This window comes from Malaclemys terrapin, chromosome 3 (genome assembly GCF_027887155.1).
Source record: "Malaclemys terrapin pileata isolate rMalTer1 chromosome 3, rMalTer1.hap1, whole genome shotgun sequence".
Taxonomy (NCBI): Eukaryota; Metazoa; Chordata; order Testudines; family Emydidae; genus Malaclemys; species Malaclemys terrapin.
In genome coordinates, this window is record NC_071507.1 from 190,551,518 (window position 1) to 190,767,527 (window position 216,010).

General features: G+C 43.3%; 5 protein-coding genes across 19 annotated transcripts; 1 reads left to right on the top strand and 4 right to left on the bottom strand.

Moving 5' to 3' along the window:
- Nucleotides 1-7,251: 7,251 nt before the first annotated feature.
- On the bottom strand, nt 7,252-15,591 carry SF3B6 (splicing factor 3b subunit 6). The gene is made up of 4 exons (XM_054024155.1): nt 15,440-15,591; nt 13,821-13,939; nt 10,761-10,899; nt 7,252-10,123 (listed from the first exon to the last, which is right to left on the bottom strand). Exons 1-4 carry the CDS (start codon nt 15,467-15,469, stop codon nt 10,034-10,036), a joined length of 378 nt encoding a protein of 125 aa, XP_053880130.1. The 5' UTR covers nt 15,470-15,591; the 3' UTR covers nt 7,252-10,033.
- A 3,616-nt stretch (nt 15,592-19,207) lies between these two features.
- TP53I3 (tumor protein p53 inducible protein 3) lies at nt 19,208-37,144 on the bottom strand. 3 transcript variants are annotated; one of them, XM_054023292.1, is made up of 6 exons: nt 37,069-37,144; nt 34,932-35,074; nt 33,834-34,101; nt 29,562-29,774; nt 23,746-23,942; nt 19,208-19,883 (listed from the first exon to the last, which is right to left on the bottom strand). In XM_054023292.1, exons 1-6 carry the CDS (start codon nt 37,079-37,081, stop codon nt 19,824-19,826), a joined length of 894 nt encoding a protein of 297 aa, XP_053879267.1. In that variant the 5' UTR covers nt 37,082-37,144; the 3' UTR covers nt 19,208-19,823. The 3 variants fall into 3 exon arrangements, with proteins under 3 accessions (XP_053879267.1, XP_053879265.1, XP_053879266.1); XM_054023290.1 differs by having other exon boundaries at nt 19,208-19,993; XM_054023291.1 differs by having other exon boundaries at nt 19,208-19,993; nt 34,932-35,272; nt 37,069-37,099.
- A 6,731-nt stretch (nt 37,145-43,875) lies between these two features.
- PFN4 (profilin family member 4) lies at nt 43,876-59,211 on the bottom strand. The gene is made up of 5 exons (XM_054023510.1): nt 59,169-59,211; nt 52,578-52,706; nt 49,525-49,662; nt 46,337-46,442; nt 43,876-44,716 (listed from the first exon to the last, which is right to left on the bottom strand). Exons 2-5 carry the CDS (start codon nt 52,692-52,694, stop codon nt 44,688-44,690), a joined length of 390 nt encoding a protein of 129 aa, XP_053879485.1. The 5' UTR covers nt 52,695-52,706; nt 59,169-59,211; the 3' UTR covers nt 43,876-44,687.
- Nucleotides 59,212-59,606: 395 nt separating this feature from the next.
- On the top strand, nt 59,607-86,339 carry FAM228B (family with sequence similarity 228 member B). 4 transcript variants are annotated; one of them, XM_054023685.1, is made up of 11 exons: nt 59,607-59,708; nt 60,669-60,782; nt 62,571-62,684; nt 70,153-70,257; nt 71,521-71,637; nt 73,988-74,062; nt 75,285-75,482; nt 82,138-82,215; nt 83,048-83,135; nt 83,252-83,396; nt 85,124-86,339. In XM_054023685.1, exons 1-11 carry the CDS (start codon nt 59,631-59,633, stop codon nt 85,227-85,229), a joined length of 1,218 nt encoding a protein of 405 aa, XP_053879660.1. In that variant the 5' UTR covers nt 59,607-59,630; the 3' UTR covers nt 85,230-86,339. The 4 variants fall into 4 exon arrangements, with proteins under 4 accessions (XP_053879660.1, XP_053879661.1, XP_053879663.1 ...); XM_054023686.1 differs by lacking the exon at nt 73,988-74,062; XM_054023688.1 differs by lacking the exon at nt 62,571-62,684.
- Nucleotides 86,340-86,441: 102 nt separating this feature from the next.
- Nucleotides 86,442-206,857, bottom strand: ITSN2 (intersectin 2). 10 transcript variants are annotated; one of them, XM_054023681.1, is made up of 40 exons: nt 206,173-206,533; nt 191,681-191,744; nt 175,625-175,717; nt 173,155-173,218; nt 170,537-170,700; nt 168,189-168,389; nt 167,992-168,088; nt 166,384-166,526; nt 160,220-160,283; nt 158,184-158,321; nt 157,996-158,081; nt 156,543-156,805; nt 155,207-155,356; nt 154,783-154,923; nt 153,363-153,450; nt 152,556-152,695; nt 150,251-150,331; nt 144,614-144,750; nt 141,960-142,420; nt 140,361-140,482; nt 132,980-133,155; nt 132,585-132,729; nt 128,600-128,805; nt 127,479-127,543; nt 126,392-126,558; nt 125,985-126,030; nt 125,788-125,909; nt 124,350-124,446; nt 122,984-123,175; nt 102,239-102,360; nt 98,845-98,951; nt 97,369-97,552; nt 96,051-96,149; nt 95,685-95,852; nt 94,707-94,919; nt 93,625-93,746; nt 91,497-91,579; nt 91,104-91,187; nt 89,595-89,768; nt 86,442-87,966 (listed from the first exon to the last, which is right to left on the bottom strand). In XM_054023681.1, exons 2-40 carry the CDS (start codon nt 191,709-191,711, stop codon nt 87,809-87,811), a joined length of 5,394 nt encoding a protein of 1,797 aa, XP_053879656.1. In that variant the 5' UTR covers nt 191,712-191,744; nt 206,173-206,533; the 3' UTR covers nt 86,442-87,808. The 10 variants fall into 10 exon arrangements, 9 of the variants coding, with proteins under 9 accessions (XP_053879656.1, XP_053879653.1, XP_053879654.1 ...); XM_054023678.1 differs by adding an exon at nt 205,211-205,315 and having other exon boundaries at nt 125,788-126,030; nt 206,173-206,246; XM_054023679.1 differs by lacking the exon at nt 206,173-206,533 and adding exons at nt 205,211-205,315; nt 206,055-206,161 and having other exon boundaries at nt 125,788-126,030.
- Between the last annotated feature and the right edge of the window lie 9,153 nt (nt 206,858-216,010).

Sequence of the window (216,010 nt, forward strand, 5' to 3'; positions counted from 1 at the left end):
CATGAATTTATCTAGTTCTTTTTTGAACCCTGTTATAGTCTTGGCCTTCACACCATCTTTTGGCAAGGAGTTCCACAAATACTTCCTTTTGTTTGTTTTAAACCTGCTGCCTATTAATTTCATTTGGTGACCCCTTTAGTTCTTCCTTATTTACTTTCTTCACACCAGTCATGATTTTATAGACCTCTATCATATCCCCCCTCAGTCATCTATTTTCCAAGCTGAAAAGTCGCAATCATTAATCTCTCCTCATATGGAAACTGTTCCATACTCTTAATCATTTTTGTTGCCCTTTTCCGAACCTTTTCCAATTTCAATATATCTTCCTTGCAATGGGGCGACCACATCTGCACACCATATTCAAGATGTGGGCGTGTCATGGATTTATATAGCGACAATATGACCTTTTCTGTCTTATTATATATCCCTTTCTTAATGAATCCCAACATTCTGTTAGCTTTTTTGACTGCCGCTGCATATTGAGTGGATGTTTTCAGAGAACTATCCACAATGACTCCAAGATCTCTTTCTTGAGTGGTAAAAGCTAATTTAGACCCCCTCATTTTGTATGTATAGTTGGGATTATGTTTTTCAATGTGCATTACTTTGCATTTATCAGCATTGAATTTCATCTACCATTTTGTTGCCCAGTCACCCAGTTTTGTGAGGTCCCTTTGTAACTCTTTGCAGTCTGCTTTGGACTTAATTATCTTGAGTAGTTTTGTATCATCTACAAATTTTGCCACCTCACTGTTTACCCCTTTTTCCAGATCATTTATTAATATGTTGAATAGGACTGGTCCCAATACAGACACTGGCCTGGGGGATACCACTATTTACCTCTCTCCATTCTGAAAACTGACCATTTATTCCTATCCTTTGTTTCCTGTCTTTTAACCAGTTACCAATTCACGAGAGGACCTTCCCTCTTATCCCATGACAGCTTACTTTGCTTAAGAGCCTTTGGTGAGGGATCTTGTTAAAGGCTTTCTGAAAAATCTAAGTACAACACATCCACTGGATCCCCCTTTCCACATGCTTGTTGACCTCCTCAAAGAATTCTAGTTGATTGGTGAGGCATGATTTCCCTTTACAAAAACCATGTTGACTCTTCCCCAACAAATCATGTTCATCTATGTGTCTGACAATTCTGACAAATGATGCATGTCTGACAAGTCTGTTCTTCACTATCGTTTCAACCATTTCTTTACTATAGTTCAACCAATTCTGTTCTTCACTAATGTTTCAACCAGTTTGCCTGGTACTGAAGTCAGACTTACCGGCCTGTAATTGCCGGGATCACCTCTGGAGCCCTTTTAAAAAATTGGCGTCTCATTGGCTATCTTCCAGTCATTTGGTACAGAAGCTGATTTAAATGATAGGTTACATACCACAGTTAGGAACTGGGCATCAGTATTTGTTTTAGCCACAATGCTATGTTTTTGCTTGTTAAGATTATTTAAAAAAAACAAAACCCACCTCTATTCCATCACTTAGCATCTATTGTTATTCCTTAATGTTTGGTATGAATAAAACATTTCACAGCCGACCACCCTGCCCACAGCCCCAAGCTGTGACAATGCTTAAAGACAGCTGTAGCTAGAGAAATTCTATTATGATTTGTAATCATGTAATTACAGTAGTGCCTTAGGGCCACCCATAGAAAGTTCTCTGAATGTCCAGAGGTTCCCTGCTTTTGCCACTTCTGCTTCTACAGGCTGGAGTCTCTGGCAGGTCCCTCTCTGCAGTTTTCCACTAAGGCCACATGGGGGGAGACACCACGGGGCCCTAGTGCTCCCAGGGGTGGGTGGGTGGGTGTGGGTGTAAGTTCCACACGAGCCGCTCTTGCAGCAAAACAGAGAGCAGTGCACTGTGGGTAGCTATCCCGCTGTACAACAAGCTGCAGGGTGCTTTGCGAAGGGTTTGTAATGCCTCATGGGGCAGATACAGCATCACATGATGCAGGTTTCTCACTCCCATCGTTCCATGGGCATCCTAGATTGTCAGCCGCTTTTCAATTGAAGTGTGTGGGGGGACAGGGGGAGTGTGTCTGACAGGGAGTGTGGGAGGGGGAGCGGGGAGAGACACAGACAGAGAAAGATTGTGTGTTGTCATAGTGTGTGAGAGAGTGCAGGGGGAGTACGTATGTGAGAGAGACAGAGTGTGTGTTGGCTAGGGTTACCAACTTTCTAATTGCTCAAAACCAAACACCCCTGCCCCGAGGCCCTGCCCCTGTCCCACCCCTTCTCTGAGGCTCCACCCCTGCTTGCTCCATCCCTCTTCCCTCTGTTGCATGCTCTCCCCCAACCCTCACTCACTTTCACTGGGCTGGGGCAGAGGAGTGGGGTGGGGCGGGATGAGGCCTCTGGCTGGGGATGCAGGCTTTGAGATAGGGCCAGGAATGAGGGATTTGGGTGCAGGATAGGGCTCCGGGCTGGGGTAGAGCGGGGGGATATGGGCTCTGGGTGTGGACTCCGGGTGATGCCAAAAATGAGGGGTTCAGGGTGTGGGAGAGGGCTTTGGGCTGAGGGGTTCAGAGTGTGGGAGGGGATGTGGGCTCTGGCTGGGGTGTGGCCTCTGGGGTGGGGCCAGGGATGAGGGTTTTGGGGTGAAGGAGGGGGCTCTGGGCTGAGGCAGGGGGTTGGTGTGCGGGGGGGGAGGGTTGTGAGCTCTGGGGTGGGGCTGGGGATGAGGGGTTTGGGGTGCAGCAAGGGGCTCAGGGCTCTGGCAGGGTGTTGAGGGTGTGCGGGTTCCAGGAGGGAGTTTGGGGACTCCTGGCAGGAGGGACTCCTAGGGTGTTGGGATGTGGGAGGGGATTCAGGGTCCCGGCAGTACTTACCACAGCTCCCAGGAAGCGGCTGCTAGGGCCCTGCAGCCCCTAGACACATGGGCAACCAGGGAAGCTCCGTGCAGTGCCCTCCCACCTGCAGGCGCCGCCCCCGCAGCTCCCATGGGATGCGGTTCCCAGCCAATGGGAGCTGTGGAGCCAGCACTAGGAATGGGGGCAGCATACAGAGCCTCCCTGGCTGCCCATGTGCCTAGGGGCTGCAAGGACCCGACAACCACTTCAGGGAGCCGCACGGAGCTAAGGTAGGCAGGGAGCCTGCCTTAGCCCTGCTGCGCCACTGACCAGGCTTTTAACAGCCTGGTTGGTGGTGCCGACCAGAGCCGCCAGGGTCCCTTTTCGACAGGGTGCTCCGGTCGAAAACCAGATGCCTGGCACCTTTGTGTCGGCATGCTGTCTCTAAGTTCAAACAGCAGAAGAAAGCAACCAGTCCTGAGGCAGGGAGAGGGAGACACCGCCTTACACATCAGCCCTGCTTCCCTTCCTAGCTCTGCACAGCTCAGCAGTCCTGCATCTCCCACAGCCGCCAGCCTGCTGCTGCATCCCTAGTGCCAGAGAAATTCCACATTAATGATTTGCTCTTTGCTGTCAGAGTGGAGTGGCATGCTCAGCTGTCAGAATTTCCCATAGCTTTGAAAGAGGAGGGGCACATGCTTGTGTAGCTGTATGCAAGGCAGCTGAGGTCAAAACAGTGGTTTTATTTTGTCGGCAAAACAGGAGAGTTTTGCCAACAAAAGTAGCATTGCGGTGTGCACACCTCCACTATTTTGTCAGCAAAAGCTGCTTTTGCCAGCAAAACTGGGTAGTGTAGACAAGGGCTAAGACACCTTGTCTTTGATTTTCAGAGGTGAAGAAGACCCATGTCCATAATTAACAGCCAGCAGGTAGCAATGGGTTACCTGATGCTATACTTCTAAAGATAATGGTATAATAGTTTAGCACCTCTAGGCTTGGCACTTCATAGCCCTGGCACCTCTGCGCTGCTGGACAGCAGCTGCCACTCTCCAGCCATCCAACCACTGCTTCATTTGTGCCAGGGCTTCTGACACCTCTTCCATTACAAATTAAGAACTGAGTCCAGTGAAAGACAGTTAAGCAGAAAAGTATTCCTGAGACAAAGAGAATGAGAAAAATCCTGGGGCGTAAGATCCACCTGTTCCTGAGACACCAAACAGCCAGAGCGCACTTCAGCAACAAGTACCCCCTAGACAACCCTGGACACGGATCAGATTAAACAGCTGGAAAGCAAAACCAACCTAACTTGACCTCAGCAGTCAAGACCAGAGAGGAGGATGAGGGGACAAAGGATCTTATTATTATTTTATATATGGAAATATACCTATCTCATAGAACCGGAAGGGACCTTGAAAGGTCATCGCGTCCAGTCCCCTGCCTTCACTAGCAGGACCAAGTACTGTCCCTGACAGTTTTTTGGGGGTTTTTTTTGCCCCAGATCCCTAAATGGCCTCCACAAGGATTGAACTCACAACCCTGGGTTTAGCAGGCCAATGCTCAAACCAAATTCAGGCTCCTTGCAGAAGGCGAGACGGCACCCTATATGTTTGTGACATCACTGAGCACATTGAAAGTGCTCAGAAATCTTGATGACAACCACCAGTGACACTTCAGCTGGGAAAGAATGAAACTCAGTATAAACTTCCTTTGCTGTATGCTGTGTTGTCATAGCCGTGTCGTCCCAGCATATTAGAGAGACAAGGTAATATCTTTTACTGGACCGACTTCCATTGATGAGAGAGACAAGTTTTTGAGCTTACACAGAGCTCTAGTTCAGGTCTGGGAAGCTTACTCAGCCCTGGTCTACACTACAGAATTACTTCGGTATAACTACGTCGCTCAGGAGTGTGAATCCACACCCCTGTGCGATGTTATGCTGAGCAGTATACATAGCCAGCATGGTCAATGAGGAGCTTCTCCCGCCAACATAGCTACCGCCTCTCACGGAGGTGGATTTACTAAGCCGATGGGAGAGCTCTTCATTAAAGTGCTACAGCGGCTGATGCAGTGTTTTTAAGTGTAGACCTGCCCTCACAGTGTCACTGCTAAATACATGATGGAACAGTAAATATATATTTCCAGGGACCCTACAAGGTGAAGTGGCCCATTAACACCCATCCAGGCACAGGGAGGAGAGGATGGGAGCAGGGGAGGAGGTGGAAAAGGCAGCTGGATGGGGGTGGTATGAGTATCTCTAAAAATCATGGACTAAATAGCATCATTGGATTTATGGCTTATTACAACTATCTATAACCCACTAACAATCCCCTCTCTGACTGGAGGAGTGTTACTGAGCCACTTCACCTTGAATGGTCCCTTGAAATGTGGTGGTGGTGGTACCTTTTAGCCCTGTTTAACTAGAGCACTCACTTGGGGGGTTGGAGACCCAGGTTCAAACCCCATCCCCCGCCTCCTGGGGAGAAAGGATTTGAACTGGGGGTCTACCATGAGAGTGCTCTACCCACTGAGCTATGGGGTATTCTGATGTGGGGATTCCCTCAGTCTCTCCTGCAGAAGCTGGTCCACTGTGGATAAATACTTACCTAGTCATTGGGCCAGAGATCGGGTGCAAGAATGACTCTATGGCCTAGTGGTTAGAACACTCATGTGGGAGTGCCAGAGTCTAGTCTAGCCCAGCCCCCCGCTCCAAGCATGTTTTTGTTTGTTAGGATTATTTTACCTGATGCCATACTTCTAAGGAAGTCTCGATACTGGTATACTAGTTTAGTCAGTGCTTAATTTGTGCCAGGGCTCAGCCCTGGCACCTCCATGACTATTTCATTACTTTGGAACAGCTTCAACAGGAGAAAGCCTCCCCCCACCCCCTCAGAATACACCATGGCCAGTGGTTAGGGCACCTATCCTAAGAGGTAGAAGACGCCATTCAAATCCCTTTTCCCCATCAGGTGGAAAGGGGAAATAGAATCTGGGTCTCTCAGCTGCTAGACTGAACAGTATAAAAGAGGCTCCTCCTCCTCTGGCATTTTTTGCAAGAGCAGCATAGGCCCACCAGAGTGGAAAACATTTCCGTGCCCTCTCCCCCCAGCCACCCAATATACATATGGCCGAGCCAAAACACCCTCAACTTAGTGGCACAGCAGCGCAGTGCCCCCGGAAGTTGAAACCCAGGCAACGAGCCTGCTTGCCACCTTACTCGAGGAGAGCGTTCCCAGCTATCAACCACCAGCAGAGATAGGTGCCTCACTCTAGCCCAGATTTAGGCACCTATCTCCATAATGGGGCAGGGCTTAGAACACACCCCTCTAGTCAGCATCTCCCATTGGCTAGTTTAGGCAGCTTCCTTTCTAATAATTTACCTCTTGCAGATCCTATTCTTAGGTGCTTAGCACTCTCCAGTCATTGTATAGGGAGCTAGGTACCTAACACAGGCTTTGTGGATCCCATTGTTGTTCCAGTGATTTTCCAGGTGTCGCAATGCCTAAGCGCTTCTGTGGATCCATGACCTAGCACCTTCCAGCTTTTGCTAGGATTTTTATCAGTTAAAACTGGGCCTGTCAGGCTTTTGACCTGAATATATACTCTCAACCTCACTGGGCAGCTCCTCAGACCTGCATTTCCTACTCACATCAATAAGAGCGGAGGCGGTTCAGCACCTTCCACTATCAAGTCTTCAAAGAACTTCCTTAGATCTCTCGCTGCAGCTGGTTGAGGAAGCTCTCTCACAAGCCACCCTTTCTCCCTTTAGTGGAAGCACACATTTTTTTTCATAACAATTTGATTAAAAAAATATCTGAAGGTAAGACTAGCTGTGCTTTGGGATACTTAAGGAAATTAAGTCTTTAACAAAATGTAATCCAGCATTCTAATCTTTGCCTGGTAGCTCTTTATTCAACTGCAAAATGTGTTATTTTATTTAATTGTGTCATTTATCAACACAGCACATAATTACTACTACTATATAATGGATTGGAAAGACATACCACGGTTGCCTGTGTAATCAGATATGCTCTTATATTACTTATTTCTAACCACTTTATAGATGGAAAAACAACCTTGCAGGCATAATTTCATGTTCTACTTCCTGAATATTAAGCAGAAAGGAAATGCACAGAACACACAACTTTAGACTGCAAGGCTGGTAACATCTGCCTTATGAATTACCCCCTCTGCTATTCCTATAACTGAACTCATTTCCCTGTCCTTTGATATTACATTTCAAACAAAATCTTGAGCAGACCTCATCAAAATAATCCTCCGGGCATCTGATTTCCATTCCCTGTGTCTTGCAGGTACAAATGATTTCATTTTTACATGTACAGGGACACTGAAAACCCTGAACAGGCACTAGAAGAAAAAAAAAGTCATATGAAATGGAATATTTAATGAAAGGAAGCAGCAAAGCTTTCATAGAAATCAAAAAGATGCTGGTCTTAAGAGTTCACTGAAAGAATTTTTATTAATCTTATTACCCTACAGAATTGCTTTAAAAAATTTTCTTAAACACCACCAAGCTTTCATCAAAATCAGACTCTGCAATACAAGCAAAAGAATTCTTATTGACAGAGGAAATACGATATTTGCATACTATTCAAAATAAGCAAAACTGAAAGATGAAGTGGATCCAAATGCCAAAACTTCACTAAATTAGTAAGGGCAGAAGCCAGCACGGTGCTGCGTTCCTTCAGCACCTTACAGCCAAAAGGGCTGGGGACACTCGGCGCCTTGTCTAGGCTCTCATCGTGCAATTTTCTCAAAGCTCAAGGATAGCTAAAGGTGATAAATTTGGCTCTACTATCAACCCAATTTCACCCTAAATTACTCCATCTGAAATTTCACCCAGCAACAGCATAGGATTTCTATGGAAAGTTTAAGGTAAATCAGCCAAGTTATGGGGGTTGGGGGAGAAGAGGAACTCGCTTCTGAAACATCTTCCAAAAAAATCACAAAAGGAGTTGGCCTAAGAACCCAATTTATTTTAATCTGTTTTAAGACTGCTGGCCTTTGAGTGGATTTAGTTAACGCCGAACACATTAAGTGTGTACAGCTTTGGTTCATATGGCTGTGATGGGGGAAGAATAGGCAAGAAGCCACAGGGTGGGCAAGACAATAGCTGGCTAACGCAACAATAAAAATGTATTTGCATAAGTTGTCACAGCTGATTAGGCTGGTGGCCACCTGAGACTAGTGTGACCATTGAGATCATGCAAACATACCCATCTTTGCTTTTATTTTGTCTCCAACCATCTCTCCTTTTTTATTTATTCAGCTAGGGTATCTAGTCATAATCCTAGACTGAATTATCTGAGGCAGGGAATGCATCCATTAATTAATTTGTGTCGTATCTAGCACAGGGGGCCCTTTATTGGAGACTACAGGTACCACAGTCATAAATAAATGGCCTGATTTTGAATGGGGAGAGGGCCAGATAGGTGGGGTGGGGGGTTCAGATTACAAGGAAGAGAGCTCTTTCTGCCAACACATCTACTTAACATGTTCCACACCCTGCTCTAGCTAGAGACAGAGCCACAAAGGATGCCCAGTCTGAGGCCCCAGAGGGAAGGGCAGAGGAGCTATGTCAGAAATTAGAAATAGGAGACAGTAATTTTCTGTCATACCCTGCCAGAATTTGAGCCACCAATGTAGAGTTGAAAGACTACCTGATCGCTGCTTCAATGGTCTACGTACAATTCATTTGGTAGTTAGGCAATCACATCAAAGTATCATAACTGGCACCCTTTGCGGTAATCAAAGCAAAAGCATCAAAGACTGAAAGGGCCTTGCAAAAAACCTACTCTATGGAAGGCTGTTCTGTGACTCAGCAGGTCAACATTGGAGACCAGTTCTGTCAATCTAGCCCCTTACCTGAGCACTGAAGTAGGTGTATTTTTGTGTGTGTATATACACAACATACACAATTACACACAGATGTCAACATTTAAGGTAGTATAGGAGGTAGGCATACAGATACATAGTGCCCATCATGACAGTAAGCTCTTACCCAAATTTTAATCATTAGTTTGATGATGCTTATACTCCTCTTTTAATCCCTTCAACATGTTAAAGAGAAAAGATATTATCAGTAAATTAACATGGCATATAGGAAGGTTTGCAAAAGTTGTACACAAGCAACTTTTGGGTAAACAAATGTTAGTTTTATTCCCTCATCAAACTAAGAGTAAGCAAATTTTGAGCATTGGCTAGTAAATTTCAAGTTTAAATACTCATTTATGGTGATTCACCATCCTAAAGGATCTTTGTCTATATTACATTAACATTTACATTTGGCAAAACATGTCTTTAAATGTATCAGCATCTATAAGCCAAAACAGTCTATTTATTAACACTCCCTCCCATCCCCACCGACCTGGTTCAATATAGCACATCAGCTTTCCACCCCACACCCTCCTTTTAGCCAGTCACTGGCAACAAGATGACTTCTTAGAAAAACATCTACTAGACAGTTGGATATATTTCAGGGCAATACATATTTATGACTTGTAATGCAGACCTCTACTTACTGCCACCAGTCTAAGGGAAGAGCTACACAAGACAGAAATTTTTGTTTAATATAAGCAGCAGCCTTATAACAAACACAAGTTCCCTATAACAAAAAGGATAGGTTGATTCAAACATTCCCATAGGGAGAAAAATAGTAACTTACATACAATAGCAGAAATATTTGATAAGTGTCAAAATATACTAAACCCTTTTCTATACAAAAATTGTGGGTTTTTTCCCCTATTTATGGTGCCTGATTTTTATACATATATGGGATGAAATTCACTCTTATGTAGAGAGTCCACACAAGACCACTTACCCTAAAGATGGAAGCTAAGTGGTGCACAGAGTCTAGTGCAAGCTATCTAGGGTGAGGAATTTCACCAGGACTGAATCAAAAACTTGGTAATATTACTGGAAACAGACACTACAATTATGCAGCAATGACGAGGTCTCCTTGATATCTAGAAGAAAGTGTGTCCACTTAATGGAATTACTAAAATTTAAGTAATTTAAACGAAATCCAAAAGTGAACTACATTTATTTAGTAAATTCCAAACTTAAAATATCAAAGCTTCAAAATGAATAGTCTATGCATGAGGCATAGAAGTAAAAGGGTCAAATGAAAATAATCAAACTTGATTAATGGTCCTTATGAGGTTCAGTCCGAAAACACTGTGGCAAGAGTTAAAATCTTTCCAAAAGAGCTCATCTTTATTTTGGTGGGTCTGTGTTTATTCCATATTTCTCCTTGAGAAGTTTCAGCTGCTCTTCTTTCTTCTTTGTGTCCATTTTTTGGAATGCCTGTAATAAAAATCAACAAAACTACATTAGAGAAGAATATTCTTTACAATTTACCTCTTACTGAGTTTTTAATAAGGCATATTAGTTACACTTCTTAGGAGACAATACTACAGTTAACACAAGTTACCATGTCATTACCATAGTCTTCAATTAAGACACGGAAAAATATCATGATTTTAGGGTAAGTGAAAGTAATTCTTGTCACTACACAGCATAATTCTTCAATACTGGACAGCGTCCCAAGGAAATGTGGCCTAGAAATCTATATGCTTGTCATTGTGCAGAGAAACAATGTCAAGAGCTCAGAGATCATTTCTTCTAACCAAGATCTTGTCTCCTTTGGCAGGGACCCCAAAACTAAACCTGTGGGAAGCATTCTGCAATCTGCTCTTTACAGCCCACCTTGCTTCCCCCAGTCCAGTCCAATAAGCATGTTCTTTGCACAAAAAAGAATAAAAGCTAAAATGAAACCCTGTTAGCTCATATACACCCTCCCACTCCAAGTTCAGCATTGTTCTCTAGAATATTTAAATCAATAGCTGCAATAAATCCAAATAATTTTCATTTTAGACTAGAATGGAAAATTGATAGCATACCACATATTTAATAGTTATTTTAGAAAATCAAGTGTACTTGCCCTGTTTGCATTGTAGTACAAGACAACAAGGTATCTGTTGCACACATTGAATCCCGACAGATGATCACAAGCATTCTTGGCATCAAAGATGTCTTCATAAACTACATATGCTGTTCCTCTAGTCTCTGGAGTGTTTCCACTGCAACGTAAGATCAGTTTTAATATTAAAACAATATGAATATAAAATAATTCCAATAACAATTAGCAGTGACAGCACAGATTATGTTAACTAATACAACTTTAATAAAAACCAAGATTTCTAATGACTTTTTCTAGACTTTGAGATACATCCTTGCTTTCCATACCAATCTTCGTTTATTATTATTTCTGGCTCTAATTTTGTAAAGAGTGACAGCAGCAACTATATGCATAGTATTATGTTCCAAGGTCAATTCATCTCTCTAAGAATGATTATGAAAGCCTTTACTATATGCATTATGGGGGTGTCATTCTTGGAAAGCCTGAAAACTGTTACATCAGTAAATTGCTTAAGAGCTCAATCTTGTAATGTCAAATCAAATCTTTAAAGCTGAAGTATTGTGCGTGATACCACTCCAAGATACCAGGAACCTAGATGGATTGCTATTTCAGCGTATCACACACATAGATAGAGTATGTCTACACTGCAATTAAAAACCCACAGCTGGCCCGTGTTAGCTGACTCCGTGTTTAATTGTGGTGGAGACGTTCTAGCCCGATCCCCAGTGTCTAGACCACAATTAAACAGCCCCTTACCCTGTGCCTGAATTATCTCACCTGCAGCCCTTGGTTTTTAATTGCAGCATAAACATACCCAAAGAAAGCTACATTGGAACAATAGTGCCTCAACTTCAAAAACTGTGCTGGCAGTAGATACCAGAGCTTAATGTTCCCTTTCTGTTATCTTATTTGTATTGAATTTAAACAAAACCAGGTCTCAGTACACAAACAATGAATCAATTAGTGCTTTGTAGACATTTCTTCCAAGATGAAATCCTTCACTTAAAACCAAGCATAAAGAAAAACCTTCATGTTTATTCAGTATCCTAATAACTAGCAGCTAGACCAGTTTATGCTGTGATGTGTTGGACCTGATAAATTAAGCAAGGTCTGGGTCACTTAGTATTTAAGTGTTCATTGGAGATCTTCCATCCATCAGCACAGGAATTATGCTGGTGACCAGATAGATGATACATTTCCCTGACTGAATGATAATGAAGTTTACTTGTAACTATATTCATGCTAGCTTTCCTTTGTTCGATGCAATCTCACTGTTCCTACTTATATCCTTTTGGGTCATCCTAAATAATAATTCTCCTTCTTTGTCTACAAGTGTTAGAAGGATAGGAAATTTTACTTGTTTGGCCATGCTACTCATTTAATTCTTTTACACCTTCCTCAACTCAGTCCATACAGTGCGGCCCTAATCATTTTTGTTAATCTTTTCTGAACTTCTTCTGTCAACAGTTTTCTGATATCGAGATAGCTAGAACTGTATGCTGTTGTCTAGGTAAATAAACTATTTTCAGCATGTAGTAGGCGGCCTGCAATTTATGCAGTATAACTGTTGAGAATGTTATGCCTCACTAAGTTGCTGTCCAGTATCCAATGTATCTGTCTAAGTCCTGTTAACATAAGAATGGCCATTCTGGGTCAGACCAAGCATCCATCTATCCCAGTATCCTGTCTTCCAATACTGTGCCAGATGCTTCAGAGGGAGAGAACAGAACAGGACAACGTATTAAGTCATCCATCCCTTGTCATCCAGTCCCAGATTCTAACGGTCAGAGGTTTAGGCACACCCAGAGTATGTGGTTGCATCCCTGACCACCTTGGCTAATAGCCATTGATGGACCTATCCTCCATGAACGTCTCTCATTCTTTTTTGCACCCACTTATATTTTGGCCTTCATAGCATCCCATGGCAATGAGTTCCACAGATTGACTGTGTGTTGTGTGAAGAAGTACTTCCTTATATTTGTTTTAAACTTGCTGCCTATTAATTTCATTGGGTGGCCCCTGATTCATGTGTTATGTGAATGCGTAAATAACACTTCCTTATTCACTTTCTCCACACAATTCATGATTTTATGGACCTCTATCATTTCTTTGTCATTTCTTTTCTGAACATTCCCAATCTTTTTAATCTCCCCTCACACAGAAGCTGTTCCATACTCCTAATCATTATGGTTGGTGTTCTCTGCACCTTTTCTAATTCTAATATCTTTTTTTGAGATGGGGCAACCAGAACTGCATGCAGTATTCAAGGTGTAGGTGTACAATAGATTTATATAGTGGCATTATGATATTTACTGTCTTACTATCTATCCTATTCCTAATGGTTCTTAAAATTGTAAGCTTTTTTGACTGCTGCTGCACATTGAGCGGATGTTTTCAGAGAACTATCCATGATGACTCCAAGATCTCTTTCTTAAGTGGTAACTGCTCATTTAGACCCCATCATTTTGTACGTATAGTTGGTATTGGTTTTCCAATATGCATTACATATGGCAGCTCTGAGAGTCACTTAAGGAGAACCTTAAAAACCAAGACGGTTAGATCAACAGAATTTACTGTAATATTGTAAATTCCCATTAGGTAGAAGGGTCTGTTTTCTCCAAAATAACTCTTTAAAATATTTAAAGTAAAAACTAGCCATGAACTTTGTTCACATTGACCTCTGTCTTTGATGCACTTAAACTGTTCAAAAGCCACTAGGAAAAAATAGCAGATCATATTCAGTGAATGTTTTTACTGAGTACTAACAAAAATGAAATGCACTATGTATGAGTTCTTCACTAGACTGCTGGTTTGTCTAAGAGGAGAAATAGAGTCATATGGTTTATTTACCTCCCATTGCACAATCCCATATCATTTCCCCCAACTTGTCAACTTTTATCTGCTATGAATGTACTTTAAAAGATGATCTAGTATGCTTACAGCTAAAATCAAAACAGAGGAGTTTGGCATCATATTTCTGCAGAAAACAATGTCCTGCTGCTCACACTGATGGATATTTGGAACACTTCCAACAATTGTACCCAATACTTACTGCTACATTTTTGTAATCAAAAGACTTACACTCTGATTTGCCGAATAGGTCCATATTTTCCAAAAATATCATACATTTCCTCAGCTGTGATTTTGTATGGCAAGTTTCTGATATATAAAATCCGATTGACTTCAGGAGGCAGCCGAATCTAAAATAGAGACCACAGTTACATTTGGAATGCTCACTTCCAAAACTAACACATCAAATGTACATATCTCCCAGTTACCATACACCTTCTGTCTCACAGACCCTTTTGTGATCACATATCATCCATTAACAACAACAGCACTTGCTGGCATGGAAAGACATTAGGAAAGAATTTGAGGCATCTGTAGCTCTATGGTCTATAAGTAGAAGTATATGAACAGATCTAAATTCGGAAGGGACCACCAAGAACATCTAGTCTGATCTCCAGCAAAATACAGGTCATAGAACTTCCCCAAGTAATTCCTGTTTGTACTACAGCATCTCTTTTAGGAAAACATCCAGTTTTGATTTGAAAATTGCTAGTGATGGAGAAGCCACCACAATCTCTGGTAAACTGTTCCAGCGTTGGAACCCTCTCTGTTAAAAATGTACGCCTTTTTTCAAGTCTGAGGGCAGGTCTACACTACCGCTTATGTTTATGTAATGGATGTTGCTTAGGGGTGTGAAAAATCCACCCCCACCACCCCCGAGTGACGCAAGGTACACAGACCTAAACGCCAGGGTGAACAGCACTATGTCGGCGGGAAACACTCTCCTGCCGACATAGCTACTGGCTCTTGCAGAGGTGGAGTAATTATGCGGATGGAAGAACTCTCTCCTGCGCTGCATCGGTGCAGCTGTGCCAACGTATCACTTCTAATGTAGACTAGCCCTGAATTTGGCTAGCTTAAGAACCAATGGTTGGAAAGTTGATTTCCCTTTGCTTGTTACATTGAAGAGCCTATTATCAAATATTTGTTCTCCTTATGGGTTCTGGCACTCTGTGGCTCAAGTCACCCCTTAACCTTGTCTTCGTTACGCTTAATAGATTGTGCTCCTTGTGTTGATCACTATACAGAATATTTTTCAACGCTTTAATCATTTGCGTTGATCTTCTCGAACGTAAAAAATTTCCAGTCTTGACGATCTGCCTTGGGGCTTTCGATGACTCATTTAAAGTCTCCGCGGGCATATCAGAGCAATAATACCTCTCAACTAGGTCATTATTTGGCTCTCTCAACGGCGTGTCACGGGACACAATACGGGGTAACTGGATGATGATACAGTCTGTGACAAGCAGGTCGGACTACACCGGCTAACGGTCCCCTCCGCCCCCAAGCCCCAGCACACGGGTGTGAAGAGCTTTGGCGGCGCAGCGTTACACGGGCAGCCACAGACCTGGGGCAGTCAGATGCCCCACCACGCGCCCCCGGGAGCTGGGCCGGGGCCTGACCCTGGGGGCTGCTCGGCGCGCGGAACAAGCCGACCCCCCAGCCCGGCTCAGCCGAGGCGCCTCGAACCCGCCCCCCACCGGGGCTGGGGCGGCCGCAGGCCCCTGCCAGCGGCCCCATCTCCTGCCCCGCGGTGGGAGGCGGGAGCCTCGGGCAGGCGGGCGCGGCCGGAACAGCCCGGGGCGGGGGAGCCGCGTTCCCCCCGCGGCGGCGGCGGCGGCACTACTCACGTTGGCTCGCTTGGCCGCTTGCATCGCCATGGTGCCGGGCGGGGTGGGGGCCTTCTCCTAGCAGGGAAACAACGGGAGCGCCTCCGCCTCGCGCCCGCTCACCCCGACAGGCAGCGCCGGATGCTAGCCCAGCCTGCACCGCGGCCGCGCAGGAAGTGACGCATGACAACCGGATGGGGATGAAAGAAGCCGGCTAGTTTACGGGCGGGGCGGGGCTTGGGGAAATGACGGTGAGGGTCACGTGACTTTGGCCTCCAGCGTGCCGGGCGCGGTCATTAATTTGCCTCCCCGCAGTCCCTCCCTCCCTGCTGGGGGTGTCGTTAGAGCTCCCGGCCCCTCCCCCACCTGCCCCTCCCCCGCCCTCTACCCTCACCCCCCGTGGCCCCTCCTTCATCCTTTCCCCCTCCGGCCCTCCTCCTGCTCCTCCCCCCACAACACCTGCCCCTCCCCACTCCACCTCCCCCGGCCTCTATCCGCTCCCCTCACCCCCCCCATGGCCCTTTCCCCCCTCCGGCCCTCCTCCTGCTCCTCCCCCCACAACACCTGCCCCTCCCCACTCCACCTCCCCCGGCCTCTATCCGCTCCCCTCACCCCCCCCATGGCCCTTTCCCCCCTCCGGCCCTCCTCCTGCTCCTCCCCCCATAACACCTGCTCCTCCCCACTCCACCTCCCCCGGCATCTACCCGCTCCCCTCACCCCCCCATGGCCCTTCCCTCCCCTTTCCCCCCTCCGGCCCGCCTCCTGCTCCTCCCCCCACAACACCTGCCCCTCCCCACTCCACCTCCCCCGGCCTCTATCCGCTCCCCTCACCCCCCCCCATGGCCCTTTCCCCCCTCCGGCCCTCCTCCTGCTCCTCCCCCCACAACACCTGCTCCACCCCACTCCACCTCCCCCGGCCTCTATCCGCTCCCCTCACCCCCCCCATGGCCCTTCCCTCCCCTTTCCCCCCTCCGGCCCTCCTCCTGCTCCTCCCCCCACAACACCTGCTCCACCCCACTCCACCTCCCCCGGCCTCTATCCGCTCCCCTCACCCCCCCATGGCCCTTTCCCCCCTCCGGCCCTCCTCCTGCTCCTCCCCCCATAACACCTGCCCCTCCCCACTCCACCTCCCCCGGCCTCTATCCACTCCCTTCACCCCCCCATGGCCCTTTCCCCCCTCCGGCCCTCCTCCTGCTCCTCCCCCCATAACACCTGCCCCTCCCCACTCCACCTCCCCCGGCCTCTATCCGCTCCCTTCACCCCCCCCATGGCCCTTCCCTTCCCTTTCCCCCCTCCGGCCCCCACTTCTGCTCCTCCCCACTCCACCTCCCCCGGCCTCTACCCGCTCCCCTCACCCCCCCATGGCCCTTCCCTCCCCTTTCCCCCCTCCGGCCCTCCTCCTGCTCCTCCCCCCACAACACCTGCTCCACCCCACTCCACCTCTCCCGGCCTCTATCCACTCCCTTCACCCCCCCATGGCCCTTTCCCCCCTCCGGCCCTCCTCCTGCTCCTCCCCCCATAACACCTGCCCCTCCCCACTCCACCTCCCCCGGCCTCTATCCGCTCCCTTCACCCCCCCCATGGCCCTTCCCTTCCCTTTCCCCCCTCCGGCCCCCACTTCTGCTCCTCCCTCCACAACACCTGCCCCACTAGTGCCCCTCCCCTCTCTCCCCCACCCCACTACTGGTCCTAGTCCCCCCCCCCCAGTCACACCAGCTCACCCGCCTCCCTCCTCCCTTCCCCTCTGCTCCTGCCTCTTGTGTTTGAATTTACTAAGACACGATGTAAATAACGAACCGAGCTGCAGCTTTATGTCAGTCGGACAATCTATCAGTTCTGACCACAGCACTGTGCAGAACAGCGCAAGGCAGCGTGCAGACCAGTCTGAGGCTGGAGACGTGGGGCAGCAGCTTACTTCAGTTCACTTCTAGCTAACTTCCCCAAATTCACCCCTTTCTGCACCGGGTTAGAAGCTTTGGCCTAGCTGCTGGTGTTGACATCAGGGATGTCAAGTTCTTGTTTTGTACAGCACTTCCCTCCCTTCAAGGGATTTCCTCTCCTTGGTGCTGCTGCTGCCATTACTCCCCACAACTTTAGAGCTGGGCAAAATATTCCCAATTGCTTTTTCCCCCGCAATGAAAGAAAAACAACCTTCCCCTACACATTTTCTACCATGGGCTTAAACAACCCTCCTCCATTTTTCAGCTAGATCTTCACAAAGTATGTAGTCTGGCTACAGTATATCAGAGCTGCCTCTTATATTTCTAGTGGTGGGAGCATAACCTGCTACACTTCATAACGCCTTGCTTAACGTTGTAGTTATTTTCTTAAGAAATGCGACTTTAAGCAAAACGATGTTAAGCGAATCCAATTTCCCCATAAGAATTAATGTAAATGGGGGGCTTAGGTTCCAGGGAAATGTTTTTCACCTGACAAAACACTATATTATATATATATACACACACACACACAGTACAAGTTTTAAACAAACAATTTAATACTGGTACACAGCAATGATAATTGTAAAGCTTGGTTGAGGTGGTGAAGTCAGAGGGTGGGATATTTCCAGAGAATGCCTTACTGCTAAATGATGAACTAGCACTCAGCTGAGCACTCAAGGGTTAACACATCCTTGTTAATGTAGCCTCACACTCTACAAGGCAGCACGAATGGAGGGAGGGGAGACAGCATGGCAGACAGAGACACACACGCCTTGCGTGAGAGAGAGAGAGATGTGCATTGCTCCTTTTAAGTACGCTGACCCCACTCTAAGTACACTGCCTTTTTAAATAGATCAGCAAGATGAGACAGCTGCTGCTGCCAGCAAGCTTCCTCCGGCCTGAGCCCTGTTGTGTGTCCCCCTTGCTCTTTGGAAATGGGGTAAGCGGGGTGCAGGAGCAGGGAGAAGTTGGTGCCTATGGCTGATGGGGCTGCCAGTCCACCCTGGTTCCAAGCCCCCACAATCTTGCCCAATGAAGGAACTGTAGGAGTGGAATAGACTATATTAAATAACTCCCCTAGGACAGTGGTCTCCAAAGTGGGGTGTGCGCACCCCAGGGGGTGCTCAAGACAATCCCTTGGGGAGAGCGGGAGGAGAAGCGCTGCCGGGGGGGGGTGAGGGGGAAAAAAAAGGGCGGCTGGAGGAGGGAGGGAATGAGCGAGCTGGGAAGCTGCCCGCCCCCACCAGTCCTGGCGGGCAGGGCCACCCGGAACGCAGGGGCTTTAGGGTCTGCAGGGCCCTGGGCTAAGGGGGCCCTGGGGCCCTGGCCTGCAGCTCTAAAGCCTCTTTCGGAATGTGGCCCTGAGTCCTCTGGCCCGTGGAGGAGCAGGGGCAGCCGCACAGCCAGTGGCCGGAAAGATGCGGCGCTTTCGCCTTCAAAACCAGATGGAGAGAAGCGGCACTTTGAAGGGGAAAGTGCCGCTTCTTTCCAGCTGCTGGCTGCGCGGCTGCCCCTGCTCCTCCTGAGTCCTCCGGCCTGTGCTAGCAGGGCCACATTCCGAAAGGGGCTTTAGGGAGCCCCTAAAGCGCCTGCGTTCCGGGTGGCCCTGCTGGGGGGGGGGGTGTACCTCCCAGAATCGTGGCCATGAGGGCGGTGCCGTGCTGTGCAGAGCCACCTGCACACCCCCTGCATCAAACAGGAGCTGCCCCAGGTAAGTGCTCTGCACCTCCTGCCTGCCCCAGCCCTGAGCCTCCTCCGGCACCCCCACCCTGAGCGCCCTCCCGCACCCTAACTCCCTCCCAGACTCCGCACCCCACCCTGAGCCCCCTCCCGCACCCTAATCCTGATCCAGACCTTCGAACCGGTGTATCACAAAGTGTTAAACCAAGATTTTCAGAAATAATGAAGCATATTCAATCACATTGCTCTCACTAAAAAATATTATGAATATATTTTTTTTGTGAGAGCAAAAAGGTTTTTTGTACCATTAATAAATAAAATACAATATTTTTTAAATATTGTTTATTTCATCTTTATCTCATCCTTTTTCAATTTCTATTTTTTGTGTGTTTAATGTACATAATATATTAATATAGTAGTACATGTATATAATTTATACATAAATAAATATACATATATTGGGGGTGAGTGCTCAAAAAATGTTTACTGATAGGGGTGTGCGATCAAAAAAGTTTGGAGACCACTGCCCTAGGACACCATACCTATGATAGATTTGGATTTGTTATTATTCCCTTATAAGGGAATTACTTTTTCAAAGACAGTCTTATACAAAGACTTAGTTTTACTCCTCGCTTTCACAGTCCTTCCTCACTGTCAGTCATTTCAAATTTGTGGCATGAAATTGCAAGTGCTCCAGATGCCAAACTCCCATACACATCAATAGTAATGTAGTCTCTGTGGAACACCTGCAGCAGCACACCCTTCTTTAAGATGAAGGAGGCATTTCAATTATAATTTTGCCGAGGTTCTTGTTTTCTTCCATGGTCCTGTGCGCCTCTACAATCCTGTGCAAAGGATAAACACTGTCAATGATTGGTTGGACATATGGAGATCTGTCTTGGGAGAAATACGGCAACACTCTCTCTGTGAAGGCTTTCACCAGCTTTTCTTTATACTGAAGAGAAAAAATGAAAGGAGGTTATATTTTAAGAATTATTCCTACTTTTCTAATTCATGCACATATCTCTAAGTATCACCTATAAAACTGAGCATGTTTCTAAAAGATACACTACATTTCATAACATTATTGTACTGGGAGGCACTTATAATAATAGTCTACAATAGTTAAAGGATGTAAGCCCTAAAGGAGAGGAATTGTTTAGGCTCCTCCAAGGAATTTAAATGATAGTAAATGGGTGACATATTTTCCCAAGGTAAGTGACAGAAGCTCCATCACAGAGGCATTTAAAATAAGATTGGACAAAGGACTTGAGAATACAGTGTAGGAACAATACTGTATTGGATCCTGGGGTAGAATATATCTTAGGGTTTCATATTGCTGCCATCACTGTAATATCTTCTTGGTATTATTAGTTATTTGTATTACCATACTGCATAGGAGCCTTAGTCATGGCTTTTTTGTACACATCATAGCAAAGGAGAATTTTGAGGAGGGACATGAAGGAAGATGATGAGCTGGTTTTGCAGATGTTTACAGGGAGCTTCTCCCAAGTATGAGGGGCAGCATAGAGAAAGCACTGACGGTGGGATCCATGAAGGGACTTAGGCATTGAAAGCTGAGTATCACAGTGTGTAACTGTTAGGTGTTTAGATAAACAAACAGCACTGCGACCCACAAAGCCTGAGTGAGGTGCCTATGCTCCCTATACAATGAATAGGGAGAGAGAGGTGTCTTTCTTAGGCTTGGTCTACACTAACCCTCCAAATCGAACTAAGATACGCAACTTCAGCTACGTGAATAACGTAGCTGAAGTTCGAAGTACCTTAGTTCGATCTTACCTCGGTCCACACGCGGCAGGCAGGCTCCCCCGTCGACTCCGCGGTACTCCTCTCGTCTAGCTGGAGTACCGCAGTCGACGGCGAGCACTTCCTGGTTCGACTTATCGCGTCCAGAGAAGACGCGATAAGTCGAACTCAGAAGTTCGATTGCCAGCCGCCGAACTAGCGGCTGGGTATAGACGTACCCTTAGACTGTGATCCACAAAAGCTAGCCCGCAAGGTGGGAAGCAACCTAAGCTAGCCTGAGGGATGTGACCTAAGATCTGCATCTCTGTGAGAGATGCAGTCTGGGCTGCACAACGATGCCTAACTGCTAGTGATACATGAATTGGGGGAAGATAGACTTTGGCTAGCTAAGTTGCATGCAGGGCCTGAAACAAAATGGTGGGAGTGGGGGGATAACCATTTTTACAACTAGTGGTCTACTTAACTCATGGAGAAATCACACTGGGTGGTCAGAGACCAGATTTCATGGGGGAGGCCAGATTTCATGGTCTGTGATGTGCTTTTCATGGCCGCAAATTTAGATAGACCCCTATTTGTAACCTTTAGCCTAGTGGACAGGGTACTCACCAAGGCTGTGGGAGACCGCTGGTTGAAGTCCCCCCTCTTCCTGAATGGGAGAAGGGATTTGAACAGATATTAGGGATGTAAATATCGGTTTAAAAAGTTAACCGGTTAAATTATTAAAATTATATCGGTTGACCATTAACCGAGGTCGCTCAGCCTGCCGGGGCTGGGATCCTGCCAGCATGGGAGGATCCCATGGCCATATCCACTCCAGAGCTGGGGTCCCTCCGGCCGTTAAGGTCAGTTAACGGTAAGCCTAATGCTTACTGGTTAACCGTTTACATTCCTAACAGAGATCTGCCACCTCTCAGGTGAATGCCCGAAGAATAGACTACAGAGCCATTCTGTCTCTGGTCCAATTAATATTTAAGTATTTTATTGTTTGAGTGAAGTAGAACAACTTCAATAGGTGAGATTCTGGGAGCCCCCACATCAAAATATCCCACAGCTTAGTGCACTCACCTGAGAGGAGGCAGATCCCTCTTCAAATCCCTTCTCCCCCTCAGGAGGAGGAGGGACTTGAACTGGGGGTCTCCTACATCCTGGATGAATACCCTGACCGCTAGGCTAAAAATTAGAAGGGAGGTCCTCCTCTTACTCTCTCCTTCCCTCCGGTTGCTTTCTGCGAACTCACCTGAGGGGTTGATCTAGTAGAGGCTGCCAACCAGATCAGTCCCCGGCACACAACTTGGACAACCAAACCCCTATCTTTCCCAGTTTGTGAATTGCTCTGAGGCATAGGCAGGAGATGAGCATTTGGATGTCTGTCATGAGACAGCAGTGCACATGCTCAGGCAGGAGATAGGCGCTTAGAGAGAGCTGCAGTGTGCATCCCCAGATGAAATACTTAAGTGTTGAGTGAGTTTAGGCACCTACAGAGTTAGGCAGCAGCCAAGCGGAAGTTTTGTGGATCACAGTGGTGCCTAAAAATGGGACTTAGGTGCCTAAATACCCTCTTGGATCCCTCCCTCAGGATTGTCCAGGTAAAGCCAGTTTTCACAAGTGCTCAGCACTTAGCAGCTCTCAAATCTGGGCGACTGAATGGAAGCAGAACTATTTTGAAAAACAGAACCCCAAACGATTTTATAGATATGTTCCCATTTTCAATTTCTTGTAAGTTTTGTTTCCTTTTAGGGGAAACATTTTCAGTGTACATAGATGGTACATACAAGAGGCTAATAAAAAACCCAGTTAACACAAATTATCCCTCCACTGGTTTCAGCTGTGTTACAAAAGAAATGGATGTGGCACAAGTAGTACAAGGACAATATAGTTTGATTCTGGATTGTTTTCCGAGATATATAATAAAAAATTGAGTGTTATTTGTATGGTAATACATTAATACTATACTGCATTAATACAATAATGCAACAGTAATAATACCAAGCCGGAAGGGGTTGCAGGTGCTTTGGAGGATAGGATTACAATTCAAAATGATCTGGACAAACTGGAGAAATGGTCTGAAGTAAACAGGATGAAATTCAATAAGGACAAATACAAAATACTCTACTTAGGAAGGAACAATCAGTTGCACACATACAAAATGGGAAATGACTGCCTAGGAAGGAGTACTGCAGAAAGGGATCTATGGGTCGTAGTGGACCACAAGCTAAATATGAGTCAACAGTATAACACTGCTGCAAAAAAAGCGAACATCATTCTGGGATGTATTAGCAGGAATGTTGTAAGCAAGACACAAGAAGTAATTCTTCCGCTCTACTCCATGCTGATTAGGCCTCAACTGGAGAATTTTGTCCAGTTCTGGGCGCCATGTTTCAGGAAAGATGTAGACAAATTGGAGAAAGTCCAGAGAAGAGCAACAAAAATGATTAAACATGACCTATGAGGGAAGATTGAAAAAATTGGGTTTGTTTAATCTGGAAAAGAGAAGACTGAGAGGGGACATGATAACAGTTTTCAAGTACATAAGAGGTTGTTACAATGAGGAGGGAGAAAATTTGTTCTTAACCACTGAGGATAGGACAAGAAACAATGGGCTTAAATTCCAGCAAGGAAGGTTTAGGTTGGACATTAGGAAAACTTCCTAAATGTCAGGGTAGTTAAGCCCTGGAATAAATTGCCTACGGAAGTTGTGGAATCTCCATCTTTGGAGATTTTTAAGAGCAGGTTAGACAAACACCTGTCAGTGATGGTCTAGATAATACTTAGTCCTGTCATGAGTGCAGGGAAATGGACTAGATGACCTCTTAAGGTCCCTTCCAGTTCTATGATTCTATGAATACAATATTTTATCACTGGTATTAAAAGGAAACAAAGTAATTAGAAGGACAGATTCCTGTGTTAAACTAAATAAAGAGGTTGCTAGTCATCACTTGCCTCCTTTTCTCGTGATCTTAACAGACTAGTAAGCAGGCTCCCTCTTTTGGAAAGCAACCTTGCAAGCAGATCTCCATGTACTTCACCTTCACCCAACAGTCCATACACAATCCACTGGCCATCAGTACTCAGACAATTGAGGTTCTTCTCCCAGTAGGAACCACCAATGCAGTCTAAAATAATATCCACTCCAGAGCCTTAAGTGGAACAGAAAGGATTTCAATAATGTGCTTTGGAGAAATCAAAATGTGGGTTAATTTGAAACAAAACAAAACAACAACAACAACAACAAACAGACTGAGACGAATAGGTCTGTATACAGAAAGGCACAGTCCTATAACTCTTAGGCCTGGTCTACACTATGAGTTTAATTCAAATTTAGCAGCATTAAATCAAATTAACCCTGCACCCATCCACACAACGAAGCCATTTATTTCGAAATAAAGGGCTCTTAAAATCGATTTCTGTACTCCTCCCCGACGAGCGGAGTAGCGCCAAAATCAATATTGTCATTTCGAATTAGGGTTAGTGTGGCCGCAATTCGATGGTATTGGCCTCCGGGAGCTAACCCACAATGCACCATTGTGACTGCTCTGGACAGCAATCTGAACTCGGATGCACTGGCCAGGTAGACAGGAAAAGCCCCGCGAACATTTGAATTTCATTTCCTGTTTGCCCATCACAGGAGAGCATAGGTGACCACAGAGAGCTCATCAGCACAGATAACCATGCAGGCTGATAATCGAAAAAGAGCACCAACATGGACCATACGGGAGGTACTGGATTTGATTGTTATATGGGGAGAGGATTCAGTGATAGCAGAACTTCGTTTGAAAAGACGAAATGCCAAAACTTTTGAAAAAATCTCCAAGGGCATGATGGAGAGAGGCCACAATAGGGACTCAGAGCAGTGCCGCGTGAAAGTCAAGGAGCTCAGACAGGCCTATCAGAAAACAAAGGAGGCAAACGGTCGCTCCGGGTCAGAGCTGCAGACATACCGCTTCTACGCTGAGCTGCATGCAATTCTAGGGGGGGCCGCCACCACTACCCCACCTCTGACCGTGGATTCCGAGGCGGGGGTAATCTCATCAGCCACACCTGAGGATTCTGTGGATGGGGAAGAGGAGGAGGAGGAAGAGGAGGACGAGCTTGCGAAGAGCACACAGCACTCTGTTCTCCCCAACAGCCAGGATCTTTTTCTCAGCCTGACTGAAGTACCTTCCCAAGCCTCCCAAGCCAGTACCCAAGACCATGACCCCATGGAAGGGACCTCAGGTGACTTTACCTTTTAAAATATAAAACATGGTTTAAAAGCAAGCGTTTTTTAATGATTAATTTGCCCTGAGGACTTGGGATGCATTCGCGGCCAGTACGGCTACTGGAAAAGTCTCTTAACGTGTCTGGGGATGGAGCGGAAATCCTCCAGGGACATCTCCATGAAGCTCTCCTGGAGGTACTCCAAAAGCCTTTGCAGAAGGTTTCTGGGCAGTGCAGCCTTATTCCACCCTCCATGGTAGGACACTTGACCACGCCATGCTAGTAGCAAGTAATCTGGTATCATTGCATGACAAAGCCTGGCAGCATATGGTTCCGGTGTTTGCAGGCATTCAAGCAACATCCGTTCTTTATCTCGCTGTGTAATCCTCAGGAGAGTGATATCGCTCATGGTAACCTGGTTGAAATATGGGAATTTAATTAAGGGGACAGAGGTGGCCGTTCCTACTGGGCTGTTTGCCTGTGGCTGAAAAGAAATCCATCTCTGCAATTAGCCAAGCGCGGGAAAAGGGGCGGGAATTGGAGCTGCGCTTTTTGCCTTTGGCTAGCAGGGATCTTCCCTTATACCAGCCACGCGGTGGGGGGAGGGGTACAGCGATCATCCCAGATAATTCATGGCGGGAGGGGGTGTGGGGGGTTAGTTTGGTTTCTGCAGGGATCTTCCCTGATACCAGCCATGAGGTCGGGGGAGGGATAAAGCGATCATCCCAGAGAATTGGATAGCGGGGGTTAGTTTGTTTTCTGCTGCTGAAGGTTAACAGGAAAACCGCAGCAGTCAACGGGCTTTGCTTGGTATGTGGGAAAGGAGGGCGCAGAAGCCGAAAGACAATGGCTTACCATGGTCACATGCAAGCTGAATTCTGTTGCCCAGACCTGCATCTGTGATCTCTAACACTAAAGCCACAGGCACTCAATATTAAGATGGAAAATGCGACCTTGTACTGAAATCACATGTGCTATGTAATGTGAATAGTGTTGTTCACCATGAAAGAGTATAAGCATTGTTCTGTAAAATGTATCATTTTAAAAACTTCTCTCCTTTTTATCATCCCTCCAGCAGCTGCAAATTTTTCAAGCCTCCCTCCTCCGTCCCAAAGGCTATCTCAGATAAGGCGGCGGAGAAAGAGGATGCGAGACGACATGTTCTCGGAAATAATGGAATGCACCCGCAATGAAATAGCTCATTTGAATGAGTGCAAGGACAAGGTATCTAAGTATAGGAAAGCTGCCAATGAACGTGAGGTCATGAGGGACGCTCGAGATGAGAGGTGGCAGGCTGCAACGCTGGGGCTGCTGCATGATCAAACGGACATGCTCCGGCGTCTGGTGGAGCTTCAGGAACGGCAGCAGGATAACAGACTGCCGCTGCAGCTGCTGTATAACCTCCCTCCCCCCTCACCATGTTCCATATCCTCCTCACCCAGACATGTAAGAACGCGGGGGAGGGGGGAGGGAGGCTCCGTGCACCCTCCCACTCCACCCCAGTGGACAGCCCAACCAAAAGGCTGTCATTATATTGAATTTTTTCAGTGGCCTTTTACTTACCTCCTATCCTCCTCCCAAACCTCACCCAGGTTACCTTGTCAGTTCTCTCCTTATGTTTATAATCAATTAATAAAGAATACATGATTTTTAAACGATAGTGACTTTATTTCCTTTAAAAGCAAGCTGTGATTTAAGGGGGGAGGGTGATTTGCTTACAGGGAATGAGTCAATCAAGGGGGCGGGTTTCAACAAACAGAACTTTCACACTGTAGCCTGGCCAGTCATGAAACTGGTTTTCAAAGCTTCTCTGATGCACAGCACTTCCTGGTGTGATCTTCTAATAGCCCTGGTGTCTGGCTGTGCATAATCAGCAGCCAGGCGATTTGCCTCAGCCTCCCACCCCTCCATAAAGGTCTCCCCCTTACTCTCACAGAGATTGTGGAGCACACAGCAAGCAGCAATAACAATGGGGATATTGGTTTGGCTGAGGTCTGACCGAGTCAGTAACGAGCGCCAGTGACCTTTTAAATGGCCAAATGCACATTCTGCACTTGCTCAGCCTGTAGTTGAACAGCTCCTGACTCCTGTCCAGGCTGCCTATGTATGGCTTCACAAGCCATGGGATTAAGGGGTAGGCTGGGTCCCCAAGGATAACTATAGGCATTTCAACATCCCCAACAGTTATTTTCTGGTCCGGGAAGTAAGTCCCTTGCTGCAGCCGTTTAAACAGAGTAGTGTTCCTGAAGACGCGAGCGTCATGAACCCTTCCCGGCCAGCCCATGTTGATGTTGGTGAAACGTCCCTTGTGATCCACAAGTGCTTGCAGCACCATTGAAAAGTACCCCTTGCGGTTTATGTACTGGGTACCCTGGTGCTCCGGTGCCAAGATAGGGATATGGGTTCCATCTATCGCTCCACCACAGTTAGGGAATCCCATTTCAGCAAAGCCATCCACTCTGACCTGCACATTTCCCAGAGTCACTACCTTTCGTAGCAGCAGCTCAGTGATTGCTTTGGCTACTTGCATCACAGCAGCCCCCACAGTAGATTTGCCCACTCCAAATTGATTCCCGACTGACCGGTAGCTGTCTGGCGTTGCAAGCTTCCACAGGGCTATCACCATTTGCTTCTCAACTGTGAGGGCTGCTCTCATCTTGGTATTCTGGCACTTCAGGGCAGGGGAAAGCAAGCCACAAAGTTCCATGAAAGTGCCCTTACGCATGCGAAAGTTTCGCAGCCACTGGGAATCGTCCCACACCTGCAACACGATGCGGTCCCACCAGTCCGTGCTTGTTTCCCGGGCCCAGAATTGGCGTTCCACAGCTAAAACCTGCCCCATTAACAGCATGATCTCCAAAGCACCGGGGCCCGCGGTTTGATAGAATTCCATGTCCATGTCCTCATCACTCTCGCCGCCACGCTGCCGTAGCCTACTCCTCGCCGCCTGGTTTTGCAGGTTCTGGTTCAGCATAAACTGCACGATAACGCGCGAGGTGTTTAAATGTTCAAGACTGCTGTCTTGAGCTGACGGGCTCCATGCTTGCCGTGGTATGGCGTCTGCACTGTTCACCCAGGAAAAAGGCGCGAAACAGTTGTCTGCCGTTGCTTCCCTGGAGAGGGGGGAGGATGTACCCAGAACCACCCGTGACAATGTTTTTGGCCCCATCTGGCATTGGGATCTCAACCCAGAATTCCAATGGGCGGAGGAGACTGCGGGAACTATGGGATAGCTATGGGATAGCTACCCATGGTGCAACGCTCCGGAAATCGACGCTAGCCCCGGTACATGGACGCACACCGCCGAATTAATGTGCTTAGTGTGGCCACATACATTCGACTTTATACAATCTGTTTCCAAAATTCGAATTATATAAATTCGGATTAATCCCGTAGTGTAGACATACCCTTACTTATGGGATTGGTCCCACTGAAGTCAATGTGACTACTTGTGAGTAATAACTGCAGGGCTAGGCTAAATATAAATATATACATACACATATGCAAACCCATAAACAATGCCCTAAATATCCATAGAAAGAACAATAACTTTTTTCTAGGCACAGTGGGCAGGTAAAAAAATTGTGTACATTTTTTGTGCCCACAGTCAAACATTTAGCAATCCAAATGCTGGGACTTGTGCTCACAATTACTTATGGATGCAAAAGCAATGCAGGCACAATATTTGTGCCCACAACAACAACAATAAAACCAAAACAAAGGGGGCACTGCTGAAAATAGGGTCCGGTTAGACAAGTTATGTGCTGACATTGGGTCTGTCCTGCAGGTGCTGAGCATATTGAAATCTTATTGAAACCAGCCACTTCCAAGGTGAAATGCAATAACTATATAAAGTGCATAACACTAAATAGAAGCTTAAGACAGGAAGTGAAGGTTGTCACATCTGAATAAAACTAGAGTGGGAATGATTGCTAGGTGGAACATAATTATCCAACTTGGAATTTGGCCAGGACATCATTATTCAAACTAGTCATGGGATTTTTAACACTGCTAGTGCTCAAGACCTGTGTTTTAGGCCTCATCTAGGACTACAGATTCCCCTCCCAGCCAACAACTGATGGGCCATAACAGGTTTGAGATGGGGAGACATTCTGGCCTTCCGTGTGAAAATCAACCTCCCTGATGGGATGATCCCATTGAAAATCTAAGGCTACTTCTATGCTGCAAAATTAATAACCCACGGCACTGAGTTTCAGAGCCTGGGACAATTGACTTGGGTTTGTGGGGCTTGGGCTGCAGGGCTAAAAATTGCAGCATAGACATTTGGGCTCAGGCCTGGGCTCTAAGACCTACCCCCTTGTGAGGTTTCAGACCCACGACTCCAGCCCAAACCTGAATGTCTACACTGCAATGTTTAGTCCCGCAAGCCCAAAACAGCTGACCTGGGCCAGCCATAGCCGTACTATGGGTCTTTTACTGCAGTGTAGATGTAGCCTAGTTGAAACACAACAGCAACGTCATAGGAGAAGAATGCAGACTTTTCCTAAATCATGATTATGAATACCAGTGCAATTGTTGGGTTACCCAAACATTCTCACCGTTGGTGAACTCCAGGGCCCTTTCGCTAAAATCCTCCTCCTTGTAGTTGAACCCAGCAGCTGCTCCGAGTTTTGCTGCCAGCTGGAGTTTCTCTTGTGTTCCAGCTGTTACAATGGGAATAGCTTTTGCCAGTCTAGTCAGTTGAATGGCTGCTGTGCCAACTCCACTAGCTCCTGCGTGGATCAGCACTGTCTGTCCACTCTGTACTTTACCTGAAGCAAAACATAGGGAAATGAACGACCCATTTGAGACAGCCTTCAGATTAGACGTGGTTGTGGTAAAAAGTGCTCAATAACAACTGAACAAATTAACTCTAATCTGTGGATTCTGCAGCTAAAATAAGCAGCTGTTGAACACCTTTAATGAGGGAAAAAATCCAGACCTGGTGTAAGTGCATGCAGTAAAATACTGAATAGCTGCTCTGTAAGTGAGCACCATATATCTTGTTCACTGAATGAGGCAGGGGGATCCTGTGAAAAAAATAGTGTGTGATCATTTCATAGGGACTGTATCATAATGTATACGCGCAAGGTGAGAAAACTGAGATCGCACAGGCAACCTTAATTCTGGCAGTCTTGATTTTTGAGTCCTTGATTTGCAATCTTAATAACGTTCCTTTAACTTATTTTGTTGTTTGTAATTTCCTATGTTTTAAAGAAAGCAAACAGAAATTCTATGATGTGGAATCATGATGACACGTATGGTTTATCAGCAGGGTTGGAACCATTAGATACATCATGCAGACATAGGTGCTGAAACTAGGGGTGCTGGGGTGCTTCCACATCCTCTGGCTTGAAGTGGTTTCCATCATATACAGGGTTTACAGTTTGGTTCAATGGCTCTCGGCACCCCCGCTATACAGATTGTTCCAGCACTCCTGAATACAGATCTCTGATATTAGAGCTAATGTAATAAATAATAGCAGTAGTAGTTGTAATCCCCTGTGTGGACCAGCACTAGACACTTTGCCAGAGGGTTTCACAGGTATTTTCTGATAGAAGAGGAAAGGTGAGACTCAAGAATCTTAAGTTCCATTCGAGGCTCTAGAGGGGAGCGTTCTCTACTGGGCACAGACTCTTCTGCCTGTTTTCCTCAAGCTTGACCCCTTGACCACCTGTCCCTGTCACAATCCTGTCTCTTCCTTACCTGCTTCCTCATTCTAGTCTCACCTAGCCAGTCCTAGTCTCCATTCCTCAGGTTTCTTATCCCAGTCCCAGTTTCCTTGTCCAGCTAGTCCTTGTGTGCCCCTCTGGATCCTCCATTCCAATCCCAATCTCCGCCAGCACTCACAGTCCTAGTCTTCCTCCCAGTTTTCCTGCCTAACTATTCCCATTTTCCCCTCCACGCAGCCCTGGCACCTTATCCCTTGTCTCCTTGCCACCCAGTCCCAGCTCCCCCTCCTGGCTACTCATCCAATCTGTCTCTGTTCAGTTATCCCCCACATTCCCCACCTCCGTTCCCATTCCAACTCACCTTGTGGCCTCTCATCCAATCCCAGTGCCCCCACCCAGTTCCTTATCCAAGTCTCTGTGCCCAGCCTGCCATAGTTCTTCCACTGCACCCTAACTCCTTGTCAGCTCTGTCTCCCCTCCAGGGCTGGCTCTAACTTTTTTGCTGCCCCAAGCAGCAAAAAAAAGCGCCGCCCCACCGAGCCCCTCCCCCCCCGCCGAGCGCCGCGCTGCGCCGCCGGAACCACTCCCTGAGCGCCGCGCTCTGCGCCGCCCCCCCGCCAAGTGCCGCGCCGCCGGAGCCGGCCCCCCACCCCGCCGAGCACCGCGCTGCCGGACCCCTCCCTGAGCGCCGCGCCCCGCGCCGCCCCTCCCCCCGCCGAGTGCCTCGCCACCGGAGCGCCCCTCCCGCAGAATGCTGCGCCGCGCCGTGCTGCCCCCCGCCACCCCAAGATTGGCCGCCCCTTACCAGGTGCCGCCCCAAGCATGTGCTTGGTTGCCTGGTGCCTGGAGCCGGCCCTGCTCCCCTCCACCCACTTCCTTCCCCATGACACTGAGCTCCTGCCCCTGGCTCCCATTTCCAGGCTCCTTGCCCAGCCAATCCTTGACTTTCCCCCAACTCCTAGTTTACCTGTCCTCGCACTGCCAGTCTCCAATCCCAGTCTCCCCGCTCCAGGCTCTTTGTCTCCACCCAGATGCTTGGCCCCAACCTGGCAAAGCCCACAGTAGCTCAGAGCTGCAATTGCAGGGAAAGTCCTTCATAGCCCTGGGCTGAAGTAAGCTCACTGCAGATGGAATCTCCAGAGAGTTTAGATGCTAAACTTTATCAAGTCTCTGCTAAGCTTCTGATTTTTCAAAGGTTTATAACTTGGCCAGATTTGGGCAGATTTTCACAGTGATGGCAAAAGGCACATCCCAGACACAAAGGCCAAATTCCAAGTTCCTGCTCTAGTGCACAAGGGCACTAGAATGTCTCAAAATAAGGTTGCCAGTATTTTTTAACATGACAAAACAATTTTCCTTAGCCTTGTTCTTGGAAATGCCTGAGTTGTTTTGGCTAACATTTTCTAGAACGGTTAAAGTTTGGCTAAGTTATAACCAATTGAAAAGAGGGTCTTACAATGGGAAATGTCAGGCAACCTTCATAATAGATGGTGCTCCCAGTCCCTTCTATAATGATATTATCTTGTAATTGCTTCTAAGCCCCAGAACATATATAATGTTAACAGATTTGAGTACAATTTTGGGGGGGTCATTTAGTGCAATTGAAAGGTATGGGCTCAACAGCCCTGGAGACCAAAGTCCTATTTGGCCACAGAAGCCTGGGTAGCAGCAGTACAAGCTTCCCTACACTGCCCAATTGATGTTCCTCTACCAAGAAGTAGAGAGACCACCTCTAGTGTAGTGACAAAAGGATAGTCCATTTTACATGGCTCTTAGTCTCTCTGCTGAGCTTTTCAGCAGGGGTGCTAAGCTGATTTGTGGTAATGGACGTCTGCCAAGTCACACTGACCTGCAAACAGTCAGAAACGAAGCAGTTAGAGAAATTCAGTAGAATGATACTTTAAGGCCTGTCTAATATGTTCCATGTGGGATTTTAAAAATGCTGAGCATCCATCTAACGTCAATGGGAGTTTGACCTACAAATACAGCTGTCTCTGGGAACCAAGGCACAGCATGGGTGTTCTCCAACATAGAGTCCATCTACCCCAGGGGTCGGCAACCTTTCAGAAGTGGTGTGCCGAGTCTTCATTTATTCACTCTAATTTAAGGTTTCGCGTGCCAGTAATACACTTTAACGTTTTTAGAAGGTCTCTTTCTATAAGTCTATAATATATAACTAGACTATTGTTGTATGTAAAGTAAATAAGGTTTTAAAAATATTTAAGAAGCTTCATTTAAAATTAAATTAAAATGCAGAGCCACCAGGACCCGGACAGTGTGAGTGCTATTGAAAATCAGCTCGCGTGCTGCCTTCGGCACACGTGCCATAGGTTGCCTACCCCTGATCTACCCTATAATTCCAAACCATGCTCAGACAGTATCAGGCGACAATCATGGTGTGTGTGGACCTCCCAACATCGTTGAGTTTGTAGTGAAGTCAGACTCTTAGAGGTAGGCCTTGCTTTGGGGGAGAATACAGCATTTGGGGTTAATGGAAAGCTGTAGTTCCCAGCTGGGAAATACAGATGCAAAGTACAGTAGAACCTCAGAGTTTTGAACACCTTGGGAATGGAGGTTGTTCATAACTCTGAAATGTTTGTAACTCTGAACAAAATGTTTTGGTTGTTCTTTCAAAAGATTACAACTGAACATTGACTTAATACTGCTTTGAAACTTTATTATGCAGAAGAAAAATGCTGCTTTTAACCATCTTAATTTAAATGAAACAAGCACAGAAACAATTTCCTTACCTTGTCAAAAAAAATTAAACTTTCCCTTAATTTTTTTTAGTAGTTTACGTTTAACACAGCACTGCATTGTATTTGCTTTTTTTTTTCTGCTGCTGCCTAATTGCATACTTCTGGTGCCAACATGTGGTTGACTGGTCAGTTCGTAACTCTGAGGTTCTACTGTAAAGCCAAGCCCCTTTTTGTATTCTTCCCTTTTACATATGCAATCAGCAAAGCAAGTTATTATTGAGTAGATGTGGCCAACCTTTAGGAATTTAGGTCTTGTACATCTAAGGCATGTGGACAAGAAAGGTCAAAGGGCTAGATGGATGGAGTGACATAGAAAAAGCTCTTCAAAGGCAAGTGACATTCAGATCTGGGCAATGAATAGAAGAAAATGGCAAACTGGATTTGCAGATACACCACTCACCTACAAAATGCAGCAACTGAAAGGCTGTTAGCCAGGCTTCAGGAATGGCTGCAGCCTGAACAAAAGTCATATCATTAGGGATCAGCATCAGATGACCTTCTGGCACAGTGACGTATTCTGCCTGGCCACCCCCAGACAGCAGAGCCATCACTGTATCTCCAATTTTCCACTGACCCTTGCAACCAGGTCCGAACCCAGCCACAAGTCCAGCTGCTTCTAAGCCTAAAATGTCACTTGCTCCTTTTGGGGAAGGATACTTTCCTCTCCTCTGCAAAAACAGAAAGAATAATCAGTGCAATGAACTGCAATTTGATCTGCCACTTAACCTAATCTCTCTTTATTCAGTCTTACTTCAGAACCCCCCTAGGTTTTAGTTCTGGTCACATCATGCAAATACATTTCAATCCAGGTCTTTTTAGGATCTCCCATTCTTGGTGGTATTTTTAGCAATAATTACACTTCCTTTTTTAGGCTGAGCATGCTTTGTTCTTGAAACTTTATATGTCTGTAACCAACTGGTGAGTGTGTTACAGGTCCCCCTCAGTGCTGATCTGCTGAAGATATGAGTTATTCCCACTTGCTGAGTTTTAGCACAAGCTACAGACACTCATGCTTTTAGCTCTGGAGGTCCCTGGTTCAGTCCCCAGTGTATCAGCCAAGACGTTGGCTGCTAACGTATGTTTTAAGAGGTAGGTAGAATGTGACTACTTACATTGGAATTTAGCCGAGGTACTAGAGTTAACACCCTTATGTTCATGAGAATGTTATGGGAATTTTTAAGTGACCATGAGAGCTTGTTTTCATCTCATTTGAAAGGAGAAACCTCCAGGAGCACAGTGCCCCTGATATCATAATGGGTCATAGGTTCAGTGAGGACTCAGATGAAGAAGTGCCACCTACTGAATCACCAACCACCTCTTTTTGCAGCACTCTGAGCTTTTCCTTGGAGATCGCTCATCAAAGTGCTAACCAGGTCCAACCCCTCTTAACTTTTCAGATCTGTCAAAATTCAAGCCAGACTCTTCTGTTACTCAAAAATTGAGTCTAAGCAATGCAGTGTGTCCCACAGGTCTATAAGTCATCTTAACAAAGACATACCTGGAGTAAGTCAGCCCTATTCAGAGCACTGGCAGACACTTTTATAAGGACTTCTCCTTTTCCTGGATGTGGTTTCGGTACCTCTTTCACATATAGATTCTCTGGGCCTCCTGGCTGGTCAAAATAAGCTGCCAACATTTTCTCTGAACCAATACAAAAAGGAAAGCACTAAAGCAGGTGTATTTGGTTGTCACTAGGCAACCCATGTTCAGCGTTAAGACGCCAATTGTTGATATCCATTCATAAACCTAGACTGCCCCAAAGACTCCACTGTGCACAACTTGGACAATCTAGTCCAGGCTCCGGCATAAACAACGTGGGATGGGGGATGGTGGCAGGTACTACAGGAATAGGAAGGTGTAAAAGTTAATGCATTATATTCAAACCAGGACAAAACATTAATTTCAAAACAGTCATCTAGTGACCCACAAAGTTAGGGTCACTTTGCATGAAATCAGAGGTCCCAATCCTGTAGGGAGCTCTGTGTGGATGTGCCCCTCATGCAGCCCCATTGACTTCAAAGGACTCCATGTGAGTGAAGAAATCCACCAGCATGGAGCTGATGGCAGGATCAGGGGATCAGTGCTCAAGCTGCCAAGGTACATTGGACTGTAAAATAATTGACACAGACAAAGAGCGAAACATAATTTTAAACACCTCAGTAGAGGGAGCAAGAATAATTTATTTAATATGTATAAAGTTTTATCTAACCGCAGAGTTGTGATTCAGCCCTTCAGCTGCCAATGTAAAGACACAGTAAAACAGCAGCAGGTTGATTTGAGACAGAAAATGATTACAGGTTTAAAAACCTCCTGATTCATTCTTCTTAGCAGGAGATTCCTCTGTGCCTGACTTGCTCTAGGAATCTCATGATTTCTCCCACTAACTGTTGCAGTCCTGTGGGTGCTAGGTGACTTTCTCTCCTCATATGATTCCTTGATTCTTGATTCCTTTGCTTTGGCGGTATCTGTCGAGATGTGAAGCGTGCACAAGCTGGTACAGAGTCAGCCTGCCTGGCAGATTTGGGTCAGAAAAGATTCTCCATTGGTGCAATGGGAAGGGCAACAGGAGATGGGAAATCACAGAGGTGCTCATCTTCTGTATTATCTACTGAGTGCCAACCATGTGCCCAGCACTGTACAGAATATGGAGGAGAATGGATCACTGCCCCAAGGAGCCTGCAGTCTTAGGCCCTAATCCTGCAAACTCTTAAGCATATGTAGGATTTTACTCACATGGAGTTGTCCCATTGATTTAAAATACAAATGTTACCAGTGAATGTTATTTTAATAGAACTACCCACAGGACTAACATTATGCAGCTACTTAAGTGCTTGCAGGATTAGGGCCTAGGATGACAAAACAATACACAATTGAGACACACTGAACACCGGGAGATTGATTCACCACATGTCACTGCAGGGGTTATTTTATGATGATTAAACATTTCTCTAAATGATTAACTCTCAGCTGCACTAATCAGGCATAGAAATTGCAAAGAAAGCCAACCCTGAAATAATGGGAGTCTTACAGAGCTCCACCAGACACCTTCCCACAAGACAGTTTGCTCCTGCTTTCCGCATTTTCATCTTTATTGTGCATGTTAAAGTGAATGATGAAAATTAGCAGATCAATGCACATCATCAGTGAGAAATTTAGTCAATAAATAAATAAAAAATAAAGATGTTATACTCATTCCTTAATCCCTCTATCTTTTTCCATAATTTTTCAAAACACATTTTTTACACATGCTTTTTCCTCTTCGTTGTTAGGTGACAGACTCATACAGACATCACAGTAAAACACTATAGTGAAACTGACTATTTACAAAGTGCTTTCAAATGCACAGAACTGGAATACATAGAGAATATAACATTTGCTTCCTCTCTAATCCTTTCAGTCACAGTAATCTCGGGTTGGTTTACAACAGAGATAGGTAAAAAATTTGTAGAACAAAGTAGCATTTAAAAAAAACTGATGATGACTTCTCTTCGGCCCACTTCAAACTAGTAAACATCCAAGCAAGCACATCTTTTACATGTTTGCCTGATTGTCAATAACTAATTAGGACAATAAAATTGACCAAAATAATTTAAGCAATGTAGATATTTGGTTCCTGGGTACAATTTAATACTCACCTTTATCCTGCATTCCAAGAAAGGTTTTCCACACACAGGGAGCAAAAGTCAATCCCTTTCTTTTAAAGCAGTTTGATTTCACTTCCTCCTTTCCGAGCCCTGCCCCTAGAAGAAGTTATCATCTAACTCAACAGGGTGGAGAGGAGAAAGAATGAGATTGTATTTTATATTTAAAGCAAAAACACATACAGAATTTAAAGTCAGAGATTTTGATAAACTTCTACAAACAAACATGTTTTTGCTTGATCAGTCTGATTCCCGTCATTGTGGTAATCAGACAGAAATCTATATCCTTCTTCCCTATGTAAGCAAAGGGATTTGGTCCAGTTCCTCTCTTTTTTACAGTGCTGCCTGTTTGAATATGAAAACACTTTTCCCTAGGCAAAATGTTTGATTGTTGACCTGGCTTCTGGACTCTGAATTCTGCAAGCTGGGTTTATTTGACAAATTGGTTTTAACTGTTGAGCTTGTTGGGAGTATAAGGTAGGAAACTGAATCACAAGTCCACCCAATTTAGGCTTAATCAGTTTGCACCTTCATTTATAAACTTTCAGACAGAATTATTGTCATGTATAGTGTCAGAACATATATTTATGCCTGATGGTAAAGAGATAAAATCAGGGCCGTAACTAGGGCGCGGCAAACGGGGCAGTCACCCAGGCAAAAAGCCATTGGGGCAGAAAAATGGGGTGGCCTGGGGGGGATGCAGGGTCACGTGTGTCCCCCCATTTCTGCCTTCCATTTAGCACAGGGGTTTACAAACTGTGGGGTGTGCCCCCCACAATTTGAAAACTGTTGCCTCCTGCCAGGAGCTGGCGTATTGGAAGCTGGTGGGAGCCGCCAGGTCTGCTCTTTATGGCCGGCCCTCCCCAGGCAGGGTGGGTGGCACAGCCAGTGGTGGCACAGCCACTGGGCCAATGGGGCCTGTGCCCAGGGTCCACAGCCAATTGGGGGGCCCTGGAAAAATCACCTCTAGGCCCTGGAAAAATGAGCACCCCCACGCCCCGATCTGCTCCACCTGCCCGGTGCTCCTGCCTGGGAGCGGGGTAGGGGCGCGCAGACTTGCCCCGCTCCGCCCACCCCCGTGTCCCAACCCTGCTCCCCCTGGCAGGAGTACCAAGCAGGTGGGTGGAGCAGGGCAAGCTCCCGTGTGCTGACCCCCCTCTCCCCTCGCCTGGCAGGAGTGCTGGGGGGGGGGGGGCAGCAGGGACTGCAGGCGGAAGGGATGGGGAGGGGCCCCCACTTGCTCTGGCCCACGGCCTCACAAAACTGTAATCTGCCTCTGGGCACAGCTGTGAGCTGTGCCCACGTAGCCGAGCTGCCATGAGATGCTCCCGGAGATGTTTGCTTGCTGCTGCCCTTGTGCTCCTGGGCAGGGGATCAGGGAAGGGAGGGCTGCCAGGCAACCAGCTAGCACCCTAGCTCCCATAGCGCAGAGAGCCAGGAGTCCAAGCATGCCGGGCAGCTCCCACCACCTTCCAATCCGCCAACTCCTGGCAGGAGGCGACGGTTTTCAAATTGTGGGGGACCCGTCCCACAGTTTGAAAACCTCTGTGCTAAATGGAAGGCAGAAATCTGAAGGTGCACGTGACCCCGCGTGACCCCCCCCCCCCACATCACCTCTAGGGAGAACAAATATGCTTGCTCGCCCCTGGCACTAAAATGCCCAGTTACAGCTCTGGATAAGATGGAATAGTTAGGTGTTCGAACCCGAGATGTGGATGGCCAGGCTTACTGGGAGAGCAGTAGCAATCAGGCTTTGTGCTTGGTGCGGTGGCACTCAGACCAGAGGTCACAGCCAGAATCAAGAGTCAAGAGCAGGGTTGGAACAAGGCAAGCACAGGGCTGGGAACAAGGCTAGGGCCTGTGGAGTCAGTGACCACTATCAGGCAGAGGAGAATTCTAAGCCATAAAGTGACTTTGGCAGACTAAACTGCTGTATCACTTATGAGTGTTATATACCTACCCTGGGAGTCACCAGACCAGCTCCTGGCTTGAGGATTGGCTGGAGCCTAGCACAGGAATGACTCATTACTGCATGTGGTTTAATCACCTCACAGTAGGGGCCCAAGTACCAAATTCCTGAGAATCAGGAAGTTCTCCTATACTTCATGATGGTCATTGCAGCCTCTGATGTCTGGTCCTTCTGTCTCATTCCTTCAGTTTCTGGTCCACTGTTTCTCCAGTTTGGGCCCCTCCTTCATGGAGATTTTTATGTACTTACATATAACATATTCATTCTCTTTTCTCCAATCAGCATTAAGCACTCTCATAAAATATGCATGCATGCTCTTCAATTTACACAACTTTTGCTGTATATACAATTTCCATGTCATTTTGTTTTCATGCCATCTTGCCCTATTTTTTTCCAGTATGAAGGGATTTTAGTATTACAAGGTTGTGTATTTATCATACTAATTAATTTTCCTTTTCCCTAAAATCTTCCAATGCAACATATGACTTTTGTCCTATCAGCAGAAGCGATATTTAAACAAACCAGCAAATCTATGTAAGAGTCAAAAAATGGCAAAACAACTCTCATGCCAGGAAAAGTTAGGCTGAAGCCTTGGTCTAAGTATTATCTCATCCAGACTCATTTACTATCCATAAAAAATGGTTACTCACTTTCTCGTAAGTGTTGTTCTTCGAGATGTATTGTTCATGTCCATTCCAATCAGGTGTGCATGTGTGCATACTAGCCAGAAGATTTTTCCCCTAGCAGTATCTGTCAGGTCAGCCTGGGCGCCCCCTGGAGACGCGCCTTCATGGAACTCAATATAGAGTCCTGCCGACCTGCTACCCCCTCAGTTCCTTCTTGCCGGCTACTCTGACAGAGGGATAGGAGGGTGGGTATTGGAATGGACATGAACAACACATCTTGAAGAACAACGGTTACGAGAAGGTGAGTAACCTTCCATTCCAATCAGTTGACTCACAAGCCCAAGTTCAGGAAGTGGGGTCGGAGTTGTCCACTGATTGGAGGACTGCTCTTCCAAAGGCCGCATTGTCTCTGGCCCGCTGAGTGATCGCATAGTGCATGGTGAAAGTGTATATGGAGGATCACGTTGCTGCTCTGCAGATTTCCTGGGTGAGAACCTGCACCGGGAATGCCGTTGAAGAGGCCTGAGACCTGGTGGAGTGCACAGTGATTGGAGGAGCAGGCACCCCTGCCAGGTTGTAACACTCACAGATGCAGGACGTGATCCATGATGAAATCCGTTGAGAAAAGACAGGAAGACCTTTCATTCTGTCTGCCACTGCCATGAATAACTGGACGTATTTTTGGAACGGCTTCTTTCTCTTGATGTAGGCTAGCACTCTGCAGACATCCAACGAGTGAAGCCTTAGTTCCCTGACATTCGAGTGTGGCTTAGGATAGAATACTGGGAGGAACATATCCTGGTTGATGTGAAACTGGGAGACAACGTTCGGGAGGAAAGCCGGGTGAGGCCTGAGCTGAACCTTGTTCTTATGGAACACCGTGTAAGGGAGCTTTGATCTCAGGGTCTTGAACTCAGACACCCCTTCTGGCTGAGGTTATCGCTACCAGAAAGGCTACCTTGTATAAGACAGAGAGAGCATCTACACCACAGATATCTTCCACATACATTAAACAAATAACTAGTAGCAGAAGTAGGCTGTTATCCTCTAGGTGAACCAGAAACTAGAGGGGGACACAACAACCTCTATTAGAGGATTATACAGCTATTCATGAGACAGCAGTGGAATGTTGGATTTCTGAGTTCTGTTCCTCATTCTGGGAGCAAAGTGGTGTGATAGTTATAGACACCTCTGCTGTTGATTTAATTCAATCTGAAAGGCAGTGTAGATGAGACTTGGAATTGCTATATTTGTCACCAGGAATCTAGCTCCAGATCTGCCTGAAGGGACCTTCTACAACCTCTCAGGTAACATATTTGTAGAAGAGGGGGATGATAGTTGCCTTTCTTGGGGTAGGCCTTGGGCTAGGCCTTGGTCAGGAATGAGAGTTGTGAATTGCACAGCAATATTAAGAGTACTCAGCAGAGGTAAGACCAGACTGTGACTCCTTGCTTGAGGTACCCAGAACTATGAGACACTATGTTACCTCTCTGAGCCTCAGCAAGTGAGAGCTTTGCTGTCACTAAGCTATGCATCAGCTTCCTCTAGTTCGTGTGCCAACAAACTCTTCAGAACTCTGCCAGTCTAAACCTTGCTTTGCAGGTAACAATCAGTGACCCACAATTTCCAAATTCCCCAGAGACATCTCTCTACAGTGTATAGTCCCTCTCACTGGATACTCACAGAAGTTGTTAAATTCGCTGCCTCCAAAGAGACAGAACACACCAACCTGTTAGTTTAGCTGAAGACTTACACATCCCAAAATACACAGCACTGAGATGGTTTTGTAATAAAACAAGAATATGTTTATTAACAAAGACCAGAGGTTTAGTGAAAATAAGTAAGAATAAAAGAAAGAAACAAGGAGGGTTACAAGTAATATGCTTTCTAGTGACTAAAACTTAATTTCAGTAAGTTATCTTTATCTAAACAGGTTTCTCACTTGTAGTCAGGGTTCAGTTGCTCTTGCCTACCATCTTTCATAGGCTAAGAGGGCACTGAACCATAACTCCTATCGGTGATGGATCACCAAAGTGGCTTCCTACTTTTCTTTATATACCCCAAAGTTCACTGTGTCTCAAGAGCCAGGAAGACTTCCTGGGGTGCAGATTCCTTCCCCTGTCATGATCGTTAAGTGGTCTTCTCCCCTGCTTATTAGCTCAATGGCTTTGTTTACTTCATATGTAAATGTACTTGCAGTGTCTTCTGCCTGTGATCAAGTTGGTCAGACAAGTAAATACACATTCATTTGTCTAGTGGAGGCTAGGCCTATGCACTGCCTGCCAAACACATTTTAAGAACATATTTCCAGCACACATCTATAACTCTTTGTATACACCCCATACATATACCACATGATTTTTGGGACCAGTGTGTCATCAGTTTGCATATGAGACCTCACATGACATCTGTTAGATACAGATTATGACAATAGTATGTTGGCACAATATATGTCTCAGTCCTGATGTGAGTTACAGTATGGTATGCCCTCTCTCAGTTGGTACTGAGGGGCTTCCAGGGTCACACACAACCATGGTCTCTGGACTCCCAGCTCACTGTACCTTTCCTAGATGTAGTGTGTAGGGTAGTGTCCCTTTAAACAGTTTGTGAATCCTCTAGTAGCAGTCACTGTGTTCTGTGTTTGAGAAGCCAGCCAGAACCAAACTAGAGCAGCAATGTGCATTATTTAGCTAGGCCTTGCATGTTGTGTATATTCAGTAAACAGTAATTTGGATCCCTCTGTGCCCATGTGGTTCTTTCATATTATGTTTGTCATGACCTGAGCAGCAGTCCCAGGGCTGGCTGGAGTAGTCGTGGGTCAATGGCCCCTGGCAGTGGTCCTGGGAGCAGCCGGAGCAGCGGCGGGTGGGTGGCTGGAGCAGCTGCTGCTCAGTGGGTCCCGGAGCTGCCCCAAGGGACTGCCTTAGCAGCAGTCCCAGGGGCGACCAGAGCAACGGCAGGTCGGCGGCTCCCAGCAGCGATCCCAGGGGCAACTGGAGCAGCCGTGGCTCGGCGGCCCCCAGCAGCTGGTGCCGCTGGCCCTGGATCCCCCTTCCCCCATCTAAGATTTAGTCAGGGATATTTATAGTACAAGTCATGGACAGGTCGCGGGCTGTGAATTTTTGTTTATTGCCAGTGACCTGTCTATGACTTTTACTAAAAATATCCATGACTAAATTGTAACCTTAACTATCAATAAAGCTCACATTAAATGGATTAATAACTGGCTAACTGACAGATCTCAAAAAAGTAGAGAGACTCATCACTGAATGGGAGTTTCTAGTGGAATTCTGCAGGGATTGGTTCTAGGCCTGTAGCTATTCAACATTTTCGTCAACAAGCTGGAAATAGATGAAATCCCAGCTGATAAAATTTGCAAATGACAGAAAGATTGTCAGAATGGTAAATAATGATGAGGATGGGGCAGTCATACAGACTAATCTGGGTTGCTTGGTAAACTGCGCCCAGTCAAACAACATGCATTTTAATGGAATCAAATGCACACATGCATCTAGGAACGAGGATGCAGGCCATACCTACAGAATGGGGGGCTGTATTTTGGAAGGAAATGACTCTGAAAGGGATTTGGGGGTTATAGTAGACAAGCAACTCAACATCAGCTCCAGTGTAATGCTGTGGCAAAAAGGGCTAATGTACTTCTTATGGCAGTGGTGAGACATACTGGAATTCTGCATACAGTTCAGGTATGTACATTGTAAAAAGGATGCTGGAAAATTCTGAGGGGGGTGCAGAAAAGAGCCACAAAAATGATTCAGAGGCTGGAGAAAATGCTGTACAGCGAGAGACTTAAAGAGATCAATCTGTTTATCTCATCAGAAAGAAGATTGAGAGACGACTTGATTGCAGGTGAATGCTACTTTGTTACATGAGTAACTTGACAGGGAGAAAATATGGGTACTAAAAAGGTCTTTAATCTAGGGGAGAAAAGCATAACAAGAACCCCTGGCTGGCTGGAAGAGGAAATCAGACAAAATCAAAGTAGAAATTAGGCACAATTTTTTAACAATGAGGGTGATTAACCATTGGAACAAACTACCCAGAGCAGTGGGGAGGGGGTTCTCCTTCTCTGGATGACTTCCAGTCCAGACAGGAGACCTTTCTGGAAATTATGCTTTAGGCAAGCACAAGTTATTGGGCTCAATGCAGGGATAACTGTGTGGAATGTAATGGCCTGTGCTATGCAAGAGGTCAGACTAGATGATCTAATGGTCCTTTCTGGCAATGCAAATATATCTTTCAATGGCAATGCAAATAGATGGATATAAAAATGGCATTTTATTCAAGACATTCCAAGGCATGCAATGCAATTTCTGAGCTTACATTGAACTAGATGTTAATGCAACACATTTCATTAATCTACTCAGTTTTGATGCTGTGTATATGGTACGTGTCCTGTGAGAGATGCCTCACAGCTCAGAGAAATTAACTGCTTTCTTACTAGGAGATTGGGTAAAACAAAACAAAAAAGATAGTGTTAAAATGAAGAAAAACACCTTAACTCAGTCTCTTGAGAACATCACCCAACTGTACTTTTGATGATCTGAAGTTATAGTTTTCGGGCCTGATCCTATGATATGCTGAGCACCATCGACTCCTATAGGAGACGTGGAGAAAGGGCTCAACTTCCAGGGAAGTCACTGTGTGTAGAGGGTACTCAGCACCTGGTAGGAGCTGCTCAGCATCTTGCAATATTAGACTCTTGGAATGCATCCGAACTAGAGCCCAAATGCCACCACACATGCATGGATTTATGAGCTGTAATTTTGGGACATGAAGATGGTGGAGCTGACAATTTAGGAGGCTGTTAGGCTGCACTGGTGCGATTCAAATGCTGTGGATTATCCTTCTCTTTCAGAGCCTTCACTATGCACTGAGAATATTGCAGAATAATAGATATTGTCTTGCTTGCTTGGATGTGCTTCATTACAAACTTCCATCTGTGGTTTTCTAACAAACCAGTCTTCATACACTTGGTCAATTTTAAGTTGTTTGCAGATTCAGTTTTCCTTATCTCTGAAATACTCCGCTAAGGGGAAAAAACAAATAGAAGACATTTTGTTTTTCAATATTTGCCGTAATGGAGATGCTCCACTTTAAATCAACACTGGAATATACTGTAATTAAATGAAAGGGATCATAATCTAACTCGCATCAGTATTTGCATCTGAATACTTAAAATATATGAATACCTACATTTACTATTAGCAACTCCAAACAGGGCCGGCTCCAGGCACCAGGCAACCAAGCACATGCTTGGGGCGGCACCTGGTAAGGGGTGGCCAATCTTGGGGTGGCGGGGGGGCAGTGTGGCGCGGCATTCCACGGTGGGGGGGGGGTGCTCCGGCGGCATGGTGCGTGGTGGGGGGCGGCGCGGGGCGCAGCGCTGGGGGGGGGTTCCGGCAGCGCGGCGCTCGGCAGGGGGGGCTCGGCGGGGCAGCGCTTTTTTTTGCTGCTTGGGGCAGCAAAAAAGTTAGAGCTGGCCCTGACTCCAAATATATCTCCATTGTGTCATTTGAAATAAACAGAATATTTCTTATTGTAAGATTGTGGCATTAAGATATTCTTCTCTAAACACCCCTCCTTCAGATCAGCAAGCACGTTACAAACCAATCATATGCAGAAATCTCCCCTTGAACTACATAAAGTAGAACACATAAACCTGCTTTGTTTTCTCTGCAGGAAAAGATTAAACTGCACAACAAATGGGTGCTCAAAAAAATAAACCTCTCCAAACCTCCGTCTGACCTAGCAAACACAAGCTAGGTTTACACTTGAGTGCGCTAGTTTTAATCTAGCTAGCTCAGGTACTGTGGCAGCGAAGCTGTGGCCGTGCAGATTTCAGCCCAGACTAGCCCTGGGAGTAATTATCCACGGTTCTGGGCGAGCTTGTACAGCCCAGGCTGAAGCACGCACTGCCACAGCTTTGTATGTCTACTCCAGCTGCGATCACACCCCACGATTGAAGAATAAACATACCCTGAGGGTTTGTCTACACATAAAACCCTACAGCGGCACAGCTGGGCCACCGTAGCGCTTCAGTGTAGACATTACCTACGCCGATGGGAGAGATTCTCCCACTGACATCGGTAATCCATACCCTTGAGAGATGGTAGCTATATTGATGGAAGAATTCTTCTGTCAACATAGCGCTGTGTACACAGGGACTTAGGACGGCTTAACTATGCCACTCAGGAGTGTGGATTTTTCACAGCCCTTAGTGATGCAGTTATGTCGACCTAATTTTAAAGCTACTTTTGCTCTTCACTCCAAGCACAGGAACAGAGTAACTAAGAATCAGGCCAATAATATTAATTATAATGTTTCCAAGCTGGTTTTCTTAAATCAATCCATAGTATCCCTATTAAAAATTAACTATAATTATAGGACTGTAAACAGTAAAAGCTTTTCTTTTTAAGATTTGATACAGATACCTTCATGTTTTTATTCAGTGAAAATTGAAGGAGATTAGTCGGAAACATGGCATCAAACAACGTAAAGTCCATTTTAATTTTCCTTTTCATGGGCTTTCAAGGTTTTTCTGAAGTCCCAAATGTTCCAAGCAGTTTGCTGGAATGAAATGCTGCCCCCCACTTGTAACATATCACTACAAGTTACATTCAGACATACATGCACATGAAGTAATTACCCAGTTTCTCTAAAGCTTCCACACACACACTAGGATACATCCCCTCAGAGTAAGTAGCAACCAGGATGTAGGACTCTGTTTTCACAGCTATCAGACCACTGTCTTCCTAGATAAAGAAGAAAACTGGTTAAAAGTTGCAGAGTTCTTTTAAATATATACACTATTTATCAATGTATGCTAGACAAGAATATTTTCTGTCTTTAAGTTGTGTGTCACTTTGAGGAAGAGAAGATACTGTTTTAAAGCCTAAATCAAGACTGATATTGATAACAGACATAAATTAATTTAAGATGATGTGTTTTATATATATATTAATCAAGCCAAGCAATAGCTGTGCTGGTTTTCTGTTATACTGCATGTTCCCATCTTTTTTCATAAATAATGTTTATAAAGCACTTTGAAGAGATAAAGTGAAATCCAGGTGCTAAGTGTAACCCACAAAAATGTTATTAAAATATTAATAAAATAGATGTGTGCGCTGTGTATAATTTGAAAGATTCCCAAAAGGCTTTACAAACTATACACATCTGAATCTCATTAATTTTCAATAATGACTGGAAGTCCCATTGGGAATTACTGAATTAGGATACAAATGTGTGGGTTGCCCAGCATCTTCTGGGAGTTGCTGAACACACTCAGCTCCCATATTTGAATTACATGATGTCAATTACTGAGCATCTGAGTCATGGGATGTGAGGCTCAGCAAGTGTGTATGCACGTGCACGGGAATCACTACTCACCACCACTCAGCTACCTTTGGGGTGGAACACGTGTGCAGTCTCACAGCTCAAAAGAACAGCGTAAAGCTGCCTGCAGTGACTCAAGAGTTTAAGTACCAATCTCAGGGCAGACTGTTAGAAAGCTGAGCACTAACCCCAAATTGGCTGTGAGTTCTACACTTAGATTGCACCAACCAAGTATCAAAGATAAACTGAGCTGGAATTGATATGCAAACTAGACACAATCAACTCAGGATTGAATAAGGACTGGGAATGGCTGAGCCATTACAAACATTGAATCTATCTCCCCTTGTAAGTATTCTCACACTTCTTATCAAACTGTCTGTACTAGGCTAGCTTGATTATCACTTCAAAAGTTTTTTTTCTCTTACTTAATTGGCCTCTCAGAGTTGGTAAGACAACTCCCACCTGTTCATGCTCTCTGTATGTGTGTATATATATCTCCTCAATATTTATTCCACTCTATATGCATCCGAAGAAGTGGGCTGTAGTCCACGAAAGCTTATGCTCTAATAAATTTGTTAGTCTCTAAGGTGCCACAAGTACTCCTGTTCTTTTTGCTCAGGCACTATACCAGCTTTCACATGGAGTCACTGTCCCCTTGGGTACTCCAATCTATCTCGCCACGCAGGCGAGCGTACCCTTGTGACGGGTGGTCCCTTACACCAGAAATCACATCAATACTCTGGTTACTCCCAGTCCCAAAGGACTTGTCACTTACCCAGGCCAATTGCATCTTACACCAAAGACAATGCTTGTAGCAAATCCTATAATCTCTATAAACATTTATTCAGTAGGAAAAGGAAACAAGAGAATTATTTACAGGGTTAAAGCAGCTAAACATATATACACAAATGAGTTACCATCTTAAGTTTCAAACAGTTATAGAAGCTTCTATAATAAGCAAGCTCTATATATCCTTTAAGGCTAACCCAGGCTAAGCCCTAGGGTGCTCTTGCTTATGCCTAATAAACCTTGCCCTCCGAAGTCCAAGCAGCATAGTGATAATCAGTTTCTTCTGGCTGGGGTTTTTTATTTCCCTCTGCCATGTGCTCTGAGCTGTGAACTCAGCTGATGGGAGGAATCCACTTGCATGACTCATTTTCATGGGTGGGAAGGGGAGGGAGGGAAGTAGAGCAACAGAGTCTTTTGTGCCCTTTAACAGTCCATAATAATCCGTTTGCTATCAATGAACCGTTCCTGTTGGGCAAGACATAACACTTTTATGTTGCTGATTGGCACTTCACACTAGTTAATGTCTCTCTCCTTCTGGTGATTTACAGAGTCACAGAAGCTTATAATACTACCACTCAAATATTACCTTAATATGGAATATAGAAGTTATAAGTGAGATTAATGCAGGCAGCAACTCAAAAGCATTAAGTAAAGTCTAAACACTAAACACATTCTTATAATTCTAATACCTATTTTAACAATACTAACACACAGGTGAGCCAGACTCATTCCAGCTATGTATTTGTCAGTGTTCCACTGCGGCCTGGGGACCTTGGCATGAGCTGGCACCTGGTCTACAGCATCACAAATGCTACATAACATTTAAAAAGGCAGAGAAGCATACCACATGCAACTGCAAAGTGGCTGGGAATTTATGTTGTCATAATGTAGTTAATCAACATGGAACTGGGCCAGAACACTGGGGTTAACACTTTTATTTTTGTTTTTGAAAAAAAAAAAGAGAAAGCGTTGAGCTCTTCAGTGACAAGTCAAGATGCTGCTACTGATTATCAGTTGGTGTCATTGGCCAGTGAAGCTACTCAGAAAACCTGGCCACCTCGTTTTACATCTATACTACACAGCTGGAAATAAGACCGCCCATAATGAGAAATCTCAGCACCCAGTTTATCCTAAAAGCCAGAAATAGTGATTGTGCCACAAATAGTGTGAGAAAAATATTTGGGATAACAGAATTCAATTTCCCTTCTGAGTGTTAGTAAAGAAATAAAATTGTTGGATAGTTTGAGATGGATGGTGGAATATATTTCTGTTTTAATCTATAAATCTCTGCTTGTCATTTTCCTTGTAGAGATTCTGTGCTGTGCATTTATTTGTTTGCCCCATATATTGTAAAGGTGCTGTGGATAGAAAGGAGGCAACAGTTTGTTTAACTGCTAATCGACTCTGGGTGTTAACATAAACAGGAGATGTGGGACGGAAAGAAGAAAAGCAGGGGAGAGGGATAGCTCAGTGGTTTGAGCATTGGCCTGCTACACCTAGGGTTATAAGTTCAATCCTTGAGAGGGCCACTTAGGGATCAGAGCAAAATCAGTACTTGGTCCTGCTAGTGAAGGCAGGGGGCTGGACTCAATGACCTTTCAAGGTCCCTTCCAGTTCTAGGAGATAGGATATCTCCATTAATTTAAAAAAAGAAAACTATCAAATACTTTTTTCAGTGCTTGGACCTACTTGCCATAAATGTTAGCAATTTACATTTTTAAGATAGATGGAGCACTCATCTGCTCGGACACATTTATAATGCTTCTCCTTGAAGTAAAGTCCCTCCCTTCTGACGTGTAATAAGTTCTTGAAGAAAGCAGAGCTGAGGAGTAAGGCATGCTGTGGCTGCAGCTAAATTGATAAAATGAGACATTTTGTTATGGACCAAAAGGACACACTTTTGCAATCATTAAAAAACACACTTCTTCTGTTATGTCTGATAATTAACCAAAGACGATTTCATAAATAGATAATGATGACACAAAAAAGGAAAATGTCTGAACAACTTTGAAATTGGGCTTTTAGTCCATGTAAGAATGAATTGTATTTTCAGTGTCTGATTTAGGATTCACAAATGCTTGCATTTACCCCTATGAGTAGTCCCATTGATTACAGTGGGATTAATGGTAAGCAATATGCCCAGTAGTGTTTACAGGATTGGGCCTTTAGATTAAAACCTCTCTGGAGCAGAGCACTCTGCCTTGCTCTGTGTTTGCACAGTACTGAGCACACAGATGCCGCATTCGAATACTAATAATCTCCATCTTTAACATACAGATGTAGCTTTGAGAGACTCCAGCAAGTGAGCTTTTCAGATCAAGGTGGAGCATTACATGCTAGAATCTAGGAGCAAATCTTCAGCTGGTGTGAAATGCCATAAATCCATTGAAGTCAATGGAGCTATGAGAATCTACACCAGCTAAGAATCTGCCCCCAGTCTCCATCAGCCACACTTCTAGAGTGAAGATGAAGTTTTAGCATTTTAGATCCTTGTTAACTGCTACTCTCCTATGGATAACACTTTGGTGCTCAGATACTATGGTGACGAGACCACATAAGTAAATAGAGAGACAGATTTGACCCCCTCTGTTCCAATGTAACATAAATAAGATAAAATAAAATTAGACAGGGGAAGCATTAGTTTTGCCATACAATACAGAAGTGCTGCTATTCTGCTGTCTTGTTTGGTACCTTGTTGATCACAGAACAAAATCAACACAATCAAAGGTGATTGATGCAGTCCAAAGCACGAAAGAAATGGAGTTCTACTGACATAACACCTTTCCTGCAAAGATCTAATATGAGTGCTGTGATAAATGAAGGGGGAGAGGGGTAGCTCCCTTTTATGGACAGCAAGTTAGCTATAAAGTCCCTCTTGGTGGCTGTTCTCTGCTTGCTTTATCTGTAAAGGGTTAAAAAGTCTCCCTGGCTAGGTAAAAGAAAGGGAGTGGGCACCTGACCAAAAGAGCCAATGGGAGCGCTCATCTTTTTAAAATTGGAAAAAACTTCCTCTTTGTTGTTGTTGGTCTCCAGAGAGCGGAGACACAGATCAGCAATGCAATAAGCAGCTTTAAAACCAAGTATGAAAAAGCATCAATTCATACCTCGAACCTACTTATCTGAAACCCCAGATATGTAAGTAAATTAGAGAATGTCTAGGAAGATGCGATTAGGGTTTTTTTTTATTTCTTATTGGCTTGTGGACGCCTCTGTGCTAATCCCAGATGCTTTTGTTTTACTTGTAACCTTTAAGCTGAACCTCAAGAGAGCTATCTTGATGCTTAATTTTTGTAATTGTTCCTTTTAAGATCTAGCAAAAAGCCCAAGTTTCAAATGTAGTTCCTTTCTTTTGGGTTTAATAAAATGTACCTTTTTTAAGAACAGGATTGGATTTTTGTGTCCCTAAGAGGTTTGTGCACATGTTGTTTAATTAGCTGGGGGCAACAGCTGATTTCCTTTGTTTTTTTTCTCAGCTCTTCCCCAGAGAGGGGGTGAAAAGGCTTGAGGGTACCCCACAGGAAGGAATTCCCAAGTATTCCTTCCTGGGTTCTCGAAAGTGGGGAAGGTTTGCACTTGGGTGGTGGCAGCATCTACTCATCCAAGGTCAGAGAGAAGCTGTGACCTTGGGAGTTTAATACCAGCCTGGAGTGGCCAGTATTAATTTTTAAAATCCTTGCGGGCCCCCACCTTCTGCACTCAAAGTGCCAGAGTGAGAAATCAACCTTCACAAGAGCTTTACAACAAATTCAACCCCACAACACACTTTTTGGTAAGCAGTATCATACCTAGGGCCCTACCAAATTCACGACCATGAAAAACGCATCACGGACCGTGAAATCTGGTCTGCCCCTCTGAAATCTGGTCTTTTGTATGCTTTTACCCTATACTATATAGATTTCACAGGGGAGACCAGCATTTCTCAAATTGGGGGTCCTGACCCAAAAGGGAGTTGCTCTGAAGGCACTCAGCTCTGAAGGCAGTGTGATAAGGGTGGCAATACCATGCCATGCGATCCTTACTTCTGCGCTGCTGCTGGCAGCGGCTCTGTCTTCAGAGCTGGGATTCCGGCCAGCAGCTGCCGCTCTCCAGATGCCCAGCTCTGAAAGCAGCACCACCGCCAGCAACAGTGCAGAAGTAAGGGTAGAAGTACTGCAACCCCCCCACAACTCCTTTATGGGTCAGGACCCCTAAAATTACAACATGGTGAAATTTCAGATTTAAATAGCTGAAATCATTACAGTTATGATTTTTAAAATCCTACGGTTGTGAAATTGACCAAAATGGACCATGAATTTGGTAGGGGCCTAATCAGGGCCAGCTCCAGGCACCAGCGCAGCAAGCAGGTGCTTGGGGCGCCCAACGGAGAGGGGCGGCACGTCCGGCTCTTAGGCAGCAATTCGGCGGCAGGTCCCTCAGTCCCTCTCGGAGGGAAGGACCTGCCGCCGAATTGCCGCTGAAGAACTAAGTGGCGGCAGTAGATTTGTGCCGCTGATCGTGGCTTTTTTTTTTTTTTCCTGGTTGGGGTGGCAAAAACGCTGGCGCCGGCCCTGGCCCTAATTATACCCCACTTGGCTCAGAGGTTATTAGAATTGCTCAATGTCACGCAGCCAGTGGAACAGCCAGGAATATTTATTAGAACCCAGCAGTCCTGACTGACAGTCCCCTCTCTAGTCACTAACTCATGTTCCCTCCCTTTGAAGAGTGTGGTACATTTCTAAATTTTCTACCTTCAGTGTCACTTGCTAGGATACTTTCTGTTTCCTTACATTAAAGCCAAAGGTTGATGCCCACACAGTCTCGTCCTTTAATTTGATGATGGCCGCGTGTTCCACATGTTTTGTTCTGATGAGGCAATCATTGAGCAAAGATTGAATTTGGTTCATTTTTCTTCAGTTCTGTGAAAGAAATCAGATATAGATAGGGGTTCATTTCCTTCCAGTTGTGCTTCAGAGACCTGATCCTCCTCCCATCCGGAATTTAATTTAGCTTTCTTTAGGAGGCTAATCCAGAGTAAAAAAGATGAGAAATACTCCATGCATCCAAAGAAGTGGGCTGTAGTCCACGAAAGCTTATGCTCTAATAAATTTGTTAGTCTCTAAGGTGCCACAAGTACTCCTGTTCTTTTTGCGGATACAGACTAACACGGCTGCTGCTCTGAAACCTGTACTTTACATGACATCTCATCTGGATGGTGATGATGAAGTAAAATAAAAATGATAAAGATGTTCTTATCACTATACAGCATAATGATTACATAAATCAGACCACTTCACCTTGAATGGTCCCTTGAAATATAGGTTATCTATTTATGCAAAACAATCTGTTTCATTTAGTATTTAGCTGTGACACTAAGTAAGTTTCCCAGAGCGCTGTGTAAGATCAAAAGCTTGTCTCTCTGACCGACAGAAGTTGGTCCAATAAAAGATATTAACTAGGGTGACCAGATGTTCCGATTTTATAGGGACAGTCCCTATATCCGTGGCTTTATCTTATATAGGCGCCTATTATCCCCCACCCCCGTCTTGATTTTTCACACTTGCTGTCTGGTTACCCTAATATTACCTCACCCACTTTGTCTCTCTGATAAAATCAGACTATATAGTTTTAAGAAGTAAATCACTATTAAAGAACCATATAACAAATTGTAATGCAACCTTTAATGAACAAAACTGTTGTTGGATAATCCTGACAGTTATGCAGCTAATTAATCTAAAGATTTTATACACAATTTTATAAAAGTTATGCCTTAGTCAAACTCAAATTGAATACTGCGTGCAGATGTGGTCACTCCATGTCAAAAAAGATATATTGGAATTGGAAAAGGTTCAGAAAAGGGCAACAAAAATGATTAGGGGTATGGAAAAACTTCTGTATGAGGAGGGATTAATAAGATTGGGACTTTTCAGCTTGGTAAAGAGACGATGAAGGGGGAATATGATAGAGGTCTTTAAAATCATGACTAATGTGGAGAAAATAAATAAGGAAGTGTTATTTACTCCTTCTTATAACACAAGAACTAGGGGTCACCCAATGAAATTAATAGGCAGTGGGTTTAAAACAAACAAAAGAAAGTATTTCTTCACACAACGCACAGTCAACCTGTGGAACTCTTTGCCAGAGGATGTTGTGAAGGCCAACGCTATAACAGGGTTCAAAAAAGAACTAGATAAATTAATGGAGGATAGATCAATGGCTATTAACCAGGATGGGTAGGGCAGCCTCTGTTTGCCAGAAGCTGGGAATGGGCAACATGGGATGGATCACTTGATGATTACCTGTTCTGTTCATTCCCTCTGGGGCACCTGGCATTGGCCACTGTCGGAAGACAGGATACTGGGCTAGATGGACCTTTGGTCTGACCCAATATGGCCGTTCTTATGTTCTTATACTGGGCTCAATACAAGGGTAATTGTGTGAAATTTAATGGACTATGATACATGGGACGTTGACTAGATGATCTAACTCTATATACTATTCTATTCTGTATAGGTTTTTATACCACACTTATCACTGTAGTATCTAAGCACTTTCCAGTAGTGCATTAAGCAATGTGACTCGCTACACAACTGTCATGTGTTGTTTGTTCTCTCATCCTCTCCCCAGGGATTAATGGTCCTTTCTTGCTTTATGAAGTGTAGATTTATTTTCATTTTAAAAGAAACTTTTACTGAAAAATGTTCTGCCTAGTCAGCTGTCTAGTGAGTATGTGAAGTCTAAAGGGCTTTGACCTGCTGAATGCTGACGCCCCATCATAATCACTGTGCCTCTAAGAGTTGCAGCACACAACTTGAAGCCCAGGGAAGAGGGGTTAAACCACCTTTGTGCTCTTCCAACTGAAGCAGCCCAAGGGCCAGAGAGGTCCAATGTGTAATTTAGTCAGCCCTGGGAGCCTGTCTTGACAGCACAGTTAGCTCAAGTTATAACTCAAGTGCTCAACTTCCAGCTACCCACAAAAATGTCTGGCTCAAGTTAAGTGGTGCTTTAAGCTTGAGCTAACTGGCCTGCATGGGTGGCGGGTGGAGCCCCCCTTAGGGGGGGCTAGCCCGCAGCTCTGCCTCTTCCACCCGCCCCTTCCCCCCCACAGCCAGAGCCCCAAGAACCCCTGCCCCTCCCCTGCGGATGGGGCCACGAGTCCCCCCCTGCCCAGAAGAGTCCCAAGCACCCCCGCCCCTCGGTTGGAGGAGCCTGACACTGGCTGGAGGCTCAAATGCCCGCCCCCCCTCAGCTGTAGGAGTCCCTCAGCTGAAGCCCCAAGCCTCCCCCCACCGACCCAGAGGTGCCCCGGGCCAACTGCAGCCATACTGTGCCTCCTCTCCACAGACCCCAAGCCGCTGCAAGGAAAAGCCTCTCAGCAGGCCACGTTCGAGAGCTACACAGCTCCTCCCATTGCACCTGTCTGGGACCTTTCACTCATCGACAGGCTGCTCAGCAACTGGTGAAAAGAACAGGTTAAGGACTATTTAGAAAAGCTGGACGTGCACAAGTCCATGGGGCCAGAAGCAATGCATCCAAGGGTGCTGAGGGAGTTGGCGGATGTGATTGCAGAGCCATTGGCCATTATATTTGAAAACTCGTGGCGATCGTGGGAGGTCCCGGACGATTGGAAAAAGGCAAATATAGTGTCCAACCTTTAAAAAGGGAAGAAGGAGAATCCGGAGAACTACAGACCAGTCAGCCTCACCTCAGTCCCTGGAAAAATCATGGAGCAGGTCCTTAAGGAATCCTTTTTGAAGCACTTGGAGGAGAGGAAGGTGATCAGGAACAGTCAACATGGATTCATCCATGGCAAGTCATGTCTGACCAACCTGATTGCCTTCTATGATGAGCTAACTGGCTCTGTGGATATGGGGAAAGCGGTGGACATGATATACCTTGACTTTAGCAAAGATTTTGATACCGTCTCCCATGGAATTCTTGCCAGGAAGTTAAAGAAGTATGGGCTGGATGAATGGACCATAAGGTGGATAGAAAGCTGGCTAGATTGTCGGGCTCAATGGATAGTGATCAATGGCTCGATGTCTAGCTGGCAGTGCCCCAAGGGTCGGTCCTAAGGACAGTTTTGTTCAACATCTTCATTAATCATTTGGATGATGGGATGGATTGCACCCTCAGCAAGTTCGCAGATGACACTAAGCTGCGGGGGAGAGGTATATATGGTGGAGGGTAGGGATAGGGTCCAGAGTGACCTAGACAAATTGGAGGATTGGTCCAAAAGAAATCTGATGAGGTTCAACCAGGACAAGTGCAGAGTCCTGCACTTAGGACGGAAGAATCCCATGCACTGCTACAGGCTGGAGACTGACTGGCTAAGTGGCAGTTCTGCAGAAAAGGACCTGGGAATTACAGTGGACGAGAAGCTGGATATGAGTCAGCAGTGTGTCCTTGTTGCCAAGAAGGCTAATGGCATATTGGGCTGCATTAGTAGGAGCATTGCCAGCAGATCGCGGGAAGTGATTATTCCCCTCTATTCGGCACTGGTGAGGCCACATCTGGAGTACTGCATCCAGTTTTAGGCCCCCCACTACAGAAAGGATGTGGACAAGATAGGCTTATGTGTAGTGCTGGGGAAGAGCCGGTGGTCGTGGTACATGTAGGTACCAACTACATGGGGAAGGATAGGAGAGAAGTTCTGCAGGCCAAATTTAGGCTGCTAGGTAAGAGATTGAAGTCCAGGACCTCCATGGTAGCATTCTTTGAAATGCTTCCAGTTCCATGTGCAGGGCCAGTTAGACAGGCAGAACTGCAGGATCTCAATGAGTGGATGACACGAAGGTGTAGGGAGTAGGGGTTTAGATTTATTAGGAACTGGGGAAGCTTTTGGGAAAGGGGGAACCTATACAGGAAGGATGGGCTCCACCTAAACCAAAATGGAACCAGATTGCTGGAGCTTAACATTAAAAAAGTCGTAGAACAGTTTTTAAACTAAGGGCTGGGGGAAAGCCGACAGGTGAGGAGGAGCATGTGGTTCGGACATCCCTTGGGGAGGATCTAAAAATGGAGATTCCCTATGTCCTATTAAGGAGGAGAGGATGGAAAATGATAAAATACAGGGAGGCTCTGATGAGAAACAGCCAAATGAAAAAAGTCCCGTTCAATTACGTTATGCAATAGGGGACAGCCAAAAAATGACACGCTTTTAAAATGTTTATATACCAATGATAGAAGTCTAAATAATAAGATGGGTGAACTAGAGTGCCTAGTATTAAATGAGGATATTGATATAATACACATCACAGAAACCTGGTGGAATGAGGATAATCAATGGGACACAGTAATACCAGGATACAAAACATATCAGAAGAACAGAACAGGTCATGCTGGTGGGGGAGTGGCACAGTATGTGAAAGAAAGCGTAGAATCAAATGAAGTAAAAATCTTAAATGAACTAAATTGTACTATAGAATCTCTATGGATAGTAATTCCATGCTTGAAAAATAAGAATATAGCAGTAGGGCTATATTACAGACCACCTGACCAAGATGGTGTTAGTGACTCTGACATGCTCAAGGAGATTAGAGAGGCTATTAAAATTAAAAAACTCAATAATAATAATGGGGGATTTCAACTATCCCCATATTGACTGGGTACATATCACCTCAGGAAGGGATGCTGAGATAAAGTTTCTTGACACCTTAAATGACTGTTTCTTGGAGCAGCTAGTCCTGGAACCCACAAGAGGAGAGACAATTCTTGATTTAGTCCTAAGTGGAGCACAGGATCAGGTCCAAGAGGTGAATATAGCTGGACCACTTGGTAATATAATTAAATTTAACATCCCTGTGGTGGGGAAAACTCCACAGTGGCCCAACACTGTAGCATTTAATTTCAGAAAGGGGAACTACACAAAAATGAGGAGGTTAGTGAAACAGAAATTAAAAGTATCAGGGGGTAGCCGTATTAGTCTGTATCCACAAAAACAACAAGGAGTCCGGTGGCACTTTAAAGACTAACAGATTTATTTGGGCATAAGCTTTCGTGAGTAAAAAAACTTCACTTCTCCAGATGCATGGAGTGAAAGTTACAGATGCAGGCATTATATAATGACACATGAAGAGAAGGGAGTTACCTCACAAGTAGAGAACCAGTGTTGACAGGGCCAATTCAATCAGGGTGGATGTAGTCCACTCCCAATAATAGATGAGGAGGTGTCAATTCCAGGAGAAGCAAAGCTGCTTCTGTAATGAGCCAGCCACTCCCAGTCCCTATTCAAGCCCAAATTAATGGTGTTAAATTTGCAAATGAATTTTAGTTCTGCTGTTTCTCTTTGAAGTCTGTTTCTGAAGTTTTTTTGTTCAAGTATAGCTACTTTTAAATCTGTTATAGAATGTCCAGTGAGATTGAAGTGTTCTCCTACTGGCTTTTGTATGTTACCATTCCTGATGTCCGATTTGTGTCCATTTATTCTTTTGCGGAGGGACTGTCCGGTTTGGCCAATGTACATGGCAGAGGGGCATTGCTGGTGCATGATGGCATATATAACATTAGTAGCCATGCAGGTGAATGAGCCCTTGATGGTGTGGCTGATGTGGTTGAGTCCTCTGATGGTGTTGCTAGAGTAGATATGGGGATATTCTCCTGGAATTGACACCTCCTCATCTATTATTGGGAGAGGACTACATTCACCCTGATCGAATTGGCCCTGTCAACACTGGTTCTCCACTTGTAAGGTAACTCCCTTCTTGTCATGTGTCATTATATAATGCCTGTACCTGTAACTTTCACTCCATGCATCTGAGGAAGTGAGGTTTTTTACCCTAAAGGTTATTATGCCCAAATAAATCTGTTAGTCTTTAAGGTGCCACCGGACTCCTCGTTGTTTTTGAGAAATTAAAAGGTACAGTATCAAAAGTAAAATCCCTGCAAGTTTTAAAGACAACATAATAGAGGCTCAACTTAAATGTATACCCCAATTTAAAAAACATAGTAAGAGAACCAAAAAAGAGCCACCATGGTTAACCAAGAAAGTAAAAGAAGCATTGAGAGGCAAATGGCACGAAGCACTTGCACGTTACAGGGGTGCACATGTAACAGCGATGCTGGGGCCACCCCCTGACCGCTAGTCTATGGGGTCCTGTCCTCTCCCAGGCTCCTGGAGGTAGAGCTCTGTGTGCACTGGGACCAGCCCCCTGCCTCACGCAGGCTCGGTGGCCAGCCTGGAGCAGAGACTATAATTCCCAGCATGCAACGCTCTCTACATGTATCGCTAGATGTTAATGGGAACGCGTGGCATGCCGGGAGATGTAGTCCTCCCGGGCCTCACCTTACTACGAGAGATGAGGGGAGCCCCCACTTTAACCTTCCCCCCCCCCACCTCCGCAACCATCGGACCTGCCGTGGGTGGCGCCCCCGCTCCTTACCTAGCCAAGCAGCACTGCAGCGCCTTTCTCAACTGGAGGGCGGGGCCTTTTGTCTCAGTACCCTGATTCGCTGAGGCGACACGCCTTCTTTCCTGATTGGTGGAGTGCCCTGTCCATCATAAAGGAGACGCTCTGGCTGGAGTTGCCGTGGCAGCGAGGGACGCGTAACCACCACAGAGGCGGCGGGATACGAGCTGTACATCACTGACTCTCCCCGCTCTCAGCTCGGGCTGGGTGAGGCTGTTTCTCCTCATTCAGGGACGGTGAGGCCAGGGAATTCGTTCCCGCCCTCCGCCCTGCAGGTGATTAAAGGGAGGAGATGGGACTATTTTCCCCGGCGGAGGGATTGAGTGAAGGTTGTCGGTGAGGCGTCCCTAGCTGTCTCCCGGGGCAGGAGGCGGGCATACAGAAGGGGTAACAGCTTCCCCGCAGGCGGGGCGGGGGGAGCCTTGCCCAGGCGACATGGAGGCCAGAGGCAGCTCGGCTGCAAAAGAGGGGCGAGCCCCATCTGTGCCCAGGCCACCGCAGGACCCTGCATGTGTAAGTTGAGCTTGTGGCCTTCGGGGCGTGGCGATCTAGTGCCCCATTACACAGATGGGGAAACTGAGGCACAGAGCGCGGAAGCGATTTGCTCACAGCCACACACCCAGCCAGTGTCAGAGCTGGAAATAGATCCCAGGCGTCGTATGCCCTCCTCTAACCACTTGCTGACACTGCCTCTCTTGGGCAGGAGGGAGTGGTATCGGTGCCTGGAGACTAAGCAGCTATTCCTTCCTTCCTTCCCCAGTCCCTGGGTCAGTGATGTCCTGCTCCGCCACATAAAGACAGTCCTATAGGCTTTAGTAAGAGCAGATGTTATTTGCAGGTATGTGGGTAAGGATACTAGTTTTCTGACACTTAGTCACTGCAATTGTTAAACCATTTTCACTCAAACGTTCCAAAAAAATTCATCTTTGGCCGGAGACCATGAATGGATTTGTAGCTGACAAGGACTTTATAGAAACAAGTTGTGATTTACTGAAGAGAGAAACTTAGCAAATGTAAAAACAAGGAGGAGTTATTGCTGATACAGACTATCACGGCTATTCCTCCAAAACCTGTCACCTTAGCAAATGTAGGAACCCATCCTTAAATATATTGCTCTTGGCAGAGCAGTTTAGGAAAGCACAAGAACGCTATCCAACAGGGTAGGACAAGGAATAAAATAGGAAGACTGCACCAATTGTAATTATAGCAGGGAATTTTAGTTAGATAAAATTATCTCCAGGGCTAATACAGTGACGTGAGAAACAACTCATTTGATTTTGAGATTACAGGGACAGCAACTAACCATGAAACTGACGTTTAAATATTGACAGTAATTATTCTTCTTTAAGAATTTAGAAACCCTTTGGTCATTTCCATCACAGCAAGTTTGATTTGTCCAGTGTTTGAAAACTAAATGTTTACTCCCTGCACTCTAGTTTCATTTGCTCATGCTTATTTTAATGTTGTCTCCAGCCTGACTCAATAACGTCCCTAGAGGCAAGGAGGGGAAGTTTGGATGAAGACTGGCTCATAAGGGTTTACTGTCCAGGATCCCAACGCATGTATGATGTGCAAGCTCCAGAACAGGTGAGTAGCTCGAGAAATTGGTTTCAGCATCCCCTGGGCTTGACAGGGTCAGAGCTAAGTGTGGGACAATAAGAGACTGTACATAATATCTGAAATTATTGGATCAAGACTCCCTCTAGTTTCTGAGTAGTATTTGTTAGGCCTCCCTGTGAAAGGAATAAGAAATCCACTGAAGAACTCCCAAACTTATTTCTTGTTTTTTTGGTGGCCCAAACCCACTAAAAAGGGCAAAAATAAATAAATAAAACAGAGAAAAAATAGAAAGAGAATGCTTAGCTTTAGTGTAAGGGTATTAACAACTTCTAGCAATATGTCTGTACAAGACCTATGATTTTGGAATTGTCCCCTCTCTGGAACTCTGTTGAACAGTAGCAGCAAAATTACCTGCATAACTAGGGAAGTGAGACGAGCAATTGCATTTTCTGTGGAGATAGCACAATAGTGAATCCTTAGGAAATGTGTGCTTGAGACTCTAACCTTGAAAACCATGATTAAATGCCAGTTTACAGCACTTGTTAATGGATATCGCTTTTGGGGCTGTGACCTGCAAACTAGGCAAAGATGTAGCTTTATCCCAATAGCTGTTTGTCAGTCATTTACAACAAATCCTCCAAAGCTACTTCTGGAAAAGCCAAGAAGGTAGATAGTTGGTTAGGTCTGGGTTGATTTAAATTGGTGTAAACTGATCCATACAAACAGGTGGATTCTGCAAAGGAAAGGAGAGTCTCTTTTGGTGGGAGAAGAGGTGTGGGAGCCCTGATTTCTTGGGGGATGTTTAATTTGCTCCTTCTGTCTCCTCCTTGAGCAGGGTAAGGTTGAAAATCCAACTCCTTTCCCCTCCGGTTAGGGTAACACCTAGTTAAAATCACTTACAGTTTTCTGGAAACTGTAAGGCCATCGTCAGTCCACTCCACTGTTGTCTGTACTCATCAGGAAGAACAGCCAGCTGGTGTCTCTATCCTGCTTGATCAGTGGTCTATATGTGTACCTTGCATTTCTTGTGCTAACCAGAGTAATCTAGACAAGTCACTTAGCATTACATTCAGCCTTTATACTGGTAAGTGAGCCTCATAGAAGCAGCATTGACCATTCTCGAGGATGAAACGATTCTCTCTGCCAGGTGAAAATAAAGTGTATGTTAAATGTTTATTTTATTCTTAAAATCAGGAAAGCTATCTCCTAGTTTCAAGTAAACACAGGCCTCCAGATCTGTCTCTTTCCAGCCTGCCCATACAGACCCTCATCTAGCCTCTGTTCAGCATCACATTCTCCAGTCCAGAACCTGCTAAACTCAAAAACCTCTGCGTATTTCAGGCAAATAGGTGCATGGCTAATGTCAAACACCAGAATTTGGCTTCTCGTAGCCAGAATCCAAACAAAATGGTATAAGAGAGGACTAAGACTTCATCTCAACCTGAGTCTTTAAGGTTTAGAAAAGCTTGTGCAGCCAGCATCTCTCTCTCTCTCTCATGGTCCTTGTAACAGGCAGATACCTACAATAGGTTGACTTCCTAAATCTGCATCCTGTATATCCTCCCTTCTCATGAAGAATCATCCCCAGCTGGACCGTTTTGGTCTCTCTTACAGAAGAACCCAGCCATGCAACAAGGACAGACCTCTCTTCTCTTCCATGCTCAAACATCCTCTCCTTGTCAAACACGGGGTGGAGTCTTACATGATTGTTAATATGTTGTAAGCAATTTTGCTTTAGGTAACTAGATGGAAGGGAGGCCAGGTTTTTTTGTAAGCTTGGACAGTATAATATTAAGGTGTTTTCCTCATTTTAAGCCTGTCCAGGGAATCTCACCATCAGTGTCTGAGAAGATCAGAACAATAAGCACTCTGTGCAAAAGAAAATCTTCAAAAGATTGGCTAATGCAGGAACCCTCAACTCCTTTGCAGGTACACGGGGTATATTTTCTCTTTCAGAGGGAGTAGTTAAGTGCATCATCCTGTATGATATCAGATGTAATGATTCTTCCATCCAGCTGCTTGTCCATCAATCTGTGCTTTTTTGTTTTGTTGCACAACACCCTCAGTTTCATCAACTTTCCCAGCCAACAATTACCAAACAGAAAATAGACCCTGAAAAACATTGACCACAATATCTATTGCTTTCCAAAACTAGGGAGAATAAATGTTTTTTCATAGACTCATAGCTGAAGGTCAGAAGGGACCATCCTCCATTCCAGTGGTTCTCAACCAGGGGTATGCATACCCTTGGGGGATATGCAGAGGTCTTCCAGGGGGTACATCAACTCATCTAGATATTTGGCTAGTTTTACAATAGGCTACATAAAAAGCACTAGCAAAGTCAGTACAAACTAAAATTTCATACAGACAATGACTTATTTAAACTGCTCTATATATTATACCCTGAAATGTAAATACAATATTTATATTCCAAATTATTTATTTTATAATGATATAGTAAAATGAGAAAGTAAGCAATTTTTCTGTAATAGTGTGCTGTGACACTTTTTTTTATTTTTAGGCCTGATTTCATAACCAAGTAGATTTTAAGTGCAGTGAAACTTGGGGGTACTCAAGACCAATCAGACTCCTGAAAGGGGTACAGTAGTCTGGAAAGATTGAGAGCCACTGCTCCAGTCCGACCCCCTGTAGTGTGCCCTGAAACTCAGCAGGCTCAGGTTGTGTTGGACCAAATGGAAAATATTCCAAAGTTGAAGGGAGAATTCTTTGCGAGAAGTCCCCTCCCTCCGCACTGCTGATTGCACTACCCACTCTGTAGGCTATGGGGTGACAGCAGAAAGAAATCTTCTCTGGGGCCAACGCGATCAGCTGAGGGGAGAGGAGGGAGCTGGCAATCTATTTTACAAGGCTTCGCAATCTACCAGTTGCAGATCTCTGCTCTAGTCTATTCGTCCTTGATTCTGATATGACTCAGGCGAGGGGATAGTAAAGTATGTTTGTAGGAAGTACCTATCTATCCCTTTCCTAATGGTTCGTAACATTCTGTTCACTTTTTTGACTGCTGCTGCATATTGAGCAGATGTTTTCAGAGAACTATCCAAAATGACTCAAGATCTCTTTCTTGAGTGGTAACAGCTAGTTTAGACCCCATCATTTTGTATATAAATTGGGATTGTGTTTTACAATGTGCATTACTTTGCACTTATCAACAATGAATTTAATCTGCCATTTTGTTGCTCAGTCACCCAGTTTTGTGAGATCCCTTTGTAATTCTTCACAGTCAGCTTTGGACTTAACTATCTTGAGTAGTTTTGTATCATCTGCAAATTTTGCCACCTCACTGTTTACCCCTTTTTCCAAATCATTTATGAATATGTTAAATAGGAATGGGCCCAGTACAGATCCCTGGGGGACACCACTATTTACCTCTCTCCATTCTGAAAACTGATAATTTATTCCTACCCTTTGTTTCCTATCTTTTAACTAGTTACCAATCCATGAGAGGACCTTTCCCCTTATCCCATGACTGCTTATGTTGCTCAAGAGCCTTTGGTAAAGGACCTTGTCAAAGGCTTTCTGAAACTCCAGGTACACTATATCAATTGGATCGCCCATGACCACTTGCTTGTTGACACCCTCAAAGAATCCTAACAGATTGTTGAGGCGTGATTTCCCTTTTCAAAAGCCATGTTGATTCTTCCCCAGCATATTGTGTTCATCTGTGTATCTGATAATTCTGTTTTTTACGGTAGTTTCAAGCAGTTTGCCATGTATTGAAGTTAGACTTACTGGTCTGTAATTGCCAGGATCACATCTAGAATGTTTTTTAAAAATCAGCATTACATTAGCTATCTTCCAGTCATCTGGTACAGAGTCTGATTTAAGTGATAGGTTACAGACTACAGTTAGTACTTTTGCAATTTCACATTTGAGTTCCTTCAGAACTCTTGGGTGAATACTGTCTGGTTCTGGTGACTTATTACTGTTTAATTTATCAATTTGTTCCTAAACTTCCTCTATTGACACCTTAATCTGAGAATGTTCCTCAGATTTGTCACCTAAAAAGAATGGCTGCAGTGAAGACAGATGCATATAATTCATTTAGCTTCTCCACAACGCCCTTGTCATCCATTAGGGTCCTTTAGCATCTTGATTGTCCCGTGGCTGCTCTGATTTTTTGGCAGGATTCCTGCTTCTGTTGTGCTTAAATAAATTGCTGGTAGGTTTGGTGTCTTTAGCTAGTTGCTGTTCAAATTCTTTTTTGGCCTGCCTGATTATACTTTTACACTTAACTTGCCAGAGTTTATGTTCCTTTCTATTTTCCTCAGTAGGATTTGACTTCCAGTTTTTAAATGATGTCCTTTTATCTCTAACTGCCTCTTTTAGTATGCTTTTTAGCCATGGTGGCTTTTTTTGCTCCTTTTACTGTTTTGTTTTTGTTTTTTTTATTTGCGATATACATTTAGTTTGAGACTCTATTATGGTATTTTTTTAACAAATTTCTATGCAGCTTGCAGGCATTTAATTCTTGGGACTGTCTCTTTCAATTTCCGTTTAACTACCTTCCTCATTTTTGTGTAGTTCTCCTTTTTGAAGTTAAATGCTACAGTGGTGGACTTTTTTGGTATTTCCCCCCCTACAAGGATGTTAAATTTAATTACATTATGGTCGCTATTACTGAGTGGTTCGGCTATATTCACCTCTTGGACCAGATTCTGTGCACCACTTAAAACTGAGGGCTTGTCTACAAACCACCGCTTAAGTCGATGTAACTTACGTCACTCACAATGTGAAAAAGCCACCCCCCCCCCCGAGTGACGTAAGTTACATCAACTTAAAGCGGTGTCTACATTATGTCGGTGGGAGAGCTTCCGCCTCTCATTGAGATGGTGTAATTATGCCGCCAGGAGAGTGTTCTCCTGTTGGCATAGCATGTCTTCACTAGATGTGGTGCTGGGCCGACGTAGCACAGTAGTGCAGATTAGCCCTAAATCAAGAATTGCCTCTCCCCTTGTGGTTTCCAGGACTAGCTGCTCCAAGAAGTCATCATTAATTGTGTCTAGAAATGTTATCTCTGCATCCCGTTCTGAGGTGACATGTTCCCAGTCAATATGTGGATAGTTGAATCCCCCATTATTATTGGGTTCTCTGTTTTTGTAGTCATTCTAATCTCCCTGAGCATTTCACAATCATCATTACCCTCCTGGTCAGGTGGTCGATAGTATATTCCTGCTGCTATTCTCTTATTATTCAAGCATGGAATTTCTACCCATAGAGATTCTATGGTACTGTTTGATTCATTTAAGATTTTTTACTATATTTGACTCTATGCCTTTCTTCACATGTAGTGCCACTCCCCCACCAGCATGACCTACTCTGTCATTCCTAAATATTTTGTACTCTGCTATTACTTTGTCTTTTTGATTCTCATAGTTTCACCAAGTTTCTGTGATGCTTATTATATCAATAGCCTCATTTAATACCAGGCTTTCAAGTTCACCCATCTTAGTATTTAGTCTTCTAGCATTGGTATAGAAGCACTTACAAAATTTGTCAATATTTAGTTGTCTGCCTTCATGTGATGTAATTGAATGGGACTCTTTCCTTTGACTGTTTCTTTTCAGTTCCTGCCTGCACTTTATCAACTTCTCTCCTCTCCTCCTTACTAGAATAAAGAGTATCCCCTGTAATAAATTCTCCCCTACGGGATGTCTGTCTGAACTGTGTGTTCCTCTGCACCTGTCGGCTTTCCCTCAGCCCTTTTTACAAAAATTTCTCTGACCTTTTTAATTTTACATGCCAGGAATCTGATTCCGTTTTGGTTTAGGAGGAGCCCACTATTTCTGTATAGATTCCTCTTTCCACAAAAGGTTCCCTGGGTTCCTAATAAGCCTGAATCCCTCCACCAAACACCATCGTCTCATCCACTCATTGAGAGACTACAGTTCTGCTAGTCTAACTGCTCCTGTGTATTGAACTGGAAGCATTTCAGAGAATGCGACCATGGAGGTCCTTGACTTTAATCTCTTACCTAGCAGCCTAAATTTGGTCTTCAAGACCTCTCTCCTACCTTTCCCTGTGTCACTGGAGCCTGCGTGTACCTCAGTCACGGGCTTCTCCCCAGCACTGCACATAAGTCTATCTAGATGTCTGGAGAGGTCTCCAACCTTCACACCTTGTGGACAATTCATGATGCGGTTCTCCCGGTCATCACAAACCCCACTACCTATATTTCTAATAATTGAATTCCCCATTACTTTTACATGTTTGTTCCTAACAACTGGGGCTCTCCCCCGGCGGGATATCCTCACTGCGAGAGGATACTATGACATCTGGAAGGCGGGTTCCACTTGTGAAATCATTTCCCTCCGCTCCAGCTTCATGTTCTCCTTCCCTAAGGTATCCATACTCCTCAACAGCACAGAGGAATGAATGAAGGGAGTGAGGTGACCAGACAAACCAGTTTGAGGAGGATGTTCCAAGTAGAAAGGGCAAAATGGAAGAAGGCATGGAAGCATTTGTGAGAGGAGACAAAAGGGTATCAAGGCAGGTTCCACTGGTGGAGAGGTGATAGCAAGGCCCGTGAAATGAGACCAAGCGATAGATTTAGGCTGGGGCTTCATATTGTAGGACTTTGAAAGCAAGGACAAATATTTGAACCTGATGCATATCAGTGTGCAGCGGCAGTCAAAAAAGCTAACAGAATGTTGGGAATCATTAAGAAAGGGATACATAATAAAACAGAAAATATCATATTGCCTCTATATAAATCCATGGTATGCCTACATCTTGAATACTTTGTGCAGATGTGGTTGCCTCACCTCAAAAAAGATATATTTACTCCTTCTCATAACACAAGAACTAAGGGTCAGCAAATGAAATTAATAGGCAGCAGGTTTAAAACAAACAAAAGGAAGTATTTCTTCACACAACACAGTCACCCTGTGGAACTCTTTACCAGAGAATGTTGTGAAGGCCAAGACTATAGTAGGGTTCAAAAAAGATCTAGATTAATTAATGGAGGCTACTAATCAGGATGGGCAGGGCAGCCTCTGTTTGCTAGAAGCTGGGAATGAGCAACAGGGGATGGATCACTTGATGATTACCTCTGGGGTCCCTGGCATTGGCCACTGTCGGAAGACAGGATACTGAGCTATATGGACCTTTGGTCTGACCAAGTATGGCCATTCTTATGTTCATAGTGAAGTCACTCAAAGAGGGGGTGATGTAGCTGAAGTGCTGGGCAGGACAATGAGCGCTTTAGAGGATACCCTTGGCTTCCACTTTTGTCTTCAACTCTTCCATTAATTCCCTACTTCCATGGAAGGCAGACATCCAAGCAAAATGTCTGTAGCCTTGTTCCAGTACTCCAATGGGAGACCCTTTGGAGAGCCCTTCAACCAGCTGGTGGTAGAAGCCTTTGAAAAACGGAAATCTCTTCCCTGGGCTAAAGAAACTGGGGCAAAACTAACAACCAGTATGTCTATAGGGGTCGGCAACCTTTCAGAAGTGATGTGCCGAACCTTCATTTATTCACTCTAAATTTAAGGTTTTGCCTGCCAGTAATACATTTTAACCTTTTTAGAAGGTCTCTTTCTAGAAGTCTATAATATACAACAATAGTTTAGTTATATGTAAAGTAAATAAGGTTTTTAAAATGTGTAAGTAGCTTCATTTAAAATTAAATTAAAATGCCGAGCCCCCCGGACTAGTGGCCAGGACCCAGGCAGTGTGAGTGCCACTGAAAATCAGCTTGCATGCCACCTTTGGCACGCGTGCCATAGGTTGCCTACCCCTGGTCTATAGAAATAGACATTATTTTGGCACTACCATTTACCCAGATACCAGAGGATAGTCAGGTTTCAGAAGAGGAACATGGAATAAGGGCAACGGATGAGAAAAAATCAGGAATGATTTCAGTGGCTCAGCCTCCATCTTCGGGAAAGAATGCATAATTTATGGCCTCAGCTCTTCAGTGAATTTAAAGTGCTAACACAGTACAGAGGGCCCTAGAGAGACCTCCTGCACTTTGGTGGCCATCCTGTTTCCTTTGTTATATATAAACCTTAATGTATAACTCTTTCTTAGTAATGTGTGCCATAAAATAGACAAGATACACAATTTGGAATTTCCTGGCTTGATCTTACAACCTCAGTGTTGCTTTAATGTTAGTTTTCTGCATTCAGAAATCACTTCACCAAGTACTAAAATGTGGCCATCTCTAAGGTAGAGCACAGCAGAGGTTTAATAGTGCTCAGGAACATCGTACAACTGTAAAAGTAAGGTGGTAGAATTTAATAAGTCAAAGGTATCTTCAGAGCTGACGTCATGACAAACACTGTGGCATATACTGAAACAACTTTGTCCCATAGTACAAAATCAACCTACTCATTTGTTCTGTAGATAGACCGGGGTGGGCAAACTTTTTGGCCCGAGGGCCACATCGGGGAATAGAAATTGTATGGTGGGCCATGAATGCTCACAAAATAGGGGTTGGGGTGCGGAGGGGGTGCAGGCTCTGGGGTGGGGCTGGGGATGAGAGGTTTGGGGTGCACGAGGGTGCTCCGGGCTGGGATCGAGGGCTTTGGAGAGCGGGAGGAGGATCAGGGCTGGGGCGGGGGGTTGGGGTGTGGGGAGAGGCTGAGGGGTGCAGGCTCTGAGCAGCGTTTACCTCAAACAGCTCCCGGAAGCAGTGGCATGTCCCTTCTCCGGCTCCTACATGGAGGCATGGCCAGGCGGTTCTGCATGCTGCCCCAACTGCAGGCACTGCCCCTGCAGCTCCCATTGGAGTGCATAGGAGCCGGAGTGGGGCTATGCCACGGCTTCCGGGAGCTGCGTGGTGCGGCCCCCGACCCTGCGCTCCAGCTGGAGCGCCGGAGCGGGGCCAAGCCACGTGGTGTGGCCCCGGAACCAGTGCCCTGGCTGGAGCGAGGCCGAGCCACATGATGCGGCCCTGGTCCCAGTGCCCTGGCCGGAGCGGGGCCGAGCCACGTGGTGCGGCCCCGGAACCAGTGCCCTGGCTGGAGCGGGGCCGAGCCACATGATGCAGCCCCGGAACCAGTGCCCTGGCCGGAGCGGGGCCGAGCCACGTGGTGCGGCCCTGGTCCCAGTGCCCTGGCTGGAGCAGGGCTGAGCCACAGCGTGCAGCCCTGACCTAGTGCCCAGGCCGGAGCACCAGAGCGGGGCCAAGCCGCTTAAAATGGCTCGGCCCGCAGACTGTAGTTTGCCCACCCCTGCGATACACAGTATCACAGGGAGCATCTGACTGTAAAACTGACATTTGTCATCTTCAGTTTGATTATTTGTTATATGCACACATAGGTAAATGTTCTGGCAGCATTTAGAAACTCCTGGGGAGTTTGGTTGGCTGCATTGTAAGAAAACTACCCTTTTAGTGTGTGCTGTGGCTTTTGACATGTTTTAATGCTGTTTCCAGCCCTCTTCAGGAGCGCCTAACATGGGTGGTTCAGAGAACCAATGGTTACTAAAGCTGAAATGTCCAAGGTCCCAGACAGAGTATGACCTGCAGACTCCAGAACAGGTGGGTGACCATTCTTTCCTTCAACCATAGTTTTCACCCTGCTAAACCCTAGAATGGGGCACCTGAAACCAACATCTATAATGGGGTACCCCAGGAGTTTTTACATTTACATGGCTTTGAAGAATATAAATACTAAGGGTTAGATTTTAACGGGTGCAGACTTGTAGAGGGCCAGCACAGAACTTACAGTCTGATCTTGAATGGTACATTGGGAATGGACACGGTAAACTAACTGCGATTATGTGAATCTTGGCCAAGATCTTCGTAAGCCTGTGTTTCAAAACTGCTGAGTACCCTCAGCTCTCCTTGGAGTCAACAGAGTAATGAGGCTTCATTGCAGCCAGAGTCTCTAAGATTAAAGTCTTTAAAGCTTCTGCAGCCAGAGGCTTTTCCATTGTTTTGGTCTTGGAGAGAGACTAGTATTTCCCGAGAGCCTGATTTACAAGAGCCTCATGCTTTTTATTTTCTCTCTTAATGATCTATCCTCCCTATCGGCTGAATCCTACTGCATTACCTGCACTGAAGGCAACAAATGTGCTCCCTCCCCTGCCCAGGGAGTAGTTTAAGCAGCTCCCGGATCCTAGCCAGCATGGTAGTTCTTTCTTCATGCTCATTGCCAATCAACAGAAGGGTTTCTCTGGTTACATCTGCAGCCTTAGCACCTTGTCTTGTGGAATATCTGGGACGCACCTAGTCAATACTTAGATGGGAGAACTCCAAGGCAAACGTAGTGGGCCAAATACACTAAAGCTAGAGCAGGAATCTATTTGGCCCAGCATGCTGCAGAACGTGGTATTGTTGACTGAGTCTTCAAGATCAACCAGCACCTTGGCTTGGTGTTGGGGCACTGTGCTGTTGGAAGAGATGTAAAACCGAAGACCCAGCCCTGTATGGACATTAAATATGCTGTGGCCATTTCTGCAGGAATAGGGGTGTTAGCCCTGGGGTCCTGCCAGATTTCAGTTTGGGTAATAAAATTCTGCCTAACTCTATTTGCAGCTGTTTCAGCTTGATAAGGTATTTTAAACTTCCTGTCCTAAACCATTGCTGTGCACTGCTAAACTGGTGCTGCAAGACAATTTGCACAGCGGTGGTTAGTGAAGTGTGTAAGGCACCTTGGGATCCTTTGAGGTGAAAAGTGCGATAGTTATGCCCCAGGTTGTAGAGGAATTGGAGTTTGGTACCTAGGTGGAAGGATGAGCAGTGTGATTTCTGTAAACCAAAACTGTATGCAGACTTTTTCCTTCTGTTAAATCTCTGCAGAGGGCCACCTCATCCCTGGCTAGGAGCAGATCCCCAAGCACTTTTGGCAGAAGTGCTTCTGAAAGGAAAAAAGCTTGTGAAGATTGGCTAACACAGAAGCATTTTTCTCAAGTGCAGGTAGGACAGAAGCTGTATTTTTGCAGGGATGAGGAAAAAGTAATTAAGTGCAAAGTCCTGTAAAATTTCTGCTGTGTGGACAATACATAGTGGTTTGCCACCTTTGGGAAGAGTAACAAAAAGTTAACAAGTGAGAAGTGTTTTGGGGTGGAAAGGTAACTTACATGGCCAAAGCGTCTAGTTTGAAATGGTTCCCTGCAGCCTGAGGCTCTGCACAATTCACTTGGCCCCATCATCATCCTGTGACAGATCCATTCAGTTCCATGCAGTCTCCTGTGTGTGGGTGAGTTGGATAAGACCTTAACAACTGGGGTCTTGTCTGCTTTTTTTAGGCATTTTTTTAATAAGAGACAGGAGTTTTCTTAAGAGAAGTTTGTCATCCTTGGGCAACATTTTCCATCCCTTTACTGTTGTACAGTGTGAGTGTTAGTTGCTACCCACCACACCAGAGGTAGCTGCATTTTAATGGTGCTATATGGCTATAATTAGTATTTGAATTGAAAAGAGCTCTGTAAGATATTGTTAAAGGTGGCCTGCAGTCATATAATACAGGTCTATCAGGTTTAGTGTAACATACTGAATGTCCCAAATCACCAAGGTAAAAGGGCCATTCAGCTTATTATGAAATATAGAGTTCTCCTTCTTTGGTTGCCTGTAGTTGCTGCTCCTTGGGTCTGGTTCCTGCTCCATGCATTGTTCTGCTGATATCACGTCAGTAAGAGAACCTGCTGAAGCATGAAACCCGTCTACAGGGGCGATGCAGATGTCTTTTTAAACTACATAGTGTGGTTTTGCAAAGTGAAAAATAAAGAAACAGATTTATACACATTGGGATATAAAATAATATAGAACTTGGCAGAATCATGGAAGGTGGGAGGCTCTTTCTTTCCTTGCATAGGCCAGCTCCAGACACCAGCTGTGTTCCATCAATGATGTGGTACCATCAGCACATTAGGGGTAAACAAACATAACACAGGAAATTCTAAGTTAAGACTAAAACTTCATTCTTAAACGGTGCTATCGAGCATGGGGATTGTAATAGAGTTGGCTTGTGAAATCATCTGCAGTAGCAATGAAAGGCAGGAAGGGGAGTGAAGAATAACATTTCAGCCTCTCTCTGGCTTTGGTCTACACTCAAAGTGTTGTCCTGGAGTAACTACAATGATTTAAAATTATACTGGTGCAAACCCTTAATGTAAATACACTTAAACTGGTTTAAACCTTGCGTATATCAGGTTAATTTAAGCCTCAAGTAGGTTGGTTTAAGCAAAGTCTATGTAAGTGAGGTTTCAATGAGTTTGTGTGTATCTACACTAGCTGTTTGTTTCAATGAAATTGAATTGATTTTAAGTTGAGTTAATTACACTGGGACAACTTGTCCAGTGTAGGCCAGCCTTTAGTGCCTTACCACAGCTATGGCCCTTACGTACAGAACCCTGTGCAGTTTGGGTCTGAAACTGACCAGTTCACTGAAATGCGAAATATTTATCATAGATTTTTAAAGGTGAAGTTTCCTGTTAGAATCTTTCCTGTAAAATATAGAATTGCTTTCTCTTTTTAAATTAATACAGTACCTGTAAAAGGTGATGGAGATTGACAGTCCTGGAGACCAGAGTCCTCTGTCTATCCCATAGCTTCCTCGCCTGTGTGTCTCAACCATGCTCTGGAGGGAGCACCTCTATGAGTGAGAGATTTGTTCAGTCTCTGTTGTGCGTTCATTCCTTGGTCTCAGTGCTGAGACTGCTAATAAGGGTACTTGCAGTGGTTGTGGTACTAGATTAGGCCTTAGGAACTCTTTATTTAAAAACTAGATTGAGAACATCGGTTCAATTGAAGGTTACAAATTTAAACTTTTTTTTTTTAAAGTTTCCGGTGTGCTGTAATTGACAATGTGGTGATAACAGCTCCTCCCTGTTCTTATTTTCAAGGCTGTGGATTGAGTTTAGAGATGGCGGGTGTTTAGTTGGGAGATATGGAGGGAACTTTGTGTAAATAAATATTTGGGATTTACAATACAGAGGGGTTAATAAACTGGGAAGGGAAAAGGAAATGCACTGTAAGATTAAATCTTCCTAGGAGGTTTTCTTCTCAGGAGGGAGTTCTCCCATATTCTCTCTCATACTTGAACTGATGCTATCTTTCCTCTCTTGTCTTCTTATCTGCTTTTCCTTCCCATGTTCATCTGAGCATCTAAACACAATGCCTAAGAGTGCCCCCAGCCTTTCCATCTTTGCTGATCAAAGAACTTAATCTACTGTACTGATCCTTATTATTTTGAAATCAGAGTTAATTCTAATGACTATTTTTTATTCAGCAGTTTTACTTCCCAGTTTTGCTGGTATTTTGTTAGGCAGTATCTAATGAAGGCCAAGATATTATTGCTGCTATCCAGTCCATCTTGGATAGAGAAAATTATTTTGTAAAGGTAAGAAACATATATTTGTCCGTTTCAGCATATCCTGATAACGACATAAGAAAACATGTGGGTGTAAAATCTCTGCCCATCAACAGTTGATGGTAAAACGTCAGTTGTTGATAGTATTATAAGACAAGTTATCACAAGATATGTGACCTTTGAGCCAAATTCTGCTCTCAAATATTCCGTTGTGAATCAGAGTAAATAGATTTTCATCACTGTAATTCAGACCCCATATCTTTAGTTGAGGCCTTGTGCCTTTCTTTCCTTACTGGAAGAAAAGTGTAACTCATAGTGTCATTTTACCTACAGCTACCTGAGCTTTGATGTTATGACCCATGTCTTCCTCTGTGCTTCTTTCTCTATAGACTGCCAGGTTTTCATTTTTGCTGCTATAGATTTATCTGTCCTCTTGGTCACTCATAGCTCCTGCTGCGATGGTGCCAATCCCTAGCATTCCACAATCATGTTAGACTCCCGGATCATAAGATTGGCTTAAAAACCATGAGATGTTTTTCACCTGCCCTCTGATTTTTCCACCTTTGGGGTGTGGGATCATTTCAGATTCAACATTTAAACTTAAAAATGCATACAGAAATACAAGCCTGCCTTTTCACTGCTCAGAGAGGACTTAGCTCACCCTCCTCTATCCCTTTGGGTGTGGGGTGCTGACATTTTATCTCCCAGCCGTAACTAGTCAGGGTGGGCATTCTTCCATGTCCCTGCCCACAGTCCTCCTGTCCCCCACTGAGTCTCTCTGAATTCACTTGCTCCCATATTTCTGGCTTTTCCCTTCTGTGCTACATCACAGTCCCTTGCACCTCATGTTGCCCTGCAGCCCCATACTCGATGTGGCCTGATGCTCTAGGAAAGAGATTAAAACTTTACGGTAAATTACTGCTGTGTTTAATGCTGAATTTGCTATGGATTCCCAGCCTATTTGGCACCACCCTTTTCCCTTTCTGCTAGGCCACCACACAGGGCTCTGAAAGGAGGATGCACTGAAGATGGGACCCTAAATATGGGCTTACAACCAGTCTCTCGCTTAGAAGATCAACATTTATAATGGGTCTTTCTGTTTGGTCACTTAACTGCCCATTTCCACCTACCCTTCCGTTCACCCCACCACATCTGGACTCTGTTTTCTGTATAGACCTCTGATATCTCTGAAAGATGAGTGCTTAATAGGTTACCTAAATACATTAATATCCTCTGCCTCTCTGTCATGTAGGAGGTGGACAAGTATTTGAGACACAGAGATTTCTTAGAGCTGAGAAAGAAGGAGATCCAGTACAAGAAATGGCTGGAGCGTGTTTCAGAGCCGCTGCTGCAGAAAATTGAGGACAAAGTTGACAGCCAGTCAAGTGAAGAAATAGAGGAAAGGAAACGAAAGCAGCTCTCTCTATATTTAAACTACTGTAATAAGAAGGTATCCATAATGATTTTATCATTGTATGGGTTGCACATTGAGGGCTGCTGGCAAAAGCACCCATTGTTGACCTTTTAATTGATGCACTGTGGCACACCTATGAGATCTGCATTAGTCTTGTTTGTAACTGATCTTTTTTTCTTGCTAACAACATAATTGTGGTTTAAACTAACAGCTATTGTGTTAAGGTAATATGGTAAAAAAAAAAAAAAAGCTGAATGATTGGATTGTCCAGTGTACCACATACATATGAAATGGTTCCAAACTGGATGTGCTGTAATGAGAAAATGGTGGGTTTTACTCAGTGGGCTGTGAAACGTTTAGCATGAAAACCACGTGCTAAACAAACCTCCATAGAAGAGGTCAAGGACTGAATGGGTCAACAGAGACTGAACTATACTCTCACCCCTCAAGATTTTTTCCAGGATGGTTTTGCAGCACATTGTCAGAGCAGCATGGGGAAGCACTCATTTCTATGTTCTACCTCTCCTGTGAAGCAGCAGGACTACAGGCTGAGGTGGTGCCAATGTAGTATCTTAACAGAATTTTCAAGGTAGAGTGACATTACCAATTACTTCAGGGTTGCACAGGGCTGAAAAAAACACTCAGTGACTTGGGTGCCTTGTTTCCAGTGGTTTAATACTCAAAACTAATTATGCTCAGGGTAGAAAATGTCATTCTTTTGTAAATTTCACACTGCTACTGGGCGCTTTGAACACACAGGACAGCTGCTGCTAGAGTTACACTTGAGTGTCTCTTAATAGAAAACTGCTAAAGCCATTCTCTGGTTCATGAACTGGATGTAATAGATGACAGATTTCTTCACCAAATAGTGACTGAACCAACAAGAAGTGATGCTATTTTAGACTTAATTTTGATAAGGACTGAGGACACCATAGAAGAGTTGGCTGTAGAAAATAACCTTAAATCAAGTGATCACAAATTAAGTCAGTTTAAATTAAAAGGAAGGATCATCAAAAACAGTTCAGTAACTAAGGTTTCTCAAGAGACTTTAAGAAACATAATTAGTAAAGTCAACTGGACTGAAGAGCTCAGGGATTTAAATGTGGAGAAGGCTTGGACTTTCTTAAAGTCAAAAGTGCAAAAACTATTTGGAATTGAGTCCCAAGCAAGGGGAAAAAACTTGTAGGGCAGCACTCCGACCTAACTGGATGAATAATCACCTCAAAAAGGATATTAGGAGTAAGCAAAGATCCTAAAAAAAATGGAAGAAAGGATTGATCAAAAAAGAAACCTACTGTATATACTCATTCATTAGCCCGTTCGTTTATAAGCTGACCCGCCAAGATGGTTAGGTAAAAATAGGAAACACTGTATGACCCTTTCATAAGCCGATCCTATATTTCAGAGGTTGGCAAACTTTGACTCCTGGCCTGTTAGGGTAAGCCGCTAGCGGGCCTGGACGTTTTGTTTACCTGGCGCGTTCACAGGTACGGAGCCCCTCAGCTCCCTCTGGCCGTGGTTTGCCGCTCCCATTGGCTGGAAACGGCGAATCACGGCCACAGCGAGCTGAGGGGCTCCATGCCTGCAGACGCTCCAGGTAAACAAAACAACAATGTATTAGATATTCAATTCAATGATTCCATAGAGTTTAAAATCATCGAATTTTGGTGTAAACCCCTTTATAAGCCGACCCCCGCTCTTTGATGTGTCACTTTTTTACCAAAAATATTCGGCTTATGAACGAGTATATATGGTATGTCTTGGTGGTCAGAAAGTGAAAGGATAAAGTGAGAATAGTCAAAAAGCAAGCGGCGTTAGAGCTTGCAAAAGGAATTAATACAAATGATAAAAGGTTCTTCGGACATAAAAATGAAAAGAGAACAAGAAAAGAAGAAATGGGCCTCTGTGCAGCGAGGATAGGGTGGAGATTAAGGATAATATACATATGGCACAAAATGATAATATAGAGCATTAGGGCGAAGGTAGAATGGCTGATGGGAATAAGTGTATAGAAATGGAAATTACCACATGAGAGATGAAAGCAAAACTTTTAAGAGTTTACTGCACTCATATCAGAGGAACTGGATAATTTCTATCCCAGAATACTGAAAAAAGTGGCACATAAGATTGCTAGTCGGATTGCAAAGATTTTTAATAAACCTATCAAATCTGGGTTGGTACCATATGACTGGAGAATAGCATATGTAATACTTATATTAAAGAAAGGGCAAAAAGGGACATTGTCAACTACAGACCAGTTAGTCTGACCTCAATAAGTATGCAAGGCATTAGAACAAATTCTGAAGGAAGGAGTAATTAAAGATACGGAGGTAAATGGAAAATGGAATAAAATTCAACATGGTTTTCCCAAAGATAGGATGTGCCACACTAACCAGATGTCTTTCTTGTGTAAGATAAATTATTTTAAAAGAGCAAGGACATGCAGTAGATCTAATCTGTCTTGTCTTCAGTAAAGCATTTGATGCATACTACAATGGAAATTATTAATTAAGATAGAGAAGGTGGGTAAGGAGCTGGCTAAAACAAGGTAACAATGGGTTGGGCTGAAAGGAGAACATAAGAACATAAAAACAGCCATACTGGGTCAGACCTGAGGTCCATCTACTCAATATCCTGTCTTTTGACAGTGGCCAATGCCAGGTGCCCCAGAGCGAATTAACAGAACAGGTAATCATCAAGTGATCCATCCCCCATCACCCATTCCCAGCTTCTGGCAAACAGAGGCTAGAGACACCATCCCTGTCCATCCTGGCTAATAGTCATTGATGGACCTATCCTCCATGAACCTATCTAGTTCTTTTTTGAACCCTGTTATAGTCTTGGTCTTCACAACATCCTCTGGCAACATCCACAGACTGTGTTGTGTGGAAAAATACTTCCTTTTGTTTGTTTTAAACCTGCTGCCTATTAATTTCTTTTGGTGACCCCTAGTTCTTGTGTTATGAGAAGGAGTAAATAACACTTCCTTATTTACTTTCTCCATACCAGTTATGGTTTTATAGACCTCTATTATATCCCTGCTTAATCGTCTCTTTTCCAAGATGAGAAGTCCTAGTCTTATTAATCTCTCCTCATACGGAGCCCGTTCCATACCCCTAATAATTTTTGTTGCCCTTTTCTGAACCTTTTCCAGTTCCAATATCTCTTTTTTGAGATGGGGGCGATCACATTTGCACACAGTAATCAAGATGTGCACGTGCCATGGAGAACTATTGGGCTGGAGGGAGGTTACTAGTGGAGTTCCTCAAGCGTCAATGGGTCTTGAGACCCATCTTAGTTAATATTTGCTTTAATGACCCTGGCACAAGAAGTAGGAGTGCACTAATAAAATTTGCTGATGACACAAAGTTGGGAAGCATTGTCAATACAGAGGAGTATTGCAAAATTGTACAGGAAGAATTGGATGACCTAGATCACCAGAGTAATAGAAATGGGATGAAATTAAAAAGTACAAAGTTCAAGGTAATGCATTTAGAGACCAATAAGAATTTCTGCTGTAAATTGGGGCATCAGTTAGAAACAACAGAGGCAGAGAAAGACCTGAGTGTATTAGTCAGTCACAGAATGACTATGAGCCACCAACGTAATGTGGCCATAAGAAAGAGCCGTATTAACGGCATTGAACAAGTCATTGATAAGATCTCATCTGGAATAATGTATATAGGTCTGGTCACTCATGTTCAAGAAAGATAAATTTAAATAGATGCAGAGAAGGAGTACTAGGATGGTCGGAGAATGGGGAGCATATTTTATGAGAGCAGACTAAAAGAGATTGGCTTATGTAGACTAGCAAAATGAGGGCTCAGGGGGAATATGATTGCTTTCTATAAATACATCCAGGGGGTAAACGCCAGGGAGGGTAAAGAGCTATTTAAGCTAAAGGTCAATGTTGACACAAGAACAAACGGATATAAACTGGCCCGGAGTAAATTTAGGCTGGAAATGAGAAGAAGGTGTCTAACCATCAGAGGAGGAAGGTTCTGGTACAGCCTCCCAGTAGGGGTGGTGGGGGAAAACAAGGAGTATTAAGACACAGCTTGAAAAGTTTATGAACAGGATTAAATGACTGGGTTGCTTGCACAGCAGGATACTGGAATTTATGATCTATGGGGTTCCTTCCAGTCATCCTTCATACGTAACTTCAATGCACAAAACAGAACCGTCACATCATCTACCACTGGTGAAATAATCATTTATGCTTCTAAAATGTCTTTTCGGTCAAAGGAAACAAGTCTTTTAGGAGCTCTACCCATACAGCATCATGGGAATGTAGCCAGCTGGATGTGAGAGCTGTAGGCAATAGGCACACTGTGCTATAGTAGTGAAACTTTGGTCATGGAGTTTGAGATGCATGTGAAAAGTGACATGGAAGCTTTAAAAGTCCACACAGAGCAAACAGAACCTCAGTTTCTAAGGTTTAATCAGAACATCCCACACAGTAAACAGCATGGAACTCAGTTTATCTATTTTGGAAGGATGAAGGGCTTGGTCAGACTTTTTACTGAAGGCATGGGATTCAGAACCTCTGGGTTCAGGGATATACTGTAGATACCATATTCAGCCAGCCAACCTCAGACTGTGATCCAGTAGGATCTCACAAGCTGGGCTGGGTCAGTAGTTGGATGCGACGCCTCCAAGGAACACCCAAGTGCTGCAGGAAGTGGTGTTTATTACTTGGTTGCTGGCACTTTTCTCGCTAAGTCATGGTGGCTCCAGTTCCCCATGTTGCTGAATGAGAGCCTGGCTACTTGCGATTGTTAAAGATACCATGACCTTTTTCATAAAAACTAGAGTGTCTTAGCCAAATTCCAAGTGAGGCGATTCCACCCTGCCTACCTCTATTCCACCCTACAGTTTCAGCTCTGTATAGTATTCTCCATGCCTATAAACTGTGCTATATAGAGGGCTTCCTGGCAGTGGTGGGGGGAGTGAGGCTTATATAATCTGCTTTACCTTGTGTGTGGGGGGGTGTTTCTTGTAAAACATGAGATCCTCAGAAGGAAAATACCAAGTGTGGTGGAAAAGCTGAGGGCTCTGGGTAAGATGATGTAAGTAACCTACCAACATATCATGACCCCCCAGGCCGGTATCACCATTTCACCACTTCCTGGAGTTCTCAGGGAATCCAGGGCACATTTTCCTTAGTGAAAAGCCCAGCTCCCCTCTTGTATCATGAATTTGGGGGCTTCAGCCTTACCCTACAACCTGTGGCTGTGAACCCTCTAAAATCCTGCAATTCTCGGTTCCCTTGGTGCATGGCCCTGTGTAGCAGTGGGGCATTAATTTGCATTCATTGTGTCCATTTGTGAATCATTTTGAAGGACTGAGACATTTCTGTGGCGTAGATAAAATCCCTGATGCTGGCTCACCTTAAAGCTTTCTTGTTCTGATGTTTTCTCCCTTTTTGTCCATTTCTTTCTTCCTGCCTTTCTCTCCCTGCCATTAGCCTTCCCCTTCTCCTGGCCCCCCTGCCACCCTACCTCACTGCCCCTCTGTCATCAACCGGATGCCCCTCTCCATCTCCATCCTTCTCCCTCCATTCTCCCGCTTCTTCCTCCAAGCTCCCCCGCCCTTTCCCACCCGACTCATGCTTCCTCCCTTCCCTTTCACTCTTCTATCACTCTCCTATTCCCGCACACCACTTGTCCTCCCCTCTTGCCCATTCCATCCCTCTGTTCTCCCTCACTTCTATCAGTCACTCCCTCCCTTCCCCCCATTTGTCCAGTCTCCCCCTCTCTTCCTACGGTCTCTCCCCTCCCTGACCTTCCAAGTGCCCCCATCTCAGTCTTTCCCTCTCCCCAGATCTCTGCCGGCTCTCTCCCCACAGCTTCGCTCCTCCCTCCCCCCTCTGGCTCTGCCAACGTTTCCCCCTCTCCCTGTCCCTCCATTGTCCCTCCAATCTCCTCCCCTCCTTCCCCCTATCCCATCCCGCCAGACAGCCTTCCCCTGACTTCCATTCTCCCCACTCTCTCACTTCCCCCTTCCCTGCCAGTCCCACAGCCAAGGCCATGGGTAGCGGATGAATGGCGACATGGCCAATCATGGCCCGAAGATAGAAGTGGCTCTGCTTCCATCAGGCCACAGTTGGCTGAAGACAAGGGTCTGCTCAGCTGCACCAGGCCGGTATCAGGTGCTCAGTCTTTTCAAACCTCTCAGCTCTTCAGCAGCAGTGGATGTCACTTCCATCTCCTGCTGAACGGCTGAGCTACGGCCTGGGGGGGAGCTCCGCTGCACTTCATAACAGCATGGCAGGGACATGGAGGGGACTGTGCACCGATGCTTCAGAGAATAGCATAGCCGTCAAACTATGCCTGTGCTTCCATTTACGCTTGTACGAGGGACTAGCCATGAAAGACTGTAAGCTCTCCCGGGCAGGGATGTAACTGGGTACATGTTTGTACAGCACCTAGCACAATGCTGAGCCTGATCTGAGGCCTCAGTGCACCACTATGATATAAATATTAAATACAAAGCAAGGGATGGCACTAAACATTGCATGAAACTGCTGCTGTGAGGAGTTAGAGCTGCGTAAATAACAGACTCCTCCATCCACAGGACACTCTGTAAATGTATCTGTAACCTGTGCTAGCTAGTCCTCAGCACTGCTACCTCCAGTCCCTGCATCAGCATCATCAGCCATGACCTGAGCTATTGCTTGCTTCCCACACAGGGCAAGGTGGCTTTGGAAGATTATGATTCTTCAGAGTACGACCCTCTCTTCCTGAATACACATCCCACCTATTTGAAGGTACGTCCGACTGCCGCTTTTTGGCTTTTAGGTGCACCCTCTGATCAAGAAAAGTCTAATGGCTAATGAGACAGCTGGTGCCTGTTGTTACTGATTTGTTGCTCTTAGGGTTGGTCGTTCAGTTTGGCTCAGGGCGTTTCCACTTGCATTAGTTTACAAAACTGAGTCCCAATCTTGCTGCCATTGAAGTCAAGGAGAATTTGATAGTTGATTTCAGTGGAAGCAGGAGAGCAGGCCTCTGTTCCTTCCATATTAAACTCAGTAGTTAGCTGGGTGAGTTCTGAAATATTTCAGAAGAGTTTTTGTTTTACGGTACTCAAATTTACAAAGGTCACCTGGGCTAAAGTTCTTTGACCAGGGCTTGGTGTGTCTCACAGGAGGCAGGGTGTGTTTTGTTCCTAATACTGAATCACGCTGGTTTGGCTGACTTGCTGGGTGAATAATCCTACATTTCATGTGGCTTGGTTTTGGTGGGAATTTAGTTTCCTACAAAAAGCCTGATGCTCGGATGTAGTTTTTTTTTTTTTTTTTTTGTAAAGACTCTGCCAAACTTGTGCAGAACATGGGAGAGGTAATGAGAGGGTACTTAGCGCAGGAGACTGGGACTCCGACTATATTCTCAATTTACCATAGCATTGCTGGGTTGTTTACCACCTCTGAAAAGTAGGTTATTAACCGGTTTGTGCCTCAGTTTCCCATCCATAAAGTAGAACTAATGACACCTCCCTACTCACAGGGTGTTTTGAGATGTAACTTTTGTCTGTGCCATTTTGACCCCCTCAAATTAGTGTTTTTCTTGGTGCAAGCGTATGAAATACTGTATTTGTTATAGGTATCAACTCCACCTTTACACGATCCGCTGTTAAAAGAGGTACAAGGAAGATTTCTTGAGGGCGGGCTTATCCAGCAATGTGAGACAGGTACTTAATATCATCCATATTCTTTAATTCGCGGAAGCGTTTCACACAACAACGAGAGCCATTCTGGCTAGCAATAGTGCTGCTGTTCACATTAGTTACTGTTCAACTCCCCACAGGAAGAATATACTCGGCCAAAGAAAGGAACGACCTATATAAGGCAAAGTTGCCATTGCTTCCTTTAGGCCGGCAAAATATGGATGCAGCTGATTGGCTGAAAATACCCCCAGGATATGTAGAAAGTGAGATTCGGCAGAGGAAGAGGTAAAGTCCAACAAATCTGCTGAGTGGTAGTAGATGCACCCCCGGTCCTGTCTGGTCATAGATCAAAGTGCTTGGAAGGGCAAATTCAGGTGGTTTTACTGGTGGAGTCTACTTATTTCTGTACACTTTGTGAGAAATTAGTGCTGGTGAAAGGGGCTGGATTGCCTCCTGGAGAAGTGAGGGGTGTGTGAATCTATGTAACGAGTGTGGGGTGGGAACAGCACGGTTCTCCGTATGGCCCCACCTGGAATTCCTGTTCCAGTGTCTTAAGGGCAAGGGAGCTCTGAACTAGAGATGGGTTGTGCTGAGTCATTTCTTGCATTGCTCTGGGCCAGGCCTGGAGGCCAACCCTACAATTTAGCCTCTTTAGAATAGGGGAGGATGGATAGTCAGATGAGGATTTCATATGGATGTGTCTGAAGGCTCTTAAAAGAGCTAGAGTTTTGCTGCTGTCACTAATGTCACGCTGTGTGAGCAAAGCAAGGCGTCTGATTTACAGCTGCTCACTCAGCTTGTTTTACATTTGATCATTATGTTGTGACAGTTTTGAGGTTTTTGCTTCTGGCAGCCCCCATCCCCAACCATGCATTGGCCCTTGTGCTCCCAGTGACGGTATCCTGCACCACCGGGCTACATCACAGAGCCAGGAGGCTTTAAGAAAATATCACAGGCACTCTAGGAAAAGCATCAATTATGCTTAAAATGCCATAAGCAGGGAGATGGTTTAAAGTTCAGCTGATAAGTATCTTGTAGTGAAAGATGCAAAACAAAGAAAATTATTACAGCTCAACTATAATCTGTTGAAAACTTTGTAATGGGCGCATGTCCTGGCCAAAGCAAATACTGCTAACCCTGAGCGTCCTCTAGGATTCTAATTCAGGCTGCAGATGGGTGTTGAGATACTAGAGGGGGGATGCGAACTTCATCATGCCCTAGTTTAGTGCTCCCAGTCTGTGGGCTGGGAAACAGGACAGTGTGCTCCGTGGGCTGGCAGAGCATGTGAGGAGCCTTGTGCCGAAGGGAGTGGATCAGCACAGCTGCTGAGATGTGGAAAAGGAAGTTTTCAGTAAGGGTTCTGACTCAGTTCTTTAAGGTCCCTGTTGGTGCTGGTTCACCACAGGCCTCTTAAGGAAAAACCTGCCCCTTATGTGCAATGATAGCAAAGCTGAACCAAGTGAGAGGTTTTATTCCTTGTCTCTGTGTGGGTTTGCATGGGCAACCCTTAGGACAATGGCTCCCTCACCCTCTTTGGGCTGGAGCCCCTCCCTGTGCGAGACTCTCATGTAGGCTCAGCCTTCGCTACATCTCACTTGATTGGTTTCTGTGCTGTTGCTTTCCATTCCTCACTTTTTCTGCCTTCTCTCTTTTTTCCAGTTCTCTGCCACCCATCCCTTCTTCCCTCCTCACTTCCTTGGATTTAGGGGCAGTGTCACCGTCCTCTGGCCATAGAGCCTTTGGTACTGGGCAGCACAGCACTCCTCACGTCAGTTCACGCTCTCAGTCCTATGGGCTGTTATTGTACCTAAGCTTTATTCCAGCATCCTGTTGAGAGAGAATTTGTGGGTAGTGGCAGGTTCAGTCACCTGATCCAATTTTCCTGTTACGAGAACATTTGTCAGAATAACTCAGTGCAGTAAATAGCTGGAGCAGAAGCATTGTTGATTTGGAGCAATCATTTGTATGTGACAAAATGTTAATGGCTGTTACCAATCTGATTTCTGTTAAAGGCGAAGAGTGAAGAGAAACCATAACGCTGGCAACCTGGACTTCAAGGCCTGGGCTGACAGCACGTGTCCTCCCACCCTTTGGAAAGAGGAGATGTATATCTACTAGAAAGTTAGATTTGGGATGTGTGCCCAGGACCTTCTTCCAAAGCAACTGACCACTTGCCAGTCATCTTGACAAAATGCAATAAAACCGGCTTGCTAACTAACCATTCCTTTCTGAAGTGCCAATTGCATAACTGTACAAAACCCAAAGAAATGCAAAATACTCTGCGCTACATGGATTTCCAGCCCCACTAACAATACTGTACAGACTAAAAATCTGAGAAAGTTAAAATGGCAGGAGCTTCATTTAAAAATGTCACTGCATAGACACAGATTACAATGCTAAAACACGGAAGCTTATCGCAATGCTGTGAAATATTTGTACTGAAAACAGAAATAACTCACCAACATTTTCCCTACTTTCCCAGCCATTATATAGCCTTTTTAACAATCCCAGAGACTGCCTAACTAAACAGACAACAAGCAAGACAGGAAAAGGACATTTCTAGAATCTGCACATTACTACATAAGGTGCTCTATTAAGACTCCAGGTCTGATTTCAAAAAGTGCAGTGAAAACAGGTCCCTGCGTTGTCCTTTTCATGACCCTGAAGGAGACCAACATTCACTTACTAGTTCCAGATCTTGTTTATTTTTCAGTAGGCTAGAACTTTGAGGCTGGGGCACCTTGAGAATCTCAAAAACAAATCCTCTGTCTGAATAATGAGCAAATCAAAGTGCCTCTGGCCAGCCAACCTCAGTTTGATGGAGGAAGGTAAGTGTAGCTTCTATAGTAGTTAAACAACATTCTCAAGCAACTGTTTGAGCTGGTATTTACTTCACTGTTAAAACTTTGTAAGTTAAAATAAACATATGCGTGTGAAGTATAAAATACAGTTTGCTTACTAATATCATACCACGTTTGAAAGACTTTCTGCGGGAGACTTATAAGGTGCACAAACTGAGATGACTTTTAACAACAATGGTCCTAGAAAGATTGAGTTACCCCCACCAGGCATGGAAATAGAAGGCGCATATTCCTGGAAGACCAATACTTACCATTCCAGCTGTATTAACTTCTGCCAATATTCTACAAATTGAATAGTTTCAATACCTTTAAAATATTGGGCCATTACCCATCTCACTAGGGGTAGGCTGCAATTAAATACAAAATGCAAAGGTTTGGCAATCACACCTTATTTTCTCACAACAAAATGCTGTCCCCTTAAGATGTATAAAACAAACATGATTCCCATCAATTAGATAGACACAATCTCTCAAAAGCTGCCAAGATTTTTTTTTTTTATTTAGGACTAGAAAAATTGAACCACAGAAAACTGTTAAAAGTAACAGAGGGTCTGACTTAAGTCCAGCAAAGAAAGGGCCTTCAGGCTGGTAATCAGGTTTGAAACTCTGTTAGGCATTATTAGGTATTGTAGCACCTGTGGGATACAAATTCACTCATTGTCTAGAACTGAATGCAACGCTTAAATGTCCACAAGGCAAATTCAGGATGCAATAACATGGCTACTATTTGTCAAACACTTCGAAAAACAAACCCCCTTTTACCATTCCTGATTTTCATGTGGGGAGGAAGATTTTGCTTGCAGCAAATTTCAGTTCTACAAACCCCTACTGCACTAGCAGTTCCCATAGCAAACAAAATTTACATTTTAATAGTCTTTCCTTGAATTTAGTCCTTGTAAGTTACTTCCCATTATTTCCCATTCACCTGTACAATAAAATATATTTTTTAAAAATCAATATGCATCAGTAAATATATGTAGACAAATTACATTAATAAACTTATATTTTTCACTCTGTATGTACATGTTGGCAATGACAAAGCATAAAGATGCACATCCCACGGAGATCTGCAAAACCAAGTAATTTTACACAAATAATTTAGGAAAATTAAAAGTTGAAAAATATTCTTCCACATTATTGTAGGTCGCACACAGTATTTAAAATAAATCATTTTTTCTACTTACTCTTTTTAACCACATTGTCTCTGCCAGAAATGATTAATACAACCGAACCAGAAAGAAAAATCAAGTTGCAATTTCTTATTCAGTGCAGAACTGTGTCAAGTAAAGAACTGCATTTGATTATTTTTTTTAAAAGAACATACAGCATTTTAGAGCCTCCTCAAGTGCGAAGGCTTCAACATTTAATCCCTATAATTAACACCCTGAGAAGGGAATATTCCAGTGGATATAACTTTTCAGATTTCAAATGGAATGATTGTAGCCTTCAACTAAACCATTCCTCAGTCTATATGTTAGACTAAGCGGTAACATTATATATACATACATCTGATGCCAAGATACTATTTAATACTTTTTATGGCCCTGAAAACGGAAACATTGGCATCTGAACACAACAAAAATGTCAATATTAATCAACAAAAAGGCACTGAGCTAGAGTATCTTATATACAGTATATTTTGCATTTGCATAGATCACCAGCAACTTAGGATGCAGCAAAGAAATCATATACAACGGATAATTAGGAAGATGATGATGCAACAGGAATTCTTGCTCAGTAACTGGCTTGGGCTGATGATTGATTTGTAAAATGCTTTCAGCTCTGGTGGAGGTGGCCAAGCTGTCAGCTTTGTCCTTTGTAAAATAAAAATGTTTTCTTAAAGGAGTGTTTTCTGCTCAAAGAGCTGCAAATCAAAGCGGACCCAAACCTCCCCGGTTGGAACCTCATGCAGCAGTAAACGTTTTGTTGTAGGTCCCTTGCTCTCCTGTTCTGTTCTGATTTTTGCTACTGGAACTTCGGTGCGACCCAAGAAATCTGTTGAACAAGTGTAAGTGAACAGCATTAGCTATAAATCTTAGATTTGAAAATCTGAGCAAACAAGGCAAAGCACTAACATTAGACAAGCATTTAGAATGGCTCAATAGGTCTATGTAATATAAAGATAAATGGACACTTATCACAGATGTCAGAGCTGAGAAAGACTTCTTGGATCATCACCTAGTGCTCAAGAGTTTCTCGAAGTGCCTAGTGCACTTGAATCCCCTAGCCATGACTGCGTCCCATAGTAGACTAGATTAGTTTAGATTACCCCATGTTCTGGGAGTCCCTAAGCCTGTGACTGCCAGAAGCTGGGACTGGAAAACGGGATGGATCACTTGATAATTGCCCTGTTCTGTTCATTCCCTCTGATGTATCTGGCACTGGCCACTGCTGGAGACAGAATATTGGGCTAGATGGACCATTGGTCTGACCCAATATGGCCATTCTTACCTTCTTACGTTAGGCAATTCAGTTGTTCCAGTTACTGTTGATGTATTTATCATACAAGGCTTGAATTTTTATGGGTGTAGTAACTCCCAGTCACAGGAAGTAAGAGAACGATACTAAAGAATAACACCTCAGCAAGCACAAGTTCTCCTTCTCCAATCTTTACTCCCTGATTCAGACCTGTCCCTGCCTTACTCCTGAACAGGTCAGCCTGCTGCTCAGCCAGTATAATCATCCTGCACAGCTGAGAAGATGAAAGGGACTTTTTGCTAGATAGACAGAGCTCTAGAAGCACAGAGCTAAAAAAATATTACAAATGATACTTTGCACTAATGTCTTTGATCTAAGGATCTCAAAATGCTTCACAAACATCAGTTCATTTCTGATACTATCCCTTTCAGATACAAATATTCTCATCTCACAGAGGGAGACAGAGAGAAGCTAAGTGACTTGCCCAAGTTTTCACAATGAATCAGTTGCTGTGTCAAGAAGAAAACCAAGGGGTTTAACTGCCTTAATTCAGCCACTTTTAATTAGATTTATATATTTTATTCTCTCCATGAGGAATGATGATTCTGAACAACAGTCCGACAGGAGTGTTTACAAGGATACGGCTTTCATCCTGGCAAACTTATGCATACTGCTATAGTACACAGTAGTACTGCGTGTAAAAAAAGTAAGGTTCTACCTTGAAATGTCACTAAAAATGGCATTGGGAGGTCCCCTGTTTATTGTGAGTTAATGATTTCAATATCAAATGTGCTCAGCTTACAGATAAAAAAAATGTTTTTTCCAACTGCCAGCTCTCCCAACGTAACCTGGGATCTGAGACTCAAGCTGAGTTCTTTCTCATGCATCACAACCAGCAATGAAGGGAACACATTCTGCCTTCAGTGACACCTCTGCAGCCCCATTTTCCTCCAGGGGCTTAGACAGGTGTAACTGACTGAAAAGAAACAATTCTGTTGTTGATGGACAAGACCAAATAGAATCCAGCTTGATCACCCAGAGCTGTGCTGACTTTGCAGGGCTAACATACCTATTGAGTAAGAAAGTGTCTTTTTCTCGGAGTGGGACCACACGTTAAGCCCTTGTGGCTATTTGGGAGGAAAACATGCAGCACAATCAAAATGATCAGAGAATTCTCCATGTCCTGAAAAAATGTTTACACCTACCATCAGGTGAGAACTGATCCCGGTCAAACATGGTGATACACAGCACATCCTGATAAAGGTCCTTAATGAAGAACTGACAATTGAAGTTCCACTTAGGGTTCAAAGTGTCCTGCAGCGTCCTGGTGGAATAGCTCTGCGACCCCATGCTGATTTCACAATACGGATTGCTCTTCCCTAAGCATAGAACAAACGGTGAAATGCTTTTTCCTAAGCGGATCTAGCACTGAAGAGTCTTTATTAATAGGAACACACAAAAGAGCCAGACCACAACCAAAGCTCTCTCACGTTTCTCTTGTTCTTCATCTTATTCTTCAAAGTAAAAGTCTTCCTCAGAGGCTGGATTTACACAAACATACAGCCTAATACAAAAACCTCTCTCCTATTGTGACTGCTGTTTGAAGGTGCACTCTGCAAAAGCTTGGGCTAGGCAACAACTATTAATGATCTGGAGGATGGCGTGGACTGCACTCTCAGCAACTTTGCAGATGACACTAAACTGGGAGGAATGGTAGATACGCTGGAGGGTAGGGATAGGATACAGAAGGACCTAGACAAATTAGAGGATTGGGCCAAAAGAAACCTGATGAGGTTCAACAAGGACAAGTGCAGAGTCCTGCACTTAGGACGGAAGAATCCCATGCACTGCTACAGACTAGGGACCGAATGGCTAGGAAGCAGTTCTGCAGAAAAGGACCTAGGGGTTACAGTGGACGAGAAGCTGGATATGAGTCAACAGTGTGCCCTGGTTGCCAAGAAGGCTAACGGCATTTGGGGCTATATAAGTAGGGGCATTGCCAGCAGATTGAGGGATGTGATCATTCCCCTCTATTTGACATTGGTGAGGCCTCATCGGGAGTACTGTGTCCAGTTTTGGGCCCCACACTACAAGAAGGATGTGGAAAAATTGGAAAGAGTCCAGCAGAGGGCAACAAAAATGATTAGGGGGCTGGAGCACATGACTTCTGAGGAGAGGCTGAGAAGGGATTGTTTAGTCTGCAGAAGAGAAGAATGAGGGGGGATTTGATAGCTGCTTTCAACTACCTGAAAGGGGGTTCCAAAGAGGATGGATCTAGACTGTTCTCAGTGGTACCAGATGACAGAACAAGGAGTAATGGTCTCAAGTTACAGTGGGGGAGGTTTAGGTGGATTTTAGGAAAAACTTTTTCACTAGAAGGGTGGTGAAGCACTGGAATGGGTTACCTAGGGAGGTGGTGGAATCTCCTTCCTTAGAGGTTTTTAAGGTCAGGCTTGACAAAGCCCTGGCTGGGATGATTTAGTTGGTAATTGGTCCTGCTTTGAGCAGGGGGTTGGACTAGATGACCTCCTGAGGTCCCTTCCAACCCTGATATTCTATGATTCTATTCACTAGTACAGCAGAGACACGTTACCCCACTGCATCCCTGAGAGCCACCTGCAGAAGCTGTCACTGAAATCTGCACTTTTGCCTGACTCAGTGAACTCTTAACCCTCCTCTTTGAATGTACTAGCCTTCCACCCCTACATTATTACCATTAGGTTTACAGGCTTTCAACTCTGTGGCTTCAATCACATGTACCATCAAGCGTCCTATTCCTGAGCTCTTCTGTGAGCGTGCTGGAAAAGAAAATCAGAATTAATAAACAGCTTGACAGTACAAATACAACTGGCACCAATATTACCTTAATTTGTCCCATTTGGAACAGATGATGTAGTCAGTTGATATGTAGAGACCCTTTCTATTAAAATACGAGTTACACACTCAGCCATGCAATAGCACCTACACTCCCAGTCGAGAGTTAATCGTTTAGAAGAGGGACATCAGCTCAACCATCTTGGAAGCTGCTTCCTCAAGAGAAGACCCTGAAATCCATCCAGGCACACGAGAGCCCTGCACCCTTTTCGGCCAGCGCCCACATTTTGTACCTTGATAAGCTTTTTCCCGTTTCTTCTTCTCGGTTTCGATATACTGCTCTGATGCCCCTTTGATCTTCTGGACCCAGGCCGTCCTGTGAAAATTAATCCCTGCAGAGTCATTTTGAAGCTAAGAATCTTGCCGTTATTCCAGCAAAACTTAATAAATCTCACTGTCTCTAATTCAAGTCAAATTTTTTTGTTCCCTTCTTTTGAGCTAACCTGATCTTAGATCTCCTTGACCACGAGGGTCCCACCATCATCTATTCATTTGATGTAAAATGATGGCTAACTTTAAATGGATAACCCAGGAACAAAGACTGTAGCCAGTCCTTACAGGAGGGGGGACTCTACCCTGGGACGCAGCAACTCTGAAAAAGATTTGGGGGTTGTAGTGGATAATCAGCTGAACATGAGCTCTCAGTGTGACACTATGGCCAAAAAAGCTCATGTGATTCTGAGATGCATAAACGGGAATCTCAAGCACAAGTAGAGAGGTTATTTTACCTCTATTTGGCACTGGTGTGACTGCTGCTGGAATAGTGGTGCCCACAATTCAAGAAGGATGTTGATAAATTGGAGGGGGTTCAGAAAAGAACCATGAGAATGATTATGGGTCTGGAAAACCAGCTTCATAGTGATATACCAATTAGACTGAGCTCTTGGGAGTCTAACAAAGCGAAGGTTAGGATGTGCTCCCCCCTTTAAGGGCTTTGTGAAGGTGCCTTTGTGGCCATCTTTGGAGTAAGGGGACCCAGCAGAAGCCTAGTCCATTGCCCCCAACTACCATGGGAAATAGTCAGAAAAATGGTCTCTTGCCTACCCGACCCAGTCCAGAGCAGTGGCACCAGCCACCTCCTTAGCTAGTACGTGTGCTCTGGTACTGGTATGTGGTGTGAGTAGCGATGAGTGGGGTGAATCTCATACAGGCTGAGAATTTTGCAATCAATTTTATGGAGAACAACATTTTTAGTGTAATTTAAACCTTCTCCAAAGGGTGAATCAATTTTACACAATATGTTGGTTTAGACAAAGAGAAGCCTGTGCTAATTATGTATCAGGAAAAGGACATGAACTAAAAATTAGTCTGGCACATGTGGGTAGCCTATACATGGGATATTACACACAAAACCACTATGTTAAAAAAACATTATTAAGATTGCAAAGTCAAGCACTCAAGATTTAAGAAATGCCACAATTAGGGGTGCCCGTGCACCCTTAGTTCAGTCCCCGTGTGTGTCTACATTAGGATATGGTCTTTAACTACGTGATCACGTACTACTTTTTCCTCAGCACCTCTAACTTTTGAGTGGTTGACATTGCATCCTTAACAATGTTCTTTTAACGCAATTTTTTGTGTGTAATTTTCTAGGTTTTCAAAAAAGCAAACTGAAAAAAATGAATTCCACTAGCTGTATCATATTGATACACGGGTCATCAGCAGGATTGAAACCTTTAAATCCACCACACAGACCTCTTCCACTTCAGCTAATGGCGTTACGGATAGCTGTAATAAGTTGTCATCCTCTCTGTGGAACAGCACTAGAGGGAACTGCAGACAAACTGCTAGTGGGTTAAACATATATTTTTGCTGACAGCAGAGGTATGGTAAGACATCAGCCTTTCAGCACAGACAAAAATGTAGCTAAGAAGAGCTGATGGCTTATTACAAAGACCCTCCTCCCACACCAGCTTGTAATTCCACTGACTTCAAAGCAGTTCATCCTGATTTAGACCAGCATGATGAGGGCAAAACAGGCTCTCTCTGTGTACCTGCAGGTGAGAAAAGTATTTACAAGTCTACTGTGTGTTCTGAGTCCAGAAGGAACCCCCCTGAATTGACAGACAAATCTTTACAGATTTGATAGGGAGCCAGAGCTTGGCTGAATGCTCACCATGGGTCTGATCTAACACCCAGTGAGTCAATGGAAAGCTTCCCCATGCCTTCCGCTTGTCCATGTGTGTCTGAAGTGAGTTCTGCACGGTGTAAGCACTCCCACATTCGTGTAAAAAGGAGTAATCTGGTAGAAGTTCTGCTGCCCTTAAACTGCAAAGAGCCACCGGAGTGTTTGGCTTAAATATTATTTTCTTCCATAGGGCTCACCCAGGCCTCAAAAGGCTCAGCATTTCCAGTACTCACCTCTCGTTAATATTGTCTGTTTTTAGCGTGTAGACTCTGTCAATGTGGGAGATATGGAAAACTGGCTCATCACTCGAAGGGTCGGTTGGCAATTTCACTAGGACTTCATTAAGGAAAACAGGCTGAAAAACATGCAGGAAAGGCAAACCTCGCTGTGGCAAACTCACCAAGATGATAAGCAGAAACAAAACTATGATATTTAAATATGTCTTCTTTTGCTAAAAAAAGTGAACACCCCTCTCAGGCCACCAGAAAAACAGACAGATCAATATTTAAAGATTTTAGCAACTCTTTCTAGGACTAAGAGATAAACCAGCGAACACAGGGCTAAAACACAACCTTGCTACCTTAGAAAAGTGCTTTATGAAAGGGGAAGAGCTGTATAAGCAGAGACAGAGCATGGACTAAGGCAAGACTTGGAAACAGGAGTTTCTGCTTTTTACTCCCAACTTTATCACAGACAGCGTGTGGCTTTGGGCAAATCACTTAACCTCTCAGCATCTTCGGTTTCCCCATCAGAAAATGGGGCTACTTACCTACCCTCCTCAGGAGCACTGTGAGCTCATTGGGAAGCATACAGGGGTTGGACACAGAGGCCCACATTTTCAAGAACAGGAGACTAAAGTAAGGGTCCCATGTAAACATTTAGGCTCCTAAGTAAGTGGCCTAATTTTCAAAAACACTGAGCACCATGCAGCTCTCCTTGTCTTCAAAATCAATGAATGAACGAATATTCATGTGGATTTAAAAGCCTCGCACCACAGATTGGCCGCAGAGTACTGTGGAGGTACTTGACTACGAAGCAGAAGGAGGCGTTTATAAAATCGATGCAAGGAGGGCTCTCTCTTCAGCATCCTCACATTCCCTGCATAGGGGTTGTGTATCCACTGAGAGAATAGCCCCACACAGTCAACGTTCAGTCCCAATGACTGATGATGACACCCAATACAGTCGAGACTGTGCAATATTCAGTACAACCGTGACTAATCAAGCAGCACTAGATAATGCATCACCGCAGAGAGAGAGAACAGGATTCCTATGAAGAGATCAAGAACTACTGATTTGCTTTATAATTCACTCACCATTTTATACATTTTGAACTGAGAGTGGGACTTGGGGCTGAACAGTTTATCTGACCCTGAAGAAACAAACTGCTTGACCATGTAGGTAAGGAGCAGGAAGTCATTGAAGAGGAAGCCGTATAGTTCCTTATTGCTCTTTGTTTTGTAGAGCTTGCCGCTGTGCAGGAGCTTTCGGGGACCCAGGCAGTTTGTAATGGAGTTGAAAATTGGTTGCTAAGAGAGATATAATCAATGTATGAGTAGCAGCAGCTGCTGGGTATTATGTGCATCATTTCCTGATTGTCTTCAGAGTGATTATTGGTTATGACCCTCAAAACCCTATTCGCTTTGTTTAATGCATGTAGAATTCTTGTGTATTTCCCCCAGTAGTTTACAGTACATGGGAAAGAATCCTAGCAAGTCTTAAGAGAAGTCAACTTCCTTATAAGCTGTAGTGGTTTCAGCCCTATTCTCAATGAAAAACATTAGTTTAAGGCTTTAAGGCCACAAATGCAGGGGTCTGACTGGGCCAGTGAGCTGAAACTTTTCCCTAGTGGCTGCCATCTTGTGCTCGAGAATTAAGTTTAAAAATAGTTTCTAGACTCTTATTGTTGTGAAGAAAAACTTCAAAAAGGTGGACAAAGTACTCCCACATAGGAACATCTGCCTCAGTCTGCTGGCAGCTTAAGCAAAATCTGAAGAGTGAGAAATTGCTTCAATTAATATTAACTGAAGCTTAATGGTACCAGTTTAAAATGTCAGCAATTTCATTGTTGCTCAAAGCAGGCAAGAAAGGGGAGGGATAATCATATTACAGATATCCCCACAATCTACTGAGTGGCAGCTCCCTTTGAGATCACAAGTGGGTAGAGCTCAGGTAATGCTAGCGGGCAGAACATGCCACTCCCACTTATTTTTTCCTACTTGGTTTCTGTGTAAATTAACTTTAAAGAGCTCTACAATACAGCCCTATATATACCAGTCACCCAAGCCAGTTACCTCAGAAAGTCCTTCGCACTGTACATGGGACTGTATCCACTCCAGCCTGTCCGAGTTCTCTTTCTCACGCACGCCTTCATTAACTTGAGAACACAGCTCCTCTGCGCGTTCCAAGGCCAGTTTGAGATTACTGTGATCTGGGTGGTTTTCTGGGGTATTCTCCAGAATCTGGTTGGGATCAGAAGGGAGGAAACAGAAACAGACAGAGATAAAAGGTAAGGATAGGCACCAGATGTGATACACTTATAAGGAAATCCTTATTACATGACAATGCTGTCTCTGTTTTTGCAACCGCAGTTACACTGCTACAGAAATCAAATTTAAAATGCTACACGATTCAGAATTTTGCAAACCCAGGATACTCACACTCTTTATGAGCAGAGGGTAGCGTGTAATCCTCTGCATAGGCTTCAGCAGGAAGCTGGAGAGCGGCATTCCTTTACAGCGAGGGTCAGAGGCTAGTTTCTATGGTGTAATCCACAGACATTGCATTAATGATCAAGAAATAAAAGGAACTCCTTGCATCGCTGCACTGAACAGTGCCTGATGGAATGAATCTTCCCTGTTACTGCAAGAAATCCTAGAGCTCATATAGGTGAAAAAATCACAGTGCATTTACATTTAGAACTAATGGCAAAGAATTAGAGAACTGTCATTCTACTGAGGGTATGTCTACTTTACATGTCAATGAAAGTCCATGCCAGCTGCCTTGGGGTCCCAGGGCTTGGGCTAAGGGGCTCTTTAATTGTGGTGTAGATGTTTGGGCTCGGGCTGGAGCCCAGGCTCTAGGACCATGTGAGGTGGGAGTGTCCCAGAGCTTGGGCTGCAGCCTGGAGCCTGAACGTCTACATTGCCGTTAAACAGCCGCATAGCCCCAGCCCCATGAGCCCGCAAGCCAGCCACTGGTGACTAATTTCAGTGTAAACAAACCCTAAGACATTCTGCTGACATAAGCCAGGAAAGTGAAGCTCCCGTAGTCACCAAAACCCGATCATTTAAAGTGGACTGAGTTTTTAGTTTACATAAGGATCCGGAAAAGTTTGTTAAAAAAAACAACCAAACTGTGTGTCAAATGTTTTGGCATTTTCCCCTTCACAGCTGACTGCCCTTCATCAAAGACATCTCATCACCTGAGCTGCAGCAGCATTTCCTTACTCCTAGTTATTTTATGTAATGTTATGCTCACTGTTAGCCTCAGGGCGCATGTCTCGCTTTTGTGAAGTCCTCGCACCTACTGAAGTCACACAGTCCAAAACAGCTCAGTGATTTTGCAAGTTATGCAGGGTGTTTAAAACAACAAGCCTTGCAGTCCAAATCAATCAACTCCAACCTCTTTTGTAGCATGAATCTTGAAAGTAAGGCAAACACAAGCACTGTAACTTTGAAGGTGCAGCATCTATGCTGGATTAATATAAAGCAGTGGAACGGAAAATGGAATAAAACACTTGCAAGAGAACAAGACTGAAGAACAGGTTCTACAGCAACTGTCCCTGAATGTTAACACTATCAGCATATCAGATTCATAGGAAAGCAGAGGATTGTATCTATGCAGGAAGGATTCTGAAATCCTGGATTTTTCTGGACAAGTCTACTTTTGGTTGGACAGGCTTTTGGACAGGCTTTTTCCCCTGCCATCAGGGGAAAGGAGACCGGGATCCAATATGGAAGCTAGTGAATAGAATACCTTTAAGAAGTCTTTGAACTCTGTTTCTTCATCTGTTTTCTGTTGCAGCAATGCAGCTCCGTTGAGCTGGCAACTGCAGAATCTGATATAGGCCTGCATGTGAGAGAGCTCGGCAGCCAGGATGTCCCCAATCATCTGCACAGGCATTTTTTCTCCTCCTGTCTTCTTACGCACACGCAGGGCTCTGCAAAGGAGAGAATTTCACAGTTTGACTCTGTAATTCAGAAGTGGCCTAATCCTGGAGCCTCAGAATGTCCATCTGTCAGACAGGTGGATTCCTGATTCCACTCAATATCATCAAGTTCCTATAGGAAAAAAACCTCCCTTCCAGCACTGTTAGGCCCCGGATGTATCACAAATCTGACTGAATGCTGGCACCACGTGCTGTACTGACAGACTTGCTTAACAGATGTAGATTGCTGAGGAAGTGATATCTGAAACAGTGGGAATGCTTCTCCCTCCCCTTCAAGGTGTTTTTGGACAAACAGTGCAACCACTGGCCTCCACAGACTTTAAGGTCAAAAGGGACCATCATAATCATCTAGTCCAGGGGTTCTCAAAATTTTTTTTGCTGGAACCCCCTTTAAAAATATTTCAGGCTGTGACGACCCCCCACAAAAAGTGGTGATTTCCCCCGCCTCCTGCTGTAGCGTGCCACCTTTGCTTCTGTGCTGCGCCTGACGGTGGTGCTGCCTTCAGAGCTGGGCGCCCGGCCAGCAGCTGCCACTCTGAAGACCCTTCTACAATAGCCTTGCAATCCCCTTTTAGGTCAGACCAGCTTGAGAAATGCTGATCTAGTCTGATTTAACCCTGTACATGCATATAGCATCATCCCACCTTATAGTAAATAATTAACAGGTTTGTCATTGCAAAAATTCACTCTCAGAAAACTCTGAAAAACATGTTTTATATATTTTCCTCACATATTCTTTATTTCTAAGGCCTTCTGTTAAAAGTTCATCTGCTCCCGTTGTTTGTTCCTTTCCCTCTCATAACCCTCTCTTTGTGACATTATACTTAAATGCTCTGAATTGACATAGCAGGATTATCAAGTGGGAAATAATCAGCAGGAGCAGAAACACTGAGGGCTTGTCTACACTTCAAATGCTACAGTGGCACAGCTGCGCTGCTGTAGCGCTTCAGTGTAGACACTACCTACGCTGATAGGAGGAATTCTCCCATCGACGTAGGTAATTCACCTCCCCGAGAGGTGGTAGTTAGGTTGATGGAAGAATTCCTCCATTGACCCAGCACCCTCTAAACAGGAACTTAGGTCGGCATAACTGTGCCGCTCAGGGTTGTGGATTTTTCACACCCCTGAGTGACGTAGTTATGTCAACCTAATTTTCTAGTGTCGAGCAGGCCTTACAATAAAACCAGTTCCTGCAGAGTGGAGGGGGAGAATAAATTATTTTGGGGAAAGCTTAGACATTAGTGGTCTCTCATTTAGGAGGCACACATGCTAACTGTACTCACTTATGTAACTTTGTATTAGACATTATGAGCTCCTTCCAGTTAACAAAGATCAATCCCATTTCTTCTTCTGTGAGACAGCCTGATTCAGCCATTCGTTTCTGGAAAACCTACAGTCAGAGAACAGACACGTGAGCAACTTCAAACACAGAGAAAGCAGAACATGGCCAGCTCTCTTTTCTTAAATTATGAATGGTTTGAAACTTAATGCACTGATGCATTCAGAACTTTGTGGTATCCACCCATTCATTTCTCCTGAGAATCACTGCAGACAAGCAAGCTCTTTAATAGAATTTTTTTCCAGATCACTTCCTACAGATGCTTCCTGTGTGTTCCTATGGTTGCCCCTTCTTCCAACAGCAGCGTCCCATTCTGACACCAGCATCACCTCTTTGCTAAGTGGTAGCAGGGGTCAGGGCCCTGCAGGTGGGCTTCACCATGGCAAAGAAATCAGAGAGGCAGAGGCGGGGTATACTCAAACATAACTTCTTTTATTTACACATATACAGCCAGTCCTGGAACAGTGACAGTTAACTAGCACGCAGGTGAAGCCCTTCTTTCAGGAGTCTCAGCCCAACACCAATGCCTGGTTTCCAGAGGGAAACTCTGCCTATCTAGATCTCTCTCTTAGGTACTTATATGGCTCCATATGGTCACACCGGAGGTTTATGGCAGAGCTGGGAACTGAGCCCAGCTTTTCCAAGTCCCAGGCTATCACCCTAACCACAGACCATCCTCGCTTCAAGAATTTAGTCTAATCAGAGCCCAAAGAGGAGAGTACACTCTGTTGGTGCTTGCACAGCTCCTGTCCAAGAACCCACCTGTGACGTTGCAGTCTATATGATTTTATAAAAATTGATAATAAGTGAATATAACGTAACTGGGATATGTTGAATGCAAAAGGTCTCTTGTAAGGTATCATTACAAAGCTTATAATCCACTGAGTCTGATCATCCTATTTGTATAAATGTACCACTTTTGTATCTGAAACTAGAAATATAAAATATAACTCCGAGGGCCTATTGTAATTATGCAAAGTGTGCGCCATTAATGGTGGTTTGGAATCTTGATGACTCCCATTAACCAGGACAACTGTCTGCAGATGGGTGTGTTTTACCTGTAAGTCTTCCTCTATACGTGTGTTCTGGCAAGTGGGCAATGAAGTCTTGCAGTGTCATGTGATCATGTCACCTGAACTGGAATCCATCTTTACCCTGGTGTCTTTCCATTGAGAAGGAGGGGGTGGAAACCCAGAGAGGGACAAAGGATTCCCGCCTTATGCAAAAGATATATAAAGGGGTGGAACAGAACAAAAGGAGGAGGAGGAGCCATCATGAAGAATCCCCTAGCTATCACCTGAGCTGGAACAAGAGCTGTACCAGGGGAAAGAATTGTGCCCAGGCCTGGAAGGTGTCCAGTCTGAGGAAAAACTTACTGAAGCAGCTCTGAGGGTGAGATTATCTGCATTCAGTTTTATTAGACATAGATCTGTGCATTTTATTTTATTTTGCTTGGTGACTTACTTTGTTCTGTCTGTTACTACTTGGAATCACTTAAATCCTGCTTTCTGTATTTAATAAAATCACTTTTTACTTATTAATTAACTCAGAGTATGTGTTAATACCTGGGGGAGCAAACAACTGTGCATATCTCTCTATCAGCGTTATAGAGGGCGAACAATTTATGAGTTTACCCTGCATAAGCTTTATACAGGGTACAACGGATTTATTTGGGTTTAGACCCCATTGGGAGTTGGGCATCTGAGTGTTAAAGACAGGAACACTTGTTAGCTGCTTTCAGTGAAGCCTGCAGCTTTGGGGCAAGTAATTCAGACCCTGGGTGTTTGTTGGAGCAGACAGGAGTGTCTGGCTCAACAAGACAGGGTGCTGGAGTCCTGAGCTGGCAGGGAAGGTGGGGTAGAAGTAGTCTTGGCACATCGGGTGGCAGCTCCCAAGAGGGTTTCTGTGACCCAACCCGTCACACCACCACCTTTACACGAACTTCGCATAGCCCAAACTACCACCACCACAGCATGGCTTCCTAAGACTTAACTTTTGCTCACATGCTAAGAATGTTTAACTGTAATATTTTTACCCTAAGAATAAATGTGATTGCTCAGAAAGGCTGTGTGGTAAATTAACTGTGGGTAATTGTGTTGTTTATACACTCCCAGGAGAAGGCTTGGTGAGCCAGTCTGTCTTGCTGGGCAACTCCCAGGGTAGGCAGGGAACGGTGGATCCTGGAAAAACCCCGGTCAGAAGGGAGGGAGAGACAGCTGGGAGAAGCAGCCTAAGAGTTGGTGCCCTTGCTGGACCATGGAGGAGGAATACTGGTGCAGTTACCCTGAACTGTGATAGTTTCCCCTGCAGGATGTTGCTCAACCGCTGCCTCAGTTTCCCCCACTTATAAAATGTAGGCATTACTTACCTATCCCATGCTGATAGTATGTGAGAACTAGCTAACATTTATAAAGCACTTTGACCTCTATAGACTATTCTGTTCTATATAGGTACTTACACTGTGCTCATCACCATAATATTTGAGTGTCTCAGACCAACGTTGAAGGTAAAGGGTGATACATAAATACTAAGTCAGAAGGTCCTTTAGGAGAAAAGAGTTACTTAAGTGAGAGAATATGCAGTACTTGCAAAAATATTTAAATGGTTTTTTTGCTTTAGGAACCACAACTGAGGGTAATGCCAGAGGGAAAGGGGTGTTTCTCTAGGGGAGGAAGATAAATACTGAAGCAGCAATGTAGTCCCAGAGCAAGTAATTCAGTAACTGGCTTGAATGAAATCTGTAAGGCACTGGGGATAGGCTGGCTTCCTTAAAATAGTCTGACGGTAGTAGCAAAGGAGAACTTGCAGAGTTATTTAAAAGATGACTACAGACAATAGCTGTTTAAGGGCTTGTCTGCACGCATGGCATGCCAGAGAGGTGTGTTATGTAAAGTGCTCTAACTGCCCCACAGGACTACATTAATGTGAACTAGGTGCCTTTTACGCCACGCCGCAGGGTCTATACGGGACGGCTGGTCTAGCGAAGACCCGCTAAATCGATTGCAGAGCACTCTTTGGTCGACCCCGGTACTCCAGCTCTCCAAGCGTACGGGAAGTCAACCGGAGAGCGTCTCCCATCGACGCAGCGCAGTGAAGACACCAGGGTAAGTTGACCTAAGCCACGTTGACTTCAGCTATGTTATTCACATAGCTGGAGTAGTGTAACTTAGGTCGACTTACCCCCACAGTGAAGACAAGCCCTCGGACTTCATAGATTTACACAACTCAGCTATGAATCAAATGTCATAATGATCATCTGATAAAGAAGAGACATTGAAGACATTGAAGGCTTTGCTTTGACAGTTGTTTAAAACACCTTTTGTTTCCAAGTAACTCACCTCTAAGACAAGCTGAAGATCGTCCATGTACCTCTCTTCAGTCTGGATCAACTCATGAATGTAGCCCTGTCTTTTCCTTTCCATTGGCTGCATAGTATCAAGAGTTTGGAGATCAGCACACCCTAGAAAAGTAAATATTTCAAGTCATTCAGGTCCTATTAAACCTGTAAGGGCTGATGCTCAGCTTATATAAATGGCTACAGTATCACGTACTTCAATGACGCTACCATCATTTACCCCAGCTGAGGCTCTAAGCCCAGAATACGTATCAAATGAATGCTGTCAGTAATGCTTACTTTGCTAAACCAAAAAAACCTGATAATTCTCACAAAAAAGGGTGATCTCATGTGTTAGCAAAAAGGAATAGATATATGTCGTAAATTCTCCTATTACTCAGTCTTTGTTATTTTTATAACATACAGAGTGGTCACTTATTGCTTGATTTTCAAAAGCACTGAGCTAACACTCCAGCTGAACTCAACGGGAGCTGCAAGTGATCAGAACCCCTGAAAATCAGGCCTTAAAATGGCACCACATTTGCCAAAACAGTTACTGCTCTTTGGTAACTGAAATCTCAGGTTTTCCACTCGGTTTAGAAAATGCTGACATTTTAATAGCAATGACTATATTACAGACCATTTACTAGTATACATGAAGCATTCAGTAATTAGAACTCAACTGCACCTATTCATTAATGTTAAATAAATTTTATGATGTAGTATCATTGAGTTAAAAAAAAACCAAAACAATCAAGTTTATTCAATTAGGCCCTGCTTCAACAAAGCAAGTACGCAAGTGATTAAGCACTTCACTCAATAGGGTTAGATTTAAGCACATGCCCACACAGGAACAGCTACACTGAATCAGACCGGTGGATCTATCTTGTCTCTGACCAGCATCAGCTGCTTCAGAGAAGCAGCAAGAACTCCACAGCAGGCATATGTGGAATAATTTGTGCCCCCAAGAAAGTCTCATCCTAATTACAGACTGGTTTAAACCCTGCAGCATGAGATTTTTATCCCCACCAAAATTCTTTTTTAGCATTAACTATGATAACTCTCTGGATAATCTAGTTATCCATAAAAGCATCCAATCCCTCTCTGAGCCTTACTAAATTCTTTCCCTCAACAACTTCCTGTGGCAATAAGTTTCACAATCTAATTAAGGCTTGAGTGAAAAAGCTTTGCTTATCAGTTTTGAATCGGCCACACTGAACGTCCCCTTGTTCTTATATTGTGAGACAGCTCCCTATCTCCTGTCTCTCTACCATTCATTATCTTATATACTTTTATCATAGCTCTGCTTAGTTCTCTCCTTTCTAAAGTAAACAATCCCAACTTTTCAATCTCTATGAAGATAGGTTTCCATGTGCCTAATCATTCTTGTTGTCCTTCTTTGAAGCTAGCTAGCTCTGCAATGTTCTTTCTGAGGGCTTGTCCACGTGGGAACATGTGAGTGCGCACTATGGAATTTTTATTGCACACTAGAAGAGTCCAGATGGCCAGTGAGTACACTGCAAGCTAGTGGTCTGCGGATACCCTGGCTTGCCATGCACTAACTTGCCATGTAGACAAACCCTGAGATAGCGTGACCAGTACTGCATACAGTATTCTAGATGAGGGTGTATATTTTTCCATCTCCATTCTGTGCCATAAGTGCTTTGCTGAATTGGACCCTTAATTGTTAGTTTACAGAAATAATCAATCTACAGTGAAGCCTCTGAGTTACCAGTACAAATTTGCAAAGTTCTGCTGCATATAGGGTGACCAGGTGTCCCGATTTTATAGAGACAGTCCCAATATTTGGGGCTTTTTCTTACATAGGCTCCTATTACCCCCTCACCCCGTCCTGATTTTTCACACTTGCTGTCTGGTCACCCTAGCTGCATAGTGCTGCAGCCACACGCCTTGGATGTTTATAACTAACATCTAAACTGAAAGCAAAGAGTAGGGGTATTTGTTTTTACACTGCAAATGGCTGAATGTCGGAGATGTATAAACAAACACATGAACATTTAGCTCTAGGCAAATAATTGTTAGCCAAAATGTTCTGTACGAACAAGAGTCCACCAAACTAACCCCGACCTTTAATTTTCCTTTTCTTTACAAATTTAATACATGCCATATTGACGGGGGCTTTTGAAAACAAATCAAATCTAATCTAATAATTGCATCAAAAACTACAAGAAAAAAATAAAGCAAACAGCTTTCCAATTAGATTGGAAAATCTACAGGCTGTTTAGATGGACAAAGAACATTTGAAAAGACAAATAGTCCAGACAATTTATGACAAACATCCAGATATCCACAAAAAACTTCTCCACGCACAGTATTTATAACTAAATTCCGCAGAGTTATTATATAGTATATGTTTCGGGGTGGGGTTGTGAGTCAGCAAGAGAGAGAACGAATACCATTTGGAATAAGCCAGAAGCTAATGTCTCTAAGACCAAGACTATTAGAAGCAAGAGAGGAGTCTTCATTTATTGAATTTCCTAAAATCATCTTCAGGTTCCAGTTTTTGGGGATGGAATAATTTTGAATCGACAAACCTCAACTTCATCATAACCAAGCCATAACCAAAGACACATTTTAATAATGCTAATATTTATCTACTGTTCCATCCCTGGGTATTGTGACTTCTGAACAGTTACACAGAATCTGTGCTAACATTTGTTCTCCTGCTGTGGTTCCCCATCCAACAAAGAGGGAGAGGCCCTGCAAGTCAAATACTGCTTCCTGGCAATGTAAACAGCTCTTATTTCCACGTTCAAAAAATGCTTCACAAGTCCAGTGACAACAGTGAAGGGAAGAAAATAAAAGACTTAGGGCAAAATTGACAAGTCTGATATATTTTCTACATAAAGAGACAAGATCATGTTAAAACACATCATTTTAAAAGGCCTATTTCTATATTTATATTGCAAATATTTTAACTTGGGGAGTTTTCAATCTTTTTCATACTGTGGACTCCATCTTTACAGAGAGAGATTGTCTCACAGACCCACCACCGTCATGCAACATCCTCATGACAATTAGAGCAATTACATAGATGAAAAATTAGTACTAGGAAAACAATACATTTTTAGCTTCCTTCAATGCAGTGTAATATATAGGAACAATGAGAAGGGGAATGGGGACAGAAGAGGACTATATCACCAGCCAGCTCTCTGCTGACCACCAGGAAGTTCTCCATGGACCTCAGTATGGTAACTGATTAAGATAGAAATAAGTTGAAAAAAATCTACTTTGCTATTTACCACTGGTGCTCTTTCCTTTATACATTTTCTCAGCTTGGACAATTAAATTAGAAAAGCTAAATAAGCAGTATTATTATTATTAGCAGTATTGCCAACTCTTGCCATAGTATTTTTTTGATAGTCCCAGCTTCTGGAATCATGAGAATCTCAATTTTCATAAAAATCTTCTAGCCCTTGGGGTTGCAGAAAAAAAAGCTACAAAACAAGAACCCTAAAGACTTAACAACCTGAAGGCAAGTAATAAAAATCCAAAAGTTTTTTTTTCCTAAATAACTCTCACTTTTTAAGACAATGTAATGATTTTTGGGGGGCCGACTTATGATTTTTGAATGCTTCTGGTTGGCAATACTCTATTAGGCTCTGATTTTGCAAACAAGCACATGCTTAATTTTACTTTTCCAATTTACTATGAAATCAATGGGACCTACTCATGGTAGTAAAGTTAAGCACATGCATAAAAGTGTACCAGATTTGGTTTGGCTTTAGCTGTTTGTCAAAGTTACAATCAAGCTAGAATGAAAGAGGAGGTGGAATCAAGATATTCATCAGATCAAAGTGAGTTTTAAAAGATCTGATGTTTCATAACCTACCAGGTCTCTAACTGATTGAAGTCTACCAATCTGAGATTTCAGCTCTTTCTTGTGGTTTGTGACGTTCAGTTCCAGCTCTGATGGGATACGAGATAAAGACCTTAGAGGAGTCAAAGGGTGTTCACACTGGTAGTGCCTTTTTGTCATTTGTCAGGACTTAGTGAGGCCCGGTCTACACTACAAAGTTAGGTCAACATAAGCTGTCTTTTGTCAACCTCGCTGTGCATGTATCTACACTTAAATCTGTCTCCCACCGACGTGAGCTCTCCATTCCACTGACACAGTAACACCACCTCCCCAAGCGGCACTGAGCCATGGTCGATGTACTGCAGTCAACACAGTGTGAATGTAGTCACTGCGTTACCTATGTTGACAGTAACAGTCCTCCAGCTGTCCCACAATGCCCAACACTGACTGCTCTGGTCACAATTGTGAACTCTGCTGCCCAGGGCTTGTGGAAACCAGAAGTCCCTCTCCCTTAAAAAACCCTCCAAAATTTTTGAAATGCCTTTTCCTGACTGTCCATCTTGGTGAGCACACCTAGCAGTTCTCCACTGTTACGTGGGACTGCCCAGCTGGGACTGCCGACGACACACTCCAGATGTGCTCCCATCTGGAGTAGACAGGAGATATTGGCTCTCCTGGGCTTGTGGGGAGAAGAGGTTCTGCAAGCACAGCTACAGACCAGCCAAAGAAATGTGGCCATCTACTAGCAGATTGCACGGGGGATGCAGAAGAAGGGGTACAACAGGGATCAGCAGCAGTGCTGAGTGAAAGCAAAGGAATTGCGACAGACATATCAGAAGGCCGGGGAAGCCAACAGTTGATCCGGTGCCAAGCCACAGACCTGCTCCTTTACAAAAAGCTACATGCTGTACTTGGTGGAGACCCCACCACGCCATACACCACCATGGATACCTCCAACGAGTCCGAGTCTCAGCCCCCCTGGCATGAAGAACGAGGATGAAGAGGAGGATGGGGGACATGTGACTGGGGGGGAGGTCCAGCTATGCCACAAGCCAGGACCTGTTTGAGACCACACTGCAGTCCAGTCAGTCAAACATGGAAAGCCTGATGCAGGGGAAGGAACCTCAGGTAAGTGTGTAATTGTATTTCCCATTTCGGTGATAGCTGTGTCCTGCTAAGTTGGGGATGCCATCAACTTTTCATTAATTTATTCATACGAGAAGAGGTAGCAGTACAACAAAGAGAGGTAGAATTATCTGCTTTTCATGGCCCTGTAGAGTTGGGCAGAGGAGGCCATGATGAGCAGTTGGTTTATGTTCACAGGGATCCTTGAATCCTCCTGAGAGATCTCAATGAAACTTTCACAGAGGTACATTTCAATTCTCTCCCAAAGGTTTCTGGGGTGGCAGCCTCATTTCTTCCTCCATGGTAGAATAGTTTCCCACACCAGTCGGTGATAACTTTGGCAGGCACCATTGCAATAAACAGACTAGCAGCATACGGGTCCAGGCGGCTTTGGGATGCCAGCAGCATGTATGCTCTCTGTGCCTTTGTTACCCCCAGGAGTGAGATATCAGCTACATTCACCACGGCTTCTGGAAAATGATGCCAGCATTCAGTACCATTGCCCTATACTAAGAATTTCATATAATTGAGCAATTCCCTCCTTGCCCTTGGAGAACTAGTCCCTCCATGGCTGGTGCTGAGAGTGGTACCGCGCACAAGCACTCCAAAGCAGAAGTATTAATAAGCATGTCTTGTTTAAAACTTTAGGGGAGGAAGGGAGTTCTTAATCTTAACTTTAAGACTATACTCTGACAATGGTACCTTTGTGTGTTTTATCTGTAGCTGCTGCTGTTGCAGCCTTGAGGGGATCCCCCTCCACACCCATGGAATGCCTGAAACAGATAAGGAGGAAAAAGTGCTGCATCAGATGGCGAACTGAGGGCCTGGAGGATGAATGCTGCAGATTGTATGGAGAAGGAAAGAGTGGGCAGGAGAAAAGGGCAGTAAAAGGAGAGGGAGATTCACCAGGACATAATAGGGCATCTCCAGCAGCAAACAGGCTGCAAACTGTTCTGGACCTACAGGTTCAATAATCATGGACTTGCCTCCCTTTGCAGTCAATGGAGAACTCCTTACACCCCGCCCCCACCCCCAATGATCCAGGTGGCATCAGAGGCCACATCCCTTTCCCTACCACTCCACACCAGGGGACATTAAGGACAACCACAATTTCACATACACTTACCTGTAAGATCCACAGTTGATGTTTGTGTAGCTAAAATGGACATGAATGTTCCTACTCCTTCATTAAGCTCTGTTCCATAAATTTATTAAGGTATTAATGTATTTGCTTTTAACTTGGACGTGTTTTTGTTACTGAATAAAACTCTACTGTTTGGGAAATAATTCATCTTTATTAATTCCCAATATATGCTGCAGAATGCCTTACAGTAGTGAAAGCACCCACTTAGTTGTTATTATACACTGTGACAACTCATACGATCAGTGACAACTAGCATGTAATAACCATAGATGTACACCAAGCACCACACAATTCCTATTGGGGCCCCAAACTGCAGAGACAGGTAGAGCACAGTACACTATAATATATTACTGTGGCTTGCTATTAAAGTACTCTTTCAAAACCTCCCTGAGTCACATAGCTCCGCATTGAGCTCTTCTGATAGCTGTTCAAAATGATCAGACAGCCGCTCCACCTCCACCCTTCACCCCGGCAGCAACTTTCCCCCCTTCGCTTCACAGGTATTATGCAGGACACAGCAGGCAGCTATAACCATTGGGATATTTTTCTCACTGAGATCCAATCTTGTGAGTAAACAACGCCAACGTCCCTTCAATCTACCAAAAGCACATTCAACTTCATTCTGAGCTGCTGAGCCTGTAGAGGAATCTTTCGTTGATGCTGTCGAGGTGGACAGTGCATGGCTTCATGAATCAGGGGAGCAAGGGGTAGGCTGGATCCCCCAAGATCACTATTGGCATTTCAATATCACCAATGGTAATTCACTGGTTGAGAACAAAGGCCCCTGCTTGTACCTTTCTGAAAAAGTCCTGTGTTCTTAAAGATGTGAGCTTCATGCACCTTCCCTGACCAGCCAACACTGATGTTGGTGAAGCATCCCTGGTGATCAACCAGCGCTTGCATGACCATAAAAAAATAGCCCTTTCAATTGATGTACTCTGTGGCAAGGTGGTCTACTGAAAAAATAGGGATATGCTTGCCATCTGTCACTCCACTGGAGTTCAGGAACCCCATTGCTGAAAATCCATCATGTCCTGAACATGGCTGAGAGTCACAGTCCTGTGTAGCAGGAGACGATTACTGGCCTTGCACTCTTGCATGACAGCATCCAAAGTGGATTTTCCAATTCCAAAATGATTTCCCACTCAGTGATAGCAATCCAGGGCTGCAAGTTTTCACAGTGCAATCTCCACTCACTTCTCCCCGGTCAGTGCAGCTCTCTTTTTGGCATTCCTGCACTAGAGGGTTGGAGTGAGCTCAGCGCACAGATTCAGGAATGTGTTCTTGCCCATCTGAAAGTTCTGCAGCCACTGCTTGTCATCCCAAGCCTGCATCACAATGTGATCCCACCAGACAGTGCTCATTTCTGGAGTCCAGAAGCAGTGCTCCACCATTTGCCACTGCTCCATGAATGCCACCAGCAATCTTGAATTGGTTCTTGTTATGTCCCACAGCAATCCACTCTCCAGTAAATTGTCATATTCTCCATGGCTCTTCTTGTGGCTCTGAAAATACCAGAGGATCGTGTGTCGTGTGCTTGCAGTGCTCATGACAATACTGCAGAACTGTGCAGGCTCCATGCTTCTGTCAGAGATGGTGGACAGTGACAAGTTCCATGTGGGTTCATGGGATTTTCAAAATAGGAGTGAAAATTATGGGATACAGATGGCATTATGGGGTGGAGAAAATTGCATGATGGGACCCTGACCCCACAGTTCCAGTCACACCTACACAACTTGTTTCTGCCCCACCGTGCATTGCCAAAACTTCCCCTAAGATAGCGTACTGGACAGGGTGAGTTGCACTCTTGGATACCTACCCAGGATGCACTGCACATCAAAACAAGAGCTCCTGTTGAGTTGTGTAGCACTGACAAAAGGAGCCAAGTATGCGCAGACAAGCAATATACTAACCAAAGGTAACGGGTCAGTGGGTGGGCGGGCAACAGAAGGGGCAGGGCCAGGGCCAAAGGGGCGGGGCCAAAGCCTCTTCCGGCTGCGCTGGGACACTGCTCAGTGCAGCACAGCAACTGCCTGGGAGAGCGCCTGGCTGCAGCGCTGGCGGGCTGCCCCCAACCCAAGCTTGGCTTCCAGGGACAGTGGCCAAGCAAAAGCCAGAGTTCCCCCACCCTCCCGGAATGTTCAGTCCTTGTCCCCAGAAGCCACGCCTGGACAGGGAGCAGGCTGCCGCTCCTCCCGCCAGGCTCTCTCCCAGGCAGCTGGCTAGGCTACACAGAGCAGTGACCAGGAGCGGCTCCATCCTGCTCCCCACTTCGGCCTGGCTTCCAGGGAGAGCAGCTAAACATGCTGGGGAGGGGGGGGGCGGTGGGCCTGGTGCAGCAGGAGAGCAGAGTTCCTCCCCCTCGCAGGTAACATGGGGTGGGGGAAGACGGTGGGGAGAGCGTGAGGGCCCCGAGCTGGGGACGGGGCAGAGACACATGGGGAGGTCACATGTCCTCCCCTTTAGCTGGTGCCCGCCCCCACCCCCCAGTATGGGGAGGCACCAGTTGTCTATGATACTAACTGCAGTGGCTTTATGGCAACGAAACTTGCATTGGCAAAAGCTTGTGGTGTAGACATGCCCTAAGTCCCTGATCTTTGAGCAATGTAATTTTCTGTCGCTGTTGCATGTTATATCCCCTCAACAAGAGAAGCCAATGATTGTATTATCTTAGCTCATGCTGCTGTTTGCTTGTAACTACAATTGGTAGTTACTCTACCTACTCTAATAAACCTCATTAATAATAGACATGGCAGAAGAATCTTTATAAGCTTTGCTTGAGAGTGCTACAAAGAGCAGGAAGTCACAAATTGTTGCATACAAGATAAAAGTTCCAACTCATGAATGAAAAATCACGGAATCAGTTAGATTTCCAATATTTACCTCAAATTCTGAGGTTTGGGTCAGTTAGCTGCATTAAGGCTCAGTGACAATAATTCACCTCTGATGAACTAATCGTCCAGCAGACATTAATTGCTAGACCGACAGATACAAAAGATGACAATCCTGATTGCTTGAGAGGTGAGCAATAGCTTTATTCTGGACTGTAACTTCATCTCCCCTTTGGAAAGTTAATTCATCCTTTTTAAACTCAGCCAAAATAGATCAACTTATGAAGGAAACAATAAGTAGATACTGATTTCTGTTAAAACGAACATTAAGATTTGTCACTGTTCATACTTTGCTTCAGTAAATATCCACCTCACAAATCCGTGAACCGTGAAATCAAGAGATCAAAATCTTATTATACTGGAACTTTCTAATGAAGTTTGTTTTACAATGATCAGACTGTTGGACAGATATTGCGTAGCTGGTGCATTCCATAATAGATTAAACAAAGACAAGGACACCAGAGTCAAACAAATTTGAAAGTTTATAAATAGATTTTAAAATGATTCCTGGTCCTCCAATTATCTCCCTTCCTCAAATGCACTTCTATGAGAAATACTGTCCTCTGCTAACACCACAACTAATCCTGTCTTTAAGACTACAGGGTAAGTTTCCCAGTCAAAAAGTCATCTATTCTGCCATAGATTTGAGAATTGAAGGAGTAAAAGTATATTTCAAATAACTGATTTTTTTGAAGCTGGAAGCAACAGTTTCAAAGGGAAGAACAGCACTTTGTAGAGAACAATCCTGCACTTGACTGGATAATAGAAGTCTTGTCCATCTCTAACTTTTGATCTATCTCTATATATTTCATCTCTTTGGGTTTTAAATATGATTGTATATTAGTGTTATTTACTTAATGCCAGATGGTCAAAAATTTGTTGTGCTCCTGATGCATATCTGTTTTAGTTAAACAATATTTTCAAAATTCTGGGCAAATAATTAGATTCACAAGCCATTTTCGAAGCAGTTTCGGAGATGTTTGGGTAGGATTAAATGATTTGTTCATCTCCCAAAATTGGAAGAGTGAGTGGAGCTCTGAATACAGTCTGGTAAAGAAAATATTAAAAACAAGATCTTGGGCCACTTCCATCTTGGAAAAAGGCAACAACACTCAAGCATGTGCTTAAGTGCTTTCCTGAAGGCCTGTTTGCATAAAAGCAAACCAATGTGGATAACTGGTTCGCCCCCACAATGAGGGCCACTCACAGATTAAGATGCAAAATGTGAGTAAAAGGAGCACAATCCAGCCTTTTATAAACATACATTTACCGCATTGATTCCTTTTTTCCAGGTCCACTCTGGCAAAGGAGGACTGCAGGAGAGTATGAACAGTTACTTGACTTTCCCTCATCTTAAGCTTTTTGATTTGGTGAGACAGTACGCCATTATAATTGTAGTTTTAAAAGTTAAGTATGAGCCTGACGTTAATGTAGCATGTGAGCCAGAGCCACTGCATCAGACATTTTATTTTTTAATTTTTCAATCCTTGCTAGCCTGTGCTATGTACATTTCAAAGAAGCTTGATCATCCATCACCACATGACTACTTGCAACGAGTAAAGTTTACTCACATGGATAAATGTGGGTGAGGGGTAGTGGGGGGGAGGGAATCGGGCCCTTAGCAGAAAACTCTGTGGCACGTTTAAATCCAACCCTCTCCGATCAAAACTTTCAATATACTCCCCTGCACTTTAAACAGAAGTAGGATAGGATTTAGTTTCCCAGATAAGAAAAAAGATTGCTAAGCCATGCCAGCTAATTAACGGAAATTTTTTTTACTAGGCTATTTAAACAAAAAACAACACACACACAATCTACATCTTTTATGTGTCCCTTTAATAAAATACATTTGCCTAGTTATCTTACAGGTTTTTTTAAGAACAAAGATGAACAATTTTCTCATGCCAAGCATATCCTGCATTTGCATGATCTTAATGTGTATCCCCAACTATTAATACTACAGCTTGAAAAGAACAACAAAAACATTTCAAGGCAACACACACTATTATGTAACAGTTTAATGGTTCCATTACATTACAGTGTCATTATGCTATAGCAGCAGTCAGCACCGCTATCGGCATTCCTATAACACACTCCTATTTACAAGAGTTTATAACCTCACTGGAAAAATCACTCTGGGATCCACTTTGGTGAACAAAGCCTTGGGCTCAGGGAAATGATTCACTCATTGCTAGGGACAATTTCAATGATTATTAGAAGGCAGAATTTTTTACAAATTGAATTTCTACCTTTTTATGCTCAGAGAGGTAATAAAAACTATTAATACTTAGCATTTATATAGTGCTACACATGCCTTCAAAGTGCTTCACAAGCATTAACTATTCATACATCTATCCCTGCAACTGGATCCATCCTGGGCTGTGTGAGTGTGCAGGGGATTGACCTGTCTGGATCTGACTGCAAGATAAGGAACTTAGCTTTGAAAGTAACATTTGCAAACTAGACTCTTACAGAATTTGGAAACATTTCGATATCAGCTACTGTGCAGGTACAGTAACATTTCTGTTCCTGCCCCTTCTATCACTAGAGGAGTCTCCCCAATTCCAGTGCCACCCTTGTGGAGCTCCACATCATGCCATCCTCCTTTGTGTCAGGAGGGACTGGAACCTTTACAACCAATTTTCTTAAATGGCTAGAATGGTGGCTGAAAATATACGTCTCTCCAAGCTTGTGCCTGAGAAAGACTGGATCAATGTAGCCACTGAGATGCTAACATAGTTGTAAGCATCAAAATTAAACCCACATAAGCAGGGAAATTCACTTTTAAAGCTAAAATCGCTTTAGGCTAAGCTGCTCCCATCTACATACCTGTATGGATACAGCAGGGTTCTTTAAAATCCTGCCTTAAAATAAGTATTCTGCACAGCCTCCTCTTATCCACAATCTAAAATGTGTATTAAAAAAATCCTTCTGTACCATTATGTGACCAGACCACATAGTTATCTGGTGCAGCATGTCTAACCTGAAAAATCTGTCTGATAAACACTGTGAGGGAGGGACTGTGGCCTTTTCCATTTTTTACAATGCGGAGCTCACTGATGGTGCTCAAATAACACTGCTCTATGCAGTGCAGTTGTAGCCGTGTCGGTCCCAGGATATTAGAGAGACAAGGTGGAGAGGTGATATCTGTTTGTGAAGAGAGAGAAGCTTTGGAACTCTTTGTGGCTCAAATGATTGTTTCTCTCACCAACAGAAGTTGGTCCAACAGAAGATATTACCTCACCCACATTGATTCTCAAATAACACTACAACATTTAATTACAACAGGGAAAGCCCATGGCAGCATGTCTCTGAACTCAGTTCTAGCACCTGTAAGTTCAAACTGAATGCAGCTGTTTGTGTTTTAATTGTGAATGCTTACTTCCAGCTATGGGTTTACATGGGTCAAACCATACAGATATAGAACACTATCCCTAATATTCAACTGCAGCTGTGTATAAGTGGGTAAAGCATTATTTATTGCTGAAAAATACCATAATATTATTTCCCAGCACATACTAGACAGAGCATGACTTTATTTAATTATGTTTCTTTTTACTGAGGTCTTTTACTAACTTGGCAATTAAGGCAACAATTTTATTGGCTATTAGGGACGTATCTCTGGCCCAAACTCTCTGGGTAAATAGCGCCTTGAATTTTGAATTTTTGAAAGCGGATGGGTCCCAAAGACACCCAGATATTAGCCTACAATAAGTAACAATTTGATATGACTATTGTACCATAGCAGCACACTTCTGCCTGTATTAAACAGATCTGCAAAATCAGAAAATTAAGAGAAGGCAATACAGGGCAATTAGCACATTTTAACAGAAACAGCTTTAGCTAAAAATCTAATTTCAACATGAAAAAGACATTAAGTCAGCTAGAACATTGCTATTTGAGCAATTAATTAGCAGATTCTTTGCCTCTAATTAAAGTTAATTCATTCGATAACAGAATATTAATTGAGATAAAATACAACTGGAATAAAAATTCATTTATAGTTTGATGTAGGCACCTTACTGTAATTTGTATTGCACAAAATATATCTCTCTGACCTAAGGGACACATATACATTACTTGATAAAGTATATTAAATACATAATATTTCACTCCTTTTATAGAACTTTTGGAAGAAGGCTTTTAAATCTCTGCAATTGTATTAACACTTTTTCCTGATAGTACCTCACAACATTCATATATATTGTAAACTTACAGTAGTTTGTAAACAATTTCAGATTGCATAATCCACATGTTTGTTATTTCAGTCCCAAATTCAGGATGCAAACTGAATTTAATACTGCATCTGCTAGAAATTCTCTTTGTGTTGTATGGATCATAGAACTGTTTTATTAGATGAATGGTCTGACATTAAATAGACCCTTTCATTTTAAAAGCAACTAAAGGAAATCTATGTACTAGTTTTTTTTCCCTTTTAAAGTAATTCACGGCTGCTAAACGATGCAAGATTTATAGCCCTGGAGACAGAAGTCCTGATTTTATCCACATAACAGAGACAGCATGGGCAGTACAAGTTTATCTACAACACTCTGCCACTCTGTCCTTCAAACTCTGACCTGGAAAAGCTACCTCTGAGCCAGAAGAGCAGATGGTTCAGTTTCCAAGACCGCTTAAATCCTTGGCCTTCCTCTTTCAGCTGACAAGGGTGTCTGTCTACCAGTGACTTTTCTGGTGGTTGCATATATTATTGTGAACACTTGTATAGGAGGAATTTTACTGAGACCACCAATTCATTTTGTAATAGGAACAAAAACAGTTTTCAGATGCCAAAGACTTTCATTCACTATTGACCTGGGCCAGATACGAACTGGTGTCCTAGAGATGAAAGGCTCTGTATCCAATTATCAGTCTTCAGAGCCATTCAGTCCTGTACCAGAACTCTTAATTAAAAAAAAAAAAAAAAAAGAGGGCAGATTGGTGAGTCTGACAGCGCAGAGGCAGCATGGCACCCATTGTAGTAAGACTAGAGGATGCTGTTCACCAAAACCGATGACAAGTGTGTTACAATGGTAAAATGTTTGAGGGAAGGTGGTGGCCAAGGGATAGGACACATCCACCCAAAGCAACTTGCAGGCCAGCTCACAAATTATATTAGCCTAGTTTCCCTTTGCCTTGAGAAAATGTCCAATAGTGCTACTGTGATGAGATGAGAGAAGAAAACAAAATGAAAGCATTCCACCTCTAAACTCCTCTCCTCACAAAAAGGCCATTTGGAAGGCTTGACTGCATCAGACAAAACAGTTCTATGATCTAAAACCTAAACCCCATGGCATACTTGTAGTCACAGTGGCACTCTGTAATGTAGAAAGGTAGGCCAGGTTTTATTTTTTGGATGAATCATATATGTTGGCAATTTAAAAAGCTCACTGTGTACAGGATTAAACTAGTCTATCAGAGCAGTAATCAGCAAACATTTTAATTCTGCAAAGTATGCACAGGTTACAACATTACAAGAAGATATCTGCCCATATAAAACAGCTCAGCTAACTTGTGCAAATAGTGGGTCTTTGTGTGTCTGAAATCCCACCACACAGGGGATACCTTGATATGCATGCTAATGATCTATGATTATCAATAAGAAAAGGAAAAAAACACTAGAGGAAACCAGAGTGGACAGCAGTGAAAGCCACACAAAGACCCACTATCCTTTCTGGTTTTACAAATTATTTGTAACAGTAGATTATAAAATACAAAAAACTAATTCTCGTGTGGATCTAACATTCAAACGAAGCAAATGGATTGTGTCAGATATTTGAGCAGGGCTGTCCACCCTGCCTCCACGCTATAGTCAAACTTGGATAGTGGGTCTCTGAGGTGCTTTCACACTGGAAGACAACATTGGGTCCTAAAAAAAAAATGAAGGATAAAATGAACACAAACACAAATCTGAAGAGTGAAACATAAGTACTAAGGACAAAAGAAGACAGAATAACACTGAAAGGTTAGAAAGGAATGACTAACATTCAACTTTCCTAAAATAAAACATCATACCCTTTCTATTCTCTATTATGTAAGCATACATCAGCAATTATTTGTGCCTAAAAATAATTTTAACATCAACCAGCCATCACAGATGCTCACCAATACACTGCAGCTAATTCAATCACAAAAAAAACCAAAACCCTTTCTCATGACAGATTTAAAGATGCATTACTAATTAAGATATGCGGACCTATAACACAATGGGTGAAATCCGGGCTTCAATGAAGTCAATGGCAAAACTCCCACTGACTTCAAGGGAGCCAGGATTTTACCTACAAGATTAATAGCAAGACATTACTGCTCCACTTTCTAAACGGTTTGGAAAATATTTGCTCAGATTTAGACATGGTTACAAATAAAATTAACTTGCTGATGCTGGTCAGTGGCCCATGTGAAATGAAACTTGGTTGCCTACTGAATACATGTCCATGTCACAAAGTACCATTTCAATCTGCACAATTGTTGGAAGTCTCATTTTAGAAGCCAAGGATTTCATGGGCATAAAGGATGTACTACTCTCACTCCCAGCTGATATGTTAAGCTTCCATGGGGAAATTATGAATTATTTTGTGTAAGAATAATACACAAGCATGCCATCAAATATTATCATAAACAAAGGGTTGTGAATATTCCTTTAATTGTATCTATAAATACACTATTTTAATTACATATTGAAAAATCCTCTTTACTGAAAGAAGATTCACTCTTCACCCAATTTAGATCAATTTTGTGCAAATATTAGGATGACGGCTATTGAAATGTCATCACAATACAAGGAACTCCTCTGCCACCACCACCACAATCGCTTTCAACTTGGCTCTCAAATATTTAATTCTGCAGGTCACTAAGAATGGATCTGATTAGTAATGGTGGCCCATGGACCACAGTTTGAAAATCAGGGAGATAATACACTAGGATCTTCACCTGCTGCTGTAAAATGTCCTTTGTGTGTGTCAGATTTGCTTACCCACTTTCAAATACCATCACTTTCCACTGACTATAACAGACACCAGGAGAAAAATGAAAGGAAACATGCAGGTTACAATACTTAAACTGGCAATTCAATTCCTAAATTTGTCTTTAAAATATATACTAGACTTCTCAAGCTGTGTTCACTTCTTTGAGGTTTTAATTTCCAAACAGGTCCTGGGCACACTGCATCAAACAAATTCTGTGGGAAGACTCCCCTACTGATTTCTACAACACACTTACGCTAGTTTCTGCAGCCGATTTAAATAAGTACAAGACGCTTATTTTAAAGAAAGCCAATTATGCAGTTGGTAAATTATATATATTTAAAACTGTTGTGATTTTCTTCATTTTTAATTCTCCCTCAGTGTTCTTCTTCCAATTACACACTACAGACATCAGGGGGTTGATATAGAATTCCCCTTCTTTGTACAGCCCTCTGCAATTTTTATATAATTGAAATATAACACTAACTTGAAAAAAATAGCTGGATTTTCAAAATGAGGTTTGCACATATGCCTGCAAGTGTGTGTGCACTTAAGTTACCCATGCAATACCTGATGTGTGCAGGCACATTTGGTAGGTGCACACATAGCAAGTTAGATGCTTAGCTGACCACGTGTTTAAACACATGATTTGCATGGTCACATCAGGAATGTGTATGCTTAAGTTTAGACACATGATTCTTGACATCAGGGATTGAAATCTGGGTCTTTGCAGACAACCACTCAAGACAGAAAAAAATAAAGAGCGCATCCTAAGCAGGAATTTAGAAGAAGTTTTACCTCTCCTCAAGCCCTACTTCCTGTTTCACTTTCCCTTCCCACTTCACTTGGTTCTTTTTCAGACATTAGCACACCGTCAGGTCTATTTCCTTATGCTACCTGAGCAGGGAGTGTTCTTGTGACTATTGCCCTGCCCGAACATTTTGCACCATCCAGTAGTGGAAGAATTCGGAGATTGAAAGTAAACTTCCTAGTCATGGAGCATATGGATAGGGCTACATATTAGTCACAGGCATTTTTAGTAAAAGGTCACAGGCAGTAAACAAAAATTCACAGCCCGTGACCTGTCCATGACTTCTACTATACACCCCTGACTAAATCTTCAGGGGGGGCGCCAGCCCGGGGGTGCCACGGGTGCTTTGGTGGGGGGAGCAGTGGCGCGCAGCCCGGGACCCCTGCTGGTGCTGGGGGGAGAGTGTTGGCAAGTCCAGCAGGCTCCCTACCTGGCTCCGCGACTCCCCGGAAGCAGCAAGATCCCCCTCACTCAGCTCCTAGGTACAGGCATGGCCAGGCAGCTCTGCACACTGCCTCCACCCAGAGTGCTGGCTTCACAGCTCTCATTGGTAGGGAACCACGGCCAATGGGAGCTGTGGGGGCAGTGCCTGCAGGCAGAGGCAGTGCGCAGAGCTGCCTGGCCTCACCTCCGCCTAGGACCTGAGTGAGGGGGATGTCATCGCTTCCGGGGAGCCCTCCAGGTAGAGCACCACCCAGAGCCCACCTCACCCCATCCCATGCCCCAACCGCCTGCCCCTTTCCACACCCAAACTCCTGCTGCTGGGGAACAGGGGTGCGGTGGCTCGAGACTGCCCTAGCAGCAGCTGGTGAGACTGATGCACGGGCTGCCTGAGCTGCCACCAGGCCAGGTGCAATGGCCGCTAAAAGAAGTCACGGAGGTCATGGAAAGTTATGGAATCCGTGACCTCTGTGACAAACTCACTGCCTTAATTATGGAAGATGTAATACATCTACACTTATGTCCACAAAAGTGAGAGTTTATAGTAAATATGATGCTATAACATTAATATTTGTTAAATATGCCCCTTCATGCTTCCTACTAAAAATCCCATTGAAGTTCCATTTCATGCATTTTCCCCTCCTACAAAGTTGGCTATGTCATGTGGTATATGATGTCCAGCAAGTGGCTGTTACCCAACTCAGCTGAAACACATGAAATCACTTTAGCACCAAAAGATTTTGGCTGTAATTTCTGAACATGTACTTCATTCACTTACAGGATTAAGTTCCTGAACCTCAAAACATCAACAGGATTGCTTCTTGAATCAGAAACTTCTTGATAGAGACAACTGGAACAACCAAGCACTAGTGAAAGTGTACACAGCTGATGGTTGCTGACTGCTATTGGTAGACTCTCTCTCATTCACCCACTTCCAACAGAAAATTTTGTCCACGACTGGCAATTGTTTCTGTGGGGGACGCTGGTACTCAAGATCCACATTTGGGAGGAAGCCAACTTAGCGACATGGCAATGAGCAAATAAGAACGGCTTATGTGTCTAATTATGACCCAATTTCAGGACTACTATTGTTGAAATTAATAACATGCAAAAAGATCTTGCACTTACTTCAATACACCCCTCCCTCCCAAACCCACACACTCCACTATGCCACCACTGCAGGACAGCCTCCATTGGAATGAAATATAGGAACTGTTGAATAGTACATATCAACACAAAAACACACTGCAGAGAATGGGAAGTAAAGATCAGTTCATAGCTGAAAGGGACATGGAATTCAGGTAGGTCAAAGGCATTTATCTAAACTGAAACATAATCAGGACACTTGGGCTAACATTTCCATCCTTTGGGGAAATTCCTCAGAATTTTTAATAGTCACAAGTGGTCAGGACTTTGGTTTTATACCTGCCCCAAAGTAATTTAGCAAGTAGTTGGGATTCTGTCTGTATCCAAACAAAAAAAACTCTCAAAGCACCAGATTAATGCCGAACCTGTATCTATTTAAATCAATTTATACTACGTGCTATTAAGATAGATCCACTCTGAATTCTAAATGCTTTTTCTATGCTGGGACAACTACAAATGGTAGCATTTGCAACACCAGAGGGGAAAGCTTACTTTACTTTTGCCATTTTACAGCAACAGCTGCTGCCCGATCAAGAGAAGAATGGAATTAACCGAAGAGCTAGAGCCCGTTATGTAAAAGAGAAATTAAAACCTGTGATGTGGGACCTTCTGGTGCCAACTAGCAAGTGGCCCAGAGGGGTGCATAGAGTTTTAGAGATCCTGTTGGTCAGATATCTGCATAACAGTTCTCCAAAGTGTGGCATGCAAAGTCAATAGCAAGAGCCAGCAGCCCACTGGTCATCATAATCATTCCGAAATGTACGTACAGATAATATTTAAGGAGTTATGTATCAATATGGGAAATTATGTTCTTAAGATATTGGAATTAAGGCAGGTCACCAAGAGGTGGCATACTTCAGAAATGTTCCTTTCAGGTAGGAGGCAGCAGATACCTGTCTCGCTGTCTTGTCATTTGAATATTGTATGCCTCACGCTGTAGGCCTATTCGCATACTGCGCCAAAGGAAAAAGAAGAGACTGCAAAATCTACGAGCAAGGAAATTCATAGAATGAAACAAACAGCCTGGGGTGTCCTGTTTATGACTAACCACAAGATTGTAAGGATATATCTGGGGGCACAAGGAAACAAACAAGGTCCTTTGCCTAGGAGGCAAGCTGACAGAGTGTCTGTCTCATGAAAGGAGGGCCACAGCCCACCCTGGCCGTAAATGCGGCAAGAATTTTGGGTGAGCAATACTCTACAAGACATGAGAGTATCTTGTTAATTAAGTCTAGGCTCTAGAATGCATGTTATGATTTTGTTTTACACATAACCATTTGTTTTCAATACTTCTAGCTGCTATTACTTGAATCTTTAGGCTTTGTTAAATACACTTAGATATGTTTATAGTGAAATCACGTATAAGTGCTATGTGTTCAGTGGAGGAGTGATCTGAGGTGGAACTGATGAGCTGGAGTTTGCGGTTTCCTCAGAAGCAGTGAATTTGTGAACACAGAGTGTCCAGTGGAGCAGGACCTGCACATTCCTCAGAGATACTTGGAGGGCTTAATGGTTGGGAGTATAACAATAGCTAACTGGCAGAGAAACAGCAGAGCTTGCAAGACGTAGAGGGAGTGCTTGTGCTGCTAATGGCTAGTCGAGTTGGTTGCTGTCCCTGACCCAGGGTGAAAGGCTGAGGGAGTGAAAATTGTAGTGACCTAGCATTGGAATGAGAGGCCAAAGACAGAACTTTTACAGTGCTTGTATGTTAGAAAGAGAACATAATATGTATCCTTCACTTTAACTACACAAATTTGTGCTAGAATTCAGTCTCCAGCTTGCCCCCAAATAATCCACATTTGTTGATCTTGAGGACATGTTGCAAAGCCCATCTCTTTCTGAGAATTTTGAAGAAGCAGGGATGATTTGAGGATTGGGATGGATATATTGTAGGCTGGAATTCACTGGTTAAGGTGGGGATCTTTTTCTTTCCTTTTTATAGTTTGGGGAAGCTGCTGCGCTTATGTTTATTTTTTTTAAGTTGGTATGTACTTCTAATGTATTCCAAAGCTGCCTAAAGTCTTATGATAGGTGTTTTTCATATTTTGTAGAAATCCAAAGAAAGAAAAATAATAAAATACAGTAGAACAAGTACATTTGCACTGACAGAGACTCATTGCAAATTACCATATACTGTGAACAATTTAAAAGCAAAGTTAATGCATCACAGGTGTAATGTTTATTTAGGGGCCTCACAGCAGCACTGCTGCTACTAAACCTTGGCTGGAAAATGGAGCGACAATATTTGTGTGTAGATTTGTCAAGTGGAAGAGAGTGAAGTTATGATGTACTTACACACCCATTAGAAGTCCTAGGGCTCTTAGTTCTAAGCACAAAATAGTTCTAACTACAACAATTGACTGTTAAATCTTAGAAATGCAATGCAAAATGCTTTCAAAAATTATTTCTTACACTGTTGGCTTGGATCAGAATCTGTGGTCATCTTCACATAGTTGGAAGGAAAGAGACCTGTCACACCACTGATTTCTCCTTGCCACCAATCTGCATCATCTTTGCTCAGTACATTAATGATCTGCCCCTTGGAGAAACTGAGCTCATCTTCATTGTTTGCCGCATAATCATACATTGCTATCACTTGACATACTAGGAAGAAAAAGAATATTCACAACAGGGGTTAGCACAACTTCTAGTATAAGATAAGTCAGTGTTAAGACTGCATAAAGCCCACAGAAAATATCTATAAGACTAAAACCAATTTCAAGGACAAACAAACAAAAAATACCCTAGAAAATTTTATCTTGATGTGGGAGTACAGTTTGACTGCCCTGACTTCCCCTTTTATTAATACTCTGGTCAGTGATAGATTAAATTAACTTTGTTCAATTTCTCTCTCTAGTTCCCAACTTTACAATTCCATCTACTTGGATAGTTAGATGGTTCCCATCACCACAGCACCTGTTCACCTTCCAAATATTCAAACGTAAAAATAAGTGGAACATCTTTCTCCTCCTTTCTGCCCAGCCTGTCAGAGAAACGGATTAATTAGTTTATAGTGGATATCTGTGTGTGAGAAAAAGGTCTGTGTGTACAAAGAATGTATTGAAAGCTAAGTCTCAGAGAGAGGTTTTGATCATGGATGCCTGTGGAGCTCTTGTACCAATACAGCAGAAGGTAGGGAATTTGCACACTTTGAGGAAGTGGAACCAGGGAAAGCTGTTCTCATCAAGACCTACATAGCCAATCAAAAATCCATGTGGAGTCAAGGCTGCATCTGCCCACTCTTAGAAGAATAGCGCACAGTTGTAGGGGTATTGTCAATAACAGCAAAGTTCCCAGAAGTCTTGCTGCCATGTGGAAGCAGGCTCCTCAGAAAGCGGGATATGAACTCTAGGCATAAATCAGGATGTGCAAGATTGCAGTCTACTTTCACTAGTCAGCAAGGCTGAAAACTTCACGGCATTAGGTGAACCTTACAGATTTTTGGACACAGTCGTTCCGCTGTAGGACAGAAACAAAGGGTGTATTCTCAGTGCAATAAGCCATAACATAAGACGGCACATTCCAGGACAGGAGCCACAGACAGCACTGTTTTAATGAAGAAGTAGTTTGTTAGACTGTATGTTCCTTGGGACAGAGACTGCCCTCTCCTGCGTTTGTTCAGAGCCTGGTACAATGATCCCCAATACTGACTGCATCACAAGGGTAATAGGTAGCAATTAATCAGACTATTATACTATACACAGACTGTTACTTAGAGTAAAGGAAAGAGTTACATAACATTATTCCAAGTTAAATATAAATGAGATTATTTTCCTACCTGAGAGAGCAGCAGGAGTAGTTCTCTCACTGCTTGGACCCAACAATTTAACATGGTTAGCGGGAAACCATCCTTTCTGCCTCTTTTTCCCTCTTGCCTGTACAAAAATATGTTTGAGAATTAAATAGACAACTGACCAGTGCATTGTAATGAGCACCTCACCCGCACAGCTTCTCAACGAAGAGTCACAAAAAACCTGCCTACAAAGTTATTAAGCACTGAATGGCTCTACAAGACAAATGTTGGTTTACATTTATTGCTAAAAGCATATTTGAGTACGGCTGCACTGTAATTTGCTCAGCTGAGTGAGTGCAAAGTTCAAAGTCAAGATTGTCAAAAGTGATTAATGATTTTGGGTGCTCCACTTGAGACACCATACAGGGCCCTAATTTTCAAAAAGTGCTGAGCACTTACCTCTGAAAGCAGAGCCTCTATAAAGTGTCTCAGACTAGGCACTCAAAAATGGAGGCATCCGATTTCACTAGTCATTTTTGAAAATCTTGGACTATGAATTTACTACCACTTTCTATCAGATAATAGTGATTGTTATCTAAAAAGCTTGTACAGTGGATTCTTGACTTTTTTTTAAACCTTCACTTTTTCTGTATAAGACAGGAAGGTTATAGTATGAGCAGAAAACCTCCAAGAGGTAATATTCCTACATTTTGACAGCTTTTCTCACAACATGATGTAAGTGTGTACAAGCAATGATATTATAATACAAAATATGGAAAAATACTCAGTTACTACAATAAAATATTAAATTCAACCAAGCAAGAATTGACAATTGGCTCTCTCAGTTTTCATCTCTCTTCCTACTCCCTCTGAGGTTCCATCCTGAACCAAAGCCAAAACTCCTTTTCTAATACAATGCAAACTACTACTAATTTCCTATACATTTCCTTGCACAGATTATATCTTAACTTTTCCATTGCCAATAGCGCCCAACCCCTGTAGAACAGCTAAATGATGTTAAAAGGATACTGTGCTCTTTGAAATTACTACTGTAGGTAATTTATGAAGCTTGCTTTCAGAACTTTCTGGGTGAAAAACACTCTGTGAATGCAAGGAATTAGAATATACTGCACTAATTTCCCTCCTGCTTTTAAGAGGTCCTACTATTTCATCAGAGGATTGTTACCATTTAATATTTTAACCAAGTTAGCACTGTTTTATTAGTTAAGTGGTTCTTCTGATGCTAATCGTTACTTTTTATTAACTGCCAATACAGGACCCCTACATTCTGCCAGGGTTACAAAAACTGATGTTCAGTGACAGAAACAGGCTTAGCAATATAGGTTTTAACTTACAGTGTGATGTTCAAGTACAGTTTATATATGGCAAAAAGAACTTAAGAGCTTCTCACTTTTTAAATTAAATCACAAAAATTGCTTCCCTCATTCTTCATTCTGTGAAGATTATCTTTTCCTTTAATTACCTGTAACTCTCCTTGCCACCATCCACTAGGGTTTTTCTTCAGAATAAGTATCAGCTGTCCTGGAGCCAGACTAAGCTGTTCTGTCCCTGATGCAGCATACGCTGTAGTCACCTGGGCAATCTCTGAAATAAGAAAAAGACTGGTGAATAATGAACAAATAGAATAAGCTGAAGTTTTGTAAGTTACATCAGACTCACCAGGTTTCTTATTTAGTGCCCCAGTTCTGCCAGCAGTACCAGAACCCTACAATCAAAAGGTACACGATTTTAATTTGCAGTGCTAACAGCAGAATTTACTGCAATTTTCTTTTAATATTCTTCTTTTGCCACAAATAATTTTTTTAATTTTTTCCCTTTACCAAGCATAATGGTTTGAAAAAAGGCAAATCACTTTCATGACTTAAGCATTTATGCCAGATACACCACCAGAGAGGTACAATTTAATGCCCAAATTTTAGTATGTGAACATACTACCTATATACAAGACATACAGTGTAACTTCTTGGGTTTTTTTAAGTCCAAATTCTAGCAAAATACAGTAAACGTATACAGACAAAAATAAAACCTTTTTGCTTTAAGTAACAAAACCCAAAACAAAAACTCACATCTTGATCCTTAGGTTTGACATAGTTTGATGGAAAGATTCCTGTTCTGTCAGCAATGCTTCCTGTCCACCATTCTCCATCTTTCTGAGTGACTAGTATTTCTTCTCCTTCAGCAAAAGTCAAATCACCAGGTTCGGCGCTTGTATAGGAATAGAGTGCAACATACTCTGTTCAAACAAACACACACAGAGAAACTGCATTAGTTACAATGAAAAAAGTGTTTCAGCTGTAATCAAGAGAGGCCAAACTAAGTTGAATTTTATCAAAACCCTAATACAGTAAATATAACAAGAGGCATGCTAGTCACTTTTAAAAAATCTCTCATATAAGGGTTGCTCAAACAACTTCATAGTATGTACCAACCTTCCCTCTCACTTAAATTGCATCGATCTCACCTCCCATTTGCAATTGTGCAGACTCTCTCTCGGATGTGCATGCACATAACATTTCTGTGACAAATGTAGCAACCACAGGTAACTGCTTTCATGGAAAAGTAATATATTTGTAGTGTCTGAATGTGATTTAGCAGATGGAGATTAGGAGAGTTAGTACTATGTAAACAGTGAGCGCTCTATGGATTATCAGTGGTCCACAGACCACAGTTTAAGAATAGTTACATGTGAGAGATTTCATCTTGGACCCACACTTCAGCACAATCATTTATATTCAGAAAAGCCATAAGAGGAAATACTCCATACACATGGTGAACTCCATAATATCTGATTGTCATGGTAGAGCTCAAAAGCCCAAGTGACTTTTCTAAGCATAGTCTACACACATTCTGAATAATCTGAAAGGGTGGGAAAATGGGTAAATACATATCAAATTTAAAAGTTTAGAGATTGTTTCTCACAAATTATTTTTCCCATTTGAACTTATACTTTCTCCACTTAAATTCATAAAAGGAAAAAACCGATACACTTAAGAATCTAAAAAGCACATGTGACTGTATCAGATCTCTATAACAAACAAACAGTCACAGATCTGATCAAGGTATAATTATATGCATATTCATTATTAATTTACATGCTATTAAACAGAAATTAGTTTTATAATTTTGTAACTGACATTATAATTGCATGCTTACCCTCTCCAATGGTATAAGATGGTGTACTAGGCTTCTTGTTTACAGCTGCATAAATAGTTTCGGGTCTACAGATATAAAGATCGAAGTGATTTAGTCGGCTGGTTTAACAAAACGTTCTTCAATTCGTGATAAAGATTTAGTACAATGTAATTTTCGTATTCTTTGAGAGACGAAAAATTGCAGCCAAGCATTATTTCATTCTCAATTGGCAGATATTACTAATGCTGTTGTCCCCATTATATTTTTTAATTAAGCTGTTGCATGTGGTCACTAACAATACTGCAATATCTCCTAAATATCACATAGGCCATGCTTAAGGAATATCAGAAATACTGCCATAACATTAATCATTAGCAAAAGCTAAACAGTTAAACATTTATTGGGGATCAAGACAGATTTATCCTAAGAGCAAAAAATATGACTTCAATTAATCATATGGAAGACTCCTAATTTAAGCTACAGGGCTTGGAAAACAGTCGCAAATTGTGGTGATCAAGACATATACAAAATTTTTATTTTAGGTGTAACAACTTGACATTTATTTAAAATTCGCCTTATTGTAGAAGATCACAAAAAACTTTAAGTCATGTATGTGCAAAGATCACTTCAACCACCAACCTGTAATCACCTCTATATTGGAATGAAGCAGCCATTCCAAGGCAGCAGCACTACTCAGATTTTCAGCAATTAACTGAACTGTTAGCTTGAATACTAGGACAGTCTGGCATTACTTTTGCCAGCTAGGAAAAACACCACTGTTTCTTCAAGATGTGCCACAGGAGTTTATCATGATTAATGGCAAAGACATCTCAATTTTGTACATCATATAAAAGTTAACACCTCTAGCAGCGCAGTGCCAGCTGAGATATTGAATCAAGAGGAAGAAGCATGTCACCTGTTGAATAACCACACACCACTTTTTTCTAGCACCCAGCTTGAAAGATCTCCCATTTACTGAGCAGGCCCAACATTACTTAGCTTGTGAAAACTGATTAAATTACAGCCCACGATGGCATGGTGCAGGTCATACATGCTATTTAGTCCCCATAATTTAAAGTATCCCCATGTTTTTTACTCTATTTTCAGCTGTTGAATACAAAAATACCAACAGTCTCACTTACTCCTCTCGTTTGTTTTCATTTCCAGGCAAGATCTTGACATAGGATTTAGGAAACCATCCCCTTCCTCCATGCACTTCTCCAAACCACCAGTTTTCCTGCTTCTCCAGCACAGTAATTATATCGTTTTTTGAAAAGTTCAAGTGGTTATCTTTTTTTGCAGTCCAGGAGCAAAGTGCCTGTGCTTTTAAATTCTCCACAGCTTGTCCCTGTTCAAGTAAAAATACAGATATTAATCAGCTTTAGTACATATTACTTATGCAAGTTTCAAAAATCGCCTCTTGTACTCTAGGTGTGTTCATTCCTAAATGCCAGTTGAATGACTTGCTGTCTTGACCGCAGTATTTTGCACTGCCATATGTGGTATGTGGACTCCAGAGTAGTCTCTCGACTCTGCTTCCTACTGGCCAATTAAGTTAGAAATGTTGGAGGGCAGGTCTTCACTACTCACCCACTACCCACCGTCTCATCTAGACGTGGATAAATCGAACCCCGAACACACTCCCCGTTGACTCCGGAACTCCAGCTCGCAAGAGGCAGAAGCGGAGTCGATGGGGGAGCGGCAGTGGTCGACTTGCCGCCGTCCTCACGGCCAGGTAAATCGACCTAAGATACGCCGACTTCAGCTACGCTATTCGCGTAGCTGAAGTCGGCGTATCTTAGGTCAACACCCCACCCACCCCAGTGTAGACCAGGGCTTAGACATGTATCTGGTTCTACAAAACAACACTGGCTGCAGTGTCAGCAAAAATATGCAATGCTTCTAAGAGTAGCTCTGGAAGGGCCCACACATTGGTTGTCTTCTGCCTGGAGGTAAAATATACCTTTTGGTAGGAAGAAGGAAAAGTACATACAAGTAGTGGTCCTCAAATGGCTAGGTAGGGAAATCTGAAAGATCATCTTGAGGCCCAAACTGATGCGATAAACACATACTTACCTATTAGGTTCCTCCACACACTGCAGCTGCTATCCTTACAAAATCCCAAAGTTGAAAGAAATTAACCCAGAGTAACAATACAGTGAAAGAAAAAAATGGTTACTTACCTTCTCGTAACTCTTGTTTTTCAAGATGTGTTGTTCATGTCCATTCCAATCAGGTGTGTATGCGCGTGCACGGGAGCCGTAAGATTTTTCCCCTAGCAGCATCCGTTGAGTCGGCCTGGGTGCTCTCTGGAGTCGTGCCTTCATGGCGCACAATATAGAGCCTGCCGACCCGCCACCCCCTCATTTGCTTCTTGCTGGCTATTCCAACAGCGGGGTAAGTAGGTGGATATTGGAATGGATATGAACAACATATCTTGAAGAACAGTAGTTACGAGAAGGTAAGTAACTGTTTTTCCTTCTCTGAGTGTTTGTTCATGTCAATTCTGATCAGGTGACTCAAGCCCAAGTTCCGGAGGAGGGGTCAGAGTTCTGATGTCCAGTGTCTGGAGCACTACTCTACCAAAGGCTGCGTTGTCTCTGGCCTGCTGAGACTTCGCTCAGGGCCCAGAACCTTGCTTCCGGAAGGAATACCCTGCCCTTTGTCTAATCCACTACTGCCCATATAAATTCTATTCACTGAACCAGGGACAGTATAGATTTCCCCACATTCAGAAGGCCCAGTTCGTCTGACATCGTTCTTATGAAGTTGACTTGTGCCTCCACTTGAGCCCTGGAGTGGCCCTTGATTAGCCAGTCATCGATGTGTGGGAACACCTGTACCTGTCCCCTGTGCAGGAACGTGGCCATGACTGCCATGCACTTGGTAGATACTCGAGGTGCCACTGACAGGCCGAACAGGAGGACTGTGAACTGGTAGTGGTTTTCGCTCACCACAACCCTGAGATATCTTCTGTGGGACGGTGTAATTGCTATATGAAAGTACGCATCCTTCAAGTCGAGGGTGGCAATTCCGGTCCCCTGGTTCCAGGGAAGAGTGATGGAGACCAAAGAGACCATGCGGAACTTGAATTTCTTCATAAACTTGTTGAGCTCTTGCAGGTCTAGGATGGGCCTGAGCCCACCTTTGGCTTTTGGTATTAGTAAATACCGGGAATAGAAGCCCTTGCCCTTTAGCTCCTGAGGAACCTCTTCCACTGCCCCTAGCGATAGGAGTGAATGAACCTCCTGTATAAGTAGTTGCTCGTGAGGGGGTCCCTGAAGAGGAATGGGGAAGGGAGTGGTGCCGTGGGGAGCTCTGGGGATGGTGAGCACCACGACGTCATAGCCTGCTTTCCCCTTGGGATGGGATGGTGCCGGCGATTTATCCCTCCTTGGAGGGAAAAACGGCGCCATACCGCACAACAAGTCCTGTGCTGCCGCGAATGCCTCCGCAGTCAATGGGAGCTGCAGCTGTTGGCTCCTGCGGCTGGCGAGTGGGGAGGATCTGGACTCAACTGCACCACCACCGAGGCAGGAGTCGACGTGACCCTAGTGGGTGAAGGAGCCGAGGGGTGTGGCCCAACAAGTGGCTGGCTCCTTGTACTTGGCCGGGAGAGAGCGGCCCCTCTCCGGTCTCCTTTTCTTTTGTGGTACCAGCGATTGCGACTGGTGCCTGCCCACAGCCTGTCCATGGGAGGAGCCGTGACAGTGCCGAGAGTCTCAAGATGAGTTTTCTTGGCACTGGTTCCCCTGTAGATGGTGCTGGGGCGCCCCGCACCGAGGAGGTGATGCTAGATGCAGGATCCCCCAATCCACAGTCTGACTGGGGCCGGAGCGCAGCCTCCATAAAAAGGACTTTAAGACATTGGTCTCTGTCTTTCAAAGTCCTAGGGCAAAACCCGCGACAGATCTTGCACCGCTCTTCCTGGTGGCTCTCCCCTAGGCACCTTAGGCACAAAGTGTGCGGGTCACTTTTAGGCATGCGCTTGCCACAGGTCTCGCAAGTTTTAAAGCCCAGGGATTGCAGCATACCATGGCACCGAGTGCGTTGGGGGGAGGGGAACCCCAAAGAAAACTTAACGCTAACTAGATCTACACTACAAGTACTAATAACTAACACCAACGGTATCAAGAACTATATACAACGGATACTGTGAATGGCGCTTGCCAAGACAAGAGCTAAATGACATTCCAGCTAACCGTCACTGGCTGTAAGAAGGAACTGAGGGGCTGGCGGGTCAGCAGGGCTCTATATTGAGCGCCATGAAGGTGCGACTCAAGGGGGCGCCCAGGCTTACCTGACAGATGCTGCTAGGGGAAAAATCTTTCTGCTGTTATGCATGCGTGCCCGCACATACCTGATTGGAATTGACATGAACAAGCCCTCAAAGAAGAAGAAAGAGTTTAAGGACCAGAGCCTCAGGTAGTGTAAATTAACATAGTTCCACAGACTGCAGTAGAGGTAAGCCAATTCACACTAACCGGGAATTTGGCTTAGTGTCTAGATCAGGGGTGGGCAAATTTTTTGGCCTAAGGGCTACATTGGGGAATAGAAATTGTAATGCAGGCCATGAATGCTCACAAAATTGGGGTTGGGGTGTAGGAGGGGGTGAGGGCTCTGATTGGGGGTGCAGGCTCTGGAGTGGCGATGAGAGGTTTGAGGTGCAGGAGGGTGCTCCGGGCTGGGATTGAGGGGTTTGGAGACTATGAGGGGGATCAGAGCTGGGGCAGGCGACTGGGACACGGGGAGAAGCTCAGGGGAGCAGGCTCCGAGCGGCACTTACCTCAAGTGGCTTCCAGAAGCAGTGCCATGTCCCTTCTCTGGCTCGTAGGCCCTCAGAGTGAGGCCATGGCGCGTCTTCTGGGAGCTGCGTGGTGTGGCCCCCGACCTGGCGCCCCGGTTGGAGTGCCGGAGCAAGGCTGAAACGCATGGTGTGGCCCCGACCCAGCTCCCCATGGGAGCTCATGGGCTGGCTTAAACCAGCTCGCAGGCAGGGCTGCAGTTTGCCCACCCCTGGTCTAGATCACTGCAGTGAATTGTTAGAAAAAGTGTAACTCATCTATACAAAAGTATTTCAGTATTGTTAACATGAACTTAAAATACATAAAATTCTCACCAACATACCTGTCCATGAACAGGAGAAACAGATCCTGGGGACACAGTACGAGTAAAAGCGGATTTTTTCTGCCATGTTGTGTTAACAGTTAGGCTTGAGAAAGGTACGTTTTGGTAATCAGTGTCTTCTGATGATCTACTTGGTGAAAGTGGTCTGCAAATTTAGCACAAGCACAATTTTTCTTAGAAAGTACATTAGCAAGACCTACTACTTCTTACTTATGCAAAATGCATGTGCTGCCCAGTGCAACTCAGAAGATCAAAGTTTAACTCGCTGTATTATAGGTCTTCCTCATATAGTCACTATAATAAATTTTCTGCATTTAATTTACAGTAATCCATAATGCTATTACATAACATATTGTATTTTATCCAAAATTAGAACCGTCAATAAATAAACTTACTCTGGAGGAGCTGAGGTAGTAGACAAAAATACTGTAGGAGGAAGTAAGGCCCTTTTAGGAGATAAAGCTTTTTCACTTTCTGATATTTTTTCTACATAGTTGCATGGAAACCAGCCAAAATGACCTTGAAAGCTCCCATATAGCCAACCAGGCTCTCCCACGGTTTTCTCATCAACCTGGGGGGAAAAAGCAAACCAAAAATATGAGATAAAATATTTGCTGTGTCAGCACATGCTACAATTCTATGGATTTAACTGGAAAAGTTGTGATCACAAGGATCAGACCCCATCAACTGCATTGTCATCCCATTTAAAATTTAGTTTAAAAAAAAAAAAACTAAGAATCCCATTGCCTAATAACATACTGTCCCAAGCTATATGACAAGGCTATTTGCTCTTATAAAGTGCGTAATTACTTTTTAAATGGGAAAAAGGATAAACTGCTGGTTTTGTATTATAATGCACCCTTAGGGACATATTTACAGTTTTATTTAAAGGCTAAAGAGGACATAACATGCCTCTGAAGTTAGTGGAGCTTGTTGGAAAGTTACTAGGATTACTATCATGGTTATCTGTGTTATAGTAAGACCTCAGACCCAAACAACATCAGGATTCCATTGTGCTATGTATGGTAGAAACACAGAGTAAAAAAAAGGGGCTTCAAACAATTTTTTATATACATTAAGTTTCTTCTGGCTAAGATACATAAACAAATGTGTCCATCCAGTGATCACATCTTAAATTAGACACTATGAAGTTTTTTAATCAAAATATTTTAGGAGTATCTGAAATTATCCAATAAATAGAGTTGCATATTTCTAAAAGCGGGTATCAAAAGTAAAAGAATGCTCAGCTAATTATATCTTGAAACTAACAGATACCTTTCTTACTTCCCTCTCTCATGCAAATATATAACTTAACACCATAAAACCAAAGTCTAATATTCAGAGATTTCAGAATACTGGATTAAATTGCTTTGTTAAGTAGAACTTGTTGGACAGCCTCCAAGCACTGCTGGGAGCTGATCGCACGATGGAGGGTTTGGCCGTGGTTCTGACTGACCAGGTCGGGATGGAGAGGAAACGATATGGGAAGTTGAATTGACAGAGCAAGGATATCTGAGAACCAACACTGCTTCATCCATGCTGGAGCAACAAGAATGAGCTTGGCCTGATCCACTTTGAGCTTGAGGATGACCTTGAGGAATGACCGAAATACATGGAAAGGAGTACAGAAGAGTTGACCGCCAGCTGCAGTGGAAGGTGTCAGAGAGGACTGAGGCCCTCGAGAGCAGAACAGTTGACACTTTGTGTTTTCCCTCGTCACAAATAGGTTCATTGCAGGGACATCCCATGTTGCAAAGATGACTTGGCAAACACTCTCCTTCAGGGACCATTCATGACTGTCCTGAGCTGCATCTGAAGTGGGTGAGGGTACAACCTAGTGAACTGGACCACCTGTGTGCAAACAGACATTAGGCACAACAGGTTCAGATACACATGCACTGTCATGGAAGGCTGAGATTGCAGACTGAGGCAAAACTGCTGAATTGCCTGGAAGCAGTTGGTAGGTAGTAACACCTTCGACCTCCTGGAATCTAACAGGGCCCCAAGGAACTTGATTTTTTGAGTGGGAGCCAAGGTTGACTTTGCGGTGTTTAAAACGAGTGCCAACAGTCGAGCAAACTCAACATGGTGTCAATGTGGGTGAGAACCGCCCCTCTAGAGCTGCTCTTCGGCAACCAGTCATTAAGGTAGAGGAAGATGTGGAGTCCCTTCTTCCTGAGATATGCCATAACCACTGCCATGCATTTGGTGAAGACGTGGGGGGCAGAAGAGGGGAGAACTGTATACTGAAAGTGCCGTTCTCTTACCACGAAACGCAGAAACGTCTTGTGGCTCAGCAGAATCACCACATGAAAGTAAGCATCCTGCAGGTCCAGAGCAGTGAACCAGTCATTCTGACACAGGACAGGAAGGATAGCCAATAGAGTGACCATGCGGGATCTCATGACTTGATGAATCTGTAGAGGCTGCAAAGGTTGAGAATGGTTCTCATCCTGCCCTTATATTTCAGTATCAACCAGCACCGGGAGAAAAGCTGTGACCCCAGTGTTCCAGTGCTCCCAACTACAAATACAGCTCAATGAGCAGTATCTCGTGAGAGGGGTCTCTATAGAGGGATGGAGAAGTGGGATGGGAAGGGGGCGTGGAGAGGAACTGGACTGCGTAGCCAGATCTGACAGTGTCTAGAACCTAGCTGTCAGAGGTAATCGAGATCCAAGCATTGTAAAAGTGGGCCAACCTGTCCCCAAAGGGATGGGGGGGACCGAAGGGATGGAGTAATGACTGGACCACGGCTCAGGACAAAGGACACAAAATGGGTGCTTAGCCTGTGCTGATGGAGATCACGTGGACTGTCTGAAGCCCAAGCCCGACTGCTTCCTATTGTGGAGCCGTTCCTCTTTCTAGAGTAGTCCTGCTGTTTCAGGGGGAAAGGCTGCACAAAGGAATGCTGCGGGTGATATTGTTGCTCCTGCTGCGCACCATTGTGGCGCCTTTGCGTGGACAGCATGTACACTTCCAAGGACCGGAAGATAGCCCTGGAATCCTTGAAGGAGTGGAGTCCTCAATGGCTTGCTGGATGTCCAGAGTGATCCCAGAGTTTTGCAACCAGGAAGCTTCCTTCATAGTTACTGCCGAGGCCATGACCCTGGCCAGTGTCTGCAATGTCAAAGATGGACTGCAGGAACCATTTTGGCCCCCAAGCAGCATTCCGCAATGAATCATAGAATCATAGAATATCAGGGTTGGAAGGGACCTCAGGAGGTCATCTAGTCCAACCCCCTGCTCAAAGCAGGACCAATCCCCAACTAAATCATCCCAGCCAGGGCTTTGTCAAGCCTGACCTTAAAAACCTCTAAGGAAGGAGACTCCACCACCTCCCTAGGTAACGCATTCCAGTGCTTCACCACCCTCCTAGTGAAACAGTGTTTCCTAATATCCAACCTGGACCTCCCGCACTGCAACTTGAGACCATTGCTCCTTGTTCTGTCATCTGCCACCACTGAGAACAGCCGAGCTCCATCCTCTTTGGAACCCCCCTTCAGGTAGTTGAAGGCTGCTATCAAATCCCCCCTCATTCTTCTCTTCTGGAGACTAAACAATCCTAGTTCCCTCAGCCTCTCCTCATAAGTCATGTGCTCCAGACCCCTAATCATTTTTGTTGCCCTCCACTGGACTCTTTCCAATTTTTCCACATCCTTCTTGTAGTGTGGGGCCCAAAATTGGACACAGTATTCCAGATGAGGCCTCACCAATGTCGAATAAAGGGGAACGATCATGTTCCTCGATCTGCTGGCAATGCCCCTACTTATACAGCCCCAAATGCCGCTAGCCTTCTTGGCAACAAGAGCACACTGTTGACTCATATCCAGCTTCTCGTCCACTGTGACCCCTAGGTCCTTTTCTGCAGAACTGCTACCTAGCCATTCGGTCCCTAGTCTGTAGCAGTGCATGGGATTCTTCTGTCTTAAGTGCAGGACTCTGCACTTGTCCTTGTTGAACCTCATTAGGTTTTTTTGGGCCCAATCCTCTAATTTGTCTAGGTCCCTCTGTATCCGATCCCTACCCTCTAGTGTATCTACCACGCCTCCTAGTTTAGTGTCATCTGCAAACTTGCTGAGAGTGCAGTCCACACCATCCTCCAGATCATTAATAAAGATATTAAACAAAACCGGCCCCAGGACCGACCCTTGGGGCACTCCGCTTGAAACCGGCTGCCAACTAGACATGGAGCCATTGATCACTACCCTTTGAGCCCGACGATCTAGCCAGCTTTCTATCCACTTTACAGTCCATTCATCCAGCCCATACTTCTTTAACTTGGCGGCAAGAATACTGTGGGAGACCGTATCAAAAGCTTTGCTAAAGTCAAGGAATAACACATCCACTGCTTTCCCCTCATCCACAGAGCCAGTTATCTCATCATAGAAGGCAATTAGGTTAGTCAGGCACGACTTCCCCTTGGTGAATCCATGCTGACTGTTCCTGATCACTTTCCTCTCCTCTAAGTGTTTCATAACTGATTCCTTGAGGACCTGCTCCATGATTTTTCCAGGGACTGAGGTGAGGCTCACTGGCCTGTAGTTCCCCGGATCCCCCTCCTTCCCTTTTTTAAAGATGGGCACTACATTAGCCTTTTTCCAGTCATCTGGGACCTCCCCCGATCGCCATGAGTTTTCAAAAATAATGGCTAATGGCTCTGCAATCTCATCCACCAACTCCTTTAGCACCCTCGGATGCAGCGCATCTGGCCCCATGGACTTGTGCACGTCCAGTTTTTCTAAATAGTCCCGAACCACTTCTTTCTCCACAGAGGGCTGGTCACCTTCTCCCCATATTGTGCTGCCCAGTGCAGCAGTCTGGGAGCTGACCTTGTTTGTGAAGACAGAGGCAAAAAAAGCATTGAGTACATTAGCTTTTTCCACATCCTCAGTCACTAGGTTGCCTCCCTCATTCAGTAAGGGGCCCATACTTTCCTTGATTTTCTTCTTGTTGCTAACATACCTGAAGAAACCCTTCTTGTTACTCTTAACATCTCTTGCTAGTTGCAACTCCAAGTGTGATTTGGCCTTCCTGATTTCACTCCTGCATGCCTGAGCAATATTTTTATACTCCTCCCTAGTCATTTGTCCAATCTTCCACTTCTTGTAAGCTTCTTTTTTGCTCAGAACTCCTCACACAAGACCTCGGGCAGTTGGTCAGCCATGGTTAAATTTGAGGACCAACTGCGAAAATCATATTTGGCCACCAAACTTTGTTGATTTGTGATCTTAAACTGTAAGGACGATGAGGTATAGAACTTCCTGCTCAGAAGATCTAATTGCTTGGAGTCTCTGTCCTTGGGGGTAGACTTGAACCAACCCTGCTGGGGCATTGTTTACCGCTGTTACGTCCAGGGAATTCGGGGCCAGGTGGGAAAAGAACCCCTCAAATCTATCCATGGGAACAAAGAAGCGCTTTTCCATGCACTTAGCCCCTGGCGGTCCCAAGGCTGATGTACTCCACAGGGCTCTCACTGACTCAAGGATCGTATCACTGACCAGGGTGGCCACTCCCTCAGGGATGGCGGGCTGTAAAATATCCACCAGTTTGTGTGTGTTCTCTTGGAGGAACTCTGCCTGGATGCCCAATGATGCAGATATATGGCATAAGAAGTCCTGGTACACCTTAAAGTTGTCCAGAATAGAAGGTGAGGATGAACCATTTAGCATGGCATTGTCCGGCGACAAGGTCTCAGCTGAGCCAAAACTGGCTTTCACTCCTGGGAAGATGTACCCAGGAGAGAGCAGACTGATGCTTGGGCTTGCAGTTGATCTGAAGCCACCGTCGACCATGCAAGTGACTTTGGCTTTGAATGTGATGAAAAGCGGGATCTCTGCTAATAAGGAACCTCCCACTGAGTCCAAGGTCACTGATACAGGTACAGCATTGGTGGCCAGTAGAGCCCAGGCCAGAGACCTCCTTCCCAGCTATGGGGTACCCTGGGAGCCATACTGTTCCATTGGCGGCCCCTGAGGTTCATCAGGTGATGTGGAGTGGAGGATGATGACTCTGACTAGGAATGAGAGCTCCAAAATCTCAGCAGTATGGGTGGAATGATGCCCAAGGGAGTCAATAGGCGGTCCAATTAATTTGTCGCCCAGAACCAAGTTGGAACTGGTATCCCCGATGAACATGGTCCTTTCTGTACTGAGCATGCTGGTGCCACAGGCAGCGTTGGTCTTGGTGCAAACCGTTGTCCGAAAGTGCCCAATTGTGTCAATGTCAATGGTTGCAGCGTCAAATGCTGTGGGACCAGAAAGGGTCTGGGTGCCAAGGTCCCCTGCACCATTTCCAGTACTGGCTCCATCCCCACCACAGCGAGGAGTGTGTCTGGACACGGTGCCAACAGACACGAAGGTTCAGCGTCTCACTCCATCAGAGAGGCCAGGATTGGCACAGCCCTGGGAAAGTCCTGGACCAACAGTGAGGTTGGGAGCGAAAGGCAGAGGAGGTATGTGGTTTCCTGGTAGACTGACGACATGGACGCAGTCAGTACTGGCATCTCCCTTGTCGGTACCTGACTCAATGGACACCCAAAGGCTGGAATCAGAATCAATAGTACAGGGTTTCTGTCTTTCCCACTCAGTAGTAGGGAAGGGTCAGACATACCCACACCATCCCACGTGCCAGAACTGGTCCTATGCCAGTCTGTGTTGTTCCTGGGGGAAACAGAAGAGTCGCTCTGTGACCTGGAGAAGTCTCAATTGGTCTTACGAGACCTCTTCCTCTGTGCCGACAATGGAGAACGGCTCCTCTGCCTCTTCAGCAAGGCACCTGCCCCAGAACAAGAGGTGGCAGCACTCTCCAAGCCTGAGGGCAATCTTTGACCCGAGGAGGGCCTTGGTACCAGATCAGGCCACATGGCCTGTTCAAGCAGGTGCTACTTGAGACAAAGATCCTGCACCAACTAAGTCCTTTTTTTAAATGATACACACTCTTTAAGGTGGGCCTTGCCGAGGCAAAGCAAGCACTGAGTGTGGGGGGTCGCCTCTCAACAGGAAGGACAGTGTTTAAACTAGGCTAAGACTAAATGCCAGGTTGTGAGACTATAACCGCACAAACCTCTGACTCCAGCCACAGGCAGTGAGAAAGAGCTGAGGGGGTTGGAGCAGTGCTGCCTCATATAGCCAAGGGAGGGGCCACAGCCATGAGGTGCGAGAGCCGCCCCTCTATGGGGACTGCTAGGAAAAAGTCTCTGGCTCCGGTGTGCTGGGCACACACACACCACATCTGCATCTACTCGAAGAAGAACCAGGCAGATAACGTAACAGAGAACACTATTCAGATATTTAATTATTTGGGAGAAACCCTCAAACCTATTCAAACCAGGTAGGTCAGGTATTTAATAATTCTAGCACCACAAATAATCTTGTTTTATATACTTTTATCTATGACAATGTTTACTATGTTCGCATTACAGGCAATTTTCTTTGCAGTCCTATACCTGCAAAATGTTGCACTAGAGATGGGAGAGCAGTGATTATTTAGCTTATTCTTGTTATTCATTTCACAAAGTTTATAACAGCAATAATGATTTCCAAGTTGACCATTTCATAGTAGTCAGTACCAGTCCTTGGCCCTCGACTTCTCTGTAACACTTCAGTCCTAGAGGTGCATATTGCTTAAATCAATCCCACTACCCCCTCCTAAAAAGAAGCAATTAGTGTAAATTTGAACAGATCTAAAATGTGTTTAAAAAAAACAAAAACATTAATTTTGATGAAGACATATGTCAATGATTCTTCTGGTTAGTTTAGCATGAACTACCAGTCTTACCTGAACTACATCCCCAGAATTAAAACTCATCTCATCATTATTCCTTGCTTCGAATGAGTATAAAGCTCTGTAATTCACCAAGGCAGCTGAATTCCTAGATTCTGAGGCACTAACTACATTACCTGAAAGAAGAAAAAGTGTTAGTGGTATTTATTATTTTGGTATTTAAGTAGTGCCAAGAGGCCCCAAGCTTGTTCAGGACCCCACTGTGCTAGGCACTATACACGGATATAACAAAAGGAAGGTCTCTGCCCTAAAGACCTTACAGTCTAAGTGAATGGTGAGAGATAACTGGGTACAACAAACAGATGGAAGGAGCAGAACATCACCCAGACTATTATGATTAACGTAATAAACAGGAGTAGCAGTGGACACAGATCTGCTTAGTCAAAATATGAAGTCTTTGTCTTCCTTCCCATCTCTTCTTGTTCAATATCTTCTCCAGAATCAGTGTTTTAATATTTTCTTTCATTTATGTATAGAACTTTTACATTTCCTTCAAATTGATTAGAAAAGGCTACCCCAACAATGAGTGGCCTGCAACCCAGGGTACATCTACACTACAGGGGGGAGTTGATTTAAGATACGCAAATTCAGCTACGTGAATAGCGTAGCTGAATTCGGCGTATCGCAGCCGACTTACCCCGTTGTGAGGACGGCGGAAAAATCGACTTCTGCGGCTTCCCGTCGGCGGCTCTTACTACCACCTCCGCTGGTGGAGTAAGAGCGCCGATTCGGGGATCGATTGTCGCGTCCCGTCGGGACGCGACAAATCGATCCCCGAGAGGTCGATTTCTACCCTCCGATTCAGGCGGGTAGTATAGACCTAGCCCCAGGTGACATTCTTGTCAAGGAGAAATTTAAAAGCCCAGAACAGCAAAATATTACATATTTCTATTTGATATAGTCTCAGTCTCTAAATTTCTCTAAGTCTATAAGTAATACTACTAAACCAGCCACACTAAAGCCATAACAATGGTTAACAATTTGCAAAAAATGCATTATATAATTCTGCTTCCACTAAGTCAATAGTAAAACTACCATCAAGTTAAATGGGAACAGAATTAAGCTAACACTAAGCATTTTTCAATATCCTATCCATAATCCATGCTGACCTCAGTTTTGACCACCATCTAGTAACTGAGGTTATGATACCTATATAAGTGTTAATCAATGTTACTTTAAGGCTGTACTCATTCTCATTACTGGATTCTTACCTGTTTATTGACTATCAAAAATTGTTTTAAAAGAAATTATGAACATCTCATGCCACAACATGTGGTGAGTATTCTGTTGCATAGACAAAGTGCAGTAAAGCCAAAATGTTACTGCTCCAAGTGTCCAGGATTTGTTAACTGAAAGCATTGAAAGATTTGTGGTCAGATCCTCTGTTGGTGTAAACTGTTATAGCTCAATTGACGTCAATAGATTTACACCAACTATGGATATGGGCCATGGTCTCCAACATCAATTTTTAACCACATAACCTACAATACTGTCATTATTCTACAATAAAATGTCTAAATATGAAGTAACAATAGTAATTCAAGACAACAAGGAACATTTTTAACAAAAAATAAATCAATAGATGAAGTTTACCTTCACTTCTCCACGTAGGCTTAAGATTTCTACCCTCAGTCTGTTTCAACAAGTCTGCAAATTTCTCATTTAAGTTTAATTTTGAAGTGTGTTTCTCTGACTCTTGCAGGTTGGCTGTATCTTTTCTTCTCTTCTCTTCTTCATGCTGTTTACGCCTCTCCTCAGCTTCTTTTGCAATCTGTTCTTGCTTCTTCTTGTCTTCTTCCAGTTGTCTCTGCCTTTGTTGTTCTGTTTCTCTCTGAATCTCTGCTAGTTTGTTCCTCTCCTCCTCATGTTTCTCCTCAGTCAGTTTTTGCAACTGGAACTCCCTCTCTCTCACTTGGGCAGCTGCCTCCTCAGCTTTTTGTTTTTCTTCCTGAATTTTTTCCTTTATTCGCTCTTCCTGTAATCGCTTTTTTTTCTCCTCCTCTTCCTTTCGGACATTTTCCTGCCATAGGTTCTCCTTCCCCTGTTTTGCTTTCCTTAATGAAAAGGAAAAAATAAATAAATAAGTGAGAAAGTGTTTATGGGATTAACCAGTTAGTGACCTGGGAGTCACTGAAGCCACACGCAAGGCTCGGGTGGCAGAGCCATGGCTAGATTTTACACCAGGTGGCCCTAAATGTAAAGTACCACCCCCTCCACACTCTAGAGTATAGTGAGGAAATACTGGTTGACTAACCATAACAACAATATTGTGATGAACTCAAGGTCCCCACCTCGAGAGGAGAGAGAGCAAATCCCTGCTCAGTCCCCAAACCCAGAGTGCAGAGAAGAACTGACACTTGACATAGCAATCTCCTTCCGTTCAACAGCCACATCTCACTTGTGTCTAAAAACAAATGCCAAAAATCCTTCAAAGTGTCCGCACCTTTAGCACTTCAGAAACAATGGTTTGGGATGGTGCTGGGGTATTCGTTTGCGGTTATTAGCATGTGCCAAAAATAATGTTTATTTAATCAGCCTCAGCACTATCCTCCTCTTTTTCTTTTCCTCTAGCATTCTCTTTTGCTCTCTGTTCCCCAGTCTCCATATGCCACCTCTGTCATCCACAGCAGGATCTCTCCCTCCTCTGTTTGGTTTCCCCTTCAATTTCTGTTACCCCTTTACTGCAGGCCAAAAACTCTTGGGATAGGTACCATGTTTTCTCACATGTGCATACAATCCAGCATATTTTAGGCACTAATAAAATACAAATAAGAAAGACTTATGGTCTGAAAACACTGTTCCTTGACCTTTCATGCCTGAGAGCTACTTCTTCAGTGCCTCCACGACCAAAGCTGCTCAACTTGATGTGCAAAGGCAAAGCAGAAAATGGAGCATTAATCTATCAATGGTATTTCTCGGGTGCCCATCATTTCAATATCCAAATCCCACATATGAAAAATGAAAAGTTGTTCAGAGATGGCCATAAAAGACTTTGGTCTTTACCAATACCTGATTTGGCAAATTTTGCTTATTATTTTTTGTTGTTGTAATTCCTGGTCTTCAGTTATTGTGGGAATTTATTGCAGCATTTATATTCTCTTCAGTCCACAGTCTTCAGTGTAGTATCTGGGAATCTGGCAGTATTCACTGAAAATGGCCAGGTTTGGCTCAGTCTTATCTCCATTTAAATCAGGGACTATTATCTTGACACCATCAAATTAGGCCTGAATAAAGACTGGGAATGGATGGGTCACTACAGAAACTAATTTCCCCATACTAGTTTCCCCCTACTGTTACTCACACCTTCTTGTCAACTGTTTGAAATGGGCCACACTGATTACATTGCCCTCATTACCACTACAAAAGTGATTTTTCCTCCCTTGGTATTCTACTGTTGAGAATAGCCCACTTCAACTTTAATTGAATTGTCTCGTTAGCAGTGACCCCCCACTTGGTAAGGCAACTCCCATCTTTCCATGTACTGTGTATATATACCTGTCTACTGTATTTTCCACTCCATGCATCTGATGAAGTGGGGGTTAGCCCACGAAAGCTTATGCCCAAATAAATTTGTTAGTCTCTAAGGTGCCACAAGTACTCCTCGCTGTTTTTGCTATTATCTTGAAGTGTCTCAGCCAATAACTTAGCTCCAATGATACTCTCCCCCCACACACTTTTTTTTTGGGGGGGGGACGGGGCGGGGGGGGGGGAAAACGAAGGGTGTCAGCAATCTGTCAGCCAACCAGTAACTAAACCACACGGGGCTGGGTTAGATTATCAAAAGTGCTCAGCATCCACAACTCATACAGGGTTAGATTATCAAAAGTGCTCAGCATCCACAATTGAGGCCAGATTTTCAGACGATCTCAGGTCCCATTTAGGCAGCTAAATTTTCACATGCACTCAGTGCCTCAGCTCTTTTGAAAATCTGGTGCCAAAGTCCAAACCTTAAATTGTAGTAAACAGGAAGCCAGTGCAGTTCCTGGAAAACAGTCCTCCACTGGCCTCATTCTAATCTCATCTACATGAGTATAAATTCACTGACAACAGTTATGCCAGCATAACCCCAGTGAAGAGTGAGTAGAGTATTTGGTATGAATATGCTCCCCCTACATGTAAGCCTCTGAACAGGTGGGCAGACACATTTTGCACCAGCTGTAGCCTCACATAAAGCTCATTATCGTAATCCAGTGTAAACATCACAAAGGCATACAGTATAGGTGTTTTATGCTTTTCAACCATGTTACCTTGCAGCCTCATCTTCCAGTCGCTTTTTCTGTGCAAGCTCAGCTCTTTTTCTTTCTACAGCTCTTATTTTCTCTTGTTTGATCCTCTGAAGTTGCTCAAGGGCTAAGTGCTGTGTGTTGTAGCTTTCTCTCAGTTCCTAATGAGGAAACACAATGAAATATAGCTTTCTCTCAGTTCCTAATGAGGAAACACAATGAAATATATCAAAGGACTGACAAGCAAATCCATTTTTCTAGGAAAGTAACTAGGCGTTTTAATGCTTTGTGATCCAAGTTTTAATACAAATGGACAGGACAATCTTAAGTTAATAATGGATGTTGAAGCTCATTGGAAAGAAAGAGTTGAACAGGAGCATATAAAAATAGCTGGCAGATCTGCAAACTCTTATGCCGCTTATACTTGCAAAGTGCATCGTCTAGTCATTCAAGTGCTAGAGACTGCAAATATGATGGAGGGAAAAAGAGTGGGAATTTTAAATTAAGTACTTAAACACTGGGTCATCTAAGGATTAGAAGTACAGTGAAGTGTGTCTTAAAATGATCTCTAAACAGTTGCCTGGTGGAGATAGCCCACAGAATCCTTCCTACCAACACTACAAAAAGAAGGATTCTGCAGGGACTCCTCCTGAAGGTCGAAACAACAGACTGGACTTCTACATACATTGCTTCCGCCGACGTGCACGGGCTGAAATTGTGGAAAAGCAGCATCACTTGCCCCATAACCTCAGCCGTGCTGAACACGATGCCATCAGCCGCCTCAGGAACAACTCTGACATCATAATCAAAAAGGCTGACAAAGGAGGTGCTGTCGTCATCATGAATAAGTTGGAATATGAACAAGAGGCTGCTAGGCAGCTATCTAACTCCACATTCTACAGGCCGTTATCCTCTTATCCCACTGAGGATTACCAAAAGAAACTACACCATCTGCTCAAGAAATTCCCTGAAAAAGCACAGGAACAGATCTGTACAGACACATGCCTAGAACCCTGACCAGCAGTATTTTATTTGCTACCCAAGATCCATAAACCTGGAAATCCTGGACGCCCCATCATGTCAGGCACCCTAACAGCAGGATTGTCTGGCTATGTGGACTCTCTCCTCAGGCCCTAAGCTACCAGTACTCCCAGCTATCTTCGAGACACCACTGACTTCCTGAGGAAAGTACAATCCATCGGTGATCTTCCAGAAAACACCATCCTGGCCACTATGGATGTAGAAGCCCTCTACACTAACATTCCACACAAAGATGGACTACAAGCTATCAGGAACAGTATCCTCAATAATGTCACGGCAAACCTGGTGTCTGAACTTTGTGACTTTGTCCTCACCCACAACTATTTCACATTTGGGGACAATATATACCTTCAAGTCAGCGGCACTGCTATGGGTACCCGCATGGCCTCACAGTATGCCAACATTTTTATGGCTGACTTAGAACAACGCTTCCTTAGCTCTCGTCCCCTAACGCCCCTACTCTTCTTGCGCCATGGAAAAGAAGCCCTTGAGGAATTCCACCATGATTTCAACAATTTCCATCCCACCATCAACCTCAGCCTAGACCAATCCACACAAATGGTCCATTTCCTGGACACTACTGTGCTAATAAGTGATGGTCACATAAACACCACCCTCTACTGGAAACCTACTGACCGCTATACTTACCTACATGCCTCCAGGACACACTACACGATCCACTGTCTACAGCCAACCTCTAAGATACAATCGTATTTGCTCCAATCCCTCAGACAGAAACAAACACCTACAAGATCTCTATCAAGCATTCTTAAAACTACAATACCCACCTGCTGACGTGAAAAAACAGATTGACAGAGCCAGAAGAGTACCCAGAAGTCACCTACTACAGGACAGGCCCAACAAAGAAAATAACAGAACGCCACTAGCCATCACCTTCAGCCCCCAACTAAAACCTCTCCAGAGCATCATCGAAGATCTACAACCTATCCTGAAAGATGATCCCTCACTCTCACAGATCTTGGGAGACAGACCAGTCCTCGCTTACAGACAGCCCCCAAACCTGAAGCAAATATTCACCAGCAACCACACACCACACAACAAAAACACTAACCCAGGAACCTATCCCTGCAACAAAGCCCAATGCCAACTCTGTCCACATATTTATTCAAATGACACCATCATAGGACCTAATCATATTAGCCACGCCATCAGGGGCTCGTTCACCTGCACATCTACCAATGTGATACATGCCATCATGTGCCAGCAATGCCCTTCTGCCATGTACATTGGCCAAACCAGATAGTCTCTATGCAAAAGAATAAATGGACACAAATCTGACCTCAGGAATCATAACATTCAAAAACCAGTAGTTGAACACTTCAACCTCTCTGGTCACTCAGTAACAGACGTAAAGGTGGCAATTTTGCAACAGAAAAGCTTCAAAAACAGACTCCAACGAGAAACAGCTGAGCTTGAATTAATATGCAAACTAGATACCATTAACTTGGGTTTGAATAGAGACTGGGAGTGGCTGGGTCATTACACATATTGAATCTATTTCCCCATGTTAAGTATCCTCACACCTTCTTGTCAACTGTCTAAAATGGGCCATCTTGATTATGACTACAAAAGTTTTTTTTCCTCCTGCTGATAATAGCTCATCTTAATTAATTAGCCTCTTACAGTTGGGATGGCTACTTCCACTTTACCATGTTCTCTTTATGTATATGTATCTTCTTCCTATATGTTCCATTCTATACATCTGATGAAGTGGGCTGTAGCCCACGAAAGCTTATGCTCAAATAAATTTGTTAGTCTCTAAGGTGCCACAAGTACTCCTGTTCTTTTTTTAAACTACAAGTAACACAAAACAGTACTGGAAATTTTGGGTATACATCCCTTAAGATGGAGGCTTCCCTTCACTATGCTTTAGTATTTCCTTTATTACCCACTACTTAATTTAACAGAAGGTCACTACAAAAAGAAGAAAAATACATATAAAAATCTGCTAATTATGGGTGAAATATATAATCTTTTCTATAATTATGACTGAAAGAACTTTTTTTTAAATAACAAATAAATCCAATAACTAAGACATAACATAGTCATGTGTAAAGTAAAGTTCAGACCACAGTGTTTCCTCTAACTAGGCTCAGACCAAAGGCTGAAATAATTGGCATGGAGCTTTGGATAACAGGCCCAAATTGGAATCTGATGCACTGGTGAAAATAATGCAATAGTTTTATCACTGTTGGAAACCATAAACACCCAGATATTCGCTTCTGGCTACATAAGGCGGTATGTCTTTTAAAGCTTTTAACAGTATTTTGTTTAAAATGTAACACATTCCCATTCCCTCACTTTCTAATTCCCTCATGTCTTTTTATAATGAATTTTTCCACACCAGAGCATTTAAAATTGCTTGATTAAATTTACAAAAAGAAACACATCAGCAATAATTATCTAGTATATACTTTAATAGGTCATTAATATATTTGTAGGGCACTACAATTAATCTTTTTTAAGAATCACATTGTATTAGATACACATACTGATGAATAGGTGGAACATGGCCTTTCCTATCAGATTATTTATCAAAAGAGAGTAATTAGGAATGGTGGATTCCCATTGCAAAATCTGACACATTTCCTAAGAAGTCTTATTGTCAATGTAATGTAATTAATAAGAAAAAGAGAATACAATAAAACCTCCATTGCACAGTGAGTTTCTGCAGCAACAAACTAATCCTCATTACCTATAACCGGCAAATTATTCAATAGAATTGCACTGACATAGGTGGGGAACAGTTTTTCTTCACATTTTAAACAGAGTTTGAGGATCACTGTGAAAAATAGTATCATTTGGTTCCAAAATTGAATGGTCCATTAAATAATTCAGAGAGTAAATCACAAAGAAAGGGGAGGATATGAAATTTAAAAATGGACGGTTGGCTGAAATACAATAAGCAATTGAGTTCTGTGACCACAGTATAGAATTTCCATTGTGTTAAGGAGAAGAGGTATGAAAGCTGTAATGCTAAACTAAAGCTGGTGGTTTCGCAGCATCGTATTACAGAATTATGCAGGTTAACCTTAGGGTTGCCAGGCGTCCAGTTTTTGACCGTAACGCCCAGTCGAAAAGGGACCCTGACAGCTCTGGTCAGCACCACTGACTGGGCTGTTAAAAGTCTTATCAGCGGCGCAGCAGGGCTAAGGCAGGCTCCCTGCCTGCCCTGGCTCCATGCGGCTCCTGGAAGCGGCCAGCATGTCCCTGGGGCCCTTAGGTGCAGGGGCGATCAGAGAGACTCTGGGCGCTGCCCCTACCCTGAGCGCCGACTCTGCAGCTCCCATTGGTCAGGAACCGTGGCCAATGGGAGCTGCAGGGGCAGTGCTTGCAGGCGTGGGCAGCGTGCAGAGCCCCCTGGCCCCTTCGCTTACGAGCTGGACATGCTGGCTGCTTCCGGGAGCCACCTGAGGTAAGTACCACCCGACCGGAGCCTGCACCCCGAGCCCCCTCCCACACACCAACCCCAGCCCTGAGCCCCCTCCCAAACTCCTTCCCAGAGCCCACACCCCTTCCCATACCCCAACCCCATGATCCAGCCTGGAGCACTCTCCTGCACCCCAAACCCCTCATTCCCAGCCCCACCTCAGAGCCTGCACCCCTAGCTGGAGCCCTCACCCCCTGCCCCATCTCTGAACCCCCTCCTGCATCCAACCCCCCTCCCGGAGCCCACACCCCAACTCCCTGGCCCAGCCCTCAGCCCCCTACCACACTCCTAACCCCTCGGTCCCAGCCCAGAGCCCCCCCCTGCACCCCAAACCCCTCATCCCCGGCCCCATACCAGATCCCTCACCCCCAGCCGGAGCCCTTGTCCCCCCTGCACCCCAATCCCCCCAATCCCCGCCCTGAGTCCCCTCCCACACCCCAAACCCCTCATCTCCGGCCTTACCCCAGGGCCTGCACCCCCAGCCAGAGCCCTCACCCTCACCCCAAACCCCTGCCCCAGCCTGGCGAAAATGGGTGAGGGTGGGGGAGAGTGAGCGAGGCAGGAAGCGGGGTTGGAATGAGCGGGGCGGGGCCTTGGAGAAGGGGCAGGGCAAGAGTGTTCATTTTTCTGCAGTCAGGAAGTTGGCTACCCTAGTTAACCTGGGCACTGATGCAATTTCAGGACTCTTCTGAACCCAGACCAAATAAATCACGGACTTGACAACGTGTGCGTGTGCGTGTGTGAGAGAGAGAGAGAGAGAGAGAGAGAAGGGGTGCGTGTGTGTGTGTAGATAGGTGAGTGAAACTGTAAATGTTTCTATCAAAAAGGAAAGACTTTTTTGGTGAATATTACCTTACCTGAAAAGAAAAAACAGTACCTAGGTAATAAAGCTAATTGGATCTGTTAATATATCAGTACATTAACAAACAAGATACACATCAGTATTTTCTGGCATTGCTTTATAAGCAAGTAAGTTTAAGCCGTTAGATAGCAGAAGGATTTAAAAGCAAGCAGAAAAGAAAAGAATATTCATTCTGTTTTTGAAAAGTTTTATTTTTAAATAAAGATTTTCAGCTAATTGCTAAAGAGATAATATACCCAAAAAGAAAGGGAAAACAGAAAAACTGTGAAATAATTAAAAGCAAAAGAGCCAAAGATTAGAAAATAACCTTAAGTAAGAGGAAGAGGTTGTTGAGACAGCTTAGCAGAGACAAAAGGCACTGAAGAACAGAATCATCCATATTCTCACACTGTAAGATAAGGCAGATAAAAAGCCAATTAAACTTTATAATGATTTAAAAAATATATTGTAGGGAAGACTACATTAACCAGCAAGCCATGCAGCACACATGTGATTAAATGGAAGCACCAATACTGTGGGTGATGTTTTCTTTATTAAAAAAAAAAAAGTTCTGAGAGTTTTTTCCCTTAAGCTCTCTTCAACAGATGCAGTTTGGTTCTTCCTCTAGCCAGAAGGGAAATCATACAATTTATTCTAAAATTCACATCAATGCCACTATGAATAAGCCAGCAAACAGAGCAGAGTGACAACACCCTCGTCAGAAAGTTGCATTCATCTGTCAGATAAACTGACAATATATAAATCACACAGCCTCCTCCAATTACCCTCTGCACATTCTCTCTCCTAGTTAAAGGAATACAAGCATCCATGTGTATTGCCAAAAGTGAATATCCCATGTGCTGTGCTGGTAGATTTTGTATTTTTTTCCAATAAAAATTAAGCAATTAGGATACTCCATTTACAATCTGCAAAATGGTAGCCATACAACCTTACTGCCATAGAGACAGAACCTGCAAGGTGCTCAGCATCTTCAACTCAAGTTCCCTCTAAGCTCTGCTAAGTTCCACTCAGGGCTCTGGCAGGGAGAGGCGCACCTCCCTGGGCCCCAACCCATCCCGGCCCAACAATACTGGATTTATAATGGCGGAAGGCCCACACTCAGCAGGGGCCCCGCCGGCCCGGCACTCCACTTCACTTGCACTGTGGCCAGGCAGTCGCAGCACTGGCTCCTCTCCTCTCCGGCCCTTTCCCTGCACTCCTCTAGGCTCTCCGGCCCAGGGCTTCTCCTCTGCCCAGCCCACTCACTCCTCTCAGCTGGCCAGCTGAGAGCTCTTCTCTCCGCCCCTGCCCTCCATCACCAGGCAGCAGGAGCAGAGGAGCAGAGCGGAAAGGAGCCCACAGCTGCTGCTGCTCCTCTGGGCTGCCGGTGACAGATGCTCCCCTGGGGAGCCCAAAGCTGTGGACCATTACCAGTGGCCCGGACTGCGGACCCACCAAGCCTGTCCCCGACTTGCCGTGGCCGGGAAAGAGGTGCCCCTCTCTTGGCTCCAACCCAGCCCAGCCCTGGACCTGCCGCGACAGGAAGAGGCGCCTCTCCCCCGCCAGCCCAGGTGCTGCAGGAGGGGGAGAGAACTGGGTGGAGTTCTCTCTCCTTGCCGTAGCCCCGGGACAGCCTGCACCCCAAACCCTTCATCCCCATCCCAGAGCCTGCACCTCTAGCCAGAGCCCTCACCTTCCCACACACACATCCCAACCTTCTGCCCCAGCCTTGAGTCCCTCATCCTCAGCCCCACTCTAGAGCATGCACCCCCAGCTGGAGCCCTCATCCCACCTGCACCCCAGCTCTCTGCCCCAGCCCTGAGCCCCCGCCCACACTCCGAACCCCTCGGCCCCACCCCCACCACATGAATTTTGTTACGTGCACCAATATGAATTTCGTTACACACATCACCCCCATATTGGTGCACATAACAAAATTCATTCTGCACATGTGTGGAAAAAATTAGAGGGAACATGGCCCTCAACTCTCATTTACTTTATGTATTTTAGGACCTGTGTTGAGTAAGGCCTGATCTAGACTGGGGGGGGGGGGGGGGGAGGGAGAGGGGGGAAGGGAGGGGTGGTGAGCTAAGTCAGTCTAAGTTACGCAACTTCATAGCTGAAGTCAACGTACTTAGAGCTATTTACTGCGGTGTCTTCACTGCGGTATGTCAACTGCTGACACTCCCCCATTGACTCCACCTATGCTTCTCGCTCCGGTGGAGTACCGGAGTCGACGGGAGAGCGCTCAATGGTCAATTTATCGCATCTTCACTAGACGCGATAAATTGACCCCCACTGGATCAATCACTCGGGAGGTAAGTGTAGACATGCCCTAAGAGTGAGCAATGAGTATGCGCTTGAAAGGCATTGTAACATGATGAATGCAGAAGAGTGGTAAGCAAGAGGGAGGGAGTGTTAATATCTAATTACACAAATGATAGTTTTGAATTAGTTTCTAATTGCACATTTTCTAGAAGATATTTGGCAATGCTGATTTTGATATTATAAAATTGGCAGAGACTTTCAGAAAAGGCATGGCATAGGGGGACAGCAAATAAAAGTTTGGTGACTGGATGAGGAGGAAAACACTGCTTATTACTAAAGACAATATATTTGCAGACTGCGTGTACCTTGAGCTGATTGTTAAAGGTATCCATTTCAGAGAGTTTGGAAGCAGTTTCCTTTTCTAGGGCATTTAATTGCTCCCGAAGTCTTTGGCATAATTCTTCCTTTTCTAGGAACTTCTTGTTCACTGAACTGATTCCTGTATCTGCATAATAAAGATCAAGTACTCTTACAATGATTTCTATTTGTGTTAACATGCTCTTCAATAACCATTTAAAAAAAATTTACATTCACTCCCACTTCAGAAACCACTTGCTTATACCACTTCTTGTGGTACGTTCTCATACAGCTTCTAGCACAATTGGGCCTTGATTCCTGATTGAGGCATCCAGGCACTACTGTAACTCATATAATAAAGTTTGTATGATATCTACTCTTTATATTGTATTAGTTTGATTAGATGCAACTCCTGTGGGCAGACGCTTCAGCCCACGTTTGCCGCTCACTTAACAGTAGGGTAAAACTTGCATCAATTCCTTTGATTTAAATGGAGTTACTCCTGATTTTACACGACTGTAAGCAAAAGGAAAATCTGGGCAGCAAGGACCATAATTCCTCCTTGTACTATAGTCTGTATTGTCTATGTTTAAAGCTGTAGCCTTCTTTTCTTATCAAAACAGATTTCTCCCCACAGTTGTTAGATTAGGAAATGGTAGAAAGTAGGTTCAACAAACAGTTCCGAGTATTCACTGGGACTTGCTGAATCTATGGTAACTATGAAGGGATAGTAAATAACAACACAGACAGTAGCCTTCCCAGTGAGTAAAGAAAAGCTAGTATATAGAGCAACGTGTTTATTTGAAGACACTTACTAGGAGTGTTGTCCAGCTGCATGTGTTTTATTCTCTCATTTAATAACTGCTTTTCAGGAACTAAATGGACTAGTTTATTCTGATATTCCTATAGATATATAAGAAAGAGGTACAATGTATTTTTAAGAAAGGTTAATATCTGTTTACATGGCACCAAACACAAACAAACAATTTTTCAACATCACATGACGTAAACAAACTGTATGATAGTGCACTGGTACAATTTTTTCCCCATAACGGAAAAAACTCACTATTCTATGATCACTATCTATCTATCTATATAGTTATTATTAAAAACTAAGTATTCTTCAACACACACATTTAAAACAGTTAAAATGAACAAATGTAAAGCATATTAGTGTAACATTTGTGTATTATGGTAGAATGTGAATTTCCAAAGAAATCCAAGTGTTCTTTGAAACTGGCCATCAACTAATAGGTTTCAGTTTCTGATAAATAAAACAAAAACAGGTTATTATACCGTGTGCTTTAGTTTAGCATATGGAATTTCTAATACTTGAAATCATTCATCAATTTTAACACTTTGCGAGGGATTTGCCCGAACAGTCAATTGCTAGAAATCAGTGTAGCTGCACCAGTCCTAACCCCGTGTGTAGACAAGAGAAGGATCAATACACAATGAAGAAATAACAATTATTACTAACTGCAACTGTGTGTTTTGGGAACAGGTGAGCTTAAATCTTAAAAAAAAAAAAAAGTGAGATGAAATAATGCAAACGCAGTTTTAGGATTTTTCACATTAAAAGTCAAACCCTAGGATTTTAAAATTAACACCCCCAAAATTGTATCAATTAATGAAAAACAGAGCTGATTTCTGAATTACATCAATTAATTGTATGGAATGAATTGATGAACATCAGCTGTTGCATCTTCCATACATGTTCCATCATGTTGCTTAATTCAGTGATCTGAAAACATCGGAGATGTAGACAGAGCGCTGCACAGGTCTACTACCTTCACTGGAAAGGTGAGAGCAAGAAAACACTTTTGGGAGTTTTACTTCTTTTTAGAAATATCAAATGTAGATGAAGAAGCAGAAACCAGGTAGGAATCTTATAGAACCCTGCAAAATATCTTCCTATATAATCACTGGTAAATTAGCACATGATACTGAAATTACGGTCAAAACCTCACTTCTTGCCTTGTAAAATTAATATCAATGATCATGAATTGTACATATTGGTTTCCCTAATGCTATAAATAATTTTAATAGGCATTGTGCAACCACATTCACTGGCCATTTCTACTTAGTTTTCTTTTCTGCACCATAACCATTCAATTCCTTGACGCTATTGCACAAATCTTTCCTATCAGGACACACTACTGATGCCACCACAACTGTTAAAGAGAAGTGAAAAGAGAAATGAAAGATCTTTAGGTGTAACAGGAAATCACATACCTGAAGTTGTTGTTGTAGCTGTTTGATTTCTACAATTCCCAAATCACATTTTTTATCTAGAGCTTCCAGCTCACTTTTCTGAATTTGTTTTCTACTTCGAACATCTTGCAGTCTGCCTGTGATCTGCTGATGTTTGCCACTCTGCAGAAAAACAAAAAAGATTAAACCACATGTTGTAAAAAAAAAAAAAAAAACAACAACAACAAAAAGTTTCTCTATCAAACTTCTCTGAAAAGATCATTTCTGCCTAAAGGTACCTTAAGAACAATTCTTAGAAAAAAAAAAACTGATTTCTGAGCCAATACCAAGTTAATTTCCTGATCAAGAAAACATACTCAGCACTTTAATGTGCATTTTAAGATTCTTGTAGTGTTTTAAAATACTGTATATCACTCAAGTACATTTAATATCATGTGTGCCTCACCAGGGCTTCTAATTCAAGATTAAGGCTCTTCTTTTTAGAGGTCAACTTGACAATTTCTTCTTGTTCCCTGTTTCTCTGATTAAGAAGATCTTGGCGTCGAATTCTCTCCCATTCCAGCCGTCGCTGGCGCTCGAGTTCCTGCTTTGCTGCCTACAGATAACAAGTTATATCACTGTAAGCTTACAATACCCTTTAGAAGCTCTAAAGCCAACTAGAAGTTTTACAGTGTTGATATCTACACATACATTCTGTAGCTAAATTAAGCTAAGATTAAATATTTCCAGTTTAATAAAAAGTAAGTGTTTGATGTACAGACAAATGAAAGCTATATATGTATTTTCATACTTAGCAATATCTACACAGTTTGCCATTTAATGAACAAAATCCACACCTTGAATCCTAAATGATATCAGTAAAGGGGACACTACAAAGGCTGGCAAGTCTTAAATTAGACCTAGACCTTGCACGTTCAGGTTTGCTTACCCTCTTGTGCAAAGTAATCTGCCATTCTGTTCTACTTGTGAGTAGCACAGTAGTAAAACATACAAGAATTCTGCTCTTAAAGCACAATCTTATATATTTCAAATATCATATATGATCACAAGAATGGAAGATCTTATCCTACAAGGTTCTGAATGTCTCAACTCCCACAGGAGGGGAAACTGCCAGAATAATCAACTGTGGAGAAAGCTAATTGGGTATAATGTAATGTATAATTCAGATACAAATTTGGTTTCACTCTAATAGTCTTGCCTCTATCTGAGAACAGTGCTGGGAACTGATAATGACTCAGGAAGCCCTTAGCACGACTGGTCACAGAGTGGATGCAATTTTAAATGGGATTGTGGACAAACCAAGTAGACCCAGATTTGTTATAGGATCAAAAGTAAAATAATGTCAATTTCAAGCTTCAGTCAAGCCTAGTTTTGGGTTACAGTTGTTGGGGTTTTTTTGGTTTAAAAAGAGAACTGTAAAAGAAAATGTGGTTCGCAATACAAAAGAGTCTTGAGAACCTGAGTTTTAGCAACTTTAGGGGTTATATGTAACAATAGTAGGCACAACATTTCTGACAAAAATGATGGTGTCCCTCCAAAATGACTTGCAATAGTCACACAAGGAGTGCATGCCCAAGCCATGATTCAATGAGTGCCTGGCTCCCAGTCCTATGTTCAAACTACTAGACCAAGACTGTTTGTCTAGAGGTAATGCAAGTTCAAAGGCACACAAAAATTACAAGTTCCCAAATGGACAAGGGAATAGATTAACCAACTGTGTTCATTGAGTGTGGGTGCGTACTACTTTAAGCATTAAAAGTAAAGAAAATAAAGAAAACAACCTCCCGCCTTTCTATTTCTTTTCTTCTCTCTTCCTCCCTTTGTCTTTCCAGCTCTCGTTGTTTCTCAAAATGCCTTTCCAGTTCAAGCTGCTTTTTCCGCTCCTGCTCCTGCAGTTCCCTCTCTCTTCGTTCCTGTTCTTCTCTTTCTTTCTGCGCCTTACGTTCCGCCTCTCTCTGCTGCTGCTCCAGTAGGACTTGACGTCGTTTTTCCAGTTCCATGTTTCCTTTCTCATAGTTTGCTTTCCTCTTGTCCTCAAATGTAACTAAAATAAGGCACAGAAGTTAGTACTGTTTTACACAGAACAATAGTCCAAAGCCAGTTCCTCTCTTACAGTGCTAATGCCTATTATGTTTTCTTATTGGCTAGCTCAGAACATCACACCACAGATAATTTAAGCACCTTAAAACGAGCAGTGTTAAAGTATCAATCTTCTTTTCACAAACACTGACATTCTTATTGTTTTCACAACTTGGCACAACGGCAACATTTCATAACTCCTGACAGCAAAAAGAAATTTTCTGTGGTAAAACTTACTGACCTCCCACAAAAAACTGTGGCTAGGTAGGATTGGTGGTTTAAAGCAGAGTACAATTTAACATTAATAGACATAAAATTATTCTATCCGTCCAAGACAAACAAAATTTTACAAGTTAATGGAGGGCTGCTTTCTTGGATACTGACATTGGATAGGAAAATGGCAGAGTTACACAGCTCATCTTTTTAAACCGTTCTTCACTGTACAGCACATATGTCAGCACAAATAAGAGGTTCTTCAAAAGGCAGGTTACCTTTAGTTTTTGTTAGACTCAAACTGTTAAAACAGCAGCAAACAAACCATCATCAGGGTCAATAACTGCAACATGGAATTAAAAAAAAAAAAAAAAAAAAAAGTGTGGGGGGAATAGTTTAGGGGCCTCTGGGATTACCTTCTCAAAATGGAAATAAGCCTTGCCCATACTCTGCCACCAAGAGGGAGCCTTTATTACTCCCTCCTGGCAGCAGCAGTCAGACAGGAGCAGAGTCTGAAACTATAGGTCACGGTAAACTACATGTTGCTTGCAGATACTGTGGCAAAATCAAGCTACCTCAGGTTCAAAATTCTGCACTAATATGGAGACAAGGCAAGCGCCAGTAACTTTCAATTACATGGAATTTTGCAGTGGTGTTCCAATGTTTCGACCATGAAGCTTTCCAAGACTTTCATTAATAATAACGTCACTGATACTTCCTACCCCTGAAAAACAGCCCCTCATCCTTACATTCATGATGTTTTCTTAACTGCCCTTAGATGACATCATCAGGGCAACCTTCCCTCTGTCCAAGGTAACAGAAGTGCAGCTCCTGAAATAGTAATGCTGTACTTCCTTATCCCCTTTTTAGTTTCTAAAAGATGTAATATTCTTCAAAGAAGAGTGTTACACACTAACACAAAACTCAAAATCTCATTCTTACCTGGCTGTTTTTTCTGGGGCTCCTCTTCTTGCATTTGCTGGCAAAATGGCAGAGTTCCATTAACATTTTCGGCATATTTTCCACCTCTAGGAGAGAAGTTATTTTGGGGGAAGTTAAATTCAGGCTATTCAATATTCTTTATATTACCTCTGGATTTAGGTCATGTCTCCCTGTCCGGAGCACTTTACCTGAAAGGAGGAGGTACCAGTTCAGGAGGCAGGGTCAATGGCAGAGGCTGCCCAGCTTTGGCCATATCAGTTAGATGCATGGCTAACACAAACTCATCTGCTTTCAGCTGTCCATCTCCATCAATGTCAGATAGTGACCTAAATAAAATGGGAGAATGTTGTCGTCAGTGCAATTGAAAATCACTTGGAAGGGATAACTGAAATTAATTATTATAGAACAATTTCTTAAGGCATAGACCTCGTAGGGTGAACTGGTAAACAATCCCTCATCTTAGTAAAAACAATAGTGGATGAAAGAAAACTTTATTATTTTAATTTTACAGTTTAAATAAGAATTGGCTTCTATACAGCATACGTTGTCAAATGATTGCAAAGGCACTTCGCAAACATTAATTAGGTCAACATCACTATGCAGTACATAAGTAAGTGGGGAAAATGAGGATGAGAAAGGCTAAGTGACTTGCCCAAGGTAACATGACAAGCAGAACTGGAAACAAAACCCTGTTCCATGTTCAAGCCACTCTCAAGATCACAGCACCCATTTTACTCTGCCTCAGTTCTTTTCTCAGGAGATAAAGCATTATCTAAATTTATGCTGTGATACTACAAAAGGGATCTTCATGCAGGGCTCCTTCCACCCTTGTGACCCCTAGCCTAGGATTCTTTCTCAACACCCCAGAGAGATCAGCTGATAATGCTGTGGGGGAAGGGTGAGCTGCTCCAGAGCTCCCTGCAACTGGCAGGTGCAGGATTAAATACGTCCAATCCCCAAATCCTGCTTTAATGGGTAGGCAGCATATGCACTAGTATCACTGTCGTACTCCTACATGAAACTTTGCTGAAGAGTGAAGGAAAGGAACATGTGGCTGTCCATAGAGATACAGGCAAGGAGCCTCCCTTAAAGAAAAGTGTGATGGGGCAGGTAGAAACAGTCCTTCAGAGCTGGCCACAAAGCATTATGGGGGAGGGGAGAGGAGGAAATCCAACAAAAATCAGAAACAAAGTTGATAAACAGGTGATTTTTCTTCTATTTATTGACCAGCTCCGCCTATGGGCAATATTAAAAATGACTCTCTTCTTAATACCAAAATAAAAGATTGATAATTACTGACTTTGGGATAAATTGTGACTTGGACTGCATACCTGCAAAGAGGACCTAATTGGATGCTACATGGCTACAGCTGCTCTGAAGTCTCCACACCAAGGAGGAGGTTAATAGCACTTTCGCTGCACCCCCATAATGCACTACACAACTGTGAGGCATACTACAATTTGCTGCTGATGTGGGCCAGAAGCAAATGACTACCTCCTGGACAAAGGGGAAGCAGGGAGGGAACAGTGCTTCAGCAGGTTGTCTAATGCTAATCTAATCCACAAAGCTTTTGTGGATTCCTGTGAGAAGGTGAAGTTTATATATCACCCCGTAGTCACAGCTGTGTTGAAAGGCAAGATCCAGCCCATAATGTACAGGAATTCAAAAACTTATTACCTAAGTCTTCAGAAGATTATAATTGTTTCCAACACTATAACAACAACAAGCTTTAATCAACTGCAATGTACAACTATCTGTGTACAACTGTCACAAACCACTAATGGACTGAAGGAACGCTTTTGTTGTTGTTGTTTAAAGTAAATTTAGATTCAAATTTAAATTGACAAGTTTTGAAAACATCTCTGGGATTTGTTTGTTTTGATATTCTAATGAGAACTTATTTTTACCTAAAACTGTTGTTTCCTCAACAAATAAACCCTCTTCTTCCGTGTTTGCAATCCAAACAATGAAGCATTGAACCCGAAAGCAAAACTGACTTTGCTGATTTACATAGTCCAGAATAAATAATAAATGGCAAACTGGACTTTTAAAACAGTGCAGTTTTAATCAATTATTAGCAAAATGGGTAAATAAAGTTGACTGGGTTTTAGAGTGTACGATTTTTAAATGGACCTTGTCCTTTAATACTTCTTGATGGCAGAGAGCAGATTACATTCCCCACCACAATTGTGTAAGCCTCTCATCAATCAGTGAGTAAACTTACCAAATGGTAGCCAGCTGAGTCTGAGAAAGGTTTGACTGCAGAAGGGCATTCCTTGCTTGAAATCCTTAGTGAAATACAGATTAAACTATTAAGAATTTTCATATATAAATCTATTTAGAACAAAAGACAGATATTATGTGATGCGTTGTACACTGGGGCAACCCATGTTTATTCTTAATTTGACTTCATCAGTTTGTGATGACCGTTTATTAAAGCTGGTAGTCTGTATACTGTATTATTTCTGTCTACTTTTAAAAACACGAACCACAGATATAATGATCACAAGTAAAGAAATATCATTAGTGTCCTTGACCAACTTTTCTCATTCAGAAAATCCCACCACAGATTAACATAACAGTTTATGGTGATCTTCACAGCTATATGTAGAATGTAGCTGACTATTTGCAAAGAGTTAACACTGTTAATGTGAGGGCTACTTTCCTTCTCCTGCTAACTAACTATACAGATTGCTGGGAAGAAACCCTCAGTCTATAGGAAAAATGATAGTAAACACTTAGCACTTTTCACACTTAGATCCAAGTCCCTTAAAAAAGTGGAGAGGAGTTGTTCCCATTTTATAGACAGAGAAACTGAGACACAGTCAGATGAAGTGACTTGCTCAAGGTGATACAGCAAGTCAGTAGCAATGCCACAAACTGAACCCCAGGTTTACTGACTTCTTGTCCACTTCTGTATCCACTGGACCACAATAATCCTTTGGTGATCTACTAAATAGATATTTTATGGAACTCCATTCTTTTAGTAACTTTGAGTGGAACTTTTCAATAGCATCAAAGTGATTCAGGAGCACAACTCTCATTGAAAGTAAATGGGACTTGTGCTCCTAAGTCATGTAGGCACGTATGAAAAACTCATCCCTTAGCATCCGTGGGAGTGAGGCACATTGCTTGTATTGTTTACAAACAAAACAAAGAAAATAAAAATCAGGCATTTGAGCAATTTCTCCTGTGTGTACACAGTACAGTACATGGCACAAAAAGCATTTTGCAGGTGTCCTTAATTTCACAAGTCATTTTTAAAATACATTCAGCCTTAGATGGGGTGCCTGCAGAGCCTTTGCTGCTGTCGTGAGTGTTAAAATGAATGAATCAAGAACCATACAATAATTTACCTCACGTTTTCACTACCCGCTCCCTTCTTTTCTCCCCACCTCTAGCCCTCCTTTCCCATAAGTGTTGCATTCCAGAAACACTTAAGTCAAATTTTCAAACCCACAGCGTGCATGTGATTATAAATTTAAACAAGTTACTGCCACTATTGCTAGGCTAGATTTTTAGGAAGGTAAGGTGGGGAGAGATTTATTTATTCCCCAATTCATATCATATGCAACCCGTTAGCTAGTGTTTTTTATTTAATGTAATCACCCTTAGGGAAAACTGTTTTAAATTACAGTGGGAAAAAAGTGAGAAGACATGCTAGTCTGTAGAACCCAAGCAGTTTGAGAGATTTGTAGAACCTCAAACTCCGTAAGATCTGTGCCCCCTTATTATTTTTCCAGTAAGGACGGCAGGCTAAATGATCTATAAATACTGGGATTATCCCTTAACCATTTTTTAAGTCCTCCAACACTGACTATCCTCCAGGTATTCACACGTGTGGCTGTATTTATTATTAAATAGCATATTTTTGTTATTCAGTTACTTCTGCCTTTTGGCCCTTCAAAACGCTAAAGTGAATGCTATCCAAGGCTGCAACTTTAGGTCATAAACAATGTTCTCTCTAATTTTTTATATCCAGGTGCAGAATGAATTTTATTATGTGCACCAATATGGAGGTGATGTGTGGCAGGAGTGGGGCCGAGGGGTTTGGAGTGTGGAAGGAGACTCAGGGCTGGGGCAGAGGGTTGGAGTGTGTGTGGGGGGAGTGAGGGCTTTGGCTTGGGTTGTGGGCTCTGGGGTGGGCCAGAATTAAGGGTTTGGGGTGCAGGAGGGGGCTCAGGGCTGGGGAAAAGGGTTGGGGTATGGGGTGGGGGGTGAGGGGTTCAGGGTGTGGGAGGGGGGCTGCAGGGCTGGGGCAGATTGTTGGAGTGTGGGGGGGTGAGGGCTCCAGCTGGGGGTGCGGACTCTGGGGTGGGGCTGGGGATGAGGAGTTTGGGGTGCAGGCTGCCCTGGGGCTGGAGCCAGAGGACTCCCCCAAGCCCTCTCCACACTGGCAGCAGCGAGCTCCGGGGGAGGGGCCCTCCTCTCCCCGTCATCAGCACAGAGCTCCGGTGGAGAGGGCCCCCCGTCCCAGTTGGCAGCACGGCGCTCTGGGGCAGGGCCCTCTCCCCCCCCCATGCCAGCACCTGGAGCTCCAGGGCTAGGGGAGAGGCCCGCAGCAGCCCTGCACGCCCCAACTTGCTCCCATCCCCAGTCCCCGTCCACCCCCTACCTCTCTTCTATCCAGGCCTCTGTAGCTGCCAAGCCCTTTATAGCCTGCTGCACAGCTTAGAGGGAATTTAAGTCATAAACCTGCGTTCAATGCAGGCTGACCGTTACACCCAAACAGTCTTGCTGAAGCCGATGTAAGTTTCTTGAGCCGTTTGATTCCTTTTTAGGACCCTTCTCCCTCTTCGATATTGCTCAGTAACCTCAGGTAATGAAAGCAAGGCACTTAGGGTTGCCAATTTTGGTTGGATGTATTCTTGGAAATTTCATCACATGACATAATCCTGGAGGGTTGGCAACCCTAAAGGCACTATGGAAATATGAACTGCTTGTTTCTCCATAATCCAGTGTGATGACTAAGGCCTTGTCTACTCTACACAGTTCTGTCAGCAAAAGGCAGCTTTTGCTAACAAAACAATGAAGTAGAGGGGTAGCCGTGTTAGTCTGGATCTGTAAAAAGCAACCAAGAGTCCTGTGGCACCTTATAGACTAACAGACGTATTGGAGCATAAGCTTTCGTGGGTGGGTGGGTGAACACCCACTTCGGCAGACACATGTGGTGGAATATCTGCCTTGGGTCCATTAATCCTCAGATATTAGGAATTGCAATATACAAAAACCTGTAGGAGAACACTTCAACCTCCCTGGACACACAGTAGCAGATTTAAAGGTAGCCATCCTGCAGCAAAAAAACTTCAGGACCAGACTCCAAAGAGAAACTGCCGAACTTCAGTTCATTTGCAACTTTGACACCAGCAGCTCAGGATTAAACAAAGACTGTGAATGGCTAGCCAACTACAAAAGCAGTTTCTCCTCCCTTGGTTTTCACACCTCAACTACTAGAAGGGGGGCCTCATCCTCCCTGATTGAACTGACCTCGTTATCGCCAGACTGATTCTGGCCTGCATATTTATACCTGCCTCTGGAAATTTCCACCACGTGCGTCTGACGAAGTGGGTATTTACCCACAAAAGCTTATGCTCCAATACGTCTGTTAGCCTATAAGGTGCCACAGGACTCTTTGTTGCTTAAAACAATAAAGGTGTACACACTACAAAGCTACTTTTGGTGACAAAATAAAACCACCTTGAGAGGAATGAAGGTTTTTGAGGAAAAGTGAGTGACAAAGCATCAATGTAGATACTGCCGTTTGTTATGTTGACATAACTGGCCTCCCCCAGTATCCCACAATGCCAACTGTGACAAGGGCGACCAGACAGCAAGTGTGAAAAATTGGGACGGAGGTGGGGGGTAATAGGAGTCTATATAAGAAAAAGACCCCAAAATTGGGACTGGCCCTATAAAATCGGGACATCTGGTCAACCTAACCGTGACTGCTCTGCTCACTGTTTTGAACTCAGCTGCCCTCTAGGCATGCGCCCCTCCCCTTTTAAAGCTCTCGAAAGCTTTGACATTCCTCAGTGTGGAGAGCTAACAGAGCTGCTGAGGATGCTGCTCCCAGTAGCTGAGGAGGCAGTGGGAGAACTTGGAGGGAATCACGGAACCATTAATGTGTAATCAGCAGGTAGGCAGAGCAGGCTCCTGCTGTAGGGGAGAGGCTGCTGTGCTGTGCAGAGCCAGGGGTGGGGGTATTCCCCTCCCCCAGGATTAGTTGCTCAGGCTGCTGTCTGAACTTAAAGAGACTGCATGTGTGAATTTAAAGAGACATGCTTCCCCAACACACACAGTGTTTCTGTCTTTCCCCCGGCCCCTTCCCACATACTCCCTGTCACACACTCTCCCCCGCACATACACTTCAGTTGAAAAGCAGCTGGCAATCTAGTAGGATGCCCATGGAATGATAGGATTGAGAAACCTGCATCATGTGATGCTGTACCTGCCCCATGAGGCACTGCAAATCCTTCACAAAGCACCCTGCGGCCAGTTGCACAGTGGGATAGCTACCCACAGTGCACTGTTCTCTGTGTCGATACAAGAGCTGCTAGTGTGGATGAGCTCTGCTGACCCAAGGGGCTAGTGTGGACATGCAACAGTGGTTTAATTAAAGCGACATAACTTTTGTCGACAAAACTCTGTAGTGTAGGCAAGGCCTAAGATGCAATTTAGTTTCTCTGCAATCTCATTCTCCGTTCTTGCCCTTGACATCCTAGGGGTCTGTTAAACATACCCACAGGTTTCTTGTTTCATGTGTCTTTTCTTACTCGAAATAACTATTTTTTAAAAATTAATGTCCTCATTTGGGAACTTTTTCGCCTTCAAATTTCTTCTTAGCCCTCATTCTCTAACTTATATTTGCCTTCCAAAGTTTGTATTGCATACTTTATTAACATCAACTGGGTTTCAGGTGCATTATGGGATTTTTTAAAAGATTCTCCTCTCCCCCCCCAATACATTCCTATACCTAGCTGTTTAGTCATATTCTGCCCCCAGCCTGACCCTTCTCAGCTTTTTTGTTTCCTTATGAATATCTCTGTGACTCCAATATACTTTTTTATTGAATGTTCTATGAATTCTAAAATAGCTTTTGCTTTCATATCCAATATAAATTTATTCTAGCATTGATCTATACACTCTCTCCTTTTAATATGACAGAATGAATCAGCAAAAGGTAGCGTTGTAGACATGCTGGTCCGGGATATATGAGAGAAAAGGTGCATAAGGTAATATCCTTTATTGGACCAACTTCTGTTGGTGATCTGTGGAGCTCAAAAGCTTGTCTCTTTCACCAAAAGAAATTGATCCAATAGAAGAGATTATCTCACCCACCTTGTTTCTCAGCGAAAGGTACACAGGCTGAGCTCTACTCAATGCAATGGAGCAAGATAATCAGTACATTGTTGCCAACAGTTTCAGCCCATTTTCTTCTTCGTTATAAGGAAGAATCTTCGTAACAAAGATTGCAGCATAGCTTTCATTCTTGATTAACAGAAGCACAGATGCAAGGTGAAGCAAAAATTGAATCAGACTGAAAACTGCTACACAGAAGAGTTTTTGGTTAAATGACAGGTCTCATCTTTTCTGTACCATTAAAGGAGTTTAAAGGGGTTAGAAGCATCTAAATCCCAAGAGTGCTTAATATATAGGCTATCGCATGTTTGATAGACTTTTAGGGAGGACTGCTAAAACTCTAAAATAAAAGTATTATTTATTCATCCCCCAACAGATACTTACCTACCCACCCCCCCAAAAAAACAACAAAAAAAACAGCCTTTCAGGTCAAGGAGATGTTAACATAATTCTGCCCTTTAAACATTTGCTCTTGGCTCATTGTATGAAATTGCATTCAACAACAAGATTAGGTTTACAGTACTACATTTGATGGTATTGGTGTCACTTGAAATGTTGTTAAAAAAAAAGTTTTAGTTGACTGGGGGAGTTTTGAAAAATAACCCCCAAAACAACAGAGCAGAGTAAATATAAGGCCAGCTGGTTAGGAGAATCTGAAGCACAAACTTTGAAACCAGCAAAGTTCAAATTTAGTGCAGACCTGCAGGACATACCCAAACTTTTGTTTACTGATTAGTAAAGTGAGATTGTCTTGTGTAGCATATATAGGAATTCTTTAAATTTAACACACACATAAAAGCTAAACAACAAGTTATCCCATATAGTGACACTTTTATAAGCCAGTTGTGTGTCTCGGTAAAATTCAGACCAAAAGATTAGAAAAATGTATGGTTACTTAGGATGAAATCCAGGCTCCATTGAAGTCAGTTGTAAAATTCAGATTAACTTCAAAGGATTTCACCATTAATCTTTTAGGTTCTATTAATTAGAAAACTGTTTTTTTTCCCCCAGTCTAAATGCCATACTAACCTGATAGATATCCACTCATGCTTTTATCAAGGCTATTAAATTTCTGCCTGTATTTTAATCTGGAGGCCTGAGGAACTGCCCAGTCTGAGGATCCAGTCTTAGGTGAATTCCCAGTTAGTGAAGTGGTGGAGGAAGAATTTGAACTGCAATATAAATGTTAAAAAAGACAAAAATACATTATTCTAAATTCCATTGTTTAATAAACAAGCTTTAGATGGTATGCTCCCTGGAACAGGGGCTATCTCCTCTTATTGGTTTGTGTAGCACTCAGCACAATGAGGCCCCAATCCTGTCTCTGCTCTCTATCCTAACAGAAACATTATAGAATTTTAAAACCCTGTTTTTCATCTCTACCATGCAACTAAAAAAGAGGAATTACACGCGTATTACATGCAGCACACAATGTTTATTTAGAGCATTGAAATGAAAACTTTAACATACTGAAAAACACTCTTTTCATTCAAGTAATGTGTCTACAAACAACATGTTGAAGAATTTGTACGGAGTAGTATTTAAGAAAAGTAGGGGGGAAAAATCAAGACATATTAATAAAAATCCAGTAGTTATGGAAGGCAGCAGGAACACATCCCAAGACCTGTAAAAGCCTCTACAGCAGGACTCTGAAGACTAAGGACAATGACTGAGTAGCAAATTTAAGTAGGGACATGAATTAAATCAAAAAATGAAACCATGAATGTATGAAAAATTCAACCAATGAACTGACTCATCCCCAAAACATAACATCTGCAGCTTCTAAAGTCACTCCTTGCTGCTAATACCCTAAACCAAAAAGCCTAACCTAAACTATACCTTTTCCCCCTAAAATTTTGCACTGCTGCTGCTACTACTACTGGTTCAGTCATTGAAGGTAGCAAGAGAGAGAGTGCTGATTTATACTGAACCTTTCAAACACTACATTGCATAAACGTGCTCTGAATGTTAGACAACATCATGATTAAAATATCATTAGATGCCTGGAGTCCTGTCTACAGCAGTACTACAGTAGAGCTATCTGGCTGTAGCAATAGTGACGAACTCTAGGGGGGAAAGATAATATAGACACAGCCAAAGAGACCAAACTTTTATTTTAAACACTTTTGGCACAACATATAAGGAAGGTGATCACAAAGATTTATGATCTCCATTACTTGCAAAATGACCTCAGAGATAAATGTTTGCAATAGATAATCTTTTAGACAACTTTTGTATGCATAACTTCCTCAGAAAAGAACATGCTGCAATATTGACGTAGCTTCCATAACACCTAATTCTTGGACTGTATGTTTTGCCTCTGTTTATTTAACACTGCTTCATTCCATTCTTTCTGACAGCGCCTTTTCACATTTGAACCCTCCTCCCACTTTGAGCATGTTTGTTACATTTACTGACAATGTTATTCAATTGCTCATATCCAAACACAAATTAATCTCCTGTCGTAGTTATTTCCTAGGTATGTATCAATGTTCAGAAATATTGTGTCTATATATGCTGTTCACACATCTCCTTATTTTTCTGCTTGTAAATATGAACTGTTACATTGTAATTTTTTAAAAAGGCATTTGTTATTAAAGTCTAAGACATGACATTTTTAAGTCTTAAGTTTCATACCTACTAGATCCTAAATCGATCAGAGACTGTGCCTTCTGTATATTAGTACCACCAAATCCTCCTGCCATGGGACTGAAAGAACCAGGATGAGGCAATGCTAAAACAAAAAAGAGAAATAAATGGATACAAGTTAATAATCTGCACTAATAATTAGATTAGTGTATTCAAAATTGAGTATCTTACTGTGTTGTACTTACTTGAAGAGAAAGACATAGGTAAAGGCTGAAGGAGACTGGATGTTCCATTTGGCAATGATGATGTACTGATAGAAGGTATCAAGGGAGTAGAGATAACCAAGGGAGGAATCGAAGTCACTGAGGTCAATGATGACATGGGAGTTAAAGGTGCAATTGTAGGCACAGATGTTGGGATGGACAGATTTGGCATACTACCCATTCCTAAAGGAGAAATTAAATTATTATTATTATTATTAAACATTTAATGCTGCATCAACATCCAGAGGCCTCAACTACGAATGGATCCACTGTGCCTGGTAAATGCTATACAAACTTCAAATAAGACAGTCAACGTGCAGAGATGCCTATACTCTAAAATGTACATTTATATTCGATTATAAGATCTATTTTTGTCCACACTTTGAACAGCTCTAATTCAAGCTTTCCAGCCACAGAGTATGCTGCATGCAGAAGAAAGCGCAAGTGAAGAAACAAACAACGTGTGCTCAAAATACATTTAGCTAATGTTTCCAATACCCACCCTATAATGACTTATCTATAAGCCTCTTACTTCTAGCCCTTCGGGGACATAAAATAACAGATTTTAAAGTTGTGACAATTTATGTATAGAAAAACTGTCGCTGTTGCAGGACTGACACCTGCTTGTCCTGAGCCTCTGTCCACAGTATTCTTGGAGAAGAAATTCCACATTTGGTGAAAAGAAGGAAACGTCTCTAGCTAATGGATTTTTTCCCCCAAATGAAGTTGTTGGAAGTTACTCAGGGCACTGGCATCATTTATTTAATGAGTACTGGGGAAAATGGATAGACGGGCAGAATGCTGGGTGAAGTGGTGAACAATGCGTGATAAATTAATTTTTTGTATGGCTCTGCAATTCATCACATGGCTATCAACGCTACATATTTACAAGCGTCTATACTTGTGTAAATATACGTACACACACTTTAGAGCTAGTCAGATAATTAAACACAGCTGTGGAATAGATACATGTATACACATACTTTTATAATCTGTATACACCCCTAGATGCATAGGATATATTTTGTAGTCTAGCAGACATTATTTGGTTTATAAATGCTTCACAAAACATAGTGTCATGCATACACAGAATCCCAGAATACACTAAGAGAGTAACTCATAAGCTAAAGAGAAAATAAATGTTGAAGTAGAGCTGATAGAGTACTATTAATTGAATCATTTGATGAACTTCAAAAATGTTTCAAATAAAACTATTCCTTGAGAGATTTTAAATATTTGCCTAGCTCTAGTTTTAAAGCATAATTCTAAAAGAGCAGAAGTTAGCATCTTGGAGAGAGAAGGGAAAAGAGTTCTAGGTCAAGGGGACAGCCTGTAAGTCACACGTAAGAACAGTTTTCATGCATCTTACAAGCCAAAAGTGTAATGATTTAGTCAGGCACTCCTGTGTGAATTACATTGTAGGCAGCTAATAAGCAACAAACATCCAAAATTAAAGGATAATTCTTCAACAGCTTCAGAGAAAATTTTTTGCAAAGCTCTTTAGATCAGGGTATCCCTTTTGCAATGATTGTTTCTTTAGTCAAATGATCTGCAATGATCTCCTCTGTTAGATATAAATATGAATGTACTGTGACAAAGTTCCTCCTCTATCTTGGTAGGTCCTGCGCTTATTGGCGGATTTTCTTGCCGCAGAGATTCACCATGTGGGTTGGGGAACAGCCCAGAGACCTTCCCCCCTGGAAGAACCCACAGTCCAGGTCAATTGGGAGGTTTGGGGGGAACCCGGGCCCACCCTCTAGTCCGGGTTCCAGCCCAGGGCCCTGTGGACTGCAGCTGTCTATAGTGCCTCCTGTAACAGCTGCATGACAGCTACAATTCCATGGGCTACTTCCCCATGGCCTCCTCCAAACACCATCTTTATTCTCACCACAGGACCTTCCTCCTGGTGTCTGATAACACTTGTGCTCCTCAGTCCTCCAGCAGCACACCCTCTCACTCTCAGCTCCTTGTGCCTCTTGCTCCCAGCTCCTCACACTCGCATCACAAACTGAAGTGAGCTCCTTTTAAAACCCAGGTGCCTTGATTAGCCTGCCTTAATTGATTCTAGCAGCTTCTTCTTAATTGGCTCCAGGTGTCCTAATTAGCCTGCCTGCCTTAACTGGATCTAGCAGGTTCCAGATTACTCTAGTGCAGCCCCTTCTCTGGTCACTCAGGGAACAGAAAACTACTCATCCAGTGACCAGTATATTTGCCCTCTACCAGACTCCTGTACCCCACTGGTCTGGGTCTGTCACAGGACCTCAATACTTTTTTTGTGTTTTTTGGTGAATCTCTCAACACCAGTAAATGTATTAAATATTCATAAGTACCAAAGCGAGCAGAAATTAACGGCGAGAATACTGGAGGTTGCTTCATGATCGGTGGGAGGACCACAGGCAAGTGTTGACCTTGTAATTTTAGTTTGATGAGTTTCATAGCTATGGAGAATTCCTGCTGATCCATCTTCCCATCTTTGTTCAGGTCTGCAAGAGCCCTTAAAAAAACAGGGGGGAAGGAAACATTAACTTTCTCACTCAAAACTGAGTGCTTATATAATTTCATTTATTGCTGTCTTATTCTATTTCCTTGCTATCTTTTGTAGTTTAACCTGATATTGATTTTACAGAAAGTTATGAATGACCTTCCACAATGTGCAAACCCTTAGAAAATTGTAGAACTTGACTTTTTTGCGCAAAGCACAGTTGTTTTTGTTTACATATGCTAATACAGACCATCTGGCATCTTCTTATGTGACTCAATTTCTAAAATTATCCTACGTTAACCACTCGGTGCCCAGGAACCTAGCAGACTGTTTGGCAAAGTAGTACCTTCATGCCCTGTGTGTAACATTTATTGCAACAATTATGGCTCAGCACTAGACAAATAGATCACATTAAATGAAGATCTGGCATTACAAGAGATTAATTCAAAAGACTGAAACACGGCACTTATTAAAATTTCTTAATATAGTTACATAGTATATCTACATACTTACGGATCACTATGTAGAATTCAGTTAGTATGTGAATTTTATTTTTAAATTTTAACATTCACACACATCTCTAGTGATACTTTCCCAAACTGAATATTATAAACAGTGAATAAATACAACGGACAGCTCATGCACTGAGGGAATATTCCCAGAAACTTTCACTTTCCTTGGAAGATTACTTCATAGAATCTAAAATTTTATTGTCAGAAAATTTTCCTGATACTTAACCAATTTCCCTTTTCTTAATTTAATTCCATTGCTCCTAGTTCCCATATATCCCAACATACCATGAAAAAGAATTCCTATCCATTTTTTGTATTTACACCCTTTACATATTTGTAAATGTATCTCATTCTATATATATATAGTTTCCTATATATCCCCTTTCTATCTTGGTTAGATGATGAATATAATATATATATTTCCTCACAAGTCAGTTCCACTACACCCTTAATTACTTTACAGATGTCTTCTCTAAACTTCCTTTAATGTGTCTGCATATTTCCGGCAATGAAATGCCCAGGACAAAACACAATATTCTGGGGTGCACTCAGAAATCACAAAGAGGAATTATTACCTCCCTATTTCATGAGCTGATGTCTCTTCCTATGTCAACTAAAACTGCAGTGGCTTTTTTTTCAGCTGCTATCTTACGTTATAGTAACTCTGCCATAACCAATCCCAGGCCTCGTTGAAAAAAGGAGAACGACTGGCATCAGGTTCGAAGCTGGTCATAAAAATTTGCCATAAACTAACACTTTAAGTCCCCAAATGAATGAAAATAAGGGACTGCAGATTCAGATGATTTGGTCATATCAAGCACAGTCCTGACAACTATGTAGATAAGAGAGTCTAACAGATCAAGATTAAAGGAAACAGAGAAGACAATTCAAGAAGTGGTGGGATGTTATAAAGGAAGACACGTTAACACGTGGTATAATATATGGCACTGAACAGAGCACTTTGGAGGGAGAGGACTTGGAGAGCAGACCCTATTTGATGGAATTAACGCAAGGAAGATGAGGTTACATAATAATATTAAATGCAATTTACTATCTATAACCCAACTATACAACTTTAGGATTTATGTCTTCTGAAGTTTCTCCCTGTGTTTGGGCTATTTTCCACTCCCAATTTATTAGCATGCATTTTCCCCGCAAGCTGAGTCTCATTCTATTATTTCTTGTCCATATTTCAAACCTCTCTAGTGACTTCTGATATATCTGTCTCACTGGTCTTTCAAATACCATTCAGTTTAGTATCAACCAGGAAATTCATTAACCTATTGTTTTCTTTTTCCATATTATTTAAAATGTTATGTAAGGCCTAACAATGAACTTTGCGGCACTCCACCAGATGTCTCCCCTAATTTGATATCCTGCTGTTTATCATTACCCTTTGTTTGTGATACTAAAGCCAGTTTTTAATCCATGTGACGGTGCTCATGGTCGACCAATTTGAATTTTGTGAGTAGGATCAAATGCTTGACTAAAAAGCAAATGTGGCCACTATCCTGTAATCAGATCTGCTCAGACAGACCTATTCACCCAAGTACAGCCACATTGAGTCTTAATTGCAGGATCAGGGCCTAAAAGTGTACATGTACTGTATTCCCTTAAACCACTAATTATGTAAGAAATACAATAAAGGTTGTCTATCATTATTTGTTTTTTATACCACCACATTCCTTTTTACTCAAGTTCCATTACAGTTTAATTTATTCCACTATTAGAACAGATATTGACACTTAAATATGACAAGTATATATTGAAATAAGTGAGTCCAGGCACCATTCTTGTTTGACTCTTTATATAATGTAGTTGGAAAGTGGTCTTTCAATTGGCAACATAAATCAAACCAAAATCTATACAAGTGAGCCAAGCATCTCCAATCCTTTATTAATTATATTATACTATACTATATTATAATTTATTTATTTATGTTTAAAAGCCTTACCATATTTCAGCTAGGACTGATGATGGTAGACCTGACTGCAAGAAAAAGGTACGTGCTTGATCACCTGTGATAAGAGGAAAAAAACAAGTCTTGTATTAATACCTTACAATAAAGTCACAGATATTTATTAAAGCCAGAACTTTCACAAGAGCTCAGCATGTTGGGTGCTGAGCTCTTTTGAAAATTTAGAACTATGTAACAAGCTCGTGGTGATGGCAGTTTGCATGTACTAATGGATTTTGTAATCTTGGCTCCAAGAAGTGGGTTAAATGAGCTGTAAATAGCTGTTTTATATGTCACAAATCAACAGCAACCAAGAGCTTACAATGATACAATATAAACTATGGAGTATTCAGTCTCAGCCTCCTTGACTGCTTTTTTTGTTGGTGGTGGCAGTGGGAGTGAGGGGGAGAACAGTATATATTTTTTATTTCAGTCTAATTTGGTCCACTACTATCTCTTCCATCTACAGGAGAAAACTTTAAAAATAAACCCCGTTCTGTACAGAACACACAATTCCAGACAGACAGACTTTTATTACTCAATATTTCTAGGATGGAATATGGTTTGTTATGCAAATCCACACCAAGTTTCACACTCCGTAGGGATCACACTGTTAAATACATGCACAGTAAAACAAAAAATTTTGTGTATGCACATTAGTCAGTTTTCAAGGTTTAGCATTCATGTTTATGCAGGAAAAAATAATTTTACATTCACAATGCACCTTTTATCTCAAAGTACGTTACAAATACGTAAACCAGGGGTAGGCAACCTTTCAGAAGTGGTGTGCCGAATCTTCATTTATTCACTTTAATTTAAGGTTTCATGTGCCAGTAATACATTTTAACGTTTTTTAGAAGGTCTCTCTCTCTATAAAAGTCTATAATATATAACTAAACTATTGTTGTATGTAAAGTAAACAAGGTTTTCAAAATGTTTAAGAAGCTTCATTTAAAATTAAATTAAAACGCTGATCTTACGCTGCCAGCCTGGGGTTCTGTTCAACGAGGCCGGCAGCCAGGACACCAGCTGGAAAGGGGCCAGCAGCCGGGACCCAAGACCTGGGCGGGGGGAGGGGGGAGGAGTTCAGGGGTCAGGGCAGAGGGCTGGGAGTGTGGGGGAGTGCAGTGCAGAAGGCTGGGTGTGTGTGGGGGGGCTTCAGAGGTCAGGGCAGAAGGCAGTGGGGGTGGGGGAGGTTCAGGGGTCCCGGCAGAGGGCTGGGGGGGGGGGGGAGAGTTCAGGAGTCAGGGCAGAGGGCTGGGGGGGTGCAGGGCAGAAGGCTAGGTGTGTGGGGGGGTTCAGGGGTCAGGGCAGAGGGCTGAGGTGCTTGGCTTGTGGGGGTGCTCCCAGCCCATGCCCTGAGCGGCTCAAGGCAGGGGGCTGGAAGGGATATGCCCTGTTCCACCCCTTCCCCAAGGCCCCGTCCCTACCTCTTCTCTGCCTCCTCTACGGGGCAGCGAGCACACTGCCACTCCTCCCCCTCCCCCTCGCAAGGGCCATCAACTGATCGGCCTAGGGAAGGAGAAGAGGACAGCAGAAAAGCACCACGCTGGGGGAAGAAGCGGGGGAGGGGGGAAGCTTGGCTGCCGCAGGACCAAGCTTCTGCCTCCTGCCCCCGCAGAGGACAGCGGGGGGGGGGGGGGGGTGGGGGTGGAGACTGAGTCGGGATGGGGGCCGGGACCGTGGCAGGCAGCCACTCAAAATCGGCTTGCGTGCCTTGTTTGGCATACGTGCCATAGGTTGCCGACCCCTGCGTAAGCGATACTTCACCACTGAATACCAGCCTTCTCTGGGATGGAACACAGAAGATTTTTAACAATGAACAGTAACACTACCCAGCATTTTAGCAGAAGAAAATGTTCAGTGCAACTGAAAATCCCAGAAGAGCATAGGTAAGCAGAATGCAATTACCCAAGTTGGAATTGGAGAAGGCACAGAGGTTAATACTCAGTTACTTGTGATAAATTCCATAGGCTCTTTAATGAACACAAGTTGTCAGGACCTTAATTTTACATCTCATATGAAAGCATTAGAATTCCAGCAACAGTGTCCCTCAACACAATTCAGAGGGAAGACTGCTACTTCCTCAATCACCAACGTCATCTGCTGTAGCAACTTCAAAAAAATTTCCTTGGCAGCCTTCCATCCAAGCACTGACCTGGCCTGACTCTACTTAGCTTATGGAACTGGAAGGGACGACATCAAAAGGTGGTTGGCTGCATTAGTGCAGAGGTTAATAAAAAGGATATCCCCTTTTGCAGAGATATTCTATGCCAGATTTCAGATGAAACTAAGTTTATAAACCTGTGACTGGAAAGAGTTTATAATAAAAACGTGTGCTTTATGGTCACACAGCATGGTTATCAGTCACACAGCAAACAAACAGCTGAACAAGGATGAAGGTTTTCAAACTGTTTTACACAGGTACTTTAATGTACACAGAAGTTAATGTATACCACAAACTAACCTGTAATATATCCTCCTATCGGTTTAAGGCTCTCAAACTGCTTGTCATGCTTTGCTCGCTCTTCAGAGGTGACAGCCCACATGTTCGGGCCTCCTAAAAAAAATAATGCATTGAAAATATTATTTAAAAATAAAGTCTGTCAATGGGGAAATTAAACCTTTGTTTTTAAGGGACAAAATTAGATCAAGAACTTCAATGACACACCCTGCTCTCTTTGGCAAGAATACTTCTGAAACACAAACTTTCTTCCCAGATGTATAAGTTTTAGCTGAATCAGTTCACCATCTGGCTTGTCTTATGCCCTGCTTTGAAACAAGCTATGCTGTTTTTTTGAAAGCTGGTACACAGCAGCTTCCTTCCACTGCTGATTGTTCACAGCTTATGCAGGAAGTATGTTGCTCATGCTACTTTGTGTGAACCAAATATTTCCTTGATTCAATGGTAAATAAATAATGTTGTTTAAAGGCTCTCAGAAGGCTAATGCATTGCAGCTGCCAACTGCAGGACTTTTGCTACTTCTTCCCAACACTGTAAAATCAAAATTGTTGCTTTAAAACAAAAACCACTTTTGTTCTACAAAGTGGTGAAATTGTGTATCACCTTTTAAACTTAATAGCATATAATTTCACTTAACCTTGAAAAAAAAAATTACATATAAAACGCCATCCCAAACTGACAATTACCCCTTCGGTTCTCTATACATGTGTCATAATTCTAACACCTGTTCTTTGTGTTGTGTTATACAGATGAAAACAAGGAGGGTGGATTTTCACAGCACCTAATTCCATCCTAAAAGGAACGGGATATGCATATGGGAGGGATAAGCAATGGTTAGAAGTTACTGAGCAGGACGCAGATATTAAAATTAAAATTTATTTTTAAAAACACGGCCAACTGTGGGGTAATCTTTTATTTGGGGGAAACTTTTCATTCAATCTCAATTTTCTTTCAACCAAACTGAAACCTGGCCAAAATTCTCAAGGAAAAAAACAAAAGCATCACCAAAGGTAATGAAAAAAAATCCTAAAAATTAGCTCATAATTCACTATCAAGGTTTCCATAAAACTATTCAATTGTCCCTCAAATAATTCCTCCTGCCCACTGAAAAACAAGTTTGAAAAAATAATTCCTTTAGTAGATCACTCAGCAAGTTGCTTTAAAAGTCTATACAATACTTCCAGTGCTTTGAAATTTTGTAAGTACTGCTCCAATTTCAAAATTGGGAATGTGTTTAATTCTTTGGACTCTTTAAACCTCTGTGACAGGACCCCCCCGCCCCCCCTAAGGTGCCACCTGATATACTGGGGTCCCACTGAGCCCGCCTGTTCCACCAGCCTGGTCTCCCACACCCTGTCCTGCTGTGCCAGGCCCTCAAGCCTTCTCCAGTGTGCGTGCGCGCACACACACACATGCAGGGACACACCCAGCTGCAGAAAGATACACAGACACTGAGATCAGCTGTGTGTGGGAAGACTCAGCTCGGGGATTGCCCAGCACTCAAGTGCATATCTCCTTTGGGATGCAAACCCAAAATTATATGGTCTTGCACTGCATAAAAATCTATACAGCATAAGCTCATGAAATCCGCCCCCTCTCTCAATGTGGAGAAAGATATGCTCAGCTTTTTGCCTCCCCCTCCAGTTATGAATGACACAAACGTTTTTGTTTATTCTAAAACCAAAGTTTATTAACTACAAAAGGTAGATTTTAAGTGATTATTATGGATACCACACACATCAAAGCAGATTACTGAGCAAATGAAACAAAATACACTAAATTAACTGGTTAATAGTAGCAAATTATCACCCTAAATGTTGTTTTATGCAGGTTGCAGAGTTTCTTGAAGGTAACTGCATTGCCTGCAGCTTAAATCTCCGGGTATTCCTTTCACAGGCTAGACCTTTCTTGCCTGGGCTCAGTCCCTGGCCGCCCCAGCTTAGTTCCTTTGTTTCTTCAGGCGTTTTCAGCAGTCTTCCTTCTTGGGCAGGGAGCCAGTGGAGAAGAACCAAGATTAGCTCACTTCCCAGCCTTAAAAAGGATTTGCATATGATAGGAATCCTTTGTTTTCCAGTTTGACCCCCACCCCCTCAATGAAAAAACACTGGAAGCCCAAGATGGTGTCCAGTACCAGGTGACATGATCACCTGACCCTGCAGTGCCAAAGCAGCATCCCAGAAAACTTCTCAGGAAGGAGGGAGATTAGCATCTTCAAAGACCTATTGTTCCACTTAATGACCCATTCAGGCTGTTTGCATACTGTCTGGTGGGCCTTCCCCAGGTGAAAACACAGCTGTAATTGTTAGAGTCAATATTCCTAACTTCAGATACAGAAACGATACAGGCCTAAAAATAGGATAATCATATTCAGTAAATCATAACCTTTCCAATGATACCTCATGTGACCCATCTTGCATAAAACATTTCTTAGTTATGCCATATTCATATAATAAGCATAGCTCTGAAGAATATGGGGCACAAGGTCACAATCTCTATCACTTTTGTTTTCCAAAAAGCCCTCCCAGTTCCCAGGGCTCACACCAAAATCAATAAGCACCAGGTTAACCTACACTTCAATATCCGCTACCTCCTAACAGCGCAATTCACCTGTTGTCCCAGGAAACCGTACTCTGCTTGTGTGTATAAACAAGGAGAGTTGGTCCTTTTTGACATCATCATCTTGTTAGGAACACAACTGTCTTGGTCTATTACATTAAATTCTTTACTTCTGCTGCTTAATATGGAGAGAGTAATGGCTAACCAAATAGAAGGATAGTGAGATACTGGAGAGAGAGCGTACAAACCACAACAATTCCTGCTGACCGCAGCAAAAATTATAGAAGCAATCATTACAGGTTCTAAATATATAGGAGTGTGAAACATACACAAGTAGTACCTATTGCAGCAGTTTATTAGCCTGGCCAATACAGATCTGTGTTCCTAAAGGCTCTGACAATAAAGCACCATAAAAACTGCATGGTAGAGTGGTTAGAGGTACAGAAAATGACTGTAAAAGCAACATCCCAAATCTTTTCCCTTATACCAGTATGTTTTAATTATCTTCTGAAGCAGGCTGCCTAGCAACAGAAAAAGGGCTCTCTTTTCTACGGGCTTGACTGAGAATCAACAACAAAATGGTTCAGACCAACCCAAACACATTCACAAGTAGAGTCTTGCAAATCTGCAGATATCCACTTTATATCCACGGACCATGTTTGCAGATCGTGGACTGGATGCGGATACACATTTTTTTATCTGCGCAGAGCTCTATTCACAAGTTCAGTGGCGAGAGGAGACAATGAAGTTGGTCTGTTTAGCCTAACCCAGTGGTTCTCAACAAGGGGTACGTGTACCACTGGGGGTATGCAGAGGTCTTCCAGGTGGTACATCCACTCATCTAGATATTTGCCTAGCTTTACAACAGGCTACATAAAAAGCACTACCAAAGTCAGTACAAACTAAAATTTCATACAGACAGTGACTTGTCTATACACTGAAATGTAAGTACAATATTTATATTCCAATTTATTTGTTTTATAATTATATGGTAAAATGAGAAAGTCAGCAATTTTTCAGTAATAGTGTGCTGTGACACTTTTATATTTTTATGTCTGATTTTGTAAGCAAGTAGTTTTTAAGGGAGGTGAAATTTGGAGGTATGCAAGACCAATCAGACTCCTGAAAGGGGTAGAGTACTCTGGAAAGGTTGAGAGCCACTGGCCTAACCCAAAGAAGGCTGAGGAGAGATATGACTGCTCTCTATAAAAACATCAGAGGCATAAACACCAGGGAGGACTTACAGGGTAGATAAAAATCAATGATTTTTTTTTTAAATAAAAAAAAAAAATCGGATATTTTTTATTTAAATTGGATTTGATAAAATGCTTTTTGAGCATCTAAAGATATATCTTAATTAAAACTATCTTTGAGTTATAATGTCTCATCATGGAATATGGATTATAAATTTTAATTCTATAGTATGAGACAATATATTCATGTAATGTTTAAGTTTTGTAAATGAGTTTATTGATTAGGGACCCAATTTTATGGATTCCAGGAGCTTCTGTATAGATTATTTAGGTTAATCTAGCTACCCAATGGGACTCAGTGCTCAGTCTAGAAGATACCATCAGAGATGCTTAGTTTTGCAGTTCTCAAAATGGATTTGTGTCTCCATAAATAAATAATATATAGAGGTAAGAAATAACAGACTGCAACTCTATTGTCCCTTTGCAAAATCAATCCTTTACCTCTCTCTAAAAGTGCAATTTTTCAAAAAGTTCAATGAACAGAAGATTGTTGGGGGTGGAATAGATCTGAACAAGGAGAAGAAGTCTGGAGATAAATGTGAGAAGCGAGGGGACATATGCTTGTTTTATTAAAATATTACATGTTTATGGTTGAAGAAAAAAGTCCAGAATACTTAACGTTGTGGTTTTAGTTAAATAAAAATTTAAATGTCTGCCTGGTGATGTTCTCCTCCTAGTACAGCATGGCAAGAAAATCCTCCAAATATTAATGATTAACCTGTTGAATTGGAGATAGTTTACCTCCCAATGACTTCATAAATATCTGCTTCAATTACCTTTGGTAAATGAAATAACCAGTCAGTCATTCATTTTCTGATATAGGTGTAAAACTAATCTGAAAAGTTTTCAAAACAAATCACTGTTTAAAAATGTAGTGTGTACCTTCTAAAGATGAAACCTACATCTCTCTCTGAGTTGTGAAGAATACGTATTAAGGTTATAACAACCAACAAGAATGCACTTTTATGTAGAAAACCATGATTAAATCAAGTCTTCCTGACTAGTGATTTAAATCAATTTGATTTAAATTAAATCCACCCTAAAGAATAATCATGACTGCAGAAGAAATTGGGAGCCTAGCAGCAAAGAGTCTTGAAAATGTAAAATGCCTCTTATTGGTAGCCAGCTACCTCCCTGGAGGAGGAGTAGCTACACAGCAGCCTGTACTGGTGGCAACAGGGTCACAGCATTTGCCTTTCCATTTGAGAAAAGTCTTCATATTTCTCAGACTTTCAGAAAAGTGATTTCTTTGTTGATGGTAAGATGTTGTTTTTTGCCACTCAGCTCTATTTATAATTAAAACTATACTCCAGCAAGCTACGAATTTAATTAATTCCCCAGACATAATAATTCTAAATTGGAGGTGAGTTCCTGGTCCACGTGAGTCATGATAATCAGTAATTATAGAATGCTTTTTAACTTCAAAAATCATACTATTAAGCCTCACAATATCCCAATGAAGTTAATTAACTAAATATTATCCTAATTTTACAGATGGAGAAACTTCAGTACAGAGAGACTCAGTGTCTTGTCGGAAGCCACACAACAGGTATGTCTACATTCCACAGTTAGCTTGGACAATTGGCATCCCGGACTGAACATCTGCGTTATTCTAGCCTTAGTATGAGCATTCCCACAGCAAAGTCCTACCTGTGTCCTCACTATTTCCGCACTCGCCCACGTGTGTCAGGGGGCATAACCCATGGTTCTTTGTGCTGAGACATTCTAGGATTCTTTCCCAAGCAATTGTGTCAATTGCAGAAGAACTTGTCTGTCTCTCAAAGGGAATTGTGGGAAGGGCATTGGAGGACTATCAGCACTCAAATGATCTTGCCTGCATCCTCACTGCAAAGTGAATGGGTTCTAGTCTGAGCAAAAGCACAGTCCAAGCTTTTACCGGATTCCCCCTCCCCCCAGCCAAGTAAACAAGTATAGGTTCAAGGCACAAATATGCATGTGCCTTGAGGGTTGTGTGTGTGGATACTAGGGGGCTTTCATTAGGCAAAAACACATGTAAGAGAATGGGCTGAGGCATGGTCTACACTTAAAACTTAAGTTGACATAGCTATGGTGGTCAAGGATGTGAAAAAAATCCACCCCCCTGAATACAACAGTTATGTTGACCTAACCCCTGGCATAGATACTGCTAAGGCAACAGAAGAATGCTCGGGGAAGTGGAGTTCCTATAGTGCAGAAAAACCCCTTCCGTCGCTGTAGTCTGTGTCTACATTACAGGGTTACAGCAGCATAGGTACGGCACCATAACTATGCCACTGTACTGTAGACATAGTCTCTGACTATAGTATAGACATGCCCAATGAATGAGATCCTAACTTCCAGTCCCCTGCTTCAACTACCTGACCGCACTGCCTTGTCCTGTCTACTGACTCCAGAGATTATTATTTATATAACCACAGCACCAAGGAGCCCTTTATGGTAGGTGCTGTACAAACAGAGAACAAAAAGATGGTCCCTCAAAGAGCTTACAATCTGAGTAATTTATTATACCACAGAGAATGATTAGCTAGGTCTTTCCCATCTACAGCTCCATGAGCTAAAGGGACAAACCTATTAGTTCCAAACTTTCCCTCATCTGTGTTTGTAACCTCTCTTACCACAGAATTCTCTAATACAAATTTAGTGCTGTCTAATTAAAGCATGCCTATAATTGGAATGCAGAAGTTGTAGATGTAGTTCTCTTTCCTGACTTGGGCAAAAGAACTAAATGTCTTGATAGCAACAGTTCTGTTCCACCTTGTATTTAGCTGTGACAGTCCGAGTTAGTTTCCCAGATTTGAAGGAGAGCTCTGTGTAAGCTTGAAAGCTTATCTTTCACCAACAGAAGTTGATCTACCTTGGCACTCACTTTGTCTCTTTGACAGCAACAGAACATTTACTGTTATTCTGAGAAATATGCACTTTTCATTAGCCTTTTGCCATTTTCAACATGCAACTCTCACCCCTTTCTTTTCCCCATTCTTAAAACTGATTACATAATGGTGTACTCACCCAATGGCAAGCACTTATTTAATTAAAGAACCACAGAATTAGAGAAATGAAGGACTGGAAGGCACCTGGAGAGGCCATCTAGTCCAGCCCCCTGTGTTGAGGCAGACCAAGTAAGCCTAGACCATCCTTGACAGATGCTCATGTAATCCCTGTTCTTAAAAACCTCCAATAACTGGGATTCCACAACCTTCCTTGGTAACCTATTCCAATATTTAACTATCCCTATAGTAAGGAAGTTTTTCCTAATATCTCCTATTTAACCTAAATCTCCCTTGCTGCAGACTAAGCCGATTACTTCTTATCCTATCTTCAGTGGACATGGAGAACAATTGATCACCATCCTGTTTATAACAGCCCTTAACATATTTGAAAACTGGTATGAAGTCCCCCTTCCCTCATCTTTTCTCAAGATTAAATATGCCTTTTTTTTTTTTTAAACCTTTCCTCATAGGTGAGGTTTTTCTAAACCTTTTATTATTTTTGCTGCTCTCCTCTGGACTCTCTCCAATTTATCCACATCTTTCCTATAGTGTGGCCCCGAAAAATGGACACAGTACTCCAGCTGAGACCTCATCAGTGCCAAGCAGAGTGGAACAATTACCTCCTATGTCTTACATACAACACCCCTGTTAATACACACCAGATTAGCCTTTTTCACAACTGCATCACATAGTTGACTCGTATTGAATTCGTGATCCACTCTAACTCTCTGATCCTTTTCTCCAGTACAGTATACTGCCTAGCTAGTTATTCCCCATTTTTCAGTTGTGCATGTGATTTTTCCTTTTTAAGTCTAGTACTTTGCAATTGTCTTTACTGAATTTCATCTTGTTGATTTCAGACCAATGTTCCAATTTGTGAAGGTTGTTTTGAATCCTAATCCTGTCCTCCAAAGTGCTTGCAACCCCTTCCAGCTTGGTGTCATCTGCAAATTTTATAAGCAAATTCTCTACTCCATTATCTAAATCATTAATGAAAATATTGAATAGTACCAGACAAAGGACAGTCTTCTGAGAGATGCCACCAGGTATGTTCCCCTCAGTTTAACAGCAAAATATTGATAATTACTCTGAGTAGAGTTTTTTAACCAACTGTGCACCCAGATTACAGTAATTTCATCTATTCTAGACCACATTTCCCTAGTTTGTTTATGGGAATGTCATGTGGGATTGCATTAAAAGCCTCACTGAAATCAAGATACACCTCTACCCTGATATAACGCTGTCCTCAGGAGCCAAAAAATCTTACCGCGTTATAGGTGAAACCGCGTTATATCAAACTTGCTTTGATCCACCGGAGTGCGCAGCCCCCCCCCCCCCATCCAGAGCGCTGCTTTACCGCATTATATCCGAATTCGTGTTATATCGGGGTAGAGGTGTATATCACATCTACTCCATTCCCCCCCCCCCAAGTTCCCGTTAGGCTGCGCAGCCGCCTATTAAGCTCTGTGAAGGGGCTCCGGACTGCGGCGGGGAGTGATGCCTCCTCCCAACACGGACGTGCCGCGGCACCTCTCCCCACCAGCCCCAGCATGGACCTGCACCGGACTTGCCACAGCCAGGGGACAGGCGCCCCTCCTCCAGCCCCAACACGGACCTGCCCCGGACTTGCCACAGCCAGGGGACAGGCGCCCCTCCTCCAGCCCCAACACGGACCTGCCCTGGACTTGCCACGGCCAGGGGACAGGCGCCCCTCCTCCAGCCCCAACACGGACCTGCCCTGGACTTGCCACGGCCAGGGGACAGGCGCCCCTCCTCCAGCCCCAACACGGACCTGCCCCGGACTTGCCACAGCCAGGGGACAGGCGCCCCTCCTCCAGCCCCAACACGGACCTGCCCTGGACTTGCCACGGCCAGGGGACAGGCGCCCCTCCTCCAGCCCCAACACGGACTTGCCACGGCCAGGGGACAGGCGCCCCTCCTCCAGCCCCAACACGGACCTGTCCCGGACTTGCTGCAGCTGGGGAAGAGGAGCCTCTCCCCCCCAGGCCAGTGCTGTTGCGAGGAGAGAGAGCTGAGGGGAGTCCTCTCTCCCTGCTGCAGCTCCCAGGCAGCCTGCACCTCACACCCCTCATCCACACCTCTAACCAGAGCCCTCACCCCTCCTGCACCCCAACTCCCTGCTCCAGCCCAGAGACTCCTCCTGCACCCAAAACCCCCATCCCTGGATCCCTGGGCCCACTCCATAGCCCGCACCCCCAGCCAGAGTCCTCACCCCCCCACATACCAACCCTCTGCCCCAACCCTGAGCCGCCCCCCCCACACACACACACTCCAAATCCCTCGGTCCTGCCCCCGCCGCATGAATTTTGTTATGTGCACCAATATGGATGTGTGTCACACATCACCTCCATATCGGTGCACATAACAAAATTCATTCTGCACGTGTGGGAAAAATTAGAGGGAACACTGGCCAGTACCCTGTCAAAGAAGGAAACTGGTATGGCGTGACACAATTTGTTCTTGACAAATCCAAGTTGGTTCTTATTTATCACTAATTTATTACTTTTTATCTATAGGGCAGAACACAATTTCTATTGTGGTGGCGCCCTGCAGCTAGGGCCCCCAGTGTGGCACTGTATAAACACAGAGCAAAGAGATGATCTCTTTCCCCAAAGAGTTTATAATCCAACTAATTTTTTTTTTTTTGCTTTTTATGTAACTGCGTTCACATTTTTATTGAATTAGTGTTTTGTTTTTCCATTCTCTTGTAGCAACAAGAACATCTATAAAACTGTTACCATTAGAACCTTGTTCATTTTCTTCCATTTCTCACATACAACTCTACCCCGATAGAACGCTGTCCTCGGGAGCCAAAAAATCTTTCCGCGTTATAGGTGAAACCGCGTTATATCGAACTTCCTTTGATCCCACCAGAGTGCACAGCCCCGCCCCCCCAGGGCGCTGCTTTACTGTGTTATATCGAATCCGTGTTATATCAGGTCGCTTTATAGCGGGGTAGAGGTGTACATTGGTAATAAATAACTTGAAAACTCATTCCACACTGTTTTATGAAAGCCCATTCTGAACCAAGAAACAGTATTTGTCCTTGGAAAGCTGTAGTTATTATTCTAGTCTACAATGCTTACAAACCAAGACTATTCTGAAATCAAATTTAACTTTTTCTGTTCCTTGTCTCTTGCCTCAATATATTGGTACACATACCAGGTTGAACCTAACGTCTTTCAGCCTCTGGACTTCGAATATAAGCACACATAAGAAAATCAGGTGGATCTACAGATAAACTTAAGTATCTTTTTCTCAGCTTTGGAAAGCAACAGCTATTATCCACTACTGAGAGAGAATAATTCTCATTTAGGGCAAATGCAGCAGATGATTCTAAATAGATTGACATGCCTCAGCTAGTCTCCAGGACACCCAAGTAAGGCTAACATTATTAGACTGAACTCTATTTTCAATTAGTAAAATCCAATTCAAGTCATGGGGTTGGACAAGTGTGGAAAATGAATGAGTTATGTGTATTTTATGAATATCAGATGCATCTCAGTTTATCTGTGTGATATTATCCTCCCTGACTGTAAGGAGTTAAATCAAAGGAGGCTGTTGGAGGAAAACAAACAGGAAAGGAAACAACAATAAGATAAGGTAGTGGTTCTCAATCCCAGGTCCAGGGATCCTTAGGGGTCCGCTAGCATAATCAAGGGGGTCTGTGAACTGATTGGTCCCTCCCAAAGGCGATGCAGGGGGGAAGGGGGGAGAAACACGCAAGATCACATGCCCACGCCCCCTCCCCCCCGTTTTCTACCTTCCAAGGAGACTAGGGTTGCCAACCTTCCAATCTCACAAAAACGGACCCTCTTGCCCTGCCTCCTTCCCCCGAGGCCCTGCCCAGGCTGCACTTATCTCAGGTGGCTCCCGGAAGCAGCTGGCATGTCCCTCCGGCTCTTAGGTGCAGAGGTGGCCAGAGGGCTCTGCACGCTTGCAGGTGCCACCTCCTCAACTCCATTGGCTGGGAACTGCGGCCAATCGGGAGCTGAGAAGCCGGCGCACTGAGTGCGGGCAGTGCGCAGAGCCCCCCTGGCTGCCCCTGCACCTAAGGACAGCAGGGACATGCCACGCAGAGCTGGGGCAGAGAGGGAGCCTGCTTAACCCTGCTGCGCCGCCGACTGGACTTTCAGTGGCCCAGTCAGCGGTGCTGACCAGAGACGCCAAGGTCCCTTTTTGACCATGTATGCCGATTGAAAACCAGATGCCTGACAACTCTAGAGGAGACACATCAAGTGGGGCTTCCGCAAACTCTGCCTCACAGAGCAGTGGGGGTGGGCAAGGCCTCAGGATGCCTCTTGCCAGAACGCCAAGCAGTGAGGAGGCAGCAGCTCCCCCAGCGGCTGCACTCACCACGTGTCTGTGCAGCGCGGGGAGGAAGGAAGCAGCAGGATGGCTGGCTGTGGGCTGAGGCTCCCAACCACGCTACAAGGAGCTAGTTCTCCTTCCTTGCTGCTGCAGTCCCAGCACTTCCCAGCTTTGCAGAACACCCACTGAAGTGAATCAGGAGTTGAAGGAGGTGCTTCCTCCCAGAGTCCTGCCATGCAAGGCTGGGCTAGCCCCCATTATCCTCTCCAGTTGCCCCTGGTCCCTCCCCTGCAGCCATAGCTGCTGGATCCTGCCCACCCAGGCCCGTCAGGTAAGCGGAGACGTCAAGCTCCTCTTGTGGGGCCTCAGAGCCTGGCTGGGCCAGGGGAGGGGGAGAGGCCTGCAGGGAGGCACTGATGGGCTGGTGCTGTGTCCCAAACCTGCACCAGCCGCGCTGCCACCATGACAGGGAATGCAACACTGCCTCCCACCTCGAGTGAGAGGCTGCAGGTACCCCCTCCAGCATCCCTCTAATACCCCTCCCAGTACACACACACACACACCTCCAGCACCCCCCAAATACTCCATCCCAGTACACGCCCTCCTCCAGCCCTCCCCCAAATACCCTCTGCCAATAAACATACACCCCTCTAATACTCCCATATATCACCTAGCAATGCTGTAATTTATCATTAGTATCAGGTAAACTGTCAATATTTTAATTTGCTGTGTTTTTTGTTGATCTGTTCACATAATAATTTCTCTATAGTAATATTTGTGATAACTACTAAAATAACGTGAAAGAAACAAATAATGAGAAACAAAATAATGAAGGGGGATCTGCAGGTTTGTCTATTGAAGTTTAGGGCTCCCTGGTTAAAAAAAGGCTGAGAATCATTGAGGTAAGGTACAGTCCAAGAGAATACCAAGTGTCCCTGAGGAAACAATGGGGAAGCTATTAATTGGGGTATACCCCTGGCCTGGCTGCAGCTAGGCTGGGAAGGTTTATTCTTCCTAGATCAAAACCCAGGATGGCTGTGTTTACACTGCCACTTTCAGTGCTAAAACTTTAAGTTTTAGTGCTGAAAAGCACCAGTACAGACAGCGCTTTATCACCGGGAACTACCACTACTCGTTCGGGGTGGTTTGGGGTTTTTTTTAATTGCCGGGAGAACTCTCCCCTGGCAATAAAGCGTGTCTGCGCTATAACATGGGCAGCGTAGACATACCCGATCAAAACTACTACTACTACTACTACTACTAAAACCTTAAAGATTCTGCCCTAGGGAAGAAAGGGTTTGAATGGGCAGCAGTTGGTAGAGATGGCTCTCTTACAGAGAGAATCACAGAAGATGTGCTACAACTCAGCAGTCTGCTTCTCCCAGGCCAGAGACTGAGACAACTGGGCTGAATGAAACTTACCAAACCTTGCCAAGAAAAATTAAGGGTTAGGTGAGGAGAAATAGGAGTTAAATATGTTTTAACCCTTGTCTCTAACTGCTATGTATCTTTGGGTGAATGAATACATAATTCTTCGTTTTGAAGAAGCTGCTTTTGAATCACATTAATCAGCCACTGTCACAGGCTCCCAGAGGAAAAGGGCTTATAGGTGCCAAACAGCTGAGCCAATTGGGTTAACGCAGATGGTAAATGGGGGTTTGCCGCTCAGAGATTCAGTCTAAGAGTGGTAGGACTGCGCAGTTTCACCAGAGAGGAGTGAGGTAGAGAAACATGTCCCCAAAGGTATAGACTTGAGAGGCACTAAACAGGGACTAAAGTTCAGCTCACCCTGTAATTGTGACGATAAGTATAAACAACAGGATTTGGCTTTCAGCCTTCCATCATAAAGCTCTCTCTCTTCATTGGGGGGAACATTTGAGAAGAACAAGCTTCATATTCTGTATTTCTCAAGACTACGTATGGGCTTCATCAATGCCTTCCTCTTTTAACAGTCATTTTAAAACTAGATTTGCCTCCATCCTATGCAAATAAGTAGCAAAATAAAAGCCAATTAAAGTCAGAGTGCTGTAAAATTTTGCTTGAAGAGTCACCAATCGCACACATGAAAATTAGCGAGACATTCTGCTATGGTAATACAAATAATAATACTTAGAGAAAATTATTTGGATTTCTTTTGTTACTACTAGTAAAGGGTATTTGCATAAAAAGGGAACATTTGTTGCTTGCTGGCTCACGTGCTGCTGGATTCTTATTGGCTCAGTTGTGTGACGCAGACCGGAGCTTACGTCAAACTCTCAGCTATTTGGATATTGGGACATAGTCTAAGTATGGCTCTGTTTAGGTGTTTCTACTTACTGAGAAGTTACACACACACACACACACACACACACACACACACACACTATTGCTTCTCATCTATAGATCTCAAAGCATTTTGCAGAAGTGTGTATTGTTATCCCCATTTTACAGATTTCAAACTGTAGACAGGAAGGATGATTGGAGTCTGTGGGCACTACCCCAATACAAATAATAAGTAACTTGCCTATGGTTTCGCAGGGGAGTGAATGACAGAGCTGAGAATACAACCCTGGTCTCCAACTCACAGTCCAAGAGTTTATCCAATGGACCTCACTATTTGCCCAGAACAGACATTCACCACTACGTGGTGATCTGTGTGATATAAATTCCAAAACACACAATACCTTACATATGTCATGCACCTTTAACCAGTTCACCTGCACCTCTCCCTCTAATCTATTTCTACCAAGACTACTTGTAACAATCTAAACTTCTGAATTATTTTCATATAGCAGCCATTTTTGTGTGGAACCGAGATTTTATTGGCACTCATCTGGGATGAGCTGCTTAATACAAATTACTTCAATTGAAGAAAGAAGAACAGGAGTACTTGTGGCACCTTAGAGACTAACAAATTTATTAGAGCATAAGCTTTCGTGGACTACAGCCCACTTCTTCGGATGCATATGGATAAGGTGCCACAAGTACTCCTGTTCTTCTTTTTGCGGATACAGACTAACACGGCTGCTACTCTGAAACCTTCAATTGAAGAATAAATGGTAGAAGCAGATAATCCTGTTTTAATGGAAATAGCATTAGTAATTTTAAAACAGGGAAGAAGAATACAGACTACATAAACAGAATAGTTTCTACAGAAAAGGTTGTTCAATGTTTACCATGAAATCTCAGTAGGATTTTAAACCTCTCTCTACCTAACTTGTTTCAACTGCACTTAATTTTGATTAAACAATATGAATGCATAACTACATGCACTCAGATGTGTTTCACAAGGAAGTGGTTTAACTAAAGGCACAGACTTCATAGCAGACTGCAAACTCTCTGAGGTGAATCTCCTTAAGTTTACTTGGCATTGTTCCTCCTTTGAGAGCAGGGGAGAGGGAGCAAAGTTTGCTGTGGTACAGATTGAGAAGCTGTTCAGCTCTCCAAACCAGCAATTTTTTGAGATCCAGAGGCTCTGTGCCTGAGTGCTGCTTCTCTGCCCCCTACAGCCTTCTCCCAGTGCCCAAGTGGACTGAAGGGGTGGGGGTGGTGTGTGAAGACAAAGCACAAGACTGCATTAACTTTAGGCAGAGATTCACCATAGGGGACAGCGAGGGGACAATGACTGGAGATAAACTAGCCCTGAATCACAAGAACGGTTTCCAGGGGATTTGGGGTGGGGAATACTGCCAAAGAATCAGCACTTTAAAAATAAAAAACAAAAACAAAAAAAGCCCAACAATAGGAAAAATAAAACAGGACTCCACTAAGTTTCTGTCCCATCTGTCCAATGAAGTGAAAAAGACAATGTGGTACTCATCTTGTTTTGCCTAAGAATTCAGGTATGCAATACATGGATTTATTTTGTTCCAACTTCTACTATTATACTAATTTTTAAAGCAATACTGAAACATTATTTCTGGATTCTGCTACAGTTGCCATTTACAGTATAACAGTGTGTTGGTGAATAGCACCATAATGGTTGCTATTCACCAGTATAATGGTTTTACACATTTTATTGAAAACATCCATAATATGGCTGTATAACTAAATTAGCTACCAGAAACTTTCTTATATTTATCAACTCAAACAACAAACCAGACAAATTGCAGATTTTTTACCCAACTGTCAGATTTTCCCCCACTTGGCAGACAGAGCATGTTTTGCCTCTAACCATTCTTTTTCATTTTTGGGTAGCTTCAATTATAGCAATGAAGTCACCAGGTAAAATGGCATAAAAACTTCCAATTTCTCAGCAGATTTAGCAATGTGTTTCTTTAAGGCAGGCTATTCCCTTTAGAAACAGAGTGATCCAACTGACTAACACATAGTCAGAAGTTGCATAGCATCTTTTAAAGTTTTATCTGGAGTATGTCTTTGAAAGGAAACTGAAAAAAACATGAGCTTCTGCATTATTTTGCACGACAACAACGTAAAATCAAGAGGGAAAATATTTAAGATTTATCTGCACATTTTGAGCACATTCTGTATTGACTGTGAATAATCAATTAATTGAAATATTTTAGTTTAAATAATATTTACCATATCTAAATTAAAACATATCAAAATCCAATGCCATATTATACAAACTCAAATACCTATTCTGTTAATTAATGGTTACTTAGTTTATTCCTCATCTGAAGTCATTCAGTATTCAAAATACAGTCATGTTTCGGCATGTAACAACCCCTTCAATTAACTAAAATTACTAGATGCTCCAGGCATACATGCACGCTTAATTATACTACAGTACAAACTTGTGCTGAATTCCTAGAGTATAGACTATACATCAGAAGTCATAAGCAACAGTAAATATGCTACAGCAAGTTGACAAAAACATTGAGGCATATGTTGCAATCAGTTAATTACTAATATTATTGATATTAAATATAAAGACAAAAAAAGCACTCTCCGACCCCACATAAATGAACCCAGACCAAGCTACTTACCATTCATGGCTGTGGGAAACTGAGCCATCATGGTCCTGAATGTGCTCTGCTAGCTCTTAGCCATCTGCAATATAAAAACATTGTCCCATTAATAATGCAACAAGGGCAGAACACAGCTTAGTGCTCCTGCTGAGCAGAGGGAATGTCTGTCCTCTTCAGCTCACACTTCCGGAAGCAAACAATGCAGGGCTTCAAGCTGCTACTGAACATACTGAATTTGCATTTGGAAGTAGGTGGGAGATTTCTGTAGGTGGGAGATTTTTATTTGGTATGCAGTGCAGTCTTGAACCTAGAATCACATTCTTAAAGGAAAACGGCATTCATTGTACTGTGTGTACTGCATAAGATACACACACACCCACCCCACCACACTGGAACATATACTGTTCAGAACAATCCTTCACTGGAAGGAGGATGGACTAGACAACCTAACAGATGTTTTCAGCCCGAACTTCCATGATTTACTTGAATATTTATCAAAATTAAAATTATAGTTGACATACTTGAAAATAATACTTCTGCTAATAAAAGAAAGAACAATATTGAAATTCAATAGTTCAAATATTGGATAAATAACTTTCCACAGAACTTACAAAAGCATGATTAGTGGAAATGACCCTGCATACTTCATTCTGTAAAATAACTAGCTCTAATCAAATCATGCAGCAGTCTATTTTCCAGCATATAAAACTGAATATTGTTATAAAGTCAATTATTTTTGTTATATTATCAAAAACAAAAAGTATCATCATCAGAGCGGTTCTTAATATAACATACTTTCAGAATAAGAAATGTTAAAATGCTGCCTGTCACATTTTGTTTTGCTAGTCTGGTCCCATTTCAAGAGTATTTAACATTTTATTTATTAGCTCTTTATATTTGCAAAACATTAACTAATTCTCAAAACATTCCTCAAACTTAGGCACTTTCCCCGTTTTACAGATAGGGAACACCCATAAAGAATTAAGACAACATACACACGGCATTGCTTCAGATAAAATCATTTCATTTTGACTACCGTTCACTAAGGAGCCACAAAAGCTTTAAATCTGGAAACATTTTTGTAGTAATGGTATGTGATGTGAAATTCTGCATAGCACAGTGGCAATTTTATTAGGTTAAAATATGAAAAAACGCAATAAAAAAATTAAGAATGGGGTTGGGGGGGAGGGCAGGAAAGAATCTACTCACGAAATAGCACTAGCCAACAATAACAGAATCCCGCAGTGCAATTACTCATCCCAGTGTTCAGATGCTTCTAATATTCTAATTTCTGTATCACATTTCAGGTAACTATTATGCCCCCCTCCTTCAGTGATTAAACACCTGTTCAAATACATTTTCAAAAATATTAAAGGTACAGAAACTTTTTTTTCTGTATGGTGTTGCTTATTCTGGCATATCTGATTGTTTTATTGGTTGCAAAAAACATGCAGTTGCTTCCAGAAGCATTCAAAAAATTTCCTTGCAGAGTATAGAGTATTTACTACACACTTATGCACTAAATGGAAAATGTTAGGAATCACTCTGTACCAGTACTCTACATGTATATTCTAGACACAATATTTATAATGTAGGCTATACAATGGGCTAATTTTAGATAAAGAATTTGCCTTCATTGGTTGGTTTGTGCATTGCATAGCCACATGTTGACTGTGATATATCATCCATCCCCAAATGAGTGAAAACCAAAGTTAACCCATTATATACTGCTTATATAACTGCCTAGTGAAGAAAGAATTACACAGTACAACTGTTTTTTATATAACTCTCTTCACAGTAGTATCACAAGACCCTTTACATTCTTTTTTTTAATATAGAAATGGATGGTGAATCCATTGATCTATCAAGTGTGATACCAGGGATCAATTGAAAAAGGACAGAGGGAGGCAAAAGAAAGGCTGAAAACTTTTCCAAGAGGATGAGAAAATGAAAATGAATTTGTATATTTTTAGGTTGCCTTCAACGTCTCTTCCTAGGTACTAAAAATGAAATAACAGAGGACAATTCCTCCCTATTTATAACTTTCCAGCTGAACATGAAGTTCTATAAAAGCTGTACTTTTAAGAACTGCTAGAAAAGAACTCTAGGCTGAAATACTGCAATAGGATGAGAATGAAGAACCCACCTGAAATCAATAGGGTAAAAGTCAATAGGGCTGTGCACGGACACCAGGGTTGATCTGTATGGATCTTATTGCAGGATTGGGGTATAAAATTTTAACTGATTAAACCCATCCTCTTGAACGATTCATTTTGTTCTCTCCTTTGCAGATCACTTTTTATTTTTAAAATGGGTGGCTGGGAGGGGAATGCCTGACATTCCACCTACCCAATACTACCAAAAAATCTTTTTGGCTTGTTTTTTAACCTTAGGGTTATGAAGAACATCAAACTATAAAATAAATCCCATCAAACAACCCCTGAGAAAAAAGCCTAAATAAACAGCTAGGCCTTGGAAATGCTGCATAAGTCTAACCACCTCAGACTTTTTGGAGAGGACGTGTGCCTGGGGAAAGCAAAAGCAATTTCCAAACAAGAGGGCCCTCTTGGGGAATGCTCTAACTCCAGCCTCCATATACAAAAGTCAAGCTATTGTCAACTCAAGCACCCCACCTGTTCTCAACTGCCAGGTTAAAAACCATGAGGCGAGAGGCAGTCTCTAAGATCCCATCTAACTGCAGAAAGCTAGTGTGTTTTGCGTCCCAATTACAACATGGTACTGCCAAACAAGGCTATAGCTGTGTGCATTACAAGACCATACCATGTTTCAGCCATACCTCATACTATTGTATTGTATCTAGATCCTATCACACAGCAGCTTTCTGAAATGCAAGACCTAAGATGCACCAAATCTAAACCCTTAAGTGATAATCCAGGTAGGGAAGTGCTCCATGCCTGAAAGTCCTGAGTATGTGGGAGAAATTGAACGTCATACAGAAGCAATCAGACTTCAGAATGCAGACATGTAAAGGGATCCAGATAGAGTTCTTATGTCTCGGCATCAGCTCTTGGGCCCTATGCCCCCTCTTGTGTAGCACAATTCCATTAGAGCCAGGCTGCCAGAGTCTTACCAGCCATAAAGATTTCTGAACCCAAAAGCATGGGAGGGCGGAAGGGTCTCCCACAATACGAAAGGACACGCCAGCAAACAGCTGTTTGGCGGTGCTTAGGACTTTCTGGGAGGGAGGGGGAGGAGTGGAGACGTGGCGCTTCCCCGCTCCTTCCCAGCGCTTCATGCTTAGGACTTTCTGGGAGGGAGGGAGGGAGAGGAGCGGAGACGCGGCGCTTCCCCACTCATCCCCCTCCCTCCCAGCGCTTCCCTGCCACCAAATAGCTGTTTGGCAGCGCTTTGGACTTTCTGGGAGGGAGGAGAAGGAGCGGAGACGCGGAGCTTCCCAGCTCTGGGAGGGAGGGGGAAGGCGCAGGGAGGGGGAGGAGGCGGAGAAGAGGAACTTGTGCAATGCTCCTTTGTAAAGTCGCTGCTCTCCCACAGAATCTTACAAGCAGCAGACAGAGCAGGCAGCCAGACAGACGTTATAAGGGAGCATTGCACAACTTTAAACAAGCATGTTCCCTCATTGAGCAGTGATGTAACTTTGAAACAACGTTAAGCGGGAGGACGTTAAGTGAGGAGTTACTGTATTTATTTGCCTGTATTATTGCAGTGCCTAGAGGCGCCCAGTCCCCCTCATGAATTTGGGTGGGGAAAGGGGTAATGCAGTGCGGGCCAAATAGTTCTACTATCCCCACATTTCCAACCAGGGCACTCACTGACCCAAATTCCTCAGATACAAACCCCCACAAAACTGTTTCCATGGGACTGAGGGTAAGAAACATGCTGGCCACTAAGAAAGAACTCCGACTCTATGCAGTCACAGTGTCCCTAAGGTTTGGATATTATTCAGAAATCAAAGTGGATATTAGTTTATTTTCACAAATTCCAAGTCTGGTAATCCATTAGTCACCATATAACTACATCCTAGCATCCTTCATAATGCAGCAGTTCCTCTTATTCTCAGTTGATGGTGCAATTTCAGTGAAAGATACTAGATCTACACTGGACTTTCTAGGTTAGAAATGACTCTAGATAACTTTTAAATTACAACAAAACTTGGAAATTTCTAAAGAACATTTTACGTAACGCCACAGAGGGACACACTGCTGTGTAATAAAGTATGCCAAACAAAGAAAAGAATCCCTAATCAGAAGAGATTATAATCAAGTAACAAGCAGGTTACAACAAACATAGAATAGAAAATTACCTTTACAACTGGAATATTCCACACAAAGTTGGATTTGCTTGAAGTGTTTTGGAAGAAGGAATTTTGTTTGGCGAACATTAACCGTTAAGGTGTTCCAAGCATAGGGCATAAAATATGAAGCTGGTAAAGGAGATGTCTTAACAAAAAAGTCATCAACAATCTCACACCAGTAAAGGGAACAGGCTGGCATAAAACCAAAGCCTGAAGTTTACAACAACTGTAATCCAACTCAGAAACCTTTTGATTAGAAGTGTAATGTCTGGAGCATAAGGCATCACACATGATGAAAACAGGAAAAGTTGGACCTCAGTAGGTTTAAATAACAGAACTGATACATTCTTGTAAACAGATCACCTGACCAATCATAATATTACAGCAGCAATTCTGTTTTCCCAGCCTGACCTAATCAACTGCAGTTTCTCCATCAGTTCCCAACACTTACTGTAGTTTTGAAGTGAGGAAATGAAGAGGAGACTGAAGGAGAGAAGAGGTAAAAAAAAAGCTAGAATTAGAATATAAGAAAAAAGTAATTTCTTCACTCAAAATATTTTTACTTGTTCTTATTCTATGTGAAACTTACATAGCATATGCTTTCCTAATATTTAATTTCTATTTGAATCAATCACATACAAATATTTCCAGAAAAAAAAACTAGCAAAAAACTGCTATTAGGCAGGAATGATTAATTAGTTAAATAGTTAGGTCACACCAGTTCATTTACAAGCAGGTTGATAAATATTCTGGAAGCCGTGGTTCAGACACCCCACTCCTAAAAGAGCAACATAATTGAAAGGGGAAGTGTTGGAGAAAAAGTGAATGGACAGTGCAAAATCAATCAGCAAGAACACAAACTCCGGAGGTTGCTATCTAATTGATTTACAAAGGAAATGTAATACGTACTGGCAACGTATTAACCTGGAATAATGAACACTCTGGACTAAGAGAAATAATATCCTAAATGGGATGTCTACACTATTACTGGGAGGCCAATTTTATTTTTAATTTTTATTGGTAGCCCATTAAGTGTGCTACAGGCTGTAAATGTTGATATGAACTACTGTATTAAGTAGCTGAGTCTAGGATGGATGCTAAAAAAATGTAAATAATAATAAAAAAAATGATGGGGTACCTCAACAATCATAACTTTGTGGCAGAGGGATTTTCCTGAAGCAGGTAATAGTTTTAAGTGGAAAATACTAGCTTTATGACATATTGGTCAGTCTGCTGTCTAGGTTGCACAATTATCAGAACTATATTAAGAAAGCACAAATATCCTCTTAAGCACGTAGTTATTGGGGGTAGTGGGAAGGATTCATTTAACAGTATCACTTTTAAACCAGCTGCTCAACTTCCTGCTATTATGCTGATTTACAGAGCTGTAATTATTTTAACTGGCACATAATGGCAACAGGAAACGTACCTAAATTAAGAGTTGATTTATTGAATGAAGGCCTTGATATCTCTCTTCATTTTCTTAAATATTTGGAGTGATCCAATTGGGGCAGAGTGGTTCAACAAAAAAAGTGGGGAAGAATAAGCTACTCAGAATTACTGGCTAGCTCAAGAACAGAATGAAAAGTGGTTCTCCTTACTTAAGTATAAAATGGATATTTCCTTAGTCACAGGTGATACCTGGACAAACTAGGAATTGTTAAGAAAGCAAAAAACAAGTTAACGGTGTGGATCAAATGAGAGCCTAAACACAAGCCAAGCAACGGGAACCAATTACATACACACAACGAAAGTATATGAAGGGATACGGTTAGTTTGCCTGCCAGTAGGTATAGCGACGGCATTTTTCACTAGCTTAACTATTCTTGGCTTATCCTTACAAGCAGACAGAGCTAGCTCAAAGAAAAACATTTAGGTTTAGTCTACACTACAAAGTTTTATTGACATAGCTATGTCAGTTAGTAGTGTGCAAAAATAAATAAATAAATCACACCTCTAGTCAACACTGCTATGCCAGCAATACCCCCAGTGTAGATGCAATTATGCCACCAGAAAAGTGGCATAGAGCTGGTTTAACTATGCTGGCAGAAAAACCTCCTTCTGTTGATATATGCCATTTCTATGCTAGAGGGCTGTGTTGGCATAGCGACACTAGTATGGCTATACCGGCAAAGTATTTGTAGAATAGACAAGCCCTTATTTGAAATCTCGGATTTTGTTGTTTTTCCCTATTCTATTGCCAGAATCTTTATTTTGATTCTGAATCTTCTATTCTGGATGTATCTCTTGGAAGCCTAACCATGTACAAAAATCTCCTTCTATTCTTTCTCACAAGCACAAATTAACACTGGAAAGCCCACCATAAAGCAAGAGAGATATCTGTCTTCCTGATAATGCAGCAAATACCATGGAGTACACTACAGCACTATTTTCTCTTCAGGATGCAACAGATCTGCTCTTCGACTTGTTGTTCCAACACTTGTCCAAGAAAAAGAGTTTAAAATATACAGTCTGTGGATCAAAGGAGCTTAGTGCAGTTAAGCAGAAAAAGATACAAGACACATGAGAAATATACGGAGGGTAGTCTTCTATGCCCAACATCTCAAAAGATGAATCTGAATATGCTGTTTATAAAATTCTTGAAGCATTTTTAGGGGAGGAGGGAGAATTATTTAAATCTGGATTCACATCTAAAATTAGAAGAACTGATGCTAATTTTTTAATACCAATATAAAGTACACCATGTCCACATCAGTAGCTAGCTATAACTGTTATTGGCAGGTTTAGTATGGTTTAACTGACCAGCACAGGCAGGTATTTTTGTCTAAAAAGGAAGCTGTAAATCACCAAGGAAGTAAGACTGTAGTGCTTTGCTTTTTAAAAGAACAACATATTTCTAACAGTCTTCAGTTAAGAATCTCAATCCACAGTGTGATAGAGGCCTACTACCAAAACTGTTTTTAAATACAACTGTAAATTAGCATGACTAGAGTCTTAGTGTGACTAGGGAGCACATTTGCAGGTGTACATGCCTGAAGAGATTAGGGTGCCTTAAGAAAAATAACTAAAAATCTTACCTGGGAAAAGTAAAATACCCATACAATACCTAACCTGCAGTATTATGATTTTATCTGCTTCTTAACAATTTTATTTTAATTTTCAGACTCCTCTGAGTTATTCAGATGCAGAAGGGTGATGGAAACCATAGACAACACATTACTAGGGCACAATGGAGAAAACAGATGGGGCATTCAACTGGAATTTCTCCTTTCAACTTTAAACACCAAGTACCAGGTTATACAATATACTAACACTTAAACCATTAGAAACAACAGCAAATGTATATAAGGCTTTGTAATGGATTAGGTGCCACTTTATCTTGTACTGCAGTCTTAAGTACACTAAATGATACCTAACTTGTCCTTGGACCAAGAGCACACATTCAGTAGAATGGTAATCGTATGACCTTAATTCATAATTGGCTACACTAAATTATTTTTGTGTGTATGTGTTTTAAGTGAGGGGTAGTTTGTGATATCTTTAAAATGATCACGATTCTTGGCTTTCAAAATATTGTGCTAAAGGCAGTGTATCAAAAAAATCAGAGGCAGTTTGTAATGTCATAATATGCTGATAGCCATAATGGGAAATGTTTTGCCCTGCAATAGTCATATTTTTAGAATTGATGGGGATGTTTCAGAAGAGAATGACACCCATCTCCTGTTGTCCACCACTATTACTTCACTTTATAAGATTACAATGTTGTTGAATAACTACATATAGATAACATGAGTCATGGTTAATGCCAAACACCTCATAAGCGTCATTTGCAGGTAAGTGGGTGGCAACATCAACAGAATTACAACTAACAACAAACACCTCATAAGCTTCATCAGCAGATAAGTTGGTGGCAAGTGCAACACCAATAGAATTACCAACTAACATATTTTAGCTACTACTTCTAATAGCTGAAATATTACTAAGATCCATACCAAAACACTACAAGCCAAGTTCACTGCTACCCTGTTTCCCCGAAAATAAGACAGTGTCTTATATTAATTTTTGCTCCCAAAGATGCGCTAGGTCTTATTTTCAGGGGATGTCTTATTTTTCAGAAATGAAAAATGCCTTATTATCGGTGGATGCCTTATTATCGGGGAGGTCTTATTATCGGGGGGATGCCTTATATTACAACGAGAGGCAAAACTGTAAGTAGGCCTTATTTTCGGAGGATGTCTTATTTTCGGGGAAACAGGGTATTGTATGTAGGCCATTGTTTCATTTGCACCCACATACAGCAGCAATGTTTTTGACCTTACCTATTTAAAGCTGCACAAAATGAAAAGCTAATTTTCCAGTAAATGTTCTTTTTAATTTCGCCATTACATAATTCCAATGTGTTGTGCTGCTACTGTCACCACCTTGCTTCATTTGAATTCCATGGGTATTCTGAAAAGCATGTACAAAGCTGTTCTCAGCTATTCACTAATAAACAAGTCTCATCTATTATTTCTTCATTCATCTACAGGAGACAGACAATTAACTTATACATGCTAAATTGTATTATTGCTGGGGATGGTTTTAGATATTTCTAAGTGATAAAAATATGAACTGTGTATATTTTTACAATATGTGAACTGGAGTATTTATGATATGTCTTTTATTGCACTCTCGGTCTGAACAACGCAGAGCTATTTATTGGTGGTCTCCTCACAGGCCTTTTAATCTTGTACCAACTGCTCACCCAACAGCACTAACTGAAAGATGTTACCATGTTTGCTTTCTAAATAACTATGAAATGTGAACTACAGCAAAACATGTATTTTTATAGAAAGAATCAAATATTCATAAAGAAATAAAATCAACAAATTTGTTTGTGTTTGAACACAAATAGTCACAGAGATAAAGTAACACAATAGAGGACATGGCATAAAAATGCACTGACTAACTTTTAACCCTCAGAGCTGAAGCATTAATAAAAATTAACATCCATACACCACTTTTCATCTCCAAAGCGCTTTAACAAAAATTGACAAACTAAGCCTCAAGACACTTCTCTATCCTAATTTTCCAGCTAAAAAAAAAAAGACAACATATCTAAACCTTTAAAGAAAAATACACCATAATGCACTATTTTACTCACTGAAAATGTTTCTGAATCCACTTTTTAACAGTGCACTTTATTGTTTAGCAGTGAAACATTTGTTTTCAGAAAGATTAAAAGTCACTTCTCTCTCTTTCCAGTGCTTTCTAACTAAACAAGCACTAAGAGCCTGATCCAATGCCCATTAAAATCAATAGAAGCCTTTCCACTGAGTTCCATGAGCATTACTTTCAGTCCCGTATCTCCGTGACACTGTTTACTTTTTAACATACATCACCTGAAGAATGAGCAGCTACAGAAAAACAGCAGCAGCAAATAACAGAGTATTATCATTTGTAATACTGTAGCACTAGGGCCCTAGACACAGACACACGGTATGTTGTAGAAACACAGAACAAAAAGATGGTCCCTGCTCCAGGAGGGTTACAATCTAGATCAGGGCTGGGGAATCTACGGCCCGCGGTCCGGATCCAGGCCACTGCTTAATTTCATCCAGCCCCCTGGCAAGTCTTGGTATCCCCCCGCGGGGCTGGAGCTGCAAGTGCTGGCTCGCCCCACCACAGGCGGGAAGCCCCAAGCCTCGGCGTCCCCCGTCCCCCAGGCAGCTGAGTTGAATGTTTTATATTTCTCTCTCTAAAAAAAACCCCTAAATTAAGTTGCTTTTTACTTGTGTGTGGCCCGTGACTGATTATTTCTGTGGGTTAATGGCCCGTGATAGAAAAAAGGTTCCCCACCCCGATCTAGATGAATAAATGAAAGACATACATAGATAAGATGTTAGTAAATAAGATACTGAACATTTTTTAAAAAGTAAATTTGGACTGGACTGGCATTCAAGCAGTATCATATAGAGGACTGGGATTTATTACCTGAAATAGGTCCTTAAGTTCCATGCTTAGGGGGACTTAGGGAGAGATTTTCAAAGGTACTGAGGCACTCAAAGATGCCTAATAAGATTTTCAAAGCACCTGGGAAGGCTAGGTGCCTAATTCCCGTTGGGAAATCAATCTAGCTTTCAAAGCACAGCAAAAGCTGCATGCTCAGCCAAGGTGGAATAGGTCTCTTGCATCACCTGTCTCAAGGCTGGGGCACAGGGAAAACCTGGTCTCCAAGAGCTTTCGAAAATACACTGGATGAGGCTAATGTTGAACGAAGTTGATAGTGTGTGTTTACAGTTTTAAAAAATAGGTAACTACTGTTTCATTTTATAGCCAGAGGTTATTACAATACATAATCCAAACAATACTGCTTTATTGACAAATACACATACAACCTGAGAGGATCTTTGCATACTATATAAAATAAACTACAGTCATAAATAAAAAGGGTCAACTAATCAGTCATCTTCTTAGTAAGGTATGGGGGGCATTAAACCCCAGCACCACTCAGCCACATAAAACAAGACAGTGTAAAACGTTAAAAAGGAGGAATAGGTCCTTCACATACTCGGCTGCTCAACATCATTAGAATTTTTCCAAAATAGTCTATGCTCATCACCACTTATTCCTTCTGAAACAGAATGGAGAGAAATGGCAAGGGCCATCATCTAGATTCTAGAAGCTATGGAGAGAGATGTTGTATGCTGAAGCTGAAAAGTGGTTAAAAGAAAGTTAAAAGAAATAATCTGAAAACAGAGAATGATTACAAATAGAAAAAACTGAGGCTAAATAGAAACAAAAATAGAAAAAGCAAGACCTAAACAAATATCAGAAAAAAGTATTAAATGTTTCATAAAAGTAAAATAAACAAATGGCAACGGTTAAAATCAAAATGAAAAAAACTGAAATAGGAAGGAGTAAAAATACCTTACAAGGGAAATAAGATAGGAATAACACTTCTAAAAAAATCAAGACACTTACATATGGAGTGAAACGAAAAGTGGGGACTCGTTAGGAGTCAAATTATGTTTTTAAAAGTCTAATATTGTGCCCTTTCCCCATCCCATTTGCCCCTATCCTGCAAAGTGATCTAAATGAGAACATTCTTCAGCAAGATCAAGGCTCTTGTAAATTGTCAATTAAAGCATGATCTCTCCAAGGCAGAGCCCATGCCCACGATTTGCAAGAGCAAATAATAATTCTAAATAAGTCAGTTTTGGGGTGTTCAACTTCAGTCCCCTTACTTAAAGGGGCCTAATTTTAAGAGGCTGGGTGCTCATTTCTGGTGTCACAAGCTGAACACCAAAAGTCACTAGAAACTTTTGACATCTTGGCCCTTATTTTTTTCCATTTGCCTGAATGGCACCTAGTATACTTTTGAGTGCTCAGTGAATGAATACATAAATAATAATGCAAGATAAATAGCCGAGTAAAAAATTATTATAGCAAACAGGACTAGAACTTCATATTCAGTAGTTTATATCTTACTATGAAAATAAACTTAATTCACATAATAGTAATATGACAGCAATATAAATAAATAAATATTTGAAAACTAATCTAGGTATTTGCATAGGCCCCATTCGGGTAATAGCCAAAACTCACAAAAGCCTTCTTATTAACCATGTTCAAAATCAAGAACAGCCCTCTTCTACTTTGGTTTATTTGACCTTGCCCACATTGAGGGGAAAAAATCAGTTCCCATAATTCATCACTGGTGCACTCCTCTGTGGGTAGATTAGATTACATGGCGATAAACATTCATAAACCCTATCTACAGTAAGCGTCCACTTTTGCTATCACTAGCACCGATTATTTGTATTACTGTAGCACCTAGGAACCCTAATAAAGCATCAAGACCCCTTTGTCCTGGATGCAGTACAGCCAGAAAACAAAGAATACAGTCACTGTCCCAGAGAGATTACAACCTAAGTGCCAGTCAGGATACGACAGGTGGACTAACCAGACAAACAGGGTGCAGGACTGTAGAAACAAAATGATCAGAGTTTACGAGAAAAATGGAAGCCTCAGCTTGCCACTTGTCTAACCAATGCCAGCTGGCAGTGTATATAAGCATTACAGCAGCACTAGTGAAGAATTAAGGGTCAAAATATTGCATGTGTAGATGCAGTCTTGGAGTCTGACTTGCATCTTAGGGCAGTAGTCACTCAAAAGTCTCTAGAGACACAAGCATGATCTAGTGGCCTGAACACAGAAAATAGAGCCAAGAACTCCTGAGTTTCAATCCCAGCTCTATCACTAACTCCCTGCATAGATTTAGCTAAATTATTCTTTGTGCCTCAGTTTCCTCCTCTATAAAATGAGAGTGACACTTATGGCTTAACATAGGTTTTATGAAGACTGATTATTTGATGTTTGTAAAGGACTTTTTACATGAAGTGCTAAGTGTTATTAAAATTAAAATCTACTTTCAAATTTTGCAACGTGTGACTGGTGTCACACTCTATTTGCAAATTCTAATCCAAATTATATTAGTGCCTAAAGGACACAACCAGGTCTCCTAGATGGTGGCCACATTTTATTTTCTGATAGAAAATTACAGTGCCAAAAAAAACTGACAGAAAAAAAAAAAAAAAGATACCATTCACCAAGGCATTAACCATGGAAGTTAGTTTTCATCACCTCTTAATTTCTTCAAACTACTAGTTTTCACAATAGCCTAAGAAGCAAACCAATAATTATAATAATTTTCATTATTCCATTCTCTGAGATTCCCAGTATAGTCCATCTACCTAACCTTCCCAGTGTGTGTTATCTTCTTATAGATTGTAAGCTCTCCAAGCACAGATGTTCTATATTTTGTCTCTTGTGGAGGCCTCAACCTGTTGTTGGTGCTTAATACCATTAATGTTAATCATTGCTACCATTTTCATTTCTTTAGACTACCACACATACACACAGATGATAGGGTTTACCAGCCACACTTTACTACTGAAATTATGAAACCAGCTCCTAGGAACAGAAAATTAGTTCCCATAGAAACATGTAGAAGTGCTCTAGCATCAATAATTTTACTCCTCCATCTTCCAAATCAGAGAGAAAATGTGTGGGGGAGATTTGTAAACAATCCTCACTCATTTCTGACAGCTTTTAAAATTTAAGGGTAAAACCAACAGAAGTTGAACCCAGCACCCATCAGCTGTGTTCAAGAGGACATAGGGATAAAATGCTGCATTACCCCAAGAGCTTTGATGGTTACAAAAAATCACTTTCATAAAAGAGAAAAGTGCATATAAAACTTTACTGTTTTAAAAAAGGAAAAACTTGTAATGCAAAAGAAATGTCTGCTCAGCCTAATAAAAGCCACAAACCTGAAACATTTCCCCATCCGCTGCCCATTCTGTTGCCAAAGTTCTATTTCAGTTATTGTGGTTTTAAACTTTGGCGCTGCACCCGGCTGCACACTGTGATGTGAGCTAAATAAAATGAACAAAAAGAGAGATTTTCTCCTTTGCTAAAGAGGTGCTTACACTGGAGAAGATCGAATCTTAGTCCCATTCCCCAGAGAAAATTTAAAAGAAGGGGGGGTGGGAATCTCTCTCTCCCCCCTAGTCCTGTTAGGGATCCAAGCTAACAAATGAACTAGACTACAGAGACCAGATCAGAGATGGAACTGATGGGCTAGATCATATTGGGGCTCCCCATCCTCAAGCAACCTCCTGCCCCTTAAATCCTTCACAAGCCCCCTCCAGCCCTTCCTCACCAAACACCTCAAATCCCAGTCATGTGTTCCCCAGGCCATTCCCCGCTTCCCAAAGGTCACTGCTCACAACAGCCCCCAAACCTCTCCCTCGAGTCCCTCTCCGCCCCCCCCCCCACAACCAAGGGCACCCCCTATCTGCTCCCTCCCCATCCCCCTCAACTAAGAACCCCCCTACTGCTCCCTCCCTTGGCTCCCCCACCCCCGAAGCAAGGTCACTCCCTACCTGCTCCCTCCCCAGATCCCCCCAACCTGCTCCCTCCCCGGGCCCCCAACACAGTCATGGCCCCGCTCCCCGGATCGTGCCTCCCCAGACCCCCCCAGGAACACTCCTCTAGCCCAGGGACCCCCACCCTCCTCACCAGACCCCCCACCCACTCAGCCTGCCCCGGCGCGGGGCTGCCCAGCCTCGTCCCCCGCCGCGCTCCTCCCGCGGGGGCCAGGGCTCCGCTCACCCAGCCGGCGGGCAGCCGCCTCTGTTCCCTCGGGCCCCCAGGGCTCCAACCCACAGGCCGAGGCCGGGCAGCAGCAGCGCGGAAGCCGCCAGGCCACCCCTGGGCCTGCGGACGGTACCTGTTGCTCTGCTCGGGGCTGGCCCCTTCCCTCCGCCTCCTCCTGCTGCGGCGCAGCGGCGGCGGCGTCAGCCCGACAACATGGCGGCGGACGGGGCGAGCTGCGGCAGGAGGGGGAGGGAACAGGAGCTGCCCGCAGACACGGGCCAATGTGGGTGCGGGGCCAGGTCCGAGACGCGAGCCCGCAGGGCCGCACCGAGGCCCCGGATGTAAGCCAGCGGGGCCCCTGGCACCAGTGTTTAGTATCCCGGGTGCCGGGCCAGCTCTGAAACACAGGCCAACAGCACCTCTGAGTGTGGGACCAAAGCATATGGCCTAACTGCACCCTAAGGTGCAGGTCCCAGGCTCAAGACATGGGCTATCAGCACCCATGGGTGTAGGACTAAGGTTAACAGGGTCCCTGGGTGCCAAGCCAAGATACATGACCCAGGAACTTCTCAGTGCCAATTGGCAGAGGGCACTGGGGTTTTACAGGGATCCCCTGAGTAGGAAATATTCATAATAATTCAACAAGGGGTGGCATGGGAGGTCCCTACCGAGAATCAGTAGCTCACTGGTTATCATAATCATAATATGTACGGATAATATTTAAGGAGTTATATATCTATACTGAAAATGATGTTTTTAAGGGATTTAAGGCACGTCATGAGAAGGGGACATACCTTGGGCATGTTCTTTTCAGAGAGGAGGTAGCAGAGGCTTGTCTCTGTCTGGTCATGTGTGTATTGTGCACTCTGTGTTTTGCAATGGATGTCTATTTGCATAGTAAGCCAGATACCAGGTATAAAATTGCAAAATCTACAAGAGAGAAAATCTACAGGAAAAAACAATCTGCGTGGGTGTGTCCCGTTCGTGACTAAAATCAAAGGATTAGTATGGTATATCAGGTAATGCAGGGAAACACACAGACTCTTCCATCAAAGAGGTAAGCCAATAGCGTGACTTGTCTCGTGAATGAAAAATCACAGCCAAGGATGGCTGTAAAATGCCAGAAGGACTTTGGATGAGTATTGCTCTATAAGGCTACAGCTACACTACACTGAAGCTTTGAGATCGATCCACCGACAGTCGATTTAGTGGGTCTAATGAAGATCCGCCAAATCAACAGCAGATCACTCTCCTGTCGACCCCTGTACTAGTCTACCCCCAACGAGAAGAGTAAGTTAAGTCGACAGGAGAGTTTCTTCCTTTGAGCCCCCGCAGTGTAGACCCTGCGATAACTCGACCTAAGGTACGTCGACTCCAGTTACGTTATTCACGTAGCTGAAGTTGCATAGCGAAGGTCAACTTACCGCAGTAGTGTAGACATAGCCTAAGACATAAAAGTAGCTAGTTAAATAAGTCTAGGTTCTAGAATGTGTGTTATGATTTTATTTTATATGTAACCATCTGCTTCTAATAATTCTTGCTCTTACTAAACTCTCAATCCTTTGTTAAATAAATTTATGTTTCTTTGTACTATTATCTTGTATAAGCACTGTGTGTTAAATGGAGCCGTTACCTAAGGTGTAACTAGTAAGTTGGGGTGTACTGTTCCTTTGGGAGCAGTGACTACTGTGAGTGTCCAGTGGAGTAGGGACTGGACACTTCATGGAGATGCTCAGAGGGTGGAGAGAGAGAGTGAGTGTGTGTCTGTCTATTGCTAACCTGTAAAGAGACAGTGGGAGCTGCATAGGCCTAGAGGAATTGTGTTGCCCGTGGCCGGTGGAGTTGGGGAGCTGACCCCAGCAAGCACAAACACACTAAAGGTAGGTGGTAATGAGATGCATCACAGCCCTGGGTACCCCCCAGAAAGCATCACATGGTATACAGGCTAACAGTGCCCCAGGTTTGGTGCCAAGCCATAGTGGCTAACAGGGACCTGAGGAGCAGAGCTAAGGCACAGAGGCTAATAATGCCCCTGGGTGTAGGACCAATGCCCGAGGCTTGGGCTAACAATGATCTAGGATGCAGGACGAAGGCATTCAGGCTAACAGTGACCTGGGACATGAGGCTGAGGTTCAAGACTCTGGCCAAAAGGGCCCTGGTGTGTGGAGCCAAGGCCCCAGATGCTGACCCAGAGGCCTCTGGAGCAAGGCCTGAGACACTGGTTTCAAAGATTTTTAAAGCCAGATTACCTAGTCTGATCTTGATAACACTGGCCATAAAATCTTGCCGAGCAATTCTTGCATCAAGCCCATAACTTCTGTTTGAGCTATAACACATCTTTCAGAAAGATATCCAGTCGTAATTAAAACGTTCAAATGATAGAATCCACCATATCTTTAGGTAAATCGTTCCAGTCAGAGCCAGTCAGAAAACAGGGGAGTGGGGGGAAGGTGCCAAGGTGTCCACAGAACACTTTGATGAAACTGAAAAAAAAATCGTTTTTGTGTAAATTTGTCTTGGAAAGTTTTGATTTTTCAGTGAAAATTCAATACTGAAATATTTTGGCCGTACACCTAAATTTGTAAATCCAGAAATGCTGCCACGGTGCCTCACAGGAGTTGTAGTTCAGGGTGCTTTGTGCTTCCATTTCCTTGTATAGGCTGGGCTCCTTGGTCAGACTACATCTCCCATGATGTGCAATGGTATCTCTTCCTGGGGTACTAGTGTTGAAACCTTATGGACATCTACCAGTGATTCATCCAACCCCTGTTGTCCAGTCCCAGCTTCTGGCAGTCTTCCAATGCCCTAATTATTGCACTTGCAGAATACTGTGCAACAGCATGGGCTCCATTCCTCACTGTGGAAAGCTAGACTCAACAATCAGCTCTGCCCTTCATACCATTACTGGTGCAACCCAGACAGCTCCAGTTTCCAACCTTGTGGTCCTGGCTGGCATTGCTCCCCCAGAGATTAGGTATGAAGGCACGGCCTTGGCTGCATTACTGTGCGCAGCCAACTATCAGGACAGCTTACTTCACAATTTCATCTCAAAGCCACATCAGACATGCTGACTAAAGAAGCAGCTCCTTTTCTGAAATAGTCGAGCCTCTCAGACAATACATCAGACACAACCTTTCTAAGGAACACTGGCAACAGGTGGTATGGGACTATATATCGATGGCACATTTCTGGGCAGATAGAAAACTCAGATTGTTGTCCCCTAGTCTCTCCGGATCGGATCTTGCATGCACCTAAGAACAACCATATGAAATGAAAGATTACAACAGGATACATTGTGGCCCTGGGTGGTTTAACTTACATCTTTACTGTTGAGCTTCTTGAGCTCCCTGTCCTGCCCCCGTGGTGTTCAAGAACACACAGTATGCCATCTTGTTATGGGCTGCCCTCTTTCTCATCTTGATGGTGGGTGGATGTGCTTGACATCTCCAGATGCTGCTGCTGTGATAGTGGCTATATCATTTACCCAATATCTAATTCATTATTTGTGCCATCAGATGCCATATGGCATAAGAAGTCTTTCCACTTGGAGAGAGGACGTGGTGCATTGTGGGAGATATAATCTGGCCAGGGAGCCCATTTCATAAAGGGGAATGGGGACATGAGACAACTATTATTATTGTTTTAATATCTTTGTGATATAAAATCTCAGATTTGGGTTTTTTCACATGCTTTTTAATGTCAGACACTTCTCCTTTTTGGGAGGGGAACTGTTCAAGGTTGGAGTGGGAGGGGGTTTAAGCTCCCCAATCATCAACTTTCCCACTCATGTTTGAAAATATTGTTTCCCTCTTTATGTCCATTGGTGGATTCTCCATCTCTTGATGTCTTCAAATCAGTATTAGATGACTTTCTGGAAGTCAAACAAGCTTTAGTCAAACAAGTTTTTAGGTAACTGGATGAAATTCTATGGCCTGTGTTATAGAGGAGGTCAGATTAGGTGACGTAATAGTCTCTTCTGGGCTTTAAAATCTGAGGTTTTATTATACAGGTTCCCGGTCCAGGAATCTTTTTGGATCCTTATTTATTTGTGGATATTCAGGGAATAATAGCAACCAAATGTGATTTTTTTTCACCTTCCATCTGTTTTGTGCCTGAAGTTTCCTTTTGGAAGCAGATGTTACTTGGTGATATATGCCTTTGTCATCTAAAGATTGGATTACTGCAGTGGGTTCTATATGGAGTCACCCCGTAAAACCAGGCAAACATTTTTAGCTACCGTTAAATTTGGTAGCCCACATTTAAAGGGTGTTACATGATGTCTGATGTGGACTGGCTTCCTAGTAATTTCCAGGTGTAATTTATATTGGTTTTGGTGTATTGGTTTTGAGCTATTATATACTTGCTTTTTAAAAAATATTTTCAAAGAATAGTGCACTCTCTAAACAAGGCTATTATGTACCTTGCCCTATTATGTAGTGGTACTAAGACTCCTTGTTTACTTTAAAGAAGTACAGTCTAATTCAGGGGTTCTCAAACTTCATTGCACCGCAACCCCCTTCTGACAACAAAAATGACTGTACGACAACAGGAGCGGGGACCGAAGCCTGAGCACACCCGAGCCCAGATGCCCCAGGGGCCAAAGCCAAAGCCCCACTGCCCCAGGTGAGGGGGGCCAAAGCCAAAACCCCAGTCACCCCGAGCCCCATCACCAAGGACTGAGGCCTTTGGGCTTCGGCTTCTGCCCTGGGAGGTGGGGCTTGGGCTTTGGCCCCGGGTGGTGGGGCTCGGGCTTTAGCTTCGGCCCTGGGCTCCAGCAAGTCTAACACCAGCCCTGGCGACCCCATTAAAACAGGGTCGCAAACCACTTTGGGGTCGCGACCCACAGTTTTGAGAACTGCTGGTCTAACTTATTATTTCTATCCCTGTCTAAAAACACTATGCAAAATGGGTTAAATGAGTTAGTGCATTATAAATGCTCATGCTGCTTTTCAAAGATAGGTTAAGTAAGTAATTTGCTGGAGCACAAGCACCACGGGCCCATATAACTTGCCACCCCTGGACAAGGCATCTTTTGAAATAGCTTGTGGAGCAGCAGCAGCAGAAAATCCAGGTCCAGCAATTTATGGAGCAAGAGCAGCAGGTGTTCCTCCACTTAATGAACCGGGAATGCCCTGGAGCCCAAGGAGCAGAGGTGTGTGTGGCATCCCCGGTGACCCTGGGTAGGGGAGGGACCCTGACCAGGATGGGTCTGGAAGAAGATCCAGAGGCATACCTGGAGGCATTTGAGTGCCTGGCCCTGGCCCACCATTGGCACTGGGAGCAATGGGCTCTCTGGCTGGCCCTCGTCGGATCGGGAAGGTTCAGGCAGCATATGGGGTATTAGGCTTCACCTCTGCTGGAGATTATGGAAGATTTAAAGCTGCTAGTTTGGATTGTCTGGGCCTCACGGAGGCAGGTTACTGTGGACAGTTCCGGGCCAAAACATTTATTCTCAGTTTTCGCAACTGGGTGCTGACGCAAGGCTTCTGGTGACGCAAGGCCTCTTGTGGCGCAAGACCTCTGGGACTTTTGCTCCCAGTGGCTAAGGCAAGTATCCCAATCCTCTGGTGAAATTGTTGAGCTGGTGGTTTCTGAACAGTTCTGCTGGGTCTTGCCATGAGGACCTCAGGAGTGGGTTTACCAGGATCAGGCAGCCAACCTGAAGACCACAATATATTTGGTTGAGAACTTTTTGGAGGCTGAACTAGACTGTGGGGCACCCTCCTGACCGGAACCAGGAGAACGATGGTTCTAAGTGGGTCTGCTGATTTCCCCTTGCAGCGTGTTGGACTCGCAGAAGAAGGGAAAACCTGGGGACTTGTGAGGGCCATAGGAAGGACATTCTATGTGCTGGGGCAGTCCCCTATCTAAGATCATACCACCTTTGGGGCGACAGTCCCAAAGGAGTGCAGTTGGGTGGGGAATGAAGAGGCCTGTGAGATAAGGGGGTTGACAGGAGCTGCAGAAGTTGTTCCCCTCTTGTAAACCACTACTGAGTAGGTGGGAACTGGTACAACCCGTAGGATTATCAAGAAGCCTGATCTAGCTTCACCTGTGGGTAGAAGGGCCACAGCTCCTGCTCCAGTATGGAATTTGACTATGTGGTAGCCTGAAAAACAGGCTTTGGGGTGCCCCTAGAATGGCCTACCTATCTCCCCTTTAATCTGTGTCTCCTAAGGTATGGATCTCCAGGGTAGTTAAGGAAACACTTGAAGGACACGGATACAGCCTTCCAATAAGTGATTGACACAGGCAGTATTCTTCCAAAACAAATTATCTTTTTATTAATGTAACTAATAATCCCTAATACAGTAATAATCTAGAAATAAAAATCAGATACCTTTTATCCCTTATTGCAAGTTAAAGAGCATTCAGACCGCAATTGTGTACAGTTCAACTGATTCTAAGTGATTGCGCTGTTACAGAAGGCCAGTCTGCAACAGATCACTGACAGCAGTTCTTAAATGTACTTTAAATTTTACATAGGTAAATTACATTAATAACAAAATCGTATGCATCTTTATTAACCCAGGCATACACATACTAACACTAATCCTACACTACACTATGCCACACTTATACTATAATTATAGCAGGCTATACTTTGTCCTTTTCACTGTGCTGTCCTATTGCTGTTGCTGCCGTCAGCTATCTGCTTGGCTCCATTCTCCAGCACCATTCCCATTCTCTCTCTCTCTCTCTCAGCTTCTTGTCCGCTCTCCATCTTTCTCTGCTCCTCTGTTCTGTCTGCCTTTTATACTATCCTGTCAACTATCAGATCTTACTGTGCATCCTTATTGCTAGTTGTTTAACACAGTTATGCTGCACCTGTTTGGCTCTCTGCCAATTTTTAGGGTTTTTTTCCCAGCTGAACTTTCAACCCTTTTTCCTACTTTCAGCAGTAAAGTATCCTGTGACCTGCAGCTTCTGATGGGGGAGTGATTTTTGCCTATTCAAAATGGAAGCTAGGGACACAAAATGGAATCCAGGGAATCTCTCTGGTATCAATATGATAATAGGAATGTGAGGCTGGGGTTTACCAGTCAGGGGGGCGTGTCTTGTTATTACTACCTAGGTCCAAGTGCAAAATGTTCACTAAATGGCAGGGGCCCTTTGAGATAGTCTGCTGGGTGGGGAAGGAAGATTATGAGATTTGATTAGTTGGGAAGAGACAGAACACCCAGATCTACCAAGTGGCCTTTTGAAGAAGAGAGAAAGCAGATGAGTTTGTGAGAATGTAATGAACAGAGCCAGAAAAATGAGCAATGCAGCAGCTTCTTGATTGAAGTGTAAATATGCCACATACCTGATCACAACCCACTCTGGGGGCCCCTGTACTCAGGCTTGTTTGGGGAGAGTCTGCTGGGGTCCAGGCTGGGCCATGGGCTCCCCTGGCCTGCCCTCACTGAACCACACTTGGCTCTCCGGCATTATGGCCCTTGCTGAGGTCTCAGTGCATGTGTTAATACATACAGGGTGCATACCATGTGCACCCTGCTGACATGCATGAACAGTTTGTTAATGCACTTTGATCTTATCCCTTTCAAAGGGGACGAGATCAAAGCATATTAAGGAACTGTTAATGTGCATCAGGATGTACACAGACAGTCTGCACTGTGGCTGGCTAGTGTGAGGTAGATCACACCTTTTTGTCATGGCTGTGCCACCCAAGGGAGCTGCCTAGCTTGCCTGTGCCTAGAACAGCTGCTGAACATGGTGATTTGAAAGCTAACAGGTGAAGATCTCCAATATTAGCAGAACAGGCCACAGATAGAGTAGTTGGCCAACCTCTGAACTGGGAGCAGCAGGATCAGATTTTCTCCCTACCCCTGCCTCAAATATATTGAGTAGAGTGACTCACTTCTTCTGGTATGTCGCTGTTTGTCTGGAAAACACGGCAGAAGTCACTGATGCTCTGCTCTTATAGACCAAGCCATACATTGCCTATGCCCAGGTAACGATGCCTAGGCTTGCTGAGAGACAAATCCATTCAAGAACATGCTCAAAACAACATTTAATGGTTCAGCAATAAACAATATAAAAGATTTTGATAAAGATTTCTGCTGCAGGAGAGAAAGGCTTCCTCACCAAAGTGACCCACAGCTTGTGAGACAAAATGGGTCGGGTAATATATTTTGTGTGCAGTTAATGAACTGCCATCTAGTGGATGAGACATGTTACATACAATTTGCTACTGTTTTTGCAAAATCAAAACAGTTGCAGCGTGTTTACACGCAAACTAATTTAATCTGGTTGCGACCTTCTACTTACCTATGATGGGCAATGGGAGGTACCTTTTTAGACTGGAAGTTCCCCTTGGCAGTTGCCCCAGCTGTTGTTTCGAATACACCTGGATGAGGGATGGCACCGGCTCTTTTGTGACAGTTAGCCTGAAAATTATTCACACAAACCCTTAAAAATTGTCTCCCAACATTTCATACATGGTTACCAACTGTCTCTATCCTTTAATACTTCTGCTAGTCCTTATTTACCTCAGAGTCCCACGTGCAATTACACCCCAATGTTTTCCTCCTTCACAAATGTTTGATATTTTCAGTAGTCTGGCCTTTCTATTTCTGAAGCATCTTTTGGTACCTAATCCTGGGAATCTGCTATGCTATAGGCACAGGGACATATGAATATGTATGTCCCATACCCAAAGCAATGAGGTTGGTGTGTTTCTGATATTGACACTGTGTGGCAACATCTCAAAAAGGTGTCTGCTGCCTCCAACACATGAACTTCAAAAAGCAGTGTTTTGGGTTCTGAACCAGACACTGTCACATTTCATTAGCTAGTGAATGGGACTGGCTGGTGTGTAACCTTGTAGGATCCCTACTATTTCAAAAAGAGTAAATCTATATGGAAAAAAATGCCCCAATCCTGTTCTTTTGCCAAGACAAAGAGGTTCTCAGGGAGGAAGGTTGGCTTACTCATACTATTAGAGCAGTAAAGACTCTTTGACCACCCATTTAGAAATTATTCCTATTCTGATATTCATAGAACATCTCTGTAACCATCTGTAAAGTAGATTTCCAGATTAAATGGACAGAATGTGATTTGACAGCAGCACTGACTCATGCAGACTGAATTTTGGCAAAGAAAATATTGCTAACTGCTGAACACCTATGCACTACTTGAGAAACCTGGCTGCAGTACAGACACGCAGAAAAATGCAAGCACTCATTAATGCAATGAATTTGATTGTTGTAGCATTAGAAAAACAAGAATGTAGTGGCAATAAAAATGTTACAAGACTTAAGATAATTTATTGCAACTTGTTACCCTGATGCTATGATTCATGACTAGCACTTTAATAACCCACAGCTGATTTTTTTTCCAAATGCATTTGTTTCTTCAATTTAACATGTTTTAATGTTAGTTTTCATGTAACTAGAGAATGTTGTCTATCTATCCTCCCATGAATCTACCATAGGGGCCTTACCCATTCTTGTACTGCACTATTTTAGGTGCATTTCCCCCCATACATTCTAAGCCAGTCGCTCTCAACCTTTCCAGATTACTGTACCCCTTTCAAAAGTCTGATTTGTCTTGCGTAACTCAAGTTTCACCTCACTTAAAAACTACTTGCTTACAAAATCAAACATAAAAATACAGAAGTGTCACAGCACACCATTACTGACAAATTGCATACTATTACTGTCAAAATTATAGGTTTACCATATAATTAATAAAATAAACGAACTGGAATATAAATATTGTACATACATTTCAGTTTAGAGCATATAGAGCAGTCTAAACAAGTCACTGTCTGTATGAAATTTTAGTTTGTACTGACTTAACTAGTGCTTTTCATGTAGCCTGTTATAAAACTAGGCAAATATCTAGATGAGTTGATGTACTCCTTCGAAGACCTCTGTGTAACTCCAGGGGTACATGTATCCCTGATTGAGAACCACTGTTCTAGGCTATGTGATAGAAGATGGTAGCTGTTCTGCACAGTTGTATAC

Excerpts from the sequence above, each read along its gene's own strand:
- SF3B6 (XM_054024155.1), bottom strand. The coding sequence starts at position 15,469 with ATGGCGATGCAAGCGGCCAAGCGAGCCAAC. Across the intron at positions 10,900-13,820 it reads CCTATTCGGCAAATCAGAGT|TGGAAACACTCCAGAGACTA; the intron begins GTAAGTCTTTTG and ends CTTACGTTGCAG. Across the intron at positions 10,124-10,760 it reads TGTACTACAATGCAAACAGG|GCATTCCAAAAAATGGACAC; the intron begins GCAAGTACACTT and ends TTTTTATTACAG.
- TP53I3 (XM_054023290.1), bottom strand. Across the intron at positions 34,102-34,931 it reads ATAGGGCTGACTTACTCCAG|AGGAGAGGAAAGTATCCTTC; the intron begins GTATGTCTTTGT and ends CTGTTTTTGCAG. Across the intron at positions 23,943-29,561 it reads GGCCCTGGAGTTCACCAACG|GCTCTGGAGTGGATATTATT; the intron begins GTGAGAATGTTT and ends GTTCCACTTAAG.
- PFN4 (XM_054023510.1), bottom strand. The coding sequence starts at position 52,694 with ATGAACCAAATTCAATCTTTGCTCAATGATTGCCTCATCAGAACAAAA. Across the intron at positions 46,443-49,524 it reads GCTCCATCTATCTTAAAAAT|GAAGACAGTGGTCTGATAGC; the intron begins GTAAATTGCTAA and ends TTCTTTATCTAG. Across the intron at positions 44,717-46,336 it reads GGAAGCTTTAGAGAAACTGG|CGGAGTATTTCAGAGATAAG; the intron begins GTAATTACTTCA and ends TTTTCCCCTTAG.
- FAM228B (XM_054023685.1), top strand. The coding sequence starts at position 59,631 with ATGGAGGCCAGAGGCAGCTCGGCTGCAAAAGAGGGGCGAGCCCCATCT. Across the intron at positions 60,783-62,570 it reads ATGTGCAAGCTCCAGAACAG|CCTGTCCAGGGAATCTCACC; the intron begins GTGAGTAGCTCG and ends CCTCATTTTAAG. Across the intron at positions 83,136-83,251 it reads TATCCAGCAATGTGAGACAG|GAAGAATATACTCGGCCAAA; the intron begins GTACTTAATATC and ends AACTCCCCACAG.
- ITSN2 (XM_054023680.1), bottom strand. The coding sequence starts at position 191,711 with ATGATGGCTCAGTTTCCCACAGCCATGAATG. Across the intron at positions 142,421-144,613 it reads CTGGAAGATGAGGCTGCAAG|GAAAGCAAAACAGGGGAAGG; the intron begins GTAACATGGTTG and ends CTTTTCATTAAG. Across the intron at positions 127,544-128,599 it reads AATGAAAACAAACGAGAGGA|ACCCGAAACTATTTATGCAG; the intron begins GTAAGTGAGACT and ends TTATATCTGTAG.